This window comes from Zosterops lateralis (assembly GCF_965231275.1).
Source record: "Zosterops lateralis genome assembly, chromosome: 17".
In the NCBI taxonomy this organism is placed as follows: Eukaryota; Metazoa; Chordata; class Aves; order Passeriformes; family Zosteropidae; genus Zosterops; species Zosterops lateralis.
In genome coordinates this window covers 5256173-5468760 of record NC_139777.1, presented here as the reverse complement: position 1 = coordinate 5468760, position 212588 = coordinate 5256173, and the positions used below count along the sequence as shown (strand labels likewise).

General features: G+C 47.0%; 3 protein-coding genes across 5 annotated transcripts; all 3 read left to right on the top strand.

Annotated features, from left to right (window-relative positions):
* The first annotated feature begins 1489 nt into the window (after positions 1-1489).
* On the top strand, positions 1490-110727 carry TTC28 (tetratricopeptide repeat domain 28). Of its 2 annotated transcripts, XM_083873981.1 has the most exons (22): positions 1490-1594; positions 8129-8407; positions 62785-62932; positions 64515-64787; positions 65798-65928; positions 77774-78281; positions 80902-82243; positions 82574-83097; positions 84656-84765; positions 84965-85094; positions 85501-85719; positions 87672-87837; positions 90519-90659; positions 94631-94775; positions 95708-95887; positions 96940-97660; positions 99340-99464; positions 100466-100697; positions 101122-101198; positions 104050-104179; positions 104710-104817; positions 105283-110727. In XM_083873981.1, the coding sequence occupies exons 1-22, from the start codon at positions 1511-1513 to the stop codon at positions 106902-106904; spliced, it is 7395 nt and encodes a 2464-aa protein (XP_083730107.1). In that variant the 5' UTR covers positions 1490-1510; the 3' UTR covers positions 106905-110727. The 2 variants fall into 2 exon arrangements, with proteins under 2 accessions (XP_083730107.1, XP_083730108.1); XM_083873982.1 differs by lacking the exons at positions 1490-1594; positions 8129-8407 and adding an exon at positions 32568-32637.
* A 2780-nt stretch (positions 110728-113507) lies between these two features.
* Positions 113508-129894, top strand: PITPNB (phosphatidylinositol transfer protein beta). Of its 2 annotated transcripts, XM_083874075.1 has the most exons (11): positions 113508-113568; positions 114492-114522; positions 115384-115529; positions 116150-116249; positions 117493-117567; positions 118075-118158; positions 124374-124451; positions 124948-125058; positions 125589-125711; positions 128709-128793; positions 129640-129894. In XM_083874075.1, the coding sequence occupies exons 1-10, from the start codon at positions 113549-113551 to the stop codon at positions 128754-128756; spliced, it is 816 nt and encodes a 271-aa protein (XP_083730201.1). In that variant the 5' UTR covers positions 113508-113548; the 3' UTR covers positions 128757-128793; positions 129640-129894. The 2 variants fall into 2 exon arrangements, with proteins under 2 accessions (XP_083730201.1, XP_083730200.1); XM_083874074.1 differs by lacking the exon at positions 128709-128793.
* A 9861-nt stretch (positions 129895-139755) lies between these two features.
* MN1 (MN1 proto-oncogene, transcriptional regulator) lies at positions 139756-169758 on the top strand (the record flags this gene model as incomplete). Its single annotated transcript, XM_083874119.1, has 2 exons — positions 139756-143194; positions 169405-169758. The coding sequence occupies 2 exons, from the start codon at positions 139756-139758 to the stop codon at positions 169590-169592; spliced, it is 3627 nt and encodes a 1208-aa protein (XP_083730245.1). The 3' UTR covers positions 169593-169758.
* Positions 169759-212588: the final 42830 nt, after the last annotated feature.

Below are 212588 nucleotides of genomic sequence, written 5' to 3'. Positions count from 1 at the left end.
TAATGATAAAATGCTGATTCTTGTACACTGATACCTTTCTTAATGGATTGAATAGAGAAACATCCCCAGGCATCTGGATGGAAACAATACCACTGGTTCCAGTCCACTCCAGGTACACTGAGGTGACAGAACAAAGGTGTGTCTGTCCTTGGAGATGTGCCTTTTTGCTGCAAATCTGTCACTGGCACATCCTCAGGGAGTTCTGGTGCTTACTGTAGCTCGTTTGAAGCAGAAGGGAGCACTCAGCTGCCATTTGGTACCTCAAAGAATCAAAAGATACACAGTGTGTTTGGGCCAGATTTGTGTCCTGGTGTACTGCCAAAGCTGATACCTTTGGGCTGTGGGTACCAGTCACTTTAAAGACCTGCATTATTGCTGATGAGAAGGTAATTCCCCAGCTCCTACTTATGCTGTCAATTTGTTTTTAGACAGAAAACTTCTGTCCTTTATTCCTCCATCTTTTTTTACATCCCACAGTTTTTAGATAACCAGTAACTGCTTTGCTTGGGTCCTTTCCCTGGCTCCTGACTAAGACCTGCTTTCCAATGATGTCCTAAATTCGATTTCACTCATTTGAGGCAAACCTTTGGGCTGCTGGCCATGTGTTCATCCTTTGATTGCAGAAAGCTTTCTGAAGTTTCAGACTCATTTTTTTCTACGGAAGACTAAGTTTCACTAAGGTGAAACAGCATCCTGTTTTCACTTCGATAAGAAATGAAAACTTGTTATCTGCAGCACAAGAGTCTTCAGCATAACCTGTTCACTTCAAGAGGCAGGATGGGTCCTAGTAGTTGGAATACCTGGGTTACCCCAAGTGCCAAGGCTCTGTGCTTGACCACTGCGGTGCCATCAGTGTCCAGCATCACCACCTGCAGACCCTTTGGGCCCCGCTCTCTCCCGAGCTCAGCCTGCTGCTGCTTTTGGCCGACGGTCCCCACCCGTACGGCCACAGAGCCGGAGCTGTGTCCTCCCTGAGGAGGACGGGGCTCGTCCGTACTCCTGGAGAGGCCACCGCTGCCCCGGGCCTGGAGCCGCCGCGGCCGGAGGAGCCGGGCAGGGGATGGGGGAGCTGGGGGAGCCCGGGCAGGGGCTGAGGGTCCCGGGCAGCCCCTGGAGGGGCCGGAGGAGCTCGGGCAGGGGATGGGGGAACCGGGCAGCGGATGGAAGAGCTGGGGGAGCCCGGGCAGGGCTGAGGGGCCCGGGCAGCGGCCGGAGGAGCTGGAGGAGCCCGGGCAGGGCTGAGGGGCCCGGGCAGCGGCCGGAGGAGCTGGAGGAGCCCGGGCAGGGCTGAGGGGCCCGGGCAGCGGGCGCAGGACGTCCGGCGGCGGCGGGCGGGGGTACCCGCGGTCCGGGCGGAGCTCAGCCCGGGGCGGGGCCGGGGCACTGCGGGTCCCGCTCAGCCGGGCCCGGAACGTGGCGCCGGGGGCCGGAGCGGGATCGGCCTGGCGGGGGCGGCCCCGGCCCCCGCAGGAGAAGGAGGAGAAGGAGAAGGAGGAGGAGGAGCAGCGCGATGGAGCAACAGGCGCCGCCGCCCCCGCCGGGGGCCGTGTCTGTGGGCCGGGCTCGGCGGGAGCAGGACGCGGAGCCTCCCCGGGTGAGCTGGGGCCGGACGGGCGGCGCTGGAGCGGCCGGGGAGGCGGGAAGGAGGCGCGGGCCGGACGCGGGCGGCGGGGGAGGCGGCGGGCGCGGCTGTCCCGGCTCGGAGCTCGGCGGGGGCGCAGGGCCCGCGGCCCCAGGCGCGGTGAGTGAGGGGCCGGGCCGAGCTCCCGGCGGGGCTGCGGGGGCTCCAGGCCGAGCGCTCGGCTCCCTTCGCCCCGAGCACCTCGGGCACCTCGAGTGACCCCGCTGCGGGGAGCCCCGGGGCGGTCCCGGTGCGGAGGGCCCGGGCCTGGCCCCGAGCGGGGCTGCTGTGCCCCGAGCGAGCTCGGCCGCCGCAGCCGGAGCGGGACAGAGCACAGAGCTCGGGTGTCGGCGTGGGCATTGTGCTCGCTCTGGCGCCCCCGTAAACAAACTCCAGTCCCGTTAAACTCTGCGAAGTTTGAAGGTAAAGAGTGTCAGGTGTACCTGGCGGCACCGCACAGCTCCTTCCTCCGCTCCCGTGGTGCAGAAAGTTGTGATGGGCTTGGCTGTAAGGGCTTTGTTACTGACAGGACTGAGCTGGAGATTGGATTCGGCCAGCGCGTCCTGGGTGACAGCAGATGTGACGATTGTGGCTCTGAGCACAGATTGGCGACCAGCGATGCGCGGGGTTATCCCTGCCCTGGCTTGGGGTTGCAGCCACAGGGATGCCCCTGGCGCCAGGGAGCAGACTGGAAATCCAGAGACCTGGGTGCCTATGCCTCTTCCTCCTCCTTTTTTCTTTTTCTTCTTCTTTTTCTTCTTCTTTTTCTTCTTCTTCCTTTTCTTCTTCTTCTTTTTCTTCTTCTTCTTTTTCTTCTTTTTCTTCTTTTTCTTCTTTTTCTTCTTTTTCTTCTTCTTTTTCTTCTTTTTCTTCTTTTCCTTTTTCTTCCTCTTCTTCTTCCTCTTCCTCCTCTTCTTCTTCTTCCTCCTCTTCTTCTTCTTCCTCCTCTTCTTCTTCTTCCTCCTCTTCTTCCTCTTCCTCCTCTTCTTCTTCCTCTTCTTCTTCCTCCTCTTCCTCCTCTTCTTCCTCCTCTTCTTCCTCTTCCTCCTCTTCTTCTTCCTCTTCTTCCTCTTCCTCCTCTTCTTCTTCTTCTTGGAGTTGTTCATAATTTTAGTGTTTTTCCTTTTTCTCGGAGGTTTTCACAATCTTAGGTGATATCTCTCCTGCGCTTTCTTCTGGTGTGAAACAAGAGCTCTTCAGGTGTTAATGGAACCCCTTATAGGCTCTTTGAAATGGATATGTGGCAAGTGGATAATTCCTAAACGGATGAGTGGATGTGCCATGAATGTTGCCCTAACAGGTGTTCCTAACAGGAGTGAGGTTACTGTTCATGCCCGACTTTTGCTGAATTACTGGTTCATCACTCCCTCTGGCTCACAGACAGGTCAGAGGGGAAGGTCTGTTTCTTCATTGATAGTTTGTGATTTAATGATATACGTATATCAATATATATATATATATATATAATTATTATTAACAATAACTAGCTTATAATTTATGTATGAACCAAAAAGTACTGTTTAAATTTAACTGTGGATTACATAGTTGTTACTACAATTTTTAGCAACATGTAGCATGCCTTGAATTAGGGTGGATCTAACTGCTGTCATAAGTGCAGATGTCTCCAAGCTCAGTATTGGAAGCTCACAATTTCTTTGCATTTAAAAAAAAAAACAAACAAACAAAAAAAAAAAAAAAAAACTTAAAAAACCCCCATTTTCTATAGAAAATTTTGTTTAAGCTCCAGCTAAGAAAAAAAATCTGTTTCCTTCCTGTTGGTGAATTCACATCACCCTGAGGTGGCTTAAACCTCCAGTGTTGGTGGTCTTTCATTTCTTTCCATACTATTTCTGTTGAGATTCTGCTCTGTTTAGGGGAAGGTTGGATGTGGTTGGCAAGGTTTAATATCTGTTCAGGAGTGTGGTGCAGCCTGGCTGAAGTGCTGCCTGCTGGGAGGTTTCAGGGACAGACTCCTTGTGCTTTATTTGTTCTTGGGCTCTTGTTGAAGCCAATTTCTGTTGCAGAAGAGCAGTAATACCCCAGAATATGGAGAGAAAACATAAAACCATTTTACAGATAAAATATAAAGTTGAGTAGAAGTTTTCATAGAAAGGGAAGCTCAGTTACAGATTTAAGCTGATTTTGGAAACCTGTATTTAGCATAAGTTACTGTCACTCTTTCCTTTCAGAATCCATTAGGAATGCCAGTTTTTCTGCTTGCCTCTTTTTGGTCTGTTTTTTTTTCCTCTTCCTAATGCTTCAATAAGCATCTTGAGCTCTTTAGATAATTTAAAATATAAAAATTCTACGTATCACACTTACAGCATCTTTTTTGGAAATTACAAAGAACTTTTTTTAAACGTGTCTTAACTATGGACTTGCCATCCAAGACATCATCTGTATAAGACATATTTAATTGCATTATGTAGCATTAAATAAGAGGAATTACATAGAGACCAACAAGCTCTGAAATATAACATTGGTGTTTTGATAGAACATTTACTTTTGCACCACATTGTTTTCTTTAGTCCTCTTGGAGCACAATGTGGATTTGCTGTTATCTCTTCTCCCTCGTCTTACTGGAACTCACTGGGAATCTGTTCCCTGTGGCTTTCAGCATAGCAATATGCTGCTCAGACACATCTTTCAGTGTGTATGGACACTTCTTTTATTCAATGGATGTTCTGTAGAGAGGGCTAAGCTTAACAAGCTTGATCAGGGAAGACAAAAGTTCTTGTAAGGTAAGTTTTGCTGTATATTCAGCTTCCTGATTGCTTTGGGGGTGGTTGGGAGTTCATTTCTTCTTGAAAAGGAAAAGACCAGAGAAGACTATGTGTGTTTTAGCACTCCACTTGCATGGCCAGCAGGGTTGAATCATGAGCACCTTCTTCCAGAAGAGACTTTTTCACCAGTTGTCCTGGGTTGCAGTGTAGGATGTACACAAAGTATTTATTCTATCACCATTTCCATGAACTATTGAAACCAGGTGGGGCAGTGTTTTCCCAGGCCCCTCCTTTGGGCTCTTCTGTTAATGCCCCATCAATGCCTTGCCCAGGACTCACAGGGAACTCCCTCCAGGAGCTCTCTCTGTTTAATGGGCCATCAAGGAGCCACTGCACGACTCCTCATCCCATTGGGAGATGCTCCGCCCAGGGGGAGGAGCCAAGCATTCCCACTTGGATATAAGCTGGGATTTGGGACAGGACAAGCAGCCCTGACCCACTGGATTCCCAGAGGATCAGAGCTACCAGACCTTTCTACAGGATCACTGCTTCAGGAACACCACCTCATCTGGACTGCTCCCACCACCCTGTTCAGGGTGTGTTCTGACTCTGTCAGTGGTCTTTTGTATTACTGCATTTATTTTATTTTATTTTTACGTTTTTACCTTTCTTCTTACTAAATTGTATTTCTGACTTGGAGCCTCTCACTCATTTTGCTTTCAAACCACAACACTAGTGAAGGAGATTTGTTGCCATTATTGTGGGAGCTTCTGTCTGATGTGACCTCTGCAGTAGGAGCTGATTTCTGCTATCTTATGCTGGTTTGAGAAGTAATGTTGAGAAGCTCGTGCCATCTTCTACTTTATTAGAAATATATGAGCTTCTAACTCAGACTTTCTCACCAGATCCTCTTCTGCACTTCATTTGAACCTTATTTGTTCTGCTGCACTAAGAAACTTCTTCTTTAGCATTGGTTTAGTACGTGCAAGCACCTTCTGTAGCAAAATGTTAGGCAGCCTAAATATGTGCATTACCATCACCTTCCACTGCATTAGCAGGAGAGGAGCAGTGGCGACTGGAAAGTGGGGATGACTTTGTAATGAGTACTTTTTGTGGGTTGGTACCATAATCATAATCTTTTTTACTTGTGGTTTGAGTGCCAGACTCAGTTTTACTGGTTTTAGGGTTTTTTCTTTTTACCTCATGATGTTTTACTGCCTTACGTAGTTCTCATGATAGCAGGAATTAAATAGTACCATATTCCACAAATCACCATCATAGTTTCCTTTTATTTTAATGAGATTATTTCACGTCACAGGATATTAGAGGCAGAAACCACTTCACTCGGACTGAGAGGATGTCTCCTCATGGATTCTCCTTGTTGTTACAGACTCACAGTATGATCCTGGAAGCATCATTAACAGCTCTGTGCGTTCATTTGTTTGTGCACAGTAAACTGCCAGAAAAGACAGCTGTTGTTGGACTTGTCTCCCTGGTGCTGCTGGAGGTTGTGCTGGGTGCTTTGTGCCCTTGCAGAGGCCTCACTGCTGAGGGCTCAGTAGCTCTTGGTGGTCCTGGGCAGGCAGCTCCAGCTGGCCGAGCAGCAGAGTCCCTGTGGTCAGGCACAGGGGTGGGTGACATGTCACTGCTGCCCCTGAGCTCCCCAGGGTGGGGCTGGCTGTGCCTTCTCACCAAGCCAGGCCTCCCGCTGGAGGCAGTTATGGCCACAGCTGGTGGGGAATCTATTTCTTGAAATATTTATCTTCTGGATAACTGAAGTTCACGGCTGGTTGTGGTGCCGCTTGTGGAAGCTGCAGTCGTTCACTCTGGATGTGATAAAAGCGTGGGAAATACACCACATTTGGTGTTTTTCATTGTGCCTGATGCAGGTCAGTGATCAGGAAATACACAGGGAGGGAGACAGCAGCCACCTTTAAAGACACATGGAGAAATTGGTGCCCCTGGCACCTGGGCACTCACCAGCCCCTTTCCTGCAGTACCTCCAAGACTTCTGGTGACTAATTACCTTTCTCAGAGTTTCCTCATCTTTGTGTTTGGACATGCGTAACTGCTGCATCTTCATATTCAGTCCTTGCCCTCAGGTCACAACAGACTGCCCATGTGATGAGGTTTATTGTCAGATGCTCACAGATGTGTGAGTTACTGCACTGCTTGAATGAAGCAACGTGTTCAGTGCCAGCATTAGCAAGACTATTATAGAAAAAGCAACCTTACAGATGAAAGGAAAAGAGGTTTTGGTTCAGTCTACAATAGACTGTAGCTCAGTCTACTGCAGGACAAGAAACAATACACAAAGGAGATTTGGATATTAGGAAAAATACTTTAATGATGAAAATCCTGAAGCAGTGTAAGGAAATTGCCTGAGTAAAGCGTGGAATCTCCTTCAATAGAGAAGTTCAGAAAAAGTTTGGACAAACACACAAACACTGTGAGAAAAGAATGGATATAATAAAAAAAAAAAAGAAATCAGTGGTTTCTATCTTGATACTTTGCTATTGTTATTTGACTTAAGGAGGAAAAGAAAAAAAAAGGAAAAGTCTGTAGACCAATTGATCCTTGTGACAGGATGTCAGTTTGCAGCTTGCTTCCCTTTCCACCTTTAAAAATATGCCCCAGCTGGCTCTGGTAATGTATTTAAGCCCTGTGGTTGTTGTGTTGTGGTAACAATATGTGATATTCTTAAGCTTTTTCAATCTGCAGGACTAAAACTAGATGGCACCAATCTTAATCATAGTAGTCTAAACCTTTAATGAATATTTTCAAGTACTTTGTATGTTGCCATATGTATTGTATTTTATTGCCTGTTGCCAAATACTGTTACTGCACAGCTCTCAACTGCCTTGTGATCAGAGCTGGACTGAGATGTTCTTGCTGAGTTCTTGAGTATCCTTGGGAGAGAGTAGGGTTTGCATGACAGAAACAGTTACTGACTGCAGAGGAGTGGTTGAGGAAAATGTGCAATGTAGAAAGTTAAATAAGGAGAAAGGGGGTAACCACAATCAGTGGAACTAGGACTTTCTGCAGCTCCCTTTAAACAATGTCTTATGATTAGAAGGCTTAAATCTTTTTTTCCTTTGTTTTTTTTGTATTACCTGAAGTTGTCAGTGTGGGAGGGTGGCTCTCCCAAGAATGACTCTACTCTTGTTAAAATAAGTTGTATGTCCCACTTACTTCTGTGAGTTTGTGGTTCTAAAAAGTTGTCCTTCCCTTCCCAAATATGAACAATTTGCAGCTGCTTGTTGTTGGATGTAGATGTTTGTGAGCAGAGGTTGTGGTGCAGGTTCTTTGGTTCAAAGAGATTTTACACGTTTTTTCACTGTCTGTATATGCCTATGCTTCTGTGTGATCTGCACATCAAACTTCAGATGTACCAGCACCATCTTCATGTTCACAGCTGCCACCTGTTCCCTACCTGGTGACTCTGCTTAGTGGTGTAGAATCAAATAGTTTGGCTGAGGAGAAAAGCACTTCTGAGTGTGTGGAGTGCAGCATTTGTAAACAGACTGCAGCTGCTCTTGTGTCTAGAAGACATCATTCATAGGGAATGATATGTTTTGCAAAACTCTTTCTGTTGTTCGTATACCCTCAAAAAGAGATTTAATAGATAAACAATTTACTTTTGTAAGAATCTGGTTCTGAATTCATAATTTGTTCTGCAGCGATGCTGGTGGCTTTAATTTCTGCTGTACGGTGCCTAATAGTTCGATCTCTTTTTTGAGTAACATTTCTTAACACACCATTTCTCCCTTTCCCCCCCTGCCAGATTTCTTTCTGTGGATCAAAATCCTTGAGAAGAACAAGCCCTGACAGTCCCATGCTGAGCAAAGCTGAGTTTGTGGAGAAGGTTCGGCAGAGCAACCAGGCTTGCCATGAGGGCGATTTCCACACGGCCATCGTGCTCTACAACGAGGCCCTGGGCGTGGACCCCCAGAACTGCATCCTCTACAGCAACAGGTCTGCAGCCTACATGAAAATCCACCAGTATGACAAGGCCTTGGATGATGCCATCAAAGCACGGCTCCTGAATCCCAAATGGCCCAAGGTAAGGGAGGAAATCCTGTGGGATTATTGGTCACACATTTAACACCCCGCTATAAATGACTGCATGTATTTCTGTCCTAAAAGACAGATTTTTTTTTTTTTCTAAAAGCTCCAGATAATAACATATTTTCTGTTTAAAAGTTGTGTGACTTGAATTACCTGTTGGGTATTAAACAGTTTTCTATGTAAGCATACTGTTCCCCAATGGGAGTATGCTACTATTTTGCTGTTTTAACACAGCATGGTTCCTGGGTTGTGAAGACCAGACATCTGTTTTAATGTTTAATGTAGTCAGCATTCATCAGCATCCAGGAACATGTGGTTCCAAAACTTGGAGAGGTAGCATAGAGATTCTTATTAGTACATTAGAATGATAAGGCCTTTCAAAATTCAAAGAGTGTTTGTGTATAATGTATTTTGGACAAACATTTGAAGAAATATGTATCTTGGCATTCTCAGTAAGACTTGACTATGTAAGGGAACATTTGTGAAGAGTAAATGATGTTGGTTGCCTCTTCCTCCTGGGCTTGCTTCCCACCAGCTGCCATTGATTGCTCCAGTAGCTGCCTCGCCTTGGCTAGTCCAGGGCCAGTCCTTTGCATGCTAATTGATTGTAACAGCATCTGCTCCAGATTCCATTTCTCCTGTCAATCCCTCATTGTGTCCTTATGAGCCACTTTAGCTAAAGGTGCAGTTTAAGAGCAGACTCATCACTCAGGCTCCTCTCCTCAGAAATGAGAGCAGGTGGCAGTTGTGGTGCTCTGCTCCAGCTGGGCTCCAAACTACTGAAGTTTAGTTTTCTTCTGTTTCAAAGCAGATCACTCTTAGTCTTGTAGTTTGATTTGCAGTTGTGTATTAGCCTCTGGAAAAGCTTTTTCGTATGCTTCCTTAAGACTTGAATTAGTCCACGTTAGAAGAAACTCCTGCTTTGTCAGGGAGATGATTTATAAACTTCCTAGTTGTGTTGTTGTCAAGTGGTGTTTTCTTTGGTCATTAACTGGTTTGTATTCCTACATGTCATAAAATATTTTGTATGAAGGACTCTGTTTAACAGTGGAAAATTTTGTTACTGCCATTAAACTCTGGCTGTCCAGGTTGGGTGGCTGCAGGTGGCTGAGGAGTGTAAAAAGCCAGGATGCCTGTGCTCAGTTTTGTATCCTGGTTCTTAGAAGTCTGGTAGTGATTTAATACAGAGCTGACTTAGATGAAAAGTTGTAAAAAGGTTTCATAAAAGAATACTTTCAAAATGCCAGTCACAGAAGTACAACTACCTTTGAAATGATCAGTGGAAAAGACTTGTGGATCAAAATAGAAGATAAGATGGAAAAGATTTATGAGCTTAAAAAGGCTGTGTTACATGGAGGCATTACTAAATACAGACATAATAGACTTATATATTGATGCAGTACTAAGGTGAAATATTAAAAAAAAAACCCAAAATATTCTTAATAATAAAAAAAGAGATTTCTTTTTTCCAGGTAGACCATATCAGTGAGTTAAAAAAACATGAAGTAACTCTGTTTCAATTCTAGTTCTGCTATTAAATGTCCACCTGATCTTAAACAAACTTTATTTCTTTGTTTATTCTTGTTTTACAAAAAGTCAGGACTCGCTTCTACAGAACATTTTGAGCCTCATTGGTGGAAAAAGTACTGGAAGACTTAAATGAGGTTGCTGTGATGACATAGCATCTGTTCTTGTTTTATTCTGTCAGTGTGTAATGGATATCTTTCTGTTTGATATACAATGTTTATATACTTCAAAAGTTACTATCAGTTGGCAGTGGAAGAGTCAACACAGCTTTTGCAGGCATCCTGTCCTGAATAAAGCTCAGCCACAGTCACTGGTTGTATCTTCCCTTTTATCTTCTCACAGTGGTATCTTTAGTTTGTCAGTGCATCACACACTTCCTTCTTTTCTCTTAAACCCTCACAATCCTATTTGGAACCTTGTCTCTGTTTCTTTAACTTTTAAAGATTTGGTGTTGTTTTTTTTTTTTTCAGATCATCCCTCCATATTTTCCTTCAGAGGCCATTTCTTTGTTATCTTTTGTTGTCATGTTTCTTTTAAGACTTTGTATGTAGAAACAGATCCTTAATTTCACTTGGGCTGAAGGTGCAATAGTAAATGTAAACATAAAATTAATTTCCCTTCAAGGCCTTTCATTAGCTGGATTGAAGGTCAAAAAGGTGTTGAACAGAAATGGTTTGTAGAGATTGGAGTCTGACTGTGCTGCCTGCCAGTTGTGATAGAAGTCTCTCATAAAATTGCCTTGGCTGGGAGTGTGGCTTGGCTTTTAGAAAGGAGCAATGATGCTGCTACAGTAACTGAAATAATGAAAACCCACAGCTGAATTAATTATTTTTTTATCCTCTGTATGCTCATTCCACACCCTTCTACATAGTACCTTCCTTTCACTTTGGATTGCTGTTCCCACAAATCATCTGCAATGACTCTAGACTTTAGAAGAGAATGAAAAATTTTACCAGAGTCTTTCTGTTACTGATTTGGCAGCTCCACAATGAGGGTGACTGTTGGCTTAAGACATGGAGGCCATTCACTGCCCCTCTGTCTTTATTCTGTGTCCTGAATTTGTGTTAGTTTGGTGAGGACTGGTTGCTTCTAGTTTAGGTTAGATAGTAGAAAAAAATTCTTCACAAGAAAGAGTGGTTCAGCATTGGAATGGGCTGCCCAGGGAGGTGGTTGAGTCACCATCCCTGGAGGTTTTTAAAAAAAGACTTGATGAGGCACTTGGTGCTGTGGTTTGGCTGGTGAGGTGATGTTTGATCACAGGTTGGACTGTGTGATCTCCAAAGTCTTTTCCAGCCTAGTTTATTCTGTGAAACCTAGTTTATTCTGTGATTCTGTTTTCCTCATTTTCAACATTTGCAATTTCTAAAAGGTGTATTTGTATTTTTATTACATATTTAATCCTAATTTTAGCCAGAACATAAAGGTGTACTTTGGGGAAGGAATTAACTAGTCTGGTATGTTTTGAACACAGGCATTTCAAGAATATCTGACACCAGGAAATAGCCAGTGGTGTTTAGAAGCTTAGAGGAGGTGCAGATGGTGGAGTGTCAGTTTGTAGAGCATCCCTACACAGTACAGGGATATTTATTTCCTTGTGTGTGTTTGTGTAACTTGTCAGCCTGAGAGAAAAGGAGGGCTCTTTCTGAAGTTGAAAACTCGTATGTTTCAATGTCAATCTTTATTTACCAATTTTTAAAAAAAGAATTATTTTTATTGGTAGAACTGGACTGGGGAGATCGAAACTTCTGTATACAAAGTCTAAGCATGTTTATTAATTAGCCAGAAGAGGGAGCTCAGTAGGGACAACTGGTATTTGGTTTGAAGGCCTGAGTTTTAAATACAGAGCCTGACTTCCTTTCTCTTAGGAAGTTGGAAAATTAATTTGAATGCAGGCTTTTTGAGTTTTGAACTACTAAATGCAAGTTTCTGTATTTCTTTTTCTCCTTTGGGTACAAACTACATTTCTTGGGTAGTTTGTTAATTCTTATTTTTTTGCTCCTACTCCACTTAATGCTTGTTTACATCAGTTCAATACAATCTATTGCTGAAAGTCATGCTCTTAACATCCTCACCCCTAAAATCTTTCTTTAAAGCATTAATTAATGTTAGATAATGAGCAGGTATGTTTATACAAATGCATATGCTTTTCTATTAGCTCAAGACATGAACAATAAGAAAGTGATTGCAGAGAGAAATATCAGATCTCTTACACACCACAATAACTCATTGTGTGTGGCTGAAACATGTTTGTAACAACAGCACAAAAACCTGTTCATAGGCTTTGTCTGAGAGGGCTGGCTTGTGAGTTCTGTATTTGAAAAATATTTTGTATACGTAGCACTGAGAAATGCAAGGATAACAGAATATTTCAGGAATTAAACTGCATTTTGGAAATATCCAAGAGGCAAATCATATCAGGCTCATTTTGTTCTTTGATTTCCCACTGAACAGTTTTCTTTGTTTTGCTGTTGATCATGCTCTAGAAAATTTTTATTCTGTTTCTCTTCGCAGCTGTGCAGCCTTAGGCATGGTACATGAAAATGGAGGGATATATATTTTATGTGACTCTGATACCTGAACAATCTCTCCTTAGTTCTTGCTGATTTGGGGATATTTTTTAATCCTCACATTATAGGAAAAAATGCTGTGGCTTAAATGATTTAAATTTGGACCTAATTCTGTGCTAAAACGTAGATTTCACTACCCGTCGAGTGCTGGCTCAGTGCTGTGACAGCTAACAAAAGGTACAAACTGCCTACTGCTGCTGAACAATTAACTGGGTTTTGGCATTGATTTATTCTCTTAATCTCTCAACAGAAAAGTTGTTCATTAACAGGAGATGAAATGACTTTGTCAAACTTGAATACGTTTGGCTAATAGGAACATTCACAGCCTAAGACAAATGGAAGCAAGAATCACAGAGATGGATGTTTTCAGCCCTCTGAGGGGTACCTTGATTTTATTTGATTTCTTTGTCCTGTGTGAGTAGAAGGATGCTGAGTGTACCATTTAGTGCCTCTGTGCTGTTTGAAGCCCCAGGGACTGGTGCTTGAGGAGCAGCATTCCCTGAAAAGCACAGTGGGTTGCTGAGTGAGAGGGAGCCAAGCTGGCAAGCAGGTTTAAAGATCAGGGTTCAGTAATGCTTTCTGATTATTGCAACTGTTCAAGGCAGTAGGCAGGGAAAAATGTTATTTCTTAATATTGTATCATCCTTTTTTAGAGCTGAAACACCTTTTAGAGAGAAGTTGAATAGTCTGGAGAATGTAGTTAATGCAAAAGGAGTGCCGTGTGCGTATGTAATTCAGAAGTAACTAGGAAGAATTACAGCACTTTTCATCAGGCACAAGTTTCTCTTATGGCCTTTGTCTCTCCTAATTTAAAATTATTGCCTCAATTTAAAAATGTGGGTTAGTATCTCTAGTGGAGGAAAAAAAAGGAAGAACAGAAAGAAAGGGGAATTGTGAGCCGTGAAGCCTTTGGGTGTTTGCACTGCAAGAGGGGTTTAGGTGTTGTCATCTCACTGTAGGGGAATTTGGCAGAAGAGCTTGCACTGGTATTTTGTTAAGTGACTCCAGCTGTCAGTCATATAACCAGGACTTTCACAAGAAAAAGGGACACTTGCATGTCCACTTGCACTTCTCCTGAGCGCTTGGCCATCTTTATAAACAAATCTTCACATGTTCTACCAATCCCTAATGACTTTCTCAATGAATGGCAAGCAGAGTGCCCACCCTCGGTCCCGTGTAAAACTTTTGAGCAAAGAATGTGACTTGACCACATAACTTTTTTCATGAATAGACCTCTTGTTTTTAATTTGATGAGCAAGGAACTTTCCAGTCCTGTCCTTCAGCTTACAGTCTGTCTTTAATTTGCAGAAAGTTGCATTCCAGTTTTTCAGACATATAACCATTTAACAGACTTTGCTAGGACTTGTGTTACGTTATTGTGACATTTGTGCATTTCTTTCTGTCTTTTGTGTTGCAAAATCACAGCATAGCTGAAGTTGGCTGGGACCCTTGGAGATGAATGCAGGGTCAGCTGGAGCAGGTTGCCCATGACATTGTCTGGTTGGGTTTTGAATATCTCCAGGGGTGGAGACTCCACAGCCTCTCTGGGCAACACATTCCTGTGTTTGACCACCTCACCAAAGAATTTTCTGCTCCTTCCCCACCTTTTTTTTTTTTTCCAATTCGATATTTAAATAACAAGCATCACGTAGTATTTTGACAACTTTATGGAGTTAATGGCTTTTCTCAACAGTCAAGTTTACCTGGAGAAGTATTCTCTACACCAAAAGTGATGGTTATGGCATTGCTGGGGGAAAATTGCTGGGTAGATAAGGTGTACAGGTTCTCCTTTCCCTAAATTCTTAAAATTACAGAGCAGTAGCAGTGCAACATGAGAGCAGGGGACAGGAGCACAGTGGACTGATGACACTATAGTTATGTCATCCTAAAATATATTTATATATATATTTTCACATGTAATGCTTGTCTGTCTTAGACAAGTGCACAAGAAAAATTGCTTCTTTCTAAGAAATTGGCTTATTGCCTTAGAATTGGAAAAGCTTACAGAGATACTTGAGTCTCAGCATGCAACAAATCAACACAGATTTTCCAAGCACTTACTGTAGGGTTTCATTATTCCTTCCTTTGTTTTCTGGAACCTTTTTGTATATGGAATAAAGCAACTTCAAATTTTCTTTTATGGAATTAACTGCAGTTATTGTACTTAGTCTAAATGCCGTAATGTAAATTTCTCTCCTGGAACGTGTTAGTTTTTTACCCCATAGTTCTCTTGTTACTGGAACTAGTTATATTACTGTGCAGGCATGGTATAATGGTTTTTATTGCTCATATATCAGAATATCAAAGCACAAATGCAGAAGTAATTCTGAAATGCAGAAGTGAGGATTGATCTGCAAGGGAGATATTTAAGAAAAAGTATCTTGTTATCTGCTCATTGAGATTCAAGCACATTACCACTGGTTAGCATTGTAAGACATGTGGACTGCCTTCATTTATTTATACAATACTGGGTTTTGTACCCCATAGTTTCAGACTAAAACCTTATTATGTGTTGTTCCCTCTTTTCTCACCTACCCAGACTCTGAAGAGTTAGTTGCCAGATGTTTTTACTGCTCAGTTTTTAGTTTTACGGTGATTTGTTCCTTCAGTTTTGTTATTGTTAAGAATGAGATATACATTCCTTGTTTTTACTCAGCATACAAGGGTTGAGTTTCCTCATCTTGGAGATTAATTCCTTTGCTAATATTCCCAAAATGGTGACAACTTCTGAAGTGTGGAATTGTGGAGGGTTGGAGTGATGTGTGGAGAAATGAATGAAGCACATGAGAGGGCGCTCTGTGCTCAGGCGTTCAGCAGGGCCTGGGATCTCATTCCAGCTCTGTGCAGATACTCACATTTTTTAGATACTTCGAAGTGGAATTTCCTTAATTTCTTTCCGCAGTTGGTAATGTTCCTGCTGCCCATTGTGTTTGTCTGGCATCAGGCAGGGCTGGCTGGCATGGCAATGCTGGCAGAGGCAGCTCCTGAGGCTACAGTGTCACTGATGCTCAGCAGCAGGAGAGCAGCTGTTCTGAGCTGTGCTTTCTGAAATGGTTTGCTTCACTCTCGTTATCTATACAGATTTGGGTTTTTTGCATTTTAATTGTTTGCTCTGATTTTGTTACCTTAGTGTCTGTAAGCTGCTTATCCCCATCTATTCTTCCTTTTGCTACAATTACATACTTTGCTCCTTTGATTAAATCAAATCACCAACAACTGTGTCTCAGATGTTTTTGGTTTTGTTCTGCAGCAAATAGTCCTGTTTTTCTTAGGGTTTGCCATTCTGGGTTTGTCCCAGCTCTCTGAATTTATGCTGTAGTTCCGGTTGGCCAAGGACTAGAATTTGAGCAGCACAAGGGAAACTGCCTAAGAGGTTGTGGATTATAGAGAGTGCATCAAGCCCTCCTCTCCTTTGAGAGTTGCTCATAGGTGGCTGAGTGACAATAAAGAACAGGAGGGGATTTGAGTGGATTCAAGGATGCTGTACCTGGTTTCTCTGTTATAGACAAGAATGGTCTTATAAACCTGCATTTCTTGTTTGGCTGTACAGGCTGATACATCATGGCATTTCTGGACATCACTGGATCCTCATCAAGGACCTGTAATCTCAACCAGTCTCTGAGGAAATTAAATTAAATGGAGAGTTTGTGAGAGCAAGTAGACAAGAGAAAATACTAAAAATGGAGAAAGCAGGAAATTGCCCTGACTAGCGAGTCAGTAGGAAGCACTCAAGGATACCATTTACACAGTGTGCTGCACTGTGCCAAGGGCAAGAAAACCCAACCAATTAGCTGGGGCCTTGCTGAGAGCTCCTTGACAGCTGAAAATACATCCAGGGCTTAACATTCCATCTTCCTGGCCTTATAGTGCCAACAGGGGTTTGTTCAGGTCATTCCATCTCAGTCCCTGTAGCAAAGTCAGATGTGAAGTGTCTGTGATCATGTACAAGTAGGAAATGCAGCACAGGGATAATTGCTGCATTAACCACAGGCATTTTCTGAGCATGATGACAGTTCAGGCTAATGCAAACAGGGAAGAGGTTTGTGGCAATTATTTTTTATTTCTATAAATCTGTTTTTCTTTGAGTCGCTGCTCCATTTGTGTCTGAGGACACTGAGGTCTGAACTGCTGGACAAAGCAGATGACATTTCCCTTTTGCCACAAGCATCTTTGTACATGATTTCTCTTTTGCTCCAAAGAGGAAATTATAAAGCCCCTTGAGTAGCATGGAACTATAGAAATAAATGACTGATATTTCAACTGTTATCCACTAACAGAGAATTTACCCCTGAAGTTTAAAAGAAAGGTTGAACAATATTGTAATTTCTATCATGTAGTGAATAGACACTCTAGTTTCAGTTTTATTTTCTGGATTATGTTAGTTTCTGGATTTATGTTAGTTTTGATCTCTTCTTTTCTTCCATTCAGTCAGGAATGTCAAGTTTCTGTCCTGTAAGTTAAATAACTGAATTTCTCTACAAGTTCTTAGAAGTCTGTGATAGACACAAAATTTTTATGCTCTTCAGTGCAGTTACTTATGTAATTTCTGATGACTTTACCAGAAGTTGGCAGTGGTATGCAAATTCCTGTATTGCTTTTTTCATTCTAAAACAGTTGAGGAACCAACTCACAGAAAAAAAAATAGATCATATTAATATTGATGTATATAAAGAATATATAATAAAGGCATTTTTCTTAGTGTCCAGTATTTGAGAGTATTCTCCCCAGGCAGTGTATCTGATGACTTTTGTTAGTCTCGTCAGGGTCAAAATTCTGTTCCATGTGCTTGATAGCTCTGTCACTGAAAACTATTCCTTTAGTTTTTCTTGTAGTAGAACTAATACAGTGCTCAGTTCCCTTGGTGGAAAACTTATTTTTTATTTAGACAAGTGTTAAATTCATGGTTTTATGATTCATTTTTAATGAACTTCTTCAAAGATGTATACCAAGCCCTAGATATTCTGGATGTTAACAAAGGGAGAGTGTACTTGGATGAAACATTTGTTAATAGAAGCTTGTCTCATATGGGGAAGTGGAAAGAAATTTTCTTGAAACACTGCATTAGATGGATACTTCAGGCATAATTTTTCAACTTTTTTCAGAGTGAAAAAGGAGGTTTAATTTTTGCCATGGGTTATGTAATCCATATTTTACTCCTTGTGGCTCTCTGCTTGCAGGCTTTTGTCCCTCACAAATAAAACACAAAAAAGCAGTGCAACACATAGCAGAAAGGATATTATACAAAATAAATGTGAATTGTGCAAAAGAAACAATTTAAATAATTTAATGACAATTTAATGATTACTAATTTACGTAATTAAAGGTGATTTTGTAAACCCACATCCTCACAAGCACTAGGAACCATGGGTCACAGAATCCTAGAATCAAACAAAGCCTCCTCCTGTCTCAGAGCTCTGTTCCCTTCAGCTGATGGAAGGTGTTGGCTCTTCCATGAGAGTTGCTGTGCTGGTGGGTATGAGATACTTAAGAAAACTGAAACTGTGGGCACTGTTTTCCTGGCAAACACATCAGCTGTCACAGATTCAGGAGCTTTCTGTCCTGGAGGTTACATTTGAGATGTTGTATCTTCATTATCCCTGATGGACCTCTCAAGAACTGAATTTCTGAGCCCATTTGTCCTGTGAAGCCATAACATCTAGTGGAATTCAGTTTCATAATTTTCCTAAATGTGTGAAAAAGCTGGTAAAAGGTGGTTTTATTTCTGTTTCCATGGTAACATTCAGTTCTGTGTTTGCTGGACAGCTCCCCCGTGAGTTGGGCAGAGCATGGTTGGGTCCTGCCTCACTCTGTTGGACTTTGGTAATAACTCAGGATAGGAATTCTGGACATATTTTCTTTTTTAAAATTATTTTTTCTTGCACTGTAATTAATTCTTAATTGGTCCAAAATAATGGTTCTCCTTGTCTTTTCCTGTACCAGATGAGTAGGAACTGGGAAACAATCTAATATCAGATTTTGTTGTAAGTGTAACCTTTAGCCCCCCTCAGTTATCACACAGGAATATCTGTAAGCTTCTTGATTACCTTTGGTTTCCATTGCTTAGACATCTTGTTTTGGCCCTGATAGTTCTCCTGCAGTGAGCCACAGTGTAACTGGAGATTTGTAATCACTAATAGTGATTAATTTTAATGACAGTTGCCCTGAATCCTCTCCCATGCCTTTAGAGATACATGTCAAGCTTCAAGGCCTCTTATTCATTTAAATCTTTGCTGGGAACACAGAGTAGTAGTCTCACTCCAGAGAATTCAGATGTGAGATGTGTTCATGTTTATTTTATGGTGATACATCTCATTCAGTTGCCATTGTTACCAGGCTGTGCAAGGAAATTACTTTTTATCATGAGTAGGGTGGATAGGAAATGCATGCAACTGTATTTCAGGGAGTAAATTTTTCATGGTTATAGCCCACGGGTACTAAATAAAAAATGTCAGCTTCTTGGATTTGGTTGCACTCTGAAAGTGTGCTGAGAAATAATGGCTTCTGTGACTGTTTTGGAAAGGACAGATACAGCACTGAGCCCTCCTAGGCTCAAAGCAGAAAATATGTGCACTTAACTCAGATGGAAATGTTTGGTATTGCAAGGTACAGTTACAGAGGCTTTGAAAAGCTGTAACAGAATAGGGAATGCAGCAGGAAAGGAATGTGGGTAAGAGGAGTGAGTATAGTAAATGTAGCTTTTAAAAGAGCCTAAATTAGTGTTCCAACGAATAAAATAGAAATCAGTTGCCTGTATGATTTTTGTGCCCTCCCACATTTGTTCTGCTTGATCTCACACTTGGGCTGCACTGATCCTGGAGTCTGCAGAGGGAGCAGCATCGAGCTCTTAGTTAATGATCCAAACCAGCAACTCACTCCTGGCTCAGACACATCCATTGTCTCTCGTGCTCTCACACAATTTCTCCTCCCAAATACTAATGCTTTTGTTCTCTTTTCTTCTGTGTCCCCACGCAAAATTGTGTTTATACTAAACAAAACGACAACAAAAAAATCACAGAAATGTAATTTTTTGTAATTTAGGGTGCGCAGTACTGTTAAGTACAGTGATAAATCGTATCTGGAACTATAAATATTTTTATGCATTTGTAAATACTGTGCACATTGTGTTGGGTTTGGTTGGGGCTTAGTAAAAACAGGAAAATTTAAAAATTGTATGAAAATAACCATCTGTATTTCACTAATTAGAAACTTACTGCAGCTTCTGTGAATCCATGTTTCATAAAATCACACTGTAGAACAGAAAGGAGCAATTTGAATGTAGGAGATCTACAACTCTCCATTCTTTTAACCTGAGTTGAAGACACTTTTGGTGGGAAGGTAAATGCAGTGAGCTTGTTGGTCTTTCAAATGCTGAGGCCTCTGAAGGGCTTTTGTGGTTCATGTAACTGAATTTTTTGCTTTCTGTCATGGTAAAGAAGGTAGTGTTTACATTTTACTTTAGGTACCTCTTTGAATCTCTACAGTGCTACAACCCCCCAAATTCTAGCAGTACAATATAAAGAAAGCTTGTTACCTAGTTATTTCCCTTACTTTGGGGTTGTCCAAGTCCCTTGGCCTCTGAAGTGAACAGTAGCATTGTTCAAATATTCAGACTTTCAATGTTGTGTAGTCTTCAGGTTCAGCCTGGGATTGTATTTGAGGAACTGATCTGAAGGTGAGGTACTCACAGTTGTGTGGGAACTTCATCTACTGTTTTTTAGTGAAGTGGCAATAATAGAGGTGGAGAAACACTCTGTGACCTGGAGGTACAAAAATGTTATTGCTGGAAATACACAGGAAACAGGCACAATAAAATTTTTTTGCTCTTGAAATATTTCCCAACTTCTAAATCGCTAGAAAAACCTTGAACAATATCTGGCAGGTTTTTATTTTACCTGAAAACAAATGGAGGATATGAATATTTGTCTAGTAATACAGAGAAGGCTAAATCTGCAGTCAAAAATTTAAGCAGATGTCCAAAACAACTGGTTTTTATAACCTAAAGGACCCCTAGACACTTGCACCAACAAAAGTTGTTTTGTTTTTTGTTCCCCGCTCACAAAAATTAACCATCTGCTCATTAGAAGTGTTACAAATGGAAGAGCTGAAATGGGGCTGGTATGGCTTGCAGCTTTTTGGCAGCTGCTGAGAGACATAGTAGGGTTTAGTAGTACTTTTCCTAGAATCACAGAATGGTTTGGGTTGGAAGGGAACTTAAAGGCTGCTTGTTCCATCCCCTGCCATGGGCAGGGACACCTTCCACTAGCCTGGGGTGCTCCAAGCCCTGTCCAACCTGACCTTGGACACTTCCAAGGATCCAGGTGCAGCCACAGCTTCTCTGGGCAGCCTGTGCCAGGGCCTCCCCACCCTCAGAGCCAAGAATCCTAAATTCAATGGAGGTGGTGATATCAGAAATAACAGAGTGTGTGAGCAAATTTACATCCCAGCAGTGTCTGTGTCACACACACAGTGAGGTCAAGGAGGCCTCTGCCACGTGTCACAGGCATGTTCAACAGTGGACACCCTTGGAAGAATATTGTGAAGTTTCTGTTGTTTGTAGCAGTGCAAGAGACTCAATCCTTGGGGACCTTCAATCCTTCCATATGCTGTGCTTATTGTAACACAGAATTCACATGAAATGGCTTGGGTGGGATGGGATCTTTAAAGATCATCAAGTCTAAATGTCTTTAAAGCAAATGTGCATCTCTAGTAGTACAGTTTTTGGAACAAGCTATGGAACAACAAGATATGGAGGAGATTTTATAACTGAAAAAAATTAATTTTGGTGCCTGACAGGGACATGTGTTGAGACCTGTTCCACTATGCAGTTGGATGTGGTATTTGAGGACCACATGGACAATGTGTTCAGGTGCCTAATATTTCATGGCTAAACCTTGTGGGAGGCATCTTAGAGCTACAGAAAGCAACAGCTGTCAGGATAATGCCAATAAAGTTCAAGCAGCTGTAGGTTTACCTGCAGTCTGCTTTCCAAATAGGTTTCAGTTATCTTTGTGGTCAAATCTCTTTTCAAGATGTTCTGAAAAGTAAAAATCAAGTAAATGCATTTTCAACTCTAGTTTTTTTGATACTGCTATAACTGGGTGAACTGGGGAATTGGCTGATGCATTTCAAAGGATTAATTGGGATAATTTCTGATTTAGTTTGATTACACATGATTATAAGCTTAGCTGTGAAATAAGAAGATTCCTGTTTTTACATAACTAAATAGTAGTTGATGCTGAAAACCTCATGCACTGACACTTTTCTGAAAGATAAGTATGCTAAATAAAACTGACCTTGATTTTCAAACGGGCAAGGGTAATTGCTAGTAGAGAAGATGATGAATTAAGATTATCCTTTATTGAGCTGGTGGTAGCACCACCCACAGCTGTCACAGTGGTAGCCAAGCTGCAGGGAAGAGAACACCTCTTCAGGCAGGTGGGGAAGGTGGGTGGACACAGCTATTAGAGAATAGCCTTGATAGCCCCCTCTATTTTGCTGTAGCCATTCCAAGAGGGTAATTAATCATGTCGGGCTATGTCTCAATATAGGGTTGATGCAGTGCATTCTAATTAAACTCATTAGTGCTCCATCTCTATGATCACAGGATAACTTTTCTTTAAAGCTTCTCTAAAGACTCTGTCAGGAATAACTTGCCGTGAAAACAGACACAGAACTAAAATTCAGGAACGTAAATTTCCTTGCACTGTTGTTACAAGTGAGGAAGGACCAGAAATGTTCAGGACTCTCTAAGTCAAAACAAATCACCCTGTTAAAATTCAAAATAGGAGTGCCAGATTGACTCTTCCTTTTTTCAGTGTTTTTTGAATCTGGTATTTCTATTTCTTTATCTGCAGTTGGGATTCTCTTTGAATCATGTTATTTCCCAACCAAAAGTAAAAAGGAAAATACATTATCCCTGGAGTACCATATATGGCAATTAATTAATCAGATTTTTCCTGAGGAAGAGGTATTAAAACATGTACATTTCAGTGTGAGAAACACTACATAGTTACGTGTATATAGAATGTTTTAATCTTTATTAATATAAAGCAAATTACTTAGTTCAAACACTGGTCATCACTGGAAAAAATACTAAAATACTCATATTTTTTTATAATAATACTGGATGAAAAGGAGCTCAAGGGTCTTAACTGGGTGATGTTTCCAGGAGTGCTGTGAAGTGAGTGGCAGTGGCCACAATTCCTGAGTGCAGTTACCTGGTGCCAAACACAGCAGTTGGGTTGGGAACCTTCAGTCAGGGGGGCAGGCAATAGGAAAAAATTGCTTTTTCATTTGGTAGCACAGTAACTTGAAATCATACAAGTGCCCTCATTTTTCTGTTCTGGAACATTAGACTGATATCTGGAAATGCTCTGGTGGCAATGAAGGAGATGTCAGTGGAATCACTGTATCTAGATATGCAAGTACTGTCTTGGGAGAAGTGGATTTATGGGCTGCTGCTGCCTCGAGCCAATGTGCCTGGTAATTTGTGATAGACCTGGCTTCTGGCTTTGTCCTGTTTCTGTGGATAACCTCTGGGTGACCCTTCCCTGATGAGTGAGTTGGCTCTTCTGCACGAGACCACTTCGCATGAGAAGAAAACTGAAATTTGTCATTTTGAAATATCAGTCTGTTGCAATTTTTCTCCACCCTTTGACAATGAAGCCCTATTTAGGAGGAATCAGGCCTGGAGGCCTTGTTTTTCACCTCTGTTAGTGAAATTATTGCAGGGAAATCTTGCAGCCTTATCTCTCATTGTGACTTCATTACCAAGTCGCAGTATCTGTATGTCTATTTCCTTCTGGCTGATTAGTTTGGGATTGATAACAGGAGTTGGAGCAGAGAGCCAGTTTTGGTAAATTCCAGGGTCTAATCGTGCAGCAGTTCTTGGCTCCAGAGCTCTCCACCAATGAGTGTGTAAGTCATGGACCTTTGCTCTTGGCATTTGTCTGCCTTTCTTTAAAAGGTTTTGAAAGATTTTGAACATGAACATTTTTCAGGTAATAGAATTATTTTTCTTCTGATTTGCCCTACAGTGCAGAGCCTATTTTCTTAAGTGTGCCAGAGAGTTTCCTTGCTGCTGAGGCAGTGTTAAGTAATGAGTATGACACGAGATGAGCCATTAATCCCATCTCCAGAGAACAATCAATCTGTACAGTGCCACCTACCATTACCCATAGCAAAGAAAAACAAATGTAGATTTCTTTAGGAAATACAGATTTTTCAGGTTGTTAAAGAGTTAAAAACCCACTGCGAATAAAAGGAAAAATGGTTGTTCTGCTGAGAAGTAACTGAGTAGTTACAGCCTCGTGCAAAGAGAAGATCTTTACAGGCAGAGTAGAATAGAGGCAATTTAGGAATGATTTGAAAACTGTTGTTGAGTAATGGGTGTGAGTGGGAGAGAGCGCAGCACAGCAGATGAAACACTGAACAAGATTTTGCAAGGGGAAAGCTTTTGGGGCTGGAAGTTCGCCCTGTTCCCCACAGGGATGCTGGGGCTCTGTTTTGGTGGTCTGTACAGTAGAGACTGCTCTTTGGCAGGCTGAGGAGTGCATGATGTCATGGGATGCAGAACACATGCACGGAGAGCCAGGAACTGCTGTTCGCGCCGCGGCGTTGCCAGATGTGCGCGCTGGAACGCGCTCTGAGAAATGGAAAAACCAGCTTTGTAAAGATGCTGAGAAATGTCCTGTGCTGAGCCTGGCCTCAGCCACGGTGTGTGCAGAGTACAAATACACTCCGTGGGGTTTCTCAGTCCTGGAGCCCGAGTTCTGCTCTTGGGAGCAGCCTGTGTAGAATGCCTTTCCCAGTGTTGTTCTGAGATGAGCTCGGGGAAATTCCTGCTTTGTCCAGAAAACATACTGAGGGCTTCTTCACAGGGATTACATGCAGCAGAGCAGAGTCAAAGGAATCTATTGACTCCAATTTTCACTTGTACTTCCTATTAAGAATGGTTCCACATTCCAGCAGGGGCTCTGCTGCCAGACATTGCTCTCTTTACTGATGCACAGCTCTCTCTGCAGATTAACTGGCCTCCAGGAATTATTTGAATCTCTTACCCAACAGTGCTTCATATGCAGTAAAGCCAAAGGTGGGTTTAAGCTTTTCTGTACTTCAGGGTGAAAATATAGGATTTCTTTCCCCTGGATTTTGAGGTCAACTGAAAATATTTTTATTCAGTACAGAATATGTTATCTGGTCATTGGTGTACAGAGAGTTAAATATAGCTTTGCTTCTCCCTCCTTTTGCACAGGCTCTAATTAAAGGGAGGAGGGGAGATGCTGGAAGGCAGCAACAGGAGAACGCCTACAGAAAGTCAGGAATTCTTTATCCAAATGGAACAACATTTCAAACTCGAGAGACGTTTTCTGTTTTATATATATTTTTTTATGTTTACTGATGATTCTTCCTGCTAAAAGGATCATTGCTAACTAATAGTATTATAGTTTTGCTGGTCTGTGCACAAGACCACAAAGTCTCCTGTAGTAGTCACACAGGTAAATTGCCACTCTGGAATCTTTAGAACTGTGCAATTCTGAGGGATCTATTTAAGGGTACTCTGATGGTTGCCTCAGAGGAATGTGACATCTGTGAGTTGCCAGAAGGTTCATATTGTACACTTGTTGAGTAGAAATTGTTCTGCTGAGCTCAGAGACTGTACCACAGCAAGGATCTGGTTCAGGCTGTCTGGGATGCCCAGGCATTTCTGCTGTGTTGGTGAGGACTGGTGCTGCCACTGAGACCCTGTCCCCAACATGTGGTGGTGATGCTCCAGCTGGAAAACTCAGGAGGCAAATTGTGTTCTGTGCTGTTTTAATAAGGAGGGGCACAGCCCTGTGAGTGTCCCTGTGCTTGGATAAGTGTGATAACTAGGCTTCAAGGCATAAACTTATAACAAGTGGAATCAAAAAGGAGTTTTCTTCTTCATAAACAAGATGCACCATTTGCTGTCTTCATGTTGTAGAAGATGGATCTACAAGAGGTATGTTCCCAGATTTTGTCTGTTGTCTTAGAATGATCAGGACACCTAGCAGAATAAATTACTGATTTAAGAGGCCAGACTGTCAGATTTAGGGACCAACTTGTCTATCTGATATGGGGTTCCTGTAGGACCTCAGTTGAGGCTGGCAACAAGAATTCTTTATTTAATTTTTTTAAATGAAATTATTTTTATTGAACCTGGAATTATTTGGAATAAACCCTTGTAAAACTGTTTCAGTTGTAGGACATTAAAGTCATGGTTATTAGGCCTAAGCCTTTATACAGCTTAATTAGAAGGAGAGAAGTAACAGCAGACTTCTCTGAAGTGTAAATAAGAGCTTATTGGCAGCCTTTTACCTAAACTCTGATGTTTATAGAATGGTGGTTGGGCAGCAATGTGAAAACCTGACAATCACTGCATTTCTGACAGCCTGCTACGATGTTATGTTGAGCAGTGAAAGTCTGTGCCCAGGCAGAGAGAATATATCAAACTAATTTGTCTCTCTTTTGTCTGTCATTGCTTGTACATGCAGCATATAAAAAAGGCATCACGTGTAGCAATGTAATTCAAGATCTGTTGAGTCTTTTCCATTTCTCCTAGATCTTAATAAATTGAAAAGTTTTTAGTTCATTCTGCCCCTTTCTTATTTTTGCTTATATCATTCAGGTAATTCCTTCCCATACTTGTTTTTTTCATATTTCTTACACACATTCAGAACCTGCTGTCAAAGCTACTGTGTATCAGGTTAAAGACATTTACCACAATCTTGTTTTCAGCTATAATTTCTTAATTACATTTCAGTCCTAATTGTCTTTTCTGTTCTGCATGGTGGGGCCTGGCCTTGGGGGTCTGTGGGTGACACCAGAGTCCTTGTTCCAAGGGGTCCAGACACATCAGCAGAGAGATTCTGAGGAAGCAGATTATGTTATTTTTTCCTGTTTGCCAGATGCCTGTGCAAAGAGCCTCTGTTTCTAAGGTATCTGCTGATAATCTCACTTTTTAAAATGGAAAAATCTGTGTTGGAGAAAAAGAAAGGTGAAATGAGTACAGGTGACTTTTCAAGACTGGGTTTGTCCTTCTGGGTCTGCTGTGGTGTCACTTTTGTATTAAAACTTAAGTAAGAAAAGATGCTAATTGCAAAACCAGATTATGGAGTAATCTAGTATCTAGCAATTAACTTTCATTTATATAACCTTCAAAAACTATTTTAAATCAATCTCTTCTCATCAGTAAACACTTTTATGTAGGTGCAGATTGAATTTTTTTTTATTTTACTTTTGATTCTTGCAAATAGCTCACCCCTCACCTTTCCTGTCAGGCATGAATGAAAACTGTGCTGCATGGTTGGCTCCTTCCGTTTCTCCATAGAGAAAAATTTTAGTAGCACTTATGGCATGTTCAGTGCTGGATGTTTGAGCACATGAAGGTAAGTGAAGCAGATGTGTTCTGTATTTTTAGGTTGGAGCCAACAGCTGTCCTAGTTATTCTTAAATTCTCTCACAGCTTTATGCAGAAAAATGCCACTGAAGTCAGGTTCTGACCAAGTCTTGTGTGATGTAGTGGTGTGCTGGCTTCACTGCTGTAGGACAAAGCTGACTGGGGTTGCCTTGGTCACTGACAGGGCCTCAGGTTCCTATTTTGGTGAGCTCTCCTAATTTCACTGTTTGAAGTAGTGAAGCTAACTAAACCTGCATCAGAAACCCTTCATTGTAGTGCTGAATTGGAGATACTTCTTCTCAGCAAACTGCACTAGAGGATTGTCCCTCCCAGCTGGAACTCTTCTCTTCTAAGACTCTTAGATGTGGCTCCTCAGAGAGGCTGAATTATCTCTGCTCCAGTGATTTCAGTGATGCTGTAGGGTTTGACAGCACCTTGAGGTCGTTTCCCACTTTTGAAATGGTTATCTCTGACATGGCAGTGACAAGGTATTCTTCAGGTTAACTTTATCCTACAGAAGGAATTGCTCTTTGAACATCTATCTTTCTGAAGAAGATTTATCTGGTTCTGGTTTTGAGGGTTCGTTGGCTGTCTGTGGACACTTTGTCATTGTAGAGGAGTTCAGTTTATTTCTTTCCTCTGTTCTCTTACTGCTGCAGCAGTGGAAGGGGCAGCTGTGAGATACAGCTTGCTGTGCTTTGGGAAGATATGCTGCTGCATATGGATAAATTGTGCCACATCTCTTATTCATACAGTCCTGACTGAAAATGTGAATAGACACAAACAAAATTCCTGGTACACATTTTACAAGAAAGTTCAGCAGGTGAACTGCCTCTCATTCTAAATCAGTAAGAGAAGAGTCCTTAGAGACTTTTAAATGCTGTTTCTGACTGTTACAGGATCTTTTGTTGAGTATCTCAGGGCTCAGGAGTAGGATAGCTTGTGTAACATGGTTACATTTCCACTGTGTGGAAGAAAAATTTAGGATAGACAAAACAGATATTTTATAATACAATAGTTTTATTGTGTGGCCCTTTCAGACAAAGCTAAAAAAGAATTTTTATTAAAACTTTGCATATTCTTCTATGATTTCCTTAAATTTAGAAGGTATGTTCTGTATTCTGAAAATCAGGACAAATTTAATGTGCAGAGTATGTCTTAACTCCCTCCCTGCTCACCTGCGAGCTCCAGAAAAGATAATTGTTAAAGCAATAACTTTGACTCTAATTTATTTTATCTTTCAGTTTCTTCATGTCATTGTCATTGTGTATCTGAAGCCCACATCTTTAGGAGAAGTGTCTAAGTGGGGATGTGATTTTAAATCATAATTGAAAGGTTTCACATTTAATCTGCTGCTAGGGTGTTCGGGAGCTTGTTGGTTGCTCTAGTGTATTGATGGATCTGTTTCCTCAGTGCAGGAGTGTCCTTAAAGGTACCACAGCCATCCTCTATCCTGCTTCATGTTATTTCATATCCAGACACAGAGTTCCTTCACTTCAACACAAACCTTTCATTTGAATCAATTGCTTCATCCAGCAAATGATCATCTCAAGCCTTTAGTCTAAGCAGCATCATACCAGGAAGGGCAAGATTGTTTTCAGTCTCACTGCTGTCTGCATGTAAGATAATACAGCTTCCAACTGGGTTTTTTAGAAAGAATTCATACAAATACGTTTAAGGTCTACTGTGAGGAGCAGGCAAAGGGGACTGTCTTGGGGAATAAAAGCAGTGTTTTACTTCAGGAACCTGATAAGATTGTAAGTATACCTAAAAAACAATTTAAATTTCTATAGCCTTCTCCACAAAATTGATGTAAGCCTTCCATTTTGGGCTAGTAAGAGCTTGTTTGAGGCTGTTGTGCCCACAGAGATGGTGATGTGAGAGCTGGCAGATCCTGTGAATGGCTGGAGTCACTGGGTAAGGTGGGAGAATGGGGGGAGCATGGGAGGAAGAGCAGCTCTCCTGGTGAGAAGTTTCAAGTGATTTATTTGGCTCTTCCCTTACCTGAGACAGCAGATGGTGATGGAAGTTGGCAAGGGAAGGCTGGGAGAGGACCCTTCTCCAGGAGAGGACAAATAGCAGAAAGGGTACTTTTCTGTGCATCTTTGCCCACATCTTGCCTGAATTACACTTGTCTCCATAGCAGCAGTAATTGTACTTCCTATGGAAAAAAGGAGGGGCAAGTCATAATTAGAAGCAGGTCCCAAACATGGTTTTCTGCTCAGGATCATGTAAGGTAGAACTGAAACCTCCTAAGCCAATAACAGAGTCTCAACAGTTCTGAAAGCAAACACCTTCCTTGGAAAGATGCAGTTGAAATTTAGACTATGTTTCCTATCGATTGAACTACAGAAATACATTTTGCCATAGGACTATCACACAGGTATTTCACAGGCACATTATGTTTGTATAATAAACAATTGAGGTGCCAGCAGAGACTCACTGTGCTGTGAGAGGGGAAGGATGATGGAACAGAACACTGTGGGCACTGCTGTTCTCTCTCTCTCGCACACATCATCTCTCTTCTCCCCATTATTCCCCCCATTTTCCCTTCTCTAAGACATGGGGTAAGGCTTTCATTTGAAGCACCAAAGGATGACGTGGATAATGATGGAATGTTGACCCTTTATTTCCTGAAGGGTGCGAAATAGGTGGAATTTTGTCAGAAGACTTGGTATCTGTTAATTAAAAGAGAATTGCACGATTCCTGTAGGGAAGGGAGTTCCCTCTTCCCAGAGCAGAATTTTCTCAACTCCTTTTTCCCTCTCCCAGGCCACACTTGCTCAGCAGCTGCTGTAGCTCATTCACTCATGCAGAGTCTCCCCTGTAAACCCTTATGAGGGGCTGTATCTGCCTTCAGCACTCTGGCTGGAGGGAGGCAAAGTGACAGACACAGAATCACTGTAATGAATCGAGAACTGCTTTAATAAATTCAGAAATTAAAGGACTTGATTTCATTATCCTTCCTGAATTTGCCAGGGGACTCAGCTGTTAGGAGCTTGGTCTGCAGTGCTCTGGCTGTGTGGGTGTTACTGATGTGCTGCCATCTCACACTGCCAGCCCAGGCAGTACACAGGGAAGTGCTCTGAGTCTTCATGTACCTGCTGAACACTGTCCAATTTAGCTGCTACCTAAGTAGAATGACACAATGATCTGAATTCTCATACTGCTTGGATAGCCTGAACTAGCAAACTGCTCAACAAGCTGTCTCCAGCAGGACCTTTTCCTACTTGCAATGTGTGATTGCTTCTGGGTGATGCTCACTTGGGTTGAGCAGAGGGAATTTCAAGGTGTAAAAAGATATCAACTTAGAAGTTATTGAAAATGAAGGATTATGCAAGAAATGTGATAGTACATCACATTTCTAGTACACCTAGATAGTTCTAGGTTCTTGCCAAAGATTACTTGAAGAAGGCACTTTGAAATGTTTTTTATCCATTGAGTTGGAAGATTGAGAGATATCAGATCTGTCTAATAATGCACATCTTGCTTCTGATATTCACTGACTGTACAAAAGGAGGACCATATACTGGACTGTCAGATCTACAATGCAAATTTTAAAAACACCAGTAAATCAAGGAAAGTAAAAAAAAGAAAAAAAAGATTGGTGTCAGCTGTCATTTTGTTGGATGGTTTTGTGCCAACCAGCCCAAATTATGACCATTATTCACTCTGAAGTAGTAAAAGGAATAAAATATGTTTATTTATGTGTTTCCTTTTTGCTAGACCTGAGACAATTGGAAGTAGTGTCACCTTTATCATATCTCAAGTTCCTTAGGAAGCTTAACTCACAGTCCAGTGCTTCAGTCAGGAGTCACATTCAGGGAGGGTTGGGCTTTGGTAGTGGCAGCTTCTTTACACAGTTTTACCATAATGGGCATAAAGTCCTTCATAACAATGTTTAAGCCATTAACTGTAACATTTCAATCTCTCACAACAGCTCCTTCATGCTTCCACTTAATTATCCTTACTTGGGAAGAATTTCAAAAACCTCCTGTTGATTATGTCAAAACACCACATTTTGTAATCTGTCTGTGAATTTGATGAAGCTTCGTTCTGACAGCCACGTGGAGAGTGCCATTGTCTGATGCTGAACATTTTCTGATGCTGAGCACTTATTTGCTTGACTCAAGCACCAACTGCTTTGTACAGACCTCTTAAGAATGGTCAATACCAGTTTTTCAATTTACAGAAATCTGTGAGTTTCAGGCCCACTGGCTCTGCTGTTGCTGTAATAGAAGGGCAGAGCTCCATGAGACACTAGCTCTGGGGAGTAAAACCAGCAGGAGTTCCTTTTCTGCTCAGCCACACCTGTTCTTTTCAGTCCCTGCTGCATTTCAAAGCTTTATTTTTGACTTCCATCTCTGTGCTGCCACGTGTGCTGTCAGCAGTCCTGGGGAAGGTGTGGGGATAAATACAGAACACAGCTCGTGTCTGAGGGTAGTGAGGGATAAGATGGGACCTGCTGGCGGCAGCTTCGGGACTGGTGTCTGAGCTTTGTGTTCATGGCAGAGTACACACAGTCACTTGGGGAGGGAGTGGCATGTGAGCATCGAGGCTGGAGCTGAAATACCCCTGTCACTGCTCCAGCCTCCCTCAGACCCGAGGCTCAGTGTCCTTCAGGAATGAGGAACTGAGACAGAAAGAAGCAACTGTTGTATTTCCAAGGGACCTGGCCGTGAATATTTTTTGATCTGTGTTTTGATATTACATTTGCCATTAAGTTTATTGTTTACCTCCGAGATGCTACATTGTTGGCCATTCCTCACAGCAATGAAAACTACACCTCTGCACCATTCCAGTAATATAAGCCCAGGGTTAAATTGTGTTGTGTTCATGCCCTAAGGATTTGTAACTCTCCTGAGCCTATGTTGGTTTATTAGAACAGTCTCAGAACAGCCCCCAGAGCTCAGGCTGAAGCTCTGTGATGTTGGAATAATAACTGGCTCCTTGGAGATGGCCACAGTGCCCAGCTCTGCCTTCAGTCTGCAGCCCCAGCACTGGCAGCGAAAGCTCGACGGGAAAAGACTTCAACCACACGATAAAGCGGGAACAGCACAGCCCTTCCACCTGCAGCACCACCTCTCCTGTGCCCGGGGCACACCTGCGTGCACGGGACACACCGGCTGGCCTGTCCTTGGACACTCTGTGCTTGGACACAGCGCTGTCCCCATGTGCCGGTGCCACAGGGGCTGTCCCCGTCCTTGGTCACTCTGTGCCGGTGCCGCACGGGCTGTCCCCGTGCCGGGTGACACCGACAGGGGGCGCAAGAGCCTCTCCCGCGGGCAGCGCCCCCTGCCGGCGCGGTGCGCCCGTGCCCGCGGCGGTCTCGCGTGCGGCGGGGGCGGGGCCGGGCGCGCGGCGGGGGCGGGGCCGGGCTGGCTCCGCCCCTGAGCTGCCGCGCGCCGGGCGGGCCGGGCCGGGGCCGGGTCCGGGTTCGGGTCTCGCCGCCCGCGATGCGCCCGGGAGCGGCCGCGCCCCGCGGGCCCCGGGCGTGACCGGTGCGGGCGGAGCCGCCGGCTGGGCACGGACCCGCCCATGGCCCGCGCGGCCGGGCCGGCTGCTGTCCCGCGGGACGCGGCGCGGGCCTGGCGGCGGGGCCGGGCAGCATGACCGCGGGCTGCGGCCCCGCTGCGCCCGCCGCCCCAGCGCCACCTTGATGCTGCACGTCCCCGCTCTACAAATATGATGAAATGGCAGCCCCGGAAGAAGGTGAGTGCCGGGAGGGTCCGCCCCGCTCCCCCTGGCGCTCCCCTGGCCCCGGGCGGGCTGCGGGCGGAGCGGGGGCCGCGCCCCACTCGGCTCGGGCCGGTCCCGGTGCCCGCCGGGGGTCCCGGAGCCCGGGGAGGGTCCCGCGGTGTCCGAGCGGGGCCGCGGCGCTGGACGGGCGCAGGACGCTGTTCCATGGCGCTTGGCAGCGCGTTTTATGGATATTCTTTGAAGGGAGAACCCAACAAACAGAGTGTGCTGTGCCGCCCCTCTGCGGCAGTGACCCTTTGCTCCTGGCAGCTGTGGGCTATTAAACTTTTTATTTTCTTTTTTTTTTTTTTTTTTTTTTTTTTTTTTTTTTTTTTTTTCTTTTTTTTTCTTTCCTTTTTTTTTTTTTTTTTTTTTTTTTCGTTTGGGAAAGCCTGCTTTAACCAGCAGGGCTCCTTCTGTAGCATGTTGTGTGATACTGTGTCTTACATCAGGGAAGAAATAGAAATCATATGTGAAAGGCATGAGAGTGTCTCTGGCTGTGAGTGTGAGACACGAATAAACGGTGTCAGACTGTCCTGGCTGGAACGTGCCTTGTGCCACCGCAGCTCCGGGTGATCAGCCAGGCTTTGGTACCCATCTCTTTTCCCCTAGTCCGAAGCTGTTCCTAAAGGATTTTTCAAGCAAGTGATTGTACCTAGTGAGAGGAGTTCTTATTTCAAGTCATTGTCTCGAAAGGAGGATAAACAGATGACAGTCAAGCTTGGTGGGAGTGTCGGTGCATTTTTCAGGCTCCTCTGTGCCTCCTTTCAAACTGGTTTTAAGATGTCTACAAGCTGTAGATTTTTAAATGTCTGTTTTTACTATTTTCAAGTGAATGTGCAGTCACTCCTGTGGTTAGGGCTGTGGAAACCCCTCCAGGCCATGGTTACAGCTGTATTGACTGAACCACTGAAATATTATTCTTGGCTGTTGGCTGGACTCCTCGGCTCTGGAAGATTCTGTTCAGAGTGTCAGGATTCACTCGGCAGTATTGGCTCACCCACTTGTGCTTAAATCACCATTGTCAGATGGTTGGTTTTTTTTTTTTTTTTTCCCTCTGCATTATTGTCTGTGTCCAAGTCAAGTTGATTTTGGGCAACCAGATTTGATTGCATAGAGGGTACACGAGACAGCTGAACTTCTCTGAACTGTCAGGCATCTTACTTGTCTGAGCAAACAATAATTCCTATCACTGATGTGATGTGATGCAGGCTCTGTTCACTATTGGACTAGGTGTTGTTTTAAGCTGTAGCCCCGGTGGATCTCAGCAGAGGTTATTTGGCCCGTGCTGCCAGGAGCCTCCCGTGAGCACAGCTGGGATTTCTGCTGGCCCGGGGCCTTTGCAGAGCTGCCGGCATGTGCTGCTCACAGCAGCCTCGGGAAAGGGGCTTGTGCACTGCACGCAGGAGGTTCTGCTGCCCCAGGGCTGAGCAGCACAGAGAATGAGCCAGAGCAGCACTCAGTGGTAACACAGCCCCTGGTGCTGCTGGCCCTTTCCTCGAGTGACTTCCCAGAAGTCATTTACCTGCCTTTAGAATCTATTAGAATACCCTATTAGAATACCCAAATAGGTATTATAGGTACCAAATATGTCCCTATTAGAATACCCAAACAAGAGAGCTGAATGCATGTGCTGCTTCACTGAATCGGGAGTCTCCCTTGGTTTATTTGTACTCGTGTTCTTTTGCTTTACCCGTGTTTTTATTGTCGAATGTTTAAGGTGTTTTGCTCATTGAGAGATATTTGCTTTCACAGCTGTGAAATGGTGCTGTGTAGAATCTCATGCAGTTTATTAGTCCTGTGTGTAACCCTGGAGTATGCTCCTTTGTCTGGTGTTTTCCCACATACAGCTATTGCCTGGAATGTGTAACGGGTTCTCTTGCCTTTAGCAAGTGAAAAACTGAATTTGCTTGTGGCTGAAATGCTCCTGTTCTGTTGTAAACAATGTGTGTTTTTAAGTTTAGAAAATTACTGTTGTTTACTGATTTTTTCCCACAAGCATCAGAAATAATAAAGACTCTTTTCCTGTGGACTTTGGTGATTCACCTCTGGCCTCACTTCCTTCCAGGTTCCCCCTGCATCCTTGTCTTCTAGTTCAGAGCAAGGTCCATGCTGGCCAAGTGCCCTGGGACACAGGCACTGGGGCCAGAGGCTGCCAGTGCAGTGTGTGAGTCTGTTGCCTTGGGAAGTCAGGCTGGAATTCCAGCATGAGACATCCCCTGTGTTTGAGTGAGCACAACTGCACTGACAGCCTGACAGGAACCAGTCATTGTACAGGATCTGGCTACAGCCATGACTGATTCATTACATTGATCATATTCTTGGAAAAGTGTAAAATCAGTCATGTCAGTGTGTTCAGTGGCTCAGTTTTTAGGAATTACATAGAATCATAGAATTGTTATGTTTGGACAAGATCACAAAGTCCAGCTGTCAACCCTGCCATCACCATGTTCACCACTAAAGCATGTACCCAAGTGCCACATCCACATGTTTTTGAGCACTTCCAGGGATGATGACTCTACTGCTACCCTGGGCAGCCTGTGCCAGGGCTGGACAACTCTTTCCATGAAGAAAATTTCCATAATATCCAACCTAAACCTTCCCTGGTATACCTTGAGGCCATTTCCTCTGGTCCTATCCCTTGTTACTCAGGAGAATAACCCCCAGGTGCTACAACCTCCTTTCAGGGAGATGTAGAGAGTAGAAGATCCCCTCTGAGCCTCCTGCTCTCCAGGCTGAGCCTCCCCAGCTCCTGCTGTCGCTCCTCATCAGATTTGTGCTCCAGATTCTTCCCCAGCTCTGTTCCCTTCTCTGATGACCTGTTCCAGATCTTCTCTGGCACTGAGGGCAGGCAGACAGTCTTGTAGTTCTGGAACTGAATCTTTCCCTTATCAAAACCTCTTTTTGAAGGTTGGTTCAGCTCCAGGGTAGAGTTTGCTGGCAGAGCCACATGTGCTGTGCTCAGGATGCTGGCTCAAGCAGCTCCATCAGAGAAATGGTGATTTTTGCTGGATCCCATTGCCCTGGACTTGCCTTGGGCTGCTCTGACCTGTTGTTATCTAGGATTTCCTGCAGCCTCTGGGCTAAGGGGAGGAAAGAGTGACATGGATGGTGGCGTGGTCATGTTTGCTAATGCAGAATAGTCAATCTATGGATAATAATAAAAATGTCATTATACTTGTAAGTGCATAATGGGGTACTGGAGTTCAGGTGAGAGCACTCCTTTCTGAACTGTTCAAGCCAGGAAGTTGTGTAAAGTGGTGCTTCATGTTTATGAAATGTACCTTGTTTATATGTAGGAGCAGTGTGGGAAATTCTGCCTGCTCCTGCCTGATAACAGCCACTGGTTTAGATACTAAACAAAATCCCATATAGGAGTCAATTGTTAATCGATTCTGTGACTAAATGCTGGATGAAACCTGAACTGACTGTGGTGGGTGTGGATGTCATGAAGGATCCAGTAAATCATCAATAGCAAACACAGCACTGAGCTGAGCTATCCCTTTGTTCCTGACTGCCACAAGTTAGGCATTTTACAAAGAGCATTTCTGTGAGAAGGTTCATTCATGTGTAGTGCCTCTGTGTACAAACAGCTTCTTCAGTTTTCCTGGAGTACGGGAGAAAATATGCTCTTAGTAAATTCATGCAAATGTCGTTATCTCTCTGCCATAACTTACTCTCTTGGAGATCTGTGTTGGTTTTTGACTCTGAATCTGTATATTATGGTATATCCAAGTCCTCTGTTTGGATTTTCAGTACGTGCTTGAGACTGGAATAGTGCATTTCATCTTGGTCACTGTGTAATAGCAGGATCCAAAAGCTCAGATTTTTTTTTTCTTTTAATCTGTAACTTCGTGTCACCATTCCTGGCTCCATCTGTCCCTGCTGCTACTGAATCTGGGCACACACATCATGTTCTGCATGGGAGAGGAGCTGTTTTCTCGCTGTGCCATTTGGAGCTTAAGTGGCGTTCAATGGGAGTGTTTGGGTTCCTGGGACAACCTCTGTTATTCACTAGAAACAATGAAATACCTTTTTGTGACCTTGTTCTTGTCAATAATGATGTCTGTGTGACTCTTACAAGCAAGCGCTGTGGGGAATCTACGGTGATTGCAATCTGTATTGTATTGCAGCTAAAATGTCACAGGCTGTGGAGTCCTTTTCCACAGGGAATGGAATGGGCTGGCTCCTGGGTGGGCTGTTGGTGTAAAAGTCACTTTTTCACTCTATTGTGGGGTGAAATGGGTTATGCTGTTGAAAGGACTGGGGAATGCTTGCAGGACTGATAATTCCTGCAAAGGAGCATGAGCTTAGCTGACCTTGGTGTCCTTCTCTGGGCAGGTTGGCAGGTGAGGAGCAGCACTGAGATTGGTTACATGAGGATTTACTGATATGGCAAATGCCATGGTTTTTTCTAAGCTGGAAAATCAAACTCATTTTCCAGAATTCTGTTCATATTAGGTGAAAATAAGCAAATTGATTTTTTTTTTTGAAAATACTTTGCCCTTTTTTTCTTCCCCTCCTTACTCACCCATGCTTCTTTCCCCACTTTCATAACTGGCAGTTATCAGAGGAGTATTCACAAGCTTTTCTGTTTTATATTTTTAAGAGACTTTTAAAATCTACATCTACCCTCTTATATGCTTAAATAAACAGAAATGGATAGTATTCCTGACCTGTTAAATATTACAGATCTTTTCCATTTAAGGCAATACAGTCCTTGGCTCTGGAATGATGTTATGCCTGAATTCATAGCGATCTGAGCTGGTAATCCTTAATTCTGCTGTGATGGACCACTGTCCTGCCTTCCTCTTAACAATGAAATCAAAAAGCTTCTTTCAGAGAGGGGAGAGCATGAGGGCAGCTCCTCGAGGGGAAGGCTGACTGGGTGAGAACTCAGCTGATAGGGCTGATTTGATTTCCAGTAGAAATTCTGCAAAATCCTGATGGGTCTTACCCTATTTCCCACAAATTTCTGCGATGAAATTTGCACTTTATAACTACAGTGCATTATCTAAGCTTTTTGGTATCCGATAAGAGTGTCTCTGTCTTCACTTCGTAGTCTTATGGGCATAAAACTGGGAAGTGAAGATAGTAAGATATGTGACATAGTAAGATATTTGGCACTTGTTTGGTGCTGTAAGCTCTTTTTCTCTACTGTATACAGCAAAAACCCAGCAACTTTTGAGGGGACAGTCCCCCAAAACATTATCATTTTGTCCTTCACTGTCATTGCTGTTGCCTTTGTCATCTCTTGTACTTGTGCTTCAGGATCTCCTGGTGTATGGATGATTGACTTCTCCCTGTCTGTGATAATTTAGAGTCTTTCAACACACTAAACACTCTTTGGTAGTGCTGTTTGGGTATTGGGTTTGACTGTTGGATCAGTCATGAGCTCTGATCAGCTTGCTTTGAAAACTCATGTTCTGCAGTGTCTGGAAGATGCTGTGCTATCAGCAAGCTCAGCCCATCACTGGTGACTCAGGTGCTGCAGAAGGTCAGTGAACAAACACTGTGCTCCCCTTTCCACAGGCTTGGAGCAGGATGTGTTTTGCTGTACTGCTGGAAGGCTGAATTGGGATATTATACAGTAACAGAGATGTCCAGGGGCAGCAGCAGTCCAGTGGATTCTGTTCCCACAGTTGGTCACAAGAGATGTGGGATTGTACATATTTGCTTATGAAAAATGGTGAATAACCAAGATTACATGTTCCTGACAGACATTTTCCTTATGCACAAGGAGAACAGCTGACAGACATTTTCCTTGTGCACAAAAGCAACAAATGCAAATATTAGTTTCTTGTAACCTCTGGTATTTTGTTTGCATTTATACAGTTTTTGCAAATACTGGAGCAGCTGTTGCCATACTTGTCCTTATTGCCCAAAAAGGAATGCATATCCAAATGCTGTCTTGGAGCCTTTGATTCACTCAGCAGAAAAGAACTGTATGTCCAATATGCAGTGTTATAACTGATCTTCCTTTGATGTAATCTGTGGATATGATCTATTCCTCCTCTTCTGCCATGCACTTTTAAAAATCTCTATCTTTTAGCTTTCATTAAAACCTAACGATAGGGGCATTAAGTAGGGTTTGGTGATTCTTGTTAATGTTATCAAAGATAGATGCATATTTTGGCAGAGCAGAACCGTGGGTTAATCACTGTGATGGCAACATACAATTCGCCAGGAAAATATTCCTCCTCTATTTCCTAAATAGAGCATTTGATGGGAACGTCCTTTGCAGTAAATGCTGTACTGCAGAATTTCAGAGTAGAAGATAATTATTACTTGTAATTATGGAAATTTCTGCAAGGGAAATAGTTTGAATTTGTTCCTGTTCGGAAATGGAATTGCTCTGCTTGCAATATTTGAATCCTTTTAGATGATTAATGCAATCTTCCTTAATTCCTGTGTATGGGTCTTGTAACCTTCTGATACACCTAAAATCATTCCTTCAGTCCTGCTCATCCATTTGAATTTCTGCTGAAGCTTACTGTGGTTTAGAAGAAAAATCCATGACATGCACAAAGCTTCTCTTAAACTGAGTCTGTTATGTCAAGAGCAGATAAAAGAGGTTAAACATGAGCATGAAGTTAGGTGTAGGTGAAGGTGAAAGAGGAGGATGTGATAGCTGGCTAAGGTCAGAACTTATGCCTTATAGCAAGGGTGCATTGTCCCTGTATTGCACTCTGGAGTCAGGTTGGATTTGTAGGCACTGCTCTGCACAGCTCATCATCTTGCTGTATTTCTGTGTGTTTGTCAGAGTTCTGTATTCAAATTGAATACTGGAAAATAATATCATGATTTGAAGTCTTTCTGATTAGTTTCAATGTCACTTCGGGATGTTCTGTGGGAAAAATGAAGTCTTCAGCTGCCAAATGGCATTAGTGCATTTTAGCATATTTGTAACATTCTTCTCTGTGTTACCTTATTTAAGCAGAAATACCCTGCTCTGGTAAATCGACCCTTGTAATAGGGATTGCTGGGTCAATTTGTAAGAGAAGCAGCAGCTTGTATTGCTAAGTATATTTAACTGGAACTTGGAATATTAGTTTGACAGGAGCAGCTAAGCATACAAATACAGGCAAGATGAAATTGTGGAATTCCTTGATACAGGTTGGATGGACTGGTTCAGCCATGGAGTGTTTGGGAAGGAGAGCTTGCCTCTGGATGAATGGAAAAGGATTCTCTGTGTGAGGCAAACACAGTGGTTCATAACTGGGCTTAATGTGGGGCAACAGAAGCCCAGCATAGAGGGATTAGTTTGCAGAGATGCTGGTTTGAAAGCATTTGGAGTAATGAATAGGGAAATGTTCTCAGATTGCTTTTTCCTACGCTGCGAAAACCAGGGCTTTATAAATAATAAAATACCTGTCTGTGTCATCAGTTTAATTGGAATAATCTCTGAGACCATTACTCTTTGCATAGCTACAGTTAAAAGTGTCAGTAACGTTCCTACTGGGATATTTATTAAAGCTGTATGGATTGTGCTGTCAGCATGGCTTGAGTTTGTTCCCCAAAAGCAGAGCTGCTCCTGCCCTGCTCATCCTGGGGCAGGCAGGGATGCTGTGTGGATCCAGTAGCTGCTTGGCAGTGACACTAGGAAAGTGTGTTTGATTGCAGGGGGCTTGGTTCCTCAGCACCTCACTGCAATCCAAGCCTTGATGTTACTGATTTTTTTTTTTTTTTTCAGCGAGTTGTAAGTTGTGTTAAAAAAAAAACACCTGGGTTTTTTCGTTATATGAAAATACAGGTCTTCCTGTCAGAGTCACTTATTGTTCCTTTTATTCTTGTTTTTATTATTTAGTAGCTTACTACATTTAATGGAGTAAATGAGGATTGTGAGACTAACCTAAGTGTGACAACTTTCTGCAAACTATGGTTGCCTGCTTTCCAGGGCAGCACTAACAATTCAGTGCCTTCAGCTATTTGAACAACCCACATCTAGGCTTGTTTAGTTTCTTGCCTGATCTATGCTACATTGAAACAAAATTGCACAGCTGACATGGGGATGTTTATGGGATAGGCTGGTCTGGAACTCTGGAATCAGAATTAAGCTCTGGTCCAAAGGGATTGTGCAGGTCTGGGAGCTGCCGCCACCTCAGATTAATTGAGATGCTGTGTATTTGTAAAGAAGCATGCCAAAATGTATTCTGAATTAAACAGCCATCAGAGGGATAAAACCAACTGTCTGATCTCCTGGGAAACCATGCTGGTTTTCTTTTATATTTCTTTGTCTTTTTCTTTGTACTCTGCCATTACTCTTTCCTTTTCTTATTGTCTTACAACCTGCCAGGTGATGATATCAGCTCATCTACCCTGAAACCCAAGTCTGGAATGGAAGGAAAGGCAATTCCTTTGATACTCTGGCAACTACCCACATTTCCCTGACAAACCTGCTATGTTGTGACTTCCTTCAGCAAACACCATTTTGACAGGCTGTCCATGTGCCTCCTGTATGGATGGCTGCAGGAGTCTATTCTGCCCTCTCTTAAAGTGGAATCACACCTAAGCAAGCATGAATTAACCTCCATAAAGCATTCTACTATTTTTACTCTTAAGTGGCAGGAAGGAGGGACTTAGCTGATACATAAAATATCCAGCTGTGTTATTCATGTTAATTAGGCCTTTGCAGAGACTCTTATGACCTGGCACCATCCCATTTTCCATAGAAATGTTACTGTGTTTTGGTTGGAGAGCCCTTCCATGAATTTCTGGGTTCTGAATATTAGCTCTTGCTCAGATGCAGACTCATGACAAGGATATCTGGGCAGAGAAACACCTTTGCCAGTCTCTCACAGCATGTAATGCAAACCACAGCTTTCCCCTCCTCAGACTTGATAGAAATTCTTCTCTGTGTGGCTGGTGAGGCCCTGGCACAGGGTGCTCGGAGCAGCTGTGGCTGCCCCATCCCTGGAAGTGTTCCAGGCCAGGTTGGACAGGGTTTGGAGCAACCTGGGCTAGTGGAAGGTGTCCCTGCCCATGGCAGGGGGTGGGACTGGATGAGCTTTAAAGTTGCTTCCTGACCAAACCACAGAACCAGCGATTCTATGAACAGTTTCCTTCCTGTGGAGGAGTGCAGTCCCTCAGCCTCAGCAGTTCATCCAGATCACCTTTGATAGTAGAACCACCAGTGTCTTGTTATAACTGCTGCTCTGGAAAAGGCTGGGGGTAAGCTTTGTTTGGTGTAGAAAGAGCTGAGAAATCATTGAAGTAATGTGTAACTTCTGTCTGGGATTTTCTAAGATGAGATCAATGCAGCTGAGATTAAAGAAAGGAAGAAAACATCTTCCTTTGAGGAAGTGAAGTAGCTCCCACAGTGAGTGTTCCTATTGAGCTACAGTTTTCTTCAGCATGCCACCAGTTATTAGCAACACTATAAAGAATAGATTCCTTAGGTTGTATGAAAAGCAGGTTGAGCTGTGGAGTATTTTGCAGTGAAGAAATGTGCTTGAAAGTGAGCCAAAAGCTGTCATTTCCCTTTTCATCTATTAAAAAGTACATTAACACTGTCAATCATCAGGCTTCAGAGGTTAGGCAAATACAGTCAGTATCTGCCAATAAAATCAAGGATTTAACACATCTCACTATCAAAGTTAGATTAGAGAGAGAAATTTGCCATATGGGCATAAGCCCCAGCTGTGCTCCAGCTTGGGTGACTCTAAACAAGTCCATGATGCTTTGAAATCCACAGCAGTTCCTGCAGTTAAAGCAGTGTCAGTGCCTGGGCAGCAAGGCCAGCACTCCTGCCTGTCCTGCATGTTCTTGTCCTGGGGAAGGGTGGGAAGGGCAGCTGTGGGAATCTGTGAAATCTGTCAGCACTTGTTCACAAGGTGTCCTAATTGTAACGCAGCTGGTTGGATAGTGATGAGTTGTGTGAGTACAGGTGTCGCTTTTATATGTTTTTCTGAGACATTAATTCTGTTCTTTGTGTAGCTGGCAGAAGATAAAAGCACTTGGTGGATTCTCTGTGCTGCTTTCCCTTCTAATTGGCATTATCTTCTGAGCAGTAGCAGCAAAGTCCATCCAACAGTCCAGGCGAAGAGTCAGCTGAGTTAGCAGAGAAATTCCCCTCATTCTCAGTAGCTGTTGGATCTGGGTCTGCTCGACCGTTTTTTATCAGGATTGCTGAAGACATTAGTGTTGAGTAGTGTGTATTATTATTCTGACACTGTAGATAAGGCCTAAGACCTTGTCAAACCTTGCTTTTACTGTCTATTAAGAAGCAGATTTGTGTGCGTGTTTGTTTGTGGTTTGTTGTTGTTTTGGGGTTTTTTTAATAAACCTCCGTAGAAACCTTCAGAGTCTGTGGAAATGTCCATTTCCCCTCATACCTCCCCCCTCTCTCACCACAAAGCTTTTTAACAGTTTAGCAGCAGTTGTTTTGCTCTCTCTGCAGCTAACTGGATACTGCAGCAAGAATGTTAGAGCTTGTGCGTGCTTGTTTTTATGGGAAAGTGTTTCCTGCACTCAGAAATCTCCATATTGTACATTACTCAAACTACCTATGAGCTAAACAAGAACTTCTGGGCTAATCATGATTTTTTTTTTTTTTTAGTGATTCTGAGTGTTTGCAGTGACTTTGAGGGTGTGCTGGTGGTTCAGGATGGCCAATTTTGCCACCTGGGTCAGGGAGCTCTGGAGAGCTGTGCCTTCTTTTTGAGCCTTTCCACATTTTGGCCGTGAAACTGGATTTTTTTATTTGTCCTGGTTGGGGAATAGGACATCTAGATCAGATGGAATTGTAAACATGCTACAGCTCTGTGAGTTAAAAGCAATTCAGCTGTTTTAAATGTAAATGGTGTAGGATTATATACTTGATTTGTTATAGCTTCCTAATTCTGCCTGCCTCAGCACTTTCCTGGCAGTTAATTGCATCAGAGCTGGGAGAAACATTCCATAAGCTGCTGAAGACAGCTTTGCCACAATCTGACACACTTCTCCCTTGGTTACATAGCAAATGGACACTCTGGGATAATTAGTAAGGAGGAGCTCCAGTGGCCTCCGGTGGGTACTGTTCTTTGCAGCCTTTTGCCTATGGAATCCTCTCTCTTCCAAGCCTAGAGGTCTTTTGTTTTGGATATCAGTGTGTGCAGTGATTAGGTCTGTGTTTTGGTGGGTAAAGAAACATAGGGAAATATTTAATATTTTGCACAGGCACTCAGTGAGGGAGATACAAAGTTCTTCAAAGCCACAATTACTTAAGCTTTTCCCTGGTTTTCTTCAATGCACAGAAGAAGTCCTGGGAGAGTAGTAATGCATTTAGGTTCTCACTATTACAGAACCAAGGTCTTAGCTGCAAAAATACCCTGTTCAGTTTGATCTCAGGCAATGACTTGATGGCATTGAGATGGAAACTCCCCAGTTACAGTCATGCTTAAGTTCGGGGCTCTGGGATACAGATTTAATCACTGTCTTTTTTGTCTTCATTTTCCAATCTTCAACATTTGTTTTCTTAGTTCTGTAGGTCAGCATCCCTCTGAATAGGTTGTCTTTGTGCTTTCACAATCCTGACTGGCTCTGTACATGGCTTTAAAAAGCAGGACGTGATAAACCCCAAACTGTGAACAATTAGTGCAGTCTGGTGAGTCGCTCTGTGTAGTGGGCTGTCTGATGTGAAATAAGGCATTAGAGGAAAATTTTCCTAAGGGAAATTAGACTCAAAGATGCAGGTGGACCATGTGTCTCTCTCTCTCCTGGAGATGATGTGTCTTCTGAGGCATAATTAAAATTCTTTACAATTATTTTCACAATACACAGGGAATGGATAAGAGTGACAGGTGAATGACAAGCATATATGCAGACTAGGACAAGCAGAATGGGTAAATATAGTTTTCTAACTAAAACTTTTGTTATGAGCTGAATTCCCAGCTGTTAGGATATAGACGTGAAATTGAATCTGCCATTCTAGATGCTGATTTCTTTTCTTTGTTCTTCTTTTTGTATACTGAACCTCTTACTAGCTCTTTCTTCCAGGGGTTGTGGCACATTGAGTCTGTGGCAGTGGAAGCTGAGGGGATGGTCTGTGGCTCACTTTGCTGAATTTAGAGAGAAGTAACGTCCCTTTTGATGTGCCAGGATGGTGACAGGTCCATTAGCCTTCACACAGAGCTTTTGGCTGCCTCAGTCTCCAGTTTGCTTAGAGCATCTACACCCTAGAGGCTTAAAAGACTGATGACCTGCCAGGTGCCACATTTACTTCTTGAACAGGTTAATAGATTTTCTAGTTTTAACCTTAATCTTATCTTGTTAATCATCTCAGCGTTGACTGATTTATGTTTTTGTTCTAATAAGCAGTTGAAACTAGGATCCACCCCATTATAAATGTTAGTTATGTTAACTTGTATTCACTTGCATTTCATCGCAGCAAAAGTGACCTCAAATCTTGCAGTTATTTCCAAAGACCTTAACGAGACTGCTCGAGTCATTATGGTCCTGATAATGGTTAGACTATCTACTTCCATGAAAAGTCTGTGGCTGCTGTAGGAAATCCTAGAGTCCCTGGACCCCAGGTCACTGGTTCATCCCTTTGGAGCTAGAATGTCTCATACCATTTGTACCAAGAGTCCAAAGGATCACTGTCTTCGCATCAAGCTGTACCCCTTGTCTGTCTGGGTTGTGACAGTGTGTGGAGGTCCTATAAGGAAGTGTCTCTAGTCTCTGTATTTGATGTGGTTTTATTTGCCATGTCAATTGAATCCATTTGACCAGTACAGGTTCCAGTGGGACAGAGGCATTCCCTTGCCTGATGCTTATTTTCATTGGAAAATGCTCTTTCACAGAATCATAGAATAGTCTAGATCTGGGAGGGACCCAGAAGTACCATCAAGTCCAACTCTTGAGTGGATGGCCCATGGGGGTGAGCCCATTATTAGCACCATGCTCCAACTTACTGAGCCAATCTCAGGCTCTCACTGGACCAGCCTTGAATCTGTTGAGGTGTTCAGCAGTTTGAATGCAGACAGCACTGATGCTTTTGTCCTGTGCAAAAGATCACTTAAAGCTGCATTGAAATCAGTTGTCCCTTAACCAGCTGGACCTGTTTCAGGGGTTCTTATCCTGGGTTTTCACCCTGCAGCCCTGTGCCTCCTCCTTCTCCACGGTGCCTCCATCTGAAGGGGGAAGTCTGAGGGACTGGGGTTCAGGAACTGGCTTTGTTATGGACTGACTTCCAGGAGTGTTTTCATTGCCATTTATCTCGAGTCTCTCATTTAGGAACACGTGAGGGAAGAGCCTGTCTGCTGCTACTGGAGTGTGTCCTGCTTGGCCTCCTGTCCCCTGGGATGGGGCCTGTCCTCTCTCCTGCAGCAGTTCAGCTACAGGCCCCGCTGCCATGGAGACACATCACCAGTGGCCATCACAGTGGTGCTGAGATGGCAGCTCCTGCTGTGCCTGCAATTCCCATCATCCTGCTCCCATCAGCATTTCCCTGCTTTGATGAATTCCATCTTCTCCATGCTCACAGCACAGTGCCCTCCCAGTCATACATTCTCGGATGTGATGCTTTGTGGCCCAACACAAGCTGTCTCTCTATTGCCATGATGCCTTTTAATCATTGAAATGCAGCATTTTGAGCTGTTTCTGCCATCTGCTTTTTGCATAAGGCTTCTCCTGGCTTTCACATGGTGTGTAAGAAGTCAGGAGATGTGCATCTTCCCCAGAGGAGAGGTGGCGGTGTGCCCATGGGATCCAGCTTGGGATACCTGTAATTCCAGTATGATTAGGGTCCCAGTGTAATCCCTGTGCATAAAATGGGAAGTTTTCTGCAAAGGCAAGTTGTGTGGATTTTGATGTACCTTCCTTTGCCAGAACTGTAGCAAAGAATACACTAATCAGGCAACACATCTGTGGATATAATTTAAAGGTTGTTTACTTACTGGCTGTCAAATTGGAGTCAATTTATTGTAGTTCAGTTTGGAAATGGTTCAGAACTGGTTCTGAATGATGGCAGACAGGTCATGTATAGCCTCTGGAGGCTCTCATGCTGGCCAGGGCCTTTGGTGGAGGTGTGAATAGTGTCTCCTCCTCTGGTGAGATGCCAGGCACTTGATCAGTATCAGCAGGGCTCATATCACTTCCAGCTGCTGCAGGGTGGCCTGTGGTAACCATGAAAGGGCTCTCAGGCTGTGGGCAGGACCCTGGGCCTTGCTCTGTGCACCATTTTCTTGGGGTATTTATCTATAATGAAGCTGCTGCAGGAGCTGTAGCTCTGTAAAACCCAGGGACAGTCACCCTGGCTTCTTCAGAGCATCCAGCAAGAAACTGCCCTGAAATCCTGGTGACTGTATAAAGCACTGATCAGTTCATTGTTTTAATTTTCACTGTGGTTCCTTTCAGCTTCTGGCTCTCTAGCATTGACAATACAATTCCATCTTTGTTTTGGTGTCACAGTCTAATCTGTGGTGGCTGGTGACAGTGCTAAGCACAGAGCTTGTGGAGTCTCTCTGAATTAGTTTGCTCGCATCTGTGGGAAGAACTGGAGCCAAAAACCTCTCCTTTCAGAGGATTAGAATCACATCATTACTGGAGGGAGTTCAGAGAAGAGTGAAAAAAGTGATTAGGGGCCTGGAGGGACTGATGTATGAGGAAAGATCAAAGGGCCTGAATTTGTATCATTTGGATAACTGACTGAGTGGGGAACATAAAAGTCTGTGATTATGGAATGTGTATGAACAGGGATGTGTCAGGGAGAGATTATTCAATGTGGGATGATGGGGACAATGGAATTACAGTATAAAGGGGAAAACAGCTGTTAAATAGGAAAATTTCCCAACAATGAGTTCGGGTGTTCAGTTGTCTCTTACTGTAAAGCCAGTAACTTGAGCTATTGCTTTTTAATTTACTGATGAACACACATAAAATGTTTCAAATAGAGGTAGGATTGGTGCAGCAATGGCTCTCTGGTTTTATGTCCCTCTGGCCTTTGTGGCTGCTCTGCAAGGTCCATCCAGCTTGTGTGGGATTCGCTGAACTGAGAGCAGTGAATCATTAGAAAAAGGCATTTCCTGGCTTTTTTGTCAGATTAATGTGATCAGGCTGAGAAGAGGTCACCTCTCTGTGGCATCTGTCCTGCTGCAGGTACTTGGAATTTCAGAAGATGAATATTCACAGAGTCAGTAGCTGTCTTGCTTTTGTCCAGCAGTTTGGACTCCCTAGCCTTTTAAGTGGGATTTAGGACCTCACTTCCTGAACCAGTAATTGCAGAAATTAGTGTTATTTTAGATGATATTTCCAGGATGCTGCTTTCATGCCTTCTGCCAGGTGTCTGTGCTCTGCATTTCATGGCAGCTACATTCCTATCTCTGCCACTGAACTGCATTTTTAACAACCTTTAAATGAGTCTGGGCTGCTGTATGAATTGACTGGTTATCTTCTCTACTGATGTTAATAATATCTTAATAAATGCAAAACATGTTTTGGAAATTCCAGACTTCAGTGAATCTTTGCTGAATCTTTGCCTTCAAGCTAAAGATCTATTTTAACTGAAGTGCTGGCTTGAAAGTTTTCTTTCCCACCTGCTTATAGTACCAAAGCTCGGGAGGAGGGTTGTTGTCACCACTAACCGCATTTTCTCCCTTGTTGGTAGTTTAAAGCAAATTTTTTACATTATCTAACACATCTTTGCCAGTATAAACTGTCATAGCACTCTATTTTTTCCTGCATAGCTGGGAATAATAAATAACCTGTTTGAGACAATGGCCTGTGGCCTGTGGGTCAGCTTTGTCCCTGCTCTTGGAGGCTGTGCTCAGTCCTGCAGGGTTTGGCATGAACCAGGAGAAGCTGGGGGGATATGAGTGTACCTGATGTGAGGAGATGCTTGGCAGGCCATGTACTGAGTCCTGTGTGTGCAAAAGAGAGGATCAGTGTGTATATGTAGAAATGGGACATGTGTCTTTAAAGGCAACGGGGTAGTGCATTCTCTTGGTATTGTGTATTTCAGAGCAGAGGCTTATTGACTCAGGTACATGAAATAGTGATGCCTCCAAGCGGGATTTCCTTTGGGAGCAGTCACGTGAAAGGGCAAAGGGGAGATGATTGAAATTGGAACCTTCAGACCCTGCTGAATTACTTTTTCATTTTTTTTTTTTTTTAATGGGACTGAATTACTGAAGGGACATTTACTCCTAGCCAGGTCTGTAACTGCTGCGTCCCTCTCTAGGATAGAGGAGGGATGAGATGTGGCAGGGGTAAGGTGCTGCTTGTGGCATGAAAATTGCCTGTGGCTGGAACTGCTGTGTCTGCTGGCTATGGAGCACATACATGTTCTTTTTGAGGATATGGTTGTTGTTGGCTGCTTTTCCCCTGGATTGCTATACCCAATCCCCCAGCTGTATATGAAAAGCATAATCACAGAATTTCATGTCAGCATCATTGTGTATAAACTGCTTTCCTCAAAGAAAGGATCTGGTGTGAGAAGTGCCTGGTGTCTGAAGTGGTATTTCCCAGTGTAGGACAGCAGCTGACAAACAGGCAGTCTTATGGGGGCAGATTTTCCCAGACAGCAATTTCTTCAGGTTTTCTGGTAAAAGTTCTTGTTGGTTGGTTTTTGGGTTGATTTTTATTATGGAAAAACCTCTAACACATGTCAGAGTGCAAATACCAAGATGATCCTCAAAAAGGTTTGTCCTAGGCAGGCTTAAGAGGCTTGAGGCTCAAAGTAGTTTTCCTGAAGAGACTGTTAGAGGATTTCTTGATCTGCTAAAGTATGTTTGACTTATTTTCTGGCTGTGGACTGCCTTGTGCAAGAACTATCACATGGCCATTTTTCAGAGCTTGGCTGTGTTTGCAGTTTTGCCACAGTGGCATAAACATGTGCAGAATCTGGTTGTTCAGTCCCAGTAAGAGATGGCCCTAGCACATTCCTTATCAAGTGATAAATATCAAAATACCAATTTTTTATGCTATAGAAAAATTTAGAATATCTGATAGTGAATGCCCTATAACATATTTATAACAATTCTCTACATTATATTCAGTGTGTGGGGATCTGTGTTCAATCCTCACAGATCCTCTGTTTTTCTTGTATTTTTATGCCCAGAGATTGACCAGGAAACGCTTTTAGAATTGTGGTTCCTGAATATGTTGGTTGAGAAGTGCCTTGTGGCAGTGAATCATTGCTAATGGCTGCCAAGCTACTGCAGACCTCATTGCACAATGCCATTAGTAGTCAAAGAAGTCTTTATAACCAAGCAAAGATTTTATAAGGTGCAGTAGTTTTGATGATTATTACTCTGTTAATTGTGTTGCACTTGCTAACAAAGTATTGTTTCTGCTTTCTTTTGTGAAGTGAAAGAAATTGTGATGAAGAGTAGGTTGTTATCCTTGGCTGTGCCATGAAGGGGAGCACTGAAATATTGATGGCAATGCTGATGTCTGAGCACAGAGGAGTTCACTGCGGTGACCTTCTGCTGCCTGGGCTGCACCTCCAGATGGGGATTCAAATTCAGTGAGCATGTGGCACATCTCACTTCCAGCAGCACGCAAAGCTCTTCATCTTCTTGACAAGGGAGGGCAGGATTCAGCTGTTTCTCCTGCACAAGTTGGTGCTGTGCTTCAGTGTCTTGGCTGTGCAGAAAGATAGAAAATTGTTTGCACACTCTTCCAGCCTGTCCTGGTCTCCTGCAGGTTGGCTCTCCCTTCCCAAGTGTCCACCTCCCCACTCAGTTTGGTTTCCTCAGCAGACATTGTCAGCCTGCACCTCTGTGTTCAGGAATACACAATTCTGCAAGTTTTTCCTGATCAAATCCAGTTGTGCAGTGGTGGTTTGAGGAGTGAAAAAGTGCATGCTCAGGGTCTGGGCTGAGAGACACCCACTGGGTTCACAGATCTGTCAGATTCTGCGTAGTCTAGATTCCAAACAGACCAAAATGAGGTATCAAAATATATAATTTTAAAAATCCTGATGCTTAGTCACCCCATCTCTTGCATGTCTAATTAATTCCTTCTTCATGTGGTTTCTGAGTGCAGATCAGGAGCCAAAAAAGCCCTTTTAAATTGTGTCATATGATTGTCCTTTTTGCCCATGAGATTGTTCAAGTGGAAGGAGCAGAGCATGGCTGGAATTTATAACCTGTAACTCTCTTCACTGAAAACTGTAATTTTCAAAGCAAATCTCTACAAGGGGACCATGTTACTGTGACTTCTCATGCAGTATAAAGAATGTTCTTTTCAGTTTACATCAAACAGAGCAGGCCATTGCTTCCTGATCTAGTGGAAGCTCTGGTAATTGCTTCTGTAGGTTCCATTTATAGATCAGACTTCTATGACTAAATTTAATTACTTACAGCTGAATCCAGTGGAAGTAATAAGTTCAAAATAACCTCTGTCATGCTGCCGTGAAAGCAGCACGTTCCCAGAAAAAGGCACTTCCTAATTGTTGCATTTTTCGGGAGAAGTTTTTAACTTCCACCTATTCATTGTCTGGTGAAGTGAAGAATGGAGCTTTGCAGGACTCTCCCACTCAAAGCCCTGGGCTGTGATGAAGCTCCTGTGTCTTGCCATTTCCAGGTTGTAGTGAAACACAAATAGGGGGAGTGTGGAGAAGGGCTTTGAGGACTGATGTCTGTCCTGCTCCTCCCAGGGGATCCAGGCTGATTGTGGCCAGAATCATTTGCAGGTCTGCAGGAGCTTTTGTCAGACCCAGTGTGGTGGTTGTCATCTTGCACAGTGATGTCCTTCCTGAGCTGTGGCACCCTGATTGGGAGTACATTTGGAGATGTGTGATGAGAAAGAACAGATGCCTTGGAAGATTGTCATATAATGAGGGAAAAGCTTGGAATTATTTACTGAAGTGTTAACAAAGACCTAAAGGATGATGTTCTTGTTTTTCACTTAATTAGGCAAGAATTAAATGAAGGGCTGCTTAACTGATCTGCAGAAAGATTTGCTGCAGGACAGTGCAGTGACACAGTGACACTGGTGCAGTTGTGCCTTTCCTTATGTCTCTGTTTCTATCCCACTGGATACACACTATCTCAGACCTGCATTTCTGATGTTCATATGGTCTGTTAGCATGATTGATCTGTGACTGGCTGTCTTTTTCCCGTTGAATATGCATGAGTGCACACACTTGCTCACTTAAGTGAATTTGATTTCTTCATTCTTTGTCTTTTGCCTTTGTCTGGCACGTTGTCATTTAAATGACCAGTTCTTTCCAGACTCTTCAGTGTCACTTGCCACTTCTTTCTGAAACATTTTCCCTGCCTTTTAAGCACCCAGGTGTTTTCTGACTACACTCTGTGTCCAGTTACTAACAATCACCAGTGCACAAATCCACTGTATAAGTGATGATATTCAAGAGCTTTTGAAAAGTTTGTTGTGTCTTACAAATAATGAATGAAAGTAATTAATGCCTCAGGAAATTTACTGTAATTTAATCTAGACTCCTTCATTTAAATTATATTTTTAAGAGAAACAATAAAAAAATTATTATGAGAGCCAAAAGAGTATGTGCAAGTGTAGTTATAGTGCATTTAATTTTTTCCCCTCATGTAATCCAATGCAATACAAAATTCCTGTCAGTATAGGCTGAAAGGGGAATTCCTTAGTGACTGCTTGCCTTTTCCACAGGGAAAGCTACAGGCATGCAGCTCTGCTTCTGAATACTGCTCCTTCTTCCCAGGGAGATGCTCAGGGGAATAGCTCAGCTGGGAAGGATTCCTCTGTCATTTAAAGGATGAACTAGGAGGTAATTACTCATGCTACCAGGTCAGTCAGTATTGATAGAGGCTGTTTCAGGATATTAGTATGTGGGAAAGTCTTTGATGGTTGAGAATTGATTTAAATCCTACAAGCTTTGTTGTGTGTGACCTGCCTGTGTGCTCATATTATCTAAAGCAGATTTCTAGAAAAGCAGATTGCCCAGACAGATTGAGCTGTGCTTTCTGATCCCCTCATGGGTGGTTGGGTGTGGCAGTTGTGGAATTCCACTTGAAAATGGATTTTTACTTGCTGCCATACAGTTATTGATTAAACAGGCTGGGTATGGATTGCTGCACAGGTACCTGTCCAGCAGTGAATGCTAAAAATGTGAAAAAAGTATCAGTAAACCAATAAAATCTGAGTGCACACAGCTACCTGGCAAGCTCCAAAATGATGTCTGGGCAAAGGCTATGCGGTGTTAATTGCCTGCTCTGGTGAGTGAGTGATGTTTAGTGGCTCAGAGCTGTGGCTGTGGGCTTCGAGAGACAGACAGGTGAGCCTCTGGATCTGGGCTGGATGAGCCTGAGTCTGGGTGACAGGGTGGCAGATGCCAGCCTGAAGCCAGCCCAGCACAGGAGGGTTCCCTGGTCTCTTGTGCTGAGGAGCAGCACTGGGGCAAAGAGGTGCTGGGCAGTGCTAAAGCAGGTTCAGAACCTGTGGGACTTCGTGCACAGGGCATGACTGAGGGGTCTACACATTTTTATATGAGCTTAGTGTTTGGAAGGGTGAGTGGGTTGAGTTTTCATCACCTCTTACCTCTGGATGCTGCTCTTTAGTCTGTTCAGACCCATTCAAGTGTCTTCAAGCATGCTGTGAGTGAACAGCTGATGACCCAGTGCTGACACACAGATAAATTATTCAGTGTGTCTTATTTGGGAATGCAAGGCTTCATGATGAAACCTACAAAACTGTATTATGCCTCTGACATTCTGAGATTTCATCACCGTATCTTCAATTATTCACTAAGCCTGCTTGTTCCCCTGCCAGCACTCTGGCAGGGCTGCAGGCCGGTGGCAAACAGCAGGCAGCACTTTCTTCTCTTTGTTCTCCTGTTACCTTGTGGGGGGGGGGAGCTTTGCCTGGTGCTTACTGTATTAAACCTCTCACCCAAAGTTCAAATTTGTACAATTCACAGACAGGGAAGAGTCTACAGCTGTCTCTATTGCTGGAGGTTTCTCAGCAAACTGTAATTACTGTGAGCTTTTTCTTTCCCTAGAGACACAATTTTCACTGTGGCTGCGTTTACCCTGCACGAATGCTGCAGCTGAACAGCAGTGACCTGCTTGTCAGAACATCCTCTAGGAAATGCCAAAAGAGAGGCCAGCAGAAGAGGAAGTTGCAGGAAATGCTTAAAGGAAGGGTTTGTCCTCAGAGGCACAGCTGAGGAAGTCTGTGCCCATGGTTCATGCCTGGTGCTCGGGGTTCTGCCTGTGCCCAGGGGCTCCTGGCTGGAGTGGAGCTCTTACCATGGGGTGCTGTGCTGCAGAATGCTGAACAGATCCTCAGTACCATAAGCCTCAAGCTGTTGGTTTTGTAGGGGCAGTTGCTGTGTCTGTTAGTCAGGAGGGAATTAACACACCAGATTCTGCTGCTGAGCAGCTCCAGTGAGCTTGGGACTCCCTTGTCCTCTGGCCAGGCCATAATCCCAGAGCAGGGCACTGCTTGGTTTCCTCCTCCAGCATTCCTGAACTGTGCCTCTGAAAGTGCAGGATCTCTCTTGGCTTAGCATGTCCCCTTGTACTTAGGAAAGCTCTTCTACCACCTGGCACGTGCCTGCATCAGAGTCCAGATGTAATGAGTTCCCATTAGCTGGAAGAAGCTGTTACACATCAGACATTTCTCTTTGGTTTTGGCCTCTCTGTAGCTATGTCTGCATGATTTGCAGTTTCTATACAGCCCTGATAACTTTCTCAGGAGTCCAGGCTTGAGCTCTGCAGGCAGGCAAGCCCTGGCCTTGTGAGAAGCCCTTCTGCTGAGTATATCCTAACAGAGCAATGCCCCAGTATCTGCTGTGTTTCGGTGTGTGGAGGTTTTAGTCTGTGGTGGATAATTTTAGAAAAGAGAACTGAAATTAATACTATGAACTCATTGCCTGACGAAGGAGAAATTTTCCTTTGGATGTACAGAAAAATGTCTTCATTTCTCCTGGGATTCCTGGGGATGGAAAGTCTGAATCAAGGCTGGAGTCACCATACCAAGGCATGCCAAATACCTCAGAACTTAGAATATTTTCTTCCAAGCCAAGACTTTACACAAGTAATGGAGTTCACAGGATATGTGAGAAAGACCAGAACTTGTCTACATAGATACAGCTTTTGCTTTCTTTGTCATCACTTGAATAATTTCAGCCAGATGAAGAAGGGAGAAATGTATGAGGAGGGAACAGAGCTTGCCCTTTACTGGCTTGCCCTGGGCACAGAACTTAGGCATGGTTGTCATTAGAAAGCATGCAACCTCTTAAATTCAGGTATGTTCTGTAATAAAATGCTTTCTCCTGCCCACTCCAGTTATTTGAATTAAGTACAGTTGTAACTTAAAGGTTACTTAAAGATAACATTAAATGTAACTTAAAGAACTTGGAGTAAGGATTTCCAGGTGATGTTGCCTAGGACAGCTTTGTGTCTGTGGAGGAGACACAGAGAGAGCCTCTGCACAGGGGAGCTGCTCATGTCCTCTAGAGAGGAAACCTTGCTTCACAGACACACATTCAGTAAATAGGAATAATAAGAAATTCGGCACTTTTATGGAACCGACACAAATCAGTGAGTTCAATAGCAAAGATGGAAATGCAGCCAATACTCCTGCTGTTCTCCTGGCCTGTAGGAATGGAAGCTGCTAACTAGCATTTGGAATCTCTAGTGCCATTTTCTGTATGATGAATAAAGGAAGGTGGATTACGTTGTTTTCTGGTAGTCTGGTACAGGCAATGCAATGTTTTGTGTTCCTAGACCACAGACCCTTGCTGGCAAGGAGACTGTCCTTTTTTTGGGGTTGCAAAGCTGAGAAGGGCAGGGTGCTCTTCTACTGCTGTTTTGTCCCTTTTCTGAAGGCACACATGGATCAGTCTGATGGCTTGTACATCTCGTGGCTGGTGCAAGCAGCCACGTGAAAACCCCAGGAATCATGGTGAAAACCAGCTCTTTGTGTTGGTCACCACTGCCTCAAGTTGGTGCTGATGTGTGCAAGAAAGAAGAGTCTCCAGTCCTTTGCCCTCAGTAGGGCTCTTTTGTTTGAAGGATTTTACAGGGTATTAGAAAATGAAAATCGCTATTTTTGGACTTGGCTGTTGCAGCCCCACTGAAGAATGACACCTATTCTGGAGTCCATCCAGATACTGTTCTAACAGCAAAACAGAGAAGTGGTAGGGCAACTAAAATAAAGCAGATGTTTAGCAGGGAAATAATTTACAATTGGCCAGTTTGATGGTACCTCTTGACCCTTTCAGGGCTGTTCAATAAAAACTAGCGGTTTCCATAGCAACTACTAAATTACTTGGTGCTTCAAAGATCTGTGATAAAGGAGGCGAATCATTGTAGGGAAACATGGTGTTGATGTTTCTCCCCTTTGCGTTACAAGAGTAATGATCTGGCAAAACTTGCTAAATGGGACGTCCCCGCTGAAGAATTTTTCCCACGTTCACTTGGGCCAAAGAGATTTATATGTTTAGTACTTTTGCAAATTTGATTTTTCCCCTCTCCCCTGTCATCAGCTCTGTCCTTGGCAGGCGGTGCTGGCTGGGCGCGGGCAGGGTGACGGTGAGCCAAGAGGCAGGAGCTGTGTCTGCAGTAGGTGTGTGCTGGGCTTCCCTGTCACAGTCCCTGCTGTGCTTCAGGTGCTTCTCCAGGGAATATGGAACAACTCCCTGCTGCAGGTACACTGCAGCCACTCACCTGTGAGCATCTGGCAGTCACTGCTACCCTGTGCTCTGACTACATCTTATTTTCATCTGCTGCTCTTCTATCCTGGAGATTGGACTGCTCAGATATATTTTTTTTTTCTACTTTACCAGTAAAGAAAGGATGTAGCTTAAGATCAGGGAAGTCTTGAGAATGGACTCATGGAGATGTGTGATAAGAAAGTGGTTTTGGGGTTTGTTTTCCACAAAACCCAGCGTAATTCTGGCGGCTCTCAAGGTGCGTTTCTCTTCTCTTTGAATGTTTGGTTGTGTGCAGAGCTGTTGCTCTTGTGGAATCTGTCTGCTGTGTTGGAAAAACTGTCTGTGTTAAAATCCTGAAATGCTAGTTTAAAATGCTGCACTTCACTCATTCTTGCAGCACACAAATCCCCATTTGCTGGTCGAAGTTTATCTGACTTGCAGCAGTTACAGAGGTTTTGAGTCATTTGGGTGAAGTACCTTGTCATGGTAAGCCAAAGTTGTTAAAGGGTTGTTAAATGACCTCTGCCATATCTCAGTGTCTCAGTCCAGACAAGAGCATTTCTGAAACAACCCTAAATGCTTTTCACACTCACAGCAATCAAACAGCAGCTAAAACTAGGAGGAGGTAGGATAATTGGGAAGTGTAAGACACAGGGATTTTACAGATGGAGAGTGAAGACAAGAGGGCCCAGTATTGTAGTCCAGAGGAGCAATACCTGGAATGGGGAAAATAATTAAATTTACAGTTTATGTCATAGTACAGTGCTGAAAATAAACTAAGCACCAGGTAGTAATGGTGTTTAAACCAGTCCTACCTCTGCCCCAAGCTTCCCTGAGTAGCCACCTACAGGTGTCAGCTAATCCATTTAGTTTAAGTTTTGTAAAATTCTGTATCTGTTAAATATCTAATATCTTACCAAGACCGGTGTTACTTCTGAGCAGGATGAAAGGTGGTCTGTCTCTTCTTTTGCCATTTCTGAAATAAGTTGTTTAGCTAAAAATCGTGCCAATCTGTCCCTGTCCTCCTCGTGGAGGAACTGTAGCAGATGCTGCAGTGCTGTACCTGTTGGCCTCAGACAGAAGAGTCTAGTTCTGTTTTCCTTCTGCTATACTTGGTCCCTGACAGATTGGTTATTACTCCTCCAGAATACTTTCCTCCCTCCACTCATAGCTGATTCTTGCTGTTAAATGATGGTTAAGAGTTTTAGCTGATAAAGACAGGAAGATTGTCTGCTGGCACCTGCTGTTAGGGAAGGAGAGGGATGTCGTCTGAAGAGGGGTTTCAGGATGTAGCTGCTGTTCCTGGGGTGAGCCTGAAGCATGTGAAAAAGGAGCAACAAGGATAAGCTCTGTGAAAAGCTGTGCTGTTTACTTCAACTAAGTAAACAAAGGTTTGACTCTTAATTTACTGATTAAATTCGATTTATTTCAAGTGGGCAAGTGAGCTGTGCACAGAATCCCATTAGCTGGTAATGGAAGCACAATTAATAAGAATGATTAAATGCCCTTTGGATAAAACCAGGCAAGATATTTTACACACACACCCATCTTGTTTTTCTCTATAGGCTCAATGGGGCTTGGAGGAAATTTCCATTTCTAAGCAGTGTAGTTCTGTAAGAGGCACCTTGGAAACAGGTAGAAGATAAAGAAACAAAGCTACAGAGACAACATATCTGTTGTGCTGATTCTCCAGGGCAGGCTGACAGCTGTGGTTCAGGTGTCAGCCAGATGTAAAACTGTGAAGGAAAAGTGTTACCTGGGGTGCAACCTTAGTTTTGGGAAAGCAGGAATTCAGCTCGTGTGGTCAGCAGCAGTATTTATGCATGTGCTCCATGTGTTCTGAATTAAAGTGCAGTCTTCCCTCTCCTCACATTCCTGAAATCCCACAGCAGAGATTTGTCCGTATTTTTCTCTAAAATTTGGCTGTAAAGCAGTTACAGGGGGAGAGGACAGATTCAACCTGGTGCTTGGCCCTGAGAAGCCGTGGCAGCTGTTCACACATTCCCTCCCTCCTGCACAGCCCTGGTCAGCCCTGGGCGCAGCTGGCGTGGGGGGCAGCGGGTCTGACTGCACCAGAGGTGTTCTGCAGACTGAGAGCAGGCATTAAATGCATCAGAGATTATTCCTGCTGGTTTTGGCACCTTCTCCTGATCTGGCAAACCAAGGGAGCATTATGGAAGAAGAGTTTTCTGTGTGTTTGCCTTTCCTGTCCTGATGCTCAGCTGTCCAGGGTCCGGAGCTGACAGCAGCACCAAGGTGGTTCGAGTTTCCTCCCCTGTGTACAATGGCAGCCTTTGTTTTAAGACTGAGGTGCTTTTTTTCCAAGTTTTCCATGTTTGTTTGACAAGGATTTTCTGCTGCAAGTTCTTCTGATGCTGTTCCAGTTTTGTTCCTCTGTCTCCATTATCCAATTACTGTTGGCCAGCGTTGTGCCGTGTCCCTGAGCTTGTGGTGTGAGGTTTGGTGGCAGAGGGACCAGGTGAGCCCTGGCAGGGCAGTGCAGCTGTGGCCTGTGATGGCAGTGAGATCCCTGCAGAAAAGGAGGATGCAGGGGGAGGCACAGGAGCTCCTGAGCAGGGAGGGGAGATCCCAAATGTGTAGAATTTGTTGCTGCATTCCTTGGGGGCTGGACCTTCATTTGGTATTATGTAGCAAAATCTTGGGAACTTAAAGATCCCATTCATTACACTCTGTGTGTTTGTACTATATTTTTATCTTCATTGCATATTTTGTATTAATTATAAACAAATTTCTGTTGCCTAAAACAGTTCTTGCATATTGATAGCAGAAGATTTAATAAAAATTTCAGCTCCCCTCTTGATATTGGCCATTCAGTTATGACATTTGCATTCTAATCCTGTTTCAGATTGCACAGGGAAATCTAGTATTCAGGGTCTAGACAGTTACCCAGGTGGGATCTCAAATGATGAGGATCAGAAAGCTAATAAGCATGTTTATTTGTGTTGCCTGGACACTCCAGTGGCAGCTCCTAGTAGGACAGACAGAAATTCTCCTTTTCCATTAAATGGGCTATAATAAACACAGGTGGAAAACAGTGTTTTGCATGGCTCAGAAGTCTCAAATGCCAAATATATTTTGCCAGTTAATTAATTAGAGTATCTTATTTCTGCTTCCAGAATATCAACAGTGCTTTGAAAGGTATTATGGATAAAAAGCACTATCTGTTCCTTGTACTCCCTCCTTCTCTTGGCTGCCTGAAATTGAGTAACTGGGTGGAAGCATTGTGCAGAAGGCTGAGTGAGCCTGCACTGGTGGCTGATTTTCAGAGAAGTGTGGGAATGCTCGCTTAACAGCCTCTCCAATGTAGTATTGGGCACTTGATGAGATTGGCTGCTTCTTAGAGCTGCCTTGTACTCTTTAATCCCCTTCCCTTCCCAAAAGGCTCCCGCTGACAAGAGCTGCATCCCTGCTATCCCTGTCCTTCTGTGGGCAGTGGGTGTGCAGGGCAGGGCTCAGGCTCAAGGGGTGGATGCAGGTGCTGGGGAACCCCTGACATGCTGTGGCTCTGGAGGTGGGAACAGCACAGCTGTGTCCATCCTGCTAACACAAGGACAGGAGAAAAGAGTCCCCATTGAGGGCAATGCATCTGCTGCCAAATTCCAGCTGAGAGAGTGAGGCTTTCTTCTTGCACAGTGCCTTGTTCCTGGAAAGTGTGATGCAGAGACTGCAAAAATGAAAGAGATAGTTCCAGCTGTCTATATTACACTGAGGATGTAGAGAGCCAGGTTAGAAAACACCTGCTGTTTCTGTCTTGTCTTTGGTGAAACATTGTCTCTCTCCTTGCTTTAATCTTCTTAAAAGGAATTGATCTTTTTTTTTATTTGGGATCACTGGAAAATTAATGTCACTGTTACTGTAGAGTGAGCACTGTAGTATCTTCACATAATGTGATTTAAAATTTAAAGCTCTCTCAGCAGGGGAAGGCTCTGTCTGTGTCGGGACCAGGAGCTGCTCCTTGGCTCATTCCTTCAGCTGCAGCTGCTGGCTCCCTGCCTTCCCTTTTCCTCTCCTCTTCCAAAGGGTGATTCTCACCATTTCCTCTTTGCAGACTTTTCCCCTTGATACAGTGTCTTCATTCCAATGCTAAACTAACTTGTGAGTCCCTTTTGGGGAGGAAATAGGTGATGTGAATGCTTTTTATTTGTTTAGTTAAAGGTCCGTGGGGAGCACAATGTGCAGAAAGCATTCTTGTGTATGCTGGAAACTGGAAGAGGAAGGAAGGAAGGGTTTTTTGCAGGAGAAAAATAGGCCAAAATCATACTTTCTGTTATGATTAATGGGTTTCTCTTTTGGGCTTTGAATGTTGTGTTTGTATTCAAATTAAGTGGTTTCCAGGGGCACTTCCAGGAATAGATGTGGGGAGCGGATAAAAGCCCCCTCCATAAAGGATGTTCAGAATGTGCGGAACTGAACTGTGTGTTCATGGGTCTTGCTCCATCTTGTCTCCTCCTGTCACCTGGAGCCTGTGTGTCTCCTCCATGTGCAGGCTTCAGAGGATGGGGATTTTCATTTCCCAGCATTCAGGATGTGCCAGTGAAGAAGCACAGGGTGCTGAGGGTGCCCACACACCACAGGGAGCTCGGTGCTGGGTGTCTGTGCCCACCTTCTGGAGAGCTGAATGAGGCAGGCACCAAGTCCTGGACCCAGCAGCCTTGTGGGCTGGAAAGGTCCCAGTCAGAGTCGTGCTGTGTCCAACTCCCTCTGTCATCAGGCAGTAAAGAGAGTAATTAGATGGTAATTCTGCAAAAACAAGACTTAATAGTGTACAGCATGATTTAGGTGACACTTCACACTCTGCTGGGAGGACTTGTGCTTGGTGGCTGCTGCATCTTGTTAGTTCTTTGTATTTTCTTTGATTTAAAGCTTCATGCTTGTAATCTAGTTAACACTGAGTTGGGTTTCCAGTACAGTGGCTTGTTTGGTTCAATAAGAACACATTTATACTAAAGGTTAATGAAAAGCATTTTGCTTTCATTGAATTCATTAAAAGGGGTTTACAATCAAGACTTACTAATGGAAAAGAGATTAAATATTCATGTCTCTTAATTTCTCACATCATTTCTGATTTTCCTTAATCTCTGCCTTCCTGGATTAGAGTCCAAAAGTGCCTGAATGCTCTAATGAGTTCAAAAATTAATTAAAGATTTCTCCTATTTAAGTAAAAAGACTTGCCAGATATATACCTAACGTATCTTGAGTGCAGGTTTCTGTGCTATTATGGATGAAGAGAGAGTGATGAGGTCCTAGCCAAGAGAGCCAATCTCAAGGAGCAGTATTGGTTCTTAAAACACTTTTAAAGAGTACAAATAATGCTTTATCCTCTTTATTTGTGGTGTTGAAATAGGTTTGAATGAACTCGAAGTGCAGCAAAATTTGCATTCGAAAGGTATTAGCTGGGCATGAACGTAAAACCTGAGTAACAGGCATCAAAGGTGCTTAAAGATTCAAGACCTTTTTATAACACAGTGTCCTACACATTTGTGTGTGCTACAAATACCTGAGTACTTTTTAAATACTGGATTGGGTTTTCTCTGGTGTTTTTCCCCAGTATCTCCCAGGCAGCTCTGGATACCCTTTGGGCCAGGGCTTTGCCTGTGCTCATTGTGTGAGCAGAGCTTGTCTGAAGGTCCTGCTTTGTGTGTAGGTTCCTAGTATGCCAGTGTGTGGAGATGTGGGAGCTCTGTTTGGGAATGCTTTGCAGCTGCATATTGATGTTACTGATGTAGAAATGGAGATACATGGTGATGGGAGATACAAGTTTCTTTGAAGGTATTTCAGGTTCCCATAAATGGTTTTCTGGAAAATAAAGAAATGAAGAAAAAGGATCTTGTAAACAGTTTCAGAATTATGAGTGTCTTGCTTTAGTTGAAGAAGCTTGTATAGATCAATGTATTTGTGTGTGTTGTATATGTAGTGCACTTAGCAAGTGGGGCAGTGCTGGACAGTGTCTGCCTCAGTGGGTGTGAGTGGAGAAAGAAGGCTCAGCTCCTGGCTGCATCTTTGTGTTGTGTTTCATTGCATCTTGAGCTTTCAGTACGTTTTGGGCCCTGCTAGTGCAGGATGTTGATATTGGACTCATTGACAAGAGCTGATGAGAGAGGAAATTGGTTGCTTCTGTGCTATATGAGCCAGGACTGGAAAAGAGGGTCTTGAGAAAAAGCATCTGGTTATAAGTAATTAAGAAGTAGTATTTGGCCAAGTCCAAGGGGTAAGCTTTTCCTTACTAGTAGTGACCAACCCTGGTCTCCAAAGCGCTTCAGAGGCCTTACTAAAGCTTAAAAGGTGATGACAGTGAGGGGGTACACGCTGGTGGGATTCACAGACCAGACTGCAGCATTGGGTGGCATTGACTGTAACCAGCATGACCAGAGAATCCAAAATGCAGTGGTGTGACCTGTTGCCCACCAGCAGGAGCTGAGGGCAGCTGTATTATTGCTCAGAGCAGCTGTGTTTATTGTTATTATTTGTGCCTGTGTGTGGTGGCTCAGTGATGGGCACTGCTGTCTCCTCTGTCCCTGCAGGCATACTTCCGTCAGGGCGTGGCCCTGCAGTACCTGGGACGCCACGCGGATGCTCTGGCCGCCTTTGCCTCGGGGCTGGCGCAGGATCCCAAGAGCCTGCAGCTCCTGGTCGGCATGGTGGAGGCTGCCATGAAGTCTCCCATGCGAGGTAAGCACACGGGGGGTTCTCAGGGCTCTGACCTGCTGCTGAGGTCGCCAGAGGTGGGAGCTCCAGGAGAACCTGGAGGTAAAGATTTCAACATTTGGCTTCTTTGCTGAGTCAGGAGGATGCCAGGGATGGAGACTGAAGTTACAGGAGGAACAAAAACTATCCTTCTGGTTGAGTGGGACAGTAAGATGGTGATAGCCAGCTTGAGAGGCATCTGACTGGGTTTGTACAGCACTTCCCATGGAGTCCTTGTTCATTTTTCCTCTCTGCAGTATCAGTGCAGGCAGAGGTGTGTGCTGCTGTGGCCCTGGCTGTGTTCTTACTGGAATAATTTCCCACAGTGTTTTGGTTGGGAGCAGCACATCTGAAATGCCCCAGGCCAGTATTTGCCCAGAAGAGCACATCATCAGCTTTTCTGTGGTACTACTGTTTCTCAAAACACAGCATTCCAGAAGGCAAAAAGGCTGCTCTGCTAATTCACTTCTGTTCAAGCAGTATTTGAAATCACAGAGACCTTGAAGCCATATGAGCTATGCAGTGTTTTCCCTCTCTTTCATCATGTCCCCGTTTCCAAGATTTTTTTCTCTAGAGGAAGGGGGTTGTCTCCTCCTAGCTCTGTTTCTCTTGCAGGCTTTTTGCTGCAATGCCCTAATGCTGTTAGTCAGGAGGGAACATGGCAATTGTCATCATCAGCAGATGGTGCTGGGGGCCACAGGGCTTAGGAGCCAAGGAGCACTGAAATGAAAAAATGTCCTTGTTGGTGTTTCCTTTTTTACAGTGTTTTTCTCCATCCTCCAAAACAAATTCATCTGGAAGTTTCTGTCCTATACAGCAGTTACCTGGTGAATGCAATTTGATTTGCTACCCAAAGGTACTAAGGCTGCTGCTTACAATGCAGGTTATATGGTATTCTGTGGGAGCATCCCCAAATTTGGCAGGATGATCTCTGGCTGCCTGCCCTGCAGCTGTGTATCAACTGTGCTCCCTGCTGCAGTTAGACAAATTGAAGCAGCTGGGCAGGTCCAGTGCTATCATGCCACAGGATCACTGTCTCCTACAGAAGGAGCGGCTTTTTTCTGCAGTTTTGGTCACCTCTCTTAGCACACATCATGCGCTTGGGTATCTGGACAGTCACAGACTTTGCAGACGTTCATCTGAAGGTTTGTGCTGAAAGAGCAAAAACTGCAGTACTCTCAGACACTGCAGATGGCCCATTTCCAGTTTCCTGCAAAATTCCACAGATATCTTCTGTATTCCTTCTGCCATTAGGCCAGACTTCAGAGCTGAGTATGAGACTGCTCTGTGCTGAGACTTCTCTAAGCTCTGTTCTTATGCTGCCTTCCTGAAGTGCTTTCTGCAAGGCAAACAGCAGCTTGCCAAGTGATCTGTCTTGATATGCCAGATCTTAGATGGTACCTTTGAGCCCCAAGCTCCCTTAATAAATCTTCATTGGATTTGGTCTTTCTGACCCTTAAGTCATATGTCATCTGTTTACAAAAAAATCAAGATGAGTTGTGAGGGTGATTCCTGGTGCAAATAACTTGGTTTGCTGAGTACCTCTGTCTTCATCTCTGCGCTTCAGAGTCCCTGGAGCCCACCTACCAACAACTGCAGAAGATGAAGCTGGACAAGAGCCCCTTTGTGGTGGTGTCTGTGATTGGCCAGGAGCTGCTGACTGCAGGGCACCACGGGGCCTCTGTGGTGGTGCTGGAGGCTGCCCTGAAGATTGGCACGTGCAGCCTGAAGCTGCGGGGATCGGTGTTCTCTGCACTGAGCAGCGCGTACTGGTCGCTCGGGAACACGGAGAAAAGCACTGGATACATGCAGCAGGACTTGGACGTAGCCAAGAGTTTAGGTAAGAATCCTCCTTTCACTCCTGGAGTGCTGGTGGGACTGGTGAAACAAGAACTAGGTTAATGAACAGCATCTCTCTTGAATGCTCGTGTTTCTGTGGGTTTTCACAAGCTGCTAAATCCAATCTGAGGCTTCTGAAATGTGCAGACTGCAGGTTTGTGCATCCCTGTTTGCCTGCCTGTGTGAAGGGGCAGGTGATCAATGGATGTGCTAATGTTTTACAGGGTCTTCCAATTACCTGATGTCATGTATGTGAGAACTGCTCACATTCCCTGTGTAGACTCAGGCTCAAAACCTTACATGAGTCTTAAATGAAGCCATCTGCTTTTCCAAGTATTTGATGGACAAAAGTACTCTGAGATTCTGAGGCAGTAGCCAGGGAAGGAACAAATCGGTAGTGACACAATGATGAACAAAGAGTGTTTAAAAAGAAACTAATTCAAAAAATCCCTCAGAATATTCTGCACAACAGTGAGAGATCATTTAGCTTCATAGAGTCTTGTAGGAGAGCAGCAGGTGTGAGACAAAGCCCTGACTGGGCAGAGCTGGAGAGACAATGCCCAAAGGCTTGAGCCAGGACTGTTCACTGAGAGCATAGGGACTGGTCTCTTGAGGATGGTTGTAGGTGTTCTTTGTACATCTGAGCTGAACTGTGCTGCAGAATTGCTTTCTGGAGAAAGCTGGCATGCTTTGTGCTTGTTCTAGGCCCTGGCCATTGACTGACCTTCACAATGTCAAGCAAGGAATAAACAAGGAGGAATGGAAAATTGCCAAGTGTTAGGCCACAGAAGAAAGTAAAACAAATCTAAAAATAAGATTGGTGGCTATTGTAGAAGTTTCTGAAGGCCAGCAAAGAGGGAAGTTTGGCTGTGTATTAAACATAAAGATGAGTTTGTTCTAATCCTGGTTCACACACCAGAGCATCCCTTGTGCCCCATGTTTCAGTCTTCACTGGATGCTTCCAGCAGTGCCTGTATTAGCTAATCTTTGTTTTGTTTGCATGTGACACAGGTGACCAGACAGGAGAATGCCGAGCTCATGGAAATCTGGGCTCTGCATTCTTCTCCAAAGGAAATTACCGGGAAGCCCTTACTAACCACAGACATCAGCTGGTGCTTGCCATGAAGCTCAAGGACAGAGAGGTAGGAAGCTTATTAATCAGTCAAAACTGGTAGTCTGCACTGTGTGGTTTTCAGACAGATCTGAACATATCAAAAAGCCTTGGCTGTCTCCCTGTTTTACCCCAAGAATTTGGAAGCTGTGACTTCTTTTTCTGGGTGTGCACTTACCTTTTGTTAAGGAAAGTCTTTATACCAGTAGATACAATATGTGAGTGCAAGAGGCAGGATGCTTGAGTTGTCCATTTGCCTCCTCCATCTCTAGTCTCTGGGCTCTGGGCAGGTCCTTTTGCCTTCCTCTCCCTTACCATCCGTGTTCCTGCAGCACAGAGGCTCTGGGCTCCAGGGGTGGGAGCTGCTGCTGGGTCAGTTTCAGTACCACATTGCTGCAGCTGAGCCCTTGTTGTCCTCAGCACATTTCCCAGTGTTATAGGTGCTGCTGACCTGGGCTCTGCTAAACTGCATCCTAAGTTGTGCCTTTTCCAGACCAGAAATGGGCAAGATCACTGTGCCCAGTGTTTGCATAAAAGACACTCAGTCTAAACACCAGTGAAAACAAAAAGAACCCACGCAAACCTGAAAATAAAATTGTGCAGGATCTGCTTTGCCTTGACCATTCAGTTATGCTGGGCTCCCTGCCAGTGCAGGGAAGTGGGTTGCATGGACTGAGGAGGCTGTCCTTAGGGATTTCTGCTGAAAGTTCACTGTAAGGACAGAATCATATTTTAGTGCACAGATATAAAACCTATCCCTTGCTCCGGGGATTTCCCTCTAAAGTGAGTGGAAAAATGGAGATTCCTGGTTGTATGGCAGGCACAGGGCTAGAGGCAGCAGGGCAGGTGAGAATTCATGTAAGCACAAGTAGTTTTGGGGGAGAGTTAAAAACTGGGAGAGATCAGTTTCCCACTGGTAAGTTGTGGAAAAGATCTGCTAAAATTTGCTGAATGTTTTACTGCTTTACTAACTTACTTGTTAAGTTAAATACCAAGTAAGTCTTGGAAAAATGCATCTCTCAGTAGGTTGTGGAAGGACTGTGGCTGGGGGAGGGACTTCCTAGACATTTCCTTGATTATTTTACCAGCTGAAAAACCTCCTGGATCACTCCCGATTTCCTTGTTTCTGTTCATGAAGAGCAGAAAAGCTGTTACTTGTCACAGTTTGTACAGTTTTCTTGATCAGGGTCCCTGTTGCTGCTAACAGGGTAACCTGTGTGGCTGCTGCTCTACCATGGGGTTTCTTGCCCAGCACATCCCCTATTGTGGGGCCTGGAGGCAGCAGCAGGGGAGTTGATGTGCTGGCATGAATGAGCACAGCAGCCCCAGAACCCCAGGCTGGCATGGAAAGTGGGGCTCTGGAGCATTTTGAGCATTTTGCCTGGTCTTCAGCCCACTGATTTAAACAGATCTCACAGGGGGGAGTCCAGGGAGTGAGGGCTAATCGTAATAGTCCTTAGTTCATGACACATCTGGGCACATAATTAACAGTTATTGACAACAAATGACTACTTGGTTTAGCAAGAAAGCTGAGCTTCTTGGATTTCCTGTAGGATGTAACCACAGGAAATTAATTTGGCGCTTTCTGATGACATCATCTTGACCACAGAGCTTCCTCTGAACAAAAAGCTGTTTTTCTTGGCCCCCTTTGCAGACATTTTTATAATGCAAATGTTATAAAGTTGCAGTAGGGCTGATGTGAATTCCAGCAGAAGGGAATTTGGTGTGCGACTGTAATGAGGTAATTGTTTTACCCCGACTGTACAGAGAATTGGCAGAAAAGGTAAAAAGTGCTCCTTTGTATGGGATACTGCTGTCTTTGGAGGGCCTGTCAGGTTCTGAGGCTGCTGGAGCAAATGTTTGCTGGGTAGTGCTGCCCATAAATGCAGGAGGAGGTAGCAGAGGGTCTGTCTGGAGCATTCAGGTCTGTCCTCCCCCATGCAGGCCTGGAGAAGTGGAGCTGTCAGCTGAGGAGGGAAACATCTCAGCTGCTCACAAGGACTCAAGATTTTGCATGTTTTTCTTCCTTGGCACAGAGAGTCTGTGCAGCTCCTGTTACAAACACAGGCTATGTGTCCAGGCAGGCCATTTGCTGTTTCAGTCAGCGTGGGGAGAAGTTTGAGCTGTTTTGTTGTTCTTGTGTCCAGAGAGAGCATGGGGCAGGTGTTACTGGGATTTGGCATACCTATAGTATCTCTAAAAGGAAATTTGGGGAGTTGAACACATGTGGGTTTGGTCTGTGCAGGTGATGGAGAGGACTTAATGAGGTTCTTAGTGAGACGCTGTGAAGGGCACCATGAAACAGCTGTCTCAGGTAAGGAATGGGTTGGATTTTTTGACCAGATTCAGTGGCTGGTTAAGAAATTCAAATTAGCTAGTTCTGTGGGTATACCTGTCTCTGCTTCAGCCATGGCACTGGTGGCAGGGTGGGTGTCACTTGTGGTGTAGCCCCATGGCAGCAGTACAAAGTATAACCATCCCATCCCAAGTGAGGAGGGTGCTGCACAGCCCAGAGGGAACACATGGCAGGAGGCTGCAGGACCCTGGTTCAGCACATGTGTGCACCTCAGGAGCTGAACTTTGGGCATCTCTCTTGGCACTGGCTCTGACTAAGGCCCACACAATTCCTGCAGAGGTGAAAGTAAAACTTTCCTGGGCTGGTGGGGCCCCTAGGCAGAGGCTTGTCTTTTCCTTGCTCATTGCTGCTCCTTGCAGAGCTGGCTGCAGGCTGTTGGAGTTCACCCACTCCTGTCCTGCAGCCAGGAATGCTGCCTGTGCAGGGTTAGGTCCCACTGAACTGGAATGAGAGGGTCCACTTGGAGCAGATCTGGCTGCAGTGGAGTGAAATGTAGTCTTTACTTCCCTCCTGATTGATAAAGATGGATAATGAGTCTCAGTCCTGTCCTAGGGTAGCAGCAACCTCATGTTCTTGTGACGTGTTCTGTGCTCTCTGGGACTGAAATGTCAGCATATACTGTCCAGGAGTTCATGTGCTGAGGAAATCCCTTTCTGGTAGCTTGGGCTACTGCTCTTTTTTCCACTCTCTGCTTAGTGCTCATGAAAACATTGGGAGTTGTACAAGAAGAGGTTCCCTAAAGCAGCAGCCAAGGTACTGGGATGTGCCAGAGGAGGAGTGGCAGATGATGTTAGCAGGGAAGACTGCATCACATTATTTTAACTTGTTGTCTTTTTCTTGTCACAAAAGCTGGCTCTGATGAGCAGCAGAAGCTTGCAGCCTGTTTCTTCTTAGAGTGGCCTGCAGTTACGCCAGCCCATAAAGGAGGTGCTGAATGCTGTATCTGTACTCTATTTCTGAATTAATTGCTTTGGTTTTAACGCCAGGTAACCTAATCTGGAAACCATCAGGTAACTCACGTAGGTAGGGTGTGTTGATGCCACATCACAGGCTGTGATTTAGACAAAGATTATGCAGCTGACAAGCTATGCCAGGATCAGAGGAAAGAATGGAATCAAAATGTAAATGTGAAAGCTTTTTATGCCTGTAACACTAGTCCCCTGTATCCTTTTTCATCACTAGCTGCTCCTCAGGTGTCCAGAACTGTCTTGTATTAGGAATTCTGTAAGACCTGAGTGCCAGTGTAGAGCCAGTGATGTGTGATTTCTTGGGATGGGTTGGGGTGGCCCTTTTTGATGACCATTTTGAAGGCCCTGTGTTCCTTCCAGAGCATTTAATTTAGAGAAGTAATACTTGAGTTTTGGAGCTGTGAGTGGCTGACAAGCAGAAATGGGCAGGAAAGGAAAATCTGTGGAGCCCCTTCTTGGGTCCAGTGTCCAAACCCTCACAAAGGCTGTGCTTGAGTCCTGCCATGCAGAGACCATGGACACCACAGGAACTCTGGAGTGTAATCACTCTGTTCTCTCCTGGGCCCTCAGACGCCTTCAATTACAGCCCCGCTGTTCAGAAATAGCAGGGCACTATGGCAAGATCATAAACCAACCATCATGAAATGAATGCTTGTGCTGCCAGCACGGAGCCCTTGGGAAGCAGTGCTGCTGCCAGAAAGCCACTGGGTGCTGGCAGACCCTCTCTGCTGCCTGGCAGGCACGCTCTGAGCTGAACTGTGCCTTTTCCTGGGATGCAGCATCCCTCTTCACCATGCAGGACTGAGCAGAAGGTGTTGGGTGAGAAGGAGGATTGTCTGCACCCCTGAATTCTCCCCAGGGCTGGGATGAAGGTGCAGCCAAGCACTTTCTGATGCCCCTTTTCTCAGGAGTGTGGCTGAGGGAAGGGCAAAGAACTGAGGACAGACTGATGGACTGTGTCAGTACTGTCTTGGCCCTGGGTTGACTCGTGATGACCAACAGCTTGCAGCAATCATTCCTGGCCTAGTTTTGAAGGGATTTCCCCTATCTCCCTTTAGAAGAAGCTATTTGTGGAAGGAAAAAGTGCAGAACTGCCCTCTTGTTACTGACCCTTTGTATGAGCCTCTGGCTGCTGCCCTGGACATCTCCATGAGCATCTGTGGCTCTGGGAATTCTCTACAGCAGGTGGGTGTGCTCAGTAACTGATGAGCCAGGTTTTGCTGTCTCAAGATGCTTTTTAAAACGATTGCAAATGTAAGGCAGAGTTCATGTTTGCAGCTTCAGCAGATTTTGTGCAGAAAGGCTGACTATTTGCAGGAAATGGGGATGATGAAGATGATAATTAGAACTGAGTAGTTAAATAGCACAGAAGAAAGATGTTTATTAAGCAGGCTTTGGTGGGTTTTCTGTGTCACCTTGCTCTGGCATATCTCTAAGGGTTCTTATAAATACCAGAATGCAGAAATTCCCAGTGGAAAGAGAAACCATGGGCTTGCAGCCCAAGAGACTCCAGAATCCAGCTGGGTGCTCTGCTTTTTGCTGCAGAGGACATTGCCATGGAGCTGGGAGGGGTCATCAACCCCTGTACATCCCTGCAGGAGGAGGAGTATTAGGGAGCATGATTACTGGGACAGACATAATCCTTGACTGGATTCTGTTGGGAATTTGAAGATTCTGCAACTGTCTGAACACACTTTGTGAGCAGCTCAGCCACTGGTAATTATTTAGGTTTGCAGTTTTGGTAGTTTTTCCCAGTCCCCTTCAAAGCAATGGAACTCAGTATAAAACTCCCACATTTGGTAAACTGCAGCTCCTCACTGTCAGGCTGTGCAAATCAAAGATCACATTTCACCTTCTTGCTTCCAGGAGGAGATGTAGAAGGAAAGATAGATCATTCCTTTCTAATGAAATCTGTAAATTCTGTAAAGCCAGGGTTTTCTGCCCTTTCCTGAGGGGAAGGGGAAATGCTTTCCAGGTGTCCCTCCAGCCTTGCTTTGTCTGTAAAGCCACATCTTCAGTCAATAGCAGGGCTGTATGGATTCAGCCTTTTCCCTGATCTTGTATGAATTCTGGTTTGGGGTAGCAGAATGAGGTTTCTTTCTGTTCTTCTGAGTTAGATCTCCTAGAGGATGTGCTCCTTATCAGCAGTCTTGGATGGAGTGTGGAGAATCCCATCCATTGATGAGCTGCAGCACGAGGGAGCCCATGGCAGTGTCCCTGCCTGTGGGGTGTGTGTGGCACTCAGCCATATGAAGAGGTGGTCTGGCCCTGGGGCTGCCACATTTTTCAGACAGGAGAAATCTGAAAATCTTACGACCACGGTTGTTTTGTTTGCGAGCAATCTGGAAAATGAGGACAGGATATAAATACCTCACAAATGAGAACTGGAAAGAGTCTTCAGGCTAAAGCAGTTTGTCATGCCTGGAAACATAGCCCAGGATGTCAGAGACAGGCTGTGATGAGGAAATGATTCCAGCCTCTCAGTGCAGACAGCAGTCTTGCTTTATTAGGGATCCAGGGCAGACTGCCTTGTGCCCTGGAGGAAGGCTGAGTGCCAGCTGCTGGGAGAACACTTACCATTGGAGTTTACTTGGGAATTGTAAGTCCTCTAGTGCTACATTACAGCTTGGATTGAATCACCTATGTGGTTGAAAGGATGAGTTCAGTGATGTGAGAATCAGCCTGAGTGCCTGACCTTCAGCATTTGGATTTGTATCTGAGAGCATAAATTCTTTGCCTTTCTGTCTTTAGCATGTTTTCTTAGAGTCAGCTTGACAGGATTCATACAGGTTTGTCTGGTTCAAAAGTGATAGGATTAAGCAGAATGAAGAGAAATCTGACCGGTGCAGGAAATTTGGGAATGCACTAAAAGGCCATATGCTTTGTTTTGTTTGGACTTGCGACTCAAGAGGGAAATGTAATACTTCCTGAGGATCTCCTTTAAATGTCCCCATTTGACCTCCACAGCACATGGATTTTAGCTAAAAGAAATGCAGTCTTCTGGTTTTACTTTCACAGTGTCTGCAAAGCTCACCATGCTGCTGAGGCCTGGACCTGGCTGCAGTGAAAGAAATAAAGCAGAAAACTCATGCAAGAGCTGCAGCACTCTGAGTTTTCAGGAGCCCACCTCAGCCAGGGCTTTTCTCCTCTGTGTTGAGATTGCAGTGAGGGGATGTCCAGCTTAGGAACAAGAGTAGCAAAGGTTGGCACAGGTCAGCACACTGCTGTAGGAGTTGATGTTTTCTTTGCCTGCTCTGAACTTGTTAGATCCGAGGCTTATGCTGACTTATTCTTCTTATTCTTCCTGACTGACTTTCACCAGGGTATGAGTCACTCCTCAGGGTCAGCACCATGGAGAAGCTTGTGGTTTTAAATGAGGAATACTTACATCACCACTAAAAATGTCAAGTCAGCTGTCCTCCCTAAAGTGATTGCACACAGGAGCCTTTCAGACTGTGTCTAAAAAGTGACCAAATTTGGGCTGCTTGGGGTAAAGATAGATCAACCCCAGGTGATGTGTAGGTTCAATGATGAGGTCTCCTTCGTAGTGTTCTTGAGCTGGTGTATTTTGTGTGATTTCTTTGCAGAATGAGTGGAGCTTTGCAGAGCTCACTCAAGAAAGGCAGCCCATTCCCCCAGGTCTCCAGCACCACATGGTGAGGGGTGTTGCAGCAGTTCCCACAGTGAACATGAACAGCCTGGTCAGTATGAGTGAGTGACAGGCAGAGTTACTCCTGAAGAATGGAGTGGAATAGTTGTTGCTTCAGCTTTCCAGCAAACTCCTGCCAACTTGGTTAAATCTATTTGCAAAACTATTCTGTTAAGGGTGTAGCTCAGGCTTACTTTTAAAAGTGTTCTAGGCAGAACTATGCACCTTGCTCCTAAATGATAATGGAGGAGATGGAGTCAGTGGCTTTTCCACTGGAATGGAGCAGCATTATTTTGATCTGCAAATGAGCAGCTGAAAGTCAGCATTCCCCTTGGAGAGGAGTGACTCTGGATGGTCTGGCAGTCAAACACCCAGTGCTGCTTAGGTTTGCCAGGATTCGCTTATTTAGTGTGATACTTTTGCCATGGAACAGGGAGAATGAGAAGTCCTCTGAAACATGAACAATTTCCTGAGCAAGTAAGAACAGAGAGGGCTGGGAGCAGATTGTCAGCACAGTCCATGACAGGCTCTGTTGTGAGCAGCAGCTCTGTGACGTTTGCAGAGCTGTGGATTTTACCCATTAATCAAGTGGGGGCCGGGACCATCTCTTCATGCTGTGTATTTTGAGTCTTTCTATTGTGTCATTAATTCCTGGTTGTTCTGTTTCTATTAGTAGTTATAAAGCTCCTTTCAGGCTTTCAGATACTAGTGCTTCTGTTCTGTGGCTTTGGATTTTTTTGGGGCTTGCTCTTTGGTAGCTTCTTTGTAAAAGACTGAGACCTTCTACAAATAAATAGAGATATTGATTGGCAGAGATATTGATTTCAGTGTATTTTTTTTCCCCAGGAAATAATTACCTAAAAGCAAATCCATTCCTTCTTTCTGCATACTGATCATGTGTAAGAGGGGAGGATATTGCCTGCTGCTTCCTTTCTGATTTTCAAAAGCATGGCACACAAAGGAAGAAGGCAGATGGGGTACTGGCACATCAGCCTCACCTTTAAGGGAGGAGAGAAGGACAAGTTTTAATTTTGATGGAGCACCTGCTCTGTTTGGATGTGAGACTAGTCTTAGAGCATAAATCAGGCATTGTCCAGGCTGAGGCATACGTGCAGATTCTGAGGAAATGATGAAGAGGCTTAATAGAAGTGGAGATAAAGCACAATTTACACCAAATGATTATTTTAGCAGGTCCTGTAACTACCTCCATCACAGTGCTGTCCTGTTTGTGTGCACAGCAGTTACTTGGTCCTTACCTGTTAAACAAACAGCTCCTGCAGAGGAAGAGCTGGGATGTGTCCCTAGTGTCAATTAACCTGAGCCCTTCCTACCTGCAGCAGTTACAGCAGTGTAGGGCACAGCGAGGTTTTACTGTGCATGGTGACACCCACAGCACTCAGCCTTTGCTTTCAGAGCTCTGTGTGTGTGTCTGTTCTGGAACAATCTGCTTCCCTCAGTACCCTCAGAGCACTCCCTTTTCTTGCATTCAAGAGCAAGGGCATGCAGGTGAGGGGTGAAGGAGTGTGGATGAGGAGGTTCACTGGCTTTCAGAGGTGCTGCTGCCTGCCCTCAGTACAGCTGTGATGAATATGCATAGTGATCTGCTGGGTACAGTTCCACTACATCTGTAGGATCAAGCTGCTATTACTCTGTGCCCAGAGGGAGAAGGGAAGTTGAAAGAAGCAGCATACAGCAGGGCATGCTCCATCTCTGATCAGTCTTAATTAGTGTCTGTGTTCAGGGATTAAGGGGATCTTACAGTGAGATACCAGGCAGAGCATTTTCACCTCACCCATTTTGGGATGATTATAGAGTGTTCTTATTTAAGCAGGCTGTGCAGTCAGTTGAAGACTTGTTTAAATGTAACGTGATTGGGAAATAACCATTCTCTGGCAAGGGTGAAATACCTGAGGAATGCATCTCTCCAAATTGTCAGGTGCCATTCTGGGATGCACATCTGCTTAACATCAGACTCTGCCTTACTCAGCTGAAAAACCTGAGCTGGCTGTTGCTCCTGAGAGAAAGAGAGCACTTAAGAATCTTTTTCAGAACTCCCTTCTGTGCCTCAGCTCAATGACAGAAGAATCTGCTTTCTATTAAAGTGATAAATTGCTTAATTGGAGGTGTAAGCAACCCCCACTGTAAAATTTGTCTTTGTCAGATTATATAAAACATTGATTTTCTTTGTTTGCTGTTGCAAACCCCCTGTGGTATGGAGCTGTAGTCTCACATCACCCTGCTACCAAGCAGAGGTGTGTGCTAGCAGAGATGGAGTCTGTTTGCCATTTGTCAGCCATGTGCTCTCTCTGCCACAACAGGGCTCCTCTGCCAGTGACGTGGGAACACCCCATCCCTCTTGGCCCAGTGTGTGAGACACTTGGGGTTCCCAGTGGATCCCGTAATGTGGAGGATTTTATTAAATACACAGCCACAAATTTATCTTCTGGAATCCTTTTCCTAATCCCCTGAAGTGAGTCACTGGAGTCACCCAGCAGATGTTATCACCAAATTGTTCCTAAACACTGCTATAAGGGCAAGCTCCCCTTACTGCCCCCAGAGCAAATAGAGCACTGATGGTTATCTTGTTGGAGGATTGCTGCTGCAGGAATCAGCCCCAGCCTGGGGAAGCCAGAAGTGCCACAGGCTGTCCTCATGCAGACTCCCAGAGGACTGAGAAATGCTGTTCTCAGATCAGGTAACAGAGGAAGCTGCTGCAGAATAAAACGTGATGACCATTGGAATGAAGGACACATCAGAGTGTGGAGGTGGCCTTCCTGCCTTGTCTGTCTGGGTGAGCCACAGCCCAGCCTCTAAAAATAGCCCCAGCTTTCTAATCAAGTTGTGCTTTTTCTCATCTGTTCCTCACCCTTTATTTTCTATTTCTCTTTTTGCCTCCTTCAACTTATTTTTCTTTTCTGCTTCACTAGTCCTCCTGCCACATCCTGGTTTAGATAATCCAGCCCTGGGCACTCAGGCATGTCAGCCAAGTGTTTTTGCATGCTCTGAGAATGGTTGCCGAGCTTGTACCCTTCATTCTAGGTCTTTAATGTGAGCCTGGGCATGCTCTTGGGCAAAGGGATTAGGCGCTCTAAGAATAAACATTTCCAGCCTCACAAATTTCAATTCCTATCATCTGCTTCGCATTCTAGGAGACATCCTAAAGATTTCTTCCCATGTGCGGGATGCGGAGTCCCTGCTTCTGTCAAGTGTTTCTTGTGCTCACACAATCTGAGATCTGCTGCTTTCCATTTATGCCTCTTTTCCCCAGCCATAGCCCATTAACATCATCTGAGTCTCTGCCTGATGGCTCTTGGCCAGAGCTCATCTCCTCAGCAATCTGCACGCATGGATGTCCACTTTTTTTTTTTTTTATTTTAGCAGCCCCAGGAGACACCAGATTTCACTGACTCCTTGTTTTCCAGAAAGACATTTCTATTCTTTTCCCAGCAATAGCAGAAGTTCTGTTGCTGGTGGTGGTGGCCAGTCTTCCAGAATTTCTGAACTTCCTGGCTGGATCAGTTCTCATAGAATTGTACTGGGCTTGACTTGGCCCAGGGGGTGCTGCTGCCTTGTTCCACAGCAGTGGGCACGTTGCTTCCTATCAGGACTAAGGGAGTTCTGATGCATCTTGAGGCCTGTAATGGGCCCCACTCAGTACTTTGGTTTGTGGAAAATGGCTGCATGTATCTGTTTTTTTCTCTTTTCTTCCCTACTTAGGTTGTAAATGACTCAGTGCTCTGTATCTATTAAGCTTCACAAAGATTTGTGTAAAAATGGATTCAAATTCAGAGCAACTATTTTTGTGTTAGTTTTGTAGCAGCCTCCAAACAGGCCCCCTCAAACAGTCTAAGAACTCTTCCTCACAGTGTCAGCCAAGAATTTATGTCACTGTGCTGCTGAAGAGCCTGTCCAGGGCCAGACCACCCCAATTCTGTGGCCAGTCCGACCAGCATGGAGCAGGAGCCAGTCCCAGCTCTGCCTGTGGCCACACCAGTGGCAGCTGGTCTGGCCTGCACTGAGGAGGGGCTGGGGCCAGGACTGCCCAGGAGCTGTGAGCAGCAGCCCTTGGCCAGCTGCTGTCCTCACCCTGACAGCTCCTTTTGGGAGGTTTGGAACTGGGTCACAGCAGCAGCTGGGTAGCAAAGGAAATGCACGTGTAAGAGCTGCAGAGGAGTCGGGGTCAGCACGCTGCAGCAGACAGCCTTGCTGAGGCTGCAGGCATGTGAGGAGCACATCCCTGCCCTTGGCTCCTTGCCCTGCTGACAGGTTGGGAGCTCTGGCTGTGCCAGGTGGAAGGCGGGTCTGCATCCTGGGAAGTGCAGGGGGCAAAAGAATCTGGTTCTCAGATAATTTCTCTTATTAAATACAGCTGTTTCTTGGTGGTAGCAACTCGGGTTTTCACAGAGCTGTATTTAGGTAAGATGTACCTGAGGGACAGAGGCTCCAGCTACTGAAATGCTGTTGTCTTTGCTGCATTCCCAAGGTTGTGTGGTGCTCAGGACCCTGATACTGCACAGTAAGAACTGTGCTCTTTGGAGCATGGTCTGCTTGGTGAAGCAGAGGTATGGAAGGATGTTGGTAACTTGAGCAATCACTCTGTCTCCTCAATAGTCTCTGCATCTTTGGAGTGCTGTCCTTCCCCTCTGCCAGGTACAAGCACACACTGCACACGCCAAAGAAAGAGATAGTTCAACCCATGTCCTCCTGAGTCAACCCCCTTCATTCCTGCTGCCTCCACATAAGCTGCCCTGAGCAGTTTAGAACTGCAGAGAGCAGGTTTTCTAGTCAGTAGTCACATTCTTTCACCAGGATGACCTCTCATGGTTTTTGATTTCTAGGACTGGGGCCATCTGACATGTTGCCATGAATGCTTGTACTTACACTGTCTCTCTTACCCCTGCAGGCAGCATCCTCAGCACTGAGCAGCCTGGGCCACGTGTACACAGCCATCGGGGACTATCCAAATGCCCTGGCCAGCCACAAGCAGTGCGTCCTCCTCGCCAAGCAGTCCAAAGACGAGCTCTCAGAGGCACGGGAGCTGGGCAACATGGGGGCAGTGTACATTGCCATGGGGGATTTTGAAAACGCAGTGCAGTGCCACGAGCAGCACCTGAAGATTGCCAAGGAGCTGGGGAACAAGCGGGAGGAGGCTCGAGCCTACAGCAACCTGGGCAGCGCTTACCACTACCGCAGGAACTTCGACAAAGCCATGTCCTACCACAACTATGTGCTGGAGTTGGCCCAGGAGCTGGCTGAGAAGGCCATTGAGATGAGAGCTTATGCTGGCCTGGGCCATGCAGCTAGATGTATGCAAGACCTGGAGAGGGCTAAGCAGTACCATGAAGAGCAGTTGCACATTGCTGAGAGCCTGCAGGACCGAGCTGCTGAAGGCAGAGCCTCCTCCAATCTAGGTAAGGTCCTGACAGGGAGCAGAATTTGTCACGGAATGCTGAGACTATCAAAGCTGCTGCCAGGATGCCTAAGATCTGATGTGTGCTGTCTTCTTAGTCACCCCAGTTTCACCAGACTGCCTTAATAAATTAAACAGACCCTTGGCAGATTGTGCGCTGCTGTACTGTATTCCATGTTCAATTATTAAATTCCTTAGAAAAACACTAGAAAGCACAAACTCATAGCAAAAGGGAAATGAGAAGATAAAATGCATTTGAGGAGCTATTTGGGAGTTAGGAATAAATGTAATTCTTGCACTAATGCAAGAAGTGAGGTGGTTTGTTACCTGGCCATTTTTCTGGGAGCTTGTCTGCTGGATATGTCAATATATTGCTGCCTTGTAAGTTGAGAGACACGTGGGTCAAATCCTAAGTAGTTTGTTTTCTGAATATCCTCATTGAAATACTAGGGTGTAAGAGTCTTACATTCTCCTAAAGAGTAGCACTGGCATGCTGCTGCCAGCCTGGGAGGGACTGAGTTCCAGTGAAGCCTATTTCTCCTGCTGTCTCACAGCACCAGATGTGGGAGCGACCAAGGATGCATTTCCATCTCTGCCATGGCTGTGGCAGTTGTGCTGCCAATGTTCCAGCTGTTGTTCGGGATGTGTTCTCAGTTGGCTGGGAACAGCAGAGCAGGGCTGGTGCTGAGATACCAAAATAAGTGTTTGTTGGCAGCCCCTGAATCCCAGCCCTTGCAGGCTGCCCCACGCTGTAAATCAGCTCCTGTTTCTGCTTGGCAGTTGGCACTTGGTTCATTTGTAGATGCTAATTGTACTCTGATGTTATCAACAGCAGGTAATTGAAAAGAGCTTGATGAATTACTTAATTTCTCTTAGTAGCTGAGTCTTCAGGAGCTGAATGAAGAAGATAAGGGGTACTGCAGAAAACAAAACAGTCACAGCTTTTTAATTAGCGTTGCAAATCTCCTCCTTAACACAAATTGAGGCAGATCCGTGGGGCAAAATAGGTTTGTGATGCAAAAATGCTTGTGGGGAGCTTAGCATGAGAGAGCAGTGAGCAAGGAACAAGGTTTCTGTGAATGTGACGGGGCCCAGCAGGGAGGAGGGCTGGGAGAGGAGGCCTTGCATGAGCAGCAGAGCACAAACTACATTCCTCATCTCTTTTACAGTGTGGGACCTTGTCTTGGGGAGCCTGTGGCTCCAGTCCCGGGGAGACACAGAGATGTGAGAGAGGGACTGGTGCAGCAGAGACTGCTTTTCAGTGTTGGATTTTAGCCTAAATATAACTTTCAGTTGGTATGCTGACTCAGCCACTCCACACTGTGTTAGAATAGTTCTCCTAGCCTCTGAGCACGGGGTCTCACGTTTCAGCTGTTATTTGGCTATATTTTTTGTCTCCTCTGTCAGAGCTGAGTTATACTGGAGAAAGGGAACATGCAGTTCTTGTTGAGACAATCTATTACTGTTGTTTAAAATGCATCCAGTACCAATCAAAAAGTCAAGTTTTAATTGTCTCTTTCATCTAATCCACATGCAAAACAAAACCTCATCAAAATAACCATGCTGACAGGCAAAAAAAAATGTATCTAAATGTGTGTTTCCAGGCCAGAATGTTAGAGTTGGCCTCTCTGCTGAAGCAACAGACATTTTCTGTTGCATTTCTCTGATGCAGATGGAAAGCACCCTTAAGTGTGTGATCCAGTGTTAAACAGGGCAGACTGTAACAGAGCCCAGCTGCTGCAGTGTTCTGCAGGGACATCCTCTGTGCTCTGGGACGAGATGAGCAGGAGGTGATGGACTGAGGGTGAAGCACAAGCTATCAGCCTTTCACAAGATGTGGAGTTTAACCAGAGGTCTCAGGTTCTCAACCTTTGCAAAGCATCTGGTATTTCCCAACACTCAGGCTCCATGTGGAGACCAGGCTTTCCATCCTCTGCAGCTTTTAAGGGTTCCCACTGTGATGGAGAGAAGACACTTCACATTATAAATGGAACACAATTTAAAGTCTCTCGGTGCTGCCTCTTTGCAGCCCCAAGAGAACTTGTGTACCTCTTTCCATGTTCTCATCATATTTCCCCAAGACGCCAGATACTTTCTCTTGAAGCTTTTGCAATTAATGTCAAAAAACATTTGCAGGGCCTCCTTCAGTGGCTCCCAAATCTCCAGGCTTTTTCACAGGTGTTTGCAAAGTAGCCACAGGCATTATTAGCACAGAGTTTAATTGAAGTGTAGGTGGTATCAGCAGAATCAGAGCTCCTGTTCCCATGTCTCATAGCAAATGCAAAATGATTCGACTGAAATTGAAAAGCATCTGCAAGTGCTGTCTCACTCAATGTGTTGAGTGATCTCTGAAGCTACCAGGTATCACTTCTGGAAATAAAAAGCAATTTTATAAGGCCAGACTGTGTCTGGTTGTTGTGGTGACTGGGTGCTTTTGTATAACATAAAACCTAAACCTTCCCTGGGCTCTCCCCGTTAGAAGCAGGGAGGCAGTTTGTACAGAAGGGCTGTGCCCTGCCGAGTGTGAAGAGCCAGGGAAGGGGCAGTCCTGGTGGGCAAGGTGCTGTAGAGGCTTAGTACAGAGCACTGTGTTTGTTGAGCTCCTTTCTGCTGTTTTTCAGGAATCATTCACCAGATGAAAGGCGACTACGACACGGCGCTGCGGCTGCACAAGACACACCTGTCCATCGCGCAGGAGCTGAGCGATTACGCCGCCCAGGGCCGCGCCTACGGCAACATGGGCAACGCTTACAATGCCCTGGGCATGTACGACCAGGCTGTCAAGTACCACCGGCAGGAGCTGCAGATCTCCATGGAAGTCAACGACCGCGCTTCCCAGGCCTCCACACACGGCAACTTGGCAGTGGCTTATCAGGCGCTGGGTGCCCATGACCGCGCTCTGCAGCATTACCAAAACCATCTCAACATCGCCCGGGAGCTGCGCGACATCCAGAGCGAAGCGCGAGCCCTCAGCAACTTGGGCAACTTCCACTGCACACGTGGAGAGTTTGTGCAGGCAGCCCCGTACTATGAGCAGTACCTGCGCTTGTCCCCAGAGCTGCAGGACATGGAAGGCGAGGGGAAAGTTTGCCACAACCTTGGCTATGCCCATTATTGCCTTGGGAACTATGAAGAAGCTGTTAAGTACTACGAGCAGGATCTTGCCTTGGCGAAGGATCTTCATGACAAGCTGAGCCAAGCCAAAGCCTATTGCAACCTGGGCCTGGCCTTCAAAGCCTTGATGGACTTCAACAAAGCAGAGGAGTGTCAAAAGTACCTGTTGTCCCTGGCACAGTCTCTGAACAATTCCCAGGCCAAATTCCGAGCTCTGGGGAACTTGGGGGATATTTTTGTCTGTAAAAAAGATGTACATGGTGCAATAAAATTTTATGAGCAGCAGTTGAGCTTAGCCCATCATGTTAAAGACAGGAGACTGGAAGCCAATGCCTATGCAGCCCTGGGCTCTGCATACAGGATGGTTCAGAAGTGTGACAAGGCTTTAGGTTACCACACGCAGGAGCTGGAGGTGTACCAGGAGCTGGGGGATATGTCGGGTGAATGCAGAGCACACGGTCACCTTGCTGCAGTGTATATGTCACTTGGGAAGTACACCATGGCCTTCAAGTGCTATGAAGAGCAGCTGGAGCTTGGGCAGAAGTTGAAGGACCCCAGCATCGAAGCCCAGGTCTACGGTAACATGGGCATTACCAAGATGAACATGAATGTCATGGAGGAAGCGATTGGCTACTTTGAGCAGCAGCTGGCCATGCTGCAGCAGCTCAGTGGGAATGAATCCGTGTTAGATCGGGGCCGAGCTTATGGGAACCTGGGAGATTGTTATGAGGCTCTGGGAGATTTTGAGGAAGCTATAAAGTATTACGAACAGTACCTGTCTGTGGCTCAAAGCTTGAACCGTATGCAAGATCAGGCAAAGGCCTACCGAGGCTTGGGCAGTGGGCACAGGTAAGGAGCTGCACGTGTGTTCTAATGTCAGTGAAGTACAATGCAGTGTGGTGCTGGTGGGGTGTGTTTGAGGGCCTTGGCACACGCACAGTGATGTGACACAGGAGTGAGTTAGAGTCCCGTGGGTGCTGAGAACTGTGCTGACAGCTCAAATTACAAAGCTGATGTCACTGCCAAGAGAGGAGGAGGTCGATTCGAAAGTGCTGGGGATGTCTCCTGGGGGAAAGCCTCTGACTGGAACGTTTGAGCTGGCCTCCAGGGGAAATGGCAAAACACCTTCTCTCACGGAAATACCAGCAAAATAAACACCGCTGTTTTCCTCCCTTGTAGGGCTATGGGAAATTTACAGCAGGCTCTGGTGTGCTTTGAGAAGAGGCTTGTAGTAGCACACGAGCTGGGGGAAGCATTTAACAAAGCCCAGGCTTACGGAGAGCTGGGAAGCCTGCACAGCCAGCTGGGCAACTACGAGCAAGCCATCTCGTGCCTGGAGCGGCAGCTGAACATCGCTCGGGAGATGAAGGACCGGGCCCTGGAGAGTGATGCTGCCTGTGGGCTGGGAGGGGTCTACCAGCAGATGGGCGAGTACGAGACCGCCCTGCAGTACCACCAGCTGGACCTGCAGATTGCAGAGGAGACCAACAACCCCGCGGGCCAGGGCAGGGCCTACGGCAACCTGGGCCTCACCTACGAGTCCTTGGGCACCTACGAGAGGGCGGTGGTTTATCAGGAGCAGCACCTCAGCATTGCGGCGCAAATGAACGACCTCGTAGCCAAAACTGTGTCGTACAGCAGCCTGGGGAGGACTCATCACGCTTTGCAGAACTACTCTCAGGCTGTGATGTACCTGCAGGAAGGTAAGAGGCTGAGGTGAACAACAGAGCATGCAGCGGTAGGGTCAGAAGGGTGGGAGGGAGACCTGAAGACATGGAGAGGTGAGGTACTGTAAGCATGACTGGAGCAGGATGTGTGTGACAGTGGCCTTTGATACAGAAGCTCTTGCAGACATCCACAGCTACTCCTGAGCATCTCTGAGTAGCTGTCTGTGGCCAGTGTGCCATCTCAGTTGGAGCCTTCTTGGTGTCCTCTAGACAAAGCATTATCTGTGCCTTCCTGGGGGCATCTTAGGTGCCTCAGTGCATGAATGTAGACTGCACCTAGCAGAGTCTCTTTGTAAAGCTCATTTGTGCCCGAAGGTGTAAGCCTTCTCTATAAATGGCATTGCATACCAGGATCTGGCCCCGGGAAAAGCACAGAGATTATGATGAATCTCTCTGATCCTGAGAGGTCTGTTAGGAAAGATTTATGCCTTGCTGGTAGCCACCTGGCTCTTCTTACGTGTTCACCTAGGAGTGAGAGAAAGTGGATGAGTTTTTCTACAAAGTCAGAGTGAAAACAAGTGCTGTTTGATAGAGAGGCAAGGGAAGTTCAGCCTGAGGTGTCCAGGAGCCATCTGCCTTCTGAGTGCTGGGTCAGCACTGGCCTGGGAGCTGTGCTGCTGCAAGGGGTTGCAGCATGCAGGCAGCAGCTGATCAAACTATGGGCTCTGATGAGGAATGTAGCTGGAGTGTATGAAGCTGGAGGCCGAAGGATGTATTACATCAGTTAGTTTGGTTTTCATGAAACTGACCTTGGCAGGATGCCAGTATTGCTGCTGGAAGGGGAGAAATGAAACACAGCTCCTTCTCCTGGTGTGCTGCAGAATTCCTGCCTAGCCTGGGAATGCTAGCTGCTGCTGAGCTGTGTGGTGACAGCCAGGGCCCTGCTCCCCAGGCTGGGGGAAAACCTGAGGTGACTCAGAGGAGGTGTCCCTGTTGTCAGCAGGGGCCACCAAGGCGAGAGGTTTGGAGTGTATGGAAGCAGGGACAGCACAGAATGTGCTGCTGGAAGTGAAATGAGCTTTGGGTTCTTCAGGCCAGGCCCCTGCCCTCTGCTCTGGCTCAGCACATAAACCATGCAGAGCCTGCCAGAGGGCCAGGGAGAGCTGATGGGAAACAAGCCAGGAACGTGGCAAGAGGTGTCTCTTCTGGCAGTGTTTGACAGCTCGCTGTGATTTTGTTTGTCTGTGTGGCTTTCAGGGTTTAAAAGTTGAACTTTCTAATAGGGGTTTACTGAGTGTATCTCAGGGATGGTGCCTTAACCTCACTTAGGGAGGGCTGAGTCCATGGAAGTGTCTGTCACTTCTCATGCTGCTGCTGATGTGAGGGCTGGCAGCAGCTGTCCAGCACTGGTACTGCCCCACTGGTCATCCTGGTGCTGTCCCTGCCCTGCTCACCATCCCACCACTGGTGCTGCCCCAGTTCTGTCCCCGTGCTGGCAGCTCCACAGCTGTCTCTGCATGCACAGGAGCCCCGTGGGACTGAGGCCACAGCCCCTTGTCCCCTCTGGCACTCTCTCACTCTGACTCCTTTTCAGGACTGAGGCTGGCAGAGCAGCTGGGGCGCAGAGAAGATGAAGCAAAAATCCGTCACGGCCTCGGCCTCTCCCTCTGGGCGAGTGGGAACCTGGAGGAGTCCCAGCACCAGGTATACCATGGTCTGCCCCGTGCTCTGGGGCTGTGTCCTCCAAGCCCTCTTGGAGGCTGATTCCTGTTCTCAGGGAGGAATATATCTGGTGTGAGCCAGATCTCCCCAGCCTGAGGGGATGCTGACCCTGGATCATGCTGCATTCCCCTGCTTTGTGCAGTGTCCATGAGGAATTCACTGTGGCTGTTTTCCCTCCCAGCTGTACCGGGCCTCGGCACTGTTTGAAACCATCCGCCACGAGGTGCAGCTGAGCACGGATTACAAGCTGTCACTCTTCGACCTGCAGACATCCTCCTATCAGGCCCTGCAGCGAGTCCTTGTCAGTCTGGGTAAGACATGCCTTCACATGCTGAGGCTGAACTCCAGGCTCATGCCAGGAGTTCAGCTGGACTTGTGGGGTGGCAGTTCCTGGTAGGTCCTTTGCTCCACAGCTGTCCAACACAGCACAGCATTTCTGTTCTTGGACAGCAATATGGGTGTCTGTCTTTGGGTTTGGGGCCCGTTTGGTTCTTCTTCCTTGCTTCCTCCATTGATTAACCTTTCTGTGGCTTGTTGTGTTATTGCCTGCCGCAAATATATTCTGTGGGACTGTGTTCCAGTGCAGAGACTGCTCTTCTGGGAAACAGGTGACACTGCTTCCCCAGGTCTCTGTTGGAATTGGGATAGCAGCTGTCCCTGTTCCATGAACTGCAGACCACACTTGTGTCAGGTCTGAGAGATGCTTTGACTTTTCAGGTCACCATGATGAGGCACTGGCAGTAGCAGAGAGAGGACGAACGAGGGCCTTTGCTGACCTGCTCGTGGAACGTCAGACTGGGCAGCAGGACTCAGATCCCTATTCTCCTGTGACCCTTGACCAGGTCCTGGAGACTGTGAATGGCCAGAGGGGACTTGTTCTCTACTACTCCCTGGCTGCAGGTTACCTGTACAGCTGGCTGCTGGCTCCTGGGGCAGGTGAGCTCCTTTTTGGACACAACAGGCCTTACAAAGGGAGAATAGGAATGAATTTGGGACCAGAATGAATGTAGGAGGGAATAATTTCCATCTAGTACCTTAAAGCTGAATAGACTAAAAGCTATGGCATAGCCACAGCAGTAATGACTCAAAAGTGCTTGTTCAGGACTTTGATGTTCACCTGGAGATGGAAATGTTTCACATGTTTAATATTTTCATTTTTCAACCTCCAATCTGTATATATTTCCCACAGGGCAGAACAGAAGAGTAATGAAATTCCAAGTATATTGGCTCTCTAAGAATCTTCTATGCATAAGAATCCCTACTTTAATTATAGTTCTAAGCTTTATTCTTCCAAAAGCTTTTCACGTTTATTCACTGAAGTGGATTGCAGAAAACAGAAGGGCATCCCCACTTCCTGATATGCCATTAAACTGCCTGATCCTCACATCAATGTGGAAACACTTATCACAGAGGAGCAAGGAGGATTAATTTGAAGAGGATTGCTTTTTGCAGACAGCTGTTATTCATTATCTAATAAAGTGATGACTGTAAATTTTAACAAGTTCTTTCTGGATATAATTTAATAATTGCAGCCCTTCATCATGACAAAGCTAAAGAGATAAAAAGCACTATTTAGATTGCACGAAAAATGCTTCAGAAAGGGAAGGAAGCACTCACATATGCCTGACTTAGATGGGATGACAGTGGTTGGAAGAGATGCTTTTTTGGGAGCATTTTGCAATGTTGCTTATCTGAGTGTAAGATGGGATTGTCCTGCTGTGCATCCAGTCACTAATTGGCTCTTCAGGCCTCTAGTTTGCACAATAAAATGTCAATAATTCTATAGCATCACTATCAGGCTGAGCTTATTAAAATTATATGGATCAAGTGTAGGATTTGCCACTGGGCTTCCTGATCAGTGTCCTCCTTGCCCAAAGTGAGTCTTGGAGAAAAGCAGTTGCAGTCTTTGAGTCCATGGTTTGTGGCTGCCTCTTTGAGGGTTCTGTCAGGTGGTGGAAGGGTACAGGCTCTGGTGCTTCAGGGATTTTTCTCAAGAAACTTTGCTGGGAGCCCTTCAGTAGTGACTCTGGTCCAGCCATGGTGACCTGTTCTTATTCATTGACAGAGGGAGCAGCTTCAGTGGCAGCCCAGGGTCCTCACTGTCCCCCGGACATGGAACCCTCAGAATCTCTTGGCTGTTGCTGTGTTTGCTGCTGTTGTTGCAGGAGAAGTTGCTTTATTCTTTGTTCTCTGCTCTTCTGTAACTGGTGTAGTAATTGATGCTGCCAAGGCATCCAGAGCAGCCTTTTACTGTTGATCACAGGCTGCAGAATTAATTATATCAGGAAGAATAGACCAGTCTGAAAGCAGGAAGGTTTTATCTGCAGTAGCTGTGGAATTCTCAGCAAAACAGGAAGTGGCTTTTATCTGGTTTACCCATTGTGAAATGCTATCTTTTAATAATTCACTGTGCTTTAATCCATCTTCTTTCCTTTTATAGAGTGAAATCACTGTGTTATGTGAGGAGGTTCTGCTGTTGTAACAACACTCTTGTTCAGCCTTGTGTGTTCAGTTAATTTGCTCAGAGGCTATTAATAGGTATTTTTTATGTGTATCAATTGAAATGTGAATTACTCTACTAGGGGCCTATATGGAAGATCTGGTTTATAATTTATATGAGTGCTGCAATAGCAAAGGCATTCTGAGCATCTTGTAAAAGCTCTCCTCTGCCTTTGTGCCTTTGAGCCATTATCTGCAAAGTACAAACCCAGATTTTAAAAACAAAGCTGAGAATGCTGGAGAAGTTCAGTGGAGACCTGGCACAGAACACTTTGCCCCAGTTATGCTGGAAATGCCAAATGCCTGGGGCTGTGCCATCTTCTTAGACAGCTGCTGGCAGCACTGTTCTAGCCCTGCAGAAATAACCTCCTGATTCTGGTGCCTTGCAGGAATTCTGAAATTCCATGAGTACTATCTGGGTGACAGCCTGACAGAAAATGCTGGGGACTTCCATGAAGCCAACAGCGTGGCCCTGCAGACTCTGACAACCTCAGCCCTGGAGCAGCACATCTCCAGCGTGCGGGAGGCTCTGGGAGTGGATTCCTACTACACCAGGTGAGCTGGGATCTGACATCCTGCTCTCTGTTCTCCCACCTGAATTTATAACATTTTGGGGTGAGCTAGTTGACCAAGAAGTCTGAGAACTGAGAGTCACAGAAGGGCCAAATTTTTAGTGCAGCAATACAAAAAAAAGGCTTTGTTTTTGTAACCATGATTATTTTCCTGTCAAACAACTCTGTGCACATGCAAATGAGATCCAAACCCACAGGCTGTGTGGTGAATCTGTAGATTGGATGAGGAGGCAGGTGCCATGTCTGACTGCATATGGGCAGATTTCATCCTGCTTACAGTTTCCAGTGTAATTAATTCTCTTTCAACAGTTTGCTTTGAAAAACTGCAAGTACCATAGGAATTCTTACCACCTCCAAATGTGGCTTGTGGCTATAGCTGAGTAAATAATTTAGAAGCCACATGTTGATTGTTGAGTCTTACCCTGCAGACATGTAGATACACCAGATCCATAACTGAAATCTGCAATTGGACCTCATGCAGCAGTTTTGCAGATACAGTTTTTTGTTTCATTAACTGTTTGTCACCACAGATTCTCCTCCTGGCAAAGACAGTCCTTCAGTCTTCAGATTCTGGGATGAGTTTTTAATTTGCCGGGATATCAGCTTCTTCCTCTCTTAGTGGTAGTAATGGTAGGAGTGTGTTTTTGGTTAAGGATTCTGGGTTTAACACTTGTCTCTAAGATCCTTGGACCAGCGTGGTGCAATCACAGGCAAATGTTCTTTCCCCGTGTCAAAATCATGTGCAGGGAATCAAGCAACAAATCTTGGCTGTTCCATGTGGGTGAACATCACTTTCTACTTCGAAACTTCTTCCCCATGTGGTTCAAGTGCTTCCCCTCAGCCCTGCTGATTCCACTGCTCTCCAGCCCCCCAGGGCCCCAGCAGGAGCTGCCAGCCTCAGTCCCAGCACCAGAGAGCAGCAGGGTGTGAATATGCAGAGCACATGTGAAGGAACTTGACTGCTCAACCCCAGGGTGCTCTGGGGTTCAGGTCGAAGAGTTGTTGCTGTCCACACTGCTGTGAGCAGGGTCAGAAGTGCTGCTGAGTCTCCAGAGTGTGTCTTCACACTTTCTGGAGGGGAAGCAATGCACAGGATGTTCAGTTCCACACTGCAGCCTTCAGGTTCTGCTAGAAAGGGTTCTTTTCAGCTGGTCTAATTAATCCTCAAAGTAATGTGTTCTTGCCAAAAAAAAAAAAAAGAAGTGTAAAGGGATTTTAAAATCTGCTTGAACTTGTGTCAGAACAGACTCTGCTCTCTTTAGGGAGAGCATGTGACCTGCTCTCTTGGGTTCATGAACTCAAGATTTTTGCCTCTTTAAGGAGCTGTGAGTGTTGCTCCAAACTGTGCCAGGACTCAGAGCAGAGCATGCCTCATCTGGAGGAAAAATATGCAGGGAAAAGTTGTTGACAACCTTTTCTTCTCCCTTTTTCCCCTTATGTTGTTTTTTTTTATCCCCCGCCTGTGGTTCAGCTGTCCCCATTTTAGTGTTCATGAAGTGATTGGCTTATGTCAGGACTTACCAGGTTATAAATCATATTGACCAGGAAATTCACTGACAAGAGATTCATGTTCCATACAGCAACAGAGGTACAGCTCTAGTTGCCTGCACGGATGTGAGTTGTGTGTTCATTTAACTCCTGTGCTCTTTATTGGGAAACATGCTTTTGAGGAGAGGTTTCAGGCTGTCAAAGACTCAAAACAGAAATGAGATTCAAGAAAGCTTCATCATGTAGCATCTTAGGTTTATCTTAAGTGTACGAATTCCAAGGTTTGTGATGTGCCCTTGTTGTGGTTTAGGAATGGTACTCCCCAGTTTAGTTCTCCCACTGAGACTCTCCACACTCCAATTCCACTTGCTTCCTCCCTGCCTCTCTCTCTCTCTCCTTCTGGTGGTTGGAGAAGAGAATTGTAGTCACAAATGGTGAAGATCACGGGTTGAGATAAGAGCAATTTATTGGAAACGGCAATGAGACAAGGAAACAAACACTAATAACAACAACATTAACAACAAAAGTGTACAAAATAGAGAGAATGATTCACATGCAAAATGCTCACTGAGCCCAGCCCACCATGAGCACCCTAACTGCACGAAAAAGTTTAGATATTAATGTCAGGAGGCTGGGAATTTAGAATTGTTGGGCTGTTTCTCTGTATTGCTGCTGCACTTGGGGCCTTGATAGAGTAAATTATTCTGTGCTTTCCCTCTTTGTATAACAGGAGTGGTAACACAGCTCCCTCTGCTATGTCAGTCTTTGCCAATGAGGGAAGTATGTGGAGTTTGAAGTCAACTGTGGAGCTCTGAAAAGGATATGCTCACATGTGTTCTTAGGCAGATAAGGGTTGAGTTGGTGTTTCCTGCAGACTCAGCTTTTCAGTGTTGTGCTGCAGCTTCAGAAGTCCCTGCCTGCAATGCACAAAAAGGGTCCTGCACTCCCACCTGTGTGTGCCACTCACTAAACCCTCAGGAATCCCAGAAGAGGAGGAAATGGGGCTGGTACTGTCTTCTGTGCCTGACAAAAGGCAAGCCAGGGGAGATTTGGCATTAGACTTTGGTTGAGCTTCTGTTTGAAAAACATTTTTGTTCAAAGTGGCTGCACATTTGTCATCAAGCTGTTACTCCTTCTCATATCAATGACCCCTTCATGTCACTGATTCCCCCCCAGAGCCTGTGCTAGCAGTGAGACAGAGAGTGAAGCTGGGGATATCATGGACCAGCAGTTTGAGGAGATGAATAACAAGCTGAACTCAATGACTGATCCAACTGGCTTCCTGAGGATGGTCAGCAGGAACAACCTATTGAACAGGTGAGAATGCAGCACTGCTGTGGGGATCAGCAACCAGGAAATGTCTCAGTGATGGGCTTCTCTCTAAATTACAAGTTTAGGTGCAGCCAGTGCCAGTGCTTGAGGGCAGAGCCAGCAGGGACTGGTCCCAGTTGTAACTGATGACTGTCCAGAGGAACAACTATTCTGAATTTGCTCTTCTCCTGGCCAAGTGCTGATTTTCAGACTCCAAGCAATTGCAGGGGGCCTCTGTTTTGTCCATGGTGTGAGATGTGGAACTTGGGAGCTCTCTCCTGCACACTTGTTACAGAAATAAATGCTTCTGTTGATCTCAAGTGTTGCACCAATTAGGTGGGAATATGCTGCATTTCCAGAGTTACAGGATTGTACTAGCTGCAAGTCTCCACTCATTTTCTGCCTCTTACATCTTGTTCTCAGCCTTTCACATGACTGTGCTGATTAGGGCTTAGGGCAACCATTTGGAAAGAAAATTGAAGACAGAATTTTTCCAGTGTGCCTGTGTGATGCAACCCAGGGTTTCTGACTGGATCTGTGCTCGGTTGTGGTTTATGAGCACAGGATACCCTAGGCTTTTCTCAGCAGGAAAAGCAAATGTGATCAGCCTGGAGTGTTGTGAGCCACCATTAGAGCTTGTGCACTGTTACAGCATCCCCATGGAACTGGGAGCTGTCTGCTGGCACCAGCAACTGGCCTGGTTTTCTTCTCAGAATCCACAAGCATGTCTGTTCAAGCTGCTGCACTGATGAAGGACTATGAGTACTTGCTAGTTTTGGATCACTCAGGCAGATCCCCAGAATTGCTGAGATGTTTTTTCTAGTTTATCAGGCTTAGAAAGAGAGGAGATTGTTCCTCTGATTACAGGGGGAGGTAGGATGTGATTCTGTTCCAGGGAATGCAAATCTTCAGGGACACTGCAGTGGCCAACCATGCCACATCTCTGTCTTTCTGCTCCACAGGAGCCACATGCATTACTTTGAATCCAGACCTAGGAGCTTAGCTCAGGTGTCTTGTCTAGTAAGTAGGAGCAGCCCAGGGATGGAGCATCTTGGGCATTTAACTAAAAGCACCCTCAGAAGAGAAGCAGGGAAAGCATTAGAAGCAGCTGTGTCTGTGATGTTCTTGCAATGAGCACTGAGGTGAAAAAATAAGGAGACACTGCTGGATGGCTTCCCTGCCTGCCCCTCCTTTTGCCTGTGGAGGGGGCCCTGGGGATGGAGCTAACACTGCCACATCTCTTTGCAGCTGAGCCTTGAATTCAGGGTAGGTGCTTTTAAGCAGAGAATAGTAGGAATTTTTTGGCAGTTCTGCTTAGAAAAGCAAACTTGGAGGGCTGGCAGTTCACTTAGGGAACTTCTGAGAGGAAATGGACTTTGGAAGAGAAAGAAGCACTGAAGGAACACTGTGGTGATCTCAGGACTGGGCAACAACTGTCTGAGCTGAGGATGCCACTGGTACAGCCACCAAGATAGCCACAGTGGTTTGTGTCTTCTTGCAGCTTCTATTTTCTCTACCCCTTAGGTAGGGCAAGCTGATGAGGATCTTTGGACTTTTTACTGCCCTCAGGACCTGACAACTTGCCCTAGAGAACCACAGAACTGACCCTCTCCAGAGCAGAGGGCTGGGGGGTGTCCTTTCTGTGGTGTTTCTCTGCAATCCAGGATGCAGTGCTGCAGCTACTGACATGCAGACCACCCTGGCAGAGAGTGCTGGGTGGGCTGTGGGTTTTTTGCAACCACTAGTGGGTTCTGGAGATACTTGTGGATCCTTTCAAGGATCCACAGGGAGCTCAGATCTGGTTGTTTTCTGGAGCTTCCCATAGCTTTGTACGGTGTGTGTGTCAAGGCCCTGATTGTGGGTTTAGGGCTGCATCTTTAGGAAGATCTCTTTGAGGAAGGCTGAATGGATATCCAGCTTCCTGAGGCTGTCAGACCTCTGCCAGCACCAGCCCTGACTTCCAGCCCTCCCAATGGTTGTGCTTGCCCATGGGGAGTGTTTGACTTGTCCAAGATCCTAATTAGTGCTAAGGCAGGAGCAGCTCTGTGCTGGTTCTGGGATTAACCCCTCCTTCCTTCCTGGACCCAGCCACTCATCCTCAGCAGGCAGAGCCAGCATCTGTGAGACTGGTGGTCAGCCAGGTCAGTCTGACCCTGTTCTCAGAGGCTTTGCTTTGTTTCTGCATCTCCAAGACAAAGGGAGAGAGCAGAGCTAAGCCCTGGCTGTTTGTGCTGTTTCTCTGCTTGCTGCAGGCCAGGCTGCCTGTACAAAGGGTTATAAATCAGCAGTGCTGCAGAGTCTGAGCAAAGGCTTCCAAATGAGAGATTTCACTGCTCAGACATCAGGGAATCCTCTGCATTGCAAGAGCAAGGTAGAAATCATCAGTGCACCTGGAGCCTTTTGTTGGCTTCTTTGGGAGGAAAGGATGGGGTGGCCAGGGCTCCTGGTCAGCTCCACTGCCACAAATCTATCCATCCTCCCCTGTGGATTTGCTCACTCTTTATGTACACAGACACACACACACACACACAGAGGCAGGAGATGTGAGAGATTTATGGTGCTTCCTTGGTTTTGTTCTCATAAAAAGCAGTCTGAGTGGTGAAGAAATAAATCTAGAGCTGCTTGACCGGGAAACCCAAGATGCAGGAGGGCTTTGCTGATTGGAGTAATCAAGCCCCTATTCCCTGCAGTAAATGAGTGTGTAACAATGGCTGAACATGGGCTGTGGGGCTGCAAGTGCTGCCTGATGGCAACAACCCACTCAGGGATGATCAGGGCACAAGGTCCTGGGCGACCGCTGCGATATCCCTGCATAGATTTTTCTTTTCCTGATCTGATTTTAAAATCTGTGCATCATAAATCTGAACCCTGCAGTCAGGTGCTGCAGTGAAGCAGGGCAGACAGGAGTGAGGGGAGCACACAGCACCAAGCTTGTGCTGATTCCCTGGTGCACAGATCCCCCAGAAAGGTTTCCAGCAGCTCTAAGCAGCAGCAGGAGCAGCATACTCGTACTGTCACTGGAATCTCTGGGTTGGAGAGCATGAGCAGTCAGACACCAGGCTTTTATTGTCATTCTGAGGTTATTCCCATGTGCCCTTAAGGTGGAAATTCCTTGTGGGTTGGTAAGAGCATTTTTTTTTTCAGAGAACTATAGGTTTTAGACATGATGTGAGCTGGGTCAGGAGGCTGGTTGCAGCAGCTGAGGAGAGACAGAGAGGGAAAAATGTGATTTCTGAGTCTGTGTGTTGGTGTTGGTATCAGAAATGGTTGGGGTATGTCCCAGGCCTCCTTTACCTTTCCTTTGAGGTCCACCTGCTAAAATGTTTTGGAAAGTTACCCTTCCATGTGAAATGGTTGTTCATGGCCCCAGGCCAAGGATAACATTTCTGGGGAGCACAGCTGCTGGACTAGTGAGCCCAGAATGGGGCAACTTAATTTCCTCAGCAGGGCAGACATTTGTGGCTGCTGATGCCGGGAGTTCATGTGCAGATCTTTGGGAATATCAGAAATGGGCACCAGGTGTTGCACAGCAGTGGCAGAAGTGCAGAATCTTGATGCCTTGTGGTTTGCCTGTTGTCACATTTCCTCTGGTATCACATTAGGTCATTTGGTGCACAGCCCACGTGCAGATGCTCCTGTGGCTGTGGTCAGTTGTCAGTGGGTCTCATGCCTGCCTGCACACACCTGCTCCAGGTGTGCAGGAGCAACTGGGAACGGTGCCTCAGGCACTGGAGTGTGTAGAGAAACTCTGTAGCAATGTCATATGCTGTCTGCAACTGATTCATCCTGCCATTAATGTCACTGTTCACTGAGGTGTGAAGCTGAATGGGAGCCTAAAATCCTCCCATGAAGCATCTTAGAGAGCAGAGTCCCCTGGATGACAGGGCCTGGCTCATGTCACTGTTGAAAAAAGTCAGGGCAGCCACAGGGCAGCTCATATTCCTGCAGCTAACCTCTCCCTTGGCTTTTGCCCACAGGAGCTGTCAGAGCATGACCAGCCTGTTCAGCAGCACCATGTCTCCTGCTAAGGATGGAACATCATCACTCCCAAGGAGGCAGACTTCTTTCTCCAAACCCCCACTCCGTGCTCTTTACGACTTACTGATAGGACCCATGGAAGGAGTAAGCCCTTGGCACAGACACCAAAACCCTCTCAATGTGGGGAAGTCAGAACAGGCTTGAGGCTGGTTTCTGAAGTTTAGTATTTTCACAGAACAGTCTGGGTTGGAAGGGGTCTTAGTGACCATCTGGAATTGAGAATCTTGAGACAAGGATCTAGTCCTGCATACTTTTTTTTTTTTTTTTTTTTTTTTTTTTTTTTGTTTTTGTTTTTGTTTTTGTGGCTGCCAGTGTTTAAGCTGAAGCAAATTTCAGCGCTTTGGAGTTACTCTTTCCTGAAGTGAAAACTAATTGTTTTTATGATACACTAGATAAATAAATTTCCACACTTACATGGGATCAGGAGCAGTTGCCACATTTTGTGCCCAGCTGCATGTTCCCTATTGACTCATCTCTCTGCTTCACTTTCCCAATGCATAAGATGCTTTTTGGTTAGATCTTTTGGTGACTCTGGGTTGATGATGATGGCAAGTCTCTGGAAGGCCATGGACACAATCTATCTGTAGATTGTTTGCTCTTCAGAGGACATGGCTATTTAGAAATTTAGTATCAGAAAGAATATTCTCTGACAAAGGATAAGGTGATGACAATACTGACAAGGCATAGGTGGTTGGGGTTAGCCAAGGCTGGAGCAGAAGGAACTGCAGTACCAGGGTGAGGCTGGGCCCCACATGGACTGAGGCCAGGATGATGACCCAGAGCAGATGGGTCAGTGCCCTCAGAGCTCACTTGTCCCAGTGGAGCTGGCTGGACACAGGTGGGCAGCAGTCCAGCTGAACAGAGCATGTGCTCATCTCTCACACAGAGCGTGGTTCTGATGTGGGTGTTTCCAAACCTGACACGGGGTCAGACTAGTGCCTGATGCATGGGAAGTGCAGGTGAGGACACAGGTGGAGAGAAAAGAGCCAAACTAATTCTCTCTCCTTTCTGTTCAGGGTTTGATGCATTCCAGTGGTCCTGTTGGCCGGCACCGCCAGCTGATCCTGGTTCTGGAGGGAGAACTGTACCTCATTCCTTTCGCTCTCCTGAAGGGCAGTTCCTCCAACGAGTACCTGTACGAGCGCTTCAGCCTCATTGCAGTGCCCTCCATCCAGTCACTGAACCCCAGCTCCAAGGTCTGACCCTGCTTGTGAAACCCCTCTCACAGAGCCTCTCCTGGGGGGGCAGGTCCTGGTACATGCTCAGAAAGCAGCAGCTCTGTCCTGCTGTGCCAGACACAAACAGGCCACCCTGGGTCTGAGGGGCACACTGAGCACCACAGCTCTGAAATAGGTTCTGATGTAGTTCCTGCAGCACAAAATCACAGCCCCAGGCATGCCAGGAAGGTCAAGGGGATTGGCTCATTTGGATATCCTCCCCTAAAAGGATTGCATGTGCTGGGTGTGGAACTACATGGCAGACTACAGAGATGTAGGTGTCTGTGATCTGTGCTGAGCTTCCTTGCCAAGCTGACTGTCCTGTCACATTGCTGGTATATTCATCTCCATTTTACCATTCTGAGTGGGGGAGGCCACTAATATCTCAGGACACCAAAGCTGTGAGGGAAAGCAAATCCCACAAATCAATCCTGTAGAAGTATCATCATGCTGAGGTTTGCCAGCAGCATTTTTAATGCCTGGGTCTCTTGGAGAATGGACCAAGCCACATTTGCTCTTGCTGGGCAGTGTTTTGTGGCACATACTGGTTTGCCCTGGGTTAAACACAGTCAATGGAACAGCAGAAGGGTTTGAATCTGGTCAGCATTACTACTATTCCATTCAGTATCAGCTGCCTGCAGCACCTGCTGCTGGCAGTGCTGACACTGATCTTGGAAATACAGGTACAAGGAGCCACTTAGTGAGTGATTGAAGGTACTGTTCCAGTAATGTGAGAACCTGCAATCTTCTTTATGTTTTTAGCTCTGCTGCAGCCCTAAAATGGATCTGGGTAAATCTGTTGCTTTCTGTTACTATCTTTTTGTTCACCCAAGATCTGGGGATAGAAGTCTTGACCAGACTCAAACAAAGAGATGTTCCTTGGAATAGTTAAACAGAAGAAACTAAAGAAATGCAGTCTTCCTGTAATTATGACAACCAGACTTAAATTTAGAGCCAAAAGGACAGGGTATTTTATTACCAACACCATAAAAACCAGATCTTTGAATCCCATTTTCTCTTTCCCTTTGTAGTCCCATGTGAGGAAGAATACTCCTGCTTACTCCAGTTCTACCTCAATGGCAGCTGTGATAGGAAATCCCAAGCTCCCTTCAGCAGTTATGGACAGGTGGCTGTGGGGACCTATGCCCTCTGCAGAAGAAGAAGCATATATGGTGTCTGAGTTACTTGGCTGCCAGCCCTTAGTCGGCAGCTCATCAACAAAAGAGAGAGTCATGAGTGCCCTCACTCAGGCAGAATGTGTCCATTTTGCAACCCACGTCTCCTGGAAACTGGCTGCTTTGGTCCTGACACCCAACACTGACAGCAACCCAGCCAGCAGCAAGAGTTCTTTTGGGAACCCCTACACAATCCCAGAATCTCTTAGGATGCAGGATGATGCCAGTGATGTGGAGAGCATCTCGGACTGCCCTCCTCTCCAGGAGTTCCTGCTTACAGCGGCTGATGTGCTGGATCTGCGTCTTCCCGTCAAGCTGGTGGTTCTAGGCTCTTACCAAGAGTCCAACAGCAAAGTCACTTCTGATGGAGTCATTGGCTTGACAAGAGCATTCCTGGCTGCTGGGGCTCAGTGTGTCCTTGTGTCACTCTGGCCCATTCCTGTGGCTGCTTCCAAAATGTTTGTGCACGCCTTCTATTCCTCTCTCTTAAACGGGATGAAAGCCAGTGCAGCCCTTGGAGAAGCGATGAAGACCGTGCAGAGCAGCAAGCAGTTCTCCCATCCAGCCAACTGGGCAGGTAGGAAGAGCTTTCTTCCTTCTGGACAAATAAGATGAGGTTTTTTTTTTTAGGGAGCTGCTAAACTACATGAGCTAAACAAGGAGCAGTGCTGGCAGGTAATTGAGAGCAGTGTGTGTGCCCTGTGCTTTCCCGGAATTCAGCCCCTTTGTCTCAGACCCTGATTCAGCTGAGTGTGACTGAATGTCAGTGTCACAGGACTCACCAGCATTTCACTGGGCACAGTAGGTGGCTATGGATTGAGTATAATTAAAAGCAGTTGTGAGGTGAAGTGGGTTTCATGACTGGAAAGAAATAAAGTGCAATACAACAACTCATTCCCTGTGTTTGAAATCTCCAGGCTCATGCTTCCTATGTCTGTGGGATGGACTCAGCTGGAGCACACACACAGACTTTTTAATGGAAAATTTAGTGACACTTCAACAGGAGGCAGGAGAAGTAGTGCTAGAAGCAGCAGCAGCAAGTAGCTGTGATTTCTGTGACAAAAATCTTGTAAGGCTTGTTCCTTTGGTCTTTTTAGGAGAGAGGTTTCCCTTGCTTCCATTGGGAATGGCTCAGCAGTGTCAGCTCTTTGTGCAGTGCTGGTGCTTGCTCCCTCTCAATTAGATCTGTACGTTGAGATTTGGAATGACAAAGTATTGGAGTTCAGCAGTGCTGTGACAGGAGTATGTACAGATAACCTAATTTTTCCTCCTGGCACGAGGCCTGGTTTTTGAAAGCTGCAGGCATTCCCCAAATTGATTTTTTGCACAGGCAGCAGAACCATGTTATTTAGTTCAGGAAACTGTGGTGAATATGACTGGTGTGAACTGCACATGGCTGGAGGAGCAGGAACTTGTTAAAATTAGTCAGGCTGACAAGGATTTTAGGCATGTTGAATCCAGCATTAGAATGTGGTTCAGGTAGTACCAGCTGTGAGCTGAGTTCCGGTTATCGTCCACAGTTCAGCTGGGATTCTATTTTCCTTCCAAGAATTTTCTGTCTCTAAAGAAAACAGCACTAAAAAGCCCCAAAAATGACTACTTCCTAGGCAGAAAAGAACTGTATCCACACAGTGCTTGGCATTGCCAGCAGGCAGAGGCTTTCAGCTGCTCAGGCTGTCTGAGTATTGCCCCTTCCATGGCCCTGTGCAAGTTCATCACACACAGTCCAGGACTTCCACTGCTGACCCTTGGCACTGAGTCTTAGAGCACCAGAGCCAGGAGCAGCTGCATCCTCACTGCATGAATGAGAAGGAAAACATAGAGCTCTTTGTGCTGGCACATGGAGAGTCTGGCATTAAATGGTGTATGATCCAGGACAGGTTTCTGACCAAGACAGCAAAAACTTCTCATGTTCACAGTTCTGTTCTACAACCACTGTTGGCATGTGTTGATTTCTTTGGCTGTAAAGGAGACCTGGAGCGTGCCTGGACAAGTTCAGCTGCAATCCAGTGGTTTTCTGCTTGCTTGAACAGGAAGACACTATTGATTTAATAGCAGGGAACAGGAAGAAGTATCTAGAAACTTTCTGGAAGTTCAGTCTGCACAACTGGGCAGGGAATGGGCAGCAGGTCTGGGAAAAGAATGTCCCTGTGCAGGGTACAGTGAACCATCCTGAGGGCAGAGGACATCTGTGTCTGATTTGAACATTTTCCATAACAACAGGAGATTGATTGTCTCTCATTCTGGATCCTCCAGGTTTCATGCTTATTGGGAGTGATATGAAGCTGAACAGCCCATCTTCACTGGTAGGACAGGCCCTGACTGAGATCCTGCAGCACCCTGAAAGGGCCCGAGATGCTCTGCGTGTCCTCCTCCATCTGGTAAGGGAAAAGAAGTGCTGTCACAACCAGGAGACGCCCTCACCTGAGGGCATGAGTGGAACAGCAGCCACTTTTTGAAAAAAAATAAATATATATACACCTTCATCTCCCCTCTTGTGCTGTGACGTATCCTCTTGCAAAACTCGGGGTCAATGTGGAAAGACTTGGACACCTAAGGAAGTGTTCAGTGCAAAAAGAGGCAAAGTAAGCAAAATCTTAGATTGTATTGTGACAGAATCCTCCCCAGACCCATCTGGTTTGCATTAGCTGTTGAATTGGGTTTCTGCTTAAGGGGTAAGCATTGGGATTAATTGTTTATACAGGGAAATAGCTACGAACATGGCAGTCATGGAAACACAGAGCACAGTCACTGCTGTCTCTGCGTATTTGGAAGATAAGAGGCCCTTCTGTCCCCATCTGTGCCACCAGCCTGTCCTGGGGAACAGTGGGACTGCAGCCAACTGCCAGGTGGCTGGAATGATCACTCATGACTTCTAATACTTTTCTTCCCAATGCATCATCTGTGGTCTCACAAGAGTGTGAAGTATCCATAGGATGATGGAAACCTGTGAATGTTGCTGGTCTTCCCAGTTGCTGGGGTTTGTGGACACTCATCTCTCTTTCCTGTTTGCCATGTGGCTGCAGGCTCTTAGTCTGGTAATAGGCAGTCTGGAACCCCAAGGTGAGTCATCTTTTGGGGAGAAATGCAGCTGCCAGGCTTACAGGAAACAATCCCAAGCAAACTGCCACTTTGTTTGCTGTGGCATTATTGTTCCCAGTGTCCCAGAGAATATTGACACTCATCACTGTGATGTTACAGCTGTGAATGCTGAGTTACTGGAGCTTCTCTTTTCAAGGCACTTATGTCCTCTTGTGTGAGACAGGCCAGGATCAATCTTGGATTTGCTGTCTCCCAGCCTGCTGTTCCAATCTCTCCTCTGTGTAAAAAGAGGCAGTCAGTAACAGCATCTTGTACAATAATCTGTGTCATTTCCCCACAGGTGGAGAAATCATTGCAGCGAATCCAGAACGGGCAGCACAACTCCATGTACACCTCCCAGCAGAGTGTGGAGAATAAAGTTGGTGGCATTCCAGGCTGGCAGGCACTCCTCACAGCAGTGGGATTTCGGTTGGACCCTCCAGCCAGCGGCCTCCCAGCAGCGGTGTTCTTCCCAACCTCGGACCCTGGGGACAGGCTGCAGCAGTGCAGCACCACCATCCAGTCCCTCCTAGGTGAGGGGAGGCAGCTGTGGGCCCTGACCAGGCAGACATCAGCCTTTCATGCCTTTCTGTGGCGTCAGCATGTGAAACAGGGATGTTTTACATCACTGAAATCAATGTATTGGACTGGGAAGAAGTTCTAAAAGTAAATGTTAACTGAAAATGTTGTCACAGATGAGAATCGTTTGCTGCTGGGTTGAGTAAGCATGATGTGACACTGCTTCTCCCCCAGCTCTCAGTCAGGATTCCTATCATCAGATGCAAAGTGGGAAGACATTTTGCTTTCTGGAAATTGCTTCCAGAAAGTTGTTTCCAGAGCTGTCCAGTGATGTGGGGGAGAGGTTTTAGGAATTAGCCAGGGGTGTGTTCTGTTCAGGTTTGTTGCATTTCTTGCAGTCAAGAAAGAGATACAGATATTTCTGCTGATGTTTTTCAGGTTTGCCTAACCCTGCACTTCAGGCACTTTGTAAACTTATCACAGCTTCAGAAACAGGAGAGCAGCTTATCAACAGGGTGAGTTGGAAGGTTTTCCTCCAGTATCAGGTGCCAAATGGCTCTTGCCAGGTCAGTAAATGCAGAAATGTGCAGAAGGGTTGATGCCCTGGTTTATCAACCCAGAGCTTGCTAGGAGACTTGAGGTTGAAATTCTGAACATGCCTGTTTGTGTGAATGAAAGTGTGTCATCCAGAAGGAAAATATGCAGGTGGGTTACTGGGCTGAGGCTCCCTGTTCAGTGACAAGTGAAAGCATGATCCCTTCAGCAGTGGGGGAATTGAGTAACAGACCCCTAATTGCTGTTTGGCCATCCTGCCTAGGCCCACATTGGTTGGTCATTGCCCACTGTATTTACTGAAGTCCCAAGGTATGGCTGACTTCAGACAATGCAAGGTCTGTCAGAAAACTCACTGAGCCTGTGCTGCTCCTGTGTGTGCTCACAGCTCCATGGAAGGGATTTCTGGTCTTTAGGAGAAGGGCAGTGCTACCTGTGGTGATGGGATTCTCCCTGCTCCCCTCAACCTCCTTCACACTCCTCCCTCTCCCATCTCTGGAGCATGCCTAGCCTAACCTGACCTTCCTCTGTGCCACCAGCCTGGCTGCTTCCCATTCCATGGATCTTACTGTCCTGAGTGCTCCTGTGGTGAGGTTTCTCTTCATCATTTGCCTGCTTTAGTAATGGACACACACAGGGAATGGGCCTGTATCTCACTGTCTTTCCCCTTTCTCCATGCAGAGGCATTCCAGGCAATACTGTGGTGGGGAGCTGGGGTTGGTTCTGTGTGGTGTTGGGCTGCCTTTCCTTTGGTCACATGGAGTCTGCAGAAAAAGCCAGAGAAGAGCCCCTGCTTCTCTGTTACCTGCTGAGAGGCTCTGGCAGCCCACTAGGATGGGTCTGCTCCAAGGAAAGGGTTCCTCTTAGGATCTGCAGCAGAGTTTGAGATGTTTCCAATTCCCTTGGTGACCAATGTCCTCAGTGGTGTTTTGCCTCTTGCCTTGGCTCTTATCAGTGCCTGAGATGTGTGTGGTTAACTTCAGGGTTATCTCCCTCATGGCCACCCAAGGGAGACCAGGTCTGAGGGGTGTGAGAAGGACAGGACATTCCCATGGCTGGAAATGCCTTAGAGTGCTAATGAGGTGGCTTCATGATTGCTGCCCTGCCTCAGATAATTAAATTACCCAAGGAAAAACATTCAGTTGGCTGTGCACAAGTAACAAAAGACACACTCACTCTTTCCTTGCTACCCCACAGAGTAAATACTGGCAGGGATATTGCAAATTTCCTTCCATAGGCCAGACCCCTGGCAGAATTCCCTTTTGCACCAGTCTATCCTGTTACATGTTGGTTTTCAACAGCTCTCCCCTCCATTGTGGTTATTGCTTTTGTCCTCTCCTGCCTCTTGGCAGTTGATGGTGTGGGCAGCTGGGGCTCTGCCTGTCCCAGAGGAAAGCAGATTTTGTTCCAGACAGAAGCAGGATGTCAGACATTTCAGTCAATGGGTGCTGCTCGCTGGTTTTCCTGAGCAGGTGACCAGCATCACAAAGGAGCAGGTGCTCTTGGCATTAGTAAAGCAGCAAGGTGGGAGCCTGAGCATCTGCACTGGATAGAAAATTATTTTGAGTGCAAAAGAGAAGGCAGGAGCCACAAAAGAGAGAACTTCAGACTACTGCATGTGCAAGGAAAAGTTAGGGATTTCTGGCTGCACTGATGCCAGTACTGTGTCCCAGAGGAAACAAGAGAAGGGCTGTTTTATGTTCAGCCTCCTGCCAGAATGTGGGTTGGCCTGTCTGCCTGCTAAGTGTCTGAGCTGTCATGAGCTGGGCACTCCCAGATTCCAGCTGCCCGTTCCCATGCTGTTGGATTCACAGCTCAGGCCATTCCCATTGCTCCCTTCTTTCTCTGGACAGAGCATCTTGCAGTCAGGGCACTGGGTCACACACGGATGTGTCCCTGCAAGGTTCCTCAGCACAAGCACTTTGTAGCACAGAGTAACCCATGTTCTTTTCTCCTCTTTTCCTTTCTTGTTACCTGCTGCCCGAAGGCTGTTAAAAATGTGGTGGGAATGGTGAGTATGCTGTGCACGGCGGTGACACTGCAGGGTGACATGCCAGGGTCACTGCAGACCCGTGCCCTGTGCTGCAACGTGTCTGCACCCACTCTCAGGCCTGGGATTTGCTCCACAGAGCTACTGTGGAAAAAGGCCTGTGTAGGCTTTTGTGGGTTGTGAGAGATGGGTGGTCCTGAGGTTAGCTGGTTCCTGATTAATGGCTTTCCATCCTTGCTGCCCTGGCTGTGTTGGTGAATTACACGGGATCCTGGCATCTTAATTTGTGTCAGATCTTCATAAACACATTTTCTCTCTAGCTTGCTACTCCTGTCCCTTGGGCACAGTTGAGAAACTTCTTTCCTGGAGGCCGTGGAGATATTAGGAAAGTCTTCCATGGTTTCATATGACTTGTTCTGCCCAGTTAATGAGTTTCTAAGGATTTACATAAGGAGTATGGCTCAGTCATGGAATGGGCTTTAGTATATTCCTGTGAGCAGCCCCAGAGTATCTCTTTCCTTTTCTTTCCCTTCACAGATGTTCCTGCTGTGCTTCCTTCTTGCTCAGCTTCCACTGGCCACCCCCCAGCCCTCACCCCTGGTCTGTCCCTGCCTTTGCTGCTGTTCCAGTCTGTCTGATGTTGCTGTCCCTGAACTGTCCTTCTTCCCAGACCTTCCCATTTCACTGCTCTGTTCAGGAGCAGCAGCTGAACTGGGTGTCCAGGGAAAGGGTGTCTGGGGAAGGGCATTGCCTTATCTGTAGCTGTAAGAGAAGCAGTGATGTGACTTGCAAGGAATGGCTAATGTCTGTATTGCTGTCTTCAGCTGCATCAAGTCCTGGTTCAACTTCAGGCAGGCGAGAAGGAGCAAGATTTCCCCTCTGCACCAATCCAGGTCTCCATCAGTGTCCAGCTCTGGAGGCTGCCTGGCTGCCATGAGTTTCTGGCAGCTCTAGGTAGGAAAACACTTCTTTCTGTTGTCTCTAAATCCATTGCTGGTGTCTCATATCAGGGCTTGAAGCACTGATAAGATTCACAGCCTCACATTTGTCTGCCTCCTGCAGCCCAGCCTGCATCTGCCAAATTCTAAGGTTTCTGGTCTTCAGCTCCATTTCTGTAAGAAAACCTGGAATTAATAGTAAATGGTTTGGCATGTAGGACACTGTCCCCTGAGATGTGTTTGGTATATAATTTCCTGACAGCTCCAGAGAATTTGCAACTACAGAGGTGTTGGCAGGGGTGATTTGTTAATGATTGTGTGTGTTCCCAGTCCAGTGCCACAAAGCTCCCAACACCTGGAGAAGGTGTGCTAAACAGTAATAAATAACAGACAACAAACTGCACATGAGAGGTGAAATCATCCTTCTGAGGGTGCTGCAGGCTGTCATACCTCTCTGTTCCGTCTGTGTTATAAATGAGATTATGCTTATTTGAGACAAAGAGTCTTTTTATGAGCTGTAATTTTCTGTTCCATGTCCCACTACAGGTTTTGACCTTTGTGAAGTTGGCCAAGAGGAGGTCATTCTGAAAACTGGGAAACAAGCTACCAGGAGGACCATGCACTTTGCTCTACAATCCTTGCTGGCACTTTTTGGTAAAGCTGCTCTGTGTGTTTTTGCTCTTGTATCACCTGATGATTTGATCAGAATGGGTTCTGATGAAATCTCACACTTTTATCCTTGCAGAGGTCACATGTGTCACACAGACCAAATGTGATACAGAGACTGGAGTAAATGTGATTTTTATATGGGAAAGACTTGTCTGAGCAGAAACTGGAGATAGAGTCCAGTGACTGGGGGACATATAACTTATTCTTTGTTTTGAGACATAAAATGGTAATGAATTTCCATCTAGGATACCTGGGCAGAGGTTCTTGTCTGGAATGTGCACTTCTTTTTCCTCACCTAAGTAGTAGTTGGTTGTTCTGAGGTAGCATAGAGCCTGAGTGTATGTTTTTTAGCATTTTCTCTTAATTCTGATAGAATGTTACCTGGTTTTATTTGATTTTATGGTGCATCTAGGGGCATATTTGTACATACTGTTGTCTTTTCTTTTTCAGATTCTACAGAGCTGCCCAAGCGCCTTAGCCTGGACAGTTCCTCATCACTGGAGTCACTGGCTTCTGCTCAGTCTGTTTCCAACCCTGTACCCCAGTATCAAAACCCTCCATTCTCTCCTACCTGTCCAGACAGCATTGCCTCAGATGCCATTTCTGTGTACAGCCTGAGCTCCATTGCTTCTTCCATGAGCTTTGTTTCCAAGCCAGAGAACATGCTGGATGGGGCAGGACACAGAGGACGGCAGGATTATGAGAGGCCCAAGAATATCTATCCACACAGGTCTGCAGCTCAGAGCCAGCTGTCACCACAAGCCACTGCAGCCAGCAAAGATGAGGAAGAATATGAAGGTTTCTCTATAATCAGCAATGAGCCTTTGGCCAGTTACCAAGAAAACATAAAACCAAGATTTTCCCCTGATCACAAACAGCCCAAAACTAGTCAGAATGGAGGCATTAAAGTGTCCATCAACTCCAAAGGGAGCATAAGTACTCCAAACTCTCCTGTTAAAATGACTCTCATCCCCAGCCCAAATTCACCTTTCCAAAAAGTTGGGAAACTTGCAAGTTCTGATACTGGGGAATCTGACCAGTCTAGCACTGAGACCGACAGCACCGTCAAATCCCAGGAGGACAGTAACCCAAAGCTCGACCCGCAAGAGTTGGCCCAAAAGATTCTGGAGGAAACTCAGAGTCACCTCATTGCTGTTGAACGTCTCCAGAGGAGCAGCAGCCAGATGAGCAAGAGCAACAGCTCCGATGATGGGGCTGCCAGCCCGGCCGGCGTTTCCGCCTTCCGCTCCTCCGAGACCAGCGCCTTCAGCCGCCCGCTCAGCTCCAGCCACAGGAACCAGTCCTCGCCTCTTGCCATGAAACCAAAGCCTCCAACGAGGAGTTCATCCCTTCAGAAGGTGAGCTCTGGCTATAACAGCCCCACGACATCGGAGATGTCGAACAGAGAAGGCACGGGCCAGTACAGTGGGCAGCCATCTCCAGGTTGTGATTCACATGGGTCCCTAACTGAGCAGCCTCCCTTTAAACTCAAGTACCCCAGCTCTCCTTATAGTGCTCACATTTCTAAATCACCCAGAAATATCTCTCCAAGCTCAGGGCATCAGTCTCCTGGTGGCAGCACTCCATCTCCTGCTCTTTCTTATTCCTCAGCTGGTTCTGCTCGCTCAAGCCCAGCTGATGCCCCAGACATAGACAAATTAAAATTGGCTGCCATCGATGAAAAAGTGCAAGCAATTCACAACTTAAAGATGTTCTGGCAGAGCACTCCCCACCACTCTACTGGCCCAATAAAGATTCTCCGAGGAGCTCCTGGAACAATGACTTCTAAGAAAGATGTCCTCAGCTTGCTCAATTTATCACCACGGCACAGCAAAGAAGAAAGTGCCGAGAAGCTGGAACTGAAGGACCTGTCTCTTGGGCAACACCTTGCTGCTTCACCACAGAAAATCCCTCCAAATGGACACAGACGCCCTGAAACCACAAATGCCATGACATCAGCTCATTCCTCACCTGGCAACACTCTGGGAGCTGTGCGTCCCCTGAGGCTGCCAGCTGGGAACGGGTATAAATTCTTGTCATCGGGAAGATTTTTCCCTTCCTCCAAATGTTGAAATGTCCTGAGTACCAGCTGATGACTTACAGTCTTGCTGAAGTATATTTGCTTCTGCCCACTTGCCTTTACCAAAACAGAACCAGCAGCTAAGCAGCCGTGGTCATGCCCTCAGCTGGCAGTGCCCAGGGTTGGGACAGGCTGGCCTGCTGTCACTGTGGGGGCACACGGCCTCACACACATGGGTTTTTGTTTCCTTTATCAGGACCTTGGCCAGACTCACCTGATAACAGTATTTGTGCAGCAGCAGGTGCAAAGCATCTGGTTGTCTGTTTGTTAAATACTGGCTTTTAAGCCACCTCCTCGTATTTCTTAACCAGAAGTTTTCAAGCTGGTTTTTTGTACAGAAATTACACATATCAGGGGTTGGAGAGGAAAGGGAGAGGAGGCAGAACATTCCTGTGTACCACAAAGAACATAGGTACAAGTCTCTGCCTGGAGAAGGATGAGCCATTTACTCAACTGCTTTCCAAGGCTGACAGAGGAGAAGACCACACACCTCTAGACAGCTCTGCCAGGTTGGCCAAACCAGTAACTGCTGTCAGTAAAACTCCATAGCAGCAGGATCTGGCAGTTCTGTTACATCATTTAGAGACTGGTAAAACAAAGACAAGAGGAGAGAGGTGCCCCATTCTAAAATCTGCATCTCAGGTAACTTTTTTAGAGGGAAAGCCCTCAGATGAGACTTTGCTGGTTGGTCTGCTCAAAGGAAATGTTTGGGACCTAACAAACCAGGTGAGCCTGTGAGTGTGGTGGCGAGTGTGTGTCAGAGAGATGAGTTCTGGTTTTACTGAGTGCTCTGGTCTCTCTGGCACACCACATTGTGAAGGTGAACTTCTTATCCTGGCAAGTTTTGGGCAGTACTTAGATCACTGTCTGCTCATTGAGCACAGAAAAGGATTGCAGATGCTGCAGCTCAGAACGTTATTTTGCAGTTCCACAGCAGGCAGGAATGTGACATCAGTGTGTGTGATTCAGACATCACCAGACCAAAAAAATCCCTCCTTGATCCTGCTAAATCATTGCCAGGGCTCAGCCCAGGCAGGTCTGGGAACCTTTTCCCTGCTGTGGAGGCAGGTTTCCTTTGGAGCAGGTGTGGAAACAAGTTCCATTTGGAGCAGGTGTGAGCAGCTGTTGGTGCAGCTGGAGTCAGAACGTGAGGCAGCAAGCGGAGGGGCTGGATGCAGAACCTGAGTGCCCTCTGACTTATGGAGGAAAGGGGACCAAGAACACCCCCAGGGCAATATGACAGTCAGCTTCCCTAGGCTAGGTGGGGTTTAGGAGTTAGGGGCAGGCTGGAGATGGTTTCTGAGTGGCTGTGGGATGCAGTGATGTGATCAGGATCCCAGTGATCATTTACATGCACTGAAGCTGTGGGCTCAGTGAGCCACATGAGCTCAGATCCACACAAGGTATTCACAGGCTGTGAAGTCAGAGCACTGTATCACCAAGATTTTTGGTGTCTATTCTGCACTCCCAGAATTGGCTGAGTGACTGAAGGCTAATCACTTCACCTCTCCGTGCCTCGTCTTCCCTTTCTATCTAAATGGGGATAGTAATACTTACCTACCTACCTCACAGAGGTGTTGTGAGGCTGAATTCATTAGGCCCTGAGTTTTAGCTGGATCTGAAAGTCAACTTCCAGTCTTGCAGCCGAATGGAGAGTGCAGGCAGCTCTGTGGACGTACCAGGGGTATGTTGCTGATGCAGAGGATTGTACTTAGCATGGCTGGATGCTCTTGTTGTGAACATGGATCTGATAATTTGTGATTTTCTTAGGGATCTCGGAGGAAAAGCATGATAGCAGGGCAGAAAATTCACTTCTGATATGGAAACACAAAAATGCTTAGGTTCAGCTTACTCATAGGGCATAATCAGATGGGTGCTGTGAGAATATTCTGGAGTCTGCTGGTTTCAGGAGAATGTTTTCCTTTTTATCATTTCAAGAAATGAACACAAACACTAAAGGCAAAGGATACTGGGCTGGATTGTTACAGCCAGGTAACAAGGGAGGGAGGATCACCAAAGTTTTCAGTGCAGAGAGAAGGAGTAGTTACCTACTCTTACACAATGTAGCAGAACAGTTGAGTCAATCTGTTCAACTCATTATGATGCAAATTATTTGTCTGTACGTGACATCTTCCTGTGATGGTTTGGTGCTAAACATCACCTTTGTGTCATTTGGCAGGAAAAATTAGAATAGTGGGCCAAAATGAGTCAGCACAGCGTCTGCCCCTTGTGGAGACAGTGATGCTGTTGATCATGCCACTTACTGTGGTCACAGGACTTGCTGAGAGACTTCATGTGACCTGCTCTGTTTCTAACCAGCATAAACTTTTTGAAACGACATCCCAGGAACACCCAGGATGGAAGTGGGCAGCTTTTTGTTTATAGCAACAGCAAATACTCCCTGTAGTGCTGCATAACACGCCAGAAATAAGCCTCTTTGTTGTAGTTTATTTCCATAACTAAAGGATCTTTTAACCTGTAAAAATTCTATGCTGCCATTTTGTTACAACCCATTTCTGTGCTCCAGCAGGTTTCATGCTGGCTTAAAGCTTTCAGACAGAGCTAAATTGGGGTGGGGGGGAGTGGTTCTTCTGTTGTTTTTAAGGAGGGGGGAGCATTAGAAGCAGGGAAGGGTTTGGATGTAGAGAAAGTTCAGTATTTGGGGAATTTGATGTTGTATAAATATGGAAGGTGAGTGTCACTAGAACAAGTCTTTTGGGAAATAGGTCTCCGTTGACTTGGCACAGGTCACTTCCATTGGCTTGCCGGGAGCCATGAAATGCATGCTAAACTCGTGGCTGGGAGACACTGCACACCTTGTCCCTCACTCCTCCACCTCCTGAATGAGAAACAACCCCTTTGTGAGGAAATAAAGAGTCTTATCAGGTTTGCCCAATTTGTGGAGAAATTCAGGAAATGAAAAATCACATGTTCTCCATTTGCTGTTAGAATTCCTTCTGTGGGTTTAATGCATTTGTCGTTGTTGTATTTGTGCATGGTACAAGTGACAACACTGCGTAATACAGTGAGCAATAACAATTAGGTATTAACCACTTTCACATTGAACCTGCCACATGCAACCATTCCCCAAGGCCATAGAATGTTTTGGTTTTGCCCTGTACGTTTTACTGTGTGAGATTTCAGATTTTTTTTGTTGACTGTCTTTAGCTCCAACTAAATGGGAACAGTAAACAACCCCTGTGATCAAAATCTAGTTTAATTTGATTTTGTTGGTTAGCCTGTACCTCTGGCCTGATATTGGTTTTCCTTCTGTGTAATAATACCTTACTGAAACAAGGAAAAAGGTGCTACACCCATGCATATCACTCTAGGCCATATTTTCTTTCATTAGGGCAAGCTCGTTCTGTGAACATCTCTTCCAAGTTGCAGAACAGATCCAGGGGCACAGAGGTGTCTGTGAATCTGTTAGGAAGCACTGGTAGTTTCAGCTGGATGGTGAAAATGGGTTTGAGCAGTTTCGGGTTCATTGCATTGCCATGCTGCCCAGCAGGGCTGCACGTGTGTGTGGACACTCGTCCCCTCAGCTGCAGAAGAGCACTGGAGACAGTGACCCAGAGAGGATGGTCAGCAGAGGCTTCCCAGCAGCAGCCCTTCAGCACTCGCTCTCCCTACGTGCAGTGTTAGCCATGTTTGGCCTCTACGGACTTTCTTTGTAAATGAAAACTCTGTTTCCAGACAGCATTAAACTTTTTATATTATGAAATTTACCATGTAAAAAGATTTTCATATTTTTATTGAAATTGCTAAGGCATTTGGCCTTTTCTTCTTTGTGATTTCAGTGTCTATTAAAGCATGAGTTCTCTCAGTGTCTCAGTCTCTTGATCTGGAAGGATATTGGGGAAGGGTGGTGGTTGTTGGCTTGCCATTCTCTGCCCACACCCAGCTCCCCTGTGTGACTGTCCTGTGGCAGAGTGTGGCTGAAGCTCATGGCAGCTCTCCTCAGCTCCCCTGGAACTTTCCTCCCTTTTTTGTGCAGTGCAGTGTTCCTGTTACCGGTGCTCACTGGGAGTAGCTTTTCCTTCTCCTGACAGGTGCTGGGAGCACCACTGTTTGCTCGTATGTCTTGTAGTCAGCAGCAAAAGGGCTGGGAGGAGCTCTGAGGGTCCTGAGAGAACCCAGTGCTAAAGAGAGAAGAGACTCTCCCCATACCAATGCCAGCTGGAACTCGATGAGTTAAATCTTCTCCTGCCCCCAAGTGAAAGGTGCCCTTGTACTGGGGGGAAGCGTTGGAGACATGAAACCAAACACACCGAGCTGTCCTGGGGCTGCAGGATCACACACTCTGCCCCTGGGAGCAGCCAGTGCTGGTGCTGCCACAGGGTGAGCCTGGGCTGGAGCCCTGCCAGGAGGAGCAGCTCCTGGGGCAGCATTCCCTCCTCCCCCGGGGCCGTGGTGGAGCTGGAGCAACTCCTGGGGCAGCATTCCCTCCTACCCTGGGGCCGTGGTGGAGCTGGAGCAGCTCCTGGGGCAGCATTCCCTCCTCCCCTGGGGCCGTGGTGGAGCTGGAGCAGCTCCTGGGGCAGCATTCCCTCCTCCCCTGGGGCTGTGGTAGAGCTGGGCTCGAGTGGTCTGTCCGTGCCAGCCCGGGGTCAGCGGGATATGGCTGTTTGTGACACTGCCGTGTGTGGCAGGATGTAAACAGGGTCTGGGGACTGAGCAAACACCAAATGTTGTCCATATGGGGAAGGAGCAGCAGCAGGGACTGCACGCTGCCAGCCTCTCGAAAAACCAAATAAAGGAAAATCCTGAATGCTTGGGGAAAACAGAGACTGAGACCCCCCCTCCAGCTGTGCCCCAGCACGGCCCTGATCACTGCTGTGCCTCATGGCCAGCCCTGAGTCACCATCCAAGGACTTCCATGGAAATGTGTGTCCATAGGAACAGCCATTTGTGTGGGGGAGGAGAGTTTGGCAACACTGAACTTTAACTGGATTTCTGTCCTTTGTGTAAATGCCTCGTTGGTTCTGTCTCCTGGCAGAGGAAATGTGGGGGATGTTGGTTTCTCCAGGGAAAGGGGAGCCAGGGGGGCTGCAGAGGGTCACAGGTCATCTCTGATCATCTCTGGGGAAAAGGATGCACCACTGGAACACAAGTGTGGAGCTTGTGGTTGGTTTTTTCTTTCCAGTTTACCTGGTTTTACATTTGTGTGTGCATTTCAGAGGGAAGGCAAAATTCTGCATGGCTGTGGAAAACATCTGGGGAAAAAATGACAGCTAATGCTCAGGAACTAGAAAGCAAATCAATATATTAAAAATACATTATTTTAAGTAAATCTTGTAGTTTTCCCTGAATTACAATTTTGAGAACCTCAAAGTGGAAGTATGTTTCTTGGCTGCTTTGTTCTTAGGGCAAAATTTTGCCACAGGATAACTTCAATCATTATGTAAACTGGGATAAAGCCAAATTCCACACATGGAACATGCCTTGGGTGGTCCCATCCCTCTGCTCCCCAGCCAGGAGCCTGGGTGGAAGTTCTCCCTGTCACACTGCCCCAGCACCCCTGAGCTACCACTGGGATTCCTGTCCTCCAGGAGCAGTGTTGTTCCAGGTTCCTCACAGCCTGGAAGGGCTCCACCTGGGGCTGATTTCAGCCTTCTTTCAGTGTTTCTCAGCTTTTAGACCTGCAGACTCCTTTCATTTTGTATTTTTTAATGCCAGCTGAAGGTCAAAGCCCCAGCCTGGCTGAACCTTGTAGTGAGGTCGTTATTAATCCCTGTCGTCCTTCTTTTGACTGCGACGGAGGCTAAAAAAAATCTCACAAGAGGGCGGCATTGACCGCGGAAACCGAGTCTGCTACGGCTTTGGTGCGGTTTCATTTGCGTGGCAACACAGGGGGAGCCCAGATTGACTGGGGTCCGCGGGTGAAGGGTTTTGCTTGAAAGGGATTATAAAAAAGAATTTTAGCTTCCCCCCGTGTGACAGAGGCAGAGGGCGGGGCCGGCAGCGGCAGAGCAGCCAGGACAGCGGCAGTGCCCCGGCCGGGGAGCCGCGCACGGCGCTCGGTGTGACAGCGGGACCGGGATCCCCGAAATCCATCAGCGCTGCAGCTTCTCGCTTCCCACGGGCTGGGGGCGACCCCATTCGGTAACGGCGTCAGTCCGTGAGGGCCCGACACCGCGGAGCGGGCAACCCGGCATGGCCGGAACCGGCCCGGCCCGGCCCGTCCTGCCGGGCAGCGCGGAGGGTCCGTCCCGCTGCCGTGCAGGGCCACGCCCGGTACCGAGAACGGCCGGCACTGTGACCCAGACGGGCCCCCATCGTCAGCAGCGTTCTCTTTCCCCGCTCCCCGCCCGGCCCCGCTCTCTGTTCCCGTTCTCTGGCCCCGCCGGGCCGGGCCCCTGACGCCCCTCACCGGCCCCTCGCGTGCGGCGCCCGGCGATGACGTCACCCCGCCGGCACCGCCGGCAGGGAGGGAGGGCGGATGGGCACCGGATCCGGCCCGGCGCGCTCTGATTGGCCGCCGACGGGTGAGGTGTGCGCTCGCGGGAGCTGCGCGCCCTCGGATTGGCGGCGGCCGGCGCGTGCGCCCCTCCGGGCCAGGCGCGGAGCGCGATTGGGCGCGCGGGCGGGGCGGGGCCTGGCTGGGGAGCGGCGCGTGCGCGGAGCGGCGGGAAGATGGTGCTGATCAAGGAGTTGTGAGTGGGGGCGGCGGGGGAGCGCCGGGGGGCCCGGGCTGAGGGAACCGGGCTGGGGGAACCGGGACAGGGGCCGCGGGTACCGCCACAGCCCCGCCCGCGCCGCGCCCCGACCGGCCCGCCCCAGCCCCGCCCGCCGCCGGCGGGGCCCGCCCGCGCCGCTCCTGCCGTGGGGCCCCGGGGTCGCCGCTTCCTCCGGGCCGCGGGGCCGCTCCGCTCCTCCGGCCGCCGCCACGGGAAGGGCCGTTCGGCACTTTGGGGCCGCAGCCCGAGCGGGCCCTGCCCGCACCGGCGGCTCCGCGAGCCCCGTCCCGCGGGTGGTGTGCGGGGAGGCGGCGGGGCCGCGGGGGTTTCCCCTGTTCTCCTCAGAGAGCGGCTCGGATGGCGGTGCCGGCAGCCCCGGAGTGCGGCCGCGGCCCTTCCCCGCTCCCGGTGCCCGGTTCTGGTGGCGCCGGGGGCTCCACGCCACGGGTGGATCTTTCCCGGGGGGGCTCCTGCCAGCAAACCACAAGCTGGTTTGTTTCTCTGTCCCTGCTTTTGGCTGGTAATTACTTCAAGGTCCAGTGACTGTAGCCTCAGTGGGGTAGTAAAGGTAATGTGTAGATTCAAAAGTTTATAAACAAATTTAGCATAACACAAAGTTATTATGACAGAGCTGGAAGTAGATCCCAGATTTCCTGGCTTTTTTGTGTGGCTTCTGCCATCCTCCATCCCTTGTTTTTCCTTTTGTAAAGTATCTGGCATTGAACTTTGCTTGGGTTTGATGTGTTATATCCAAAGCCTCCCTGTCACAGAGATTTCTGAAGAGAAAACTTGAATTGGCTCCTCTTCACACTTCTTTCTTGAACATGTCTGTTATATCTGTTATCTGTCGGTGAAGTGTAATGATTCATTTTACTGAATTTTTTCTTTTCCACTTTCAGCCGAGTGGTTTTACCATGCTCAGTGCAAGAGGTATGTCCTGATCCTCCCTGCTTTATTCACACTGAGGGGTGGGAGGGGATTTTACATCAGAAATGTGACCAGGCTGAGTCCAGACATGCCCTGTGCTGTAGCTACACTGACAGAGATGAGTGACACACGTGTGAGCCCCCTTCTGATCAAGGAATTTCCAAGGAAACAAATGCAGCACAGAGCCTTGAGGTGTTCTGACCTTCCTCTGCCACCAGCACAGCTGTGCCCTCTGGCAGCACTTTGCTGCTGATCCAGCACTGAGGGACTCCAAGGCTTTTCCTGAAGCCACAGGTGTAGGAATTGTCTTCCCAGATCTGAAGCCACCAATTCAGGTGGCACTGAAGGACACTAAAATAAAAGCCATCATAGGATGTCTGTCATGACAAGGTGTTGAAAGTTTTTGAAAGTGCTCCTGAGGGAAACATGACACTTGTTCTGTGGTGTGTGTTTCCTGGGTCCTGTAAGGGCAGCATTTAACCATTTAATTGCTTGAAGGTGTGGATTGGGGAGGCTCAGAGCTGGAAATCAGTCACTCCAATATCTGTAAACTCAAAATCGATTTTTCTTGATGCAGCAAAGAGTGACAAACACACTTAGCTCTTGAGATGGGAAAAATGAAGTCATGGTGTGCACCAAAGTGTTTTTGTGCTGTGGAACAACCTGGGTGTAGGCCTGGTGTTTGTCAGCTGTAAATAAATGTTGCCAGAGTTCACTAAATACCTTTTATATGGTGTGTTTTACTTTGCTGATAATCTTTTTTGTACTGTTGCATTGCCAGAGGAAAAACAGCTAATTGTTTTAAAGATGTTAAAAGTTTTGGCCAACTTTGGTGCTAACATTTGTCTTCTCTTCCCTTTTCAGTATCAAGTTGGGCAACTTTATTCCGTGGCAGAAGCAAGCAAAAACGAGACAGGAGGTGGAGAAGGAATTCAGGTCTTAAAAAACGAGCCTTATGAACAGGATGGCGAGAAGGGACAATACACTCACAAAATCTATCATTTAAAGAGGTGAGGAAAGCCTTGATGCACGTTGTCCCTGGGTATTTAGTAAGAAATGTTTAAAGCTGAGGGTAGCCTTCCATTATTTGCTATTCTGGGACACTTCTGTGTGTTTTCCTGCCACTCTGTGATTTGCTGAGTTGTGCATGAGTGATCTGGTGAGTGGGGAAATGTGACATACAGTGGATTTTAAGTATGTGAGGTACTTCTCTGGGATGCTGAAAGGATTGATTTGCTTGCTCTAGACAGGAGTCAGGGGTGAGTGGGACATAAAGTTCCTGCTGCAGGACAGGAGCTGCTTGCCAGGGAGCTGGAGGTGAGGGCCCTGTGCAGTGCAGTTCCTCAGCAGGTGGCTTTGCTGTTCTGCAAGAGGAAGGATAGTACAGCTTTCCTCATGATCACACAGCTCACTTTCAATTACCTAATTACTACCTTAACCATTTTTTTCTTAATCGTGTCATGATCAGGAAGGTTTTTGAAGTTCCTGTGTATTTCTCTGCAGGTGACAAGGTACATCATAACCCCTCAAATGCTTGGGTAGGATGTGCCTTTCTTATTGAGTGTAAGAAACCAATGAGGCATTTCAGCTGGCAGGATTTTAAACACATTGTCCATGTTTGTTTTCCCAGCAAAGTCCCTGGGTTTGTAAGGATGATTGCTCCAGAAGGCTCCCTGGTGTTCCACGAGAAGGCCTGGAATGCATATCCCTACTGTAGAACAAGTGAGTCTCCCCCATGTGTGTTCTTTTGTTGGTGTTTTTATATGTGAGACCTTTCAGAAACAATTGTATCTAATAATCCTCTCTGTGTTTTCTTTTCCTTTTCATTGCACGTGTTTTTCAACGACACCAGTTGTGACAGTGAGTATTTGAAATCCTATCCTATATATTGTATTTTTTTGGGATATACTTTGTCTGTTATTACCATTACAATTTTCTGGCTGCAGCCTGTCAGATGTGCCTTGTAGGACTCCTGGTGTAGAGCTCCCTGTTACTTTATTTATCTGCACATGGCTATAATTAGAACTGTAATTTGTCAGAGAAATTATTTCATTTTCTTCATTGTCTTTTATGCCTTTAGTTACCATTACAGATGTAGAATGTCTGTCCTGATAAGACATGATGCTAAAAAAAAATTGGGAGGGGAAAAGCAACGTATGTGAGGCTTCTACAGTCCTGAATGCAGGAAGAGCAGTGAAATGGAATCAGTCCCTGTCTGTCTGAAATGCCATTGCTGTAAAATGAATTCCTGCCTCAGTTATAATGGGGCAACTGGGAATCTAAATGGATCAGCACAGCTCAGGATTTGGTTTGTTTTTTTTAGGATGCATGGGAGGAGCATTATTAAGATTTTAATGCCGTTTTACATGTTTTGGTGACCTGTTTAATGAAAACTTGTTAGTTAAATGTTAAACTGCTTTATCTTCCCACTTGTAAACATGGTTTAGATTGTTACCATGTGGATGTTACACAAAGAGTAGGTAACAAGTGAGTCTGAGCTGTTGAGGTTGACTCATCATGGTACCTGTGCCCTCTGGGATCAGCAAGACTCTTGTCATTGTGTTTGGATGTACAATTTGGTGGCAGCTGGACCATTATGATCCAGCTTTATGATTTTAATTATGCTGTGCAGTAACATCTAACTGCAGGATTAATAATTTGAAAATTACGTGAACATTGAGGTAAAGAACTTCAGGGTTGAGGAAGCTGGACAGTAAATGGCAGGGTTATTTCTACTGATGCGCACAGGTAGAGCTGGATTCTTAAACATGACTGACTTTAATTTAATAGTCACTACTCTGGTTCAAGATTATCATGTACCTATTTCTGTGTAAGGGGGCTCTTTCTCTGGTAATTTCAATAGATTGTGCTGCTAGTCGGATTGGTAGTGGCGTGTATGTAAATAACATTTATCTAAACTTAGAGCAGAGAGGTTTAATCAGACTTGTGCTTTTTTGCTTTTAATTCTCACAGAATGAATACATGAAAGATGACTTCTTCATAAAAATTGAGACCTGGCATAAACCAGATTTGGGAACAACAGAGAACGTGAGTTGGGGTTTGGATACCAAGCCTTAGTGCAATTGTACAATTAATATAGATACGTGGTGATGGTGGATAATTACTGCATAAAGTCAATGCCTGAGCAGTGAGTAAAGCAGGAAAAGCATTTTTCAGATCCTTGTAAGATGATCTGGATGTCTTATCTAAGGAGATCCAGGGAGAGGAGAAGGGGTTCATGCAGATTATGGAATGGGTAATGGTTCAAATTAGAGCTTGGTTTCATTAGTACTAACAAATGTGACAGATGAATACAGCCTAATCTTAAATCCAGATTTCCTGAATACACAAGAAGTGAAGGCATTGTGCTGGTTTAAAATTGATTAGTGAGTGAACTAAACTGTAATTCGAGAAAGGCAGAGGAAGAAAGGGTAGGATTGGAGAATGCTGCCTTTACAGCACCCTGAAAAACTCCTTGGCACACACATGTACTGCACAAGGTGCATCTCTGTAATTCCCAGCATGGGAATAATTCCTTCTCTGTTTTTTTTGCAGGTGCACAATTTAGATCCAAACACGTGGAAGAGTGTTGAGGTTGTCCATATTGACATTGCAGATAGAACTCAAGTAGAACCAGGAGTAAGTAAATGTTCTGCTGTTGTGATTGGGAAGTAGCATGCAACTCATTCCACTTGTGCTTTTTTGTTGATACTGAATAAGCTAAAATGGTGTGGATTTCACCCCACAGAGACATGATGAGTGTCTTGAACAGAACCATTAATTTATATGCTTGCCTTACTTCTTTAGTTTTACTGCTGATTCTTTCTACACATCTGGATCTGCTGGGGCTGTTGCCTGGTTTGTTAAATTGTAACAGCTGGACTGTTGGACGTGTAATATTTTTTGGACAATAGGGAAATGGTAGGCACTAATATGGAGATTGTGTTTGCACAAAAAATGTGATTGCCTTGGTTTTGTGAAAAGAGAGGCTCTTTATACTGTTTAACTGTTACTTTCTGAAAGTAGATACCTGGATATCCTACCTTTGGGGACAGGACCTCTTTGCAGGAAATCTTTGGAACTATTTTCAATTCATAATCCTCTTTTTTTCTTTTGTATATTTGACCTACAGTGTACCAAAACTGAGTGCAGAGTGGTCTCATCCAGAGTCTTAAGTCTCTTCTGATGTTTCTACATCTCTGTTTCCTTTTCATAAACTTCTAACACCATTTCCACTTTTAGCAAGTATTTTAGCAGATATTTGCAGATTCCAAACTCAGTGTAGCCCATTTTTATGTAGGAAGACTTGGGATTCATTTTCACCATGTGATTGAAGTTTTTGTTTCTGTTTCATTTCCCAGAAACTGTGTTTTGCGAAGCCCTGACTTCATTAACCAAAGCCTGACTTTGTGATTAAACTCTTAGCAGACACTGGTAACTGAGCTACCTGCAGACTGACATCCTTGCTGTTTACCTGTTTTCCCCTTCTGGCATTAGACATCAGGAATTCTCTGGGGCTCACACTTGGAGTCTCTTCTGTTACAAAAGTCTGCAGCTTCTGGTCTTTGTCTTCTCTCTCTTCACTCCTTAGGACTTCAGGAGAGACACTTTCTATTTGTGCTGATACCTTTATCAAGTTTAGGTAATGGAACTTGAATTAATAATTTTTCTTCGAAGTTCAGCTACATCACAACAAAATTGCCAAGATTGACATGCTGGCATTGTGCCTTCAGAGAAGGCTGCTAGCCTTGGAAAGTGAATGTCCCTGACAGAATCATAGCCTGTTTTCCCTGTGTTCTATTTGTCCAGATGTTCTTTTCCTGCAGTTTCTTCATCTTTGTTCAGTGATATTCAAGAAATCACCAGTTCAGTCTGTGGGGTAATCTCTGAAATCATGTGCTTTGTATGGTCTTGATTTTTTTTTTTTTATTATGATGCTTGTTTGGGAATTATTATTCTAAGTTGCTGGATGAGTTATTTTTTTGTTCTGCTCCATTTTTTAGGGAAAGGAATAGTCAGTGTTGCCAAAAGAAAGTTTTATTTGTACATTTATCTTCTCAAATATCATTTTACCTGGAAAAGCAGCTCAAATGTACAACCTCAGGTAGCAGTAGAACTGAAAGAATGGAGCTACATCTATAAAATCCAGCAAAGTTGAAAAAGTTTCCCTATATTCAAGTTGTATCCTTTTGTTCTGTGAATGAACCTCATCCACCCTCCTGTGGTGCTGCATTTACTTTAGTTTCAGAGCTACAATCAGCATAAATATGAAAATACAATTTTCTTTAAGCTACCGATGGCATGCATGTGCTGACTCGTGCTCATTTAAGTATATATAGAAGTAATTTGGGTGACAGCTGTGACTTTCTTTAGATACACATTTAACCCTGCCTTCTCTTAATCACCTCCAGCATGCAGTCTGTGTCACTTAATTTTGTTTGTATATAGAAGTGACTTCCCAGGAGAGAAAGATCTTTTAAAGTGTAAGCAGAAATGAGCACTTGATTAACATTAGAGTAGGCTGTGGTTTTGGAAACAATTTGTAGAAAAGTAGAGTCTAGTGGAAACAAATTGAAATCAGGTTTATAGCTATTTTTGTACAATGAAGACATTAAATGTCTTGTTTAGGTCATGGTGGATCTTTATTGCATGAAAGAAAGTTGTGAAATCACAATTCTGTACGAATCAGATTACACATGCCTAAGGAGTTTGGATTTCTGTGTGCTGTCCATTTTTCTACAGATTGAGGAAATACATTGGAACATAGGAATTGTTCTTCTGTAGTCTGTAATGAGTGTTAAAAGATTCTCAAGTTACAGAGCATGATAGGTGGATCTCTTCCATTTCAGACTTAATTTATCACAATAGGCATCTAAACAGCTCCACACTATTAGTGCTGAACCTTGGAATCATCATGCAGTGACACATCCCACGGGACAGCCTATCTATGTACAAATATGATGTGCTTTTATTTTTATGTCCCTCTTTTCATCCTGCCCTGGGTGTTTATAAACATTCATCTCTTGCAGCCTCGTTCCTAGAGACCTTTAACTTGTTGTTCTGGGCATGGCACCACGATGTGAGCCCGTGATAACCAGGCTGATTTCATTTGTCATTTGAACCTTGGCATTCTTTCAAAGGTGATCTCAGGCAATGGTTCTCCTGATAGCTGTGCTGTAGCTGCAGGACTCTTCAGGAGATTGAAGTGATTGCAAGACATCTTTTATTAAAAGCCATTTAGCTGAACCTACCTAAAACACAGCAGTGCTTGTCAGGGCAGTGTGTACAGTGGTGCTGGTCACTGTTTCACTTGTAAGATAAGGGAGTCATGCACTGGGTTGGGAGTATGACATACTTGGATAAAACTGATTTTGGTCTTCTGTTGTGCTGTGAGTGAGCACTCACAGAGCTGTGGATGATGTTGGAGGGAAGTGCTGGTAGGTGTTTCCTTCCACAGGATGTGTATGTGAGTTTTTTGCTCCATAACACCAGTAGTATGGACGTTCTCTTGCTTAAAACCCTAATAAAATATTGAGCTGGAAAGCCAGAATTTGTGTCCACCTACCTAGTTAGTGTGATGGCACTCCATGTTCAGTTCCATTTTCATGGGCTTGCAGATCAGGCATCAGATTTGTGTAATTTTCATGTTAGGTTCCAAAAGTTTTCATAAAATCATTCTGTTCTGTATATATACTTTGAATTTTTATACCATTTGATAGTGAACTATGAGTTCTCAGGAGCACTGTTACCACTCTGAGCAGGTCTGAAGACTGAGAATTGTAAAGAAGTGTCCAGGTTCTGGGTTTGTTGTGATATTCCTTTTTTGTATGTGGTTCACAGTCTCTCTAAATCATTCTTTATAATAGATGGTTGCATTCATGCATATTATATAGAGAATGTGAGCAGTAACTGCCTGTGAAATGGTATTTGTGTATTTCTTTGAAATGGCTTTGTTCCTCTGTCTTGTTATGCTGCTGCAGGCTGATGTTTGCCTGTCTGGCTTTTCAGAGTGCTTCAGGGGTTTGAGCTGTAATATTTGCTCCAGCAGCTGCCTGTTTTTCTTCCTAAGAAGGACTTGTTGTTGTCAGGAGTTAAGCTCTTGCTGCACAGATATTTTCCTTAAACTCTGCAAAGAACTGCTGTTTATTTGTACTTTGGCTCTAGTCCAGTCTTCTTCCCTGCATGCTTGTAGGATTTGTGTGTAGAGAAGAGTTCCTACAATGCTCTCCTGTCCATCTAGGCTTTAGTCTATAAAGGGTTTTTCCTGTCCTTAACAGGATTTGGGTTAACTGAGTTCTAAAAGGTCTTGGTTCAAAGTTTGTGTCTCTAGCATAGAAAACTTTACCCTGACTCATCTATTTTCTTGGAATTCCTGTTTTCACTCCTACATTGTACTCGTAGATAACATTTTTTCCCCAGTGTTTCCAGCTGTGGTTATTTTTATGTGGGTTCTAAATGCAAGAGCACAGTTGCTTTTTAGCAGTGTCTCTGTGCAGTGGGAGGTGGGATGGCAGGTAACAGCATCGTGTGGACTTGAGTGTCCCTGGGGTGTCCAGACAAATCATTCCACTCCATAAACCAGGCAGATCAAGGCTGCACATGTAGCTCAGTTTAAATGCCTCATGCCTCACACCACCACAGTGAGCTCTGCCTTGGCAGGATGTTCACACAGGGAAAACAAATTCAGGGTTGTCTCAATGCAGTACCTGGTTTTATTTATAAAACTGGCACTAAGATGTGGAATTCTTGTGTTTCTCTTTGGCACGTTGCTGTCCCAAACCAGCAGCAGTTCTGCCAACAATTAGTTACTAGAGCAAAATTGTTTATCCATTGCTATAGCTTGATTCACTTCAGTGTCTTCTATCCAGTGGTGGAGTGTAATTTTTAGAAGGCAGTCATGATCAGTAATTTAAAACATTCAGTGTATTTCTGTAAAAACATTTTGCTGTAGTATCTGCATAGGTATCTTAAAGGTGATTTTATTGTAAAGAGGATGACTCTTTTTCCACACAAAGATTGTTAAAACATCATTTTTAGAAAGTGTATCACACTAAGCCTCCAGGACTGTGCAGAACCTGAGGATTCCAGTGGGTTGCAGCTGTCCTCTCCCACTGCATTTGGAAATAACCTGTGAGATGAGAAGTTGGTCTGAGAGACAGCCAGTGGCTCTGGCTCAGTGCTGTGCTCAGTACAGCAGGAAGGGACTCAGGGACTCGTGTGCTGCTCTGTATTTGCTCTTTGTGATGTCTCTGGAAAGGACATGTGCTTTATTACAGTAAAATCATAGATAAGTGGGTTTCACTAAAATTCAGGTGACAAAGATGGCTTGTAGTCTTTCTGCAGTTATAAGGATTCAAAACTTTAGATGTTTGAGTGTTGCTGTGCAGTGCTAATGCTGGTTCCTCAGGCTCTGAGGCAGGGGAAGGCTTGTGGAGCACCATGGCAGCCCCTGCTGACTGTTGTGTGGGTTCTTCAAACCAGAATGTTGTTTCAGCTTAGAGAGAAAACTAGAGGAGAGTCCTGGTTTGTGGAAGTTCATAAAACATTGATTAGCAATGGGATTGAAATGTCTTCACTTATTTGGCTGCTTCTAGGAAATATCTGTTCAATTCCTAAAAGTATATGTTTGAATCCTCAATATGGAAGTTTGTCTGAACACCTGGTAATGTTTTCTAGATAAATTAAGGTTTCTTCAGCCTATTTTAATATGCAGTGTAGGTAGGTATGTTAAAGGAACTGGGAGCAATGAGAGAAGACTGGGGAGAAGAAAGTGTAACAGCTGATGTTCTGTAAGTCAAATCAGATTCCTCTGAGAGGACTTTCTGGATTTTTCAGCTCCATTTGGCTGGCAATAGTTTTTTGTAAATGTCAGAATGTCTGTGAAAGCATTAACAGTTAATACACGTAGCCTTGCTCTGTAGATTCAGAATTCAGTCTAGAAGTAGCTTTTGTTGTTCTGTGCTGATGGAAGAACCTGGAGCTGAAAACTGATGTGGCCTTCAGCAGCCAGGAGCTGCTTCTCTTGGAGGTGTTTCTTTCATTCTGTGTTCTGCAGATTTTGCCTTCACTGAAACTTTGTTTAAAAATGAGACCTTAAACTCTGCTAAACTTTCTTGGGCTTTCCTGTAGCACCTACCAAGCATTTGTTCTGCTTTGAAGCAACTTTAATTGTTACAGTTGGGTTGTATGGGTGCAGTTGTAATCCTGGATAAATGTTTTTTATACACAGTATAAACCTTAAGTGCTTTCACTGAGCCCAGAGTTTTTAATCCTTTCCTAGTTTCTGTGGCAGCATCTTTATCATACAATAATTTTCATACCCTCATCAGTAAAATTCAGTAAATCCATCTGTTGGAAGCATTTGTCCCTTTCAGCTCTGTACCCATTGGCTTTCCCCCCATGCACAGGGGGTGAGCAAAGCTGTCCGCAAGTGGGGCAGCTCCTGGTGGGCTCTGCCCCTGGCTCAGGCTGGGATCTCAGATTTTCTAATGGTGTAAGGGAGTTGTTCTGCCTCCTGCCCTCCTGTTCTGCCTCCCCAGCAATGGCCCAGTGTGTTGCAGCCTGAATAACTTTAGCATGCTGGTTGCTGAATTATTGCCTTCTCCTCCTCTCAGGGGTCACAGAGCCAGTGGGACAGTGCAGATGTCACAGTGTGCACAGCTCTGGCCTGGAGCAGCCCTGGAGAGCTGTTGTGTTGGGGGCAGGTGTGATGGAGCCATGGAGTCAGCCCTGCTGCACCCATCCTGCTCCAGGGCACTCAGGGAATCGTTCTGGGAGCTGTGAGCAGAAGCTTAACACAGTGGGATATTGAATCTAGTGGTGTTTTCTGACTCTCAGAGTGTTTTATGTTACAGGACTACAAAGCTGATGAAGATCCTGCATTATTCCAGTCAGTTAAGACGAAGAGAGGACCTCTGGGGCCAAACTGGAAGGTACTGGGAACTGTTGTTACAGCCTTATGAAGTCTTTATCAGCAGAAGAACAAAGCTTATGGTTCCTTCACAACTCCAGTTGAGGCGCAAATTTCCTGTGGCCCAGCACATCCCCCGTGTGACACCCCAGTGACACCTCAACAGCAGCACAGAGCTTGCCAGTACCCCCTGCCAGCCATCAGAATCTACCCCAGGAGGGAATGGGCTGTGTGTGCCCCACCAGAGATCCCCACAGGAATTGAGCAGCCCACTCCTGTGCCCTGGAGTGAATCACAGGGATTCTGTCAGGAGCAACCCCAAGTTACTGATCAGAATGTTGTTCTTCTGTAATAATGCTAAGAATTATATTTTACTGTCATAACAGCATAGTTAAATTTAATTAATTTACTATAAATTAATTATATTATTTATCATTATGATGCACTAAGTAGAATTATTATTTCTAATAATTAAACTTCTAAAGTATTAAAACTTGTTTTCTATTATCCCCAAACAGAAAGAGTTAGCAACTGATGAGGAGTGTCCCAAAATGTGTGCTTATAAATTGGTGACCATCAAATTTAAGTGGTGGGGACTGCAGAACAAAGTGGAAAACTTTATACAAAAGGTGAGTACTTCTGCCTTTTGGGACTGTGTTGATGTGGGGCTTTGAGCAGGAACAGTGGTGCAGTTTCCTGTTGCTCACAGCCAGGGAATTCCTGTCCATTTCCCCAGCCAGTCAAACCATTTGTGTCTTGGTTTGCTGCAAGTGAGGCTTCACTGGTAGTACCAGAACAATTCTCTAGGGAAAAAAGCAAAGCCTTCAGGAAGTCGCTGTTCTGGTTTGGCTGCTGCCACCTTGGAGCTTGAACAGATTTTAACAACATTCTTCATAATTCTCAAGTAATGTGAATGGCTGAACTTTCTTGAAACTCTTTTTTTGATAGTGAAATTTGTTAATTTTTTTTCCATGTTAAAGCATTTGAGAAATGAGGTGAATTTAAATTGGATCCAGGGGTGTGAGATGGCTGAATCCATAGCAGTGTGAAGCAGCACTCACTTGGAAGATTTTAACTCTTCAAACTGAGCAGCTGCTATCACTTCACCAGCTTTTAGCAAATCCTACCTGTGATCTCATGTTTGTTTATCTTCTTATAGCAAGAAAAAAGGATATTTACCAACTTCCACCGCCAGCTGTTCTGTTGGATTGACAAGTGGATTGAGCTGACTATGGAGGACATCAGGAGGATGGAGGATGAAACCCAGAAGGAGCTGGAAGCGGTAAGAAAGCTTTTTTTTTTTTTTTTTTTAATTGAGACATGCCTACTTCTACCTGCAGATTTATCTGTGCAGAAGCTGAGGCAAGTTGTGTGATGTCCATGGCTGTGTGTGTGTTTGGGCAATTGCTGATGGGCACTGAGTGCAGCCCCATGTGCTTCAGGCTCTGCATTCTGTGCTGTCAGGCTGGGAATGGCTCTGTAAGTACCTCTGATGTCTGCAGGATGTCTGCCCTGACCACCTCTGTGTTTATGGCACCACACCCATTGCACAAAGTCCCATTCAGGGCCCTTTTGCCACTTGTTGGTTGGAATTTAAAGCTGTCACTGTCCCATTCCATCACCTGTCTTGTTTCATTTCTAGTCATCACTAGGTCTGATGACTTTTTCTCTTCAAGCATGTTTTCAAGCAAGCTTGTGTCACCTGTCAGCTGTTGCACTTCTGATTAGCACACCAAAACAAAGTCTTACTTCCAAAAAGAAAGTCAGTAAAATCAGCTGAGATCATGTCAGTTTTCCTGCTTTAGTGACTGTGAGGACTAAATCTGTGTGGCCTGATATCTAGGAGAAAGCTCAGACTTAGGGCACTGTCACTGCTCTCTCCATTCAGAGGTAGAGAACCACCATAGGTTGGGAAGGAGGCTTTCTTTTGTAGTCTCCAGACCATGACCTTTGGCATGAACCTTTCCCATGTTAAATCCCACTTCATGGGCGTTTTTGCAGTTCTTGGATTTGCAGTTGTATTTCCTTCCCATTTTGACAATTGCTTCATGCCCCAAACCCAGTCAGGTTACCCAGACAGTTCCAGTGTCTTCATTTCTCCAAGACACAATGTGCCTTCAGCTACAGCTTGCTGTTTGCATGATTTGACTCATTCCAGATACCTCTAACCTGATTGCCCAAGGCTTCAGGCCAGTGGCCAGGGACCCTGTGACACATTCCATGGTCTGTGCCTGGTGCATTTTTGCTCTTGGTACCAAACCAGCTGCAGCTTCTCCCTCCCCACTGGTGCTCTCCAGGGACTTTCCAAACGGTGTGGAACAGCCTGTGTTGTGTAGGGATGTTTCCTGGGTTTGGAAGAAGTGTTTCTTCATGGTCCTGTGCTGAGCTGTAGCACCAAATGCTCTTTTCCCATAAAGCTGAAGGGTTTGGGTCAGCAGCCCCAGAATGAGCTTTGGACAGGGTTGGTGTTCACCACTTCCTGCAGATCTTGTGCTCTCTCATGAGCATTTGGGTATTTTTGGCAGTTGTTCTCTCAAATCATGGGGGTTTCTTGAATTTTAATTTATGCCTGATCCTGTTCCTAGAGTCACCTGTTCCCAGGTGTCTGTGGAGGAGGAAGCGTAACAGCTGCCCTCTAAAATGATTTTTGCCAGAAGGGTTCCCTTTTGCACATCCACAGTTCTTCATTTGGACTGAAACAGACTTTATCCAGTTTCCCTGAGCAAGGGTAGTGACAGTGAGGAGTGCACACTAGATGTGTGCTGGAGACAGGCAGCAGAACCTGACACACCTGTGTGCATGATGAAATTGTTCCTTTGTGTCTCTGTGGATGTTTTGTTTCACATTTCTCACTGGTAAGTAGCTCCTTTTAAATACTTTTTTTCCCAAAATATTTGCTGCTCTTTTAGTTCTTACTCTAAGCCAAACCCAGCTCGCACATCTCTGGGTGTAACATTTATCCTCACTCTTAAACATCAAACATTTACTTAATATTTTCTCATTTTGCAAAGGCAAATTGATTTTTTTTTTTGCAAATAGCTTGTTGTGTAAAATGTTAGTGTCAGGAATATGTGTATTGTTGAAAAAGTTGGGTTGTTTTGGTCTCTGTTTTTTGGTTTGTTTTTTTTTTTTTTTTTTTTTTTCACAAGATAAATGTGTGATGTTGCACTAACCAGATTTCTGTGGATATTGTGAAATGTGAGAGGAGTGGGGACCTACTGTCTTGGGTTTTTTTTAGTTGTTCCAAGTGGGGTATCTATAACCACCTATAAAATGATGTATTTTCCATGGGTTTGTGGTGCAGTGCATTATTAAACAACCTAAGGGCAAAAAATGTCGCTGCCAAATAATATGAATGCTAGTTTTATCTAAAATAATTTGTCATCTGGTTTCATATTCGACTACTCCATCCACTGTGCTCACTAGTGACTGCCATTACATCCCCAGTACAGCACAAAGTGTGTTTTATGGCCAGGACCTCTGGGAAGTGAGTGCTCAGGGGTGAGGTCCATGCCCCTGTCCCTGCAGGGTGGTCAGGAATGGACAGGGCTGCCCTAGGCTGTGATGCTGAGAGCCAAACCAGGCACAAAGCAGGGCTGGCAGTGCATGTTCTTCCCCACACAGTGTCCTGGTACTCTTCCCCTTCTCATGAACACCCTTTCTTCCTTCTGCTCTGAGCTGATCTTTCTTTGGGTTCTGTGAACATTCCAGTTCTTTTGTTGCTCCTGTGCTTCATCTTCAGTCGATTTTTATAGTCAGGATCTCTGCTTTTGTTACTTTCTGTTACTCTCTGATTCCTCATCAGTGTTCTTCCAGAGTTCCTCTATCCCAGTCCATCTTTTTCTCACTGTTTATGTTTCCCTTGGTGGATTCTGTCTCTGGCTGCTGGAGACGAGAAGCACCTCTGCTCCATGAAACATGCATCAGCTCGTCAGTGCAGAGTAGGAAAGCTTCTGGTCCAGCCAAAGCCCTGTGACCAACCTCTCTCCTGCCTGTGTGAGGGTAGAGATGCCACACTGGGTATCCTGAGCAGTGATTCCAAGCTGGAGCATCGTGGGCTTAGTAAAAATTGGAGCAGCATTGTTTACAGCTACTCTCCAGTTCCCAGGTCTCCTTGCCAAAAAGAAATACCATACCATGGGCAAACCCCCTGAGCTGTAGCTGGTCCTGGCCCTGGCCAAGGAGAAGCTGATCCTGGCCCTGCAGGTCATTCCTTCTGTCATACTAACCACGGCGTGACAGGTTCTGTGTGTGGAGCTCACGTTTTATTTCACTTCAGATGCGTAAGAAGGGTTCCGTTCGAGGCACTTTGGCTGCGGACGTCTAGAGGAGTTCTCTGTAGGTTCTGAGGCAAAGCAAGCTGTGTAAGTCAACTGCTGGATGGAAAAGGAGAGAGGGATTGATGTTCTTTTGGATGGGAATTGCTAGCAGAATTCATCTTAATGTCCACATAACCCATAATGTGGGCCTGACCTTCCTCCTGCTAGGTAGTGGTGTGGTGATCAGCAAGGTGGGCCTGGCCCATGGTGCCCAGGACACACCAGATGGGCACTGATGCAGGCACTAAGGCTGGGAGCAGAATTTCTGCAGTGTTGGCCACCTGCCCTGGTGTCTGAGGCTCACCCAGTGCAGGCACCCGAGGTGTGGGATGTGCTGCTGTCGTGGTGATGGCGCTGAGCCCTGGCGCCCGCCCCTTCTGGGCACCAGTCAGACATGGCCTTGCTGCACACACAGGAGCAAAGTGATCTGTGGACTTGGTCCTTGTCACTTAGGGAAGCTGTGGAGTTTCACCTTCCAAACATGTTCAGTTCTTGAAATCCAGTTCCACCTGGTCTTTATAGACACTAAACTGTGTCAGAACTGTTACTGCAGGAGCAGCTTCTCCAGGAGTTAGAGGCTCTTGGTGCTTGTGCCCAGCAGCCTTGCTGCTGTTTCTCACAGGGACTGTTGTAACATCCCCGCCCAAGGGTGCCACACCCCACTGATCAGTGTGGGCTCCCCAGTGAAGGGAGCTGCTCCCAGCCCTGGGGGCAGGTCCTACCCAAGGACAGCTCCCGCTGAGATTCCCTCAGGAGGAGCCGGCATTGCTTTGGTGTGACTCTCAGTCCTGAAGCCCTGTCCTGCTTTTCCCTGGAGATAATCTCCCTGCCCGTTTGGAGCTCTGTCTGAAGAAGCTGCTAATGCAGAAATTGCACTTGCTCTCTCCACAGCTGCGTAACCAAGGCCAAGTGAGAGGAACGAGTGCTGCCAATGACGAGTGACGCCGGACGGACGCCGATGCCGGATCTTGGCTGTGTGTGTGGGTGCATGACTCTGTATATAACTACACACACACATGCAGACAGAAGGGGTGGTTACAGTGTCTCTGGGTGCTATACCTGTCCTAGCAAAGATTCCAAGGAAACTGCTTTCATTATGTATACCCCAAGCAAATAAAAAAAATCAACTGAGTAGTGTCATTTAAAGGATGAATTTTGCTAACTGGTATGTTCATGAATGTCAATACTGGACCAATTTCTGCCCTACTTGTTTTTCTCTCCTGTCCAAGTCACTCTCGCTCTAACTCACCCATCTCTCTCTTTGTAAAGGAACACTCAAACAAGTTAATTTCAGTTTTATGTCTTCCCTATGTGATGAGTTTTTGGAATAGGAACAATGAATGTATTTATAGCTATTTATTTCTGGATTGTCATTATCCTCTAGTCAAATCAGAAAAAAAAATTCTGTTAGTGGAAATTGGAAGACTTTTACTGTTGAATAAGTTTAACCCAAACTTTACCCACTCACTGATTTAAAAGAAAAAAAAAATCATGTTTTATTGGACTTTTGTACATTGAATTGCTAACAGTTTTCTTCATTAAAATTGGCAAGATTAAGGAAAAATGACTTGTGATTTATAAAGTAATTTGCAACTTGAAATTTTCCAGAAACTGCTTTTTAGACAAGTACACTGACAGTACCTGTGGAGCATTTTCCAGTTTATCTTAGGCTGGACAGTGAGAACAGGGTCACTGTCCTTCCCTCCAGGAATACTCCTGCCAGTGCAGTGGCTGTTTTCCAGAGCTTCCCTTTAGAAGCCATGGAAACATTCTGGATTTCACACACAGAAATGGAATATAATTATGATTTTAGCTGTTTTCACATTGGAAATACACTTTGGGAGATGTAGACTTTCAGATATGATGACAGTTTCAGTTGTAGCCCCTGACGTGTTTCCCTGCTGTCTGTGAGGGGCTGATGTGTGAGAGCCCCTGGGATAACAAATGTCTCCTGTAGGAAACTCCATAGGGAAAAGGTCTTCAGCATGTTTAAGGAACTATTCAGAGCACATAACGAGGGGGACATTATCCTAATGCTTGTTAGATCAAAGAAAAAGTATTTTTAAAAGCACTAGTTAGACAAAGATCTATTAATGCCTGGTTTCCTCCCAGCACTGTTGGCAAGGGAAGCCTTGCCTGCCTTCCCAGGAGGGATCTGATTTCTGTTACCAGCAGTGTGACAAAAGATTCCTGCAGTGGCAGCACGGGCCAGGTGTGCTGTGCACCTTGTCCTGGTGCTGTGCAGGCTGCCACTGCCTCACCTGCCCGGGGCTGGTGCCTCACCTGGGCACTGCACCCACCCTCCAGCCCCACTGGGATGTTTTTATTTCCTTTCTGGGTTAGTTCAGTGGTTGTATGTCCTGAACCACCAGGAGGTTGGGGTGGTAAATGCAGAGGCATCCCACACACACACACAGAGGTCGTTGAAGTACCCCTGGAACCCAAGGGCTCAGGTCTCCTCAGCGCTGGAGTTTGTGTCCTGCCATTGTTAATGTGTTGCAATGCAGAAGGAAACGGGCCCTATGATTTCCATGGATTTGGACTAGTTGTGAAAATCTGAGAGAATCTTGTAGTGAATGTACAATGTTTAGTTTCCTTTGGCAGTCTCTGGTGCAACTGACAAGTAAAGCAGGCAATGAAATTTAATTAAATAAATTTGATCATAAAAAGCTCTGTCTCTTATCTCAGGCACTCACATTTTGCTCCTGAGCTGGCATTTGGCATCCCAAAGGCTGCTCTCACCTGGGTGCTCTGGGGATGGGTTTGGTTTGGGATTTCAGGCTGAGCAGCACCTGGAGCCTCCTGAGCAGGGAGAGCTCTGTGCTGTGGCTGCTGTGACAGAGGTGGGGCCGGGCAGAAGGAGGGGCTGCAGGTGGGAAATGCCGAGGGGCTTCTGAGTGTCCCTCCTTGGCTGGTCCCGTTCCTGGGCTGGCTGAGCTGCCCCCAGGGCAGGCTCAGTGCTGGCTCTGGGGCAGGGTTTAGCCTGCTCAGGTTGTGCAATCACCTGCTGCAAATGAAGGCTTGTACAGCTCCTTTGGTAAAGGCAGAACTGAATTCTGTCTTTACTAGCAGCTTGTTTAGCTTCCAGATGGCGAACCAACAGGACGCAGTGGAAGTGTAACGTAGTTTTGATATAATGGATATGTAAACGTGATAGTTATTCACTGCAATAGACTGCTGTGAACCATATTCCAGCAGTAACCTTTGAAATCTATCACTTGGCTGTACACAAGTGTGAGCTAAAGGGGACTTGTAAGGAATTTGCTTTTTTTTTTTTTTTCTTGGAGGATTTTTAATCACTGAAGAGAAAGGAGAATGATTTCTGTCTTTTACCTTTATATGTAGAGTGAGAAATGTCAGGAGAAAATCTGCTGAGATTTTGGGTCTTTTGGGATTTTTCCACCTTTGGGCCTTTGTAAATACTCTCTGAGCAATCTGCAAATGTCCTGTAAGACAACTGACTCCTCATTTCCAAGCCTCAGTCGATTCAGCCACGTTTAGGAGCTACATCACATCCTTGAAATGTGGTGCCGTGGTTTTATGGCAAAATCTGAAGCATGAGGCTGTTGCTGAGGGTTTTATTCAGTTCTTACAATTCAAGAGTCTTCTCTGTTGAATTGTGTCTTGATAAAAGTCATTGGGAAAAGATTTTCTTTGAAGTTTTGTAACTTTTAATGAAAGACTTTCTACTTGCTTGAATTCATATGGAAAATGAATTTTAATCAACAGCATATAATTATTGGGAAGCAGAGATTATCCAGAGTGATGGCTTGCAGACATTTCATTCCTGCGGAGCCTCCTCTTCTTGTTGCCTGCTGTGGGCAGAATTCAGTGTGCAAACCCTACCACAAACAAAGTTCTGGCATGCACAGTAATTTCAGAGATTATAATGTGTCAAGCCCAGGTTTTGGAGGCAGATTCTAAATTCCTTCCACCTGAGGCATCACCTGCATGAGGACCCTTGATGTGAGTTAAGTGAAATCCTGTGTTGCTGTCCCTGTCCCCTCTGCAGTGGCTATTTGAGGTCGCAGCCCCCGGCAGTGGAGCAGGAGTGGGGCTGGTGTGAGGGGATGTGATTTCTTTGCAGTGCACCTGAAGACAGAGTCTGGAGGTATTTCTGCCACTGTGCCTTTCTGTGCTGGTACTTGTTCTGATCCTTGCAGTCACTCTGTTCTGGTGTTCTTTTCCCCACTTTTGCTAGTTATGCTGTATTTTTAAAAAACCTCTCAGCAGGCACCAGCACAGCCCCAGCTGTGCTGCTCTTACCCTTCAGGGACAGTATCTGCTTCAGAGCAGCCTTGAATTTCTTAATGCTATAAGCACAGGAAGCCCTAATTAAACTTTAAAACTTTATTCCTCGGGTTGGAGATGTGTTTCTTTCCTGAACCCCATCTACCTTTATTCTTTAATTTTTCTCTCTAAAATTATGTGGCTTTCTGGTTTAGAATTGCATATTCAGGACACACAAGAAATTTGAGGTATTTGTTGAACCTGAACTATAGAGCTTCTCCAATCCCAGCTAAAATCTTGATATGCTTATTTACCAAATTTCTATTTTATAAGCCTGGCTTTAGCACCCTCTAGAACAACATATAATGCTGTTGCTCCTTTTGCAAAAGGCTCTGTCTCCCTTGTTTCTCGCACAGAGGCACAGTCCAAGGTAAATTAAAGGAATGTGGTTGTCAGGACTTCTGAAAAACCCAGTAGTCACTGGCTAAACTGTACCGTAAAAAGAACTGAGCTACACCAACACGGGAAGTCCTTGAAAAAGGCTGGAAGCAAAATGACCATAATTGAAATCTGAAAGCAGCAACTTCATAAAGAAGTAAAGCGAAGAGGCGGCTCTTTGTAAATGATGATCTAAAAAGTGTTCTGGGTTGTGAGACCTCATTTCAAATGTATTCATTAAATAATATTTGAATCATTTAACAGTTTGAACTCTACTGCACTGCTAATATCTTCAGGGGATTTTTTTTTTCTTCAGTAACAAAGGTGCCTTTGTTCCCGCTCAGAGCTCGGGCTGTGCCTTGGATATTAGTTGGAAACCTGATCACCCGACATCACTCCGAGGCTGCGAGTACAATGTGAGTCGTCTGCAACCCGGATTAAATCAGGCCCTTTGTACAGATGCTGAGGGGCCGTGATGGTGGAGGAGCGATGGTTTTGGGCAGCAGGAGATTGTTAACCCTTTGTGCCTCTGGCGGGGAGATGGGAGGTTTGGGGGAGGCTGTCTGCAGCCGGGCCAGCTGTGTGCAGCAGCCCATAGTGCCCGAGTAATTCCCGCTGGAAATAATAATTCCTTAAACGGGGCAGGTGAATTTATGCTGCTGGACCGGGTGCTCACTGCCTTGGGATTTCTCTTCACTACAGTGTATGAGCAGGGGCACTTGATTTAAATTGGAAAAGTCAGGATTGCGAGCCAAGGTTCACCAGTGGCTCAGGAACGCACGTCGTGCTGTTCAACCTTATGAAGTAACACGATAAATAATAAACACAGGAGCAGCTTTATCTGCCTGGTGGCTTTGAGTTCTGGGCCTCAGGGTCTCGAGCATCTCAGTCACCCCAGGATGTGCAGCGTGTTCTCCAGCAGAGCCAGGAGGTCACAGGCCAGAGGCAGCGAGCCCTGGGAGCCAGAACGGGAGGAGTGGCAGGGTCAGCAGGGGACAGGGGGATGCGGGGGATGCTCGGACACTCAGCCCTGGGGTCTGAGGTCTTGGGGTCCAAGAGAAGCCATCCTGGTCCCCTGGTCCCCAGTGGGTGACCTCCTGAGAACAGTGACTTGCAAACCAAAATATGTTTTATAAAACCCACACCCAGCTGTGCCCAGGGCTGTTCTGACAGGGATGGAACTGCAGCCTGTGGCATCCCAGGGGATGGCAGGATGAGGAGAGGAAGCACCACGGCGAGTGCTCTCGTGAAGCCAATACTTAGGGGAAATTAAGTCATCAGGACTTTATAAAACACCCCCTGGCTCTCTCCTTTCACAGTAATTCAATTTATAAGATGATGAAAAATGAATTAACTTTGGTGGTTTTCTGGCATCACCCACAGTGAGCCAGACTTTCCAGATGCTCAAAGATTGTTCTTGCTCCACCATGCTCACAGAAATTCCCACCTGGTTCAAGTTTAGGAAAGCAGCAGAACAAAGTTGGTCACACAACCTCCACCATAAAACACTGAAGAGAGTTAAACACTGATTAGCCATACAAAGAGGTGCCATTTTGTTATTTATGTTTCACTGAGCTATTTTGGGAAACATAAATTTTTTACTTTTCCTGTAGCCAAACTAATTCACTACTTCTGTCTATTTCTGTTGTGCTGTGTGTGTATATATATATTGTTGTGCTGTATGTATATATATAATTTATTTTTTTAATATCCCCTTCCCAATGTAATGTCTGATCCTACATGTGTGTTTTAGAGATGGGAATTTGAAGGGGAAAAATAAAAGCCCAAGCAATGGACTGTGCTATGGACAGGAAAATTTGCTTTAGGGTTTCCTATGTTTTTACTAATGTAAAAATTTCTTGGTGTTGTATGATTTTACACTGTCCTGTATTTTTAGTTATCCAAATTATATGTTCAATCTAAACATGTTTTTGGTGTTCATTATATGTACACCAAAGTGCCCCACGTGCTGCAAAAGTTTTCACCTAAGTGGCATAAAGGGCACCTAATATACTAAATGGGTAAAAAAAAAAAAAAAAAAAAAAAAAAAAAAAAAAAAAAAGAAAAGCTGTTTGCAGCAATGGAAAATTCTACTGATATTGGGAAAAATATCATGATTCATACTGAGGAACCTCTAAGCCCAAACAGGAAAAACACACCTTAAGGTTGCAGCCATGTAAAGGAACTAAACTGAACCAACCCTGCAGAAGAACCAAAGAGGAAAATCCCTGTGAAGGGCTAAATTCTGAAATTGCTGTCTATCCCTATGGGAAACGACTGAAGTGGTTTAGTCCCTTAACTCTGTTTATTCAGCTATGCATTTTTAAAAATGGGAAGCAGTAAAATGTCTGAAGGAATTCGTTTCAGCCTTTCCAGAAACCACACATTGTTGGTAAAAGTAAGCATGAAATTTCTACACCGGCAAGGTGAACCTCCCAGAAACTGAATGCAAATCAGGTTTCGCAGATGAAATTGTCTTTAATCTCTATTACAAACCCAGTCACCAGACACTCAGGCAGGGAAGGACAAGGAGTGGCAGAGGTCAGATCACTGGAAGTCCCTACATGTTGCTTTTTAGCTGGTGCCTCCTGGCTCAGCAGTGTAACCAGGCTGGCAGCAAATCCCTGGGAGCAGAGCAGGTTTGCCCGCTCTGGGCACAGCCTGAACCACGCCAGGCCCTGGGATCTGCCCAGAGCAGAGCCCTTCCATACCCAAGAATCCTTCTGTTCTCAGGAGCTCAAGCAGATGTACACACACAGACAGGAGCCCCTGTGGAGCAATGCCTTCCCTCGGGAGCTGGCTCTGTGCTCCCTGCACTCACAAGCTCATCTAATGATTTTATACATTTGCCTCCTGTGTCTCTTCCACCACCAGGTTTGCTGTAGTTTGAGAGACAGGAGATACAATAGTTTCCCTAAACTGTTCCACGCAGAAATGCTGAAAACTTTCCTGAAAATATCAGCTGCCAGATTTGAAGACCTGTCCTTCTAAATATTACAATTCCTTTCACTGAATATGCCTGCTAGGAAGAGAAATCTCTATCAGGAGAAAAACCCATCAGCTCTTTTGTGAAGTGCCTGTTGGGAACCTCTGCTCCAGGGACAGGGCCCATCACTGGGGCTGCTGTGTGACACTCTGCAGGCGTTGGTGGCACCACAAAGGACAAAGGAGTGGCCACAACTGAAGTACCTGAAGCTGCAACTAAAGCCAGAACACCTTTGGAGAGCTGGGAGTGCAGAGAAGTGACTTGGGCTCCCTCCCTGTCAGCGTTTAAGAGGCTCTTGCTTAGGGCTGGCTGAGCTAAAGTGTCTCGAGCATATGGGCTTATTTTGTGCCGTTTCTGTGGTGGTTTCTTCGTTAGATTTTCAGTGGTAATGAGCCCACACAGTAGATTGCTGCAGGGAGAAAAAATCATTCTGAATAGGTTTGCTGAATAATTATGAACTCAGCTGAACTCTTACATTTGCTTACTAATTGTATGGTCCGTGATGTTTTATGTATGATGCATTCATTTTGTTAAAAAGGATTTTTTTCCCCTTTTTTTTTTTTTTGCTGAGCAGCAACTTTTCTCAGTGCAAGTTAAACTGACACAGTGGAAAGAACTGGATTTAAGTCTGATGAATTGATGTTGTTTGAATTTTTTTTTTTTAAACATCAGTCCCACTATTTGGTTTTCAGAGCTTGCAATATGAAACCCAAAATTGTGCTATTGTCTGGAGAGTTGAAATAAATGAATCCCCTCAACTTTGGATTTGGCAGGCACAATTACTATTGTTAATTTAGAAAATAATCCCCAGCAGCTACAACTATTTAAATAATGCCTTTCCTTGCTTCTCCTAAGATGACCAAAACCCCAAGAATGAAAGTAAAAATATGTTTTTATAAAATACACTTTTCACTGCTTAAGTCTGATTGAGAGAGGCTTCCTTCTCCTTGGCCGGGGGCTGCAACCCTTTGTGGCAGAGGTGACCTGACAGTGCTGGACACAGCCCAGAGCCACCAGTGCCCCCAGCCCCAGGGGGAGGGAGCCACCAGTGCCCCCAGCCCCATGGGGAGGGAGCCACCAGCATTCCCAGTCCCAGGAGGAGGGAGCCACCAGCATTCCCAGCCCTGTGCCAGGCACCAGGAGCTGTGGGGCAGGTTGGCAGCCCCAGAACACGTCCCAGGTTAGGAACAGGGGCTGAGCCACCTTTCCACAGGCACAGCACGGGCCGGCAGAGCTCTGCAGCGGGTACCCGACCTGTCAGAACACTTATGCTGAGGTTGTTTCCATGTTCGCCATTGTCCATCTCTAGGCACCATCTGGCTCCCGGCACAGCCCGCGGAGGGAGCGGCGCTGGGCGAGCCGGGGGCGGGATGGGATTTCCCTCCCCAGCAGCCGGCGGTGGCTCCGGAGGGAGCGGGGCTGGGTTGCTGGACTCCAGGCCCGGGATGCAGCCCCGAGGGCGATATCGCCGCTGGGCCAAAGGCTGTTCTGTGCCCACGGCGAGGAGAGGGGAGGGAGGGAGCGGCGGCATCCCGGGGCGGTGGGCTGCCCGCACAGAGCCCCAGAAAAGCGCAGGACGGGCCGGGGAAGGAGTGGCGGCCGCCGCCGGTGCCCCGACATGAATCCGGGAGCCGCTCCCCGCACCGACCCTGCCCTTCCGCGGGGAGGAATGCTCGCGGGTCCCGGCCCGCCCCGTCCGGCCTGAATGCTGAATGCCCGCTGCCGGGGCGGAACGGGGGCACGGACCCTGGGCCGGAACGGGGGCTCTCCCAGCGCCGTCGGGGCGGAGCGGGGGGCACGGGACGGAGCGGGGCCTGACCGCCCGGCGGGGACACGGAGCGGGGTCTCTCCGCCCGGCGGGGCTGTGGCGGGGCTGTGGCGGGCGGCAGGGGGCGCTGTGCCCGTTCGGAAGGGCCGCTCCGACGGCGCGCACGCAGGCGCACAGGGGGAGCCCCGGGCGCGGGGCCGCCTCTGACCCGGTGCGGGCCCCGCTCGGCGCCGCCGTCGGTCCGGAGCGCTGCCCCCGAGCAGGGAAGCGGTGCCGGGGCCCGGCGGCCTCGCATCTCCCCCGGTCCCTCCCTCCGCTGCCGCCGTTCCCGTCGCGAGGAGCAAGGCGTCCCCTCCGTTCTTTGTGCCGCGGTCGCGCTTCCCGCCCCGGTGCCCGCCCCGCGGCCCGAGCCCCGCGCCCCCCTCTTCCCCCCCTGTCACTTCGCTAAGTAATAATTTCCACGTCCAATTCCATTTCTTCGCCGGTTCTGAAATCTCCAGGCCATCAGCAAGGAGGATAGTTCACATGAAAACTAATTACACAAAATCAATATTTAATCACAGCGCAGCATCCTGATCCTGCAGAAAAAAAAATCCCGTTAAAACTCTCCTGCCATATACAAACAGTCCTCAGCCGCTTATTTATAGATCTCATTTTTTTTTTTTTTTTTTTTTTTTTTTGGTGGGAGCAATATTCATTACTATTTCTTTAAACTATCGACATGTGCATCCGCGAGCACCTGAAGCACCGTGTCCCGCCGGCGAGGTGTGGGCCCCCAGGCCCGGTGGGTGTTTGTCCCTCGGGGGGACGGGGCTGTGAGTGTCCCCGCTGCCCGCGGTGCCCGGCCCGGGGCCGCTCCCGTTCCCGGGCTCGGGATACATCACCCGGTGCGGCCGCTGGCTCTCCATACCCACCATATCCCGGCTCCAGAGCCCCCCGCCCCGCTCCGGGACCCCGCTCCGGGACCCCGGGGCACCGCGCACCTCCCGCTCCGCTCGGAGCAGCGGCGGCGGCGGCCCCGGCGGGCCCGGGGGGCGGTGCGGGGCGCGGTGCGGGCGGGGCGCGGGGCCGGCGGCGGAGCCACCTTAACGGCAGCCCCGCCCCGGTCCGCGGCGCTCATTGGCGCAGCCCCGATGGCTGAAATTCATCGCTGAAATGCAAAACTTGTTGCTGCTCCGCCAGCGCTGGGTGAGAGCGCGGCAGCGCGCGGGGAGCGGCGCAGCCCTCGCAGCGCCCGCCCGGCCCCGCTGCCCGGCCCCGGCCCCGCCGCCGGAGCGCTGCGAGCCGCGGGAGCGCACGGCCGGCCGGGGATGCGGCGCGCAGCTCCCGGGCGCCCGAGCCTGTGAGCGGCGGCGCGCCGCCCCGTCGGCTCTCACCGGGCAGCGGCGAGCGGCGAGCGGCGGGGTGAGCGCGGGCGGAGCGGAGCGGAGCGGCCGGTGCCGGCGGCGCGGCAGGATGTGAGCGGGGGCGGCCGAGCGGCGCGGAGCGGAGCGGAGCGGAGCGGCGGGGGAGCGGCGGGCAGCGGGACGGCGGAGCGGAGCGGCGCGGAGCGGAGCGGCCATGCCCTGCTGAGGAGCCGCGCAGGATGTTCGGGCTGGAGCAGTTCGAGCCGCAGAACGGCGGCCGGAGCGGCGGGCAGGCGGAGCGGGGCTTCGGCCAGCCCGGACTGAGCATGAGCGCGCACTTCAAGGCGCCGGCCTTCCCCGGCGGCGGCCCGGCACCGGCGGACCCGGCCCTGGGAGCGCTGGGCGAGCCGCCCCTCCTGGGCATGAACATGAGCCTGGCCGGGGACGGCTACGGCTTCCCGGGCCGCGGCCCCGCCGAGCTGCACGGCGGCGGCATGCAGCCTCCCGTGCACGGCTTCTTCGGCGGACAGCAGCCGCACGGCGGCCCCGGCGGCGCCCCCCACCCGCACCAGCACCCCCCGCACTTCGGCGGCGGCTTCGGGCCCGACCCCGGCGCCTCCTGCGTGCACGGCGGGCGCCTCCTGGGCTACAGCGGCGCTCTGGGCGGGCAGACGGCGTTCGCCGACGGCTACGAGCACATGGCCGAGGGCCAGGGCGGCGAGGGCTTCGGGCAGCAGCGCCCCGGGACCTTGCCCGATTTCCAGCACCACGGCGCGGGCGCTGCCAGCCACGCCGTGCCGGCGCCCTGCCTGCCCCTCGACCAGTCCCCCAACCGCGCCGCCTCCTTCCACGGGCTGCCGGCTGCCGGCTCCTCCGAGCCCCACGGCCTGGAGCCGCGGCGGCTGCCGGCGCAGGGCGGCGTGGACTCGCTGGAATACAATTACCCTGGCGACGGCCCCGCCGGCCACTTCGAGCTGCCCGTCTTCTCGCCGTCGGAGCCCGAGGGGCAGCTGCCGCACTACGGCGGCGGGCGGCAGGTGCCGGCGGGCGGCAGCTTCGCGGGGGCGCCCGCCCTGCCCCGGGCGCCGGGCATGGCCGTGGCCAAGGCGCACCAGCCGCAGCAGCACGGCGTCTTCTTCGAGCGCTTCGGGGGGGCGCGGAAGATGTCGGCCGGTCTGGAGCCGGGGGCCAACGCCAGGCACCCGCTGATGCAGCAGCAGCAGCCGCCGCCACCGCCACCACCACCGCAACCACCGCAGCAGCCGCCGGGCCTGCTGGCCAGACAGAACTCCTGCCCGCCAGCCATCCCTAGGCAACAGCAAACAGAAGCCAACGCTCCCAACTCCAACCTGCAGGACAATGGGCCCATAATGCAGAACCAGCATGCACAGTTTGAATACCCTATTCACAGACTGGAGAACAGGAATATGCATCCCTACACCGACCCCGTGTTTAATATGCAGCACCCTCCTCCGCAACAGCCACCAAATCAAAGACTGCAGCACTTCGATGCCCCCTACGTGAGCGTCGCCAAGAGGCCGCGGTTTGACTTCCCCAACACTCCCGGCGTCGAGCGCTGCGCCTCCTGGGGCGGCGGCATGCACGGCCCGGCCATGGAGAGCCACCTTTCCCCGACGGCCTACCCCGGCCTGCCGGGCGAGTTCACCCCGCCGGCGCCCGAGGCCTTCGGGGGCCCGCTGCCACACGGCGGCCCCGAGCACCCGGCGCTGGCGCAGCGCCAGAACGCGGCCCTGGTGATGAAGCAGATGGCCTCGCGAAGCCAGCAGCGCCTGCGGCCGCCCAGCCTGCAGCAGCTGGGCCACCACGGCGAGGTGGGCGCGCCTGGCGGCCTGCCCCCGCCGGCCTTCGAGCGGGAGGCCGGTGGCGGCCGCAGCTTCGACGCCCCGGCGCCGCACCTGGCCCCCGACGGCGCCTGGTTCGCGGGGCCGCCGCCGCCCGGGGAGCTGCTGCCGAGGCGCTTGGCAGGGCCCGGGCTACCGGCCGAGGCGGCCCCCCACGAGCTGGGCCTGCAGCCCGGGGGCCCCGCCGTGCTCTTCAGGCCGGGCGCCGGCGGGCTGGGGCTGCAGGAGCCCTTGCGGATGGCGGGCGAGGGCCCGGCGCAGGCCCTGCCGTCGCCCGGCGTCCACCCGCCCTTCACACCCTCGATGGGCGGCCTGTCGCAGCTGCAGTCCCCGGGCAGCGGTGTGGCACTGCCCAGCGCCCCTGCCGAGCGCCGTGGCCCCGCCGACTTCGCCGCTCAGCCCGGCTTCCCCTTCGCGGCGGCGGCGCGGCAGCCGGCGGCCCACGGGGCTGCGCCCGCCCTCAGCGCCTCGCCCGGGGCCTACCCGCCGCCTCCGCCCGAGTTCCCCCCGCCGCCCCCACCGCGGCCCGCCGCCAGCAAGCTGGGTGCCCTCTCGCTGGGCTCCTTCAGCAAGGCGGCCAGCAAGGACAATGTCTTCGGGCAGAGCTGCCTGGCCGCCCTCTCCACCGCCTGCCAAAACATGATCGCCAGCCTGGGCGCTCCCAACCTCAACGTCACCTTCAACAAGAAGAGCCCGGCCGAGGCCAAGCGCAAGCTCAGCCAGGCCGAGCCCGACCCGCCACCTGCTGCCCCGGACTATTTCCCAGCAGGGCCGGCAGTCGGTGGGGGTGGCACGGGCAAGGCAGCGGGCAGTGCCCCGCTGCTGCCCGCCGAGAGCAGCCTCTCGCCCGGCTACGCGCTGGAGCCGGTGGCCGGCGGCGAGGGGAAGGCGGGTGGCGGGCGGGGTCGGGGTCGCCGGAAACGGGACAGTGGGCACGTCAGCCCCGGCACGTTTTTTGACAAGTTCTCAGCTGCCGAGGGTGGGGGAGCCGGTGTCAGCCCAGGGCAGCCGGCAGTGCCGGTGGCGGCGGGGGCCCCGCCGGGGGCTGCGGGCGCTGAGCGCGGTGGAGGCACCCCTCACGACAAGCCCCTGACCTCCCCTTCCTGGAGCAAGGGCAGCGAACTGTTGCTGGCGGAGCAGCCCGACCTGATGTCCTCCCTGGACAGCGGCATCCAGAGCGTGACCAAGTCAGACGGCAGCTCCCCGCACGTGGACTTTCCCGACGAGGTCAGCACCAGCTACGGCAACGAGGACGAGGTGTCCTCCAGCTCCGACAATGCCACCTCCAAGCCCACCCGTAGCCCACTGCTGGGTGGTTCGCCCAAGCTGCCCCGTGGGGAGCACACACTTCTCAACGGACAGAAGCCCCTGGCCCTTGGCCTTCTCAGTACATCTACCTCGACCCCCGACAGCTATGGGCTCAGCACCACGGCGGGCGCTCACCCTGGCACGCCAAGCATGGAACAGGTGCGGACCCCCACGAGCACCTCGGCCCAGGATGAGATCCACCCCCTGGAGATCCTGCAGGCACAGATCCAGCTCCAGCGGCAGCAGTTCAGCATCTCGGAAGACCAGCCCTTGGGGTTGAAGAGCAAGAAGGGGGAGTGTGCGGGGCAGAATGGGGACAGTGACCTGGGCAGCTGCTGCTCGGAGGGTGTCAAGGGCACCATGAGCACCATCGACCTGGACTCCCTGATGGCAGAGCACAACTCCACCTGGTACCTGCCTGGAGAGAAGGCCCTGATGGAGGGACAGGAGGAGGACAAGCCCATGGCGCCCTGGGAGAAGCCCAAGCCCCCGAACCCCAGCAAAGAAGGTATCAGTTGTCCCACACGGGTGCTGGCACAGGGGTAGGGGTGGTTGTGGGCTGCTCAGGGAGGGGGACTTGGTGGGGTTGCAGCTCTGGTACTCTGGGTACGCACTGGCTCCACACCCTCTCCACCCTTGGTGGGTGCCAGGCACCTTCCCAGTCTGGACTGGGGCTGCAGGATCCTGGGTGGCTCTGCTGGGAGGGCCAGTGACAGGGACAAAGTGCCTGCTGCCTGACTGGCCCAGGTGACGACTGCCCCGTGGCATCTCTGCTGCCAGCCCTGTCCCCATCATGCCTCCTCGGGAATGGGCAGGTGGGGGTGCTGAGCAGAGGGGCTCCCCCGGTGAGAGCCCCGCCTGAGCTCCTGGGCCTGGGGTCCTGCAGAAGGGGACTGCACCCTGAGGTGCAGAAGAGGGGGCTCCTGCAGGGTCCCATCAGGCATGGGGTGCTGAGGAGGGGGCTCTCACAGAGCCTGGTGCCAGCTGAGCCTTCCACTCACCTTCCCGAAACTGTGACTGAGGTTTTCCCTAACCACAAAAACATGAATGTGGTGGTAGTGCTGCCCCTTCAGGTCCAGGTGCCCCCTGCTTGCATTTGGAGCCCATAGCAGTGTGATACTGAACTGAACAGCTTGTAACAAATTATTTTTCATTTAACTGAAAGGCGGTTTAAAATAAGGGTCTGTGTCTGTTAGTGTAAAACTTGCTTAGTTGGCAGATGTTTAATTTTGACATTAGTTGTCATTTTTGATCCTTCCTTGTGTCCAGAGGGCATCATAATTCCCCAGGCTTAGGAAAAAATATTTTAATGGAAAACCCTCTATTATAAAAGCTGTTGAGATAAGGATGATTATAGATTCAATTGGTTTCTATTTTATCTTATCAAATCTCTATTTTGCAACCTGCCTAGCAGTATTTGTGATTGTTATAATGGGTGCACATGCTGTACCTGCTATCCGAGTGCAGGCGGGTGGGTTTTGGTGTGCTAGAAATACATGTGTGCAGTTTACACAATACAAACTCATTATTTGTGCCTAGGAAAGGTGATATTTTGCTACTGCAGTGTAGTTTGAAATTGTTTTCATTACCTCTCATAGTAGAGACCGACTTTTTACAGCCCTCCACATTTAGTAATTTTGCTCAGAAAGTTGTTGGTGAAATTAGAAGGGAGCTGGTTTGGAAACTGGGCTGTTTCCTAACCCGGTTCTGGTTGGCTTTGCAGCTTTGGCTTTCTGAAGCGTGAATCCTAGCCCCCACGGTTTGTCTCTTTGTTCATGTTTAATGCCCAGCGCAGGAGACTCTCATTTCGAGCAGAGTGTTTAGCATGCACGGCAGACCCGAGGAAGCCCATCAGCATTCTCCATGCTTCACTCAGGCAAGGACATAAATTGGTTTGTTTGGGGCCCTTCTTTTCCATTTTTAAATGGAGTTGCACACAGCATCCTTCCTGGCCCCTTCTCTTTTATTGTTTCTTGTACACAACATCTAGATCTGACTGGATCAATAGCTAGTTAGCACAAATCACAGTTCCTGTCACTTGTGCCTTGGCAGGCTCAAGCACATATATATGTTCTCTCACACCACACGCACCCCGTTACCGTGTGCACTTTCACACACACACAGATACACAGATCTCACATCGTGCTGTGCTTAGAAATAGGTGTTGAAAGAATAACTTGTATAGATCCCAACTTCCTGGATGAAAAAAGAAATCCTGAGCAGTGATTTAATTCCGAACAGCACATTTATTAAAAGTGTAATTTGGCTTAAAATGATCTATATTTTGTGTGTGTGTGTGTCATACAGAGCGATGCTTCTGCAGCGTCTTTTAACAGCACTCCTCCAGTCACTTTGATCACAGCTATTCTTAGTAACAGCTAGTGAAAGAAGTAATTGCTTTCTGGTCGTGATAACCACAATGTTGGTGTTAAAACAGTTCATCACTTGGAAGGAAAACCATTTAATCAGTGTTCCTATATAAGGATATGTTTTAGTATTTCAGAAGCTTAACATAAAATAGCAAACCAGTTCCACAACAATGCAGAGGCGCTCGGGTTGGTTCATGCTTTAGTCACTTGAGGGATTTGAATGGGCTGGTTCCTCGGATGAGGAAATTTATACAGACTCGCAGAGAATTTACTTTAACTGTTGTTGGAGATGATAAAGATACAATGGGTGAGACAAAACAGGCTGTTCACCTCGGTCAGTAGAAATAATTTAACTTAACATTGCCATACCCCTGGAGCGTGTGAAACTGTGTTTAAGAAAAGGCTTTCTTTAGACGTGGGCTGAGATTTTAAACCTTCTCAGTCGGCTGGGATTTGCAGCGTGGTGTTTGTTCCAGCAGTAACCCAGTGTCCGGGTGGATGTGCAGGCTCCAGACAGCGCTCCTCTGAATTGAGGCAGGTCCTTGGTGTGCAGAGCACCGTGCTGGAAGGTGGGCACCGTTTTGGGGCTGGGCAGCGTTACTGAGAGCAGTGTTAGACCCGGGGTTCTCCCAGTGCAGGCATTGCTGGGGGTTTCTGATTTACACCTGCCGTGAGAAGGCAGGCAGTCGGGGATTTATTCCCATTGTGGCACTGCTGTGATTGGCACCAGCGGCTCCTCAGGTGCCGGGGAGGTGGAGGAAGAGGAGGTGGAGGAAGAGGAGGTGGAGGAAGAGGAGGTGGAGGAAGGGGCTGTGGTGTTGGGGGGCAGCTTCCCCTCTGTACAGGGCTGGGCACTGTGTCCACTCCTGCCACTCTCAGCCAGTGCCAGGACCAGAGGGTCTGGCTTCAGTGCTGGCCATAAAGGAAAGAACAGGCTCCCCAAAACACAGCAGGATCAGGAACTTCTCAAATACTCCGTTAACGCGCAGGTTATGGGGGGAACAAGTAGTTTTAATGGCTGTTCAGATTCCTCGGAGCTCACATTTTTTCCCCCATAATGGCATTAAAATGATTTGCTGGTGTCTGGCAGTTGTGTGAGCTGTGGGTCTGGGGGTTGCTGAGGGCAGACAGGGGTGCTGCTGGTGCCCCAGCGAGGTGTGACACCTCCGAGGCCGCGGGCTCTGCGCGCGCGTTCGCGTTCCATTTCGGAATGTGGTATTGGTAATGCTGCCTGGACATGGCTCTGCCCTCAAATGTGCTTTCTGTGAGGAGTTTGCTCTGATGCATCGTTTCTTGTACCAACACGTTTTATGTGAAGTAGCTGGTAGGTTTTGGGGTTTTTTTTCCCTCCCATGAAAATGCTTTCTAGAATTTCGTGTTTTCCTCTGCCTAGCAGCTTGTGCTGGGAGTGAGAGATAAATAACACTGAGTCTATAGGGGTTGTCTCGACTTCCAACACCACAGCTCTAGCTGACAAAGAATAACCAAATCAAATTCACTTAAAATTTAAATCCGGGACCAGTTTAATGGGCTTGTGCTTTTCCTGATTTGACCAAACCAGAACAATTTCCCCTTCCGTGAAATGTGTATTAGTATTCTTTAGAAATCCAGTAATTAAGTGCTGGTGAGGTTTTGGTTTTAGTTTTTAATTGAAATTTCGAAGGTCCCATACTGCAGATGTCAGGTGAAGACGTTGGTATTTACCTAGAACTGTGCAGGTGTTGATTGGGAAGGATGGGGATATATTTTGCTGCTCGGTGTCTGTTGGGCTGGTCAGTCCGGGCTGACGGGCACGTGCCACGCGGCACCGTTAGCCTTCATCTCTGAGATTTTGTTAATATTTCATCCTTACACTGAACCTGTCACTGGAATGAGCCCACAAGCCAACCCTCTTGCTGGAGCAGTGTGTAACATCTGTGAATTACTAGAAATACATTAACAAAGGTCAAATTTGGTCCAGATGCGGCCGGGAGCCTTTGTTTTCTTTCCCTTTCCAATGCATTCTGCTGCCTGCTTTATTTTAAATATTGTTTAGTTCTTTCAGGGGCTTTACCGAGGGAGTGCGTTTGTTTACTGGGGCTGAGTTTGTCAGACCTCTGGTGAGGTTTTTCAGGCACTGAACCCTCACTGCCAGCGATCGTGTTGTAGTGAGCGCTGTGGAAGCGAGTTCAGCAGCAAAGCTCAGCGCCTTTTCCAGCGAGGGGGCTGTGATTCCCGGTGCAGCTTTGTGTGCTTCACTGGGCTGCTGAAACTTACACAATTTTAACAATTTAGTGAAAAAAAGAAGCTATTGCCTTTGTCCTGAAGTTACACGATAAACTCCACATCTATCAAATCCACATCTTTATTAAATCATCTGGATTAGCAAGCAGAGTGACGAGGGAAGAACGCTGCCGCTGCTTATCCTGGGAGGAGAGAGTTTGGTGTGTGTTAGATTTGGAATTAATACGATGCTTTAAACTTTTCTAACCTGTTAAAAAAAAATAATTGGAAGGGCTGGTCCTGCTTGGCCTCATTTGCATGACAGAAATTCTCCATTGTTTACCTTGACTGATTGTAATTTTTAATACTTTCTACTAGAAAATGATCCTGTTTAGAAATATTTTCCTTTGTTTTATAAACATTCTGTAGCAGTGTGCTTGTCGACCTTTATGGCATATATTAGAGAAAGCAAAGGACAGAATTTTCAGTAGTATTTCCTCTTGCTGTGATATACTAAAATATTTAGTGCAGGAAGTGTGTAAATTTATTGGCATTTCAGTAACAACTGTGGCCACTGTTTGCCTTTGCATCCACCGTCTGTCTGGCTAAATAATTTTTGGTCTCTAGATTTACCTGTTCTCATTTCAGTGGAGGATCTAGCTGTGTTTGAATTAATGCAGATTACCTCTCTGGTTTACATCCTGGTGCTTCCTTGCCCCAAAGTCTGTTATTTTCTGATGGCCCATTCTGTTGCAAGGTGAGTTTTAACAGGGTTGTTTTGCACACACTTGGTGTGAGGATGTGCGTGAGACAGACTTCGAGGGAGATGTTTCTTGAAATTGGTGTGTGAATGTGCTTCAGACCTTTATGTATGATGTAAAAGGAAATGAATTAGACTTAGTATTTATATATGAGCTTGGATGACAGCATAGATTTATTTGATCTGTGATGTATTACACCGTGTCTGCTCTTAATTTTTAAGGTACAATACCTGTTTTTTTACCAATGACCTAGTGGAATGCTCGACCACAGAACTGCAAATAATATTTCGGTAAAAAGCGTTATTAATTAGCAATGTCTATAGATACAATTTGTTGTCACTTGTGTAGAACAAAGAATAAGGCATCAAACAAAAGTCTAACCTAAAACTAAATAGACTGCTTTTATTTGAACCAGCTGACTCCCAGCCTTGGTAATGTTCTATACCAGGGAAAGGTTTTGGTACAGTAAAATGCCTTTATGTGGCCATATAAAATTTTAGTACTAGACAAATTACTGTATATTTTCAGTCAGTGGTTTCTCATGTATTTCTGTTAAATCTGACTGCGAGGAGAGTCTCCTCAGAAAGTGCAGAGCCAGTTCTGAAATGAATCTTCAGGTGGCCTAACATCTATGCTTTGTTAACACTAAATTTACTGAAATATCAGAAGCCGTTTAATGACATAATTTCCCAAGCACACTGAGAATATGGAAAGAGAGCTGTCAAATTGTAGGCAGAGGATCATTCCCTGTTTTATCTCTGGTGTAGAATAGATTGTCCTGGTGCATGTTTGGGACTGTTGGATGCAGGCAGTGTGGGTGGTGGGCGTCAGGCGCTGGTACCCACCTCACCATCGCGCCGCGGCTCCGGCCGGCATCCGCCTCCCTGTCCAGCTGCTCTGGCTTTTCCATTGAAAAATCTACACCCTTGAGAAGAATGATTTTTGTACCTGTAAACACATGATTAAGGTTTGCAGGACATGTTTAAGATTGGTGTGTTGTTTATTTTAAAATATGAAATAATCCTTGTTTCGTTTTTTTTGCGGAGCGTTTTTAAATGAGAGCCTCTGTTAGTGAGGGCTGTTCAGAACATGGCTGGCTGTGCACCAGATCTGGGGTAAGGGACATGGGGAACCTTATGGAAATTAAATAGATGAAGCTGTGGAATCATTCAGGAAATTCAAGGTCTGCTCTCACCTTCCTGGTCTTGGTTAGATTTCTCAGGTTTTTTAAAATGTGATTCTGAATTTTTGCTGTTCTGTAGATAGACACAGTTTACATACAGTGATTAGATGACTGGCTTATATAAAAATACTGTGATTCTTTGTAGGTTTCTGCTTTTCCTTTGCCAGATGCTTTTGTGTTGGTGGAGTTAAAACATTCTGAGTTATTAGTGACCTTTTAATACAAAGGATTTGGGGTTTTTTTACAAATTTAAATATATTTTATGGATTATGTGCCAATGTTCCAAAGTCAAATGCCTTCTAAATTTAAAGCTGAGACTTGGAACAGCTGGAGGTCTAATCCATTAATTTTTACAAGCTGACTTTCTTAATACTTCAAAGAGAACATCTTAGATGATATTGCTTTACTGTTCCCCTCTTCAGCACCCCTTCTTCTCTTTTCCCTACCAGTGCCCTCTCCTCTAAAGCTTCATGTTCCACTCATCTTCTGGCAAGTGACAAAGGCATCTGGATGGGGAGAATGCATTTTCCTTAGTTGATGTAATAAGTTTTAAGACTTGATGGTCTAGAAATGTGCCTTTCCTAGTGTTGCACTTTTTATCCACACTAATTCAAAAATATGTGGTCACCGCTGTTCTATATTTCTTTCCTGTACTTGGATTATTTTTTTTTGTAGCAGCACAGGCGTTGTCACAGGAGTATTTTTTGCTCCGTGCTTGTGCCCATTTGAGACACCTGACTCACACGTAGGGCACATCCCTCTCTGTAGGATTGGGTCTGACCCACGCTGACCATTTGGAAGTTGTGTTTTCCCAAGTCTCGCCTTGCCCGTTTGGGCAGGAGCCGCTCTGGCACCGCCGGCGGTGCCGCTCCCTGGATGCACATGCACATCCATCATGGGCATCTCCTGCAGGAGCAGAGTCTGAGCTGCAGGCTGAGGTGTTTGGATGCTGGAGCAGGGCACTTTGTGTCTGTTTGTTTTCAATTCCAGCAAATCTGTTGGTGTCTGCTCAGTGTTCTAACGTAACACCACCGAGCATGACGCTAGGCGGTCTACATTTTTTATTAGCTTTTAACGTTTGTCTAAAAAAAGCTTTTCTTTGTTTGGTAAGCAGAAATCTGGTTACGTTTAAGTGCTGCTTTGATGGATTTTTTTTACATTGAAATAAATGCAGTTTATTTGAGTTTAAACACAGACAACACGTGTGGGAGCTCGAAGGGCTCTGCTAACTCTGACTGTGAGCGATGGGAGAGACGTGCCACAGTCCTGCTCCTGTGGCCACTTTGTGTGAACTTTGGGATATTTATCTTTTTCTTATCCCCCTCTGTGTTTGGAGCATTTAAAATACAAGATGAAAAACTTTGTTTTTTTTACCTTTTAACTCTTCTACCTTCAGTTCTGACTGCAGGGGCCTTTAGGACTTGATCCCCTTGATCCCAGCAAAGCCTGTGAACGGTCAGTAGTTGGAAGACAGCGGGGTTTTTTTGTGGTAAAATATATGTTTTCAGAGTTAAGTCTGCATTTAATTAATTTTGTGAATTACTATTCACAAAAATACTCAAAAGCATTCTGTTGCTAATAGAAAGATCATCCTGAGGCTGGGGAAGCACAGTTAATTGAAAAAGCAGCCATTTGTAAAGTGAAGAAAATTTTAAAACATTTCATACCCTAATTAAGAATGTACTCCTGAGTTAAAATTGAGAATATTAATTTGCTGTGTGAAGCAAATACACTACAAAGCCCTGGAAAGAGTCATATCCTTCCTTCCTCCTTAATCCTCTCCCAAAATGCAGTTTCAGAAGAAAGGCATGACTTTTTTTCTTTTTTATAATGTAGCCTGAAACCATTTTGCTAGAAAGATGTAAATTGATCTATTAACATAGGAAATGGAGGTTGGGCTGGGGTTATTATCTGGTCGGAATTTTAGGATCTCTTTCCTAGAAAAATCTTCCACTAATTTTTTTTTTTTTTTTTTTTTGGGAGGGGTGCGGTGGGTGGGTATAATATTCCTCCATAATGGCATTTAAAAACGCAGAGGGTGCTGTCGGTCTGAGGCATAGCTGCGCATCACTGCGAGAGCAGTGCTGGTCCCTGGGGAATGGGGCTGAGCCTTCCCTCCCGTGCACTGCTGGAGGTGAGGATGTGAGTGGAAACGGGTGGGGAGGGAGTGTCTGCACAGTGTTCCTGCTGCTGCCTGCACGGCTCGGTCAGTCCAGGCACTGCCGCCGTACTTACAGAAACTGGGGTCTGCGTGTGATTTAGAGCGCAGCCGAGTCCATATTCAGGTCCCACTCTAGGATTATTTTTATTTAAGATCATATTTATTGCACCGTAAATTGCCACGGTGCTTTAGAAACCTGGGAGATGTTCCCACTGCTGAAGATTTACTGTGCAAATGAGGTGAAACAGGCGTTGTTGGGCTGGGCAGCTGCCGGTTCAGCGCCAGAACACGGTGTGGTGCCACCAGGGCTTGGGCAGAGGATGCTGGTGAGGTGCACAGTGGAGCTGGAGGGCACTTGGGTACCCAGCAAAGGCTGGCACGCCAGCACTGAATGCTGCTGGGTTGGGTGTGTGGGCAGGGAATGAAGGGCTGAGAGCATCTCATCACACCTGGTGATCTCATTTCTGCGTGGATTCCTTCTTTGGTGGGGATGGCGCGGCTGCACTGCCCTCTCCGGGGCAGCATTTCTCCTCTTGTGGAAAAAAAATAAACCCAAACCCCAATTACAGCACTTCTGATCTGTGTGTGAGTGAATTTCTAAATAAGTTTGTCAGTCTTTGCAGCAGGAAAAGAGACCTTGATGTTGCAGAAGTGGTTTGGTGCGAGGTGGGTTTTCACCTCCTCCAGATGCCCTGGGGTTGGAAGCATCACCAAGGGAGGTCTCCTCCCTGCTCCCCTGGGTGATGGGAGAGGAGGACCCAAAACCAGGACTGGGCTGCCCAGGAGTTCACAACCACCTTGTGTGACATATTCCTGGAGTGGTACTGAGCTGATAACTAGAAAAAGAGTGTCCCTTAGACCTGCCAGACAGCCAGGTAACTCTTTGCATCTAGTGTTACAGATATTTTTGAACTGACTCAATTGTTTTAATTTTTATTGGTGTCAAATTTTAGGCTGAAAAATGTTGCTTGCCTAGTCTGAAAAGTAACTCAAAATTTCAGACCAAATACAGTTTTAAAAGCACAAAGATAATAAATGGGCCTATTGATTGTATTCTGCAAAAGAAAAAAAGGAGTTCCCCAGTAATTGTAATAAAAGCTACTACAATCTATGAGACAATAATTCTGAAACCCTTTAAAAATAGTATTATTATTCGAAGTGCAAAGCAGCTGGTATTTTATGATAGAACAGATTTTATTGTTGCTGGATATAGGGTCAAACGCTTGCAGCACATTTTTGATTTCAAAAAAGCATTTGTGTTTTTGGTTTGTTTAAGATAAAATCAGTAAGATTTATTTCTTTTTTTTTTCCTGGATGCTCTAGTTCCCTTCTCTACCTCTGAATATAGGCACATGCTGTTCTTTTTGTGCTGGGAGAAAGCACACACAGCCCAGCTCCCTGTGCTCTCCCTACCATGTCATGCTTCTGGAGGCAGAGGGAAAACAAGGGCTGTCCCAAGTACAATTCAAATCTTATATGAACTAGTTTGAAAGAGGCAGATCACAAAAAAAAGAATTACAAAACATTCCTTCATTCTGGACTATTATTATTATTATTATTATTATTATTATTATTATTATTGAAGTTTCATCCCATCATTTGCCAATTCTTTGTGCTGTTGGCAGGGTGGGTGTGAGGGTGATGGCTGGAAAATGTGCAGGGGGGACAGGACAGTGTTGGGGAAAGTTCAAGGGCAGCCCTGGTGATTTGGGCGAGCTTTGCTTTTAAACTCTGCTCATCAAAGTCGTGTTGTATGTTACATGACAAAGTGGTGTGTCCTGTAGATAAACCCAGTTCGTCTTCTGTGTCCTGATGTTACTTATTTTAGCTGAGGTGTGAATGGGAAAGGCAGAAGGGAATTTGCTGCTCCCAGTGCTCCAGTCCCTGGGGCAGGTGACCACGGTCCTGACTCTGCCAGGGCTCTGCTGGTGCAGGGGCACAGGAGTCCAGCTACTGCAGACCAACAAACACCACTTTGGAAATGTGAGCTTTTAACAACACAGTGGAGTCTTACTCCAGATAGTTCTCCAGATCCTCTAGTGTTTTGTGTAGTTTTCCTCGAGTGGCTGATGCCAATGGTGCTGCAGCGTTTCTCTCACAGAAAAGAACTGATAAAAAATCTCTTCTTTGAGCCAGACACGTGTGAGCCTCAGAGCTGGGAACGTGCGTTGGGAGATTGTGATACAATTACGTTTTATGTCTACCTATTAAGCATAATGAAGGGTTGGTTGCTGGCCTTAAATTCGGAAAGAGCTTACTGTAGAGCTTAAACCAGAAGTAGATTCCTGTAATTACTGCTTTGCTGCGCGGAGTGTGGTGAGGTAGAGGGAATAAAAACTGTTCATTGTCCAATTGTATTTCCATAACTGCTGCACTTTTAAATGTCTGTTTTGAAAGATAAAATTTTTTGTTATACTAATTTTCTGAAGTAAGCTAATAAAAGCCAATGCAGGGGGGAAAAAAAATAAAAGAGGTGAAGAATGTCAAATGAACAATGCTTAGAAAACAGGGAGCTTCAGCTTCTTCAGTGAGCCCTGCTGCAGTGCTTGGAAAGTCAGTGGCTTTGTTTGTTAAACACCACTGTGCTGTTGCAGTTTGGATTCACTTGAATCTCAGATCCTTGATGGTGAAATGAAGAATTTTAAAAACTTCGAATTTTATGTTTGCTTTTCTTTGTCCTAGATCAGGCAAATGGGGTAAAACTCGAAGCAGTCAGTCCCGAATCTGCTTTTGCTTTTACTTGATGTTGTTCTTGCTGTGTGATGGCAGTATGTCAGGGAAACTTGGATCCCAGCATCATTTGTTTGGAATTATTGTTTGGATTATATTCAGTTTCAAATGGTATGAAACTGTAGTGAGAAATGAGCATTTGTTTATGCTGATAAAATGAGTCTTTTCATAGCATACACTTGTTTTGGTTGTACGTACTAGTACATGTTATAGCTCAGAATGTCCATTTTTCAGAGTGATAATGTGGCCCCATTTTGCTTTTTGTGTGCATTTGGGACTGGGAACTGCATCAAAGAGAAGGTGTTTCTGCTTCAAGTGAGGAAGAAGAGAGGGAAGACCGAAACTCTTCTTGGCCCTTAGGGAAAAACAACACCCTAAACCACATCCTTTTTCCTCTCCCCCTCAAAAATTTGGCTTACATCTTTGAGAGAGAGGTTTTCTTCCTTTTCTTTTCCAACCATCCTTTAAGGTGTTCTCTCCTGGCCTTTCTCCAGTTTGTGGAACTTCTTTTGGAATACATTTTCAGTTCCTGAAGGCTGCCTTCCGCAGTGGTCTGGCCCAAATAGAAATGTGAAAAGTTCCCACTACTGAGCTGTAAAAGAATACTAGAAATGGGTTACGCAGAAAAAACCATTTAGATAAAAATGCAATTTTCCCTTCCACATACACTGCTAAGAATTAATAGCACATTCTTCCTAAATGGGTAGTTTTGTATTATATTTTCACCTTAATGAAATTCTTTCCAAAACAGGAGAGTTTAATTTAAAACTGTAGAGCAAAATTGATCTGTCTTTATCTGCAGTGCTCCCGGTTTAAATATCATGGGATTGACTGTCTCAGGCTGTCTGGGCACTCCATGGAAAACAGATGTTGTGTTCCAAGGTGAGTGTCCCAGGCTGACTCTGTCCCATCACAGGGTGTGCTCCTTACTCTGCTGTCACAGCTGGATTTGGGCTGTCACTGTGGTGGTGTGTGCTGTGCACTCCAGCTGTGCTTTCACAGCTCCACTACTTGGCCAGTGGCCACCACGCAGTGGGGACACGAACACGGGCACTTAGCAGGGCATTTTTGCCAGAAATACCCCAAAAGGGAGAAGGGCCAAGCCCAGTGTGGCCTCAGCCTGTGTTGGTCCATTGTTGCACACCTGGGGCACAGATGGTGAGCCCAAGTGTGGCATGGCCTGGAACAACATCAGCAAAACCACACAGACATCAGTTTCTTTTCTGCAGAAAATACATAAAAGTCTAATGAAAGAAAGAAGGGAGAATCCTCTGTGGTAGCTGTGAAACTGAAGTGGAGATGCCCCCAGGAAGATTTGCCAGTTCCAGCTAAGAGAAAACCAAAACATATATTCATGCTTTTTAATGGTTTCCTTCTTGGTGAAAGGTTTTTAATGTAATGATGAGAACAGAAGTGTGTGGAAGAAGTAGGGCTGATATACTCTGCTTTAAACACTGAGTTAAACACTGATATACTCTGCTTTTCACTGCTGAGTTAAAGTGGAGAAAATGCTTTTATTAAATAAATTGTTTGGTGTTTTCATAGTTTTAATAAAATGGTTCCCACATATAAGGAATGCTCGTAGTGATGGAGACACAGACAGGATTAAAAATATTAAAAATATGAATTTTGATGGTCCTGATGCTGCACAGCTTTTGCATCATTTCTGCGACAAATTATCCTTCAGAGGGACTGTGCTTGGGCTTTCCCCTAAAAGGTGAAATACAGGAGAGGTGTGAGGTATTCTGTGTGACTCTTACACCCAACTAACATTGAGCTTAATCCAAATTCTGTTTTTGAAAGGGATATTTATATAGTCTCCCAATCAAACACCAGCAAATACGATTCTGCTCGTTAGGTGCGTTACAGAACAGCTGTTTTTTTAGTCACCAAACTTGCCTTGTGTGATTCATTTTCTGTGAATCACACTAGTTCAGCAAAGAGTGCAGATCACGACTTTTACAGCCAAATATGCAATTCCCTGGAAGCAAATGTCAATTATTAAGGTATTTTAATGTAGTGCCTTGTAACTTGCAAGTTCTGTATTAATGGGACACTGGCTCTTGAGTTTTCCTGTAAAACTTGACTCCCTGGGACAAGCATGTCCATCAGGAGGAGTGTTTGCTCCCTGGTGTGAGTGGTTCACACTCAGAGAGTGTTGCTGGTTCCACTTTAGGTAGAAATTTCTTAGGTGTCACCGTTCTATTTTTTCATGGTTTTTTGCTGTTGGTGCTCGGTGTACCTACAGGCACTCAGCATGCTGAGTGATGCATTTAAACATTGGATGCTACAGTAAAAATCTTGATGGCCATTGTTTCAATCAAAAAAACCCATCTCATCTTCAAAGTCACTGTTGTTACAATAATTTTCTCTTTGAACGTGTCAGGATTCTGTCTTTGATTATAGACTGGATTGTCTCTTGTCATGCATAATGATTTTTTTTGGGGTAGGCAGAGACATTTTTCAGTTCCTCACAGTTCATCCCCAATCCCAGTATTTCTTTAAAAAGAGATAATGTTGAAACCAGGTATTTAAGAGTATAGATCCTCAAGAAAATAACTGGTTTTGACTCTGTATTTTCCCGGGAATTTTATAAAGCTGATGTGAATTACAGATTTATTTTACAATTTGAACTTAGACTTTTAAATTTTCCCTTTCCACCCCACCCCTTCTTTTGCTTCCGATTGGACCAGAAATCATTATTACAGAGATTTTCTGCTACTTTTTCATTTTCTTTTTTTGCAAGTTACACCACAGAAAAAGAATTGATCTCTGTAATTCTACCACCAGTTGGAGGGTTGCTTGGATGGATGGTTGGGTGAATGGTGGTTGAGGTGGCTGACCTGGGGGCCTGAGCACTGCTGCCAGACCCTTCCTGCCCTGCTCCCTCTTGAGGACTGATGTCGAGCTTTGGGACGTGCTCGCTGAGGCCTCTTCTGCTGGAAGCTGTTCTGGGGTTTGATGATCTGTCCACTCTCTTGGGTCCAGAGTTTCCACAGCTGTTACAACCTGCAGAGACCTTACAGCTCTCTGAGCATTGTGGTGGGGTGAAGGCACCCTGGAAGCAGAGCTCTTCTAGCACTGCTGCTGAGGTGTGTGGAGGGACTTGCCAGTTTTGTGGCCCTTCATTGCTGATGGGTTAAACTGTGGTGCTCTGCACTAGTACAGTGTTCACCGAAGGGCAGGGGATTCCTGAAATGGAAGGTGCCTTGGGAGGTCCTCCTCAAGCTACATGAAAGCCCAGAGGCAAGAGCATTTGCAGTTGTCTTGCTTTATGTGTCTGTGCAGTCTCTTCCATTGCTGGGTGATGTTTGATGCCGCTGGGGGAAAACTGTATAAAAATGGGTGATGGTAGAACTGCATCAGGCACTGAAGAGGAAATCCCTTGGGAAGCTGGTATTGTGTAAAAGTGGCAGAAGAGTCCAGGTGGGATCTGCAGGTCCATGCCTCGTTTGATTACGTGTGTGCAGGCTTCCAGCTGGTCACTCTGAGGCTATCATGGCATGGGTGTATTGCCTCAGAGGGTTCAGTATGACTAAATCTAAGATACCCCCTCAGTGGGGGTTGCCTGCATGTGTCCATGCAATGGAAGCCTTTTCCACAGAATTAGTAAATCCTGACTGGTTTTGCCCTTGTGTTTTGTAGGGAAAGAGCTAAAAAGGATTCGCTGCGTCTTTAAACTTGCAGATCCTCAAAACCTCCCTGGGAAGTAGAAGGGGGAAGGGACCCTTTCAGGATTAATTAAACAGAGATGTCTCGCTGTAGACTTCAGGGTTTACTGATAAATGCCAGCCCCTCACCCACATCTGGTGGTGCTGCTGTTATTTAATCAGGGCCTTGACAAGGAATCTGAGCAATCTTTGGTTTCTCCTCCTCTGTTCCATTTATCTGTCCTCCCAACCTGTTTGTTTGTGTATGGTTAAGTTTTCCATGCCAGGGAGAAGCAGAGTGGAAATGTCAGGGGTCAGGCTGCAGACAGGGCAGGCAGGAGCAGGCAGGGAGCAGAAAGCCCAGCTCTGCAGCCTTGGAGTTTCTGAGAAACCGGAGATTGGTCGTTCCAGGCAAGATTAACTCCTTCAGCACAGCTGCTTTCTGCTTAAGACCTGCAGGAAGGGAGACAAGGCGGATCCAGCAAGACACTGAGCTCAGGCTCCATCCTCTATCCTTGTGGTGCTGTAGGTAACAGGTGCTCCTGCTGCCATTTTGCTCACCCTCTTGTTGAAGCCTTGCTGCCTTGGCAGCTCTGCTGCTTGGGGGATGGAGCTGTGTGGATCCAGACCTGAGGAGGATACCAGAGAGCAGAATTCATTGCAGTACTGTTACAAAATACCTGAGTTATTTGGCACATTTCCCAGTGGACAGAATGTTCATCCATGGAGGGCATGATGCTGCTGATCAGAGACATGTCTTTGAATAGGCAGGTGATTTGGGTTTGTCACGCAGAAGTTAGCTATAGACCAGTCTGGATACCCTTGGCTTCAGAAAAAACAGTTTTGATGTTGTGCCAGTAGACTTGGTATCTCACAGGCTCTCAGCTCTGTGTTCTGTGGTGGTTCACAGGTGCATCAGCCCCAGCTGATGCTGCCATGGTGGCTGGAGTTGGGTGAAGTTTTGGCTGTATGACTCAAGCTGTTGAACTTGCACTTCACCCCACCTGTGCAAGGGAAAAGCCTAATTCAGGGTGGGGTGGAGGATTTTGTTTGGTTGGTTGGTGATGCCTTTGCATTTGTGCTGTGGCAGTGAAGCAGGTGCTGCAGAGCTGAATCCTGCCTGGTTTGACAGCATTTGCATTGCAGGCAGTGCCCTGCCTGGGGCAGCTGCAGGTAGAGATTAAAAGTTCCCTATGCCCTGCTAGTGGGATGGTCTGCACTTCTGCACTGACCAGATCTAGACCAGGTTAACAGCAATTGTCACAAACAGCCGTAGTTACAAATGGGATAGCAATGAATCGCAGAAGAGAATCAGAATTGGACTGGAAGGGTCATCTCATTCCAGCTGTGGGCAGGGACACCTTTCACTACACCAGGTTGTTCCAAGCTCCATCCAGCCTGGCCTTGAACACTTGTAGGGATAGGGCAGGCACAGCTTCTCTGGGCAACCTGTTCTAGTGCTTCAGTACTTGCTGAATAAATAATTTCTTCCCAATATCCAATCTAATCCTGCCCTGTCTCAGAGGGAGGACATTCCCCCTTGTCTTGTCACTCCAGGCTTTGTTTAGAAGTCCATCTGCATCTCTCTTGGAATTCCTGTGGGCTGCTCTGTGCAGTGAAATCTTGGGAATCCCTTATGCTCCCTGTGCCAGTGCTTGGGTGCTGCTCAGCCCCGTGTCCCTCCCCTGCCCTCGACAGGGGCAGCTGGAGCTTCTGGCCCCCACTCCCTGGGGAGGTGCCGCGGGGCAGAGTCCACACAATCCCCAGTGTAGTGGGATGAACTAATTGTCTGCTGTTCTTTCATTTTCCAGGAGTATTGAAATTGTTGTGGGTCATAAATCACGTGAGCATATGGCCGGAAGGAGAACACAGGCCCATATATCAGCTTTGGGCTGGAAGATGAGACTGTTTGTCCTGTGTTGTTCAGGCCCATTTTGTTGATTTACTGGCCTGTGAAACTTTAGAGTTAATTTTTTGTCGAAGCAAGGAAAGTCTGTCTACCTGTGACTTTCCTGCTTGAACAGCTGTTTGCTCCTGATTCGTTGCTATTCTGAGAATTTCATGAAGACTCTCCACAGTGATGTGACAATTGGAAGTAAAAGACGAGCTTATATTTTTCTTATCCTAATAGTGGCACTTACAGTCGTACCTAAGAATGCCAGGTTTCTTTGTGTGGTTTATTAAATGCTGAATTTCCCTCATTGCCATTGCTCCTCATATGGTCGTGCATTTCTTCTGATGATTTTTTTTCTTTTCCTTCAGATAGATTTAATTTTTAAACATGCTGTTCAATCAAACCCTCTTCTTCCATCAGACTTCTGGGCCTCAGCTCAATCACCACACCTTATTGCTGCTTTAGGGGATGTTTCTGAATATGCCAAATCCATTATATGAAGACATTTCTATCTCTTTCTGTGGTCAAAATTTGGGGTATACCAGAATTTGGGATTTTTCTACAGCAGAAGAGATTTAGCAAGAATTTGCCCAGGAAGTACTGGGTTGATAGTATCAGCTCTCAGTCTGATTGGCCAGCACTTAAATGTTTTCCAGCAGAGATTTTGACCCTTCTTTTAGAAGCTCAAGCCTCCTGACAATTCTGCTTTTTATAGTAATTTCTTGCAGACTGTTTAGAATCTGCCTGTGAATTACTTGCAAGGGACTTGCAAGCCGTGATTTGGAACCTCGTTTTTGGAGTGTCAAGCAGTCGGTGCTGCTGAGCACAGAGCAGGTCAGGGAGTGCCCCATAGTATCAAATAATGGTTTGGGCTGGGAGAGACCTTAAAATTCATCTCATTGCATACCCCTGCTGTGGGCAGGGACACCTGCCACTAGACCAGGTGCTCAGAGCCCTGTTCAGCCTGTTCTGTCCATCTCTGAACTGTGTCTCTGCAGGTGCCAGCTTTGACCTGGTGTCTCTGGTCTCCCTTTTCTCTTGGTCTGTGAGTGGTTAACACTTGAACACCTTTTGTTTTCAACGCTGTTTTCCAAAGTCTCCTCTTTCACCCCTGAGACACCAAACTTCAGCTGGAGGTGTCCTAAAGAGAAATGGGATGTGTTTCAAGGTAGGCTATAAATAAATGGCATAAAAAAAGCTAATGATCCCTGATGCTGGTCCTTCTCACTAATGTTAGCCTTTGGTAAACTCCCACTGTGTTTTCAGGAATATCCTTGAACTTGTGTGGTTTAACCCCAAGCATTACTGCACATGATCACCGTTTCTTGGTGTGCAGGAGCCTCAGATGTGTGAGGCCCCTGGGAGAGATTGACTTTGCCTCTGGCAGTTCTGTGTTACGGGCTCTCGTAATTGTGAGTTATAGATGGGGCAGAGGCACCTCTGGGAGCTGTGGGCAGAGCCAGGAAGGAGACAGAGGGACCAAGCAGAGCCCTGTCCCAGCCCTGACAGCCAGGCTGGATGCAGATCTGGCTTTGGGATGTGACAATACAGGTCCTTGGGGAGCTCTTGGGTCACAAGGCAACAAAAGACCTAAAAGTCTTTGGCCAAGTGTATCTGAGCCTTACAAGAGACTGATAATATTTCAGTTAATTTCCTCCTTTTGACTGGCTAACAAGTGCTCATTTAGTTTGCATCCTGAAACTAAATGACTACAAACAAAGTTCTTTGAAGGGAGTCTTCATCTTTAATTCTGTTTTCACTTAAGGAAAATAGTTTTCGATGTATAATCTGCTGGCCTTAAATATCCTATTTATTACAGTAATGTCTATTTTTTCCCCCACAATAGTGTCAAAGCTCTTGCACAAGTCTGATGGAGTGCTGGAATTTATGTGTTTACCTTTCTGTTTGCTCTGTGCATAATCGTGAACCATTCACTGCCTTCACAAATCCATTGATACGCCCCCTAACCAGTGGGAGGGGGCATTTTATCTTATTTTTGGAGACCTTTCTATGTGAAATATCCAGGTGGTGATTAAATGCAGAACATTTAAGTAGCATCTTTTTTCAATTTTGGCCTGTCCTGAAATAATACTAGACAATGTCCAGGACTGGTTTTATTTAAGTGAGGGCTTACTGAACGATTTCATATGACTTCTGTGCAATCAGAAAATTCCACTTTGGATTTTACTGAAAACCTTTTGTTTGCTTGTGTGGTCTGGCAGTCAGGAGATGGGGTTTTGCATGGGCTGGAGCTGTGTGTAAAACTGTCATGTGATAGTTTGTGCACCTATGAAATAAATTTGAAAGCAAAACCCAGCATTTCCTTACTCATCACAGATGTGTCATTTGTCATCCTTGGTGAAAAATAGGCTCAGAGCATTTAGTGCATGCAGGTGATGTATGCCAGAAAGCACAGGATCAGTGAACTAATGTTCTTTCCTGCCATGGAGGTGGTCTCATGTTGGGGGCTGGATTCAGAGGCAGGGACGTGTCTGGGACAGCCCTTTGGAAGGAAGGGTTATGCAGGAGAAGCCTATTGTAGCCTCTTCCCAATGCCAGGTCTGAGTGCCAGTGTGGTGGAGCTGGTGGGTGGGGCTTAGGCAGTTCACTCCTTTCAGAGATGAGTAGAAGTGTTCAGGTTTCTTAGAGGGAAAAACAGCAGACCCTGGAAAATAACTTGGAGCTCCCTGAGGCTTCACTGGTGTTGGATGGCAGCATATGGATGTTGTGAGTGTTGAGTTGGCTGTGCTGGAATGGGCTGCAGGTGCTGGACTCAGGTTTATATTCTCTTGGAATTGTCCAGACATTGTTTGACTGTTGCTGGCAGTTGGTTTGGTTTGATTTTTGATGACAGTTTTCCTTGCTTGGACAGGACCACAGTCTGCAGAGCTGAGGAGAGCACAATGTTGGTGATGGCACCAGGAGCTGACCAGCAGTTTGGAGCTGTGCTGTTGGGTTAGGCCCTGGTTGGAATCTCAGCTTTCTGTGGCTGTCAGAGACAAGCAGTGGTTCACCTGCATGGGGTAGGCAGGAGCAGACTGGCAGGCAGCAGCACTGCAGCTGGGGTGGAACCTGGTTTCCCAGAATGGTCTTTGGTTCTGTGAGAACCAAACCCCAACATCAGCCACTTCACCAGGGGGGTAGGCAGGACCCCTCTCTGCGGTTTGTGTTTTGCAGGGAAGCCAGCCTGAGAAGTCAGTGTGTTAAACTGAAAAGAGGAACTGAAGGTAGCCAAAAGAGAGGAAGGATATGAGTTAGAAACAGTCCGTTGTCCCTGTGGCCATCTAGCAAGGTACAGGAGCTGGTGGTGTCCCAAGGCCCAGAGCTTCTGGCTTCTCCAGGGATGCAGAGCTTACTTTTCTTTTTGGAGAGTCATAGAGGTGGAAAACAGTGATTTAACAGTAGCCTCCAGAGAAATAAATAGGTGTAGGCAGTTTCACACTTGCCTGCAGAGCCATGGTGGCATGTTGCTCTCCTGCCGGGCAGTGGCAGCAAGGTGGGGAGCAATGTGTTCCCCATCTCTTGTCTCCTCCTGGCACAGTGGAGGGAATGTGGATTTTAAAACAGCAATATCATTGTCCTCATCCACACATCCTTCATTCTGTGTCTTCAAGGTCGTGCTACGTGTAAGATGAGCGCCGCCTTTTCCATTGACAGGGTTAGCATTTTTCCTATTTCACCTTTTTTTCACCAGTTTCTTCTGTTTCTTTCTTGCGAGCATGTAGCTCACAGTCTGACTGTAACCCTACAGCCTGACAGCAAACTCTTAACGCTGCCGTGGGTTTGGGCAGCCTCCCTGTCGTGGCGTGCACATCCTTCCATTGCTCCTGGTGAAAACAGGAGCAGGAAAAGAGGTCAAGGGAGAAAAAAAGAAAAATATGTATTTGCAGCAAGCACTATGTGTCTCCTGTTATCTGAATTCTGTGCGAGCAGCGAGCTCTGATGGAGCCCCATGCCAGCTTGGAGATCACTGAAAACAAAATAAACATCTCTGCAGCATAGGCTGATACAGGCTCCCTTTAGAGCCTCAGGCACCTCCAATTAATCAAGCTGTCTGTGGAGGAAGGGCCTGTGAGGACCAGAGGATGCCGCCAGAGCTGATGGGCTGATGAAGGGGTGGGCAGCAAGCAGCATTAAGGGTGAACAGACTGTGTGTTAGCCTGGGTGTGCCATGCCTTTGGGTGAGTCTTGTGTGTATCGCAGCAAAGTCAGAGCTTTAATCCTGGTTTGCAGGATATACGAGTGCTGTGGGACGATGCTCAGCACTGTGCACTCATATTTGATGAAGAGCCTTCCCTCCTTTCATGAGAAAGGCTCTCAGAGAGCGCTCAGCTGGCTGGGCCTTGACAATAAATTGAGGGGCTGACCAAGCCAAATGGCTTCTTGAAATGCCATGGAGTGAAATGTGGCCGGTGCCCTGGAGCTGAGGTGTCTGTGCAGAGTGTTTCTGGTCAGGAACGTGAGGAGTCACCTGTGCCCATTTCCGCTGAGCTCGTCGTGACAGCTCCTTGGCATCAGCTGTTCACCTTAACCACCAACACTGAGTTCTGTGTATACAGAGCAGAGAGCAGCACCTTCAGGTATTACACAGAATAAATGAATAAGTAAAATCGAATTAAGAGGAATGTTCTAGTAATGGGTAGTTGGGGCTTTTCCTCCAGTGCCAGCAGAGCTGGGTGCTGCCAGTCTGAGCCCAGACAGTCTGTGCCCTCCAGGCTTTGGGAACAGCAGAGACATCCAGCCCAAAGCAGGCACAGGTTGTCAGGGATGAAGGCACCTGAAAGTGGTGCAGGTTTATGGTGTAAGCAGGTACCATGTTTGTGTCTAGGAACAAATGCAAGCTGTTGCCTCCTTGTATTCCAGGGTCAAGAGAATGCCTTTGTCAAGGACTTTGTCAGTGCTGCAGAGGTGAGGAAGGAGATTGCTCATTTGTTTATCAACACAAATGAACTAGTTATGTTTAAAAATAAAATTTTGAGAGTGTTTAAAACTACAATTTCAGGAATAAATTAATCTGTGGAGACTAAGTCCAGTGTCCAGGGAAACATGAAATGTTTTCAGACCTTATTTTTTTCAAAAACTGAAAAGAGATGCTTCTGTGCTGTGTACAAATGCAGAGCTATGTGCCTGAACCAATATGTCAAACTGTCATGTGGGAGATTTGGTGAAAAACATCTTGTCCTAAGGGAATAATTTTAAACACTATATGTAGGTTTGCTGCCTCATAAGGGATCATTACTCAAATCTATTCCCTCTTATGGTAGCTTGGCCTCTGCTTAACGGGCACAGAGTGAAGGGAAGCCCATTAACGCGTCCTTTAAGAGTGGTTATCAGACGGTAGAGGGGAAACAGATCTCTGATCTGGGAATATATAGTGTTACTGGCCGAATCCTGAGATTCAGCCTTAACAAGATCAGTGGCAATGCAGGGCCTTCACGCTCGGCTGGCCATCGAGGGCGGCGGCGGGGCCGGGCAGCCGGACCCTGGGCAGCGCGGGCGGCCGAGGCGGTGTCAGAGCGGTGAGCAAGTGTAAGGGATGAGCCCTGGGGCAAGGAGCCATTCTAGGGATCTTCACCTCCTGTTTGTCACTTCAATCTCCAAGGAATGCTGAAATGTTGAGAGGAACCCACTCCCAACCAGACCCCTACCAGACTGTGTCTGTGTTGTGTCTCCTGTGTCTCGCTGCTTTCTGTCCTTTTGTTGGTGGTGATTTTGGCAAAAAATGAGAAGGATGGCATAAGCAGCACCTGAAGAGTAGCATCAGCTCCCATTGTCTCACCATAACATCTGCAGTTGCCTTGGCTACACCAGCCCTCCCTCAATTAGCCTCCTCTCTGATGAGAAGATGCAAGCAATGTGTGGTAGTTGTGCAGGTGAACTCTTTTTTAATGGGATTACTTTACTTAAAAATTGGAACACCTCTGGGTTTGCACAGTGCTCGGTGGGGTTGCCACAGTAAAGAGAACATTTGTTTTTTCATAATGCATAAGAAGGTGCTACATGACGAAAGAGGCTTTATATAGAGCAGCTTAACTGCTCAGGCTCTCATGGGAAAGGGAGAAGGAAGTTGGAGGGACTGAAGGTACGTGTACACATGGTGTCTGCAGAGTAAGGTGCCTGCCAGGGTCTAACCTCACTGGAGAAATGTGTTTTTCCTGAGCTGATACAGAAAAGCAGTCTGTAGTGTGTGTACTGAAACTTTTTGTGGTGCAGAACTTCTGGTTCTCTTTCTTTGTCCCAGCTGCAGGCTCCAACACTGCTGGCCAGGCTCCTGGGTTAGTCACCACGCTGCCATTGATGCTGTGTAAACAAACAAACAAACAGCAACCTTTTCTTTTCAAAAGCTGTGTGCCTTTGCAAAGTAGAGCAGAACGAAAGAGCAGCTTCCTAAATGTGCAAGGTCAGAGCAGAGGGTCGGGCCTGGAGGGAGGCTGGGGAGCCTGGCTGGGCACTCTCTTCTTGCTGTTTGTCTGGGGCTGAATGTCTGGAATGTGTTTGGCTGGGTAAAGCTGGGTCAGAAGCTCTTACCAGAAGGCAAGCTGGCTCTTGAGACCACCACAGCATCACCAGGAGCAGTGGGGAAGGACACCATCATGGGGGAGCATTTTCCAGACTTCTTTTGGTCTTTGGTCACTTTACTGCTTTGAGTTTCATGCCTTTCAAGTGAACATGACGTGAGCTTATATATGATGTTTGATTCTTTACCTCTGCTTCAACATTTGCTGTTTCCAAGTGGCACAAGCTATCCTGTGTGCAGGGAGGTTGTGCTTTTGTCAGTCCCGGGTTCTGTGTCATGTCCTTTGGTGTGGAGGGGAAGTCTCCACCCAGACCATCTCAGGATCTTGGGTGTGGAGGATGGCCCTTATTTGAAGCGTGCTGCTTTTTTAAATAACACTAATTTCTTGCAGTAGTTGCTAATAGAGGCAGTTGTGCAGTTTGAAGATAATTTGTTTGAAAATTCCATGCTTTCAGTGAGGTACTTCATGACTGACAGTGATTTATCTGGAACTTGGCAGCTGTGAGGCAATGATGTGGTGACACCATCTTGCATTACCTGATTAATTTTAATGCTCCGAGTCACGTCCATCTCAGCTACCAGACCTTCCCTAGACTGTGGATACTGTGGCTGGGAAGTGCCAGGACACTGTGGCTGTGAGAAAGGAAGGAGGGAGGCAGAGAGGATGGCTGGTGAAACAGGTCTGCTGGGAGAGTGTTACTATTCTGGACAAGCATCAGGCAATATCTCATGCTTAAGAACACAATTCTCATCAGGTGGATCAGCACAACTTAAGATTTTTGCAACAAAGATTTTTTCCTGGAAAGCATCATACCTTTGTCAAGACAGAAATACTGGAAAAAAGTAAATTGCACTGAAAATTTCCATCCAGATTGGCTTTGAGAATTCTTGTGCCAGTGCAAGCTTTGCTGTGAGCTCTCTTTGTTTTGGATTTGAATACATAATTTTCTGTGCTCACTAACGATAGACACAGGAGAGCTGGAGCTCCCACAGTGGTGTCCCATGGTGAGCAAGGCTTGTGTGGACAGTGGCAGTCAGTATTGGCTTTGCAAACTGAGGCTCAGTTCCTGCTCACCTCTTTTACTTGGATTTTCCTCTCAAGTTAAGGAATCTTGTTCATCCATGTGGGAGAGATTTTGCTTTGATTTCTTTTATCAGTGATTTGCTTATGAATTTTATCCATGGCAAATAGCTTAGAAATAATTTGCTGATTTAAAAGAAAAAAAAAGCCTAATTTTTTATTCTCCAGTTGCTTGTGGCACATGAACTTGTTCATGTAGTCATTGCTGAGGACCAGCTCTGTTCTAGGTGTTGGGGTGCCTGCACAGCTGGTGCAGCAGAGCTCTGACTCCGATCCCAGCCTGAGAATGTGCCACTTCTGCCTTGGCTATTGGAGTCCTTGGCTGTGGGGGGGTCTCCTGCAGCCCTTGCAGAAACACTGCTGGGACCCCTGGGCCTCTTGTGGCAGCAGTTCAGCTGTGGGACTCTTTCCTCTTTTTCTGCAGGAGAGGAAGAGAGCTGCTGTCACAAGGACTAATCTCGAGGCGCTGGCTCTTCCTGTGCCGAGCCCAGCATGTCCTGTGCAGTCAGGGAGACCTAAGAATAAAAACAGTGGGTACTGTGTGTCTTGTGAACAAATACAAGCAAGGAAAACATTTCCTGTTCACAATTTTCTGCACAATCCCATCTGAGTTTTGAATATTTCATAAATAAAATATGTCTTGGGTACACTTGCACTCTGGGCAGTAAGTTAAATTGAACACCTGGTCAAATAGCAGTTATTTCAGGGAGTCTGGGTTTTTTTTTTCCTGTGGTTTTCCCAAAGCTATAGGACTCAGGGGTGACAGGAAGGAAGAGCAGAAGCTCCATGTGCTGGGAAGGGATCTGTGCCAACACCTTTTTGCCTGCCGGAACTTTGGGTATCACGCAGCAGCTTCTGCTCTGTGCTTCTGCTCAGCCCCTCAGTGCTGCCTATTTATCCCAACTGACTAAAAACACCGAACACCAACTGCAGGGAGCTGGAATCCATTTGGGTGCAGATCATGGGAGCACCTTTGCCCTGCTGCTGCTGGATCTTTGACTAGAGCAATGCAGGAGGGTGTCCAGAGAAAAGCAGGTGTGGGACTGAGGTTTGCAGCCGAGCTCTGAGTGGATTTTGCACATTGCAGCACTAACACAGAGCAGGGCTGAGCAGGCAGCAGTGCTGCTCTGAAGTCTAGTTCCTTCTCCCAGCATTTATGGCCTCATGTTCCCAAGTTTTTGGTAGTTCCTGTGTGGTGGTGTTATACTGTTTTAGTTATGAGCATCTCTGACATCCTGCAATAATCAAGCATTAAAAGCCTTTTCCAGTTAAAACCAGGGACTTCCAGGCTAGTTTTGTATTATTTTTTTTACTATCATTGTGATTGTGTAACAAGCTGTTCAGTTCTGGTTTTATATCTGGTGTAGCAGAAGGTTCAGTGAACGTAATGTGAGTTGCCCCATGAAGTGTGGTACTCCCACACAACTTGGCTTTGTGGAACAGGAGAAAGGTGATGGGAAGAGGAGTCCTGAGATGTTAAACATTCACAGCTGGTTTTTGTCATCTTTGTCGTGTTCCACCCATTTTAGCTACTCTTCACATTAACTGTAAAATCCAGAGGAAAAAGGCTTAGGGACATTGTTTAGGATGTTTCAGTTAAAGTCTTGCATTTCTGTGGTTAACAGAAACTATTGATAGCTAAAGATCATACAAAGTCCTAAAATGAAAGAAATTTTAAGAAAAATATTATCACAGTGCTCCATTAAAAGAGGGGAAGAAGGAGACCAATGCTGGGGCTGACCACGAGGGCACGGAGGGTTCAGGGCTGGCTTCCTGCTTGGAGGTGTTTCAGCATCCATTTCCAGCAGCAGAGGATGTGCAGGGAAGGAAAGTTCCCAACTGTGCTGCAGTCTAGGACACACTCATCAGTCCAGGTCCATCCCCAGCATTCAGACACCTCAGTGGTTTCTCTCAGGTGTTCTTATGGCCTGGTGAACAACCAGCCAGGGGATCTCATTTCAGGGTGGGGAGAGGGAGCCATCCCTGTGATGGTGACCTCCGAGCCGAGGTGGAGATGCAGGAGAGGGGGAGATGCAGGAGAGGGGCACAGCAAGGTGGGGAGAGGGTGTCTCTGTCAGACTGTGAGTCGATGGGGCATCTCTGTCAGGCTGTGAGTCAACGGGGTTGCGTGTCACGGGTCTCCTAACCTCTCTCTGTGAACCCTTTCCAGCCCACGACCTTCCCCCGAGCAAGACCTCGGCGGCGGCGGCGCAGACGGGCACCCACCTGCAGTGCCTCTCGGTCCACTGCACGGACGACGTGGGCGAGGCGAAGGGCCGGACTGCGGTGCCGACGTGGAGGTCCCTGCACTCGGACATCTCCAACAGATTCGGGACTTTTGTGGCTGCCCTGACTTGAACAAAAGAAAAATTTTTGGGTTTTTTTTTTGTTTCTGTTTTTTTTTTTGTTTTTTTTTTTTTTTTTTTTTTTAATTTCAAAGGGCCGCTACTGCTAGGTGGACTATTTTTCTAGGTTGGTACCTGCTTAGTGGCATATGGACTGGAAAGGGTTAATTTAAAGTAAACCTCAACTTTTTTTTAATCTTCTGCCACAGTATGTTACCAGTGTTAACCCTTCTGCAGTTAGCACACTTTTGCTTAAGATTTTCCTGCTAGACCACTTTTTCCCATTATTCTGTAACCTTGGCATACATTTATAGATGAGGCCTTTTCCTTTTTCATCTCAGTGTGTGTCCAAGTCACGTATGTCATAATAAGACAAAGATTCTCCTCTTCCTCCTCCTCCTCCTTTTCTTCCTCATTTGCTTTGTTTTTCTTTTTTTTTTTTTTTTTTTTTTTTGTTTTGTTTTGTTTTGTTTTGCTTTGTTCAGTGCTTATTAGGATGGTGATCCTGAGGAGCAGCAGTTCAGGAATAAACACCAGTGAAAGCGAAATGGTCAGCATTATATCATATGTTATAGTGACACCCAGCCTTTGCCAGCCTCATACAAACCAAGCAGTTGATGCTCTGTTGAATGTTCAGGCATGGACCTGCCCTTTCCTGAGAGAATGAGGTTTTGCTGTTGAAAAGGTTGAGCCTTGTTTTGCTCTGTGCCTCCTGGTGAGGCCAGGATGCTCCTTCCTCTGTGTACCTGGGTGTAGCCCTGGGATGGAGCTCTGTCATGAACGGGCTGGTTCAGGCACAGCAGGGAAGGCATGGAGAGGTTTTTCTAAATAAGTCTAGTTGTCATTATCTCCTCCTCCAAAAGCCCAGACTCCATCTTGCTTGCCTGGGCCTGGTGGTGCTCTTGCAGTTCCCACTTTATTGATACTGGAGAAGAAAATCCCCCACACCCTGCCCGTTTTTTGCCCATTTTTAAACTGCAGAAAGATGCTCTTGATTGGCAGCAGGTCCAGTGCCCCCTGTATTTGCCATGGGGTGCCCCAGCCCCTGCCACAACAGACCCCAGTGCAGTGGCAGGGGTGAGGGACGGCCCAGGTTGGAAGATGCAGGGGGCTGTGTGCCCAGTGGTGGCATTTCCTAATCTGCCAGGACAGGGAGACCTGGTGTCAGAATCCCCCAGGCTCATTCAAGGCCCTGTTTCTGCCACACACTGAAGAACAGCGTTGCTGGATGCACACAATAAAAGGAAAGCCACACTTTCCTGCTTGGGCCAGATAATGCTCATTTGAGATGAAAGTTGGAAGCAAACCAGATAAACCCACGACTGACACGATGGGCTGATTCTCCGGTGGTTTTACGTAACACTGTCCATTATTTGTGTGTCCCTGCACCCAGGACTGGCCCCGTCCTGCCCCGTGCCTGCAGCTCACCTCCCACAGCTCCTGGAGCTCAGGAACAGCACTGGAGAGTTTGGTTTTGGTTGTGAAATAAAGGTTGGCCTCTCTAGGGTTATTTATTCATGATTTCACAAATGTGTCCCTGCTGAAGGGACAGAGTTGAAGACTGCTTTATATTTTATCTTTGATGATTGTGCTGGGTCTTTAATTATTTTGACATAATATTCTCGGTAGGCACCAACGGAGAGGAAATTCTGCCTGAAAAGCCAGGGGTGGTCTGGAATCCTCACTCTCAGTCATATGTGGCTTCAGAGAGACTCGCAGTGTTTGGAAATGTGATTTGAATGTGCTCTTATTAACCATGCATGGATTGATTTATGGGTCTGGTCAATGAATTGACTTTGGATAAATTTGGATAGTTTTTAATCTTGGTTTTCAATATTATTTTACTTTGTATTAAAGCTGGAGCTTCCACGAGGATGAGGATTTTTGCCCATCCTGGAGCAACTGGCTGTGGAGCTGCCTCACACCCACTTGGTTTGGATCAAAAAGCTGGGATGGTTTGTACCTCTGTCGGGGTGTGCAACCAGGAGCACAGAGCTCCTCCTGCACCTGCAATAAAATGTCACCATCCCCAGTAAAGTATCTCTTAGTAATCACTGTCAGCCCCCTTCTAGAAGGTGCCTCTTTGCCTGTGATTCCTCAAGTCCTTGTGTGTTTGATTTTAAATCCTGTCAGCAGAGCACGGGTGTTCTGTGCATGCCCAGAGCACTTGTGCTGCTGTGGGGGGCTCAGTCTGCAGCAGGGGACCCCAGGTGACACTGGTACAGTGCTGTGTTCCATCACTTACAGCTGAAAATTTCGGCCAAGTTCATGGTCTGGTGGCATTCCTGCTCGGAGTGCAGCCCCTTGCCTTGTGCTTTGTTTTTGGTTTTTCCTGCTGCACTGAAGAGAACAGGTTTTTCAGGCTTCCTGAGGTCAGGGATGCACACCCTGTGCCACGGGAAGGAACCTGTCAGGGTACATGGAGTTCAGATGCTTTTAAAGAGAAATCCCCGTTTGAGTGGAGCTGTGGTGGCTCGGTCTCACCACCCAGTTCTGCTGGCTCATTCTCAGCAGCTTGCACTTCTCTCCTGGAGTGCTGTTCTCATCCACTTGGAACTTGCTTTCTCACTTGCTTATGGAAATGCAGAGCATCAGCAATTCCCTTAACATCAGTGGAATCCTGTGAGATGAGGAGGCCGGGGTGTCCTGAGGCCAGGGGCTGTCTCCAGGTGCTGAGCTGTGTGTGGAGCTGTGGGTGTCGTGACACTTGGCCACCTCTGGCTGTGCTCTGGGCAGTGGATGCAGTGCAGGGTTGGAACTGCCAGAGAGTGAGGAGTTAAGGCTGGCTGTGTGCTGGGCTCACTGGCTGAGGAGTTTAACTGAATCATACGGTCACACACAGTCCTCTGCTGACCTCCTGTCCATTTGATCTTGATTGAACGAGCTCTGCTTGAGGCAGCTGTTAGCCAGGACCAACCAAACCTGCGCTTTTAGGGTTTTGTTGCTTTTTGCCAAAGATCAGAACAGAAACTCTACATTCTGACCAGGACAGGCATCGTGTCCTGCTTATCACCTGGGGATGTGGTACTGACAGCATGTACAGAAGGCTCAAGCTTTGTTACAGAACTGGTGGTACCTGCAGTAATTTCATTGTACCCATTTGCTCCATTTATTTTACACTAAATGCACTGATCAGTTTTTTTCACACATGTGAAGTGTCAGCATGGCCTGACACGGTAAAAATGGAAAATATGTAATTTTCTGAATAATAATATTCCAACCGAAACATGCTTGGGAGCTGTAGATAAAAGCCAGTTGTGGTGGAGGTAAGTTGCACTCTTGTGGAAAGGGAAACTGAGGTACAGACAGCAACAGAAGACTGAGGGAACAGTGGCAGGGCTGAGTTGCACTGAGATCTGACCTGCTTGTTGCAGAGCCCTATGTCCAAGGCTCACTTCCTTCAGGGGCCCAGTTGGGTCAACAGGGGGGAGAATTTTATCACATACACGTTACCCAAATGCCTGAGAGAAACTCCCCGCCTGTGTGTCCTGCGTGGCTTCCAGATGGGGGACAGTTGTACAAGAAGCCAAAGACCTGTGGTACGATGCACAATCTGCTTTGGGTTGTGAACAAGAGCTATAAAATGTGGCTTTGCCTTCAGCCGTGGGGATTCTCCCTGGGCAGCCCGGCGCCAGAGGCTCCCACGCAGCCTCGGGGCTGGGTCGGGGGAGCCAGGACATCCCCCCATCTCCTGGCCCTATGCCCTGGTTCCCTCTGTGTTTCCTAAAACAAACCCTCTGCTTAGTCTGTAAGTTATGATGTCGTAGCAAACTGAGTAAAATTTCCCTTGCATTTCAATTGGGAGGAGTGATCAAATACCTCTTTGCCAAAAAAGGACAGGATAGGCCTCATTTATGAAATACTCTTGCAAATTTTCTCCAGATCACATTCTCTTGGGGTTACTTGCTCTCTGCTGTTTGAGCATCAGTAAGGGGCTTTAGGCTTGTTACTTCGTTAAGGTTTTCACAGTGTCTGAGTGTGGAAGGGGATGAGCACCAGAATTCTGTTGCCTGGATCACCTGGGGAGTTGTGCAGGTCCTTGGGAACCTGGGATTGGGACTGGACTCCCAGGCACCACCAGTAAAGCAAAAAGTTCCAGTTTGGGGAGGTGGAAGGGATGAGATGAGCACAGCGGTGGGATGGGCACTGGGAGGGTGGGGGGGGAGGGCAGTAGAAACCAAACTGGTACATTTGACTTATTTTTGTTAAGCTGCAGTGTAAGGTTTTGTCAGCTACTGGATTCACAGCTGTTCAAGGGATGGTGTGTAAGAGCATAACCCCATTTTTATAGAATTGTTTCTTCTTTAATGCTTAAGGCTAATGGAGGAAATAGTCTAATTTTGTCTTAGAAATTCTCTATTAAAATTGTTGCTTTGAGTCCATCCACTCATAGGTTCTGACTGATGAAACTGCAGGTTCTGATTTCTGGCAGTTACAACTTTATCACTGTTCACTACCCAAGAATATTACAGCTTTAAGACAGCCTTAAGCAAAAGGATGTTATTTCTTTGTACTAAATTTGGTTCATGGAAAAGAAAAAAAAAGAAACCTCAAAACACTGGTAATCCGTACTGCATTAGCAAACTCTTCTGAAAAATGTTATTGCACATGTAAAATATGAAAACTTGACTCTGCTGTGTGTTAGGCAATCCTGTAATCTTTTTTTTTTTCTTTTTTTTTTTTTTTTTTTTTTTTCCTTTTTTTTTTTTTAATTTTTGTTAAGTTCATTTCCTAAATGCTTGGTTGGAAGACTGTGACGATAGCTCATGAAATTGAGTGTTATTTTTCTTTCTTTTTTTTTTTTTAAATATGTAAAGTGCAGTCTTCTGTATTCCTGCATATTGTACATATCTGTATATGTTTTACTGAGCAACTAAATAACAATAAATATGATGTTAATGGTGGCTACTCTATATTTCATACCAGGTTTGTTGATTTTTTTAGTAAGTCCTTTTTCCCAAGGATGTGAAGAAGTGAACTGATACTGTTCATGTTCCGGTAAGCCCTGGGCCTTGTGATGGTATAAATTTGCCCATGATCTGGGGAGACCCTCACCCCCATGTGGCTCCCTGGGACTCCTGGGAGGTTTGGGGTGCACTTTGCTTTGCCGATTCCTCTCTGCTGTTGGTGGTGACCCTCTGCCCAGCAGGACTGGTGGGGTTTAAGTGTCACTTCTTATCCTGAGGGAGGAGGAAAGGCAGTGTTGGTGGCAGCTCTGCAGTCCCTGCTCTGCAGGGAAGCCCACAGAAGGTAAGACCTTCCCCTTGTGAGACTGAGGACTGTTTGGGCAGCAAAAGCTTCAGGTGTTCCTCACTGCCACTGGTGACCACCCCCAGCCTGTCCTCAGAGGCACTGCAGGATGGTGGCTCTGTCTGTACACTGAGGTTGTTTGTACCCTCTTTGCTGCTGGGTGCTGGAGATGTCTGTGCAGCTCTGCCTGGATGCTGCTGTGGAATTCTTGGGGCTGTCCTGTTCTCTGTGTGCCCTCTCTGTGGCAGCATCTCTTTCTCCTCATCACTGGAGCTTGTCCAGAGGGGCTGGACCATGCCTGGAGCTGCTGGGCAATGGGAGCAGCCCCCAGGGTAGCTCCCCAAGCCTCAGCCCTGCACAGCACTGCTCCTCCTTTGTCCTAGTTGTTCAGTAAAACTGACCACGAGCTCTGTTAATGGTTGGATTCACACGGCTCCTCCAGCACACGAGGCCATTTCTTGGCTCCCAGATCTCCCACTGAGCAAAGGCTCCTTTGCTTCTGCCAGCAGCTGGAGCAGCCCCTCCTGCTCCGGCAACGCTCCGCCCCAAGCTCCTGCTTCCAAAAAGGCAGCAGGAGCTCACTGTTCACTGCACATCACATTAACAGATGAAAATCAACTGCCTGGTCTTTGGTTTCTGCTCTTGACACGGGCTTTACTTGTCACCTGGTAATGTCACCTCTGCTAATGCTGGCACAGAGCCTGCCTATCCCAAACACTTGCCTTCATCCCAGGGCACTGTGCTCAGAGGCTCACCTGGTCTGTGTCAGTGTTAAGTATGGATTATAGTTTATTAAGTAAAGAAAATCAAGTGGTTGGTCCTGCAGCTTTTACAGTTCTTGCTCTCCTAATTGTTTCCTGTGGCCTGTGACTGTGCCGAGAGTTGAAATCTGTCTGTAGCTGCATCTCTCTGCCCGAGCCATTTAACTGATTTAATTATGTTCTTTGAGTTACTTTCTGCATGAGGCTTTGGAATTCCTGTCACGGATGAGACTCAGTAAATATGTATTGTATGTTCAGCAGTCAGGAATCCATCGGCAGTGCAGCTGGATCCCATGTGCTGAGATCTGCTCTGCCTCTCTGCAGCCACCACGAAGCCATGTGGCTGTTGGGCAGCTCTGCCCCTGCAGTGCCAGCCCACATTCCTGCAGTGCTGTTGGGGGCTCCTGTGTGTGACTCCAGAGTTGTTTAAACCCCCTTTTCCCTGGCTGTTTTGGTGAGCTGCTTGCAGATCGCTGCGAGTGCTATGAGAGTACAGCAGAAGGCATCTGTCTCCATAAAAACCAAGGTAAATAAACACAGGAGTGAAAGTTCGGGTCAAACCTTTTGACTGAGAAAGTTGTTAGAAAATAGAATTAAATAGAATTAAAATGGGTTTCTTTTAATATTGAGTATTAAAAAATGGTGTATCCCTGTCTCATATGCCTGAAGTGGTTACTCTCCTGCCTGGGGGCCAGTTTGTAGCCCATCCCCAATAGTTCTGGCATTATGGCAAATAACATCACATGTATTTTGCTTGTAAAATGTTTAAAAACTCTCTGCTCAGGTGAGCTCTCTAAGGCTGTGCCTAGAAAGGCAGGGGATGGGGGTGATGTCTCTTCAAAGCTCTCCTTTCTGAGAGCTCATTAATGACAGTGCAGGAAGTGGAGGTGACAAGACCTGAACAAAATCATGTAGGTTATCTTTGGTTTATTAGTGCAGGGTTGTGCCCTGTTTCCCAATGCCCAGAGCTCTGACCAGCATAACCAAAATGGACAGTGTAGTGAGGGGCCTTAACCTTTTAGTGGAAAAGAATAAAAACAACCAACCAAACACCCCTTTACCCCAGCTGTGGAGTGGGGATGTTGTTCCAGGTGAAGGAAGGGGATCCCTGGCTGCCTTTTTCCAGCACTGGCAGGTAGTAGTTTGGGCTGCTTTGCCAAACTTTGGGTTTGGGCCCTTGCCAAGCCTGGGTGGGAGGTGCCAGGGGTGCTCTGACAGGACCTTGGAGGTCCCTGGTCTTGGGACAGCCCGTGGTGAGATATGGGAGGTGAGATCTGTGGCTCCTTTGCATTCTCACTTGGCCTTGGACACGTGTGTCACCATGTCACCATTGCTGAGCCTTGTTATTTCCTTTTAGATGTCACACCTGTGAAACCAGGAACAGAGGAGGAGCCCTGGTGAATGGTTGCTGTGTCCACTTAGGGGTTTCTGTTAGCAGTCCACAGACAAAGGAGCTGTTGAAGTGTCACCCTAAATATGATATTGAAACACTCATTTCAGCCTCCATCTTGGAGGAGGCTGAGAAGTTTGATGCCATGAGGGCTCATGTTCTGCCAAAACATCCTCCTGCTTCGGGGTTAACTGATGGAGAATATTCAGGGCTGAGCTTCAGGAGGTGGGAACTTTTCTCAATTTCCTTTTATCCTCTGCAAAATGCCCCTGTCTCCCTTCCCCCTTTCTTCCCCCCACCCCCTTTTCTCTTTATAAAGCTGGAATTCTTCCAGACTCTGCTCTGGGCTTGCAAGAAAACTTTACTGTGTAAATTTGCTCTTTGTGTTGGGAGTCCTTTGTTTAAACAGCATTGTGAGCTTGCTGGGGAGGGATGGAAAGAGGGGGAGCTGGGAGGAAGAATTTGAAAAGCCCTGACCCCTGATGAATAAAATCCAGCACATTAACACATTCTTCAATAAATTCATGATTGCAGATAAGGTGGGAGTCCCCAGGGCCGGGCTTTTCATTAACCCCCTGCTGACTAACCCAAACAGACGGAGTGTTTTGTCAGCGCCAGGACAAGCAGAGCCCTTTTGTGGTGGAGGGGCCGGGTGAGCATGGGGAGCGCTCCTCCAGGAAGCCAGGTTACAAAATGGGACTCTATTTCAGAACAAACTCCTTTTGGTTAGTTTGATGAGATTACAGAAAGGAAAAGGCTTTAACAAGGGGCTTATTGAAGCTAAGTAACTGTTCTGAATACAGTGAGGACCAGGGCAGAAAACATATGATTCCCAAGTAAACAGGCGCCTCAACAGTATGGCTGAAACAACAGAACTGGACATGGTCCTCGTGGTTCTCCTGAGGCAAGAGGGAATGCTTGGAGACATGAACCTGTGTGGGAGCCCTGCAATAACCTGTGCACAGCACCCAGCACAGCACAGGGCACTGCTGGACAGGGCTGCCAGGCACATTGTGCTGCTGTGCTGGGCTGGAGAGTGGCCTTGGAGGGACACATGCACCATGTCCACAGTGTGAGGTGTGCCTTGTCCAAGGTTTCAGCCTTTGAAACCTTATTTGTTCCTCTGGTGGAAAGTCTGCTCCAGGAAATATTTTGCTTCTGTGGAAACCTAACCCCAGAATGCTTCCCTCCCACATTAGGGAGGTCTTCTGGGTTGTTTATTGGAATACCTACATTTTTGAGTGATCTAAATTCTGTGCCTTATGTTCCCAAGTCTTGGTCAGCCAAGTAACTCAGAGGATCACTCAGCCCAAAGAAAAGTGTTTTGGCATGAAACACAGAAAAATCCTGAGTTTGTCTCAGGTTCCTGCTGCCTGCTGGTGATGATGCTGTGCTTTTCCCATTCTGCCCACCCCCTCAAGAGGTAACAACTTGTGGTGGACTCCAAGCTTTTCAAAGAGCAACTTGTGCCCAGGTGAAGTGAATCCTGTCCTTTGGGAGTAAACCCAGGTACTCCTGCACAGGACACTGCACATGTGCACCCAGAACCAGAGGTGGGCATTGGCACACCCCTCCTGCAGACATGCACACCCCTCCTGCAGACATGCACAGCCCACTGGAAAGCACCTTCACATGAGGGCTGCAGTGCTGGGGCTGCAGGCAGCATCAGCCCTGCCAGCTCCCACCTGAACTCTGCAGGCCCGGCCTTCTTCCACTGCTGTGTTTTTGGTATGCACTTGCATTTACCTGCAAGATACGATTTAAAATTGTTTCCCATTGCTGCTAACAGAAGCTTTTTGTTAATTTCCAAGGAAAATAATTCCTCTCTTCTAGGGGGACTGAAGTGTTCCAGCTGACTGCTCCTGGCCCCATCAGCATTCTGTCTCCTCTCCTAAATGCAAGGGTAGGTGCTGGGTTTGATGCCTCAGACCATGACTGGTGCAGCCTCCACTCTGTGCTGAGCTCCTGGCCTGGTCTGCCAGCAGCTCTGTGGTGATACTGGGGATGTGGTTGACAATTTAAGCCTGCAATCCCTTGTAAACAAACACTGTGTCTGCTGTGGCCTCCTCTCACAGCAGCAAACATGGCAGGGGCTCCTTTTGCAGTCTGTGTGAAACTACATCTCTGATGCTAATAAAGATAGAGAGAGAAATATTGTATTTGTATTAAAATCAAATTATCTCAATCCATGGACTCTGAATGTCCCTTATTCTTGATGCAGTGAGATTAAACATAGTCAGTTTCCTTAATTAATGGCCCACACCCTCATCTCTGAGAAATCTCTGTGTCTGGCTCAATGCTGTGCATGGGTTTTGGCCTGAAATAACCCAAATGAAATAACCTCTAACCCCTGGAATAACCCCTAACCCTAACCCATGTGCAAACAACCTCCAAAACATGCTGGCCTTATAAGTCTGATACTCCTTATCAAGGCTCTTGCTTAGGAGCCCAGGTGGAGGCAGCCCTGTGTGTGAGATTACTGCTGCATTTATAATGCCATTTCATATTTTACTGTCACTTCATGTCATTGACAAGAAGTACCTGGAAGAGAAAAAAATTAATTGTTTGGGTGCACAGAAATGAGTTCAGGCTCTGGCCATGGGTCTCTGTGGCCTGTCTGCCTTGTGCCAGGCTGAGCAGCATTTCCCTCTGAATATCCCTCCTCAGAGCCCTCTCTCCCCTCACTGCTGGCAGAGCAAAGGCAGCAGTTTAATGGTTTGAACACATGGCTCTGCTGGGCTGACATGTTCAACTGGAAGGAGCAGCCACAGCTCCTTCCCATGGAAAATCCATCTGTTCCCCTGCATTCCCTGGGGTGTGGGGTCTCGGTGCTGGGGCAGGGGGGACATTGCAGTGGGTATTATTTGCTGTGCACCCTTCAGCTGTGGGGAAGAGGGGGTGCTTAGGCAGGTTCCCTCCCCTTCCTCTCTCTTCATTTACTGTCTGAGACTTTGCTTTGTAAGAAAAGGCTGGTTTTTACGTTGGGGCTGTTATTTATTCCCCTCAGCTGTGCTCATGCTTGCAGAGGGCTGCAGAGCCCCTTGGAAGAGCTCCACAGGCAGCCTGAGAGCTGGGGCTGGGCTTGGCAATGGGGGCTGCAGAAGGGGTTTGTTCAGGGTGGAGGTCTGGGAATCAATCTGAAGACAAGGTTTTGTGTTTCTTTTCCCCTGGAATAATTTAAGTTTGGCTCTTTCCAGGCACTGGAAACCCTCCAGCAAAACTTGAAGGGATGGTTATAGGGCAGAGGGAGTGTGCTCCCTGTGCCAGGCTCAGGATTCCCAGTCCCACTGACACCCAGGAAAGGGGCTGTGGGAGTAGTGGCCATGCTTGGCTGAGGTCTGACCATCCTGGCAGGATTTCTGTTTCAGGTTGGCCTCCCTCAAGCACTGGCAGCATGTGCCCATGGTGTGGGCTGGGATATTTTCTCTCCACCTATTGTTGGACAGTCATTAGCTGATCATACCTGGCCCAGTTGCTGGGTTGGTTGGAGGGGGGACAGCCTGGATACTTCATCCTGGTGTGCTGCTCTGCCCACTGTGGCTGCACATCTGCTCTGCCCCTGTGGCTGGGGCATCTCAGCTCTGACACACAGCCAAGGGAATGGCACAGGTAGCTCCCAGCCTGAAAACGAAGGCATTTCATCTTAATTCGAGCTGTTAAGAAGTATCTCTTTTCCTGTGATTTATGGAGCAAGATGAGGTTGGGAGGCCCAGGTGGGCCCTGCACAGCCCACGGGGCGTGACCCGGCTCGGAGCCCGGTGGGGCCAGTGCAGCCTGTGATGGGGCTGGCTCAGCCTCCCAGCACTTTGAAGGCTGTTTGTGTTTGATGGGCTGATGCGTGTCAAATGCAATCCAGCTTCCCACTGTCTGCTCTGGCAGCCCCCTGAGGTTGGCCTTTGACAGATAAAGCACCCCCTCCCCGAATTTCTGATTTCACACTGATGCACAAACATTCTTTGGCAATTTGAGCCCATTGTATTAAAGTAGTTAAATTCCTTAAGCATGTGCCTCTGAGATGACAGTGGTGATATTCATTACAGAAATACCGGGGTGGTGGCAGTGCTGGCTCTCTGGCTGTGCCAGACCTGTAGCAGGGATGGACCCTGAGCCATCCAGAGGCTGTGGATGAACCACAGGTCCACAGAGTGTGGCACACACTGACACACAGGGCACCCATGCTCTCTGCAGAGCTGCAGCATGCACATCCCTGTTCTACCTCATCCTTCCTGTGCTGGAGCAGCCACACTGGCCACAGGAGCAGGATTTCTGTGTGTGTGTGTGAAAGAGGAAGTGTTAAAACATTAATCTTTCTTGCGTATCGCCTTTGTCTTTGTGCAGGACCTCAGAGAAATCACCCTGCCTGTCCTAAAGTCAGTGTATTGTGGGACTTGGCTCTTGGACCTGGTCTGGAAGTCTCCTTTTCCAGCCAGGAGTGCCCATTTGGTCCAGGAATAGCCTGGAAATCAGGAAAAAAGGTCTCAGAAAGGGAAGTATCTTTGGCAAATGCAAGAATTGAATTGTTCTTTGCTAAGTGGGAGAGCTGGAGGGGGCACCATTGCTGAGATGTGTTACAGTCCTGCCTCTCCTCTGAGAGCCCTCGCCTCAGAAACTGCCCCATGTGATGGAGTCACTTGTGAGTTAAGATTTTGTTTCAAATGTCTTAAGTTATTATTGATGCTTGAAAAGGTTACATCTGCAACTCATTTTCTATGTCATTGACGTTCTTTTCTGACAAATAATTTCAGAAATATGCAGCAAAATGTTTTGGCCCACAACCGCTGTAGCTCACCAAGTGTGCAGACCAAATCTTTACACATTTTGTACAAAAAAGCTTAACTCCTCATGTTCTCTCACAGCTCTGCCTGCACAGCCAGGCACAAGGAGGACACAAAGTGCTTATGCAGTGCCCAGGTGGGTGATGAGAGGCAGGGTGGGCACAGGGGGTGGGCACAGCAGCTCTGCTCCCTTCCTGCTCTCTGCCATGGGTTGGGCTGTGAAAGGCTGACCATGTCACTCTATAAAGTGCTCAATGAAGGATGGAAACACGAGGGAAAGAAACTGGTAGGTGACCAGTTGTAGTCACAACCACATCTTCTGTTCCAGAGAAACACAGATGGGGAAGGGAATACTTGGTGGTGGTGCAAATCCTTTATAGTTTTGATGTGCAGGTGTTATGTGGTTGCAAGGCCTGGAAGATCTTCAGACAACAAACCTGACTGGAAGAATTCAATCATTTTTCTGGGGTAGTCAGACACTGTTTGCCACTGCTTCCCACCTTGGTGTCAGTGACTGCAGCTAGGCACAATATTCCTGGGTTAACAGGAGCATCCCAGACTGCTCCATGCAGAGGGACAGGCTTCTTGGCTTCCCACCTGCTGCCACAGCATGGTGATAATTTCAGGGAGACATGATTCAGATCTTTTGAATGAGAAAGCAGTAAGTGTCCTTGACTTTGTGGTTAATGCCCAGGTGTGTGAAGGTGAAATTGAGACTTGCCTCCTAGGAATCATCATCAAAGCCAACCATCATTCACGTGGTTTGCTTTGGAAGGTGGAACTTGCCTCTTTACCAAGCACTGCCAATGTCCAGCATAGCATTTGTAACAGATGGGAGCTTTTACAGTGCTGCTCAGACAGAGCTGTGACCTCCTTCTGGTCTCATTAAATGTCAGGCAATTGACACATTCTCTTCTGTTATCTGAATTTCCAGCCTGGCTGAGAAAGGTGCTGCTGCAGCGAGCTGGGTGAGGTTAGATGTCATCTGAGTGTCTCTGTGTGATGTGCCTTTGCAGGCAGAGCTCAGCGGGAACTGTGCTATTGGGATGAAAGCCGGAGCTTAACCTATGGGCGGTTTGAAATAACTTCATTGTGGAGTGGTATCCAGAGTGAAGATGGGACTCCACAGGAACGCTTCCCTTTCCCCAGCTTGCCTTTGTTGTTGCTGCTTTGGTGAATATTAAGAGGGGTTGCTGACCCTTGCAAGCCCTCGACCTTTGTATCTAAAGGCTGGTGGAGAAGAGCCTTCTTCTCAAACTCGCCAGGCCAGTCTTCCCCCGGCGCTCTCCTTTCTTTGCCAGCGTGACCCTATGGAAATGCGAGCTATGGAAATGCACCTTCGGAGCTGCCACCCTGGGAGCAGACTCGGTGCACTTCCACCGTGTGTGGCTTGACTGCTCTGCTTTGCATCTGTCAGGCAGGGCCGTGTCTTCCCTGGGATGGGAATCTGCAGGTGGTCTGGCTCACATCCTGCAGGACAGACCCGGTTGGTCAGGGTGATAAGAAAGACAAAAAAAAGTGCAGAGGAAACTTATCTGGGAGAAGGTGGGAGGCACATGGCTAAAGGCTGCACCTAGTCCTAAGGGAACAGCACAGGAATGGCTGTGATGGCTCTTGTGGGTGGCTGGGCTGTGCACATCATTGCTGCTTTCCATTTGTAGTGCAGGAACATGCAGGTGTGGATGGAGAGAGGGCCTGTCTCTGAGCTGAGCAGTGCCTTCAGGAGTGGGGGGATCAGAGCTGGATGTTTCCCAGAGTGGGACACGTGTCTTCTGTAAATCCAGACTGTCCTGCAAATGGCATGGGAAAGGCAAAGAGCAATGGAGCAAATCTTTTGCCCCTTCACCCCCCTGTTCTTGCCACTGCTGAAGCAGTGAGGTGTGAGCGTGTTGTACCTTGTCATCAGTGGCCCTCAAAATCTCAGATATTTACCAAGAGCCTTTGCAGCAGTCTGGGAGCTGGAAGCTCTGGCTTCAAACCTCATGCTTTAGCAGTTAATTGTTTCTTTTTGTGTTTTATGAGAAGGTGCCTAGTGAAGCAAGGCAATAACTTTAAAAACTGGATTCCTTTGGTTAACACAGCTATTTTGAGCCCTCCAAGTCTTTTTCATGGCTCTGAGGAAGCACAACGTAAAGGCAGATTGTGATATAATAATACCAGTAACATAACAGGCTGTCTCTTTTGTTTGTATTTTGAATGCTTTTCCTAATGACAGTTAATATTTGTCCTTCACCTAACAGGAGTTTATTTTCTTAAAAATTCCTAGCTTACCGTAACAGAGTTTGTGTATTTGTATTTTAGTGGCATTTTTTCCTTTCTTACTTTTCTTCTTGTTCTGCAGTGCTGAGAGTTTCACATCGTACCATCTTCTTTTCATGTGGAATCATGTCTGCAAGTGGAAATGTAGCTCCTGTTCTTGCAGCTCAAGCTGTGAGAGCTCTTTGCAGAGGAAGGCATGTCATGCACATCCTTTCACAAGGTCCCTGCCCCGTCAGGTCTTGAGATTCTTTGAACTTCTCTCCCTTTGGGGATCTGTGCTTTGCTGCCTAAGAACTGTCAGAGGATGTTACTGTTTCCCTCTGGTTGGTGAGGATGTTCCCTAAGATGTGTTCCCATTAATCCAGCTGCATTAGGAAGCTCAGAGCAAGGCTCACACAGCTGAAGTGAGTCTGGTCCCAGTACTGGAGCCCCTGTGATGGACAGTAATGAGATGCCGAGTGGATTTGCAATGAAAACCCAACTGGCTGCACATGCAGGGCAACAGGACAGTGGCTGCTGTCATCCCTCGTTTTGCAAACACCAGCAGCTATGAGGATTTTTTAATGTTTCATGGTATTTAAGGAGGTTTTGTTTCTAAAATCTGGTAAAACATCTCCTAGACTCCCTCCTGTACAGTAGCTGTCAGCCTTTTGGGATCGTTCAATATCAATTTGAGGCTCTTGGGAATTTGTTTGGGTGTTATGGTGCTGAACACAGTTTGTATGTACAGACAGACAGATTGACTGTGTATGTTCTCCTGCGTGGAATCACGGGTGTTTCTGTCGGCCCTGTCTGTCTGCTTGGAGTGTCATTCAGTGGATGCCCATGAGACAGATGTGCTAATGAAGGGACTTTTTGAGGAGGAAGTGGTGGAGATGAATTCCTCTTCCAGGCTGTCGGAAGAAAGGACAAAAACTATGTTCTGTCTGGAACATTCTCATTCTGGTTGCTAGAAGCTTCCTGCTGATCTCTAGCCTGGGTTTATTCCTGGCCTGCTTCTTCCTCTGTGTTCCCATGACAGCTTCCCATCCCTTCAGTTTCCATAAGGCTTTTCTTTCCCAGTGGTTTTCTTTCCCTGTACTGTCAGTGAAGCATCCAAACACTCTTATTTCTGAGCCTGAGCAATGCTAGCATCTCTCGTGGGGTTGGCTCTGCAGTGCTTTGTCAGTCCTGGTTGCTTTGCCTCTGTTCTGGTTGGCCTCATTTTCCCCAAGCCTGGGTCAGTGGCATCTGGAGGTTTGCAGGTTTGGTAACTTGCAGCTGTAGGAGATAAGGAAATATTAAAAACAATTTTAAAAAGTGAAAACAGTGGAGTGAAATTTCTGTGCAGTTTAGTAAAGGTAGAAGGGATCCTTCATAGGTGTTGACATGCTCTGCCCCTGACATGTGCACACAGCATTTCCCTGCAGGAGTGTGTCCCCTCTCCAGTCAGCACTCAGAGTGTTTTAGAGGAGGAGAATGAATTAAAATTTCTTGCTTGGGTGTAATATGAACTGTATCCTCTGAGTAAGAGGATTTGTGATCTGCTGGTGGGCAGGATTGCCATCTATTTCCCCTTGTTGTTGAAGGTCTAATTGAGCTTTCTGGCTGTAAGGAGATCGATGCACACAAGCTTTGATGGAGCTCATCTCAAAGAACGCCCCTTCCTGCCACAGCAAACGAGAAAAGGAGTGGCAGGTTCTCGGGCTGAGCTCAGCTCCTGGCAGGAGCAGGTGAGAGCCAGGTTTGCAGCCCTGGTGTTGCCTGGAGCCACCACTGCTGGGGAGCAGAGCAAGGGCAGTGCTGACTTCAGTGGCCCATCTGCCTGTCCCAGGGGTGCTGCTGCATCCCCAGGGGTCACAGGGGGATTACAGTGGGGATTTGAGGAATTCCAGTTGAGGAATGAGAAAACTTCTCAGTTTCAACTGAGATTTCTACACTTTTCTCAACAACTACAGTTTCCCTGGTGTTCCCAGGCTACCTTCCTGCACCGTGTACTCATAACCATGTTTTCTGTGGTATTTTTCTCAATGAGATAATGTAAAATGCCACTGCAAATAACCTCAGGTTAGCTTTGTGCTTGTGGGAAGATCATTAAATCCAAGCTATAACCACAGCTAAAAAATATATTGCTCCTTAGACCTTTGGTTCATTGCCCTCCACAAAAAAAAAAAAAAAAAAAAAAAAAAAAAAAAAAAAAAAAAAAAAAAAAAAAATTACAACATGCAGATCATCTTCCAGGAAGACTTGCATCAGGGGAGTGCAGTGCTGAGGTGCAGCCCTCCTCTCTGTTGGGGGGAAGCTCCCACTCAGATGTTGCATTTTTAATTCTGGTCATTTCTTCGTAATTTGCAGAGTAGGGGCAAGATCAATAGAGTCGCTTTGTAAATTGGTGATAGGAAACATAATTAATGGTGTTAAGGATTTAGCTAACAGCGTTGGTTAGGAATCCTAAATGACCTAATTTGTGGCATGGCTTTTGGCTGGCGATTTGGCTGACATAATCAGGTGTCTAGCAAGACACCTATCACTCATTCATGGGTGGGAATATGGATTAATCTGAAAAAAGCAAACACCTGTGAAGGGTGTGTGAGCTGCTGGTGGTACGGGGAGGGACTCTGAAACATGAGTCACTTTCAGAGCCTTCAGGTTAAAAACCTGCATGGCAGAATGTGGGGGTATTTTGTACAAGCTGTTGATGATTTATTGATGTGGTGATGATCCTTGGCAACGAGCTGCATGTTGAGGCCTGAGGTCTGCCAGGAAGGTGAGTAAGGAAGGTCTCAGGTGGCACTGGGGCAAAGTGGAGGGCTGTGATGATGTGCTGGGAGGGCAATTTGTTTTCCCTGTTGAGGGGTGCTGGGCTGCAGCAGGGAGCAGAGCCACTGAGTGATGTGGGTTTGTACAGCTCTCCTGCACTGCCCCTGCCTGACACTCCTGTCAGACAGCTGTGGGCAAGCCCTGAGCTCCTGGAAGGGCCTTCAGGACACAGCCATGGAGCACTGTGCAGCCCACAGTGAAGAGAGCCAGCTGCCCAGCACGGCTGGGACCTGGAAAACGTCTGCAGTTGGGTGTCCCCATTGTGTGACAAGTCACTTAATCTGCATTTTCACAAGTGTGAAAGCAGAGTCAGGGAGGATCTTGCTGCATCTCTAGGCTTGGGAGTGTTTGAGCTCCCCATCCCTGCCATGGGGCTGATGTTCTGGAGGATCCCTTGGCACTGTGGTGCCTGGCAGGGGCTGGCTGGGTGCTGTGCTCAGAGCAGGGCTGTTCCTGGTCTGCTCCTGTGACACAGCACAGCCTGCTCAGTTTTCCCCTGCATGTGCTGTGTGCCAGTGGGGAGAGCAGGGAAGGCCAGAGCTGGTTAACTCTGTGGCCATGTGAGCCTGGGGGAGCCTTTTCCTTGCATGGGGCTGATGGCTGGGACAGAAGATGCTGCTTTAGTCCTGCCCTAGCCCCACTCTCTGCCAGTGGGACAGGCTGGGTCTGGCTGTGCTGGACCTCCCTGTCCTCCCTGCCTGCTCAGGCAGAGGCTCAGTGCCTGGCCCTGTGGCTGTCTGCTGTCATGGCCACAGTTTTATTGGTGCTGTGGCCCCTCCAAGGAGGGTGGGCAGTGCTGTGGTGGGGCTGTGCCCATCTCACCCATTCTTTGGAGGCACAGTGGGGGACGGCACTGGTTGCTTCCATGCTGGGCCTGGATGTGACATTTGGCTGGTGCTGCCAGGCCACCAGGACTGCAGAGCTCTTTCTCTGCAGCTTGTTCTCTTGGGGCACAAATTGCATCTCTTAAAGCACTTAATAAACTAACAATGGCTTGAAAGGAGGCAGTGGACAGAGTGACATGCCAGGGAGGCAGTGAAGAGCTGGAGGAGGAGAACCTGTGAGGAGAGTGGGCACAGAGCTGCTCTCAGGAAGGTGCTGGCTGCTCCTCTGGGTGAGAGCTCCAGGGCCCTGTGACCTTCCCCACTCCAAATTGGTGCTTTGTGGTGCTAGTTATCCCATTGTACCTCGGGGAGCAGAACCTGAGCCTGAGATTTAACTGTGTGCTGCAGAGCACACAGTGTCCTCAAGCTCTTCCTTGGACTGATGTGGGATGGGAACTTTGGGCAATAAATAATGTGATGACACCAGGACTTAGGTGCTTGTTGAGCTGCATTGATTTCATTCAAAAGGCCTAGTGGTTGTATTGATCAGGGTCTTTCTGTCCCTGCAGAGCCTGGGGAGTGGGCAGGCTGGTCCCAAGCACATGTGGGTGCATGTATGATGTTTTACCAAAGCCTTTTGGTGCTTTGCACGCAGTGGTTCAGCAGATCTGGGGTGTTTGCTCAGGTGCCTGTGTAGGAGAAGAGTCTCCCCAAAGGGTCGTGCAGTTAATTATTGCTAGCTGCCCATAATGGATGAGTGAGCAAGAACCTCTGTATCTGCTTAAAGACTTTAATTACTGCACTGTAATTGAGCCAATGCACAGGCTAACCTAACAGAAGTAAAATACCCTGAACTATCTCATCCCAGACCAGGCTGTTTTTTCCAGACACTTGTCCCAAGCCAGAACCACTTGCCACTGTAATAAGGGAAGCAGCAGCCTTCAGGGTCACTTACCCTCCCTGGCTGTGCCAGGCCTTGTTCCCCCCCTGACCCTCCTGGCTAACCTCCTCATTCTTAACAGGGGGCTCTCCTCTTGTCTCTCAAGGGCTAAACTTGTTAAAATGAATCACATTTGGCATATCTCCCTGTGGTGCCTCTCCAGATAAAAGTGGTCCCAGCTCGCATGCTCTATTTTTGTTTTGTTTCTGTATGTGGCAATTTTCTCTATACAAAACCCTCTTTTGTCAGTTTGTAGAAGAGATTATAGGGAGACAAGAGCCCGCCTTTTTTATATCCATCTTGCACTTTCTCATGGCTCCACGGATGGTATTGTTCGTGGCCAAGGAACAATGACATTTTTCTGTTCCCATATCTGATGTGATTAAAGGAGCTGCAGAGCAGAAGTTACACTGAAGATTATAATGAACAGAGGAGACCTTGCTACTGGACACGAGATGCAAGGGAAAAGATTTTAGCCCTGGATTTGCTTCCTGTAAAAAAAAAAAAAACAACAACCCAACCCCCTTTTTTCTAATCTGCAGAAAATGCCTGAAATGATGCCCTGGGTAAGACTGGAAGTGGACAAAGTGCATCCTGCCTGTGCTCTCCTGGCTGTGGTGTGCCCTCCCATTGGGCTCAGCATATGAGCTGCCACCCTCACTCCCCAGGGAGCTGCTTCACCATGTCTGGGAGAGTGCATTTGGACCAAAAAGCACAAGGAAGAGGCTTGCCAGCAGGCTCTTAGGCCAGGGGCTGTAGCCCTTTGAGAAAGACCAGAGAAGACCCTGAATTTAAAAAATTTTATCTGAAAGGACCAGAGATGTCTGTGAAATAGCAGGAGCTGGGAAAGCTGGTTCTGCATGGCTGGGCTCCTTCCCATGAAGTCCTTAACAGTCAGGAGGGACCTCCTGGGGGGCTTTGGAAGGGGCTTGAAAATGGCTGAGGGTTTTTAACCTTGTTTCCTGGGGAAATGTCTTTACTGGTTATGCTGGCTGTTCTCTGCCTGTGAGAGCAGGAGTCCTGTTGCAGGCTACAGGGGCTGATGAATTAATGTGAAGAGCAGTGACAGGCCTGTTCATGTGGAGAGGGGGTACACTGGAGCACCTGGGTCTGCAGGCACCATCTTTGCTAGATAGACAGTCTCACACTTTTATTTCAGTTCTCAGAGTTGTGGAAGAAGGGCATCTGAGGTTTTTCAGTGACTGGCATCCTTGTACAGAATTAGTCATCCCAGGGCTGGCATCAGGAGGGAAGGACATGCTTTGTATTGCAGTTGTGTTCTCCACACACTGTTTGCTGTACACATTTGCTTTTCCTCTTGATAAGTTCTCTGTGGACTCTTGCACCAGAACTGGTATTTACCAATGCATATTCGATCTGCTGGGATGCACAGCTGGAATACTAAACTGTCTCCAACATGAATGGACAGAGTGCATGGCAGGCTCTTGCAGGAGGCCCAGTTTTGTAATGATGCCTTAAGTTTTAGCTCCCATGTTTTTCAGATTCTGTGCTGCCTAGGGCTGTAGTTCTGAGACTCACATGAAGTGTTAGTCAGCTCTTCACAGAGCAGGGAGACAAAACAAATCCTTTTCCTGCTGAAGACTAAGGACAACTCTTATAAATTTTCAGGCCCAAAAGCACAAACAATAGTGGGCTGAAGAGAGAAAACAAGAAGGATGGGACTTCATAATCTGAAGCTGTAATTGAACAATTAAACCCCAATATACAGATGGACCAAAACTTATAAAAGTGTGAGACCTCAGGACCATTTGTCCATTTTGTGACCATTTTGGGTCCACACTGGGTGTAGCCCTGGCCAGGCTCCTGTCCTGCCCAAGGTGTACCCTAAAGGTCTTTCAATAAATACCTACTTTATTCTCTTAGCACTGTCCAGTCTCTGTTCCAGGTCAGCCTTCCCAAGGCATCAGTAACAGCATGAGCACTACTGCTGCAGAGCCTGTGAAATCTGTTCCCAAATGCTTTGGGGTATGGCCATCCATGCCATGGCTGTGGGAGGCCTTGGGGTTCTCTTGTTCAGTGTCTGAGGTTCCCTGTGGTCTCCATCCTCTCGTCAGGAGTTGGTGGGTGCACAAAAGCAGAGTGTCTGGCACTGCTGCCTGTGCCCTGCCCAGCATTGCCACCAGGTTTGGGTACCCTTTGCAAAGGGATTTAGCTCACATCAGCTGGGTTTGGTTCTTGGCTCTTTGGAATTTGCTTTTACACAGTGTTTTCCTTTGAGGTCATGTAGACAACTCAAATGACTGCTTCTGTGTAAAGAGGAGAAGGTTTATTACAAAAAATCGGGTTTCTGGTGACAGCTGCTGTTGCCACACTCAGTGTTGTATGGCCAGAACAGAAGGGATCTCTGTCTTGAGGTCCATCTGCTCCTACTAGGCAAAAAATGAGGTGCTGGGCAGGTAGGGCTGTGACAGGGGAGACGCTGTGGTAGTGGGGCACCCTCCAGCTCTGCTCACCTCTGCATTTCCCCGGGCATGCAACTGACTACATTGATTATGGGAAATGTTTGTGCTCTCACTGAAAGGGAAAAACCCCGTATTTATTGTCTAAAAAATAAATCCTCAGAGGCTTCCAGAATACATGTGGTCCTGTGTTAGAGGGGAGGGATAATCCTGGCTTGAGGGACAGAGGCTGGTGTCAGCCCAGCAGCACAGTACACAACATGTTAAAGTTCTATAAGGTGGGGAAAAAAGCTTTTCTACCTGCAAGGTTAGGCAGGGATCAATGAATCAAAGACATAGGTATTTCATAAAGCAGGTGGCAGGAGGCAGCCCTTGGATTACTAGAAATAATGTGATATATTAGCCCTTGATTTGGCAGAGTCTGCCTTATACTAAAGAGGAGGAGAGTGTAAATTGTGATGATTTGTGTAGAGTTTCTGACATTATCTTGGCATAAAAAGGGCAATCTATATAGATAAATGCACTTGATTGAAACCGTGCATGAGAATTTTTATATGCACTTTTTTCATGATTAGAGAGGTCTGGGATGGACATGTGAAGAGCTGTGTAAAATGAGGGGTTTTAACTTTTTAAAGGAAATTATTTTGCCAATACCAAAAACCTCAGGATTATAATAAAACATCCCAGGCTTTCTTTTTGTTGTTGTTGGGCCTTTTTTCTGCATTAGTTGATTAATACTTGTTCCATATACAAATGCACTTTGCTCTTTGTGCCTTAGAAATCCTGCCTGCACATAAGCTGTTAAAGCCATCACTGCAAAATCAGCCTGCTTGAGACTTAGGCTTTCTAGTCAAAGGGCTTTTTGTTTCCAGTTTGCAGCATTGCAGGGCTCCAGGTTTTGTCTTTTCTATGTCAGAGCAGGCTGCTGGGATCTGAAGCTTTGGGCCAAGTGTGTCTAGGCTGGCAAGAATTCAAGTTCATTGCTCTGACTTTGTAGGCTACTCTTCACAAGTATCTCCGTGTGAAAGTCAGGTCAGTGCTGGGTTCAGATCATCATGTTGGGATTTGAGGCCTCTCAAGTTTGAGTGTCCCTGAGCTTCTGTCTGTGACTCTACAGACCAGCAAATTCTGTATGTGTATGGACACAAAAGTCTGACCACAGCATGTGCCCTGGGGACTGCTGGATTCAGAAATGGAAGGATTTTCATGTGTCTGATGGAGTTCCTTAACTCTGCTAAGGACAGATACTCCTTCAGATCTTCTGGCAGCAGAGCTCTGCATCGCCAGGACCCTGGCCATGGGGAGGGGGAAGGCAGCTCCATCTCCCAGCTCTTGTGATCCCAGGAGCCCAGCACTGCTGGGGATGGGCAGGTGGGCTCTGCACAGGGTGCTTTGAACAGCTAATGTAACTTCCCTGGCCATAATTCTTTCTCCTCCATTATTTCATTGGCTCTAAGTGTTCCTGCTTCACATAACCCTGCAAAATCAACAGTTGAATTTAATATGACTGAGTAATTCATATGGCACAGGTACCGACAGTGGTAATTCAGCCTCTAAATTATGATCATAAATTTCCATGGCATGGCACTGCCGAGGGGGGTGATGATTTTATTGGGCAGAGCAGAGTCACTCAACTAATTAAACAGGGAAGGAGCCTTTTGGCTGCTGGAGGAGCAGCACAGCCTGCACAGCAAACATGGGGCTGGCTTACAGCAGGGCCAGGGTGTGCCATAACTGTGCCAGCCTGCTCAGACCTTCAGCCAAAGTCGCTGCACTCGCTGTGCTCCTCTGCAGAGGTGACAGTGGTGGCTCTGTGGGCTCTGCCTGACCCTGTGCCTGGGCCAGAGAGAGCAGCTGGCCAGCCTCAGGAGTGGGCAGGAGGCTGGCAGGGGAACCAAGGGCAGGTGTGCCTCCTGCTTTATCTGCTGTGATGCTCTTCCATGCTGACCATTAGCTCTGGAGCCAGTCTCCAATACTCTTGTTTACTGGGCTGGCTGGGAAAGATGAGGTCTGAATTTCTGTCTCAGATGAGTCAGGTCTCTTAAGGAGTGCTCTTAAGAAGTGTAATAAAAAGGTTATAATTTTTATTATTGCTTTAAACAGCTTATAATTTGAAATTGAGATTAAAAAACATGCTAATTGCTTCCTGTTTCTGTATTAGGAAAGATCAGCTTCAGCCATTGTATTGTCTACTGAGCTCAGCTGTGGCCTTGTGTAGATAAAGAAATACTGGAAGCAGTGGGCTTCCCACTTCCCACAACTTGGGCATCCCAAGCTGTCAGCATGGGTCAAGGAAACATGGTGTGTTTTAGTGGCTGGCATGGCAAATTAAATGGCAGGGAGTGTAGAAGCAGTGCAGGCTGCATGCATGGGAGACAGATATCTGGCTTCCTGGAGGTGGTGATGGCACTCACACTCCTAGAGGCCCTGGTCCTCCTCATCCAGAGCTGGTGCTGCTGTGGGTGCAGCTGGATAACCCTGCCATGGGCACTGCCAGCGGTTTGAGCTGAGGGGTCTGTGTGTGAGCCAAGGAGTGGGAAATGATGGGGGCACCCTGAGCACTGGATTTGTGGGGTCCCCAGGAGCTCCAGGGCACAGTGTGGGCTGTGTTCTCCCCTGCTCAGCCTGAGCTGTGTGTGACAGAGTGGGGGCAGCTCCTGCTGGTGTGCAGAGGCCCCTGCCATGCACCTGCTGGCCATGGCACCAGTGCCACTGTGCTGCTGCTCTCCACCAGCCACCACATCAGGGCCCCCTCCTTGCCTGAAAAGTACAGGTAGGCTCTAAGTTACTGAACCATGGGAGGGGTTTATGAGCCAGACATGCAAGAATGGTCCAAAGTTAGAGAAAATATATTTATTACAACACTTTTCATGGGCAAGTTATCATTTTGTCAAACTTTATTAGAGAAAGTAATTAATGGGCTGTAAAAGGTGCTAGTGCGTAGCCAGTAAAAGAGCTAGTCCTGTGCAAATTGGCAGTTCATAGATTGATGGTTCCTTCTCTCCCCATTTATTAATATGGAGAATGCACATGAAGTGTGTTATATGTGTGGGCTGGTGAGCCCTGTATCTGTGCATTGGGACCATGCTCCTGGGGCCTGGCCATGGATGCTGGGGTGCAACAGCTCCCAAACCCCTGCTCCCCTCCAGGTTCTGGTGGCTCTGCACGGTGAGCAGCACCAGGGATAAGTAAGATTAAGTCCACTGTGCCTTCAGTGAGGGCCAGTGTGGCATGGCCCAGATGCTTGGGCAGCAGCTATTTGCCTCTGTGCTGGGGCAGGGTCTGGCCGGGGGGATTGAGTCAGGCTGCAGCAGCTGCCACATGGGTGAGGCAGGGGCTGATCTCAGTGCCAGTCCTTCCCGAGGCTGCAGTGGCTGTGGCACAGGGCTGGGGAGGTGATTTTTATTCTCTGCTCTTGGCTGAAGTGGAGCCCCTGCCTGGCCTTTCAGCTCGGGGACCTCTGTCCCCTCTGGCTGACTGCTGTCCCAAAGGTCCCTTTCTCCTTGGCCTGATCTGCTCCGCTCCCAGCTCTGTGTGTGGTGTCTTGTTTTCTCCTGGGGATTACGTTAATACCATCGATTGGTTTGTTTTAAATAGCGTTGGCTGCTAGGTCATTATTACTAGATGCTGATGCATAATTTATTGATAGAAATATTGGCTGCCTGGTAGAGGGGCATTGGCTTCCACCTGTTAACCCTTCACCTGCCCACACGATCTCTCATCGCTTCTGTGGACTCATAACAGGTAGCTTTTTCCAGGCTGTTGAGAATGATTTTATTTTCCACAAATTTCCTTCTCTTTCTTGCCTTTGGAAAGGGAAACAAGTAGGTCTGCTGTTGGTTGCCTTACAGCCAGGGAGAAAACAGTGTGGTTAAGAGGCTGGGCTGACAGCAGAGCATGTGTTGGTGGCAGCTGGCACTGGTTTGTACTGGTCTTGCACCATGCCATTGCAGACTGCTCCCCGTGGCTCTGCTGCCTTGGTTTGGGGCACTTGTGGGTTTGCCTGCAGAAACAGGCTGGGAAAAGTGCCTTGGAGTTGTGAGCCTTGGCTGGAGGCAAGTGGGATGATGGTGCTGCTCTCCTCTGGGGAGGGAGTTCAGCTGCTCCTGCTGCTGGGGGCTGCTGCCAGCCCATATGCAGTGGGGCTGGAGCTCTGTCTCCAGCCTGGAGCTGGCAGTTTGGAGGAAACCCATTGGCACAGGTCAGGCTGCTGGCAGAGCAGAGTGCTGCGTTAGGGAGCTCTTGGCCAGGCTTGGGGAGTGCCTGATGTTTAAAAGATCAGAAACATGAAACCAGAACTAGCCAGTGAAAACAAGGGATTTTTGCTCAGGCTCCACAATTGCTGCCTGCTGCTCTGCTTCTGCTATTATAGCACTTCCTACAGTGCCAGGAGCTAATCCAGGCTTCCCTCTGTGCTGGGCTCTCAGCTGCATGGAGCTGCTGAGCCTGCAGCCAGCGTGTCACTTGCTGGCTGGGCCCTTGCCCTGAGGACCCAGGACAGGCTGCTGGGTGATGTTGGTGGACAGCCACACACCAGGCAGTGCCTCCATCACCACCCTGCACCGGTGGGGAGAGCTCTGCCCTGAGCATGGCACAGCTTAGGGCCAGGCTTCTGCCTGTGCCATCACAGCCCTGGTCCCGGTGGCTCTGCAGTCATGGGCCTCTGCAGAGGTGGTGTGTGAGAACCAGGTTGCTGGGGATCTGCCTGAGCTCCTCAGCAGGGACCTGTGGGGCAGGCATGTGCCTGGAACCTCTTGGGGACTTGGTGTCTCCTGCCAACATCTCACAGCCCCCCAACCTCTTTCTGAGTTATGCCTTGGCTTTCAAATCAGACAAACTGAATCTATGGAGTTACTTTATATAAATTATTATTATAAGATCAAGATTTTTTTTATTTCCTAAAAGCCTCTCTTTTTCCAGAGGCACAGCAGTGTGGGCACTCTTGCTGTCTGCCTATCCTGAGTAACACCTACCAAACACCCCTAAGAGAAGGGACACACAGGATCAATTCAGCTGGAAAAGACCTGAGACCATTGAGTTCAACCTTTGACCACCTTGTCAAGTAGACCATGGCACTCAGTGTGCCACATTCAGTCATTTCTTGAACATACCTGGAACCTGAACCCCTTCAAACCAGGGAGTGAGTGCCCTGGCTGCTCCTGTGTTCCTGGGTGAAAGATTGGTGTCCTCTCCTCTCTTGGGTAATGGGAGTACCACATGATGAAGGTCCTTCACAAACAGGACTGTGTCTCTGCTTTGTACAGGCAATGTTCTTATGCAACTTCTGTGGAAGAGATTTCCTGAACCCTTCTAAGACTGAGCACAGGTTGTGGGGTGCTGGGCTGCTGACTCCTGCTTCTTGGTCCTGCATTGCTGCTGAAAGTGACCCTGAGTGCCTTCCTGTGCTACCTATGATGTGGTTAAAGCCCTTGGAGCAGATGCCCATGTCCTGGCAGGAACCAGGAAATGCTGTACAGCCTGGTGGTGTGATTCCTGCTCTACTCTGTGGAGATGAGTGGCCACTTTCTCTGCAGGCCACGGTCAAGTCTTTCATCCTGGTTTTGTTTGCAGCGCTGACATTCACACAGACTCTAATTTCTGCTGCCAGCGTGGCAAAAGTCTTGCAGGCGCCTCTCCAAGCACGTCCTTGGTCTTGCCTCATCTTGTGTGGATCAATAGGCTGCTTGGGGTGTGCTGCTCTCTGTAGCCTTGCTGCTGTCAGTGGGGACCCACCCATGCCCACCCTCTGTAGTGGAAGGAAGGCAACCAGATGTTCCTCATGGGCTCAGGAGACAGGAACATGGAAACAAAGCTTGGCCATTGTTCACGTCTTGTACTGCTGGTGTGCTCTGCTGGGCCAAGGAATGCTGCTAAAGCTCAGCGTGATTAAGGGCCTTGCAGCACTATTGTGCTGGGACTTCACTAACCAGGCCCAGAGAAATCCTGCTGTGGGCTCAGCAGGAAGTGGATGGACATCCTCCACACCAGACTTTAGCTTGTGGCTGGGATGTGCATTTTGATGAGATGCAAGGGTATCCCAGCCCAGGCCTGAATGTTTTCTGAGTTTCTTCTGAAGACCCTTAGCACCCTGTGCCAAGAAAATGCTCCAGGGAAGGCTATGTCCGGTGCTCCCAGCCAGAAGAATGGAAGGAAGATATGAAAATGAGTAATTATCTTTCAAAATTGTCCAGATGCACTTGCTGATCTTTCTTTTTCTTTTGTGCACCCTGAACTGGTTTCCATCTTCCTTGTTGTAGCTTCTCAAAATCTTGGAGAAAGTGAATTTTCAAAGGGTGAGGGAAGGAGAAATCAGTGGAGTCAGATGCTAATTTCACAACATGTGAAACGTGTTGTTTAACTGACAAGAGCAGCAGCCAGCCTGTTTCCCTCAGTGTTTTTGCCCATGGTGATGAAGCTTTGCAGGGCAGCAATGGGGGAGCAGCCAGTGGGACAGAGATGGGCATTAGCCCCCTCCCAGCCACTGTTCCTGGCTGCAGCATGCTGAGATCCTGGCTCCACTGTCTGTTTATGATAGAAAAATGTTTGCTTTGTTTTTTTCAAATTGTTCCTGTTCTCCAGGAAAGTGAATTTTAAGCCCTTCCCAAGTTTTTAATTAGTAGGTTTGCTAGTGCTGGTTCAGAGTGCTGTCCCTCCCCCTGCAGAGGGGAGCAGTGCTGGCCTGGAGCTGTGCTCTGGGGTGGGAGCAACACTGTTGGAGGGGTTTTTGGTCAGGCCAGTTGCTGGTGGGATGGCCCATCCTGCCATGGATGAAGCAGGGGCAGCTCTGCACAGCTCGTGCAGGCACCTGGCAGGCTTCAGTGCCTGACAAAAATATGTGTCTGGGCTGAGGGGACTTGTCCAGAGAGAGCAGCAGGACTCTGTGCTCCTGTAGAGGACTGTTCTAGGCTGGGGGTTGCTGCAAATGACTGCCCCTCCCTTTGTGTCCGTGTGTGGCTTTCCTCAGAGATGGCACTTGAGGGAGTGAACTTTTTGTCTGTCCCCACTTCAACCTCCAGCCAGCTTTCCAGCTCCGTGTCAGGCACGGGACTCCTTTAGCACACAGTGTTCACTCGCAGTGAAGCCTCTGGCAGCTGTTTTCCTTGGATGCTTTCCCTAGATCAAGAGTCAGCACATGTTCACTATGAGACCTATTTGGTAAATGGGCTGAGAACAGAGATAATCTTAGACTAGTTTGGTTTGCTGAGGAGCACTGACACAGTTCAGTTTGTGCTTGAATGCTGATTTAGAGCTGAGGTCTGTGCTGTGCAGCTCCTGGTCACATCGTTGTCACATGAGCATGGATGTGCACATATCTGGTAGATTGCCTGTTGTCTGTGTATGAATGTTGTGCTGTGGATAGGGAGGAGAAATGGAAGAAATTCACTCATTCATAAAAATGAATAAATGAATCTTTGTATAATGTGTACTCCAAGATCATTTTGCCTGCATCTTGCTGCTTTGTCCTAGAGAGACCTTTGTGCCCATCTCCCCTGGGGGCTTTTGCCCTATTCCCAAAGCCTGTTGTTTGAAGAGCTTTGGATCTTCTGAATGCATTTATGGGTAAAAGGTACTGGGGAGTCAGTTTATCCCCTCTCCTGTACAGGTGTCCCCTTTAACCAAAGCCTGACCATCTGTGTTGGAATATTACAGCTGAGCTGCTTTGGATGCTTTCACCAGCAACTGTTTAAATCACTAGCAACAGAATTCTGCTTTGCCTTTTAACTCAAAAGATCACATTAGGTGATTTAACCTGATATTCTGGGTTTAGCAGGCAGATTAGTGGCTGTTAAAATGCAAAGTCATATGCCATTGATAATCTATCAGCAGCAGTGAATCCCGGGTAATTGTCTGTTAGTCAACAGAACTAGTCAGGTGCAGCACACCAGTGCTGGAACACATGCCCTGGACACGATCCTGCTCTTTTCCAGGGCTTTTAGAGGGCACTGCTTGATGTGTTTCTGACTGTGATGAAGGCAGTGGTGATGTGACCCAGACTGAGACCTGCCTGGCCCGTTTGGGACCTGGCCCCTGGTGTGAAGCAGTGTAGTGATACCATCCCAAAGGCTCTTCTCTTCCTTGTGCTTCTCTGATATTAATTAAATTCTGTCGGTGCACTGCAACTGCCAGTTAAATCAATCAAGGCAAATCCCCTGTATCTTAAGGAAGGGCTGAGTGTGGAGTGGAGGAGAAGGGAGGTTCTGTGCAGGGTCTTGACCCCCAAGCCCAGGCCATGTGCTGGCTGGGGCAGTCAGGCTGGCAGTGCCCCTCAGAGCACTCCCCAGGCCTTTGGCCTCTGAAACAGCTGCACATTGCCAGGCACAGCTCTAAAGCTCCATGCAGGAGTCACTCAGGGAAAATCCAACTCGAGAAGGCTTACAAAAAGGAAAAGGATCCACAGATCCTAAATGCCCACGCAGTGCTTTGTGCTTTCACCCACTTTGATAGTGGGGATTGGGCATCCCATCCGTGCCTGGCTCAGCCCTGTGCTGCCTGGGATTTGTGGGTGCTAACAGCAGCAATCTAAAGCTCCTGTGCTAGCAGAGATACAGCACGAAGGCATGTTGTCCTGGCCATGTGCTATTCGTAGGGAAGAATAATCCATAAATCAAGATATTACAAGGCTATTTAGTGATTCTTCTACTGTTATACATGTGTCAACAACAAATAAAAGGAGCATTTGATGGCGCTAGTCCATGTGCCAGGAAATCCTCCTGGTTCCGTTTCTTACCTAAGGAAGGGGGGGACCTAAGGCTATTTGGCTGAGCAGGCTGTGCTGCGATGCTCCTGCACAGGCAGCGTGTTCTTTCTGAGCTCTGCCAAGAATTTGCTTGTCACAGAGATGTGTAATGTGATTGCAGTGGAAAATACATGCAAATGTTTATCCGCCTCCTTTTTTTTTTTTTTTTTTTTTTTTTTTTTTTTTTTTTGAGGGGAAGCAATCTTGATTAAACAGTAATTAAGAGTGTTTTGGACAACGCGAAGGCAATCTCTCTCCCAGGTGCTTAATAAGTGCCAAGACTGTTGAGTGAAGTGTTTATTTAGCATAGTAATAGGAGGCGGGTTTTGCCAGGCTCGCCAGAGCCCGGGCTGTCCTATGTGCAACCTCGTGGTGCCGTGCGAGCTGCAGGCTCTGTCCCATCGAAGGCAATGCACAGAAAAACCTCCTCTGCCTGCTGCCCGTCCCTGTAGCTGCTGCTCTCCCTCCCCACAGAGCTCTCAAGGATGAGCCCAGAGTTGCCAAGAGCTGGGCTGTGTCCCTGGGGGGATGAGTCTGTCCCTTGTCACCTTTGTACGTGGGGGACATACATGGAGCTGCCTGTAGTGGGGTTCCCTAAATCCTGTCTGGCACTGCACAGAGCAGCCTCTTCCTTGCCCACTGCTCCTCCCCCAGACTTTTCCCACTGCCATGAGCTTCAGCCTCTGTCCCTGCCACATTGCCATAGATGCTGCTAGAACTGGTACCAGGCAAAAGTTTCCTGCACCATTGGGGTTAAAGGGTGGAGGAAGCATCTTGCCTTGTATTGCTGGTATTTTTTTCAAAGATGCTGTTTGCATTGATAGATTTTTGGATGATGCTCTAGAAAAAAAAAAAAAAAAAAAAGGAAAAAAAAAATCAATGTCCCAGTGATTGTACCAGGAAGGGCAGTCGATTGGTGAAAAAGCTGCAGCAGGCATATTGGGAAATGGATTTTTCTGCCCTCCAGACATTAACTTGAAATTCTTTGAAATGAGGAGAAAACAGTGTGTGTCAGAAATGAAAAATTAAGGAGGTTAATGTGATGCCTTTTCCACTTTTAATTTCTTTGAGAGAGTCCTTGCTGGAGCTGTGCTCTGCCTTGCCTGAGGCAGGGCCACTGGGCACTCCCTGCCATGCCACTGCAAGGCTGCTGCCCTTGTGGGTGTGCAAGGCCATTGCTGCACACAGCAATGTGTGTAAGAGCAGACAGGGGACACGTCACACCCCGAGTGTTGCAATAACTGCATCTCTGTGGGGATCAGCCGTGGGACTGGAGCCATTTGCTCCGCACAGTTAGTGAGCAATAAACTGGGCTCTCTGTAAGGGGAAGGGCAGTGGAGTGTTTCCTGTGCCTGAGATGCTGCCAGTTTTGTCCCTAAGGACACATGCTGGTGCATGCATGTGTGTGCACGTGTGCTGCCTGCTACCTTCTCCTGTGCTGGCAGCTCTGTTGCCCGTGGCACAGCACGGTGCCAGCCAGTGCTCCTGTCAGGGCTCTCAGATGGGAAAGCTGAGCAGGAGATTTCATGCAGTCTTTTTTTTTTTTTTTTTTTTTTTTTTTTCCCTGCTTTGGGTAATTGTCTGTGCTTCAGCCTTTCTAAACAAAATGCCTCTTTCTTCCCTCTAGGGACCACTTTCCCAGTCCCTTGGGTGGTCTTTTTATGTGGGTTTTTATCCACTCTGTGGTAGGCTATAGGCAGCTCTCCAGAGAGCCGGAAAAACCTCTGCTTGCCTTACTCTGTCGCAGAGGAGAAAAATGAACTCCCAGGGACTGGATTTTGGGAAATTAAAAAGCAAGATGAACATTAAAAAAGGACGTAAATTACAGGAGGTTTTCTTTCCCCCCTGAGCTGCAGGGAGACTGATTTCCCTGTGCCCCCAGGGCTGGTTGGTGTGAGTTCCCCTCTCCCTGCACTGCAGCAGTGTGCCCAGGCTGGGGGGTGCAGACATGCTCTCATTGCAGAACGAGTGCCTGCAGCTTGCTCTGCCTCCATGCAGGGCACTTTTCACTTCCCCAGGCCAGCATGCTGGCATTTTCCTTGGGATTGTGGCTGGGGTCAGGATTTACTGGTTTTCTCCTCGCAAGAGGCATAAAGGGACAGCAGTGTTTGATGGCTGTGCATGACCAAAGTGGATAGAGGACCAGACAAAATTACACTGTGGAGAAGCTGCAGTGGTCTTTGCAAGCACATTTTGGGTATAGCAAGTGATGTGCTAGTCAAGCCCTGTCTTGCAAAAAAGGCAGAATAAACATCTAAAAAGACTGAAAGGGGGAGAAGGTGGCATGAAAGAACTTCTGTGTGAGGCAGGCTGTCCCTGTGGGAAAGGAGTGTTGGGTTGGTCCCTGGGGGTGCTGGCCAGCCATGTGCAGTCATGTGTGGAAGGCAAAGGTTCATTAAAAAACAATTAATTGCTTTCTTCTTTAAGAAGGGCAAGAGCTGGGGGTACATAATGAAGTTAGTTGGGAGTTTTGGAGCTGGAGCACCTTTTATATCACGGTGTTCAGATACATCCCTGAAGTTAATGGTTGTGGGTTGTAGAAGCCAAGACAGAAATGGATTCAAGGGGGGTACAGGTGAGTTCAGGAGACAAAAGTCTATTTGGTCATTGGGAATGAAGGTTTCATACATAGTTTGGCTCAGTCAGTCCCTAAATAAAATCCCTAAATAGGTAATGATGAAGATGGGGAGTGTTTTCCTATCCTAGGGAAATGGAGCAATCTCCAGTTTCTTGTATTTTTTCCCTAAACATTGGTATGGTTGAGGTCAACCCTGGTTTAACAACCACCCCAGCCCTGGCTGAACAACCACCCCTTGCTAACGGGAAGAGACTCCAGCACAGGAGTGCAACAATACTGAGGACCATGGCCTGCTCCTGTTGGAAACAGCTGGAGGTTGGCAAGGACACACCACAAGAGTGGATCTTCCCTCTCTTCACCCGAGTTGACTGAGCTGTGTGGGTGTAGGCCAGGGCAGGATTTGGCACATTAAGTTTATACGACGGTTCTAATGAAGAGCAGACGTGTGTTTCCTCACCTCCACTGTCATTATTTATTGTGTAACTAGAAGGCAGAGACAGTGGCTACTGCACTTGTCTCTCTCTGCATGAAAGTTTATCATTCGATTCATTTCTCTGTTTTAGTTTTGCGGAAGTGAAGGAGAAAATCACCAAAGTTAACAGTGAGGTAGCGGGGAACAGCGAAGGACATATGGGTATGTAAGGGAAGCAGATGGCCTATCTGACTAAACCACATCATATAAGTTTATGAGTCAGGCAGGTGCTCTTTCCTGCTGTTTTATAGTGATGTCTTAAGGATTTCCCTTTTGATATACGAGGGCAAATCGTCAGCCGAGCCCTTCTCTATCAGAGGCTAATCCAAAAGTAAATCACTCTAAAGCAGCAGGAGAGAGGTCTTGCAAGGCACCCACTATAGAGATATTCTTTTGTTATAAATCATCAGTCGTGTTCTTAAGGGATTATGCTGGAAAAAGCAAACAATATAAAAAGGTCAAATACAAATAGTAAAAATGAAATAGTTTGTTGCCTTATTCTGTCTGCTCACAGAGGAGATACTACTTGGCCAGGGGAAGAGGTGGCTCTTCAGTCCCAGTGGAGTGTGGCTGGGGCTGGGTGGAAGTAGATATCAAAGCATGGTCTGGGTGTGTCCCTCTGGACCTTGGGGGATCTGTTGCCCAGCATCCATGGGAGCTCCCCTGGGCTGTAGAGCCCACGCTGGCTGCCTGCACCCCAGGCAGTGGTCCTGGGGAGAGGGAGCAGCCATTCACAGCCACTGCCTTGCTTGGTTCTGCTGACAGGCCTGGGTTTACTTCTGTGAGGAGTGTGCAGGTGTGAGTGTGAGGTGTGGGTGCCCCTTGAGGCATGGCTGGAGCAAGGAGTGAGGTTTTGCTCAGACATCTGAGCCTGGGCTGAGCTTAGCACAACCTGGCTAATGTGTGATGCTGTCTCATTGCTGCTTGGGCTGCTGTTGGGGAAAGCCCTCTCACCATGGTCTGGCTGCGTGATCGTTCTGGGCATTAAACTGCTTTGCTGCACCTCCTGGTGTAGTATCAAAACTTGAGGGAAATGTAAGTGAAAGAACATGCCCACTGCTGGCCAGCCATATGGTTGTGCTGCAGAGAGCTGGTGGTGGTGTCAGCTCAGTGGCACATCCTGCTGCGCACTGAGCAGAGCTTCATTTTGCAGGAGGGATTTATTCCTTGAGCCCCTAGAGCAGCCTGAGCCTCTGCCTGGCCAGGTAGGGGCACAGATCCAGGCCTTGGGCTCTCCTGCTGGGAAGGTGCTTGGCAGCAATGCCCTTCGGGACTGTGGGCTGTCTCACAGCTCTGTGTTGGCCATCCAGCATGCCCTGGTCAAACCCTGCAGTGCAGGGCTGAGAAGCAGGACCTGTTAATAACTGCCTGCAGTTCATTGTGCTTCCAGAAAACTGGGTTTCTCATTTAGAAATTAAGATAGCGAACTGTGTTCCTGGGAATCCCAGCAACTATTTGCACAAATCTGGGCAACCTGGGGCAGTGCTCTCTGCTCTCTTGCCCCTCCCTCCATTGCAGCTGTCCCCAATAAGTGTTTCCCATGTGATGTCTGTGAGGGCTGCATGTCTCTGCAGGAGCAGAGGTGATGCTGGTCTCCTACCTTTTACACTGTCACAGGGGAAAGGTGTGATCCAGGAAAGGTGCAATGCCAGGAAACAGCTGTTGCCATTGCCTTTTCTAAATCTCCAAGTTTAATTTGTTAATGATGTGAGTAAAACCACCAGAGATGCTGTTTGGGGGCTCTGACATGCTTTGGCTCTGTAACCTGACATCTCAGCACGGCAGAGTGGTGGGTACCACACACAGGTATAAACGCTGCTTGGCTGCCTGGAGGCTGAGGGAATCCCTTTTCTGTGGCATCCCTGTTTTCCCTGCCCTCTGAAGGAGGCAGAGGTTGAAGACAGCAATGGCTGGGCTCTGCTGGGGTGGTGTGGGCTGGCAGGCAGAGGAGCAGCCCCATGGGCTGTGTGCTCCTCTGCACAGCAGGTCAGAGCATCTGATCCTGGGCGCTGGTGGCCGCTGCTGCCTTGCCCTGCTCCACATGTCAGATCAGTAGCAGCATCTCTGCTGCCAGGCCATGAGCCTGTGCCTCTCTGCAATTACTGAGGCCGTTGGCTGTCCCTGACACAGGCTGGGATTAGGAATGCCCATGCTGATACGCTGACAGGTCAGCTGTGTTCAGTGTCCAGTTAAGTGTGCAATTCACTGGCTGCCTGTGCTGCCCAGCCTGCTGCCTGGCTCAGCCCGTGCCCTGCATCCCCTGTGCCCCTCCCTGCAGCCCCCGTGCCCTGCAGCCCTTGTGCCCTTCCCTACAGCCCTACATCAGAGATCCAGCATGCAGCAAGACTCATCCATCCAGCCCAAGGCAGGGTTGGGGAGAGCTGCTGCTGACCACAACACAGCCTTCCAGTGAAGCTATGTGAGCAGGAGACTGCTTCCCTGGCTCTGGGGGTGGCCAGCCTGTTGCCATCCCCTCCCCAGCCCCACAGGGTCTGGCAGCAGTGCCTGGGCAGCACAGGATCTGCCAGTGATGAGTACAGCAGGCCCTCTGTGAGGCTATCTAGGTTTCCCTTAACCACTTTTGTCTCCTATACCTAGCTCCAGCAGGCAAAACTGGATTTTGATGACATCAGTGCCCACCACTTTGCGCTTTCAGTTTGTTCACAGAGCAGCTCCAGCACCTGCCTGCTGCTTCTAGGAGGAAAACCAGTGCAACCCAAGTCTGTTGCAATTGAAAGAAACAAGGTCAAACGCAGGTTGCAGAGGCATTCCTAACTTCTGAATGCTGGATTTGGGACTTGGAAATAATGTCCTTTTAATGTAGTACTTAATGTTTAATATGGCTTTATGAGTCTATGGGAGCAAAAATGATCCCCTTCCTGGGTTTAATATTTATAGCTCTAAACTGATGAACTGATTTTCTTTGAATTCAACTTCAGTTTAAAGCACCAACTGTGATTTCTTCAGCCTTGGCCCCGCTCTGTGGGTTTTGTGGAGGCCTCAGGAGCTCTGAGCCCTCAGAAAGATGGAGAGCTTGGAGGGCTGTAGCTGCAGCCAGGTGTGGAGTGGAGGTGGCTGTAATGCTGCTGCTTCTACTCAAGCAGCTTTCACTGCTGGTTGTTTAGTGCAGTAACTATGTGACAGCAATAACTGTGTAAATCAAACTCATGTTTTTTTCAGAACACGGAATGTGCCTTTGCCCTCTAAAGTGAAGAGAGTGGGAGAGATGGAGAGTTTACATCAGAAATATTTCTCAGAAATAACCAAGAAATTCTGAATTAAATCTTCAAATCAATATATCCAGTCCAGCTGATGTATTTGCCAAGGAAAATTGGGGCTGATCAGTTAACCCTCAGTAAATTTATAAGCCACTGAAAATGAGACTTGCTATTTAGACATTTCAGTCTTGTCAGTGGATGGATCCATTGCCTCTGGTGCAGGCAGGTGCCAGTGAGGATGTGGCATGCACTATGTCAGGGATGGGGCTTGGGATTGCCCGTGGGCTTTATCCTGAGTGCTTGATGGAGACAAAGGAGACTCTTTTGTAACATTTCCTTTTTCTTTGAAGAGAAACAAACCCAACAAGCCTCCTAGGAAAGGAGATGCAGGAGGTCAAGTGAACTAAGTGAGATTGCATTGCCAAGTGTTGAAAAATTAAAATATGCATAACTTTACCTCAGGTGCACAACTCTGACTCTGCCCCCTTGTGCATATTCATTAGAATACAGCCTCTAATTACCTGTCCTGAGTGGTGCAAGCTGCTGTGGGGGTCCTGCTGCCTCACATTCTGCACTGCCATGGGTGGGTTATGGTCTGAGGCTGCTGTGCCACGAGGGGCAGAGGCTCAGGCTGGTGTGACTTGCCTGGCAAGTCCTGGGCTAAGCACCTGGCACTAAGCTGGGCTGGAACTGAAGAGACTTTGCTGAGGAACCACCTTGGAGCATGGGATCCGGGGCAGGAGGAGATCAGGTAAAATGTGCTTTTCCTTGCAAGGTGACAGTGCAAACACGGTGCTCCCAGGAAGGAGTTAATATGGGTCTGTCTACAGATGTCCTGATGGAGTGAAGGCAAGCAATGATATTTTGTATCATTTTGATATCCGGTCTAAATTAGGCCCGAGGGAAAGACTGTGGCCTATTTAACCCAGCATCTGTCAGTTATCATTATTTTCAGCCAACTTTAGTAGCTCCAAGTATAAAATTTATATCTGGGGGGAGGAGAGGTAAAGAGGCTAGTAGAAGCTGGATTTGGCTACCTCAGCTTTTGTTGAAAGGATTTGCAGTGGCTTTATAGGAGTTACATGAGGGAAGAAACCAATTATTAGGGGCAGCACTGTGGGTGAGACTGGCTGTCTGGTCACCAGCCAAGAGCTGTGCAAAGGGGACACACAGAGGAAGGAGGAGGATGTTAGTGGGGTTTCCAAGGATGAGTTTCAGATCTGGATAGTGGTGTTTGCTTAGTTATGTTGCGAGAAAACTGGAATTTGCTCATAATGTAACCTTGGAAAGCGTTCCCACAGATGCAGGTGGCCGCCCCACTGAGCAGACGGTGAGGTAACAGAGGGTGGGGATGTCTGTGACCTCGCTGATGGTGCTTCTGCCACCACTGAGAATGTGGGTGTAGGGCCCATGGAGAGCAGGGGCTGCTGTCCCTAGGGGATAGGAGGGTTCTAGTGCGATTCAGATGTGGAAGAGGCAAATCTCATCTCGGTGGGACTTTCAATAGGGATTAAAGACTCCACACCAGCCCATGAGCTGGGAGGACCTCACAGGGATGCTCAGACCCTCCAGGCATTGCATTTCTATTGATCCCCTGCACAGGCAAGAGCAGAGCTCAGGCTGAGACAGTGGCTCCTGCTGGGACCTGCTCTGCTGTGCTGGGTGGGGGAGACCCTGGATGGCCTGAGCTTGGTCCTGGCACTTACCAGAGCAGGGGTGTTGGTGGTGTGGTGTGTGCACAGTGTATTGGGAAGGGACATGTCTGGCCTCCTGCAGGGCTGCTGGCTGCAGTCAGGCAGCTGAGCAATTTTTTTACCTGCTGTCATTGAAACCAAGCAGAAACCCTGAACTCCTGATGACTGACTAATGCAATTGCCCTTTTATTTCCTGATACTTCCTTGAGAAGCAGAGGGACTCTGAAGCTTGTGCTGTCGTAAATCCTTGCTCAGGCTGCAGGCATCTGGCTTGGGTGCAGAAAATGGAAACTTTAGTGGCTGGGGAGAAACCCAAGCCTCATCCTTCCTAGCAGCCTTCTCTGTGCTTTGTGGTGTGGTAGATGCTTTGTTTTTCACACACTGGGATGTACTTTTTTTGGATGGATTTTTTGAAACAGAGACCAGGAGTTCACACCTGCTGTATGGCAGCACCTGGCAGTGCTGCTCCTTCTTGCAACAGCTTGGGGTAGAAGCTACAAACTGCTGATGACCACGGTGCTGCCTTTGTCACCCAGCTGAAATCTGCAGATGTGTGGAACTGCTGCTTGCCCCTTGTGCTGGGCTGGCCCTGGATGATCTCTAACAAAATTTACTTAAAATTCTCCCAAAGTTACAACAATTTCTTTGTTGCAGCAAGAAAGGGCTCTCCAGGTCTGGTGATTTGGAATCAAATCAGCCTCTTCCCAGGATGTGGTGAAATAGCTCCTTCTCTTGCTTCCTTGTATCATGCCATGATGCTGGTTGTCGTTGTGCTGGGCTGCCTCCTCTCGGGAGTGTCCTGGAAAGGCCAGTGGGGAGGCAGCATGGTGGGAAAGTGCTTTTGGGTGACCAGTGGTGGGTTTGCTGTCCCAGCACGTCTCTGGGGTTTCGGGTGTGCCGGTCCTGGCCTTATGCAACCCACGGAAGCGCCGTGTTGTGTAACCCTGTTGTGTAAGCAGGGCACGGGCGGGTGTCAGGGTTTCGGCACACAAACCATGCTCTGTCATGCTCCCTGCATTTCCCCACCTGCAGCCTGGAGGGGATCTGTCCCAAGAACTTCTCATCCACTTTCCTGTGGGTGTCGCAGGGACAGATTTCAGAGCCCTTTTTCAGATGGAGCTGTTGGTGGAAGGGTTGTCTTTAGGCTGTGAACAGTTGGCGCTCGTGTCTGACTCCTGTTCCCCTGTGTAGCTGCACCTTTTACAGTGATGTGGTAGAGTCCATGGCCATCTTTGCAGGATGTAAAGCTGCTGCTGTGCCTGGACACTTAATGAGAGTGGCTTTGCAGGAGGCTCCTTGTTCAGGCAGCTCTGCCTCTCTCCCTGTCCTGTTCCAGCTGACATTACCATGGTGCTGTGCTACCTGTTACAAAGCTGTCTCCTGGAGGGACTGCCGGGCCTTCCACAGCAGTGGCACCTCAAAAGGGTGCTCTGAACAAGCTCAGGGGAGAAACGTATCCCCCTGCCTGTGATCTCTCTGCGGTGACAGTGGGGTGGTTGGGAACATGGTGAGCAGGCTCTGAATGTCAGCACATTGTTCGTAGCGAGATATGTGTCATGTCACATTAGCTCAGGCCGACAGCTACCGGTGGGAAAATATTTCTGTGAGTTCCTCGAAGTGCCCCCACCTCCTACAGGCAAGGACTTGTGCCCAGCAAGGCAGTAGAGCTGTGCCCAGCCACACTGGGGGAGCAGTGAGACCATCTGGTGCCTGCATACGTGGAGAGTCACCCGAGTGTTGTGTCCAAAGGACAAGCTGCCTGTGCTGGGAGCATTCTCGTGGAGAGTGTCTGGCTGTTCGGAAGACAAAGCTCAGTTTTATTCCCTGGTAGTCTCTGCTCAGGGAAGAGGACATGGGGTTAGCATGACTTATTTGGTGAAATCCACCGTGCCCAGAATGAAGGGAGCAGCTGACAGTGCTGGGAGCCGAGGAAACCCTCTCCTTCCTGCCTGCAGGCTGCAGAGGTCTGGAGCTGGAAGTGTGCTGTGTGGTTCAGGAACATTTAGAGCAGGACAAGGAAGTCTCTTGTGTGTGCAAGGAGCCACTCAGCACTACACAGCCATATAATGGTGCCAGGATGGAGCTGGAACAGGGCTGCTGTGGGGGAGAGATAAGACAGGTGGGAGGATGTTGGCTCACACACATGGAGGGACTGACTGCAGCCCGAGGACAGAGCCCCAGGGCTTCCCTGGACTGAGAAGCTTTTTGGTGATGGTCCCTCTTTAAGTCCTCGTGCCTTCATCTGCAGAAGCATCTCTTCATCCATCCCTGGGACTCCTGTATGCCCCTCAATGCTCTCAGCTCACAGCTCTTTTCTGCCTGGGCTGACTCAGCCCTGCCCTGCCTGCTGGGCTGGAGGATCCAGCCTCCAGCTCTGCCTGCTCTCCTGCCATTCTTACTTCAGCATCAGCTTTTCTGAGCCTTCCCTCTTTATTTTCTTCCAATGTCAGAAAGGTGAGGAGGTCAAACGCTAATGCAGTATTTCTTTCCTTTTGTAAAGTGTACCTAGCAGATGAGGAGTGTCAACACCGATTTGTTTTTCAAGTGTTTCCACAGGATTATTTTCTTGTTAAAAGCGACAAGAAGGTGCAGAACTGTCGGCCTTTAGCCAGAGATGTCATCTCATCTTTGTGTAGGTGAACAGGCATGAGATGACAGAGCACCTTTTTGTGGGAAAGATGAAAAGTTGAGCCAAATTTAATAATTTCCTTAAAAACCAAAAGGAGAATATACTCCTCCTCTTTTCCTGACCCTCAGTAATGAGAGGATGGAGAGAGGAAGATCCTGTTAGGCCATAGTTAGTGCAGTGTGTTTATGCAGAACTGCTCTCAGTACCAAGGGTATGGTATGATCAGGGTTATTCATTCCAAGTTCCTCTGCACCTTTTGCCAGCAGAATCTGATGGTGGTTTCAGCCCAGATAAGGTGCTCCTGTGTAGCTGGCAGTGTGGACCATGGGGAAACCATTCTGGGCTTCAGCTGTGCTCTCAGGACCTGCCCTGGAAGCTGCCCTGTGCTGGGTGCTGCCAGCTTTACACAGCTGAGCCCCCTTGCAGCTGTATGGAGGGACTGGCTTTTGTTCCTGGTTGTGAGTGCCCATTGGAAGCCCAGCATGTGGTTTTCTGTGGCCAGGGCTGAGGAGGAGGAGGGAGCAGGTGTGGGCTGGGGGTGTGATCCTGCTCCTTGGCCACCCTGGCCATGGGCTGCCCTTTAGCAAGTGGCACACTTCCCAGCACCAGGGAGTCAAGGAAACACTAAACACTTGCTTGGGTCCCTGGTGCTGATGTTTTCTGGCAGTTAAAGGCTACTAACTGACTTGCCACTTGATGTAGTCATTAAGAGGCTGGCTGTGCTTTTGAAACCCTCTCTCCCTCTGCTCTGCACAGCCTCTAATGATACCCCAGGACAAGGAGTGTTGTTGATCAGTGTTATTGAGTCTGGGCTGGAGCTGATGGGGCTGGGTTCCTGCAGATGGCATTGGCTCCAGCACATGGACTGCAGCTTGGGTGGTGCAGCACAATACAGGACCATTCCTGGGGCTGGTGTGGGAGCAGGTTTGGGGTTTGTCATCTGGGTCAGCAGAGAGTCCAGGACAGCTGGGGACATGGCTGGGTTCCAGTTCCCCAGGCCACATCTCCTTTGCTGGATTCATACTGGTTCACACTGGTCACCCTCCCTGTGGAGTCGGCTCCAGGGGAGGTGTCAGCCAGCCCTGTGGAGGGGCTGAATCAGTGCATTCTTCTGTCATGCTTCCAAGTCTAGAAATTCAGCAACTTTGGAGAAAGCTCTATTTAGAGGAGTAATAAAAAGGCAACTGACTCACATGGAAACAACATCAGTGGAATAAAAGGGGAGAGGCTTGGACTGCTGCAAGGGGACTCTCTGGTGGGGGGGCATGTTTAGATCTGTGGTGGTGGACATGCAAGTATTGAAGCACCTGAGATGAGTCTGGCCTTGTCCAGAAATTAATTAGCAGAAGTAAGTAATGCATATCCACTTTCCCATGAGTTCTGCCTTTGTTAACAGTGATACCATGCTTTGCTTTTAATAGCTTTTGTGATCTCAGGGTGAAGATTTTTTTTTTTTAATCGAAATAATTCTTTTGTTTGAAAAAAAACCACCCTAAAAGCCCTGAAGTGACCTTTCATTCTAAGTGAAGGAGCAGGCAGGCTGATGGCTTTTTCAGATAGGAAGAGTCAGGGCAGAGCAGCCCGTGCTGGCCAGCACTCCGAGGCGGGAGCACTGCCGGCAGTGCACACTTGGCCCTATTGTCTCTGCTTGTATGGACTAGTCGGTGGGAAATGAGGTATTTCCTCCTTGCAGCCCGCTCTGTTGGAGTGCTGGAGGCTGGATCCTGCCCTGCCCTGCGCCACGGTGCAGCTCTTGCAACGCCGGGCTTTGGGGAGGTTCTTGCTGTGGGAGCAGGATCAGCCCCTCCACCAGGTGTCTGGGAGGCTGTGACCCTCTGGGGCTGCTGGGGCATCGTTATTTAAACATGTTCTGATTAGCCTGCACTGTAAATCCAGCATTTTAATTCTTTCCATATGTAAGATCCAGTCTAATAAGCCAAAGTTTAAGACCATGCAATCTATTTGGAATAACCATATGGATTAGGAGTCAGACTGTGCTTTTCTGCTTCTTGTATTTACACTAATAGAGAGACAGTTGCTAATGTGCATGTAGCTTGTGCTGGTACCCATTTTTTAAAAATATGACACCAAATGGCTTGCATTAAAATATTTGAAAAGCAGTAAAACTGTGAAAGTTCCTCTCTTGTGCAGACACAGGCACATCTGTGAAATGAGGCGTCTCCAGGCAGCCACATTCCTGTCCCTCCCTGTAGGCTTATCAGTGGGGCTGGAGACCCCTGCAGGGTGCTAGGCCAGCCCAATT

Excerpts from the sequence above, each read along its gene's own strand:
- TTC28 (XM_083873981.1), top strand. The coding sequence starts at position 1,511 with ATGGAGCAACAGGCGCCGCCGCCCCCGCCGGGGGCCGTGTCTGTGGGC. Across the intron at positions 65,929-77,773 it reads TGAAGCTCAAGGACAGAGAG|GCAGCATCCTCAGCACTGAG; the intron begins GTAGGAAGCTTA and ends TTACCCCTGCAG. Across the intron at positions 82,244-82,573 it reads GGCTTGGGCAGTGGGCACAG|GGCTATGGGAAATTTACAGC; the intron begins GTAAGGAGCTGC and ends CCTCCCTTGTAG.
- PITPNB (XM_083874074.1), top strand. The coding sequence starts at position 113,549 with ATGGTGCTGATCAAGGAGTT. Across the intron at positions 118,159-124,373 it reads GAACTCAAGTAGAACCAGGA|GACTACAAAGCTGATGAAGA; the intron begins GTAAGTAAATGT and ends TTTATGTTACAG. Across the intron at positions 125,059-125,588 it reads TGGAAAACTTTATACAAAAG|CAAGAAAAAAGGATATTTAC; the intron begins GTGAGTACTTCT and ends ATCTTCTTATAG.